Source organism: Tenrec ecaudatus, chromosome 9 (assembly GCF_050624435.1).
Source record: "Tenrec ecaudatus isolate mTenEca1 chromosome 9, mTenEca1.hap1, whole genome shotgun sequence".
Lineage (NCBI taxonomy): Eukaryota > Metazoa > Chordata > Mammalia > Afrosoricida > Tenrecidae > Tenrec > Tenrec ecaudatus.
In genome coordinates, this window is record NC_134538.1 from 121,741,294 (window position 1) to 122,029,651 (window position 288,358).

Here is a 288,358-nt window from a genome sequence, read left to right on the forward strand (position 1 = left end):
CTAAATATAAATTCATTGGCATGGTGGTGATAATAGCTTTTAGTTTGTTACCATTTCCTGGAAACTGTAATCATTTCAAAGATGGCCAAGAGTAAATAGTTTAAGTTAAATTGCTCACCTGTGCTTTGCGTGACTGCAGATAGAATCATGTCACTGGTCGAGCTGAGAGATGTGCATTCTCTTTCTGCCGCACACACGTCACCCGCTTTAGTGTGGCAGATGAGCAGACAAGCCAAACAAGCAGCTATCTGAAAGGAGAACTGTCCCATGTAGCTGGTCCAAACCACCATTATTTCTTGGTTAGGTGTTTCCGATGGCTTCCTATCTGGTTCTTTACTTTAGTCTGTTCTTAAAGCAGCAACCCGAAGGCCTCTGTTAAAAGTCAAATTGCATCATGCCGCTTGTCTCTCAACAGCATCCGGTCATTTTACTTTGTCTTCCTTTGCTGCCCACTCCGTGACTTTCGCAGCATGGCTTCCTTGAGTTAACTCGGCCCCCTTGGCGGGGAATGCTCTTCCTGCAGTTATCTGCACCGGAGCTTTCCTCATCTCCTTCAGGCCTGTTCAGACGACCATCTTCCCTGTCACCTCTTTGTAAAATCGTAATAGTTTTATTGGCATATGCGCAGCATACACTTGAATGTGAGGCATAATAATGTAACTCTTAGTCATATCAAGAACAGTCGCACCATCCTCACGACAATCAATTTCAGAACATTTTTCTTCTCATACTCATTGCTGTTAGCTCCACCATTCCCCCAACTTCCCCTGCCCAGTCCCTAGGGAATTGTTAACCCAGCTGCTGTCTCTATAGATTTACGTATCCTGGATTCAGTATGCGTAAAATCATACAAAATACCAAGAGGAAGTAAACAATAGAAGCCAAATAAAACCAAACCAAAAAACCCAACACCCACGTCAAAACAAAATAGAGAAGGAATTCAATGGAAAAGATTAAAAATGGAAATAACTTCAAAATGGGTGAAAAGGGAGATTAAGTGATAAAAAATTACATTTTAATCGAACTACATTTGCCATAACTGACTTTACAACCCTCCCTGATAGCAAGGCAACTCACACCCCTGACGATGGGCAGAGGGACTCCGAGACTTAATCCATGTGGGATCCTGCAAATGGATAGGCCTTGTGCAGCTGGGTGTTCTTAATTTACACTCTGATACCAGTCCCTCCTTCAGGTTTGGATTTTATTATTCACAATCTTGGGTCACACAAGCGAGTGTGTTTTTTTCCATACAGACTTAGTTGATGCCTCTCTTAGATGGCTGCTTGTTTCAACACAAGCCTGTAAGACTCCAGATGCTATTTAAAAAAAAATGATACATTATCTATTTATTTATTTACTTTATCATTTTATTGAGAGCTTGTATAGTTCATCACAATCTATACATACATGCATTGTGTCAAGCATATTTGTACATATGTTGCCATCATCATTTCCAAAACATTTTCTTTCTACTTGAGTCCTAGGTATCAGCTCCTCACTTTTTTCCTCTCCCTCCCTCATGAACTCTTGATCATTTATAATTTTTTTTTCATGTCTTACACTGACTGATGCCTCCCTTCACCCACTTTTCTGTTGTCCATCCCCTGGGAGGGGGTTCTATGTAGATCCTTGTGATTGGTCCCCTCATTCTCCCCACAACTTCCCTTTACACTCTTGCTATCGCCACTCTCATTGGTCATGAGAGGTTTACCTGTCCTGGGTTCCCTGTGTTTCCAGGTCTTATCTGTACCCCTGTACATGCTCTGGTTTAATCAGACTTGTAAGGTAGAATTGTGGTCACGATAGTGGGGGGAGGAAGCATTAAGGAACTAGAGGAAAGTTGTATGTTTCGTCAGTGCTATACTGCACCCTGACTGGCTTGTCTCTTCCTTGTGACCCTTTTGTAAGGGAATGTCGAATTGTCTACAGATGGGTTTTGGGTCTCTGTACCATACTCCCCCTCATTTGTATCGATATGATTTTTAGTTCTGCATCTTTGATGCCTGATGCTGGATCCCATTGACACTTCATGATCACACAGGCCAGTGTGCTTCTTCTATGCGGACTTTGTTGCTTCTCAGCTAGATGGCCACTTGTTTATCTTCAAGCCTTTAAGACCCCAGACATTATATCTTTTGATAGCTGGGCACCATCAGCTCTCTTTACCACATTTGCTTATGCACCCATTTTGTCTTCAGCAATCATGTCAGGGAAGGTGAGCATCACAGAATGCTGGGTTATTAGAAGAAAGTGTTCTTATGTTGAGAGAGTACTTAAGTGGAGGCCCAATGTCCGTCTGCTACCTTAATACTTAACATATACTTATATGTACACAGATATATTTCCTTATCATTATATATAAATATATTTACATATGTACATGCCTTTATTTAAACCTCTAAAAATGCCCTTTGCCTCCTATTTCTTTCCTCTATTTCCTTTTACTCTCATCTTGTCCCACAATCTGAAACCCGAATGAAGGCTGAACATGATAGTGGGACAAGATGCCATATTCTTTCTGATAGCAGTGCATCATCTAATTTCTTTACCATAGCCACCCATTTTTAAATTGTAATTCTCATCCCCATTAGCACTTCCTATAGCCCACTCTTTTATAACACTAATCATGACTTAACATACAATATATTTACTTATTTCCATTTTTAATTGTCAATCTCCCCTACATGAAGATAAGCTCTAGAAGGTAGTGTGTTTTGTCTGATTTGTTTTTTGTTTTCCCACCCAGTACAGTGCCTGGCTCAATAAATGTTTACAGAATGAATGAATGAATAAAATAAAAAAATGAATATTGTTTCAAATAAACAAGCTAACAAACAAACAACCAGCCATGGTTCTATTTGATTTGCAACATTGAAAAATTGTCATAAAAACTTACGGAACAGCTATAAAACCTTGGACAGTATCTGATAATGAAACTTAGTTGTGGTGGAGTGAAATTTCTTAGTGGCTCTTCTACCCAAATCTCTGTAATTCCCACCCAAATTATTGAGTGGGCCTCTCCAAATGAGGCATATGTACCATTAAGAAGGTATCTCTGAAACAGCAGCACAGAAAAACTCCCAGACCACTTGAAAGAGCTCTGTGACTAGATAGACTAGAGACTGGGGCACAACCCAGTGATCCCCCTTAATCCTGAGTATTGCCCCCCAATTCTGTGTGACCATTTCAACAAAGCTATCGAATTCACCGTAGATGGAGAGTCACGTGGGAGGAACAGCTGGTGTAGAATCGGCAAAGAAGACTGGACTGTGGCAACTTGTCTGACTCCTGCCTCTTGGCCACAGGGAAGCCAGAGATCAGGTTGTGCCAGCTCCATTGCCGTTTATTGCACGATTTTTATAACATCAAGGCGTCAGCAGCATCATGCAATATAGCCCCAATATTTTGGCCATTTTATGTCTATTGACTTTAGACCTGTATTTTTTATCCTCTCCAGTGTAAGTATAACCTTACAAATTACTCCTAGTTTGCCATAGGACACTTAGTGGTACAAGGAGATTTAGTGGTTCAGCGACTAAGCAATGGACCACTAACCAAACCCTTGGAAGTTTGCGCTCCCCAGCCGAGAAAGAGTTCAGAGAAATCTGTACCTGAAAGGTTCTCGCCTAGGAACTTCTGCCGGACAGCTCTATTCTGTCCTACAAAGTCACTATGAATTGAAATTGATTCAACAACAGACAGCAACACATATAAGTGGAGATTTTAATTTCAAGAAGAGAGAGAGGAAATGAGAATGATGTCAACACTCCATGGTACTCCATTTGCCAGGAAAAGAAGGTGAAGGAAAATGTAGCATCTGTCCTTTGTTGTCGTCTCATGGCATTAGTTTTGACCCTTATTTTCTGAGTCCCCACAGTACAGCTCTTCATTACCAAGGGATCCTGCTCGTATTCCTTCTCTCATTTTGTATGCTCTTAATTAGCAATGCGAGCCACTTTTTTGGCTTTCATGATCGCTTTGTAAATTACTCTCAATTTTGTAAGCCTATCCTTGGGTTTTCTTCTTGGCTCTGGGTGCTACATTGCCAGGGCTCGGCTGGACATATCCATCTGGCCATCTCTCAAGATCTCAGACCTCATATGTCTAAAACCAAATTTGTCTATTTCCTCTCAAACTGGCCTCTGTTCCAGTGGTCTATTTCGGTTAATGACTTCCTTCCTCCCGGTTCTGAAATATTTCCAAGTCTTCCAACCTTTTGTGATTTTCTGAACATGTAGTCAGTTGTCGAGCTGTGTTGTTTACACTCCAGAAGATCTTGATCTAGTCCCTTCTTTCACTCAGAAGGTCTAGAGAAGAGCTTGAGATGCCACACTTTCTCATGAGTTCAAGGTTCAAGGTGATGTTACCGTATTACAATGACCACCTGAGCCTTGCCTTCCACTTTCCATTTCATGACTCTGTGGCTGCCTGGAATACTTTAAAAAATAGAGACCTGATGTTGCCACTGTCTTTGAGAAAAGAAGAAAAGGGTTTTCTGTGTCAAAGAAGATTTGGAAAATTACAGACAGAATGAAAATATTCAAAGCAGTCTACAGGCTAATCAAAATCAATCATTAACACTGATGAAAGTCCTTTTAGTTCATTTCTTTGTTCATATAAAATATATATGTAGGGAATATTGTATGTTTTATCTCAGATGTATTTGTCATAAATATTTGTGTGTGTATATATATATATATTTCTTAGAGATGAAAGGATTATTTACATCTATCTCTTACTGCCCAATATATAAACCTATTCACTGAGTTCATGGGATTTCCCCACCTTAGAAAATAAGACGTCGTCTTCTCTATGTAATAAAAACACCGATGGTCCTTCCTTAAACTCCTTAACAACAGGGCATGGGGGACTCAGCACAGGCAAGCAGATGCATCCTCTCCAGACTTGGATTCAGGAGCTGGTGACTCAAGCAGCAGGGATGACGCAGAATCCATTCTGTCCAGGGCACGGACACAATGGCAGCTGCATCCGGTTTCCAGTGGCAGCAGAGGCAGCTGCTCTGTGGCAGTGCACAGTGTCCAGCAGCCGGGGACTTGGCAGGGCAAACCCTGGGATCAGCGCTTGGCCACTTCAGCGGTGACTTCATAGGACCAGCTTGGCAGAGTGTGCTGGGTGTGACTCTGGCCAGGTGGTTCTCCTTCCCACCTTTGCTGCTTAAATTTGCTTAAAAGTTGATTTAATATGTTGGCAATGGATACTAATCATGTTGTTACTTGCTGCCAAGTCAGCTCCAAATCACGGCAACCTTAGTGTCTAACAGAAGGAAACAGTGCCTAAACCCGCACCGCCGTCATGAGTTTTGGTGTGCGGGAGTTAGGGGTTGCTGTCATTGTGTATTTTGAGTGCCTTGCACCCCAAGAGGGCTCATCTTCAAGCATTACTTTGAACAACATTCCGCTGTAATTCCTAAGTTTGTTTGTTTTACACTTTTTAGTGTTAACATTAACTGTAACTGAAGCTATAAAAGTTGACACCGCAAATTATGTTCCTGCTTAATAACGTCTGTGCAAATTATTTCCATTGAACACTTTCTACCCAAATTGTTGGTTGCATTGTTGGCAACACATCCTTCTGATCCATCCCTTTCTGGCTGTACCGTGTTCAGTCCTTGAGCTCCCCTGCCCCCTTGCTTTCTCATTTTGGCTCCCTTGCCCCCTTGCTTTCTCATTTCCCCTGCCCCCTTGCTTTCTCATTTCTCATTTGCGTCCTGTAGTCTCATATAGCTGATGTGTCTCTGTCTCTCTCTTGGTGATTGTCTTAGTGTGTTTAGGTGGAAGTTTACACAGTAAATTAGGTTCTCATTGAACAATTTTTGTAAAAATTGTTCTGTGACATTGGTCACATTTTTTTCAGCCTGCCAAAATGCTCATTGTTTCCATTCTCTTTGTTCTGTGTTCGTTGGTCTAGCTCCCCTGCCCTCCTTTCCTTCTCATTTTTGCTTTTGGGTAAATGTTGACCATTGGATCCCATGTAGTTGATTGACAAAGGGAGCACATTCCCCATGGGTGCTACTGTTTGTTTTATAAGCCAGTCCATCCCATGTAGTTGATTGACAAAGGGAGCACATTCCCCATGGGTGCTACTGTTTGTTTTATAAGCCAGTCCATTATTGCTCTGAAAAACTACCTCCAGGAATGGCATCATTTCCAAGGAAACAGGGCAATAATCTTGGGATTCTATCAGTTCGGCAAGTCTGATCTTTTTTAGGAAATGGAATTGTTGTTCTATGTGATTCTTTCGTTTTACCCAGCACCTTTGATTGTGCCCCAGGTCAGAATGAATGGTAGCAGTAGCCAGACCCCCTCTTGTCCTTCTGGTTTCAGGGCCGAAGAGGCCATATAGTTGAGCTATTAATTCTATGGACTAGTTGCTCTTTGGGACTTTGGTTTCCTTCATTTTCTTCTGCTCAGTGGAAAGAGTTCAGTGGTTATTTTTTATATGTCCATTTGTCAGTTTTAAGACCTCACAGATTACTCACCATATTAGGATACAAAACCTGCTACTTGGGAACTATGTTATGCCAGGGGACCGAATGTTCCCGTAGACTGGGATCCCACGCAGTCTGATCCAGCACAGAAATTCTGTGAGGCGTCTGGAGAAAGCCAGAATATACCGCTCTGGGCTATACTCTATGCAGGCTGATATATGTAGCACACCCAAGTATGTATATGCTCGTGCCTGCAAATATAGTTACATACGCACATGTACGTACTTACGTAACTCACTGCCATCGAGTGCATTCCGACTCACAGCGACCTATAGGACAGAGTGGAATGGTCTTTGTGGCTTTCTGAGACTACAGGAATTCTTTGTAGGTATAGAAAAACTCTTCTTTCTCCCACAGAAGAGAGAGTGGTAGTTTTGAACTGCTGACTTTGAGGTTAGCAGCTCAATACATAACCACCATGCCACCAGCGCTCCCTTTTGTTTACATACACCTTCATACACACACATGCACACACACACGCACGTGCACACACCACACACACACGTACACACACCACACACACACACACACACCACACACATGCACACACGCACACACACACCACACGCACGCACACACACACGCACACACACACACACACACACACACGACGCTACCCCCCAATGGATTTTTTTCCAAAGCTTTGTAGTTAAATTTTTTTTTACAAAACAACCCCATCACTTTCAAAGTACTGTCCATTACACTTAATACATTTGTCAAATCTGAAATTTCATTCTCATTTTCAAACTCATCTGTTTCGATGGCTGACAGCACCTCCCTCATTATTTTCTTTCTACTCTTCTACGTTGTCAAATCGCTGTCCTTTGGTAGCCCTCTTCATTTGTGGAAACAAGAAGTTGCACGGAGCGAGGTCAGGTGAGTAAGGGGCCTGGGGCAAGAGAGGCATGCTGGGATTTGTTGGGGTTTTTTTTGCCAAAAACTGGTGCTCTGAGATGGCTGCGTGAACAGGTTGTGGTGACAAAACCAGTCCTCTGTCACAAGTCAGGACATGTTGTCACATAATCGTTTCAGAACCTCCGAACAGAAAGCTTGATGCACAGTCTGATTTGGTGGAACGAACTTCAAATCCACTACCAGTGGACATTTTTGTCCGTTTGGGAAGTTGACAGATGTCCAGAAAGAGGTTTTTCATCAATCAACATTTCACCCCTTTTGAAATGAAAAATCCACTTGTGCACTTGAATTTTTCCCACAGCACTGTCCGTGTAAGCTGTGCTAAACATCACAACAGTTTCTGCAGCATTTTTCCTGAGCAGGAAACAAAATTTCACAGTCACACACTGTTCTCTTAAATTGGCCATCACAAAAAAAATGAGGTTTGCGCAAAACGAGTTTTACAAAAAATACTTCTGTGACCGGAGAGAACCTTCCTAGGTTATGCAACTGGGGAGTCCTAGTGGTGTAGTAAGCTATGAACTGAGCTATGGATCACAAGGTCAGCCATTTGAACCCAATAGTCATTCCTCTGGGGAAAGAAGAGGCCGTCTATTTCTGTAGAGATTTAGTCTGGGACTCCCAAGAGGAGCAGTTCTGCTCTGTCCTAGGTCACCAGGAGTGGGAATTGAGTCTGTGGCAGTGGGTTTGCATAGATACATTGTGTCAGTCTAGGTAGACTAGGGAAACCAATCCACAGAAACTCATGTATAAGAGAGAGTTTTATATAAAGGGTAAATGCACATCAAGAAAACATCCCAACCCAGTGTTGCCCAAGCCCATAAGTCCAACATTAGCCCATATATCCGACACCAATCCACAAAGTCCTCCTCTATCACAAAACACGCACAATGACGCCGACTGAAGGAGGAAAGCCGAGTCAGTGAACATGTAAGCATCCCAGCTCTGGCAGGGGTCTCCACGTGGCTGCTCCAGCACCCAGGGCTGCATCGGCTTCTCCTCGGGGATGTCTTGCAGGAAGTCAGCCTTGCCAGCTGAAGCAGGGAACTGACTAAGGCAGCTGCACCCTGGTCCAACCATCAGAAAGCAAGAGACCTAGAACTAGAAAGGCGAGGCTCACTGAAACACGTATCTCTCCACCCCTCAATTAATCCCACATGTGTTTATAGGTCAGGTTGACACAATAAACTTTAACTATCTCATACATCTACCTGTGCACACATGTCACCACATATTCATACCCATACACCTATGTACCTATACACATATTTGTGTTATCAAAATTTGGGGGGTTGTCGTTGGAACCCCAGAAGTTTTTGCTGGCAAATTTTCAGAAATACATCACCAGGCCTTTCTCCCTATTCTGCCTTAGTCTGACTTAGTGCCCTGGAACTTGTCCACAGTGGTTGACTGTGCTGCCATTTGAAATCCTGTTGGCATACCTTCCAGCATCACAGCAACAAGTGAGCCACCACAGTCGGACAAAGTGTCAGGCAGGTGGTAGACTAATGGTATGAATAATAATTAATTCTCAGATGTTTCCTATAAGTCAAGCCAATTTCTAAGAGCTGTGTCCTCATTCATTTAACCTTTACAAAAACCTTATAAATTTTATTCCAGAACTAATACCAATTCTCTCCTTTTACCCCCATGATACAATTAAGTTATAGAGAAGATAGGTTATTTGTCCAAAGCCCATGACTGTAAATAAATAAATATGCATATATGTATGTTTAGTAATAAATATATATATATATATATATATATTTAGTGACTGTAAGACTCAAACTTAGTGGTGACCTAATTCTTAAGATTTCTGATTGATGCTCATACTATTTTATAACCAATTATTTTCATATAACAAAATTTTATGAGCATTTACATGTTATTAAATGTTCATGTAAATATAATTTAAAGCTGTTGTATAGTTATAAGGATGATTCATGATTTCTTTAAAACCAGCTCTCTATAGTTAGACACTAAGAATATCTTGGCTCAATCTTCTAGCTATTTATTTTTAACATCCATTACTATTTCCTTGAGATAAAGACATAGAAGTAGAAAATGCCTGGTCAAAGGGTATTCAAATTATTCTCCAGAAGGATTATTATAATTTACATGCTCATCGGGAGCCTCCTGTTTCCCTGACGCATTATTAATATGAAATATAATAATTTAATTTTTCTTTGTGATTTAAAAAAATGAACATTTCCTTTTGAATTTGAAATTATTTAAATATTTAAAGATACTTTTATTAGCCATTTATCAAAAGTTCTTTTGGGATTTGCTTACTTGATTACCTATTTAAAAAAATAAGTTGAATCAGGTATAAGGCATCATGCAAAAAAAAAAAGATATAAGTGTGTGTATGTATGTGTATATATGTGTATATGTATATATGTATGTATATATGTATCATATTAAATGAAGGGGGAAGTGCAGAGTGGAGACCCAAGGCCCAAGTGTCGACCAATGGAGATCCCCTCATAGAGGGGTTTAGGAGAGGAGATGGGTTAATTAGGGTGTGAGGTAGTATCGATGAAGAACACAGCTTTCCCCCGGATCCTGGATGCTTCCTCCCCCCAACTACCATGATCCGAATTCTACCTTGCAGGGCTGGATAGGACAGAGGCTGTACACTGGTGCATATGAGGGTTGGAGGTACAGGGAATCCAGGGTGGATGATACCTTCAGGACCAAGGGTGTGAGGGACGATGCTGGGAGAGTGGAGGGTGAGTGGGTTGGAAAGGGGGAACTGATTACAAGGATCCACATGTGACCTCTTCCCTGGGAGAGGGACAGCAGAGAAGGGGGGAAGGGAGACTCCGGATAGGGCAAGATATGACAAAACAACGATGTATAAATTACCAAGGGCATATGAGGGAGGGGGGAATGGGGAGGGAGGGGGAAAAAAAAAGAGGACCTGATGCAAGGGGCTTAAGTGGAGAGCAAATGCCTTGAGAATGATTGGGGCAGGGAATGTATGGATGTGCTTTATACAATTGATGTATGTATATGTATGGATTGTGGTAAGAGTTATATGAGTCCCTAATAAAATGTAAAAGAAGAAAAGAGAAAAAAATGATTAGGGCAAAGACTGTACAGATGTGCTTTATACAATTGATGTATGTATATGTATGAACTGTGAAAAGAATTGTATAAGCCCCAATAAATTTTTAAAAAAATAAATAAGTTGAAACATCTTAGAAGATAATTAAAGTCTATGCCTGTTCTGACCCCAAATACTTTCTATTTCTCTTAGAAGCGCAATGTATTTACCCTATATGGCCACGTGGACGATTTTGTACGGAATTGAACCATCCCAAACCAAACTTACTGCCATCGAGTCAATGCTGTGGATTTCTGGAGTAGGAAGCCCAGTCTTTTTCTCGCCGAGCTGCGGTGGTTTTGAACTGATCACCATGAGGATCACAGCCTCACAGCCTAATATGTAACCACTACGCCACCAGGATGGAATCATATGACGGTACCGTTTTTTGTGGATACAAATGGTTGACTATTTTTCATTTCATATGATTAAACCTCATGAATTCCCCCCAAATTTGTTCTTCAATAGAGTACTTTCACAAATGCCTTCCGCCTCTCTGCTTGGTGAGATCCTACTCACTCTTTGGGAGGTGGGGCTGGGGGGCACATCACCACTCCAGATCCCTGCTACCTCTCTTCAGTTCCCCTTCCCCCGCAGTTCAGGAAAAGGTAAAGCTCTCCTCTTTACACTCTCCCTGACTCTTCCCTCTCGTGGCGGCAGAATGGTCCCCAAGTATTGCAGCCGGTTGGCGGAAGGCTGACGACCCCTCTGCTTCTCTTTGCCAGTGCAAGCTATTTGTTTTGGCAGCCACCGAGGCTAGCCAAGTTCCTGCCCAACAAGTATCCGTTTAATTGAAAAACTAACCACCTTGGGGCCCAGCTAGTGTCTTAGTAGCCAAATAACTGCTATTTCCTTCCATGTGAAATACGAATGTGTTAACAGTCTCTAAGTGATTATTTTATTTGAAAATTTTCCTTTTTATTGTGAACCACCGATATCTGCAATATATATATATATACATATATATATTCTTCTGTATTTTGGGAGATAATAATTACCGGTATATTGAATTTGAGTCCTGATGGTATAGCAAGTTAAACATTGGGCTGCTAACTGAAAAGTCAGCAGTTTGAAACCACCAGCCTCTCTGCAGGAGAAAGATGAGGCTTTTCTATTCCCATAAAGACTTAGAGTCTGGAAAAGAAAAACCCCACAGGGACTATTCTGCTCTGTCCTATAGGTTCACTATGAACCAGAATATCCTTGGAGTTCAGAGAGACTATTTAAAGTACATGGGAGGATGTGCATAGGTTATATGCAAACACAAGACTGTCTATATAAGGGCCTTGAGTATCCATGGCTTTTGGTATCTGCAGATGTCTAAGAACAAACTTCCTATAGACACTAGGATGATTGTAGTTTCATTTATTTAACATTCATTTAAAAATAGTGCCATCAAATAGATTCTGACTCATATCCACCATACCAGAGAGTACACCTGTCCCCAAACATTTCCAAGGCTGTTCAGTGTTTCTCCAAGTGGGTGCTACCGCCCCCTGGGGACACCGAAGCGATCCTGAAGGCTGCAAAAGCAATACCTCCACTTTGTCTGTATTATGCGCTGTTGTAGGAGCCCTGGTGACATAGTGGCTAATTCACATTTATTCTTTATTCTGAGCTAATCATCTCTTCCTCAGAAAAAGTCTACTGTTGCTATTAGGAGTCTCTCGCCCTTTCCCTACATATCAATCATCACAACTTATAACTATGTATTAATTTGGTGCTTTTAATTTTGAAGGCTAAATTAGATGTTCAGCCCTATAATATCCAAGATCATATCTACTTTGATTACCTCTTTAGATCTGCACAGTAGGTATTCAATAGCTATTTCAGGAGTGGTTTACTGGGTCTCTTATACAGCAACCTGACACTGTGGTGAGAAATGTAAACGCTAAGTTATCCTGTAACTTTAGCAATGTTACAATTTATCTAACTAGACAGTTCACAGATGGGTTGAATTGCAGATTTTAAAAGCTGTTTGTTTGACACTCCCAGGACATTTCTTTACAGGACAACTGTCACTGTTGGCCCAGGCCTTCACCCGGATATCTCGCAAGCCCACCTTCGAACCTTAGGTGCCAAATCAGAGTTTTCTCAGCTCTTTGATTTGTACAAACTCAGCTCGAAATAAAGCATTAAAAAGATGTTCTATTTTAAAGATGGTTTTTCATTTTCTTCTCTTCCATTGTCTACTTTGTGATCTTCATTTTGCGGGGAGAGACAAGAGCATGGGCTGTACAGTTGTGCTCAGCAGAAGGCCTGGTCTTCAGAGGCTGGATAAAGGGACAGTTTCCACAGGAGGTTGGAAGGACACCTCCGAGCACTCAGCGAGACCTCTTAGCGCAGAGTGTGGAAGGGTGTGTAGTCGTGTAATGGGAGAGCCGGGAAAGGCTCTGCTTGGAGGAAGGGAATTGACCCTGGCTTGTTCCCTTGTACACTGGTGTGTCCTCTGCTCTTTAGTCACAGTGGCAGCTGCCTAGCCCTGGTGACCACTGGAATGCTGGCTCTCAAAGACCACACCAACGCTAGCAGTGACCACCCTCAGACGCAGATGTATTCCTTAAAGCACCCCTGTTAGTCAAGTATCATAAGAATAATTATTCTTGTAGCTCCCTCTCCCTGAGGTCATTTCAAATCAAATTCCATTTTCCTTTCAAGTTCCTCCCAGACCTATAGATGTACTTCAGGCCCGGAAAGATCTAAACATCTACCAATTTCCCAACCACACCAGGGATTTTCTCTACAAACACCCCTACGAGGTGTTCTCTCGGCCTTTGTTTGACTGCTCCCACCTTACCAGACAACCCACACGGTATTTGAACAGGTCTCATGGTTACGCATTTCACTGCCTTACATTGCAAGGAAATCTGCCTCCCTTTGCTGGACCCCATTGGTCTTGGTTCTGCCCTCTGGAAATATGTAGAACACACCCACTCTTTCTCTACTTGGCAGGCCTTCTGCACACATTTGAAGTCAGCTATCATAGCCTCTCCCCTACATCTTTTCTTTTCCAGGTAAAATAGCTTAAGGTCTCTCAATTATATATCATAAATTATTTTTAAAAGCAAAACAAATCCCACTGACATGTAGCCAATTCCGACTTGTAGTAACCTGATAGGGCTGGAGTTCCTGAGGCTGTAAATCTGAACTAGGGCACAGTGTCTCATCTCGCTCCTGCAGGGTGGCTAATTCGTCTGAACCACTGACCTGGTGGTTGGCAGCCTAACATGTAGCACACGGTGCCGTCTGAATTATAAGTCGTGTATTATATATGGAAAGTGTATGATGACCATCCCTAAGCAGACCAAAGTTCTGCTTATTATTTTTCTCATGTATTCCCATGAATAAATAGGATGCTGCCATCATGATAAATGCCACGGAGGAGCATGATTCAATAAGGTAAGAGCATAATCGGTGAAGGATTTGACCCAGGCAGGAACGTTAGTTTAACTTTCTCTTAGGAGGTCAAGGGAGTACTGAGAGCTGATGGATGCTTAGAATTGAACAAGGTGAAACAGAGAAGTGTTTTCCCAGGCCATATGTGCAAAGGTGCTGAGGCAGGAGGGGCCTGTGGTGGAGTTTTAGCTTCTTCTTTTGCAAAAAAGGTGTAGCCATGCTGCTTTCTTTTCCTTTAGGGGTAGGATTGTCCTGAGGATCTGGAAGATGGATATGAATGTGCTTCAATGTGGTCCAAGTCCTACAATGTTCATAATGCAGCAGCTCATCATTAGCTCCGTCCAGTACGCTTCCTCACGGTCCCGGCAATAGGCAATGCCAGTTCTTACTGCTTAACCTTTGCTTTGGCTCCCCACTGCCTGGAAAGGCCTCTTTGTTTCTTGCGGTTGATCCCAAACTGCCCATGTCTAGTTCTCATTCCTGGCTGGACACTCAGCCTCAGGCCCCTTTCTGTAGTGTTAGGGCTAAATGTAGTGTTTGTCATCCTGGCTGGGAATCCATTTTCTACACTAGAGTGACCTTTGGACAAAAGGCTTGGCCATCTCCTTCTGAAAGATCAGACCCAGGGAAAACCCTGGGAGACAATTCTGCTCTGGGGTCTTGTTTTGCTTACGTTTACAGTGCCCTTAGGCTCCTTAGTGGGTTTGGTTTCTTCATCTGGGCAGTAGGGGAGGAGCACAGCGCCTGCTTCCTGCCAGAGCTGAACTTATCCGAGGAGGCCCTTGCGACAGCTGTTACCTCATCCTGTAAGCGCTGCACCTCCTTTGTGGCTTTGAAGCTCCTGACTTCTTATGCACGCCCCCCCCCACCACCACCCCCCGCCACTTTGACTCAGAAATGGCCGTTCCACATGCAGCTCTCATTACAGCCATAGGTGACCCATTAAAGCCAGATCAAACCTATTGATCCAAAGAGGTTTTCATTCTGTCTAAGGAAATGCCATCCTCCCTCCTCTCGGTAGCTCAGTAGCTTCTTCTAATGTAGACTCTGAGGATAGAGGAGTAGGGAAGGAAGGCATGTGTTTGCTCTCCTGCACTTGGAGTCTCTGACACGTCTGGTTTGGGCATCCCCCCAGCACCTCGTGTAAGTACAGAACACCCCTAAAGCCCCAAACAGCAGGCTGAGTTCCCTTGAGCTCGCTAGGTAGACTCCAGCTGCGTGTCACTGTTCCTGACCTTCTGCCCAGCAAAGCTGTGGAAGGAACGTAGTAAGAGGACTCTAAAGCCCACCCACCTACTGTTCATAGAGGCCCAATATGACAGGGTAGAACGGCTCCCTGGGATTTCTGAGGCTGCAACTCTCTGGGGGAGTATACAGCCTCATTTTTCTCCAGGAGCGGCTGGTGGGCTCAAACTGCCGACCTTATGGAACAGCCCTTCATGTAACCACTGAGCCACCAAGTGTCAGGAAATCAGTGTTCAATAGGTGTCATTTCCAAGTTTTTCTGGATTAGTTGGTTTTTAAAAATAAATCATTTTACTTGGGGCTCATATAACTCTTATCACATCAATTCATCCATTGTGTCAAGCACATTTGTACATTTGTTGCCATCACCATTCTCAAAACATTTCCCTTGACTTGAGCCCTTGGTATCAGCTCCTCATATTTTCCCCTTCCTGCCCCACCCTCCCCTCCTTCATAAACCCTTGATAATTTATAAATTATTATTATTTTTTCATGTCTTACTGTGTTAGGGTTCTCTAGATAAACAAAACCAGAATGCTAATACTTTTATATATATTTAGATAGATAGATAGTAGATAACATAAGAATTAAAGTTAATTATAAATCAGTACAAATGGCTCAGTGCAACTCACTCCCGTGAGACAGTTGTTAGACACTGGTGGTCCTTCAAGTCTTGAGGGCCACCGGGTAGTCCTCTGTAGAGCCAGCACAGGCAGCAAACAGCAAGGCAGGTCACTAACAGTCAGCCAGATAACAGGGTCCAACAGTCCCCAGCTCAAGAGATGTAAATTCCAGTGGTTTGGCGAATCAGGTCTTGAAGGAACCTCAAATTACAGCAACACAGTCCATGGGTTAGGTGTCCCACAGACAGTGTAGCTTGCAAATTGAGGCACAGAGCAAGCAAGGGAGCTGCACACTGATCTGATGATCAAAGAGCTAGAGGCAAGAAAGGCGAGGGTAGCTGAGCCATTTATCTCTCCACCCTTCAATTAATCCCACATATGTTTATCAGCCAGGTTGGCACAATTAACTAACTACCTCACTGACACTGACTGATGTCTTCCTTCACCCACTTTTCTGTTGTCCACCCCCCTGGAGTTTATAGGTAGAGCATTGTGATCAGTTCCCCCTTTCTCCCCCACCTTCCCTTCCCCTCCTTGTATGGCTACTCTCAATATTGGTCCTGAGGGGTTTATCTGTCCTGGATTCCCTGTGTTTCCAGCTCTTATCTGTACCCGTGTACATGCTCTGGTCTAGCCAGGATTGTAAGGTAGAATTGGGGTTATGATAATGGTAGAGGGAGGAAACAATAAAGAACTAGAGGAAAGCTGTATGTTTTATCGGTGCTATATTTCACCCTGACTGGCTTGTCTCCTCCCTGTGACCCTTCTGTAAGGGGATGTCAAATTGCTTGCAGATTGGCTTTGGGCCTCCACTCTGCACTCCCCCACCCATTCACCATGACATGATTTTTTGCGCTGAAGACAAAATGTGTTCATAAGCAAATGTAGTGAAGAAAGCTGATGGAGCCCGGCTATCAAAAGATATGGCATCTGAGATCTTAAAGGCTTGAAGGTAAACAAGTGGCCATCTAGCTCAGAAGCAACAAAGCCCACATGGAAGAAGCACACCAGCCGGTGTGATCATGAGGTGTCGATGGGATCAGTTATCAGGCATCAAAGACCCAGAGACCCTGTTTCATAACTATATGCTGACTATTTATAATACCATGAAAATGAATTGTTTAATTCGGAAATAAAGTCATCCTTCTTTGATAGAGCCTGCATTCCAATGAAGTTAACCAGGTGAATTTCTTGCTTTCTCTTTTCAAAGATGGCAACCTGCATGTCCAGACTGCAGTGAAGGTTGTAGTGGCAGGATATTGAATTTCCATCTAAAAAGAGGAATGGAAATGTGCTGACTTGATTAAGTCCATTGATTTAAGAGTCTTTATGTTTACAGTTTACAGACTGCAGCCTATTGTGGTTCAATATTGGAAATAATTTTTTTTGTAGAATTCAAACAATCTGAAAAAAATAGATGCTGAAGCATATAAAAATAGATGCAGTTTAAAGGATAACTACTTTTAAACACAATTCTGATTTTTATTCTTCAGATACTGCTCGTGCTATGCTAGGTCAGGGGCCATGGGCATAAAAGTCATATTAAATTTATGTCTCATTCCCCCAATCAATAAAGCTAATTTAGACGATCCTCTAACAGGTGAGGTACAAGATTAGTCTGCAAGCCTGGGACTAGGTGGAAGAAATAGGCCATTCTGTGGCATCCTAAGGGACATGGCACAGTTCAGAGTAAAAGGCTCAAGAAATTCTATTTTGAGGAAGGCGTGCGACAAATTCTTCATTGGGGCAGACATGTATCCTACTCATAATGATACTTGTATACTCAGTCCCGAAGGAATTACCTCTCTATGGTGATATAGCACTGCCCCCCTCCACCAACACCAGTCTGATGAATTGATTTCCCCCTGCTTATTTCCTTTTGTTTCTGAAATGTAGCTTCATCACTTTTACCCTGATTACTGTTTTGACAGATCTTAAAACCAAGATCAATGTCCCTCTTTGTCTGTTGCACCCATTATGAGCAGTCTACTAATAGCATGTAAGATCTCATAACAGCCCTTTATTCAGATCCTGAAAGTGATTCAACATTTATTGTTTGCTTCTTTTATAAATCTGGCCATGAAAGAAAATGTGCATTTTCCCCTATTTATTCTTTTTAAAATTTCATTTCATTTTACTTCCTTTGTTCTTTTTGTAAAAATAGTCTTCTTCCCCCACCCCCACATTGATTTTCTTTCTGCAAATCCCCTAAGTCCTAGATGCCTACCATCAGTGCCCAGAGGTATAAGGCCTCTATGAAATTTAATGTCTTTCTTAAAAAAAATTTGAACACAGACATAAAAAGCTTGGCCAAGAGAGAGGTTAAATAACATGCTCAAGGTCATAGAAACAAAATAAAAATCCACTCCTACAGAGGTGATTCCTACCATGGTGAGCCCGTTTGCCTACGGGTAGAACGGCACTTCCTATGCTTCCCGTGACTAAGATCATTCAGAAGTAGTTCTCCAGGTCTTTTATTGGAGGGGTATTTGGGTGGACTTGAACTGCCAACCTTTCAGTTAGCAGCTGAGTGTTTAACCCATTTACACCAGGCAGGAACTCCTTGCCCAAGAAAACAAAACTCAAAATTCTGGGAGTTGGGATTAGACGTAGATCTGATTGAAGTTTTTTCTCTTGCTGTTGTCAAGCCTTGTGAATTCATGGTTAAGATGAGACTTATATTTACCCCTTCTTTTCTACTGAGTTGTTAATATAGTCCTTACTGGCATCAAAACTGGATTACCACACGCCTCTTACCTAGATATCCAGGTAATCTGTTCTTCCTGGGTGCATTTGATGCTCTTTTGTCTAAACGGTTTTCCTATTTTAGATAACAGACACTATCCTATTCCAGAAAATACAGTGGCTGCCATAGAATCAGATGCTAAATTCACGATGATTCCCAGATTCCAGTCCCTCCCTGCCTCTGCATCCTTACTTTCCACTCGCCACAGTGGGCACCTGCACTTCAGGAAGGGCTCACAAGGCCCTGCTGCGGCTCCCACGAGAGTTCCTCCTTCTGGTTTCCCTGGCCCCTTCCATTCGGCACCTACACCTCACAGCTCAAAATCCGGTTCAAGCGCCACCTTCTCCGTGAAACGTTTGTAATTTTTCTGAACTGCAGTGCTTTTTCACTTATGACTTTACGAGAGTAAGTAAAAAGGGATTGCTACAAAATCATAACAACCTTTATTAAACAAAAATGTCATAATGTGAAGTGGTTGTTTCTCCATGCTCCTCCATCAGGATCTTTGCACTTCTGAGGGCAGTGTGTGTGTGCGCCTCAACCTTTCCCACAGGATTTCTGTGCTTGTTCCTCCATTTACACAATCCTTGGGTTCTTTGAATCTGGGGCAAAAAGAAGCCTTGAGGAGAAAGATCGGCCTGTGGGGCAGATTGACTAAGGTTTCCCAGTGGCATTCCTGTCCAACAACGCTTGCTACGCTTGTCCTCATGGGAAAAAATGCTGGGGCCAACAGTCCTGGCCTTTCTCCTGCCCACTGCTGTTCTCAATTCTCTTCAAATATCTCCTAATAAGCCTCTGTGACAGTCCCGTGTCCTTGGAAAAACATTGATAAAGATTTTACCCCTTAGGAATTCCCCCAAGCAGTTGCCATAACCTTTTTGAGAAAATGCCATCACCTCCTGAGCTGATCCCTCTGCCTTGAATTGTGCCGCCCAGCAGATCCCCTGGGAAGCCACTGTTTTGATCGGACCTTTTGTTTTCTTTTTTAAGGCACTTTAATAAGACTGCGATAGATGTATTACTGAGTGAACGTCTCTGTAGTCATCCACCGATTGTAGGCACAGCTTAAACACATTTTGTTTGGAATTGATGGCCTGCAACCTTAATAGACACAGATTGTTTTACTTCCTCCATACACCACAATGTCCCACCTATCAACTGATGTGCATACTACTCTCTGTTAATAAATCAAAGCTAAAACCTTTGCCTTCAAATCACAAAAGCATATTTATTGTTCGTTGGTGACAAAAACCAAAAAGTCAATCCAACTCCTGGAGGGTGACCCTGCTTTGTCAGAGTGGAGCTGTACACTGACGGGTTTTCAGAAATAGATCACTAGACCTTTCTTCTGCGCTGCCTTCGGGTAGACTTGAACCGCCAACCATGCAGATTATCAGCCAAAGGGTGCTAACTGGTGGTGACATGGAGTCATTGGCAGCCACCGAGGACCTCAGACTGATAGGGTCTCTGCCGTCTTTTAACACAGAGGTTTGGGAGTTAGTCGTCTGGGCCTTGGCATTCGGAAGAAAGAAGGAGAAGTGTCTCATCGCCATCTCAACCCAGAAAGGATGCATCATCTTTGCTGGATGAGCACTAGTCACAGGGCTCCTCCTGGTGCTGGGCCATGTCTCCCCTGCTGGGCATGGGGGTCCTGGGCACAGCTCTACTCTGTGGAAGGGAGGCACGAATCTCTGGGGGCAGTGAGCAAGCTTTACTATCATATGTTGTTCTGGCCTGATTTCTAACTGTTTTGTGTATGCTGTCTTTGTCTCAACAGCTGGATTTTGGATTGTCACAAAAATTCCACAAATCTACTAAGCGAAGAGCCTGGCATGTAGTGGATGCGTCAGTGAGCAGCATGTGCAATGACAGAATCATCTACGTCATCTTTCTTTGTGTGGTTATTTCAGCTTATAGTTGTGTGTTAGTCTGGGGACATTAGAGAAACAAATCCACAGAAACTCATGTATAAGAGAGAGTTTTATGTAAAGGTTAAGTGCACATCAATAAAATATCCCAACCCAGTGCTGCCCAAGCCTACAAATTCAACATTAACCCATTAACCCATAAGCCCAACACCAATCCACAAAAGTCCTCCTCCGTCTCACAAAACAAAACAGATGCTGACTGCAGGAGGAAAGCCGAGTCAGTGAATGTGTAAGCATCTCAGCGCTGGTGGGGTCTCCACATGGCTGCTCCAGCACCCAGGCCTGCATCGGGGTAGGTCCATGTGGCTTCTCCTTGGGGATGTCTTGTAGGAAGTCAGCCTTGCAAGCTGAAGCAGGGAACTGCTAAGGCAGCTGCACCCTGGTCCGACCATCACAAAGCAAGAGACCCAAGAACTAGAAAGGTGAGGCTCACGGAGCCATTTATCCCTCTACCCTTCAATTAACCCCACATGTGTTTATCAGCCAGGTTGGCACAATAAACTAGCTACCTCAAGTTGCTACATGAAAGGAAGAGAAACAAACGAACAAAAAATGCAACCTAAATCTCTAGAGGTGGTCTTGGTCTTTCTTTTAGAGCATATTTGCAGTGCATTCTTCACTTCAAACTTAACTGGGTTATCCTCACAATCAGAATAATAGTAATATTCCCCCTAACTTCTGCAAACTACTTTTAATCAGTGTTGCTTGTCTCACTTTATATTTAAAACATTTACAAAAGCAGAGAGACTACTGTATGTATTGAAACCCCAGGTCTGTTCCACCCGGCTTCAGTAATGTTTGGTTTGTGCTCAGTCTTATTGCATTGATATGCCCTATTCACCTCCAACACTAGATTTCTTGTAACAAAATATATTATCTTCTATGTAAATATTTCAGTCTGTAACTCTGAAACCTACGGCTTACAAAGACCTAAACACAAATATCCCATAAAAAGTGACTCCTTAATATTATCAAGTGTCCAGTTAGTGTTAAAATTTTCCCTTTTAACATTTTATTTAAAATTAAGCATTCAACAATGTGCACATAATAGATTTTAGATGAACCTCTTAAATGTTTTTAAAATAATAGTTCTTATTTACCTCCCATTTTTGTACAAACATGTCATACGTGCTTTACCGATTCCTACCTTCTAGATGACTCTGTTCCTATGAAAAAGTTGAATATAGCTCTGCTTTCTGCATTTACTTTGGACTGGAGTCCTGGGCAGATCCGGGCTTGATTTTCCCATCTCAGATGGAATTGTGTGCTTCCCTCAGAAGGCACATGCTGTAAGGTGCCATCGAGTTGGATCTGACGCATAGAGACTCTAAATACAACAGAGCTAAACCCTACCTGGTCCTGCACCATCCTCAGAATCATTGCGCTTGGATTCATTGTTGCTGCCACTGTACCAATGCTTCTCTTGAAGGGTCTTTTTTTGCTGAGTGTCTAGTTAAACACGTCTAATGCCCTTCTTCAGGGACTAGTTCCTCCTGGTAAGAATCCCAGGTGCATGAGATGAAGTATCACCACTCTTGCTTCTAAGGAGCATGCTGGTTGTACTCCCTCAAGAGAGATTTGTTTATTCTGCTGCAGTCTGTGGTGTATTCAACAGTCTTCACCAACACCGTCGTTCGAAGCTACCAATTCTTCGTTGGTCTTCCTTAATTATTATCTATGTTTCAAATGCACAGGAGGTGATTGAAAATATCAGGGCTTGGGTTAGGAGCATATTAGTCTACAAAGTGACATCTTGACTTTTTAACATTATAAAGAAATCTTGTGCAGCAGATGTGCCCAATATCATACATTGAATTTTTTGATTATTGTTTCCATGAATATTGATTGTGAATTCAAGTAAAGTAATTTCCTTGACAACTTTAGTCTGCTCTTTGTTTAACATAATTTTCCTTAATGGGCCCGTTGTGAGGATGTTTGTTTGCCATATGTTGGAGGAGCCCTGGTGTCATAGTGGTTATGAGTTGGGCTGTTAACCCCGAGTCATCAGTTCGAAACCACCAGTCTCTGCACAGGAGAAAGATGAGTTTTCTACTCTTGTAAAGAGTTACAGTCTCTGAAACCCACAGGGGCATTCTACTCTGTCCTACAGGGTCACTATGAGTCGGAATCGACTCAATGGCAGTGAGTTTTTGTTTTTAATATTGAAGTGTAATTCATACTGAAGGCCATATAGTCAGGTTGACTATATTGAAAGCAGTAAGTCCAATATTAGTCCATATTCCAATACCAATCTATAAATTCCTCTTCAGACTCACACAAACACATGCAATGATGCTGGATGCAGGAAGATCACAGGCCAGTGGGTGTGGATCCGATGGCAGTGTAAGTAACTCATCTCAGCTCTCAGCGCTGGCGTGGGTCTCCACCTCTCCTCCAGCTCTAGGGCTCTGGTTCCATCAAGATAGCTTGTGTCTTGTCAACAGGAATGTCTCACAGAGAGTCTATCCTGCCTCCAGGGAGCTGTTTATCTCCTTAGCACCTCCAAATGAGGTTATCAAGCTGAGACCTGATTGACAGGCTAAAATCCACCCCTTCACTCTTAAGTCTCAAGTTGACCACAGATTATGTAACTACTACATTCCACCTCCTGAAATGGTGGAAATTCAACTAATTATTTTCGGTATAGTGACTGTGTGTATTCATTTTCCCCATCTTCTTTTGATACTTATTGTTTTGTTCAATATTTTTACTTATAGAACCTTTCAGAATTCAACTTAAGGCTTGCGCTCTTTCATCTTGAGAAATGAAGAATATTTTGCCCTGTTGGTTTTCTAACTTCTGCTCTTTGCACATTATAATACTTTACGTTGTCTTTTATAGCGGTGCTTTGAAATCTTCTGTTCAGCTCTTCTACTTTATCATTTATTCTTTTCACCTTGACTCTTCTCTGTTCAAGAACAAGTTTCAGAGTTTCTTCTGACACCATCGTGGCCTTTTCTTTTGTTTCTTTCATTGTAGTGACTTTTTGGTTTTTCCATGACTGGTGTCCTTGATGGTAACACACAGCTCATCGACTCTTTGGCCCTTAGTAGCCGGTGCGTCAGCTTTACTCTGGGAGCGATCTCTAAATTCTGTGAGATATACTTGCAGGCACATAATGACTGATTATTCCTTTTTTATGTTAAAATTTATCACAGGGTTTAAAAGTTGTCACCCTGATCTTTTATAATGCTCTCTCAGCTTTTCACCTAATGATTTTGGCAATTGATTATCATTGGTCGGTCTACTATTTCCTTGGTGCATCTGTGCCTTTTTACAACGAGGGCTACCAAACTTTTGAAATACAGTCATCTTTGGGATCCAGGGGGATTAGGTCCAGGAACCCTACAGATACCAAAATCTATTAGATAAAATTTATTTTGTATGATAAAAAAATTATATAAGTCTCAAATCTATTATATAAATGCTCAAATCTATTATATAAGATTTCTTCAAGTCTGTTATATAAAATTTGCATATAGCCTATGTACATCTTCCCTTACACTTTAATCATCTTTATTTATAAAACCTAATGTAGGGTAAATTAAGTGTAAAGAGTACTTTATGCACCCTCCTTGTCTTCGAGGGATTGCTTTGATAACTTACTTACTTAAACTTTTTTTGCGTGAAATATTTGTTTGGCTGAATCTGCAGGCTGAATCTGAACCTGTGGATACAGAGGGCAGATTGCCCTTCATTACTTCTTGTCTTATATTACTAAGCATATTGAAGACATGAAACACTCCTCAGTTACAATGATGATCTTTAAAATCTGTTTGACATGCTTCACTTCACAAAGTGTTTTACCAGACACTAATTCCCAAATATCACATGACGATGAGTAAAACAAGTATTGCTATGAAATCAGAAAAACCGTTAATAAATAGAGATATCAAAATGTGAAGCTGTGATTTCTCGACACATCTTCTATCTAGGCCCATGCACTTCTGAAGGCAGTGTTTGCATCTCATGAACCCTTCCCTCAACAAATTCTGTACTCTTCTATCACACTATGTCAAATCAGGAGTTTTTGCATTCTTGAGGGACTCAAATCATGTTTCCTTGAAATGTTCTCTGAGTTTGGGGAGCAAAAAGAAGTCTGAAAGGGAAATATCAGGGCTGTAGGGTGAGTGGGGTGAGGTTTCCAGTGAAATTCTTGCATGGTACCCTGTGCTTCTCTGGAAGAATGAGCAGGTGGGCATGGTTGTCATGGAAACAAAAGATTTCTGGCACCCTTTTCTCACTGATTCAGTTTTCAATTTTTTAAAAAAAACTTTCTACCTAAGAAGCTCTGGAATGGTTTCATGTCTTTGAGAACATTTCTCAAGATGGCCTCTTATAATTCTCCCAAACAATAGCTGTTCCCTTTGAACTGGCCTCCCTGCCCTGCGTTGAACTAGCCCAGCAAATGCACTGGGAAGCCATTGTTTTGACAAAAGATTCTCCCCCTTTATTTTATTTTTTCAGCAGTTTTATTGGCATATAATTCACATATCACACAATTCAACAGTTCAGTTACATCAAAAGGAGTTGTGTAATCATTGCCACACTGAGATGCATGTATGACTGAGTGAGAGAGCTTGTCTGTAGCCGGCGACTGATTGCAGAGAAGTGCTTAAACACACTCTCTTTGGAATAAACTTGCACGTGTATGAATTAGAGTTCTGGTAGCAATTTTTTTAACTTACCATAGTGTAATCCTCAAAAACCTCCTATAAGTAGTTGGCTGGGTGACCTTAGTCAAGTTACTTAATCTCTTTGTACCTTATCTTAGAAATAAGGCAAATTATAATCATCACCTGCAGGATAGCTGTGAAAATTAAACAAGTTAAATGCATGACAGCTGCTTGGAATAGCACATGCCAGATTGTGGTATATTTCATATGAGAGTGTGGTTATAAAAACAAACTCACTGCCCAAGAGCATCAGAGATGGTAACTGTGTACAGGAGGAGAAAGCCCAGCCTTTCTCCTGTGGATCTGCTAGTCATCTGGAACTGCTGATGGTTTGGACAGCAACCCAACACATGACCAACGGTGCTAGGAGAATGTAGTAGTTAGGGTTTATATCAACTAGACGCTCTTGGTGAGGGCTGTCAATCACATCACAGTCTGAGGACACTTTCTTGATGTCATAGACCTTTTGTATAAGAGCGACTCTGGGAACTGCTCTGTCTCGATCACTTGTCTTCAGCCTCGCTGGGACTCCACTGGGATTCTGTGTGTGCCACCGGGATTGGGCTGTTGACCCTGAGAGCTGTTGTGCCCTGCCACATTTCTAGCAACTTTGGATGCACGGGACGCTGCACCTACCACCTGTGATCTGCCTGCCTCACCATTCTGCATCACCGGCATGCAGCTACTTGAGTCTGAAGAGGGAGGCAGGGACCAGCATCGAACTTACGGACTGGAGTTGGACTGGGCCAGGATGCCTTCTTTTGATATGATTACATGTTGGTATAAGGCTCTTTCTTATACATATATAAGAGTGAGTGATGCCAGATTTTCTTCTCTAGACAAGCTGGGCTAGAGATGCTATCAGTATTATAAATATCTTTATTTTGTGATATCAAAGTTTTAATCTATGATGTTATAGTTTTGTTCTAATCGATGCACACAAATATTGGATTTTATTCTTGTTTCTGTGGCAACAAATGGGGATAATTTCATTACTTATGTTCCCTATAATTTCACAATCTCTAATGCCGACTCCTCACCCAGACTAACCCCTGTGGGCCATGAATCTAACTTTTACTGTTACTGCTACCAAACAGGCAAACTAAATTCACTACCATCGGGCCCATTCACACTCAGTGACCCCAGGGGACAGAGCAGAATTGCCTCTGTGGATCTCCAACACTGTCCATCTGTAGGGACCAGGACGCCTCACCTGGTTCCTGCACAGCTGCTGGGAGTGTCAAAATGCTGGCCTCATGGGGCTCTGACACCGGGGCTCCGTTATTGATGTACATTATTTAAATATTATTTTGTTCTTGGTAGAAGACAAATTAAGAAGCATCCTGTAACTATTATTGATATAAACCAGACTTACTCTGCTTAGGCCAGGACGATGCTGACTGCCAGGTTGGAGGTCACTGCCCATCTTCTAGTCTTTGCGGAAGCCCTGGAGGCAGAGCTGTGGCCCTTCCACTGCGACCTGGGGGCAGCAGGTGGAAAGCACTTGTAACTCTACTGGGCAAAGGTTAGGCGATCGACTCCTGTAAGGTCTCGGACACTCACTGGGGCAGAGCTACCCTGTCTTATAGGGTGGTTGTGAGCCCCCACGCTTTAGTAGCAGTAAGTTTGTTTTATAGTTTAATCAATCCTCGGTCCTTCCTTCTTTCTCTTTCCTTCTACCCTTTGGGTTCTGGCTTCTTCCCTTCCTCGTATTCCTTTTTGATGCTCTGGTCTACTTTTCTCCCATCACATTCCCATCTCTTCACACCCTTTGGGGCAGAGACCCTCCTCCCCAAGCTCAGGATGGAGAATCTCACCTGATCAGCGTCGTTCCTCTGGGGAGCTCTGAGCATGGAGCCTTTGTGTTGCTAGACAACTCCTGGCTGGGTAAGGGCCATCTGTCCAGGATAGTTCTCATTTTAGGTAAATTTATCTTAAAAATACAAAGGCACCAAAGTCTATCTAAATGCACTTTGCTATCTAATCTTTTTTTTTGCTATCTACTCTTTATAGCTATTAATTTGTATTCCACCTCAACTATCTCACAAATATTATGCAATCCTCACAACTCACCCTCTGAGAGCTTATTGTATGACTTTATGCAAGTTACTTCATCTCTTTGTACGTCTCAGAAGGAAATAATCACTACCCCCTTCCCACACTATATATTTTATAACAAAATATTATATCACCTCCTGCAAATATTTGTTGTTTTAGGGTTCAAAAGAGACCCACAAATCTCAGATATAATTTAAGGAGAACTTTAAGAAGTCTTAAAGAGAACCAAAACAAAGACACATCACCAAGACAAGAGAGACCATTAATATTAGATCACAATGGTGCCTGAGGGTTTGCTGAGAGTCTCTGGCTTGAAAAGGACATGAGACCGGCAAGGGAAACTGTCACAAAAGCAAGATTGGCAGCTCATCAGTAGATGACAGTACAGGTGGGACAGCAGCAGCAGGACAGGGGACTGTGATTGGACACCTACATCATGTTAGACCGAGCAGTTGACAAGACTGCTTCATGACCATGTGACAATGATATGGCAGCTTCTCCCCAGATAACCTGAATCAGAATACCCAAATTATCAAGATCCTCTGGGGGTTATTAGTCAGTCTATCTGGGGTGGAAAGGCAAGTTCTCAGCAGGGAGTTTAACCAGAATGAACCAGTCAGAAGCCTTGGAGAAGAATGACCTGTGCGGCTCTTCATACAGATTTCCTCCACTCATCCCTGGAGAGTCTCATTCCCTGATTGACTGAGTGCTTTTCTTTTTCACTTCAAGTGATTGCTTTCATCTGGTAAATTTAAGAATTATCAACATACCAACCAATCATTGTGAAGCTGAAGACACGAGAAGAGTAGGGATATCCATTGAGGGAGAGGCCAACCAAACTAGGTGAAGAGAACTCTGGTCCAGCATTTTCTTTTGTTTTCTTAACAGGAATATATCCAGGTGGCTGCTGATGATCCAATGTTCCAAGATTTATGGAAAATGGATAGTTCTGAAAGTAACAGAAGGTATTGAAAAACTATCAAAGTAGAGCAAAACAAAACAAAACCCTGAATATTTTGATCAGGCTGTGTACAAGAGTACACATTTTGCCATTTTAATGATCTCTTTACTCTTTTGTCTATTGTCGTGTAGTACAAACAAGTTTAGCACTGACTTGTGTCCAGTCAACTAATCTGTATATTCTCTTTGATTAGAACAGTAGCTCATTTCCTTCTAAACATACATACATATGCATAAGATAGAGTATATAAACATGACAATGAAGAGGAATTTATGCTTTTGAATTATGTGTTAGCTAAGAATAGTTTAGCAAGAATAGTACAAAAGAGGCCCCAATCTCAAATACAATTTAAGGGGAACATTTATTATGTCTTAAAAAGGCAACACAATGAGGGAAGTGAATGTACAGATGTGCTTTACACAATTGATGTATGTATGGATTGTGATAAGAGTTATGAGCCCCTAATAAAACGATAAAAAAAGAAAAAAAGGCAGCACAGAGATACAGACACATCACTGAGATGAAAGAGGCCATCAGCAGGAGATCATAGTGACATCTAGGGATTCGTACTCAGGGCACTAGTTAAATATGGCATGGAACCAAGGAAACAGTCACAGATGCACAATTGGTGGCAGATCAGTGCGGTTGGGACTACAGAAGTAGGAACAGGTCCATGATTGGAACATGTACATGATGTTAAGCGTCCAAGTTGGCCTAGGGCCTTCCCACTAAGGTAATGAGGGCATGACTGATAGGGTATGAGCATTTGATCCCCAGTACTGTTGCCAGATATCCATCAGAGACACACTCAAGCAAGCTCCCCAAAGAGGGTGCCCCTTCCTAAATGGGCTGGAGAGGGGTGAAGGTAATCCATTTTCCAATGTGCTCTGCCTGAGGACAAGATTATCTACATCCTTGGTTAAATGATCAGAAAGAATTCAGTGGAGACTTAATGTAAGAGTTAGGTTTATTGTGCCAACTAGGCCAATAGGAATATGTGGAGGGAATTTGGTCAGGTTGCAGCCTGATGGAGGATGACCAAAATAAATAAAGATATCTGGTATACCAGCTCCTTCTTGCTCCCTGGTGATTGGATCAGCGTGATGCTGCTTTAGCCAGTTCTCTGCCTCAACCTGTGTGCTACACTACCTGTTGGCCAAGCCAAGGCGTGGATCATGTAGCTAGAGCTTGAGGCTCCTTTGAGACCTGCTTCTCCATGCTGCTGGTACATACATTTCTTTAGCTTGAGGCTGGTGGATCTTGTCACTTGCTTGAGTTCTATATCCCATCAGGGCCAGCTTCGCTAAGCTCCTGAGCTACTGATTGTTGCTGACTCGCCCTGCTGTCTGCTGCCTGCAGGCAGACTCTGCCTGCTTTGCCTGAGGGAACACTCCTCTGTCTACTTCCTTGACCTTGTACCTGGCAGCTCATGTGAGTTGAAGGACTTCCAGTATATTCACTGTTCCACGAAAGTGAGTTGAACTGAGCCCTGTCTACTGCTGTGTGGATTAATTAGCTGTTATATTCTTTCTCGCCATATAAACCTATCTCTATCTATCTATCTATCTATCTATCTATCTATCTATCTATCTATCTATCTATCTATCTAATCTATATACAATCATAAATGTCCTGCTTTTGTTTCTCTAGAGAACCCTGTCTAACACACTTAATCTATGTGAGGACTCTGAAAATTGATTTGGGCTTTCACTCTTATCCATTGTTGTTGTTAGGTGCCTTTGAGTCAGTTCCAACCTATAGCAACCCTATGCACAACTGAACAACACACTTGCCTGGTCCTGTGTCATCCTCACGATTGTTCCTATTATTGAGCCAATTGTTGCAGCCACAGTGTCCATGCAACTTGTTGAGAGCCTTCTTATTTGCTGACCCTCTGCTTTACTGAGAATGATGTTCTTCTCCAGGGACTGGTCTCTCTTGACAATAGATCCAAAGTATGTAAGAGCAAGTCTTGCCACCTTGCCTCTACGGGGCACTCTTGGCCGTATGTCTTCCAAGACAGATCGGGTTGTCCTTTTAGCAGTCCATGGTACTTTCAATATTCTTCTCTTGCACTGAAATTCAAAGGCATCCATTCTTCTTTGGACTTCCTTATTCAGTGTCCAATTTGCACATGCATCTGGGACGATGGAAAGTACCATGACTTGGGTCAGACTCACCTTAGTTCTCAAAGTAACATTCTTACTTTTCGATACTCTAAAGAGGTCTTTTGAGCAGTTTCACCTAATGCTATGAGTCACTGGAGCTCTTGACTGCTGCTTCCATGAACATTGATTGTGGATCCAAGCAAGACAAAACCTTTGACAACTCAGCCTTTTCTCCATTTACCACGATGTTAACTATTGGTCCAATTGTGAGGATTTTAGACTTCTTCACATTGAGTTGTAATCCATACTGAAGGTTGTCGTCCTTAATCTTCATCAGCAAGTGCTACAAGTCCTCCTCACTTTCAGCCAGTAAGGTTGTATCAACTGCATATCGCAGTTTGTTCGTAAGCCTCCCTCCAATCCCGATGCCACAATCTTCTTCAGATAAGCCAGCTTCTCTGCTTATGTGCTCAGCATACAGAATGGATAACTGTGCTGAGAGGATGCAACCCTGACATGCACTTTTCCTGATTTGAAGCCTTCCAGTATCCCTTTGATGTAGGTACAGAGGGTTGGTACCGTATATACTCGACTATAAGCTGACCCATATATCAGCCAAGGCACCTAATTTTACCACAAAAACTACATTAAAATGTGCTGAAAAACTTGGCTTGTACACGAGTATATATGGTACATAAGTTGGAGCTGACTGGACAGCATCTAACAGCAACAAAAATTTATTTATATAATCAAGCTTCATAGGCATACAAGGAAGGTTTTAAAAATTAGTGGAAAAATGGAATGAAAAGATAATGGATTTTTTTAAAACAAACTCTGAAGCCCCTTCATATGCAGAATGCTACTTCCTTAGCTTAAAAGTATGAAAGAGCCATGAGAGAACTATTGAATTGTATGATAAGTGGATTATGTGCCAATAAAAACAATTTTACAATGAAAATAAAATAAAATGTTAAAGAAGCTTGCATAGATGTAAGTTCCTTATCTTTTATTTTCTGAAGTTTTACTTTTTAGTTAAATGTAAGGCACATATCTTTTAGAATAGCACTTTACCCCTTTTACGACCCCTCCCTCTTTGGGAGAATTTTGGGTTTTTTACAACCCCATCCTTTGGAGAGAATTCTAACTTTCAGAACTTTCTCCACTTGGTGATGAACAATACTTGTTTCATAGTCTCTGCAGAAGAGGAAAATCCCAAACTTTTGTGCTTTGAGGTCTCCACTGTGAAGAGCTTAGTCACTGATCTTTTGCTGTGGGCTCCGGGTTGGAGGCCTTTGGGAAGGAGAGCTTTCAGAGGCGTTACAGTGTGTGAAGTTGTTGTATGCGGGGCATGCATGATAAGGTCTCTAACAGCTGGGGATGGGCAGCAGCTCCAACAAACTCAGACACTGGAAATGCTGAGACACCTCCTCAAAGCCCAGACGCAAGATCCTCCAGGTCATGGGCTGATGATGCTGTCATAGTGCCCATCATGGACAAGCTATGAACGAACCCTAGAGGTGCAGGGTCTCAGGCTACAGTATTTTCTCCAGTCTCTGGCTGCCCTTTAGTGCCAGCAATTTGGCTTCTGGCCAGAGATAGGAAGGATCTTTTCAAAGCACCTTCCACTGAAAACTATTGTCATTCAGAAAAATGCCCAATTGCTTAGTATTTCCAAATGTTGAGCACTTTTGGAGATTTGCAGTTGAACAATATTATCGATCAGTTTAACATTCCCCTCTGTCCACCCATTTTTATGTAAATCAGAATATGGTGCTGGCTCATCAGATACTGATGAAAATCACCATCAGCCGTGATCATGTTATCTAAATAAATTAAATTAAGATCGATATATCTCCCTCATTTCTCACTTACATCTTCCTGCTCTTTATGTGCCCCTCCAGGAACAAAGGAGAAAACAATATGCAGGTTGTTCCCATCAGTACAGATCCTTGTGAATCAGAAGAAAATGATTTTGATAGGAGAGGAAGATTAAAGTAGGTGTCTCTGGGATTTAGCTTGATTTTCTTGTGTCTACCTATCCATCTGTAAAAAGGAGATAATTGCACCTGCTCCTTGTTTACCTCACAGGGCTATTACAATGATTCATTAAAAAAGTCTATCAAGCTTTTTGAGCACGGCAAAGAATAATTACAAGAAAACATCCCGCCACTGCAGTGCTTCCAGCTATCCATACGGGCAGTGCCTGGATTCCGAACAAATTCCAACCTGAAGTCTATCCTTAAGTCAAATCTAGATCTACATTGGAGCAGTTAAGTAGATGTGGTTTTACCTAGGGTCAGTTAGTCAAATATTTGTTGGTCAGTCAAATGGTGATACTACATGCTGGGGGAGGGGGTGGCCTAGATCATAGGTTCCCAAATGTATTTGGCCTACTGTTGCCTTTTCAGGACAAAATTACTCACAGGCAATTAAACACATTTGTGCTATATGCCACAATCCAGGATAAAGTATAAGTATCTGCCTTTGCAGCCACCCCCCCTGGATCATTCTGTGCATGCCTCCCAGTGGTGGTATCACACATTTGGGGAAACACTAGTCTAGATAGTGTACCTTTCCATACATAAAAGTAAAGAGCTATTTTTAGATATACAAAACACTTAACATAACAGTACAGCAATAATAATAATGGTGCATATTACTCTCTCTACGGATCTATCTAGATGAGATACACTGGGTGGATAGTTACTGAAACCCAAATGAAGGCAGAGCATGATAGTGATACAAGAGGAAAGTAAAAGGAAATAGAGGAAAGAACTAGGTGACAAAGGGTATTTATAGAGGTCTAAAGACTGGAATGTACATATGTAAATATATTTATATAAGAATGTGGGGAAGTAGATCTACATGCATATATTTATAGATTTAGTATTAAGGCAGCAGGTGGACATTGAGCCTCCACTTAAGAACTTATTCAATTCAAGAACACATTTTTCTATTAAATTGACATTCCAGGATACACACCTTCCTGACACAATTGCTGAAGAAAAATGTGTGCATAAGCAAATATGGTGAAGAAAGTTGATGGTGCCCGGATATCAAAAGATATACCATCTGTGGTCTTAAAGATAAACAAGCGATCATCTAGCTGAGAAGATAAACAAGCAGCCATCTAGCTGAGAAGTATCAAAGCCCACATGGAAGAAGCACACCACCCTGTCTGACCACAAGGTGTAGAAGGGACCAGTTATCAGACATCACATCAAAGAACAAAAAATCATATAAGTGGGTGCCCACCTTTCTGATACGATCACTGAAGACAAATGTGTGCATAAGCAAATATGGTGAAGAAAGCTGATGGTGCCTGGCTACCAAAAGATATAGCGTCTGGGGTCTTAAAGGCTTGAAGATAAACAAGCGGCCATCTAGCTAAGAAGCAACAAAGCCTACATGGAAGAAGCACACCACCCTGTGTGACTACAAACTGTCGAAGGGATCAGGTATCAAGCATCAAAGAACAAAAGATCATATCAATGTAAATGTTGGTGAGTGCAGAGTGGAGACTCTCAAAGTCGATTGGTAGGCAACTAGACACCCCCTTACAGAAGGATTGTGGGGAGGAGATGAGCCAGTCAGGGTGCAGGGTAGCAATGATGAAACATATAACTTTCCTCTAGTTCTTAAATGTTTCCTCCCCTCCACTATCATGATCCCAATTCTACCTTACAAATCTGACTAGATCAGAGGATGTACATTGGTACAGATAGCAACTGGAAACACAGGGAATCCAGGACTGATGACCCCTGTAGGACCAGTGGTGACAGTGGCGATGCCTGGAGGGTGGAGAGAATGTGGGGTAGAAAGGGGGAACCGATTACAAGAATCTACATATCGCCTCCTCCCTGGGGGATGGACAGCAGAGAAGAGGGTGGTGGGAGATGTCGAACAGTGTAACATATGACAAAATAATAATTTATGAATGATGAAGGGTTCATGAGGGAGGGAGGAGAGAGGAGGGAGGGGGAAAATGAGCAGCCGATAGTAAGGGCTCAAGTAGAAGGCAAATGTTTTGAGATTATGATGGCAACAAATGTACATATGTGCTTGACACCATGGATGTCTGTATGGATTGTGATAAGAATTGTATGAGCCCCCAATAAAGTGATTAAAGAAATAATAATGTTTTGATGCATGTTTCAAAGTAGCATACATCTACTTGTTATCAGGAGCCACTGTATGAAATTTGATTTTTAAAATATAACCGTCTCTACAGGGCTGGTCTGTAGCTATGCAATGTAGATAAGTCAGTGCTCATAATACTGGGGCGGCCAGTCTGTTGAAGAAGGTGTCAGTATATAAAGGCTGGCTCTTCATGATTGGTCAGTTTTTCCTGAGTGTGTGTGTCTAAGAAGAGGCAGTGTGGACAATAAATAATCAGCCACAAAGTAGATTTTAGAGAATCTACTTTCTTTTAACTCAGCCATTGTTCAGGAGCCCTGGTGGTGTAGGGGGCTACATGTTGGGCTGCTAACCACCATGGCAGCAGTTCAAAAACCCCCGTTGCTCTGTGGGAGACAGATGAAGCTTTCTACTCCGGTTTAAGTCTCAGAAACCCATCGGGACAGTTTACTCCGTCCTGTAGGATCATTGTGAGTCGGCCTTGACTGATGGCAGTGAGTTTGGTCGTTTTGAGAGTGTTCAGGTTTGAAGCTGAAGTGGATGAGCTGAAGCTGTGACAGGAAGCCAGCAACAATCATTGTACCTATTATTAAATTCCCATTGCCCGTCAGGAGGAAAGCAACAGCTGTTTCCTGAAAATTGCCAGAACTGCAGCCACAATGTAGGAAACAGTGAGGCAAAGTGCAATGAGGACCTATGAGCTCAGATGTCCAGAATGGAATGATTCCTGTCTTCTTTTGTCCCCATCCTCCTTGCCTGGCCTCCAATCATGAAAACGAACAATAAATACTTGTGAAAACGCCCACTCTCTGATGGAATTGTGGGCCTCACGTGTGGCACCCTGGGAGAGCAACATCAGCATCACCTCAGAACTCATTAAAAAGGCACATCAGAAACTCTGGGGAGGGGAGACTGGCACCTGGTGCTATCATAAGCCCTCCTTCTTTAAGCCTCTTAAAGACGCCTATACAGGTGTGGCAGTTCCACAATTTCGTGTCAACTTGAAGATATAAAGGTGAAGGGGTGGAGTCTAGCCTGTCAATCAGGTCACAGTCTGCTGGTGCTTCCTTGTGGGCGTGGCCTTCTCATAAGGAGGGTCCTGGAAACCTCTCTCCCTCTGCCTTCACCTTCCTGTGGACAAACCACACTGAGACCTTCGCAAGCCCTATGATGTAGCCACCACCATTGGATCCGCACGACTCTGCTCTCACTGCACCGGTCTGTGATCTTCCTGCATTCTGCATCATTGCATGCAGCTGCGTGAGTCTGAAGAGGGGTTTATGGACGAGCATTGGACTTATGGAGCTGGTCTAGACTGGGTTGGGATGTTTTATTGGTGCATAATAATTTCTCAATATAAAGCTTTTTCTTACACACACATGAGTGTAACTGGATTTGTTTAGCTAGTCAACCCAGCCTAATACAGCATACTAAAGGAGCCCCAGGGAACAGATTAAAGTGCTCAGCTGCTAACTGAAAGTTAGTGGTTCCAACTCGCCAGCTGATTTGAGGAAGAAAGGCGTGCCAGTCTACTTCTCTAAATATTAAAACTTGGGAACTCATGGGGCAGTTCTATTCTGTCCTGCAGGTCGGCTATGAGTTGAAATTGGCTGGACAGCAGCAGAGCTGGAATACAAGTTAAAGATGTCCTTAGAATTGGCATTTCATAGGGGACTTGACAGCAAGGTGCAGGGCTGGCCAGGGGCCCTCTGTGGGCAATATGGGCCATTATGATCACAAAGAGCATATGGGGTGACTAGGTGACAGTCCACGTTTCAGGAGGTAGCATGTGAGCAAGAACCAATGGTGCTGAAGGAAGAAGTTCAGCTACACAAAAAGTACTAGCCAAAACCAAGGCTCCAGGAATTGATGGGATACTAATAGAACCATTTCAACAAGCAGGTGAAGCACTGGAAGCACTTCCTCATGTGTTCCAGGAAATTTGGCCAACTGACAGGAAGAGCTCCATATCTGTACCCATTTCAAAGACAGGTAATATAACCGAATGCTCAACTTGTAGAACATTATCGATATCATGTGCAAGTAACATTTTGCTGAAGATTATCCAACAATGATTGCAGCCGTACATTGACAGGATGCTGCCAGAGGTTCAAGTCAGATTCAGAAGAGGTCCTGGAGCAAGGGATATCATTAGTGATGGCAGATGGATTTAGGCTGAAGGAAGAGAAGACCAGAAAGATGCTTACTTACTTATGTTTTATTGACAATGCCAAGGCATTTGACTATGTGGATCACAACAAACTATGGATAATGTTGAGAGGAATGGGAATAACAGAGCACATCTTTGGGCTGCCATGGAACTTGTATATGAACCAAGAGGGATACTGCATGATTTAAAACTAGGAAAGGTATACATCAGGTCTGTATCCTCTCACCATACTGATTCTATCTGTGGACTGAGAAAATAATCAGAGCATCTGGATTATATGAAGAATAAAACATCAGGACTGGAGGCAGGCTTACTAACAACTTACAATATGTAGATGACAAAACCTTGCTTGCTAAGACTGAGGAGGACCTGAAGAACTTGCTGAAGAAGATCAATGATTGAGATCAATGATTGCAACCATCAGCATGGATTATGATGCAATATAAAGAATTCTAAAATCCTCACAAGTGGACCAACAGTTAACAGTATGACCAGTGGGGAGAAGGTTGAAATGGTCAAGGATTTTCTCTTAACTTGGATCCACAATCAATCCTCATGGAAGCAATAGTCAAGAGACTGGACGATGCACTGCATCGGAGTAAATCTGTTGTCCAAGACCTCTTTAGAGTGTTGAAAGGAGGAAGTTACTTTGTGGATTAGGTGCACCTGACCCAAGCCATGCCATTTTCAACGGTCTCATATGCATGTACAAGTTGGACATTGACTAAGGAAGTCCAAAGAAGAATGGATGCGTTTGAATCATGGTGCTGGTGAAGAACATTGAAAGTACCATGGACTGCTATAGGAACCACCACATCTGTCTTGGAAGAAGTATAGCCAAAATGCTCCTTAGTGGCAAGGAAGGTGCGACTTTGTCTTACAGACTTTGGACATGCTGTCAGGGAAGACCAGTTCCTGGAGGAAAAAAAAATCATGCTTAGAAAAGTCGAGGGGCAGGCAAAAAAAGGAGAAGGCCCTCGACGAGATGGACGGACACAGTGGCCGCAACAATGGGCTCCAACAGAAGAACCATGCAGCGTGAGGAGGCTGCAGGACCGAGCAGCAGTTCATTCTGTTGTACATAGAGTTTCTCTGATTGGAAGCAACCCGATGGCACCTGAGAACGAGAGGGGCCATCGCAGGACTCTTTCTGGTGCAGAGCAAAGAATTATTTTCCTTTGGCGTTCCAATCTCATTTTAGATCTAATACCCAAATGGATAACCTTCCCACTGTGGCTAGAACGCTAGCTAACCATAGCTGACTAGTATCCTACTCCACTCTCTTCTTCCCCTCAGACAAAAAGTAACTCCTGGAAACAGAGCCCGTCTTTTACTTGAACAGGATATGACTATGACGCATGCCTTAATTTCAGATGTTGGTGTCCCAGCACCCACAGGAAGTTCCTTCCCCCACGAACCCTTGGTAGAACTTACCTGACAAGGGGTTCACTTCTTGAAGGCTGTACCCTGGGACCACAGAGCATTTTAGTCCTCCTTACACCCTCGTATAGCCAGGTCCGGGGGTTAATCACACTTGGAATGAATATTCTCTGCAAGAAACCTTCCTTTCAGAAGTTTTTGATCCATGCAGCATCAGAAAGCCTGGGATTTAATTTTTACCTGCGGCCAAAATTGAATATGTAAATAGATGACAGAGAGAGAGGAAATTGAGCGGGCTCAGCCGCCTTGGCCATCTGTGTCTTTATTTGTCTCAGTGTTAATTTTCCCACGAGATGATAATTCCCCTGCGTGCATGGAAAAGGATTCTAACTGAAGGACAGAAGTGGGTTTGCCTATCTGGATTCACACACTCAATCCACAGGAGTAGGGCTTTGTGACACAGAAAGAAAACTTGACGGAGTCGTTTAAGGCAAAAATTAACGAAACTGTTGGGATATTTGATTAAATAGAAGGGTGTACTTACCCCCATAGGGCTGTCATTTATGGAGCAGTTTGTGGGAAAGAAACCCGGTACAGTAGTGGTGTACAGGTAAATTTTAGTTTTCAAACTTTGCCTAATATTCCTTATTCATCAAGTCACTTTTCTAGGTTGACTATGATTTTCCTTTTATCCCGCTAGCTCAGTTTATGGCATCTTTCATTGTTACATGTTTACCATTGTGTTGGTTACTAGAATCACAATGCTCTCCTAAGGCTTGCTCTTCCCCCTTACAAATTTGATGGTTGGTATTAGTGAGTGGATGTCTTTTTTGGGATCCTCTTACTATTACTATACGTAAGAACCACACACTTGTTTATAAGCAAAACTTTGGGGAACTTTGGGGGGGTCATATTCCAATCCTTATTTTACAAACAAGGAACCAGGTCTAAAAGTTTAAATGGCTCTCCGAGGTTACAGACCCAGCTGATGTCAGAGAGGGGGCAGAATGTGGCAGATAAACTTCCCGTCAAGCACTTTTTGCAAGACCTCACCCTATTGCTAGCTTAAAAAATATATATCTATCTGAAATTCTTTACTCTCTTGAGACTCAGCTAAGCACTTGGCTAGCTTGGGTGTAGCTGTCAGGTTTTGATACTATCAGAGCGCTCTGGGACATGGGCTGCACTGTCAGCTCCCAGGGGGGGACCCAGGTTAGAGGGACATTGGCAGAGCGGTCAGCCCTTCAGAGAAAGGTGACACTTACGGGCATCAGGTTGCCATTAGTACTAAGCTTTCTGATGGTGGTCTGATTGCACACAGGAGAAAGGGATATCTCCTTCCTGTCGGCTTTAATTTGCTGGTTGACTCTTTTTCAACTGACCCAGAGGAATGCACCTTATGTTAGGCCTTTGACTGATAGGATAGAAATACAGAGTCTCCTTTAGATAAGAATTCTGACAGAGGGGGCATACTCAACATTTGGAAAGTCTGTAGACTTTTTGGAATGAATAGGTTTATATTAAACATCTTTTTAAAAAGAAAGAAACCTAAGGGCAAACTAATGGAACCTTCAATATAATAAATTGTTTTTCAATCTATACATTCTGGCAAATTATCCAAGCGGCTGGACTATATGAAGAAGAACACAGCATCAGGATTGGAGGAAGAGTGATTAACAAGCTGAGATATGCAGATGATACAACCTGGCATGCTGCAAAGGGAGAGGGCTGGAGGCATTTACTGATGCACATCAAAGACTATGGTCTTCAGGGTACACCTCAACATAAAGAAAGCAAAAATCTTCACAATTGACCAGTAAGCAACACTAATGGTCCCCCAAAAAATGTTGTCAAGGACTTCTTTTTGCTTAGATGCACATTCAGTGGAAGCAGCAATCAAGAAATCCAGTGACTCCCAGGTGGGAGGTGGTGGTGTCGGAGCAACAGCAAACTAGCTAAGAGGAGGCACCAAGAGGCAGAAATAAGGGGAAAGTGACAGTGGGGCAGGAGGAAGGTAAAAGGAAACAGAGGAAGGACCAAGGAAGCAAAGCAATGGATAGAGGTATAAACATAGTGGTGTACACATGTAAATACATTAATTCACAAAAATAGAGGTATTGACCCATGTACATATATTTATACAGGAATACACTGAGGTAGGGGATGGACTTTGGGCCTCTGCTCATACCCTCCCTCAATACAAGAACACATTGTTCTAACCAATCACCAGTCTGAGATGTTCACCCTCCCGACACAATCACTGAAGACAAAATGGGTGCATAAGCAAATATGATGAAGAAGGTGGATGGTACCTGGCTACTAAAAGATATAGCGTCTGGGGTCTTAAAGGCTTGAAGTTACACAAGTCATTCAACAGTGAAGCAACAAACCCACATGGAAGAAGCACGCCGTCGGTGTGATCATGAGGAGTCATAAGGACCAGGAAATAGACATCAGCAGACACATAACAAACAAAAAATTTTGTTGAGAACCAGGGGCGCTAGAGTGGAGATCCAACGCCCATCTGTAGACCATGGAACAATCTCCCGACAGATGGGCAACAGGGAGGGGATGAGTCACCAGGGTGCAGTAAAGCATTGGTGAAACACACTATATTCCTCTGGTTCCTTGAGGCTTCTTCACCCCCCCATACCACGACCCCAGTGCGCTTCTCAATGCAGACTAGACCGGAGCATGTACTCAGGTTAGAAAGGGATGGGAGCTCACAACACACAGAATCCAGGAACGGGAGTGGGGATAGTGATGCCAGAAGGGTAGGGGAAAGAGGGGGAGAGGAACTGATCGCAATGATCGATACATAACCATCCACCCCTCTACAGGGGTAGAACAACAGAAAACATGGGGGAAGGGAGACAGCGGCCTGTGTGAGAAATGAAAATAATTACAATGTCCAATCTATCAGGGGGTTCTGAGGGTGGGTGGGGGGAAAGGAGCTGATACCAAGGGCTGGATAGAAAGTAAATGTCTAGAAAAGAATGAAGGCAGCATATGAGCAAACATGCCTGGTTCAATTGATGTATGGTTTGTGATAAGAGTGGTACGAGCCCCCAATAAAATGACTTAAATATGAAAAAAACAATAAAGAAATTCAGTGAGGAAATCTGCTATAGAAGGTCTCTTTAAAGTGAAGACGAAGGCTGGCCTTGGATGCATGGGATGCCTGGACACTATATCTGGGAAGAGTCAAGGGAGAATGGATGCCTTTGGATTGGGGTGCTGGTGAGGAACATTGAATGCATATCATGTAGGTGCCGGAAGCACCTGCCTATCTGTTTTGAAGAAGCCCCGCCAGAATACTCCTCCGAAGTGCAGATGTCCTTTTGGACATGCTATCAGGAGGGACCAGCCCTGGAAAACGCAGCACGTCGGTAAAGCAGAATGGCAGAGGACCTCAACAAGATGGAAGTGTGGGGGGAGGTCAGATGCTCACAGGCATCTTCCCTGAAGGCAGTCCCTGCCAGACTGCTGTCTCCCCACACCACAGGGGTGAGCCGGCTCCCTGCTGCCAGAGACAATGGATTAATTAATGGTCTCTCAGTTGAGCCAGGGAACAGGCCAAACTAATCTGTGGCATCCAAGGTTAGGCTGCCATCCTGTACCTAGGATCTGCCCATCTTGTCACATGTATACCCCCAATCCCTCCTCTTCCTATTGTGTATATGTTCCTAGACCACCCCCTCTCATTACTGTATTACCTATAGCACAACCCCTTCCTGTGACGTATGCCCTCACCTTTAATGAGGGGGCTTGCATGCCCCAGAGAAGATAAAAAGTCTGGGCTAGCATTAAAGATCTCTCTCTCCCTCCACATGGACCATCAGGCGGGGCTTGGGTGAGCATGCTACCATGAATCATGTCTGACTCCATTTATTTCAATACTTCTCTTCTATCTCTCATGCTCTCTATAACTTTACTATCATCTTTACTTATTATCGCTGTACAATTGTGCCCACCGGACCCATAATGAGGGGTTAGGGGCGGGCTTCCCCTGACATATGGATACTGGCACTGTAGGGAAATAAAACTGGGACTTAGTCCCTGACTTGAACAGAGGGAATCTGGAAGACTGGAATTCCCTGGCTTGAAGACTGCTACTCTGGTAGTTGGAGACATAGTCCAGGTACATGTTCCTGCGGTTTTAAGTTTTCCACAGTTTCTCCCTTAAAGCTGTGCTGCAGAGTGAGCACATGGTTGAGTCATTCTCTCTATAGAAGCAGACATTCCTATTTGGCTCTATTTCTTCCCCGCTGCGGCATCCAGCTCCTCTCATACCTTCCTCCAATAGCAGATGGACATAGGGGGACTTTATCCTCCATGCCTGGATTCAAAATGTTTCTATTAAGCCTGAATCTTTGAGTATATTGATTGGATCATGAAGTTTTGTCTTGACAGCTTTTAATGTATAGAAAATAACCATGTCCCCCATGAGGCTTTTGAATTTTACATATAAAACAAAAGGGGGGCAGTGAAAACCGGGAGGACCTCAACAAGATGGACGGACACAGGGGCTGCCCCCACAGGCTCGCACAGAGGCCCCGCTGTCAGCAGCGCAGGACACGGCAGCACCTCCTTCTGTGTGCGGAGGGTCGGTGGAAAAGGACTCCATGGAACTTAACAAAAATGACTACGAACACATGAAAAAATCATTATGAATCGCAATACTTCTCAAATCATTTTCAGGACATATCAGGGGTTTGAGAAGTCAGGTCGATGACACATATTAGGGGTTTGAGAAGTCAGGTCGATGGTGATCGGTGCTGACTCTTCTTTTAAATGCACCAGCATTGTTTTTCTCTTGCTCCAAAGCTGTGTGATTAGCAGGTGGAGAGAAGGCTCACAGGCAGGGAGACCTAGGACACTCAGGGCAGGCGGGGACTGACTGGTGGTGGTTGCTAATCTGCCGTGCCGGGTCACATGTGATTAGTAAGAAAGTAAGGATCAGTCAGCCTGTGCTTCCCTGGCTTAGTGGGTACCCCTGTGCCCGTCGGAGACGGTCCACTGGAAAAACGGATTCTGTGGAAGGTGCTGTGGGCTTGGGAGAGAGGCAGATGCCAGCCAGACCTGGAAGCGGAATCTTTGATGTGGTGCAATATGTGAAACTGTGCACCACAGATCAGTAAATAAACACAAGTAAGCCCGTGCTTACCTTCTGATTGGGTAATCTGATCTTGCCTGAGTTCCCCACCCACCCCCCCTTTTTTTTTTACCAAGTAAAGTCTTTTTCAAAAAGATTTACGATGACACAGTTTGTTTTTTAATACCCCAGGTAAAATCGTGTTTCCTATGTGTATTGTGATTCATGGCAAGATAAAAAATAAACCCCCACTGAATTTTTTTAAAAGAAAATACCGAAGCTACTTAACTTAAGGAGAAAGCGCTTTAATGAGTCAGTGTGTGTTCATAGAACTTTGATCAATGCTGGACTGTTATGTGCTGAGAACAAAGACTCCGCCGAGATAAGAGACATGGGGAGGAAGCTGGAAGGGGGACAAGGGCCACCTTGGAGAACTGGCATCGGAGCCATGTCTGGGCCTGATCACACAGCCCAGCGGAGGGGAGAGCAGGTGAAAATATTCCGAGCCCCCGACCCCAGGTAAAAAGGGCAAACACATGGTCTCAACAAGGAGACAGGTGTTTCATTTTAGATCATTTACAAAATATTTTCATTGTCAAATCCTGCTTGCTTGTTTTTGTAAGGGGGTCTTAGGACCCAACAGCAGGGGGACAGCCTGTCATTTCCTTTCCCCTCACCACGGACACCCATCAGGGACCTTGGAACATGACCTCGGACAGCAAAACACTGCATTAACGTTCACATGGATTTTCCCAGGAGCGTCCAGAGGAGCTCAGTAGCCCACCACTTGCTAGAAGGCACTTTATTTACATAGCGCTTGTTCATTCAAGGCCCCTTGATTGGCTGGCAGGCTCCCTCCAGGAATGGCCCCACCAGAGGCGGCGACAATCGGTCTTCTGTGCTGCCAGAGCGCTGAGCTTCAGGGAAAGCAGGGGCGCGGGGCGGCTGCCAAGACCTTCATGAATTGCCTCAGATACTCTCTCTGGTGGCTTCTAGCATGTTTAGAAATCTGAAGAAATCTGTCCCCGTTGTTGGGTCCTACGACCCCTTTTTAAAAAAAGCACACAGGATTTGACAATGCAAATATGTTGTAAATGAGCTAAAAACACCCGAATCTATGATTAGAACACATGGCTGTCTGGACATTAAAAATCTGCCATGGACACAGTTACCTGTTATATGTTTCTTGTAAAAATGACTTCCGTGCTATTCATGAAAGTCTTCATGAATTTCCCCAAGCCAGTGTCTGTATTTAATGAAACTATTTCTGCAATGAGTATTATTCCTTCCTGGTCCTCAACTTTCCTATGAAATAAAGCCAAATGAACCGGACTTTACCTTACACACACCTGTTGCAGACCACGCTAACTGTAATTCTCCTTTGAAGTTAAAGCTGAAGCACTGTAGGTGATAAAAAGCAGATGACTGCTATCTCAACATTGTGGCTTTAGAAATCATTGGATTTGTTCAAATCTTCTGCTTTTCAAGGTTGTCCAATAATTGACAAGCCAAACATATACTTGCTATTTTCATATTTTCTCGGCTATTTACAACATATGAGGGGCTATCCCCCTACTCACACCCCCCCCAAAAAAAACCCGGATTTCCTCCCCAAACATATGTATTTAATTTTTTTAACAAAACAACCTTATCACCTTCAAAGTACTCTCCATGACCCTTCATACATTTGTCAAATCTGTGATTCCATTCTTAGAAACATTTTTCAAACTCATCTGTTGGGATGGTTGGCAGTACTTCCCTCGTTTTTATCTTCACCTCTTCTCTGTCTTCAAACTGCTGTCCCTTCATGTCCCTCTTCATTTGTGGAAACAAAAAGAAGTTGCATGGAGTGAGATCAGGTGCATGGAGCAAGAGGCGTGCTGCTTTCCCCCCCAAACTGGTGCACTGAGATAGCTGCATGAGCAGGTGCATTGCATGGTGGCACAACCAGTCCCCAGTCTGCAACCACGCAGGCTTTTTTGTCACACACTGTTACACAGCCTTTTCAGAACCTCTGAATAGAAAGCTTTATGAACAGTCTGATCTGGTGGAACGAACTCCAAATGCACTATCCCACTCGCATCAAAAGACCAAATGAGCATCATGTTCATCTTTGATTTCACTTGACAAACTTTTGGGGGGTGAGGTGGTGATGGTGTCTTCCACTGGTTTAAGGTTTGTTTTGGGGGTCATAAGAATAGCACCATGTCTCCTTACTAGTAATGACCTTGGGGAAAAGGCTTGGTTGCTTTGGAGCTGTTCTTTCAAAGCACAGCGTGTTTCCTGACAAGGCCATTTTTCCTGGTTAAGGCACAAATTTCACAGCAGTCCTTCTCACTGCCAAATATCCCATTACAATGTGCTGATCTAAGCTCTAAGATAGTGCGGATAATTGCCCACCGCTTCAATAGTCTGTTGTCGCTCTTCAAGTGCACGTGCACAAACTTTGCTGACATTTTTGTCCATTTGGAAAGTTGATGGATGTCCAGAATGAGGTTTGCCATCAATCAACATTTCACCTTTTTGAAATGAGAAAACCACTGTACACTTGAGGTTTTTTTTATTAAAAAACATTTTATTAGGGGCTCATACAACTCTTATCACAATCCATACATATACATACATCAAACACTTGAGTTTTTCCCATAGTGCTATCCTGGTAAAGCTGTGCTCAACATCACAACAGTTTCTGTGGCATTGTTTCCCAAGCAGGAAACGAAATTTCACAGTTGCACACTGTTCTCATAAATTGGCCATCATAAAAAATGAGGTTCCAGCAAAACTGCTTTTACAAAAAAAACTCACTGTGACCAGAGAGAACCTTCCTAGACCATGCCACTGGGTGCACTAACTCAGAGCAATTGGCTGGATACTCGCCTACTGGGGGAAAATGTGTATTAGGAAAGCTCCATCTAATGGAGCTTTTTTTTTACGGGGGGGGGGGTGTGGGGAGGGAAATACCCCCTCGTAGCTTAGTTCTACCAGCATAGTTTTGCCTTAGTGAATGAGTGTGAGACAATTTTTGTCTTATGTCTACCCCTCTTTGTTTTCTGAAGCAGTGTTCAGTCACTTAATTTTTAAATCTATAAAAGTGAATGTTCCTTGTATTTTAGTCTAATAAAGTTATGTATGTTTTCCTTTTTTTTCACAAATTTCTCAAATCTATATTATACCATTGGCTAGATTAATGAAACTATTGTTAGAAGCACTAAGTGTTCTCTGTAGGTTACCTATATTACTTCTCAAGAAGTTGATAATTTTGCCTCTGAAGTGGACCGAGGATATAAAAAAATTTTAGATATCTGAATGGATTTTGAGTTTTCATTTAATTATAAGCTACAACTTAAGAGCAATTCATTTTTATGATTTGGCTCTGATTGATATTTGCTCTCATGAAGTAATCACTGAAGATATAGATGCTATAACAAAGTGTGGTGAAGAAATCATATTGTGCCTGGCTATCAGAACCAATGGTGCCTTAAAAACTTGTTTTACAATAAGCAGCCATTTAACTGAGGTGTCAAGTAAGTCCACATGGAAGAAACACACCAGCCTATCTGATCTAAGGATCCTTAATAATAAAATATAAGACCAGAGGAGAGAAATGTATTAGAGCTTAAGTTTTGAGCACCTGATTTGCAGAAGTCTATGGATGATAATGAAAGGCCACAATCTATTTACAATCCCCATGTGGACTGTCTCCGCTGAAGTCCTTTGGACCATTGACTAAATATGTGAATAGTTTTGGCCTCAGAGTGCATTGAAAAATGAATTACTGCAGACATAGTTGGCTTAAAATTTAATATCATACCCTTTATTTTCCCTTCTGAGCCATTTGAACTTCTACTACTTACAATTTTCTGCTTTCTTTTGAAGTTTATCTGTGCTTTATTTTGTTATTGCTGATCGAATTTAATTGGTATGTTTTCTGTACATGAAATCCAGGATGTCTCTATAGAGACAATAACTAGATTAGTAGTTCCATAGGGTCATTGAAGGGGAGCTTGGGGGTCAGGTGACAATAGAGAGCTATGAAGAAAATATGATGGACCACAGAAACATGGGTTCAGGGAGACAGTGGATGGTGTAAGAGATGAAAATGATAATAATTTATAATTTATCAAGGGTTCATAAGCTTGGGTGCGGAGGGAAGAAAAAAATGAGGAGCTGATATCAAGGGCTCAAGTAGAAAGACAATGTTTTGATAAGGTTGATGGCAACATATGTACAAATGTGCTTGACACATGGATGTATGGATTGTGAGAAGAGCTGTAAGAGATGCCAATAAATGATTTTTGAAAAAAAATTAAGAAAATGATAAAAACAACAATAACAACAAATAACTTCTGTATTGTGGTGATGATTATACAATTCTTTAAAATATATTTAAGCCACTGATTTGTATTCTGCATGAAGTATGTGTCAATACAAAACCACCCAGCCATGAAAAACCCTGTGGGGCATAGTCTACTCTGACACACACGGGCTGCCAGGCATTGCAGTTCACTAGATGGTAAGTGCCCTTTGCTACTAACCGTAGGATTTTGTGGGTGGATACTGAAGACCACATAGATAACTTGTTCCTCATCAAGCTTTCAATGTGCCTATATAACTGTCTACATGAAGCTATGTCCATCTAGGTCTACACAGAGAAACTAGAGAAAAGGTTGCTTGGATCCACCATCAATGCTCATGGAAGCAACAATCAAAAGATCAAATAATGGATTGCATTGGGTAGATCTGCTGCACAAGACCTCTTTACAGTCTTGAAAAGCAAAGATATTACTCTGAGGGGCAAGATACTCCTGACTCAGTGTGTGGTATTTTTAATTGCTTCATATGCAAATGAAAGTTGGGCATTGAATAAGGAAGATAAAAGAAAAATCACTGCCTTTGAGCTATGGTGTTGGCAAAGAATATTGAAAGTACCACGCACTTCTAAAAGAACCAACAAATGTGTCTTGAAGAAGAATCGTCAGAATGTTCCTTAGAAGCAAGGATGGCAAGACTCTGTCTTACATACTCTGGACATATAGTCCGGAGAGAGCAGTCCTGGTCGGTAAAATAGAAGGGCAATGAAAACGGGGAAGGCCGTCGATGGCATGGATTGACACAGCGGGTGCAACAATGGGCTCACAACAACCGGCGCAGGACCAGGTGGTGCTCCGTTCTATTGTACACAGGGTCCCTAGGAGCTGGTCCCAACTTGATGGCACCTAACAATGACAACATACTCATATGAGCTTATGGATTCCTATTTCATTCACTAGAAACAAGCAAAACCCCCCCACCACTGAGTGGATTCTGACTCAGAGTCACCCTGTGGTAGAGAGCTGACCTGCTCCATAGGGTTTCCCAACACTGTACATCTGTATGGAAATCTGCACGGAAGCAGATGGCTTCACCTCCTTTCACAGAGCTTGCAGCAGCAAGCCTTTAGGGATCAGGGCAACCCGCAATCCCCTGCACCACCCAAACACAGTCTACACCCGTTGCAACTGAGGTGGTTCTGACTCGTTGTTCAGTTCTATTGAGTTGATTCCAATGCATAGACACACTGTAAAACCGAACGAAACACTGCCCGTTCCTGCGCCACCTCCAGGCCTACACAGGGTTTCTGAGCCTGTGAATTTTCATGAGAGCGGATAGCTTCACCTGTCTTCCATGGTGAGGCTGGTGGGCTTGAACCACCAACTCTGCAGTTAGCAGTCCAACTCTTATCTGACAGCACCACCGGTGTACCACCAGAATGCTGTCAATCTAACACGACAGGATTTATTTTACTTCTTGTCTCCTTTTTAGCATCTCTCTTGTCGACTCGTGGAAAACCTAGCTCCCATTATTCTGAATATATTTGCTTAATTCACTAATCCTGTGTAAGTTACCTTACCCGTGTAAGTCCCGCCCCTGCTTGGCCTTAGATAGCCCAATTTTGGCCCGCATCCCCCTGCCCCCAACTCCCCTCTCCCCACTGCACCCCCCACCTCCACATAATGGCTTTAGGGTACAAAAGTTCTGGAAAATTGGAATAGCAACAAGAAAGAGAACATTCTGCAACTGATTGTGGTAGCAATTGTACAATACTGCTTGATGTGCTTGAATGATGGAACTATGGAATGATATGATGTCTGTATTAGCTCCCAATAAAATGGTTTTTTTTTTTGGGGGGGGGAATAGAGTGACACAGTTTAAATGCAAAAAGATTAAGAAACCACGCAGAAATAGCCTGTTTTCTGACTGATACAGAATGTACTCTTCCTCCTTGTCATTATAAGCAGCATTTATTCATTTATCCGTGGAAGGGATGATCACAGATAAACCCGAATTTCTCATGCTTTTATCTATCTGATGGGCTATCAAGTGCTCTGATGATCTCTTCAGATTTTGGACACTTTATTGTTCCACACACTGAATAATATTTACTTATCAACTAAACTTGATAGGAAACGTGGTCAGACATTCTTTTTTACAAAAATAATTTTATTGGGGATTCATACAACTCTATCGCAATCCGTACATACATCCATTGTGTCAAGCACATTTATACATTTGTCGCCCTCATCATTTTCAAAACATTTGCTTTCTACTTGAGCCCTTGGTATCACCTCCTCATTTTCCCCTTCCCTCCCACTTTCCCCTCCCTCATGAACCTTTGATAATTTATGTTATTATTATTTTGTCATGTCTTACAGTGTCCAACGTCTCCCTTCACCCACTTTTTGTTGTCCCCCGGGGAGGATGTTATATGTAGATCCTTGTAATCGGTTCCCCCTTTCCACTCCACCCTTCCAGTATCGCCACTCTCACCACTGGTCCTGAAGGGATCATCTGCCCAGGATTCCCTGTGTTTCCAGTTCCTATCTGTACCAGTGTACATCCTCTGGTCTAGCCAGCTTTGTAAGGTAGAACTGGGATCACGATAGTGGAGGGGAGGAAGCATTTAAGAATTAAAGGTAAGTCGTATGTTTCATCGTTGCTCCACTGCACACTGACTGGCTCATCTCCTCCCCGTGATCCTTCTGTAAAGGGGGGTGTCCTACCTACACTCTGCACTCCCCCTCATTTACAATTGCAGCCAGAAATGTTCAACATGCTTTCTGACTGCTGCACCCAATTCTTTCCCTGTTTCGCTGATGAAGTTGATATCATTCCTTTACACCGGGGGTGAGGAACTCTTTCCTACCCAGGGTTATTTTGACATTTTAACTTTCGTTAGCCATACAAAATTATCAACCTAAAACTGCTTCTCTTTGCTGAGGCTTGTGATGTTAGCTGGTATTGACTTTGTGGGCCTTACACAGCCCAATGCTCCCCACCTCAGCTGTAGACCTTCTAGATTCAAATTGTTGTCTAGCCCATTTTGCAATATGAGAATTCTTTATCTCCCTCCAAATGGATCTATTATTCTTAAGAATTTACGCCAACCTTCTTTTCAATAAAACACAAGGGAGAATGCTTTCACACTAAGATTTGAATGAGGGGCAAGCAGATTTTACAAGTGACTGTGTTACCTATCAGTCAGTTTTTTGTCTGTTTGTTTTTTAGTATATGTGTTGCCGAAGCGAGCACCAGTCAGCTATTGTTATTGATCACCGATATACTCAGTTTTAGCTCTTAGAGCAACATCTAAGAACAATATAGATTATCTCTTAGCAACCAGTCATCTCTGTTTTGAGCTGGGCTGCTAACAGCGAGGTTGGCAGTTCAAAACCTTACTTACTGTGGCTGTATAGGTCTGAATCAACTTGATGGCAGTGGGCTTGGCTCCAGTTTTTTGATAAGGTTTTAAAAAAAACAAACAACAACAAAAAGCAAAAGAAGTAAAGAGCAAAACAAACAGTCCTTCAATAGTTATATATGCCAAAATAGTTATTATTAACAGTTACGATGGTCTTTGGATTTCCATTTGTAGCTAGTAGGAGTATGACTATGTCTTGTATTTTTTTTTTTGACTATGTCTTGTATTTTAACCATTCCTAAATAAAATTTCTTTCTTAGATTAAGATAATTCATAGGATATCAATGTGCTTTATTTCCATTTTTTAGGATAGACTTTTAAAATACTATGAAATTACAAAAAGTCAATATGAAGTAAACCCCTAACCCAACCATCTTATCATAACATAACTTGGAACTGGTTCTTTGAGGATATATGAATTATCCATCTAGAAGGTCTTGCATATTTCATATAGTGCCTAGAACGGTGGCATCTTTTCCTATCTCCTGTGGTGTATATTCAAGAATTCCTGATGGCACAGTGGGTTAAGCAAGGGCTGCTAACCTCAAGGTGGATGAAATGGTGGTAAATCCTTGGATGGAAGATGAGACTGCCTGCTCCTATAAAGACTTGTGATCTTAGGACCCCTATGGAGCTCCTGTCTGTCCTACTGGGCCAGTGGGAGGGGGAAGTGATTCAGTGGCAATGGGCCTTAAACCTTTTTGCTTGTCTATATCTTTAATATCTTTAATATTATTACTAGAGCTGTATTGAGTAAGAAGACAGTAAAGTTTAGGGGTTGATAAAGAATATTGGCTTCATTCGGGATGCCCGTTTACTGTAGTAGAACAACTAACTATGTTGTGGTGTGTGTGTACTTGGGAGACCCTTGGACTTCTCTACTGGCATCCTTGTCTCCTGCATCTGGGAGTGAAGAAAGAAAACTTTAAAAAGCAAAATGAAGCAAAACAAAAAAAAAAAACCCAGAAAACCAACCAACTCACTGCCATGCAGTTGATTCGAACTCCTGGGGACACAATAGGCAGGGTAGCACTGTCTCTGTGGGTTATGGGGACGGGGCTCTTTATAGGAGCGGAAAGCCTCACCTTTCTCCCTTGGAGGTGGCTTCAAACGGCCAAGCTTGCAGCTAGCAGCAAGAAACAGCGTTCATTTTAAAGCAGATGTAGCTCGGCCAGGGCTTCTCAAGCTTTAATGTGCACAGGAATCACCTGGGGCCCTAGTTAAACTGCAGCTTCACATCCACTGGGGGGTGGGGGTGGGGTGAGGCTTCAGATGTTCCTTCCAAATAACTTCCCACGTGCTGCCTGGGAAGACGTGAAGGGGGTGAAAAGAACCATCTCAAGAAATGGATGACAAATTTTCAAACGGTTTCTAATGCTAGTTCTTAAAATGTTCTCTATTCCTGACTGATGGGCATTCACCCTTCATACTATCTTTAAAAAATCATTTTATTGGGGGCTCATACAACTCATCACACTCCATCCATCCATCCATCCATCCATCCATCCATCCATCCATCCATCCATCCATCCATGTCAAGCACATTTGTGCATTTGGTAGTCTAGTGTATGATCGTTCCCCAGGCTCTGGCCCACGTTTAGGAGCCCTGGTGGCAGAGTGGGTTATGTGTTGGACTGCTGTCTGCAAGATCAGCAGTTCTAACCTATGGACTGTTCTGTGGGAGGAAGGGGAGGCGATCTGCTCTCATAAAGATGTATAACCTCACAAACCCACCAGGGCGGTTCTACCCTGGCCATAGGGCCACCAGGAGCCCGGATTGAGTTGATAGCAGAACATTAGTTGAACAAGTTTCCATAACTCTGGTCCCGATTTAATCAACTATATACATGGATATGTTTACAGCATGTACAAATATATGTGTATAAATACCTTTTGCCAATCCTTTCTGTAGTTGTGACTATAGCCCCAGGAGGCTCTCTAAGGGAGACAGATGAGGCTTTCTGCTTCTGTAAGATTTTCACTCTTGGAAACTCAAAAAGGCAGTTCTACCCCGTCGGATAGGGTCACTTTGAGTTTGAAGGCAATGGTTTGAGTTGGCGTCTTTGTTCACGTCATGCTTCTCTATTTATTTCCAAATTATTTCTCTTCTCTTTCCAACAACACAGTCCCGTTGGACCCATGCAGAGGTACTTCTCCCACCTGGAGTTGGCCAGCAGGCCTAATGCTGAGTGTGACAATCACGTGGTCTTTTCAAGGTACTTTCCTAAGGAAAAACATTTTCTTCCCTAAGAGGAATTCTGTTGACAGTCACTAGAGTGTAAATAAAATCTTTCAACCTGTTACATAGACCTGAAGAACAGTCATTTTAGATAGGCATGCCTTTCCTTTTCTCCCAGGACCTTGCTTGGCTCCCTTCCTGATGTCAGAACTCTGTTTGAATGAATGTCCAGGAGTCTTGGTGGCCTGGTGGGTAACATGGTAGGCTGCTGACCACAGGTCAGATGCTGGAAACTGCCAAGTGCTCAGAGGCAGAGAGACGGTTTCTTCCCCACTAAAGATTCACAGCCTTAGAAACCAACAGGCACTGTCCTTCAGGGTCACTGTGAGTCCGAATTTACTTGATGGCAGTGAGTTTGATGTTTGGCTTGGTTTGAATGTTCGTTATTTTGAGGACCTCCTTGAATATATGATTCATCCCTGTCGCTCTGCTCTCTTTCCAATTCCAGTTGCCAGGGAGTGGATGCTGACTCAAGGCCACTTCATGCGAGTGCCCGTAATCCCGCTTTAATTTTCTTCATTGAATTCACCGCTACGTGAAATAGCTTCCTATGTATTTGATTACTTGTTCATGCTTAGCACAGTTGTAAATGACAAGGGAGCAGCGATGGGGCAGAAGCCCCTATGTCTTGTTGATTTTTGAGATCATTTAAGATGTCGCAGGTAGGACACGTGCCCTGGGCGTCCCTTGAAAGGGACCCCACTGAGCAGTTTCTACTAACCATTGTCATCTCCATGGCGAGGACCCTGTTAAACTTTATTAGTCATTCTGCCTTTGCCCCTCCAGATGCAATCCATCTTGAACTTCAACACCCAGTCATTATTTTCCCTAAAAGTGAGCTGCCAGGCCCCAGGTCATCAGACTTGAGATGCCACCAGCCCCAGTGGGGGGGGGGGGGAGGTGGTGGTGGGGGGGTGGTGTGTGTGTGTAACCTCTCTTCAGCCAAGAGGCTCCCAAGCTTTGCTGTTCATTGGAATCCCTTGGAGATTAAAGAAAGAAAGACAAAGATGCCCACACCACTCATTTGATTTACTGGACACGAAAAGAAAAGAAGACGACCTTATTGTAATTTAATTTCTAATGGAATTAGTATGGACAGTTGGATGTTCAGACCCTCTCAGGTCCTTCTTCATGTGCAGCAGAGTTTGAAAAGCCATGGTCCAAGCCATATCCCCTGCCTGGAAAGTTCACTCACCTCGTCGGGGCTCCTGGGGCTCCGCGTGATGTCAGAGACCCGAGGGACGTGGTCACGCGGAAATCCCCTTTTAAATATCTCACAGTTCCACCCCCCATGCCGCAGCCCCGCCCGCGTCCTGTAGCACCGACAGCTGGGGGGCCCAGGGATCTCCGCCGGTCCCACGGGGCCCCGCCGGGCTGGGGCGGCTGCGGAGGAGGGGCGCGCGCCGGAGGAGGCGGGGCCCCGGACTGGCCCTCGGGGCGCAGCAGAACCGAAAGCGGCGGCGGCCGGCGGGCGGGGGCGAAGGAAGGGGCGGGCGCGCGCGGGGCTGGGGGTGCCCGCGCGCCGGGCGCCACACCGCCACCGGCCCGCGTCTGGGGGATGCCGCTGCGCCTGGTCGCCCGCTTCGATCTCCGGAGGGACGTGCTCCCCGCGCTGCTGGCGGCCGCCGGGGCCCGGGGCGGCGGCGCAGGTGCGGGAGGCGCGCGTCGGTCGGGGGTGGCTGGCGTGGCGCGGGGGCCGCGAGTGCGGAGCCGTGCCTACCTAGGGGCGGCCAGCCCGCGCGTGGCCCTTGTCCACCTGTGAAGGTGGGCGCCCCTGGAGCGGAGTTTCCTCCTTTGCGGGCCGACAAGGCTGCGTTGGCGTGGCCACCCTCACCTTGGCCGCGGGGTGAGATTCGGAGGTGCGGAGCCAGCGCAAGGTCACGGCTGGCTTGTCCTGCTTCCTCCAGCTAGTCCATCTGCTCCTGACCTGCTTGGTTCGCAGAGCGATTCACGGGGGCATCCCCTCATCTAGGGCAGGGTATGGAGGAGCAGCTGCCCGACTCCCTCCCCGGGCTAAGGCTTACTGCGGGGTGGGGTGGGGGTGGGGTGGGGGGCGTTCTCTGAGCTTCGGTCGCATCTCCCCAGCCTGGGAAGGTAGGCTCATCCGCCTAGCAGGGGCTCTTGGAAGTTTGCGTCGTGACAAATAACAGGGATGTGACTCCTGTGGAAACCACCGTGTAAAACTGCGACGGTTGCACGATTCGTGCCCACCCCTGAGGGGTGATTCTGTGAGAACCCTAACTCACACTCACCGCATCAAGTTCGTGCCGGCTCGTAGCGCCCGCGTAGGACAGAGTAGAACTGCCCCTGTTGGTTTCCGAGACTAACTCTCGATGGGCATAGGAAGCCTCACCTTTAAGCGACTGGTGGTTTTGAACTGCTGACGTTAGGAGCCCAACAAGTAAGGAATTTAAGGCACCTCGTCCTACCTAGGGGAAGTGCACGAGGGCAGGGGCTGGCTTTAGAGGAGTGCCTGCCCCGCCCCGCCCCCTCCCCTCGCAGCACCACGCCATCTCCCTCACCACCTAGAGCACCACCTGTGCTGGCCAGCTAGGAGGGGTGGTGGGGCAAAGTGATGCCCAGGAGAGCTGGGGTGCATGTCCAGGAGTGAAGGCCTTGTTTTTGCACCTGTCTGAAAAAAGATTCTTGTTTAGATTTTGTTGAGAGTGGAAAGTTACTGTTGGAGCCTTCCCAGTCTTTGTCAACTTCTAAGAAGGGGAACTTGGTGATTTCCTAGCTTGTTTGTTTTTTCCATTTCAGAAGTTTACTGTAAATGACGGTGCATCTTCAAGGCTTAAATTCAGCTGTAGGGCACTGAGGCATCATGCATTCAGACGCTTCAGTGTTAGCCCTTCGTCCTTCACCACCGTCAGCTGTGTGAAGGCATTTTTAAAAGCTGCAACTTCCCTATTGAACTCCGGTGAAGACTGCCAGCCTTTGCTCCATCCCTGGCTCCTACAGGGTTCTTTGTGGGTTTCATTGTCTTGGCATATTGTTGCTAGTTTTAAATGAAGAGTCATGTATGCTCACATGCTCTGGATAGCATGTGTGGTCAAGGAGAGGGGCAGAGAAGAAGAGGAAAACCCTGGACAAGGTGGATTGACACAGTGGTTGCAGCAGTGGGCTTGAACTCAACTATAAATGTGGGGACGGCCCAGGACCGGCCAGTGTTTCCTTCTGTTGTGCATAAGGTTGCTGTGAGTCGGAACGGCCTGGAAGGCACCAGGCAACAACAAAAGCAACAATTTGTGTAGACCCAGGGAATGGAGGAGAGGAATTTTTTAAATCTCTCAAATGTCTAAGGAGTTTGTGAAAGTTTAATATTTTTTGGAAACACATTAGACATTCCTAAGTCTGTTTTCTACCTCAAAATCAAGTAATCCTTTCTATGAAGTCCCACCTCGCGGAGCTAAGTGGCAGGTAACTGTAAATGAGCCACTAGCTCATTTGTGTGAAATGCCACAGTCATCTGCTTCCATAATGTGAACTGGGAGAGAAAGTGGTCCCAGATCCAGTGAGGTTCTTGTAGCTGTCATTCATCAGTGATGGAATTTAACTGTTCCGTGTGGAACTTTCACCAAACAACAGAACTCGCATCCTCAGAAGGCAAACTTACTAGAAACACCGTCTTTTCTGATATTGGGAGTATTTCGTTCTTGCAGTGTATCTTGGTGTGGCCGTTACATAATCCCCTGTCAACTTGAGTGATGGGACGGAGTCATACTTGGCTAATGGTTAGTTCGTCCTGTTACATAGAAGAGAAATTGCTACCTCTTATCATCTTTAGTGGTGGTGGGGGCTCAGATGATCCCAAGCTAAATGTCTCAATTCCTCGACTGCTGTAATTGGTAGCACAGGCCAGAGAACTGGGGTTCTGTTTTATTTCTAAATAAAGGCCCAGCCTTTACTCCACACTGTTGTGCAAATTGTTTTCCTTTCTAAATCACAGCTTTTCAAATGTAAATTATGAATAATTTACACCATTGCAGTATCTCTGTAAAACTTTTGAAATTTGAAGCCTTAGTGTTTTTACATCAACAAATACAATCAAAGCTTTCTTAGTGGTGGCTAGCCTCAAAAAATATGACATTCTGGAGCAAATAACCAGCTATAGAAATCTGATGCCAGTGTAATATAGCATTTTTATCAATAAGGGGTTGAGTATGGAGACCATATTTGGTAACTGGACTGAGCTTTGGGAAAATGATCTGACAAATAGGGAAAAATATATATGTTCTTTCAAAAATGAAAACAATTACGCAAAAGGATATTTTAACACAAATTAAGCCCAACATTGCTCTAGGCTCAATTCTGACTCAGTGATCCTATTTATGGTTTCTGAGACCATCTATCTTTATGGAAGCAGATTGCCTCATCTTTCTCCATCTTCCTGGTGGATTTGAACTGCCAATCTGGTGATTAGCAGCCAGATACTTAATCCACTGCACCAGTACTGCTTCTTCTATCAGCTATAAAGACTAATAATGAAAATAGAGCCATGTGCCTATTGCCCGGCTTACAATTAGGACAGTATTAAGATTGTGAAGGCTCTTCCATGTCTGGCCTTAACTCATCTTATCCCTCAACCTTCAGGGTAACAACTAAAACTTTTTATCATTTCCACCCATATGTATATTACTCTAAGGATTATAATGCCATTTTGCTTACTTTTGAATACTAAGTAAATGAAAGGGTTTGTATCTTTTCTTCTTTATCACGGTCAATACTGTGAGACAGCCATGCTGATTGCGGTAGCTGTAGTCCTTCATTCCACTGCCGTCCATTCTGTTGGGTGTGGATACAGCCATGAGGTAGACATGGCAGTGGACTGCCTGGATCCCCTTTCATGGAAGGACTTGCCCCACTCACCCAATGGGATATTATACAGTAGTTACAATTATTAAAAAGCATTGATGTCACTTTGGAGGTAAAGGTGCCCTTGATCCAAGCCATGCTAGATTTCCACCAGCATGTGAAGTGTGAGTGAGTAAGGACGGTCAAGAAGCACCGATGTGTTTGCATTCGGGTGTTGTTGAAGAAAGTGACGTTTTCTGTGGCTTCCTGGGAGAAGGAACAAACCTGCTCTGGAGGAAGCTACTTGGATTGCTTCTGGAAAGTGAGGAGAGTAAAACTTGACCTCTTGTGTTTTGGATGTTCCTGGAGAAGACATCCTGCTTGGTAAAGTAAAGGGTAAGAGAAAAGGAAGACCTTCAGGGCATGGGTGGGCACAGTGGGCTCCAAGAGAACAACAGTTGGGAGGATGGCGCTGGCTTGGGTGGTGTTTCATTCTTTGTACACTGAGGCGGGACAATCGTCAGTATCCTGAGGAGCTGTGTCAGTGCAGTAGTTTAGCACTGAGTTGATAGCTGAAAAGTCAGTGGTTTGAGCCCCTAAGCTGCGCCAAAGGGGGTGGTGGAATGTGGCAGTATGCTTCCATACAGAGCTACAGCTTTGGAAACCCAATTTGGCAGTTCTATTCTGCCATATAGGGTGGCTGTGGTAGTTCCATAATCTGGTGTCAACTCGAGACTATTAAGAGTGAAGGAATGGAGGTTAGCCTGTCAATGAGGTTGCAACTTGACATCATTTGGAGGCTCTATGAAGAGAAATAGCTCACAGCACCAGACCCACACGCACTCTCTCCTTAGTCTTCCTGATGACCAGACACTTGGAGCTACGCTGATGGAGCTAGAGCCCTGGAGCTGGAAGAGACACATGGAGACCCCTGCCAAGCTGAGATGCTTACAACAGCACTGGATCCACAAGGCTGTCTACCCACTGGCATGTGATCTTCCTGCATTTTTAGTCATTGCATGTGTTGCCTGAGTCTGAAGAAGAATTTACAGACTGGTATCAGACACATGGGCTCATATAGAATTTTTGGACTTAATCTGGACGGGGCTGGGATGGTTTTTTAATATAAATTACTCTTTACATAAGCTCTTTCTTATACATACATGAGTGTCTATTGATTTGTTTCTCTAGTCAACACGGACTAACACAGTGGCTATGAGTCAGAATCCATTCTATCACAATGTGTTTACCATCCATCCTGTACACTAATATCTGACACGTTGCTTCCTGCGAAATCAGGCTTCACTTATCCTTTTTCTGGAGGATGACTTTTGAATGTTACAGGGGTTGCTGTTACATTCAATGTTTCTACTCACCTTGTGCTTGTCCCCAGATGCCCAGGGGCACACGTTTCTAAGAATTATGTTTAAGAATGGGGTTGCATAGTCATCCGGTTTTTACAGTTTTGCCTTTCCTGATAGTGCGAGATTGGTTTTTAAAATGGCTGTACTAATTCACACCCCTAACCTGTGGTTTATAAGTATACTTATAAACTTCTGGTTTATAAAATTTTCTCACACACTCTTGATAGATTCAGATTTTAATCATTTATGAAGCTAAAGTCGAACATCTCTATGTATTTATTGGCCATTTGAGTTTCCCTTTTTTTTAGCATCACAATAAGATCTTTTATTTGTTAACATTCAGTCTGAATTTTAAACAGATTCTTGAACTGGTGGCTCATAGCCATCAGCTCGCTCCACTTTTGCACCTGTCTCATCGCTAGTAGTTTTTCCAGAACTGCCACCTTCACCATGAAGCTCCATGAGTTTTCCCAATTCAAACTTGGGCTTTTTCAGCATCTTTACTTTTCTGACAAACACATCATGGAGAGGATAAAGAGACTGGCAAGCCTTTTCTATGTCTTCCCCAGTGCTGTCTGGAATCAATTTATTGACCACTTCTTTCAAGTCATTCGTCTGCACCTCTTGGGTCATGATTTCCATCATTTTCTTTCAGATTTGGCAGACCTGCTGGTGCTGAGCATAAGAGGTCTTCCGAATCTGATTATTGCGTTTTTTAGTAAAACCAACACAGAACAGATGAAGTAGATACCCATCGGTAGTCTTGACATCAACATGAGCTTCAGTCATGGTCTGCCACTTCTTAACCATGGAGCACATCTTGTCCCGTGTCAGGTCCATGCCGTGGAAGTTGGTCAGGCAGTTTTTGCCCTGAACATCCTCGGTCATTAACTTAAATTTCCTAAAGGCAACCGCGTCGTTCTGTGGATCAGCAGGCTCACTTCAAAAACTCGACCCTTGAGGCCATCAGATGCAATTGTGGTTCCTTGAGTCCTGGTGACTAGTGTTTTCCCAGTATTTCTTATATTGAGCATAGCGGGTGCTTTCACATCACACCAATCTTTCTTAGAAAACGGATCAACCACTTTCTTCTTAGCTCCTTTTTTGCCTCCTTTGGTAAGGCGCTTGTTCTTGCCAACCGCCATGGTGTCGTGCAGAGAGCCAAAAGGTGAGTTTCCCTTTTTATGAGAGGTCTTCATCCATTTACCATTTTGTGGTATTTTAATCTTTGTGTTTTTAAGGGGTTTTCTAGATGTCCTGGATTCACTGTCATTGAGTCAACTGTGACTCAGTATGACCGGATGTAAAATCTTAGCAGGAACTGACAACCCCGTGTTTCTCCCGTGGAGGGCTGATGGGTGTGAGCCCTACACGGTGGTTAGCAGCATTGCACCTAGCCCACAATGCCACAAGAGCGCCTTTTGCGAATAGTTTCCCCTCGTCTGGTACTTACTTGTCTTTTTGATTTCCAAAAATGAAAACGTTGCAGTTTGTGACTTTAACACTGTTCAGTGTATGGACTTTGATGACTAGGAGTTTCTTGCTTTTCAACACAATCGTTTGTTGTTTGTGCTTTTTAGGATCTTTTAAGGAACACCATATTCAAAAGTCATGGCAGCATTTTCATATTAGCTCCTAAGAGCTTTATGATTTTGATTTTTCACATTTTGTTTTTTTTAGCACGCCCAGAATTTCTTGACATGAGTCATGATGTATTAATGTGATTTTCTGGATGTTCCATGTGGACAGTGATCGCTACCCACCTCGCTCTTCTGTTCCCTGAGAGCGAGGTCACCTCCGTCACACATCGAGTTGCTGTGTCAGCCTTCTTTTCTGGGTTCTTCCTTGCGTTTCATTGGCCAATTTGAGATGACCACCTTGTAATAGTTTTGCTTTCTCTTAAGTCTTGACCATTTCTAGGCTAAGTCCCCACACGTTAGTGGTCTTCTGACTCTTCTATACCCTTTGCTGTATAGTTTGAAATCTGCTGGTTATTTTTTACCAAATTCTCCATTGCAATTTTAAGTCGAGTTTCAGTCTATCTACAAATCAGCTTGTGGAGACTTGGTTTCTGTGCAATATTGATTTCACAACTGCGAACAAAGTGTAGCTTGGTATTTGTTAGCCCCTCTTTAATGTCTTTTAATACATTTTAGAATTTTCTTCATGAAGGCTCTACACACCTTTTGCTAGATTTAGTCCTAGGTTTTTGTTGTTAATGTTGCTCTTATGAATGGCACGGTTCAGAATGTAACATGTTTTAACTGTTGCTGGTGTATAGCAATGCCACTGATTCCATATATTGATTTTTGTATCCAACATTTAACCCTTTATTGGACTGGATCATACCTTCAAGAAACAAAGAAAAGGTTTCTGGGATATATACGTTCTAAGGTTTAAATGCCATATATGTGGAGTACAGAAATGAATGTAAGTCCCCCTCTCCCCCTGTGCCAGGCCAGGTTGACTAGAGAAACAAATTCAGAGGCAGGCATGTGTGCAAGAGAGAACTTTATATCAAGAAGTAATTACGCATCAATAAAACATCCCAGTCCAGATCAAATCCATAAGTTCAATATTTGTCCATATGTTTGATATTAACCCACAAATTCCTTCAGACTCACGAAGCACATGCAATGTTACCGATTGCAGGAAGATCACAGGCCAGCAGGTGAAAGTCTTGTGGCTCCAGTATCTCAGTGCTGGCTCATGGCTCCTCCTGCTGAGTGTGGCTCCTAATAGCTTGTGCACAGGAAGGTGAAGCCCAGGAGAGAGGAGAGAGATAGAGTTCCCAGAGTCCTCATGAGAAGGCCACGCCCACAAGGAAGGATCATCAGGCTGAGAGCTGATTGACAGGCTAGACTGCACCCCTTCATTCTTTTATCAAGTTGACATGAAATTGTATAACTACCCCCCACCCCACGAGCATCTTTTGGCCTACTTTAATTTGTTTGATTCCGTATCCACCAGATGGATCCACCTGTCTTTCACAAAGCTTGTAATCACTAATTGTTGCCAGGGAAGTGATACATTTCCCCAGGTGTCTGTGTCTTGGTGGCCAGGGACTTTCTTTAGTCTTGCTGTTCCGTTTTTTTTAATGTTTCACTATTCTTTGCCAATGACCTTCCTTCTTGCTTTTTCTTCTCCTACTTCCTGAGTCCATTTCAATTCTCATTTCCTTTTTAATGTTTTTCTTGTTGTTGTAAAAATACCCATTATACTACATTTGTCTGGTCAACATCTTCCCAGTGTTGAGATTAGTGGTATCAATGAGATTAATTGCATTGTGCAGCCGATGCCAAATTTCCCATCAACATAAACAGGAACTCCCTGCTTCTCAACAGTGTTCCTTGCCTCCCCGCATTCTGCTTACTTCTAATACACTTTGGTCTCCATACCTCTGCCTCTTTCAATGCATCTTAACATCATCCCATCTGTACTTTGTTTTCTCATTTTGTTCAGAACATGAAATGTAAATTACCATATGTACTCGAGTATAAGCCGACCCGAAAATCAGCCGAGGCACCTAATTTTACCACAACAACTGCATTTTAAAATGTGCTGAAAAACTCAGCTTATACACGAGTATATACGGTACATATCAGTTTATCAGTTCAGGTATTGTGTCAGCTCATGTGGTACCTGAGGATTTCTGTGTGAAATACTTACAGGAATGCCATAACACTAAACAGAACAACTCACTGCCCATCGGGTTGATGCGGGCACATAGAGACCCTATAGGACAGGGTAGAACTGCCCCTGTGGGATTCGGAGACTGTAACTGTTTGTGGGAAGAGCAAGCCCCATCTTTCACCTTTGGAGCTGCTGGTGGTTTTGAAGTGCGGACCTTTTTTGGATTGCAGCCCAACAACAACTACACCACCAGTGCTCCTTGGAATGTCACACATATAGTCATATTTTATTACTTCTTCCACTTTTTAAAAAGGGGAACTAGTTCATGGGTGTGTGACACCCCCCTCTTCCACCATAGTCATTGTAAAGACAAAGAATACTTTGATTTGATTTTTGTCTCATAGGCATTAGGAACAAAATCCACACATTGTGCAAGCAGCGTTCTGTGAAGTGGACTCACTTGTGGTTGGCAAAGACTAGAGGGGAATGGACAAGACTGTCCGGTAAACCAGTTTCTGTTTTACATGAGCTAGGGCTCGTAACACCCTTAGTACCAAGACACTGTCCTTTCGTTGGTAGATTGACTTATGCAATTAGCTTATTTATACTATATTTTTTCTCAGGAACCCCTGAATACCCTGAATATAAATTAAACCTCTGAAATGTAAACTGCCTCTTACCTAACTCACAATACCAAAATGGAAAAAAAAACCCAAAAGTAACCCTATTTCCTCATTTGAAATTGCTAAACTTCCTCTTCTGGACTTTCCAGTGATGATCTGCTGGGAGAAGAGTCAGAATGAGTAAGCAAAGAGGCTCTGGGCTGCCCAAGAGCACGTCCAAAGCAGGCACAGCTTATCTGGTGGGGAAGGGCAGTTAGGCTAATGGTGTGTGGTGAGCCAGTGTCCTCTGGTTTTCCAACATTACCAAATTTGTGTAACATCAATGTCGTTGACATGACAACCATGCACTGAACTACAAAGTTAATTAAAATCTGCAGTTATTTTTCCCAGTGTATCCACAAGGTATTTAAAAAAATTTCTTTTAACTTGATCTACCACAGTTATACTATGAGCTGATCCTAATTTTGCTGCCTAATGATATTGCATAATCTGGAATATAAATATATAATTTTGTGGTTCTCAATTCTTGCTGCACATTAGAATACCCTGGGGAATTGGAACACACACACACACACACACACACACACACACACGAGGTTGAGTTTCAGACCAGCCCCAGTAAAAGTAGACTATGTTGGATAGACCTTTCACAACAGTTTTCTGTTATAAGCATCTCTGTGATTTGAACCCACAGCCAGATAGAAAACCCCTGGCTTAATGGAAAAAGTATCCATCATTTGTTGTAATCCCTACATTTTTAAAAGAATTTTATTTTTATGAATCTTTTAGTGATTTGAAAAGAGATGTAATGTTGCAAAGAAGTGGTTTTCTTAGTAAGATTTCATATAAAGGAATTTCTTATCGAAGCTGAAGCATTTAAAGTGTACTTTTAAGGCCCATCCCAGCATCCTTATATCTTGAGAGAAAAGAACTACTTTTTAAATTGCCACATTGCATTCCAGAACTTGTCAGATCTACGTACACGTGAAAAAGAACTCATTGAAATGCTTTTTGAATGTCTTTAAAATCCACTGTAAGTGCATTTGGAGTAATTATTTACTTTCACCTTTGAGCTTGATGGGGGAAGCTTAGCTCTTTGTTAAGTTTACCTTTTTCTATGTTTGCTATCCGCCTGTGTCACTTTTTCACTGTATAATGCCAGCCAAGGAGCTTAAGAAACGTCATTGAAACTCGATTGTTCTACACCAGGTGCTCCGCAGGAGAAAAGGAGGCTTTCTACTCCCGCACAGAGTTACAATCTCAGAAACTCACAGCGGGCAGTTCTACCAGGCTCTGTAGTGTCTTAATGAGTCAGAATCAATGGCAGTGAGTGAGGTGACCATGGGCTGCCACCCCAAGGTCAGCTGTTTGTGACCACCAGCTGCTCCAACAAGAAAGATGACACTTTCTTACCAAGATTTTCCCATAAAGATTGATAGCTCAGGGCCCACACAGTGGCTATGAGTCAGAATAGACTGGATGACAGGGACCTTTTTTAAGTGGCCCAGGATCCTCCACAGAGAGGTCTGGTGACCTGCTTCTGAGAGGTCACAGCCTTGACCTCTGTGGGCTGTTCGCCTCGGCACTCAGGAGGCCACTGGGAGTTGAAGTGGACGAGGCAACAGTCACAGAAACATGTAGCCCTGCGCTTATTCTTTTATGTTCTTGAGAGGCCACGTTATGACCCTTGTTCTTTCCTAGATCTAATTAGTAGGAGGTGTATCTAAGAGTCCAGAACGTGGAACAAAATGTATGTACCCATGGAAACCTCACTTTCCTCTCCCCCTCCGCCCCCTAAGGAAGTTCACGCGGCTTCTTCCTGTGATGGCGGAGTGATCCCGGGACAGCTCCTAAGCGCTCCCTGAGACTTGTGCCTCTCTAAATGTCCCCAGCCTCAGTTCAATGCAGGAATCTAGGCTACCAATTATTATTATAACCTTTTAAGTTAAGGAGCTGAGCTGTGTTTGCCTTAGCACAGAGGAGGGGCAGCCTAAGAAGAGGTCATCCACATACTGCAAAAGGGTAGAGGCGACAAATCACACGTCTGCACATCAGCAGCAAGGGCTTCTCTGAATAAAGGAGTGGAGTCTCGGAACCTCTGGGGCAAGAAGGCCCAGGAGTATTGGGAGGCCATGTGGGTGTCCGGGTCCTCCCACATAAAGGCAAACAAATGCTGACAAGCCGGGTCAAGAGGGGTGGTGAAAAATGCATCTTTTAAATCGAGGACAGAGAAATGGGTAGTGGAGGGGGGAATGTGGGACAAAAGAGGATAGGGGTTGGGCACTACCAGGTGGATGGGGATAACAACGTTAATGAGGTGCAGGTGCAGGTCCTGGACCAAGCGATAAGTACCGTTTGGTTTCCTTACTGGTAAAATGGGAGTGTGGCCGGGAGAGTAGACCAGAGTAGTGAGGTTGTTAGGAGGTGCTCGTGTTACTGAAATGGGGAACTGAGACTGAGATGGGAAGACTGTGAGGTCCTTGAGTCATGTCCGAACTGGGCGATGGTGAGCAGCAATAACTGGTGGTGGTGGCCCATACTATTGGGTTAACATCGGGGAGCAATGAGGCCTTGAGGGCCGGTTCCTGCAGGTCGGGTGAAAGAAGGGGAAGGAGAAGGAGTAAGTTGTAAGGAAGCTCCTGGCTTATTTAAAATGTCCCTTCCCAACAGAGGGACCAGGCCCAAAGGGATTATAAGGAAGAGGTTGCATCCAGGGAGCAACACAAAAGGCCAGGACACTGGGGGCTGGCAGGCTTGCCATCAATACCCATGACCCAGATGGAGGAAGGACTGCCTATCCCTGAAAATGAGGGCGGGGCCGAATAGGTAGCCCCGTCCAGCGATGTGGGCACATCAGGAGAAGGGGACGCGAAGCTCCGGGTGGCTGAAATAGGGAGGAGGGCGAGTAGGGAGTGAGGAGAGATGCTCAGGTGGGTCAGAAATGGTAGACATGGGGGTGGGGGGTAGAAGCAGGAGGAAAGGAGGGATTTTCTCTAGCAAGAAGACTTGGGAAGGGGAACAGGAAATACATTGAGAGGGATGGAAAAGCAGAAAAGAAAAAGCTGAATGTATGGGACCTCAGGCTACTTCTCCGTCCTTCAGCAGAACTTCACTTAGATTGGTTAAAATATTGAAATCAAAAGTCCCTTGTTTGAACCACATAGACCTGCCACTTGACCATGGAAAAAAGATGAGGTGCTTTGGACAAATGTTGGCGTCAGCCCAGGTTAGCTAGGTTGCCCAGGAGGCACTCTAGCGGTGTCCGGGAGTCAATTTTAGAATTTTGATTACCCATGGATAATCTCCGGAGACCAGCAGTCAAGGCTAAAGGATCAGTGTCCCAGTTGTTTACTCTTGGTTACTCTTGAGGACTGGATGGTTGACAGGGACATCTCCACTGCCACCCTGGGTCAGACAGGAAGATGGAGGGCTATCTCTGACATGGCCATGCGTTTATGGACAGAGAGACTGACAGTGGGGTGGGGTGGGGGTGGGGGGTGTGGGGGGTTCACCAGAAATAGACACAGGTTGGGACTTACTGTCTGTGCTGCGGGACCGGAGTGCACCCAAGGATCTCTTGGGTGAGTTGGAAAGGAGGGCTCCCCGAAACTGCACTGGGCAGTTAAGAAGGAGAAGAAGTTTATTCTGTGCTCTAGGGCAAGATTCACAGGCCTGAGAGTGGGGCCAGTGAAGTCGCACCTCTCTGTGGTGAAGAGCAAGTTTTTAAGCTGGTCAGGAGGGCAGTCAAGAGGGAAGGGGCAGGAGCGGCCGCTGCAGGGGTTTAAGCTGTTGCCATTTAGGACATTCCGAGGTGGGGGGGTGTCTGGATTGTTCTGCCTGATACGGAGGAGATGGCTCACTGTCCTGGAGCCTTTTGAAGCTAGCTGTCTTGGTCCAATAAGAGCAGGTCAAGTGGTTCCTAATGTCCCTGACCTGCGCCAAAAAAAAAACCCCCACCAGCTGATCTACAGGAGAAAGGCAGATGGTTTTATTTATTATTATTATTATTTCCATAAAGAGTTACATTCTCAGAAACCCACTGGTGCAGTTTACACTGTCCTATAGGGCCACTTTGAGTTGGCATCGACTCAATGACATTGAGTTTGTTTTTTTATTCCCCCCCCAAATAATGTTGATAATAGGTATACCATATATATCAATGTTTAGATCTTTTAAAATGTAGAATTGGTGAAATATCCTAAATCATAGCAGAAAGATGATTATCAGGTAATTTGTAAATTAAATGTTCCATGTAATGGATTTTTATTTTCTTCATTAAATGATGGCCTGCATTCAGAAATGTGCAAAAAACATGTGTCCAGCTCAGTTCATTAAAAAAAAAATGAACAAAACTATGTGACTAGTTCTCAGAGGAAGAAACAATAGTAACAGAGCCCCAGCATTCCCTTCAACTTCCCTTCTGATAGCCACTCACTTAGCACAGTAGATTCATCTTGCCTATTTTCAAACTTTGTGTAGATCTTGAACCATAGAGTTTGTATCTTTGGGGGACTGGAGGATCTGCGTTCCTTTTGCTCGGTCACTTAGGTCTTATTGTTACAGCATGCACCCTTTCTTATTGCTATATAGTACCCCCTTGTTCCAACACAGCACCGCTTATCCATTTTCCCTGGAGCACATTCTGCTTTTCCAGTTAGGCTGTTATGGACTAGTGCGGTAGACAGTGTTGTATATTGCCTTTGCTTTGATCTATATGAGAGTAATTTTAAAAAGTGTTTTTCCTAGGGTTCCAGCTTGTACAGGCAGGAGTTTGTTCTAAATAAGACATGTTTAAACATGCCTCTGTGATTCATGGATGCCTGCAAACAGGTTTTCTCAGAAATTTCCTTAACTTAATCGTGGGAGGGTACTTCAAAATAGGTGCTGTCAAGGGAAAAAGCCATTCTGAGGCTAGTACTAAGTTTTTCACAAACTCACGTCAATAGCTTTTCAAATCATTGAAGCTTTGCAATGAGTTTACATTTTTTTTAAAAAAAGCAGTTTTTAGATGGATCAAGCACTTTAAGGAAGGCGTAGTGATTGTTTTACCTTGGATGCTAAAGGGGTAATTTTGATAGATTTTCTTGAAGGACACAGGATGGTCATGGAGGTTTATTATGAAAAATTTTAAGAAAATTGAAAATTGCATTGATGATAAAAAGGTCAGGAAAATTATACAGTGGAATTGCCCTCCTCTCTCAACTCAACAACACCTGCATCTCCCTGCTCATTTTTCAAGGGCAGCAAGGATTATCATATGAGAATTTTGATGGAAATTTTGACCTCTAGTACTCTATAGCCCTGATCTTGCCACTTCAGACTTCTTTTTATTCTCTAAGCTCAAAGAACAGTAAAAAGCGACACGATTCATATCCCCCGAGGCTGCCGAAACTGCCATTTGGGTGTGGTAGAAATTAGTGTCGAATTCTATGAGGAACAGTTAGAGAGATGGAAACATAACCTTCAGAAGTGTACAGACCTAGATGGAAGATACCTTGAGAAGTAATCGCTTCCTATTTTGAAATTTTTGTTTAGTTAAAGGTTCTGTAGACTTATGGCAATCCTTGTTGTATTTGTGCAGATGGATGTCCAGTTGCCACTGACTCCTCACAGCCCTGTGTCGCACAGGCGGTCCTGCAGCATCCACAGAGGTGTTGCTGCAACCACTGTGCCATTCCTTTCTGTTGAAGGTCTTCCTTGGTTTTGCTTGCCTTCTCCCCAGCGCCATGTCTTCCCCAGGAACCGTTCCCTCCTGATAACATGTCCAAATCATGTGAGGCAGAGATCCCCTTCTAATGAGTAATCTGGCTGCACTTCTTCCTTATCCGTCCAGCAGTCCACGGTATATTTGATATTCTTATTTTTTCAAAGGAATCCATTCGTCTTTGATCTTCCTCAAGGATTCTTTGCAATCCTGTGCTGCTCATCATCATCCAATTTTGCGGAGGTGATTGAAAATACCATATTTGGGTCAGGCACACTTTAATCTTCACGGTGGCTTTTCTTCTTCTTTTAACACTTTAAAAAGCATTTTGCAGCTGATTTGCTCAATGCAAGACATTTGTTGACTGCTGCTTCCATGGATTTCTGTTTTCTTTTCTCGTTTTATTGGGAGCTCTTATTATCGCTTCTCGGCCTTTTGACGAAGATCAAAGGTAGTATCTGTTCTTATCAGTTTATTGAGAGTTCTTATAGATATCATTCCACAGTTCAATCATTTCAAGTGGTATTATATAATTGCTACTACAGTTTCCAAATATTTTCTTTCTTCTTGAACTCCTTGATAATGGCTCCTTTTTGTCTCCTCCTTCCCCCACCATACCCTCCAGGAACCTTTATTTATTTAATTTCTATAAAAGATCTCCCCCCAACCAGATCTTATACAATCCAGTATATCCATTCACATGCAATTCTGTTGTTCCATTCCATCAAGTGGGGTTAAACAGTCATCACTACTATCAGCTCTCCATCCCCCCCCTTCCACTTCCCCATCTCTTCCCATGCCCTCAGGGAACCATTACTCCTGTTACTATTTCTGAAGGGTTATCTATCTTGACTTTCATGTACCAATCTTAAATATACAAAGGAACACGTGCAAATCTAACATTATTAATGAAGTAAAACAAATAAAAACCATAATAGTAAGGGGATGAAATATTAAAGAACTAGGGGGTAGTTATGGGGTTCATCAGTGCCATACTGCACCCTAGGGTATGAGGGAAAAAAAGAGAAGAGGAAAGAAGAAAAAGATATGTGTATGTATTCATTTATATATAAGCAAATGCAACAAAGAAGCAGATGGACTTTGGGGCTCTACTTATATCTTACCTCAGTTCAAGAATGGTTTGTTCTAATAATACGGCATTGTATGATACCTTCCTGACACAATCACTGAAGACAAATGGGTGCATAAGCAAATGTGAAGAAAGCTGATGGTGCCCAGCTATTAAACAAGTGGCCTGTATTAGTCTGGGTACTTTAGAGAAACAAATCCACAGAAACTCATGTATAAGAGAGAGTTTTATGTAAAGATTAAGTGTGCATCAAGAAAACGTCCCAACCCAGTGCTGCCCAAACCTACAAGTCCAACATTAACCCATATGTCCAACACCAGTCCACAAAGTCCTCCTCCATCTCACAAAGCAGACAACGATGCCGACTGCAGGAGGAAAGCCGAGTCAGTGAACATGTAAGCATCTCAGCGCTGGCAGAGGTCTCCACACGGCTGCTCCAGCACCCAGGGCTGCATTGGGGTAGGTCCATGTGGCTTCTCTTTGGGGATGTCTTGTAGGAAGTCAGTCTTGCAAGCTGGAGCAGGAAACTGCTAAGGCACCTGCACCCTGATACGACTATCACAAATCAAGAGACCTGAGAACTCGAAAGGCAGGGCTAACCGAGTCATTTATCCTTCCGCCCTTTAATTAATCCCACATGTGTTTATCGGCCAGGTTGGCACAATAAACTAACTCACGGCCATGTAGCAGGGAAGCAACAAAGCCCACATGGGAGAAGCACACCGACCTGTGTGATCATGAGTTGTTGGTGGGAAGAGCTATCAGAAGTTCAAAAACAAGTAGCCAAATTAATGTAAAGGAGCGTGTATGTAGTGGAGACCCCAAACCCACCTGTAAGATAATTGGACATTCCCTCATTGAAGAGCTTCCATGGATTTTGATTGTGGATCCAAGGAAAAGGAAATTTAAAAATAGCAATCTTTTCTCCAGTTTTCATAATGTTGCTTCTAGGTCCAGCTGTGAGGGGTGTTGCCTTCTTTATGTTGCAGGGTAATCTGTTCTGATGAACTTGATCTTTGTCACTAAGGACTTCAGGTTTTCTTCTCTGTCAGTAAGCAAGGTGACGGCATTTGCACACTGGAGGTTGTTGACAAGTCTGCCTTCCATCCCGAAGCTGCGTTTTTCTTCACATAGTACAGTTTCTCAGATTATTTTCTCAGCGTGTCGATTGAATAAGTGAGGTGAAAGGATACAGTCATGACTGACACACACCTTTCTTGATTTGCAACCACACAGTACCTTTGATCTTCTAAAATGACTGTTTCTTAGTCTATGTACAGGTTCTGCACGAGCACAACGAGGCTTTTTGGAATTCCCATTCATTGCAAAGTTTTTAATGGCTTGTTATGAGCAATACAGTCAGTTCCACACCATTTGCAAAGTCAATAAACCACAAACAAACATCTTTCTAGTTGCTTTTAGCCAAGCTCCATCTAAAATCAGCAGTGATATCCCTTGTTCTATGTCCTCTTCTGAATCCTGCACAGATGCCTGGCAGTTTCCTGTATATATGCTTCTACCACTGTTTTCGAGTTATCTTTAGCAAAATTTTATGTGTGTGTAACATTAATGATATCATTTGATAGCTTCCATATCCTGCTGGGTCACCTTTCTTTGGAATGGGCACAAATGTAGATCTCTTCTTGTTGGTTGGTCAGGTAAATATTTTCTAACTTGCTTGGCATCCAGCCATGTATCTGTTTGTTGAAATATCTCAATTACTATTGCATCAGTTTCTGGAACTAGTTTTTTGCCAATACCTTTAGTGCCACTTATACTTCTGTTTTTAGTACTATCATTTCTTGATAATATACTCCCTCCTGAAATAGTTGAATGTTGAGCAATTATTATTTTTGTACATGTGTGAAATGTTTTAGCAGAAGTTTACTATTTTAAACCATTTTTACATATAATTCATGTACAATACAATTCAGTGGTTTAAATGTATTAAAAAGAATTGCGTAATCATCACTACAATCAATTTTAGAACATTTTCTAAATGTTCTTAATAGGTACATTCCTGTACCTTTTATTACACCACCCCCACCTTCTTCTGTCCATTACCCTCCACAGCCCTAAGGAACTATCAATCTAGTTACTGTCTCTTTGGATTTACTTATCCTGGATTTCTTATAGAGAAAATCATACAAAAATCCCAACAACAACCCACAATAAAAAACAGGAAAAAACCCAATCCAAGAGAAAGCACAAGATAATAGAAACTAGACCAGATTAAAAATAGGTTGAAAGGGAAAACAAAAGCAATATATTAAATTTACCCTAATTATATCACAACAATCCATTTTCCAATGCACTGTGTCGGAGGGCAAGGCCGTTCATATCCCTGTTAGTGGTTGAAGGGATTCAGTGGAGGCGTATTTGCATGGGGACTCTGCACATGGGTTTGGGACTTTCATCATCCTTCTGCAAACTTGGGTGTGAGCAATTATTTTTGGTTCTGTTACTCGATATATTTCTTCTGTGTATTCATTGATCCTTTCTACTTTGTTCAGTATTTTTCTCCTAGAATGGTTCAGTTGTGCAATTTGAGGCATGAAATGGTTTTCTTTGAGCTTCAGAAACGCCGAACATGCTTTTCTCCCTCCTGATGTCCTAACGCAAGGCATTGCCATGTCATTGAAACCTGCTCTCTGCACAAAATCTTTTGTTTAGCAATTTTATACCATTGATCCTTCCATTTGCTTTAGTTTCCCTATCTTTAAAATAAAAAAAAATCATTTTATTGGGGCTCTTATAGCTCTTATAACCATCCATACATCAACTGTATCAAGCATATTTGTACATATATTGCCATCATCATTTTCAAAGTATTTTCTTTCTGTTTGCTCCCTTGGTATCAGCTCCTCTTTTCCCCACCTCACTGCCCCACCCTCCCACTCTCGTGGACCCCTGATAAATGATAAATTCTTCTTATTTTCATATTTTACACCAGGCTTTATCTTCCTTCACCCACATTACTATTGTTTGTCCCCCTGGGGAGTGGGGAGGGATGGTTTATCTATCTTAGGGAGCACTTTTCAGAGTCTTCTAACATTAGCTTTCATCTTTTCTTCCCTTTTAATCTTTTTAATGGTGTTTTGCTTTCTTCATGGATGACATGCTTGATGTCTCCCCATAGCCCATCTTGGTTATTTGTTTTCAATGCAGTGAATTTATTCTTGACATTATCTCTAAATTCAGATGGACTATATTCAAAATCATACCTTGGCTCTCCTGAACTTCTTTTAGTTTTCTTTATTTTCAACTTGAACTTTCATGTGAACAATTGATGGTGTTTTCTACAGTTGGCCTTGGCCTTGTTCTGATTGATGATATTGACTTTTTCCATCATCTTTTCAACAGATGTAGTGAGTTTGATTCCTGAATATTCCATCCAGTGAGATCCACGTGGATAGTCACTGTTGATGTTGAAAAATTGTATTTTTAATGAATAAGTTTCAGTCTTGCAAAATTGTATCATGCTAACTCCGGTCATTTGTATCCCCAAGGCCATCTTTTCCAAGGGCATAGGATGATTAATAACAAAAGAGCGATAAAGTGGTACCATGTAACACTAACCAAAGAAGCTGATGGAGTTCTAGTAAAAGCAGAGTAGATTTTAAACCACAAAGTATTATAAGGGGTAATGGAGGACATTTTATAATGAATAAGTGTCAAGCCATCGGGAAATCTTATTATCTTTCCATTTCACTTTTCCTGGAACTAGTTAAAGCCATTTCTCTTAACCATTCTAAAAACATATTTCATATATAAAGCAAAAATTATCATTATATAAAATGCATCGATGCACTATGCATATACAGAAAAGTATGCCTATGAAGAGTACATGCAGCTTGGTGAGTTATTGCCAAATGAGCTTACCTGTTTACTTAAGACGTACAACATTATCATCTCCTCAGAAGACCCTCCCGTGACCTCTCTCAATTACTCTTCCTGGCCTCTTCACCAGAGGTCAACTATTTTGACTCCTCATACCAGATAACTTAGCCTGATTTTCAACTACATAATAAAATAGAATCATCACGGGTCCCTGATGGTGCTGAGGGACTGCTAACCTCTAGGTTGGCAGTTCAAACCCTCTAGACGTTCTGAGGGAGGAAGATGAGGCTATTTGCTCCCGTAAAGATGTACAGTCGGGTTGCTTTGAGCCAGATTGCCTTGATGACAGTGGGTTTGGTTTTGTTAATATGGGATTATCTGTATTTTTTTGTTGTTGTTCTTTGGCTAATATTACATTTGTGCTATTTGTTTTAAAATATATTCTGCGAATAACTTACTATTATTATCTTGTCTTTTCAGATAATTTAGAGAACAATTATGACAGCTTACGTGTGCTAAATGTTGAAAGAAATGAAAATGTTATTTATACTTATAAGGTATGCTTATATTCTTTTTAACATAATTCTATGCAATATATTATGTAGGTATAATGCATAAGGCTTGTCCTTTGACTTTTAGTGAGTGATTTTGTTGTTTTTGGGGTGAGATTTAATATGGCGATTGGAAATTTGTGTTTACAAATAGTCCTATTTCTGTTCAATAAAAGAATATTGAATGTGCATAATATCTCACACAATGTCCACATTTTTTTAATGTGCAAGTAAAAAAATTCCATTTCCTAGAAGAAAATGCTAAGTAAAATATTTTAAACCTAAATTGTTACGTTAAATTATTAGCTTTGAAAAACTTAAATATGATTATTTTTTAAACTTAAATATGATTATTCATTCACAAAATCAGACTGACTAAAGTTATGTTGGCATTTCTGTGGCACTGTTACTTAACAAGGTGCCTTTAAAAAGTTAAATGTTCTCAGGAAAAACTTTAACCTTACTGGATTTGGGAAACATGAAAGAATGATTTCAGTGTTCAGTTGCCGTGCTAAATTGTATCACTCTACTTTCTTGATTAAAAAAAAACAAACTACTGTTTTCAATCATTTATCTAAGGGCATTTAAGGAATTGTATAACATAGAAGTTCTACTTCTAAGAATAACCTGGCCGTGTTCTAACCACTCCCAATGCCTATACTATATCTTTTCTTAAGGTATAAATGGAAGTACAAAAAGACTAGCCTTTGGAAACATGGGGAATCCAGGAAGATAAAACCTTTAGGACCAATAATGGGAGTAGTGATTCCAGGAGGGCAAGGAAAGGTGGGGGGAGAAAGGAAGAACCAATCACAGTGATCTACCTATAACCCCCTCCCTGGGGGATGGACAACAGAGAAGTGGATGAAGGGAGACATTGTTCAGTGTAAGACATGAAAAATAATAATACGGTAATTTATAAATTATCAAGGGTTTGTGAGGGAGGAGGGGCTGGGAGGGAGGGGAAAATGAGGAGCTGATACCAACAGCTCAAGTAGAAAGAAAATGTTTGGAAAATGATGATGGCAACAGATGTACAAATGTACTTGATACAATGGATGGATGCGTGGATTGTGACAAGAGTTGTAGAGGCCCTAATAAAGTGATTTTTTTTTTAAAAAAGGTTAGTTTTTTCCCAATGCTATGTTTGGAGCTGAGAGTCCATAATAGGTTCTGTTCCTTTCTGATATGCAGAGCAGGCCACCTCTAGAGTGCTGTTGTTAACATGGGTTGTATTATTGATTGCAATAATAAAATAATAATAACAGTATAATAGTAACATTCTAACTTTCTAAGTAATGACATTTAATGAGTGTTTGGTTAAATTTTTTCTTTCAGGATAAGGGAAATACCTTCTTTGGAGTCTATGATTGCCAAACCAGACAAAATGAGGTAAAGATGCAATAAAACCCCATAGATTACTCATTAGTTACTTCCATAGATTACTCATTAGTTACTTCCATAGATTACTCATTAGTTACTTCCATAGATTACTCATTAGTTACTTCCATAGATTACTCATTAGTTACTTCCATAGATTACTCATTAGTTACTTCCATAGATTACTCATTAGTTACTTCCATAGATTACTCATTAGTTACTTCCATAGATTACTCATTAGTTACTTCCATAGATTACTCATCAGTTACTTCCATAGATTACTCATCAGTTACTTCCATAGATTACTCATCAGTTACTTCCATAGATTACTCATTAGTTACTTCCATAGATTACTCATTAGTTACTCCCATAGATTACTCATCAGTTACTTCCATAGATTACTCATCAGTTACTTCCATAGATTACTCATCAGTTACTTCCATAGATTACTCATCAGTTACTTCCATAGATTACTCATCAGTTACTTCCATAGATTACTCATCAGTTACTTCCATAGATTACTCATCAGTTACTTCCATAGATTACTCATCAGTTACTTCCATAGATTACTCATTAGTTACTTCCATAGATTACTCATTAGTTACTTCCATAGATTACTCATCAGTTACTTCCATAGATTACTCATTAGTTACTTCCATAGATTACTCATCAGTTACTTCCATAGATTACTCATCAGTTACTTCCATAGATTACTCATCAGTTACTTCCATAGATTACTCATCAGTTACTTCCATAGATTACTCATCAGTTACTCCCATAGATTACTCATCAGTTACTCCCATAGATTACTCATCAGTTACTCCCATAGATTACTCATCAGTTACTTCCATAGATTACTCATCAGTTACTTCCATAGATTACTCATCAGTTACTTCCATAGATTACTCATCAGTTACTTCCATAGATTACTCATCAGTTACTTCCATAGATTACTCATCAGTTACTTCCATAGATTACTCATCAGTTACTTCCATAGATTACTCATTAGTTACTTCCATAGATTACTCATTAGTTACTTCCATAGATTACTCATCAGTTACTTCCATAGATTACTCATCAGTTACTTCCATAGATTACTCATTAGTTACTTCCATAGATTACTCATTAGTTACTCCCATAGATTACTCATTAGTTACTCCCATAGATTACTCATTAGTTACTCCCATAGATTACTCATTAGTTACTCCCATAGATTACTCATTAGTTACTTCCATAGATTACTCATTAGTTACTCCCATAGATTACTCATTAGTTACTTGGTTGCTTTTAGATCATTCTTCCTTTTTAAAAACAATTTAATAAATCATTTTATTGAGAGCTCTTACAGCTCTTATAACAATCATACATCACTTGTATCAAGCACATTTGTACATTTGTTACCATCAACGTTTCTAAAACATTTTCTTTCTACTTGAGCCCTTGATATCAGCTCCTCTTTCTTTCCCTCCTTCTCCTACCCTCTCACCCTCGTGAACCCGTGATAATTTATAAATTATTTTAATTTTCATATTTCACATCGCCCACTTTCTCCCTTCACCCTCGTTTTTGTTTTTATTCTCCTAGTGTGTGGGTGGGGTGGGGTGGGGTGGTGTGTGTGTGTGTGTGTGTGTGTTGAACATTGATCATTGTGATCTCCCCTTTTCTCCCCCTTCTCCCCTGACCTTCCCCCTACCTTCATGGTATCCCTACTCTCATTACTGGTCTTGAGGGGTTTATCTATCCTGAATTCTGTGTGTCAAGAGCTCTTATCTGGACCAGTCTAGTCAGATTTGTAAGGTAGCACTGAGGTCATGTTAGGTGTGGGGGGTGGGGGGGGTGGAAGCACTAAAGAATTAAAGGACTATTGTGTGTTTTGTCAGTGCTATGCTGTCCCCTGGCTGGCTCGTCCCTTCCTTGTGACCCTTCTGTGAGGGGATGTCCAATGCTCTACAGATGCTCTTTGGATCGCCATTCCTACCCCCTTGTTCACATCAGAATGGTTGTTTGTTTTGGGTTTCTGGTGCTTAATATCTGATCCCTTTGACACCTCACGATCACACAGGCTGGTGTGCTTCTTCCATGTGGGCTTTGTTGCTTCCCTGCTAGATTGCTGCTTGTTTATCTTAAAGCAGTGTACACCCTCTGGTCTAGCCAGATTTGTAAGGAAGAATTGCGGTTATGATAGTGGGGGAGAGGAAGCATTAAAGAACTAGAAGAAAGTTGAATGGTTCATCAGTGCTATACTGCACCCTGTCTTGCCACCTTCCTGCGAGCCTTCCATAAGGGGATGTCCAGTTGCCTACAGATGGGCTTTGGGTCCCCAGTCCTCACTCCCCCTCATTCACAATGATAAGATTTGTTGTTCTTTGATGCCTGATACCTGAACCTATCAACACCTCACACAGGCTGGTGTGCTTCTTCCATGTGTGCTTTGTTGTTTCTGAGCTAGATGGTCGCTTGTTTACCTTCAAGCCTTTAAGAACCCAGATGCCATATCTTGTAATAGCCGGGCACCATCAGCTTTCTTCACCACATTTGCATATGCACCCATTTTGTCTTCTGCGATCGTGTTGGAAAGATGAGCATCACAGAATGCCCGGTTATTAGAACAAAGTGCTCTTGCATTGAGGGAGGACTTGAGTAGAGGCCCAAAGTCTGTCTTACGCAGACCGTTGTCATTGTACAGAACAGTAGGTATGCACTAAGCTGGTTGAATACTAATAATGAGTGGACTTTGCTGGGAAGTGGAGACAAACTCTATTTCCCACTGGGGTTGGTGATATGTGAAGTAAGGTCTGGAATGACTTGGCTTGGAGCATAGAACCTGTTTGGCTTCTGTAGGGAGACAGAAAGTGGATTTGACCTAGAAAGCTGAGTAATAGGGAATTCTGTGAATCAAGCAAAATTTGAAGCCATACACTCATATCATATACTAAGAGACACCAATAGTCTTTGAACATAAGCTAGTTTGGGGCAGAATTTTTATTGCTTAAAAACCAAAAAATTCTGACACTTGAATACCTTTTGTTTTGGAAATTTCACTTTGAAGCTTTGAGACTACAAAATACCTGTAGAAGTTCACAAAGATGAATATAAAGGAAGGTTCATTGAATTATTGCAGTATCCCAAATAAGAAGCTGTCCAAATGCTTATCAGTGAATGTTTTTTGAAATTCATATATTCATTAAGAAGCAAAGCTATAAATAGAGGTATAAGCATAGGTGTGCACTTATGTGAATACATTAATTCATAAAAATTGGGGTATTGGCCTATGTACTTATATCTATATGGCAATACACTGAGGTAGTGGATGGTCTTAGGGCCTCTGCTCAAGCCCTCCCTCAACACAAGAACATTTTATTCTAACAACCTGACATTCTGTGATGCTCACACTCCCAGCACGATCACTGAAGACAAAATGGGTGCATAAGCAAATATGGTGAAGAAAGAGGATGGTGCCCTACTATTACAAAATATAGCATCTGGGGTCTTAAAGGCTTGTAATTAAACAAGTGGCCATCTAGCAGGGAAGCAACAAAGCCCAGATGGAAGAACCACACCACCCTGTGTGGTCATGAGGTGTTGACAGGATTGGGTAACCGGCATCAGAAGACCCCAAACAAAAAACAAATTGTTGAGGATGAGTGGGTACAGTCAGAGCAGGACCCCAAGCCCATGTGTAGACAATAGGACATCCCCTCACAGAAGGGTCACAAGAAAGGGATGAGTCAACCAGGGCGCAGTATAGCACTGATGAAACGTACAATATTTCTGTTTCCACTATCATGACCCCAATCCTGCCTTTCACTTCAGGCTAAACTAGAGCATGTACACAGGTACAGATAAGATATAAGAGCTTAGTGTTCATGAGGGAGGGGGTAGTGGGGAGGGAGGGGGAAAATGAGGAGCCAATATTAAGGGCTCAAGTCAAAGGCAAATGTTTTGAGAATGATGATGGCAATAGATGTACATATGTGCTTGATACAATGGATGTATGTATGGATTGTGATGACAAGTGTACGAGCTCCCAATAAAATGATTTTTAAAAAGGGGAGATGTCGGACAGTGCAAGACCTGGAAAAATAATAATAATTTATAAATTATCAAGGGTTCATGAGGGAGGGAAGGAGGGGAAAGAATGAAGAGCTGATACCAAGGGCTCAAGTAGTGAGAAAATGTTTTAAAAATAATGATGGCAACAGATGTACAAATGTGCTTGACACAATGGATGTATGTATGGATTGTGATAAGAGTTGTATGAGCTGCCAATAAAATGATATTTAAAAAAGAGAGATAAGAGCTCACAACACACTGAATCCAGGAACAGGAATGGGAGTGGCAATACCAGGAGGGTAGGGGGAAGGTGGGGAGAGGAGGGGAGGAAGGAAGAACTGATCCCAATAATCGACACAAAACCCTAACTTCCCCCTCCCCCAGGGGGACAAACAATAGAAACCGTGGGGGAAGGGAGACCACGGTCAGTGTAAGATATGAAAATAATAATTTATAATTTATCAAGGGGTTACGAGTGGGGGAAGGGAAAATGAGGAACTGATATCAAGGGCTCAATAGAAAATAAATATTTAGAAATTAATGATGTGAACATATGTACACATGTACTTGATACAATTGATGTAAGAATTGTTACAAGAGCTGTAAAAGCCCCTAATAAAATGATCTTTTAATAACAGAAATAATTTTCTTTGAAAAATTTTTATTATCTTTCCATTCCATTTTTTTCATGAACTTTTTGCAGCTCCCTTACATTACTGTTATAGGAGGTGCATTGTTATAATGCAAAAGGCAAGTTGCTAGAAAAATACCCTCCATATATGTTGAAAGCATTTGCAAAAAACCCTATGCTCTGTATGTGAATATACATACATGAGGGAGTACACTCAATAAACACCAGAATTTTTTTCAAAGCTAAGTATTTACATTATTTTTACAAAACTATCTGTGATTCCATTCTTGGAAACATGTTTCAAATTCATCTGTTTGGATGACTGACAGCACCTCCCTCGTTTTTATCTTCACCTCTTCTATGTCATCAAATCTCTGTCCTTTCATGTGCCTCTGCATCTGTGGAAACAAAAACAAGTCGCGCTGAGGGAGGTCAGGTGAGTCAGGTGTGTGGAGCAAGAGAGGCATGCTGGTTTTTGTCAGAAACTGGGCGCACTGAGATGGCTGCGTGAACAGGCACATTGTCCTGGTGGCAGAACCAGTCCCCCATTTGCCACAAATCAGGCCTCTTTCGTCTCACACTGTTATACAATCTTTTCAGAACCTCTAGATCAGTGGTTCTCAACCTTCCTAATGCTGAGACCTTTTAATACAGTTCCTCATGTTATGGTGACTCCCCCATCCATAAAATTATTTTCATTACTACTTCATAACTAATTTTGCTACTGTTATGAATCAGGTGACCCCTGTGAAAGGATCATTTGACCCCCAAAGGGGTCGAGAGCCACAGGTTGAGAACTACTGCTCTAGATAGAAAGCTTGATGAACAGTCTGACCTGGTGGAACATATTCCAAATGCACTCTCGCCCTCACTTCAAGAACAACATATGAGCATCAGGTTTTTTTTTCGGGGCCCCCTTGAATATCAAAATCAGAAAACTTCAGAGGGCTTCAGAACACATTAGAAAGCACACTATAGGACACATCTATAATTATATTTCCTTTGCGAAGGGGCTTGGGATTGGGTGCGCATATTGGACGAGTTGATATTTTTATTTGGTAATGTTTGCATCTTTTAAACAGTGAGACTGTTTATTTAACAATTAAAAGGACAAAGCATTTAAAATTCTGATTATATCTCTGTGATTCTTCTTGCCTATAAATTGGAATCCCTCAGAGCAAAGGAAACCAAAACCTCTCTGCCTTCACATTTACTCCAAGGCCACTCTCTTGGCTGTCTCAACCCCGTTCACCTGCTCTGACCACAAGATTTTAGTGTGCCTTCAGCGTTTGCCCAGTCTACAGGCGCTAACTACTTTCTTAATACACCTACTCTTCGATGTTTCCCTAGCTTCTCTCCTGTGCCCTCGCATGCGTCAGCGTTTCTTTTTCATCCTCTACGAGTTTGCCTAACGCAACTGTGCTTGTCTCCAGTTCCGCAGTCTGTACATCGCATCCTCCTTCTGAATGACCCCGCGCATGCTCTCTGCTACTCAGTGAAGGGGCGTCTTGCGACAGTTAGGGATTGTCAAAATAGCAACTAGAAAATTAAAAAATAGAAAAGGAAAGATTAAATGAAGGTAAAGAACTACTTTTACCAGTCTTCTGAATCAGAATCCTGCAGCAGATGTACTGTGACAGTCTCTAAGACATCACAAATATGTTATAGACAGCAGTGTGATTTACTGAGCACTTTTACTGCCTCACTAATTATAGGAACTAATGTTTGAGTGGGTTTTATGTGTGACAGATAATGTACTAAATGCTCCAGATGGGTCATCTCACGTGATCTGCTGTGAGACAGGCATTGCTCTTCCTATTTTACTGAAGGGAAGGTAGAGGGGTTGAATAATTTGTCCAAGGTCAACACAGCTGTGAGTGGCAGAGTCAGGATTTGAATGTGGGTCTAGTTTGGCTCCAAGATCCGTGCTGTCATCCTCTAGGATCTGTTCCTTCCTGGCTAAATTTCAATGCCAAACACAACCGATCTAAACAGACTTTATTCTTCATACCAAATCAAACAAGCCAACAAACAAAAAACACTAGAAATTCTCAATGTGGATAAACTAATTTTTGGTGACTTTTAAATAAAATGTTTAGCCACAATAATCTTTGGTAGAGAACTAAATGAGTATTTATACTCATATAATTGTTATCTGATGTGAAACGCTGTATTTTTTTTTAATCTCTTTTCTTCCCTTTTAAACAGCTTCTGTATTCCTTTGAGACCAACTTACAAGTTGTCAGCTGCTCTGTCAACAGAGAGAGAACTTTGCTTGGTAAGCTAAACACTTCCATTGCTTCATGTCGAGAACTCAACTTTACATTTGAAAGTTTTAAATTTTAAAGTTAAGAACTAAATTTTAAAGCGTCTCAAAATATAAGGGGGTTTCAAAAAGTTTGGAATTTTCCTATCATCTTTTAATTACATTTATTATTATTATTATCATTTTTAAGCAGGCATTTAAATTCCATAACAGCCAACTTCTACTCTTGCATCCACAAGTACTTCCTGGCTGACTGGGCACCCAACTTAGGGCATGCCCGTACCTCCTGCCTGGCACCCCCCCCTTGCCCCATCTATCCCAAGCTTCCCCATCCTCCAAGCCCACCTGAGTTATCTCTTTTTCATAAAGTCTCACTGACTGCTCCTGCCCACATCCATAGCCCCTCTTCCCAAACAAATGAACATGAGCCGGCTGTACTATCTGTTTCTTTAATGTCCCCCGGTTGGAAGGGACATAATTATATTTCTCCATGAGCATCTGGAAGCACCCTCATATTGAATTCTTGCAATTGTAGATTATTCTGTAATGATATTTTGGGGGATGACGATGTTCTTGGGGAATTAGGTTTGAAATAAAGGATCCATAGGGTACAGCTGCTAAGATGGGTGCTTGATGTTTTGCCTTAATCATTCGCTGACAATTTCTTTTGAACCTTTATTTATTTCAGGTCTAAAATGGTGAACTATAATGAGTCACCCAATAGATCAGTTGCTAATGGATGTTTTCTTTGTTTTCCACTAGCTGTAAGTTTAGTTCAGTCTACTGAAGAAGGACGAAGGAATGAGCTTCAACCAGGTAACGACGTGGCACTTTCTAGTGCCTCTTGGCAGATAGAGATTCATTGGACTATTCAGCCAAATTTGATGCCTCGTTAGAAATGGCCTTATCTGGCAATGAGAAGGCAATGAGGTTATGGCAAGTGTGAACAAGCCTTCTTTTTTTAAAAAGTAAACAGGAAATTGCAGAGAATAATATACCATGGATTTTTTCTTTACTTTTTTTTCATTCCCGGATTTTAAAAAAAGTTTTATTGGTACTTCCTATCATACAATCCATTAGTTCAATCATACCAATATTTTTCTTCTGTATGCTTAACTACCTCCTGCATTGTGAATAGTCCTCTAATCCCTCACTTTCAAGTCAGTCCCTCCTCCTAGTGGCCCTAGGGGACAGAGTAGAACTGCTCCGGAGGGTTTCCAGGGCTGTGGTCTCTGATGGAGCAGACTCCCTCATCGTTCTCCCAGGGAGTGGCTGGTGGGTTCGAACCTCTGACCTTTCTGTTTGCAGTCAAGTACGTTAACCAGTGAGCGATCAGAGGTCCTTTTCCAGCTAAGATTAAATAAAAATGAATTTAATATTATCAAGGACCACTGCATATTTTATTACCTATGTGATGCCTTTTTCAGGGGCAGGAGGTGCTAATCTGGCTGTAATTTTGTTGAGTTATCCATTCATAATTTGACAAATATTGAGTGTTTATTGTACTGGGGACACATGGTATGCAAGACAAGCATGATGACTGTTCTCATGGAATTCATAGCCTAGATAAGAAGTGTGCAATTCCAAATACATACAAGGGCTGGAAAGATTAAGTCAAGTAAACTGAATGTAAGTAAAATCATAGAAATTAAGACATACCATAATTTTTCTCTTTGATAGAAACAAAGCTATCAGGAACTATTGGTGGGGTGGGTATATACATTTTCCATGTAGAATCATTATTTAGCTCTAGCTTGTTTATATCTAAGCTCAGCAGGGACAGCTATTTTATTTTATTAGAGAAATTTATGAATTTATCCTGACTTCTTAAGTTTTAAGCCTGTATTTTAAAATCTAATTTAATGCTAGAGAAAATATTTGGTTAAAAAAAGAGTCATTTTCAGGCAACAGTAACCATCTATGGACAGGAACTAGCCAATGGACGACCATTTTTCAACTTCTCTTCCAATCTTAATGGTAGATCACACATCAATCTCTTCCTACTCTGGTTCTGCAGCATCTTACATCTTTTCTTTTTCTTGTTGGCACTTAAATTCCCTCTTTTGGTAGCATAGTGTAGTTCCCCCTTCGATGTACTCTCCAGGTGGTGGCATGTGATGGGAAAACCTTTCTACATACTTTCCACACGAGGCTTATGAGGCAGGCTTGGGCCTCAGACACACACTTTCTGGAGAGACAGCTTAGCATGGCAAGGGAAACCAGAGCAGAGGCTGCCTGGGACCTTTTCTGAACCTTCATTGCGGAGGTTATGGGAAATGTTGGGTCTCCTTGAAATCTCATCTTTTGTATTACCATCTGGTGTTACCTTCCTACCATGTTACCTTGAGAACCACAACTGTTTCCTTCCCTCTGCTGGGCCATGTTCCTGGGCCCCTTGTCACACTCTGCTCATCATCAGAGATGCTGGGATGTGCCTGCCTTAAGCGAAATATGACCTAGCACATTGGTGTGCTGACCCCTAACTAAAGATGTGGGCAAACTAGAGGATGGTCAACTAGAGGGCTACCTCCTGGCATAGTAAATCCGTTTTCCAAGAAGGGCGAAGTCTACTTGCTTGTACTTTCTTTTGATTGTGAGGCTGGGCATCTATACATGGTTTGGGTCAGCTCTCTGTGCCTCCCGGTGCTTCCGAGGCTTTAGACATTCCATTGAACTAGACATTCTTTATTATGCTGATGAACAAAATCAACCCAGTTCTGTTTGACAGCAACTACAAATGTGGCATTTCTCTCTCTGACCCCCTGAGTGGCAGGACATAGTCCCACAGGCTGCCAAGATTTCAGATGCCAGCCCTGACTTTTGACCTGCTTGCTACAAAATGTCAGCCATAAGCTCAGGACCTCCTGCCTGGTCCGCCTCACTTATGCTCCATTGGATCCCATTACTTCTTTGTTCACAAACATGACTAACACAACTCAAGGAAGGCTTGTGCTGATGATTGCAATTTTAGTTTAGTGGAAAGGATACAAAGGAACACACAGAGGGTGAGGTCTGGGATCATTTCCAGTGGAGCTTCTGTAACTAAAAACCCAAGAGCTGCTCTCCTTATGGATCAATGTCCTTCATCAATCAGGAAACTCATAGAGATTCAGTACTCAAAAATTTTATATTAGAGTCTCATTGCATAGGCATGATTGATTTTCTCATTGCCTATGCGGTTGGATTTCCCCCTAGCCTCCTCTGATATCACATGGTATGGTCTTCTTGCCTGGCCAGTGTTTCCCTGTCAGCCACATACTTAGCATTACATATTAGGCAGATGGTGGCCTAGTGGATTATGTGTCGGACTGCTAACCACAAGGCTGACATTTCTAAACCACTAGGGGCTCCTTGGGAGAAAGGTGAGGCTTTCCACTCCAGTAAACAGTTACACTATAGGAATCCCACCAGGGTAGTTCTACCCTGTCCGACTGCGCGTCTGTGAGTCATAATGGACTCAGTGGCAGTGAGTTAGGCTTTTTGGTATTAGGTAGGTGTAATCTGGAATTCTTCTGTGAATTCCGAACATCACCGTCTCTGGAGAGGGCCATCAGGCTTGGTCATGCAGAAGATCTCAGAAAAAGAAGACCCTCAATGAGAGGGATGGACACAGTGGCTGCCACAAGGGCTTTGATCTGCACATCAATTGTGAGGAAGCCGCAGGAACAGGCAGTTTCTTTCTGTTGTAGGTGAAGTCCCTTTGAGTCAGAACTCACCCCCCACCCCCCACCCCCCGCTGGGGCTCCTAATGCACACAGCAGTGTATTGAAGACACTCCAAGTTCTCAGGAACCAAAGACAAAGATGAAAATTCTTTGGATAAATGATTGTTGTGTGCTCTTCAGTCAATTCTGAGTGATAGGGCAGGACAGAGAACACCCACCCTCTCTCGGGTTCCTAGGCTGAAATCTTTAGGGGAGCAGAGAGCCAGTTTTTTCCCTCTCTTTTAGCTGCTGGGTTGGAACTGTTGGCATTTTGGTCAGCAGTTGGACCTTAACCAGTAGCCCACTCAACTACCTGAAAACCAAACTCCCTGCTGTCCAGTCAGTCTGATGCATAGTGGCCCATAGGACAGGGCAGAATGGCCCCAATCAGTTTCCAAGACTGTAACTCTTTGCAGGAGTAGGAAGCCCCAACTTTGGTTCGAGGAATAGTTGGTGTCTTTGAACTGCTGACCTTGTGGTTAGCAGCAAATTGCAAAACCACTACCAGGGCTCTCAATACACCCCTAGAGTTCCTATTATGTATGATGCATCATACATAATAAAATTATGTTCTCACTTCTCAAAAAATATTAAAAGGGCCATTCTTAGTTATTTTGATGGATGTACCATAAAGCAAACCAAAACTTACTGCTATTGAGTTAATTTAAACTGATAATGACCATACAGGAGAGAGTAGAATTACCCCATAGGGTTTACAAGGCTATAAATCTACTGTTTATTGTATTATGGTCATTTGAGTGAAAGCTTGCAAGAGCAAAATGATTTTCCACTCAACAATTCATACACAGTGTGTCTCATGGCATCGATTGCAGTCCCTACAGTGTACCAGCCCTCGTCCCACCTCCTCTCTATGCTTCCTGTTTCCATCTGTCCTTTTTCCTCAACTCTCCCTGATTTCTGAGCTTCGTTTCTGGGCAAACGCTGCCTTTTGGAACTCGTATGGTTGTGTTCTCGTTCATTTTATTTGGTTGAAAGTTGGGCAGGGCGAAGGAGGGCCATCTTCTTGGGAGTTCACCAGCCTCCAGCAGACCAATAAGCCTGATCCTTTTTATGCATTTTGGTTTTGTTCTGCATTTTCCTCCCGCCCTACTCAGAGGCCTTCCAGGGTGAGCCTTTTCAGAGCACTTTGTGGTGGGAGGCAGGCACCATCCAGCTTTCTGGTCTCAGAGTTGTGGAAACTGAGAGCCTCATGGTCCATTGGCTGATTGGACTAGTTGTTCCCATTCATCTTGACTCGTCTTTACTCTTATTTGTACCATCTTAGAGAGTTTCTCACTAGCTTTTAAGACCCAGTTACTCACTAGAGTAGATTGTAAATCATTATCTCTGTGAACTTAGCTGTGCCAGTGGACCTAACTGATCCTCAAGGCCAGTGACGCGTTACTCCAGGTATTCACTCATGGCTTGGTTAGATAGGAGGGCAGTGAAAAAGAGGAACACCCTTGCCCAGGTGGATTGACATGGCGCCCACGACAGTGGGATCAAGCCCACAAAAGGGAGGCTGGCCCGGGAGCAGGCAGTGATTTGCTCTGTGCTACAGAGGGTCGCTAGGAGTCAGAACTGACTCAATGGCTCTTAACAGCAACTAACCAGGAGTTTTCAGGAGCCCTGGTGGTGTAGTGGGTGACTGGCTCACTGAAACGACAGTGATCCAACCCACCAGCCACTCTGTGGGAGAAAGCTGGGGCTTTCGGCTCCCGTAAAGATTTACAGTTTAGAAACCCACAGGGGCAGTTCTACTCCATTCACAGGGTTTCTACTTAGAATTGATATAATGACCATGAGTTTGTTGAAGATATTTTCATATCTCTGGCCCCTGTTTGTTCTATTACAGCGGTTCTCAACCTGTGGGTGGCGACCCTTTTGAGGGCTGAACAACCCTTTCACAGGGGTCGCCTGATTCATAATAGTAGCAAAATTACAGTTATGAAGTAGCAACGAAAATAATGTTATGGTTGGGGGTCACCACAACATGAGGAACTGTATGAAAGGGTTGCGGCGTTAGGAAGGTTGAGAACCGCTGCTCTATTACACCCATGTTTGCAGCACATGCAAATACATATGCATAAATATCCTTTGACAATCCTCTGTGCAGTTGTAGGGGTGTTCCCATTTGTGAGGCTGCGTGTCTTCACAGAATTAGCTTGCCGCATCCGCCCCAGAGAGTGTCTGCTGAGTTGTAACCAATTACCTTTAGTTGCCAGCCAAGTGCTTAACCATTATAAACACCATCAAGCTCAAAATCCACTGCCATCAAATCGATTCTGACCCATACCAGCCCGATAGGGCTAGAGTAGAACTGCCCCGTGGGTTGCCAAGACTTCGAGTCTTCACATCTTCCTTCCCTGGAGCGGCTGGTGGTTTGAAACTGCTGACCTGTGATTAGCCCCCCGATGCAGGACCCCGAGACTGCGGGCCTCGTGTGAACATCAGAGCTTTGTGTATGCGTCCCCTGTGAGCCAGCCAGGGCTGTGAGCACCTACTCTGCCCGGAATGAGTGTCCGATGACTCCTGTTAGCAGTTACTCCCAGGGGAATCCGATCAGGGTCTTCCCCACCTTTCAAAGCAGACCCGTGCAGGAAAAGGTGTTCTGGTGGGAGTTACAGAGACTTTGGCCAGAAGACTCACATCAATAATTCGCTGGCTTTGCAGTCATCAGTCGATGGGAGGTGTTGCCCTTCATGGGAGGATTTTATTTTGTTTCCATTTCAGAATGGGTGTATGATTTCAGATCTTTCCTCTAGGATTTGATCATAATAGTCTGTTTTGAACAAACATTTAGGAAAAGTTTATTTTGTCTGTCTGTGGTTGACCTTATAAACCATTTATGAAGAAATGTGCTTTGCCTGAAGGTACGGTTTTCAACATTGTGTTGCATGTTGCATAAGATGAGATTTTCCCATGGCAAATGGGACAGATGGAAACATCTCTCATATGACCAAGGTAGGGTTCTTCAGCAAACATACTTGAAACGAGTTTTACTCACAGTGTTTCTCTTCTTGGCCGTGGCCATGGCAGAATTAGCTTAGGAAATGTCCCTCCGGAGAAGTCAGGTCCCAGCTGGCCCCTGGTGGCCACTTGACACAAGGCATCTAAGTCCCTACTGGGCAGTAATTGGGGTGGTCACATGTGCTGGACTGCACGTTGCTATTGGGACTTTCTGTAGCTCCCAGGCAGTGCCATGAACAGGTGTTACATATAGTCCATGGAAAGGTGCGTTTCATAAGCTCCAATTATCAGAGCTCCTTCAGTACCAGGCCCTTCTGTATTCTTCCAAAATGATCACCATTTCACCATGTGCACATTCACCTCCATCCGATCAGGTCCTCACCCAGGTCTTGTCTATTCCTGTATTTTGATCCTGTGATCTCTACTCCCTGTGAGATCCATATCCCGCCTACTCTTCCCGTCTACACTGATAGCGCTCTGTGCTCAAATCTTAATACAGGTTTAGCACTCTATACAGTCTAGAAGTATGATTATTGAAATAGTCACCCTTAAGTTTCAATTTTATTTTTTGGACAACAAAGCATGGAGGCCTAGAAAATTGGCGATTTGTTGGGAAATTATGTGTTAGGCTAAACTAGAGCTATCTCTACTGCCCCTATCCAGAGTGTTTCCCACCACGCTGTGAATTTGGAGTATGGTCTTGTGAGCCTTTACTTAAATCATCATGCTAGTTATGAGTCAGTGTCTCCTCCTGAACACAGTGTCGCCCTGAGTCAGAACCCACTTGACGGCATCTGAAAACATTCCGTCTCTGTGCCGTATGAGGGGAGGGACACTTCATGTGGGAAAATGGTTTCTGCCTTTGAAGACCTACCCTTTTTTTTCTGGGAAGAAGTACAGCTTCTTTCTTTTTATTATTTTTAAAATCATTTTTTGGGGCTCATACAACTCTTATCACAATCCATACGTACATCAATTGTGTAAAGCACACTTATACATTTGTTGCCCTCATCATTCTCAAAATTTACCTTCCGCTTGGGTTCCTGGAATCAGCTACTCATTTTCCTTTTTTCTCTCCCCCTCCCTCCCCACTTCCCCTCCCTCATGAACCCTTAATAATTTATAAATTAATGTTTTATCTTATGTTACACTGCCCGGCGTCTCCCTTCACCCACTTTTCTGTTTCCCATCCCCCAGAGAGGAGGTTATATGTAGATCCCTGTGATCGGTTCCCCCTTTCTAGTCCCCCTTCCCTCCCAGTATCGCCACTCTCACCATTGGTCCTGAGGGGTTCATCTGTCCTGGATTCCCCGTGTTTCCAGATCCCATCTGTACTGCTGTGCATCTTCTGGTTTAACCAGGTTTTCAAGGTAGAATTGGGATCATGATAGTTGGGGGGAGGAAGCGTTTAAGAACTAGAGGGGGGTTGTGAGTTTCATTATTGCTACAATGAACCCTGAGTGACTCATCTCCTCCCCACTACCCCTCTGTAAGGGATGTCCAGTTGTCAACAGATGGTCAATGGGTCCCCATCACATGCTTACCCATTTTAAAGAAAGGCAAATTTAATCTATAGCTGATTATTTCATTTGGGTACAAATTCAGCTATGACGGCCTACGTAGCAGGCAAATTTGAACTTTCCCAATGAAACTTTTTCCTCCTGTCACATCTCCAAATTAGTTTTTCCTTCATGCTTTTCTTGGACCTACGTTTCTTATTCCTAGGGCCGTTTTTTAAGTCATCAGGTCAATTCTGAAAGCACCTCACCTTTGCCTCTTTCCCGTGATTCACAGCCCTTTAGAGTTGGTGCCTGGTCCTATCCACGAGATTTTGATCCTAAGCTGCCAAGAATTCAGTTACCAAACAACAGTGGCCTCTCCACCGAGCTCTGAAGCACAGGAGTGGCACGGCCAGAGAAGGTGGCATGCAAACGGCCATTTGTTAAATGTTTATGCAGTGTCTCTACAGAAACGTAGAGACATATCCCTGCCTGGAGTTATCCAGGAGCTCTGGGGCTTGCAGTGAGTTGCTTGTTTGGGGGGTAACCAAATGATTGGGGCTTTGAACCCAGCAGAGGGAAAAGGATGGGACAGCCTCCTTCCGTAAAGATCCGCCTGCTCTGCCCCGTGGAGTCCCCGTGAGCCACCGCGGGCTTGACAGCAGCGAGTAAGGAGAATTAGTGCTAACCAAGAGATTTCGTAAGCCTAGCTGACGTGTATCCTAGACCTACAAAGTTACAGCTCTTTGCGCCTTTACTTTTCTCTCTTTTTTAAAAAAGACTAAATGCCTTTAGACCATGTGCCAGGATGGGAGGCTCTGCCTGCCTTTTCAAGCCTGGATTTTCCCCGCTAGAACTCCAGCTCTTTGCCTTCTGCTCGGCCACTCTGCCCTCTGGCCTGCCCTCGAAGCCGCACACGCCAGGAAGCTTGGCCTGCTGGCACTGCGCCTCCGGAAGACAGCTGAGTTTGCACCCTTTTTCCTTTCATCACATTTCTTCTGAATTTTCTCTGGCCGCTTTGTATTTCATATCTTTCCCTTCAGGAGTCAGTTGAGCCCCTTCCTGTGGCCCAGGGGCAGGGCCCTGCGGGACCGGAGCCCTTGGCTGTGCGGTGCGCAATGCTGTTCTTCGCCAGGGTCTTGGCGGGCAGCTCATTGCTGGATACACTGCAGACAAGGTCCAACACGGATGAGATGTGCTTTTCGAGTCCGACGCCGGGAGCCCCCGTGGGAGTTCCCCCCATGCAGCCGTGGAGCCTCCTCTCACGGGAACTCTGCGCATGAGACGGGCCAGTCTCACCGTTGGTAGCCGGGAGTCTCAGCTCAGACTCCTGCTGCTTCTGGGAGGCCTTTCTCTTGCCCCCCTGCCCCCGCCTCTTGCAGCACTTGTGCCAGTTCTCCTGGGAGATGCCATGGCTTGGCATTGGTTGGAAAGAGCACTCATTCACTTCCTGAATCTTCTACTGTCTTCTGGCCCGAGGAGGCCCGGGCGCAGTGGTTACACACTGATGTTGCTAACCGCGAGAAGCCAGCATCCACTGCCTCGGGAAAGGCGAGGTAGACTGTGCCTGTAAAGATTTAAGTTTTAGAAACCACCCCCGTTAACAAACAAAAACCATAAAGCAGTATCGTCTGGTTACTTCCTTGAATATTGGCCACTTGGCATTGATTGAATTCCAGGTAGCTGTGTCTTTCTCAAATTATACACTATTATTCAAACTACAAAGTCATTGCGAGAATGCTTGATTGTGTGAGGGCCTTCACAGGAATTCAAATAGCAGGCGGCTCCTTTTGTGGAGAGGGAAACCCTGGACCTAAGTTTGGATATCTGCGGAAACCTCCTAGTCAGGCCCGGGGTTTCCTCTGCGTTGCTATCTTGTGTACCCTTGGCTCCGATGTGACTCTAGGACAGATGCGGTCTTCTATCAGGGAAACTCCAGTTCCCTTCCCAAGCAGGAAACCAAGTGCATGTTCTGCTGATAGGTGCTGTCCACCATGACATGGTCAGGCACCCGAAATGCCTTTGCATTCCACTATCCAGACGATATTTGTCGTTGTGCTGGGTGAAGGATACCCAGGTGAATGGTGCTTGTTTGGACAAGGGGATCTTTAAAGCCTCGGCTCAGTGTGATGGAGGATCAAGGACACTCCGCCACGTACAGTGACTTCTCCCTGGCATCACATTGTGTACCCATTCTGGGCTCAGAAAGTACTGACACAAATAGTACAGGACAGGACTTTTCTCTGTGGAATACGGAATACAATAAGTACTACATTTACACTTCAAAGGTCAAACCTATGTAGGAAGCAAACATTTCTCCCCACACTTTTATGTTCTCAACTAAATTCTCCGACTTTGTAGGGATCGATGCCAAAGAGCTCATAAAGTCTTCATCTGCACTGCTTGTAAATCGTAGGCTCCTAAGACCATAGGGGAGTGAAACGCGTCAAAGTCGGTGTGTCGGGCACTCAGGCTTCGCTGGTGAGACTGACAAGTGGCGTAATGTCTTCCTGAAGTCGCTTCTGTTTTCAACGTGATGCTTTTCCATACGTGACAGACTCTTTTTGGGCCTAAAATGCGCCTCCCGTGATGTCTGCTCAAAGACTTCCCAAGTTTACACTTGGATTTCTTGAGAATCTCGTTACATGATAGGTGCACCTTCTGCAGGACTGTGAAAAGCCGGCTCTTCGGGAGGTTGTTAGCTCTCTGAGGGTCCTGGAACCGCATCCATCCCTGATAGAACTAACTACTGTTTGCATGAAGGGAGGGTTGATGTATTGGTCTGTAGTCAGTAGAATGGGATTGGCTAGAAAGTCCTTCTCCTGCGTATTTTGTAACCTTTATTATGTAATAAGTTAGTCTTCCTCACTGAAACCTCTTTTTCTTTTGTAGGATCAAAATGCCTAACTCTGTTAGTGGAAATCCATCCCATCAATAATGTGAAGGTTCTCAAAGCGGTGGATAGCTATATTTGGGTACAGGTAAGCGAGCACTTCATGTATCACCTGTCTCATTCATCGGAAGGCACGAAACCTCGAGGTACAGGCGTCATCTGCAGAGTGCCATCACACGCATTGTCCTACTTAGCTCTCAGCACACACGGGTAGCACGGGAAGCCGTGGATCTTGCTCTGCACACACGGAAGACAGGAATTCAAACCCACCTCCGCTGCCTCTGAGCAGCCATGGCCTCTGACAGTAATGTTAACGATTTTACTTGGTAAATGTCCAATATTAAAGGACATTTAAGATGACTCTCGAAATTGTCTATCAGTGTACATCAGTCTTGGCCCATGTTAAGCCCACGCGCTGATTGATGCCGACGCGCTGTCGCACGATGCAGGTGCACCAGGTACACCTGCGTGCGGCTCCTCAGCATAATCTTCATGAACCCAAACCTCAATTTTTGCTATGGGGCCCGGACATCCTTTCTTTTGGTCTCCATGGAGTCCCCTTGTGTAGACTGGAGGATTTGCTTCTTCCTCCCTCTCCACAGACCCCCACCCCCAGACTCATTGCCATCCCGGCTCCTGCAGTGCATACGAGGAGAAGGCGTGGCCACTCCTTTGCCAGGAATCTTCTACCATCCACCGTCTTTCACCCCCCTGCTCTGCCCACCACTCGTGGCTTCACTGTGGCCCCGACTTACTCCCTCCCCCTGGGAGCCGCTCTGTGGCTGTGGGATGGCGCCTGTGCCACTTTTCTGACCCGCTCTTTTGGCTCTGGTAGCATCTGGTATGGCAGGATACAAAATAGTCAAATGTTGGCATGTTTGACTTCTTGTATTCCTTTAATTGCACCTATTTAAAATAACAATAAATAAAACAAAGTAGTGAATCGAGAATGGATCCACCCCACCCCCACACACTTCCCCACTCCCCACTATAGCTTTTCAAGACCTTACTGAAAGGTTGGGGCAACTAAAAAAAAAAATACATATATATATATATATATATATATACATGCTGCAGCCACCCATCTCAAAGCTGGTTCTGCTGCTTGCTCCTTGAATAGACCTCCGGAGAGAGACACTGCTTCTGGAAACCTGCGTCTGTGACCTGTGCCCACCTTCTTCTCCCCCTGCCACCCCCGATCGAGATGTCACTCTTCGCTGAGTGACATCCTGGGATCAGTCACACGCCTGTGTGCAGGGTGGGTTGGGATCCAATTCTGCAGCCTTTGAGAGGCCCTCCCCAGCAGTTCTTTCCTGTCACACGAGGAGGCTGTGACTCAAAATAGAGTCACCAGCCCTCCACAACCACAGCATTCCCAGCATGAGGCGGATCTTCCAGACGACGACGGGTCCAGCAGGTTCCAACACGTTCATTCCCACACCTCCCTGTAAACCTCAAAACGTTTGTGAGAAAATTCTGTTATTTTTGATTCCATTTTTCCTACAAAGTTTTTGAAGTCTTCTCTTCTACCTTCCCTGGGCAAATATTAATATGCAGCGTCCCATTCCATCTTTACAAAGAAAACCTCTTCCTAAATGCAGTGTAGTCTGTATAGGTTCGTAGGCACATCACAGAAGACACCAGATGCTTTTGTAGAGCTGGTTGCAAACCTGTCTGTTTTCTCGCTCCCGGAGTTGCCCCTGGGCCGCCCCATCATTCCAAGAAAGACAGCCACCTCCATGCAACTAGGAGAGAGCCGTGTCCTGGGGATTTCCACATACGGAGGGATGAAAGTTTGAAGGTCACAGCTCGCTGGCCCCGAGTGCAGCTCCCCAGCAGGCACCCCCTGACTGACCGGAGATCTGAGGGGAGGCCAGAGGGTCTTCAGAAGGGGGGTCGCTTCATGTTGAGGCGCCGGCGGTTTTCTTTTACACTGCGCGTGTGGCGGCTTCTCGTCCACTTCAGCAGCCTCGTTTCACATGCGCCTAATCACAAAACCAGCCCTGCATTATTTTGGTTGCTCTTTCCTACCTTGCTGTCTATACAGACTGTTGCTTTTCAGGGCGCTAGATAGACAGTGCAGTGTGTGGGTTTTCACTTCTAAAAGGAGGATTTTCTACAGAGAAACAATGTATCCATTCTAGAGTCAGTGGGTGAAAAAGGTAGGTAATACAGTGAGTCAAACATTTTTTTCCTGGTATCTGGCGTCTGCTGACTGTAACATGGCGTAACCCTATCAGTGACGAAAGAATTACGTCACTGGGGCTTTTGTCCTGATTCACTTAACACCTGTTTTCCTTTATTGCCACACCCAACAACGTCAGGTCTGGTTTTAAAATTCTGGAATCACTTTGGGTTTCCGCCCAATATGTCCTGGTGGCTGGTGGCTGTAGGACTGGCCGACCAGGGGGGAACCACAGAAGGCCCAGTGGGGTGGAGAGAGCCTCCGCCCCACCCCCAGCAGCTGCCATTCTGTGCTCTGGGGCTTGTGAACCCTCCACCCCATGCTGCCCCGTGACTCACGGTCCTTTCCTGGAAAGTCCCTGCTTATGTCTCTTCATGTACTTTGTTTGCTGAATGTGGGACCTTGGAAGTTTAGGCAAGAGAATGTTGACTTTCAAATTCAGTGCTACACATACTTGCACAACAAATATATTGATCTACTTTGCAAAATAGCCCATTTTATATACACGTTGTTTACGTTGTTTCTTATCGGTGTTCTTATCACATATTCCAAGCAGGAAGTAACAGCCCAAATTTAAATTCTAGCCTTTCTCTCTGGTAGTGTGGTGGTAATGCATTGGTTTAACTGTGAAGTCAACAGTTCAACACCACCAGCAACTCTTCAGGAGAAAGACGAGGCTTTCTGCTCAGTAAAGAATTACAGTCTCAGAAACTCGCAGGGACAGTTCTGTCTTGTCTTAGAGAGCCACGAAGAATCGGCATCGACTGATGGCGGGGGAGTTTTTGTTTGTTTTTAATGCACTATGTTAGTGTCTCCTATGGAAAACCAAGTCCCTGGAAGTGCTCCTGCTTGCTTTGACTTGTCATGTGTGATTGCATGTGATGTCCCTGAATGATCCTGTGCTTCCTAGTCTTAGATCAAATGTCAGTAGGATAGTGGTGAATATTTATGCAAGCAAGATAGTTACTTATGATTTTGCTAATATTTGTTTTTACAGTTCCTTTACCCATGCATTGACAGTCACACTCTTTCAGAACACCGTTTGCTGCTGATTTCAGAAGAAAAATGTAAGTCTACCTGGAGGACATTTTAGGGACTAATGAAGGGAGCGTGGTCTCCTAGCAGAGTGGGGAACAGTGTCGAATCTTCTAGATGTCCACTTGCCAGAGCTGGGGGTGCACTGACCTATCTTACCCATTTCAGGTCCAGGCCTCCTAGGCAAGACCCTTTCTTTCTTCCCTCATCCTGTGCTCCATTTCCTCTTGGCGGGCACAATGGGTCTGTACACGTGCAGATTTTCAGTGTGTCCCATGGTGGGATATTTATAGAGAGGCATGCAGGTCATTCCATCCTTGTCAGAACATCTGTCTTTAGGATCTCTGTCACCGTAGACAAGGGTAGCTAGAAAGAGGCTCCAGCAGAGAGAGGAAACGTCTTTAGTAGTTTGAAGAATTCGATGACAGTATCTGAACAGATAGACTAACTTGGTCAAATTCAGGGAGAGGTGATTAAAACCAGGACATAGAAAGTAATGCCCTTACAAAATGTTGTATAAGTGCGGGTGGGGAAGAACAAAATTCACTGCTGGATCGCTAACAGGCAATCTTTCATATTTGAAGATGAAATGGCTGATTTATACTATTACCCGGAAGGATTTGTGTTATTTATACTATTACCTAGGATTTGGGGTAATTTCCCCACAGTCTTGCCCAACTGTCTGTCTCATATTTTGCGAGGAGAAATAGTAGCAGGTCCCTGTGGCTTCATTTACACTGCTTACTGGTAGAATGGAGCCACCTGCAAGTTGACTTAAAATGTTCAAGGTTTTGTTAGCCTGACCGTGTCGTCCATGAAAATACATTCCCAAATTATCTTGTGTAATAACTTTTCTGATTTGTTTATACTGTTTCCTAAAGTATATGATCCTGCTGAAGCCAATCAAGTGGGGGGGGGGGCGAGCTACAAAAGCAGATTTGACTTGGATTATGGACAGTAGTACAAAAGTTTTTCATTGCCAGGAGGCACTGAATAATTTTTTTTTTCTGCAAAGGGAGTGGTAGTCCAAATAAGTGTGGGAATCTGTGGTCTATACAAACAGGTGTTCAGTTGCAATGGATAGCATTGGGGTGGACATATCCGACCTCCTCTGGTTTCCCTATTGCCCTGAGGCAGGGGTCAGACGTGCCTCCTCGGTCCATCTTTCTTTCCCTAGCCCGTCACCAACTCTTCCCCTCGTGACACTCTAGCCTATGTCTACACTGGGGTTGAGAGTCGTGCAATGGTCACACAGAACTCACAGACAATGGCAGCATTAAAGGGGTTTATTAGAGAAGTTCATCGGTCACCATGAGTCAGGATCAGTCAACAGGAGGGACACGGTCACTGGTCCACAGGAACAGATCTCCTCGACCAGCAGCCACATTTCTTTCTGGTTCTCAGCCAGTCAGCCACGTGGTCCCATGGCTTCTGCCTTGGTTGGGCCAGGAAGCCAGCTGACCTGTTGCTCTGCCACCCAGTCCCATGTCTCCAGCCAGATGAGAAGGCCAGTCTTGGCACCGCTCCTCTGAACCTCTGTGCCATACTTTCTGATGCATCTGGTCCTTAGTGGCCTCTGTCTCTTGGACCTTCTGGGAGTTCTCTGTGTGTGAGACGGATCTTGTATTCTGAGGAATGGCTTTGATGGAGGTGTGGCCTTTGTCTTAGCTGCCCACATCCTCAAACAACGGGTGGTGTCTTAAGTCTCACTCTCTAATAAATTCGTCTCTGAGATGAGCCCAAGTAAACAAAGGGTGTGGCTTGGTTCCCAGCCTCTCTCCTAAGATTGCTTGATAGCAGCATATTTGGTGTGGGAAACTTGTAACAGAACTCCCTCCATAATGGAATTATAGCTACAGGCATAGAGCCCAGAATTATAATCCACCACGGAAGGGATTGTAGCTAAAAGGAGCATATTAATTGACTGTATCTCATCGATATTTGGAAATCGAGGGTTCTCTTTCAAAACACATTAAACAAACTCATTGCTCTCAAATTGATGTCAACTCACAACGACCCTATAGGATAGGGCAGAACTGCCCCAGTGAGTTTCTGAGACTGACTGTTTACAAGAATAGGATACTGGTGGTTTTGAACTGCTTACCTTGGGGATTGAAGTCCAATGCATAATCCCCTATGTCAAACCCTGCCAAACGGGCCCTTCTTTGTAAGATTGATGGGGTAGGGAAGGCAAACCTGGAGTTACACAGAGTAAAACACTTCATTGTTATTAGTGTTGGGGTTTGCACAAATCTATTTTTAAACTTCATCTGTTGTTGATATTGAAGAATGAAGTGACTGTTAGACTTCATTTGACTTTAATGGGTGGGAGGGTAGCAAGGGGGTCATTCTGAAAAGTCAAATTACTGTCTGATTATACTGTTGTAAAGCAGTTGTTTATCCTGAATTGCTTTTATAAAAAAAAATGCTTACAACTGGTGAAAAAAAAAAGTCATCGTTTTCCTGAAGATTAACTGAATTTTCTATTGTTTTTATTTTTAAGATATTGAACAATTTCATATCCAAGTCATCCAAGAAGATGGCAATAAAGTGGTAAGGCCTTTTGCTTGCCTTTCTATAAAGAGCTGTATGTCTAGACGATGGGAGTTAGATGAATGCTATTGATACATAACATTTTCTTTATTTGACATCTTTCAAATTGTAGACATGCTTATTTGAACAAGAAATACAACACAGGTACATGAAAGATTTGATTCACCCCTTCATCTTTATCTCATAGTTGGACTTCATGCTCCTGAAGTAGCTGATAATAAGCCCTCTGTGAACCGTTCTCCACGTTCCACCTTACTAAAGCAAGCATAGACAGCGAGGTGCACATGTGTCAGTGTTAGGTGCCATCAAGCTGATGGGGGACTCACTGTGATTCATGTGACAGAACAGAAATGCCTTCTAGAACGTTCTAGGCTGTGCTCTTTCCAGGAGAGATTGTCAAGCTTTTCTCCTGTGGAACTTCTGTGTAAATTCAGATCACCTCCTTCTTGGTTAGCACCCGAGAACTTAACTGCGGGCACCCAGGGATCCTTAGGGGCACATATACAGAGGAGCAGCTGTTTTTAACCAACATACAATCATATATTCATTAATCTGTTGTTTTTGTGTTTGATTTTTTTCTTCATAGATCAAATGTATCCCTACAAGGCTACTAAATCAACCTAGAACTATTGTTTTCTAGTTGTTTATGCATGTACCACAATAAATGCAATCATATGTATTGGGCTTATATAGTACCCTTTTCTTTTTCCTTTTTTACTTGTTTTTCACTTCTACCTCTCTCTTACACTATTGAGGTTTTTTCTGTAATCTGATACCTATTTTTTCATATCTTATTCCTTATTTATATAATCTCCTACCTCTACCCATGACACACACACACAGGAGTTAATTATTAACTGGTTCTTTGCTGATTCCACTTGGGACAGTTACCTATAAGTCAACTCTGATACTTCAGTTCTCTGTCTTTAGAGGGACATAGTCTTCCCTCGTGTGGGGGACACAAGCTCCAACCATTGTCTCAGATTTGAACCTTAGACTGTTAGTTTTGTATGCACGTTACAAATCATGTCAATAAATGATTTTGTAAATAAAGCCATACATATTGGTATGTGTGTTAGTCTGAGTGGACTAGAGAAACAAATGCAGAGGCACTCAAATATGTGTGTGAGAAAGAGCTTCATAAACGAGAGCAACTGAATATTGAGAAAACATCCCAGCCCAGTCCATAAGTCCAATATTAGCCCGTATGTCTGATACCAATCTATAAAGTCTCGCAAAACACATGCAATGACACCAAATGCAGGACGATCACAGGCCAGTGAGTAGAAAGTCTTTGGATCCAGTGGCGTTGTGATCATCTCAGCACTGGCAGGGGTCTCTACGTGGCTTCTCCGGCTCCAGAGGTCTGGTTGCATCAGGGCAGGTCCGTGTGGCTTCTCCAGCTCAGGGCACTAGTGTAGGTCCATGTGCCTTCTCAGCTGCGATGTCTCCCAAGCTATGTATCTCCTTAGCGCCTCCACTCTCAAGTCCCAAATTGACACAAGATTGTGTAGCTACCACAGTATGTATATTTCTTAGGACTAAATCCTTAGGGATAGATTGTTGGGGTGATAGGTACTTTTTACATGTCAACAAATTTTTCCAGGTGGCTGGCCAAATATTTAAAAATAATCCACAGTTTTACAATCAATGTATGAGTACCTCTTCCCTTTACAATAATGAATGTACTGTATATACACGGGCAAAAGCCAAGTTGTTCAGCACATTTTAAATTAGGTGCCTTGGCTGATATTCGGGTTGGCTTATACTCGAGTATATACAGTAAGTGCTCTTTTTAAAAACCTGTTTCATGTGTTTGTCACAATGGATATATGTATGAATTGTTATAAGAGCTGTAAGAGCCCCCAATAAAATATCTGTAAAAATAAAGACAGAAACAAAAAACCTATTTCTGATATTGATAGATGTAAGTTGGTACTTATTACTATTTTAGTGAGCTTGAACATCTGTTCCTATGTGTATTGGCTATTTCAATTTGCTTTTCTGAAAACTGCTTACATATATTTCTGTTTTTTCCTTTTGGCTTATTTGTGTTGATATTTTGGTGGTATTAAAATAATTTATGTCACTTTGTAAATAGTAACCTTTATTGAGCAAAACAATTTGTCTTTGAAGATTTTAATATTGAAGACTTGTGCAGAAAAATTAAAATGGAAAGTAGCATTTATTAATTATGTGTCTACTTTTGAAGGCCTCAAATCAATAGACCCAGCTGGTAAAGGGCCAGAAGAAAGTGTGAAGCCAGGGCTCCAGCCCACCAGTAGTTGGCCTGAGAGCAAAGGGAGAAACAGAACGCCAGTGGTGAGAAGTTAGAGGGCAGTTGTAGTGAAAAGGCCCTTTACATGTATCTGAAGCTGCTCTGTTTCTCACTTTGCTTCCTCGGCCGCTCTTCATTTGTCACTCAGCTACCCTAACACAGACCACTTCTGTTTCACAAGCACTTTAAGGAAAGCCTATTCTTTTTCTTTTTATATATAAATAAATCATTTTATTGGAGACTCATAGTTCGTATAATAATTCATACATCAGTTATGTCAAGCACATTTGTACATATGTTGCCTTCATCATTTTCAAAATGTTTTCTTTCTGTTTGAGCCCTTGGTATCAGCTGCTCTTTCCCCCCTCTCTCCCCCACCTTCCCACACTCATGGACCCCTGATAATTTATAATTTATTATTATGTTCATATCTTACACTGACTACTGCCTCCCTTTGTCCATGTTATTCGTCCCCCTGGAATGGGTGGGGGGTGGGCCATTGTAGTCGGGTCCTCACTTCTCCCCCTTCTCCCACCACGTTCCCCCTACCCTCATGGCATCACTACTCCCATTGCTGTCCCTGAGGGGTTTATCTGGCCTGGATTCCATGTGTCGAGAGTTCTTCTCTGTACATGCTCCAGTCCAGCAGGATTTGTGAGCTAGAACTAGAGTCATGATGGTGAGGAGGAGGAAGCATTAAAGAACTAGAGCAGCGGTTCTCAACCTGTGAGTCACGACCCTTTTGGGGGTCGAACGACCCTTTCACAGGGGTGGCCCAATTCATAACAGTAGCAGAATTACAGTTATGAATTAGCAATGAAAATAATTTTATGTTGCATTCATTCCTCAACCCTTGGTGGCCATGCTCCAAAGGCTACCGAGCTCCTGGGGAATGCCACAGAGATGGCGGGCAATCCAAAAGGCTGTGCAATCCCGTGGCCTAGCCTTATTTCACACCTGCAACATCTTAAAAAAAAAGAAAGAATTTTATGGTTGGGGGGTGGTCACCACAACATGAGGAACTCTATTAAGGGTTGCGGCATTAGGAAGGTTGAGAACCACTGAACTAGAGGAATGCTGTGCGTTATGTGGGTGCTGTGCTGCCCCCTGGCTGCCTCATTCTTTCCTGTGACCCTTCTGTGAGGGAATGTTCAGTTATCTTCAAATGAGCTTTGATTCTCCAATCTGACCCCATCATTTGCATTAATAAATTTGTTTGTTTTGGGTCTTCTGATGCCTAACACCTTATCCTGTCAACACCTTGTGATCACACAGGCTAGTGTGCTTCTTTCATGTGGGCTTTGTTGCTTCCCTGTTAGATGGCCTCTTATTTAGATTCAAGCCTTTAAGAACCCAGATGCTATATCTTTTAATAGCCAGGCACCATCAGCTTTCTTCACCACATTTGCTGATGCACCCATTTGACTTCAGCAATCCTGTTGGGAAGGTGAGCATCACAGAATGCCAGGTTATTAGAACAAAGTGTTCTTTTCATTGAGGGAGGACTTGAGTAGAGACCCAATGTCTGTCTGCTACCTTAATGCTTAACATATAAATATATGTACACAGACCTATTTCCCTATCATTTTTTATATTAATGTATTTACATATGTGCATGCCTAAATTCATGCCTTTGTAATTGTCTTTTGACTTTCAATTATTTCCCCTATTTCCTTTTACTTTCCTCCTGTCCCACTGTCATGTTCAACCTTCATTTGACTCTCAGTACTTTCTCTAGGCTACATTGCACTTGATCAAACCCCATCGCCATCAATTTTAGATCTCTTCTTGTTCCCTTGACCCTGGGTTTGTTGGCTTCCCCCTCCCCTTCTCCCATGTCCCCCCAGAGCAGTCGGCCCTGTTGTTTTCTCCTTGGGATCGGTTATCCTACTTATCCTACATGAAAAAAAGAGGAAAAACAAATAAACCCAACAACACCCCACATCCCCAGCCCTACAGATAGTTCCAGGTCTGTCAGCTGGCCATTTGGAATGTTTTCCAGTTCTGGTCTGGTGAAGTGCCACGCCCTGCCCGCCGGCTCTGAGGTCTATTTCCGGGATTCCTCAAGTCCTTCATTGCTTTGCTCCCTTGCTGTTCTGCTGCGCTCCCTTCCTGTTTCATTCCAGTGTTGGGGTCAGACCCGACACAATTCCTGCTCTGTGTCCCCAGGGGTGTCCTCTGTACCCCTGTGGTCAGTGAGCGGGCGTCGTGTCTCATGGTAGAGTTGGCTTCACGGTCCTCTGTGCATTGGCTGCTCTCAGCAGGAATGTCGTCTGCGAGGTGTGGTGGGCCAGGTGGTGGTGTTTTCTCTCTCTCTCTCTCTCTCTCTCTCTCTCTCTCTCTCTCTCTCTCTATCTCTATCTCTATCTCTATCTCTCTTTATCTCCCTCTGCTTCCCCCTTGTGGTCTGGGCAGACCCGCCACTCTCCCTGGGCTGTATCTTCAGTGCCGGCCTGTGTAATGCATTCTTCTGGGGAGAGGGTCAAGGTAGCTGGGACTGGGGTCACCGCTTCCTGTCCTTGAGGCTTGGTGTCCCAGGTGGAGGTCTGGTCCCGTTCTCCCTTTCCCTTGGAGACCTTAAAAATACCCTCCCCTGTCAATACCCTCCCCCTGTGTGGGTTAGTGCCCTTTGTCCCATGATCCATGTCCTTTTTTTTTTTTTTTTTTTTTTTTGAGGAAAGCCAATGCTTGACTCCTGTCAAATTATTTTGTCTGCTAACATACTGAAAGGGCCCGGACTGGGTACAAGAGGACCACCAGTCTTGGTCTTGCTGAACAAGTTATAGCTAACAAATCACCCTGGGCCTTAGTTTTCTCATCTATAAAGTAAAGGGCTTGAGATAGATGGCTTCTGCCATCTATTTGGATTCTAAAATCCTCTGTTTTTCATTTATAATGTCTTTGGCAATTTACTCTTACATCTTTTATTTCATATTTCTTCTTTTGAACAAGTCTTTCTGGAATAGCATTATATGGTAGAAAGAATGCAAATCCTCAGGAATACAAAGGCACGATAGGAGGGTGCATACTCACTAGGGGAGACTTAGTGTGTGCACCAAGTGTAACTGTAGAGGAGGCCCCCCCAAAGAGCCGCGGAACCTTTCTGTCTAAGTGGTGAGGTGAGAGAAGGCTTTGAAAGGAAGGAATGCTCCAGTCTGGTCTTGCCGAAGGAGTACTTAGGTAATGCTGAGAGATTGGCAACGTCATCACATCCATTGGGGAAGCCATACAGCTAAGGAAACCTTGTGTGCAGCTTCGAAGCCCTGTCGAAGCTGGGGAACATGCCCCAAAGCACAGTGCTTGGGGGGCCATCCAACACTCCCCTTCCAGGCTTGAAGCTTCTCCCCGCACAAGAGCCTCTGTCTGTGGTCCTGAGGGCCTCTGGCCTGCAGGAACCCGATTGAGTGGGTCATGTCAAGAACAGGAAGCACAGCATCTCCTGTTAACCAGGCTGTTGATTTGTGGTAGATGTGGCTGTGCCTGTCTGTTAAATTAAGTACAAGAATAAAATGGTACATTAGAGAGTGTTTGGGAAGAACAAATCATGAAATGTTGCCATTAGCTTTTCTGGCAAGGTGTGTGTGTGTGTGTGTGTGTGTGTGTGTGTGTGTGTGTGTTGGGTGTGTGTTGGGTGTGTGTGAGGGACTGTTATCAACACGGAGTTATTTCTACAAACCATAAAGATGTAAAATGAAACATAATAATGATTCAAACTTGTCCTATATTTAAAAATATTTATGTTGCACAAACATTTTGTCTCTTTAGGTAATTAGAAACCCTGGCCATCTCCCAAGAGACAGAGTCGCTGAGGATTTTGTCTGGGCTCAGTGGGATATGTTAGGACAGAGACTGTACTACATTGACCTAAAGGTAACAACTACTTCTCCGGCCTTCTTTTTTAGGGCAAAAAATTGATTATTATTATTTTTGGGCATTTCAATTACCGTGCCCTAAAAAAACACAGTGTGTTTTTATTGGGGAAGGGTAGTCAATAAAGTGTTGTGAAAAATAATGAAAATTTTTTAGTACAGTTTGGTATTTTCTATCTTTTTTTAAACTATAATTGTCATTGTTTTGGTAGCGTATCATTCATTCTAATTAGGTTCTCTTTTAGAAATCAAGGAGTATCTTAAAATGCATCCAGTTCAGTGTGCCCGAGAACTTCACGCTGATGGTAAGTCCAGGAATAATTAGCCTAAAGGAAAGCCTCTAACAAACTGTCCCCCTTTAAAAGAGAGCAGCCGTCAAAAGAGAATTTTCGCATTCTTGATGTTGAGTTAGTCGTGTGTGCGGGAGCAAGTGACATGACGCTGGCCATCTCCTGGGTACCACTCAAAAGCAAGTGGAGTGAATGCTGGTGATGAGAAGAGCACACATGGGAACACTCTTGAGTAGCTGAGTGCCTGACCTCAGAGATGAGTGTAAGAGTGGGATTACTATCAGGCCATAGATGTGATCGGCAGTAGGTAGCTTTATAAACCTGCAAGTCCTTTGAGCCTTTTAGGTGGATTTGAGACTAAGGGAAGAAGTCAGTGAGAGAGTGTAGTTTACATAATGAGAGTCTAGCCTCCCTCCTGGGACAGTTTGTAATGCAGAATGGTATCCTTGTAATGTGTCATCCCTGATACCTGTATCTATGATGAATCGTAGCTTGTTCCTGGACTTGACAAGGGCTAGTATTGAACTAATGTTCAGATGGATGCCATGTAGTCACCTGGGGATTTTACATTCACCTGCCCCTTTCTTATGCATTCACAAAGGAGGTTGTCCCCCCTCCCTCCACCACTGTGTGGGTTCTGTGTTGGGCTGCTAACTAGTCAGCAGTTCAAAACCACCAACTGGTATTTGGGAAAAAGATGAGGCTTTTTATGCCCATAAATCGTTACAGCCTCAGAAACCCGCAGGGGCAGTTTGATCTTGTTCTATAATTGATGTCAACGAGTCAAAATCGATGTCAACGAGTTTTGTTGGGTGTCTTATAAAAGGCTACCACTGTCAATTGATGTGTTACATGATGTGTTTATGATAGTCAAATCCAAGATAAAGTTTGCCAAGTGTATGGAAAAACTCCATTATTTTAAAATTTAATTTTCCATAAAGTTTTTGAAGCTTCTTCATCTACAGCAGCTTGTGATGGTATATAAACTCCAGAGACTTTCGGTGCTGAGGTTAATGGTGGTCCAACACAGCACATGCAATGATGCAAAATGCAGGACGACCACAGGCCAGTGGGTACAAAGTCTTGTGGATCCAGTGGCAGTAGAAACATCTCCAGGGCAGGTCTCCCGATCTCTGAGTGTCTCAACAGTAGGAAGTAGTGAAGTAGAGAATCTGTGGCCTGCCTCCAGGAGAACAGAGAGGAAGTTCCCAAGATCCTCATGAGGAGTCCACACCCACAAGGAGGCATCATCAGGCTGTGACCTGATTGACAGACTAGTCCATCCTAGACCTCTTTATCAAGTTGACATGAACTTACATAACTACCACCATTAACACCCACTTTTTGGTTTGTTTCCTCTGGATTTTTGACAGTTTGAAGCACCCTTGGACATATCATTAAATGACTCAGGACTGAAGTAAGTGACTCATAGAGTGGGATTAATTGTGATAGACACTTGGGAAACATAATTGGGTCTAAACATGGTGTGTTAATAAGGATGGGTTGGAATGCTCTTTGCATGTCCCTTCTTTTACATCCCCAGTCTCAAGAGGGAATGTCAGCACTGTTATCAAGTATGAGCACAGGCTGTTTTTACTCATAAAGTCAATTGTATTGATTATTTTTAGCCATTTATTTCTGTGCAGCATCTCCACTTTGGCCCATGAAACTGCTTTTCTCCCTATAATTAAGTGAAAGGACTTGATTGGGCTGCATTTAAACCCCCAAACCCTTTTCTCATTGCTATCAAAGAGGATGTCACTGCTCAACCCACCTGTGGCCCAGCTAGGTCTATTGTCTACTTTTTCCTGATTACCATTTTATGCCCAAAAGGGAGGTTTTTCTACCTCCGCCCTCTTGCCCTTTACGTCCAGGAAAAACATAGGCACTTTTGAAGAAATACCCACAAGGTCGTCAGAGCCCCAAGAAATGAAAGCAATGATAATCCTAAGTGGTTACGTAGTTTATTAGCTTTAGTCTGTCTTTTATGGAAATCCAGTTGTGATTTTTGAAACACAGCATATGCGTTACTCTAAATCAGCGAAAGTTGTACATGTGTAATGTGAAAGCAGCACCGTTTTGTTCTGTCGTTAGAGCCACACTATTTATATACAGATTTAAAAAAATAAAATAACTGTTCTGGAGCATTTTACAGGATTTCTCAACAGAAATGGGAGCATCTTCTTAAAATTCTCAGCAGTATGTCTCTATTTTTGTGTCTCTATTCTAGTGGGTTCTCATCTCCTTTATTAGATGATAGTTTTGAATGCACTCAAAGTTTCTATTTTACTTTTTGTGTTCCTAGGCTTGTCAACTTTGGATATGATTACCTTCAGGACCAAGAGAAACTATCCACACACGCGACTCTGTGTGTCTTTACCAGCAAGACAGGTAGAACAGTCATCATCAGTGTACCCAACATGAGCACTGTGCACATTTTAGTCGTCACTTAACTATTGGGGCCTGGAAATGAAATATAGCAGAGCCACCTTCTTACTTAAGTGACCATATGGACTTTCATATACCAAAGTGTCTTCACAATAAGTTTATTTTATTATTGTTTTTATTTATTTTTTAAATTCCAATAAATAAATTTGTGGGGGGCTCTTACCGCTCCTATAACAATCTGTACATCAATTGTGTATCAAGTACATCTGTATTACAATAATTTTGTGTATCTGACATCTTAGTGACACCGTCAGCAGGTTGCTGTGTGGTAGATATTATTTGTGTTATGGTTTCAGTATTGGAGATGGATTTATATTTAGTCAATGTACATTTTGTCACCGGCTCCATCTTTTAATAAATGTCACCTGGTGAAGGTGGTGCATTCGGAGTCAGGCTTACTGACATTTGCTTGCCTTCAAGATGCATGCTTTAATCCACCTACTGAACAGTCGAAACGACGTCAAGTTAGTAGCAGACACTGTCTCTTAGTTGTTTAGTGTGAGTAAGGAAAATGGAGAGGAAAAATGAATATTGAAAACAAAAGAGGTATTTGATTATATTTAATGAATGGTGAAAAAAATTATCAATAAGCTGAGTAATCATCTATGACAGGCCAGTCTAATAACTATCTCAGAATCATCTTTAACATTCAAGTTGAGCAGGCATTTACTACATGAATTGAGTAGCCCCTGTGCTTAAACTGCATTCATTTGAAACCAAATTATGTGGTATTTACTGAGCCATAAACATTTATTGAGCATCTGCTGTATGCTAAGTGTTAGGGGTACAATGATGAGCAAAAAATGCCCTAATTTGTATTCATGTTGAAGATACATAATGTGGACATTTGACAATAAGTGAACATATGAATATATTTCAATAGAATCAGGATAATATGAGGAGAAGTACAAAGTGTAGGAAGCTGCGATATGATATAATGGAGGTTTAACAGGAGGCACTTGTACCTTCAGCCAGTCCATTCTCTTTTTAATTTCCCTCAAAGACATTCCATCTTGTACTGCCCTGAGAATTTCCCCATCCATATTCTCACTTGTTCATAGTTCACCTCTATTTTCCTGTTAATTCTAGCTCAGCCTGAATTATCTGTGCCCCTGCATGATCCCACTTTGGGGGTTTCAGGGAAAGAAGTAATATTTCAGCTGAGATATGAAGTATATGCATGTACCAGTATGGCCAACGGCGAGCAGGGGAGGGCAATGTTGTGAGGAGTAGCTGTGTTGATGCGCAGCAGCCAGATTGGGTAGGGCTCTGCGGACCGTGGAGCGATGTCAGACTTAAGTGATGCTTTGTTGTGTTTTGTTTTTGTTTTGGGGGGGGGGGGTTTGGTGCAAGTGTGCATAGCAGTTTAGTTCAATTGCACTGGTTAACATTCTTCACAGTGTGTGAACCTTCTTCTCATTCGTTTTAATTCTGGTTCCATTTCTATTGATCTCTGTTCCCTTACACTCCCATCTTTGTTTTCAGCTATTTATTTTTGTAATTTCTCCTTATACTGGGAGCTCTTTCAGAGGTCACAACATGCCACAATTGCAACAGTTCAAGCACAACTGTACAATTGCTCCTACAATTAGTTTCAAAACATTTTCTTTCTTCGTGAACTTTGATATCAGTTCTTCTGTATACCCTCCCCCCTCCCCCCAGGAACCCTTATTGTTATTGTTATATATTATTATTAATATGCTATTGTAATTTGTGATAGGTTTATTGTGCCAACCTGGCTAATAGGAACATGTGAAATTAATCAGGTTGAAATTTGATTGGAGGGCAAAGAGATAAATGGCCCTGCAAGGCCCGCCCCCTTCTCTCTTGCCCTCTGGTGATCAGAGCGTGCTATAGCTAGTTCTCTGCCTCTACCTGTGAGTTTCACTGTCTGTGGACCAGGGCAATCCATGAGTCGTGTGGCTAGAGCTTGAGGCTCCTTCAAGATCTGCTTTACCACGCTGCTGGTGCGTGCATCGCTTGAGCTTGAGGCTGGGGGATTCCATCGCCTTGCATTGCTTGTGTGCGATATCCCATCTGGGCCTGCTTCGTTAAGTTCCCAAGATACTGACTGTTGGTGACCCACCCTGCTCTCTGCTGCCTGTGGGCAGACTCTGCTTGCCTTGCCCCAGGGAGGACTCTGCTGTCTGCTTCCTTGACCTTGGACTTGGCAGCCCATGTGAGTTGAAGGGCTTCTAGTATATGAACTGTTCCACAGAAGTGAGTTGAGCTGAGCCCTCTGTACTGCTGTGTGACTATTAGCTGGTATATTCCTTCTTGCTGTAGAAACCTATCTGTATATCTAGATCTAGATATATATAAAATCTTAAGTGTCCTGGTTTTGTTTCTCTAGAGAAGCCTAACACATTATATATATATTTTCCCCACCCACTTACAATTCTGTTATTTGCTCCCCATGAGTGGAGTTATACAGTCATAATTGCTCTTAGTTCCCCTTCCCCACCTTCCTCACCCTGTCTTCCCGTATCCTCAGTCATTGCTCCTGTTGCTATTTCTGTAGGGTCATCTACCCAGGAATTCCTGAATCGAACGATCTTACTCATATGCCTGAACATACATAGGTCTAACGATTCTAAGGAGGTGAAACCTAAGCCTTATTAGTAAGGGGAGGAAATATTCAAGAACCAGCGGTTAGTTATGATTTTTATTAGTGTTATACTGTGGCCTGATTTCCTCATCCCCCACTATGTGGCCCCTCTATGAGGGCCTGTCCAGTTGTCTTGCAGGTGGGCTTTGGTTTTCCATTTTGTCCACGCTCCTTCACATCCATTTGATTGCTTGTTTTTGAACTTCTGATACCGATTCCTGTCGACACCTCATGATCACACATGGTGGTATGCTTCTTCCATGTGTGTGTGTTTTTTGTTTTTGCTTCTCTGCTTAATGGTTACTTTTTTTACTGCAAGCCTTTAAGACCCCATACACTATATTTTTAATAGCCAGGCACCATCAGCTTTCTTCACATTTGCTAGTGCACCCATTTTGTCTTCAGTGATCATGTCAGGAAGGTATCATACAGTGCCACTTTATTAGAACTACCAGTTCTTACACTTAGGTGAGATTTTAGTAGAGGCCCCAAATCCCTCTGCTTCCTTAGTGTATTTACGTATATATTCATGTATATGCAAATAGACCTTTATTTATATAATTCTGTATCTATATTTATATATTTTTTGCTTTCCTCTTTTTCTTTCCTCCTGCCCTACTAGTATGCTTACCTGTCATTCACCTCTCAGAAATTTCTCTCAGCCATAACCATTGACTGTTGGTCTCATATAGATGGTTTTTAAAAGGAGCAGAGTACTCATGAGTGGTACTCCTTATGTTGTGAACCAATCTGTTATTTAGCTAAAAGACGACCATAATAATTGGTTTTGTTCAGAATCTCTGGACAATAGTCTTGGGGAGTCCTCCAGTCTCAACTGGTCCAATAAGTCTGGGTTTCTTTTCAAAGAATTTGAGGTCCCCATTTTTTTCATGATAGGTTGTTTGTAGCCCTGATGAGAATTGTCAGTAGCTGTAGCTGTTGTTGTCAGGTGTCAGTTCCGTTCTGACAGAGGAAATACTGCCCCCTCCTCATCCCTGTTCTTTTTGAGCCCATTATTGAAGCCACTGTGTCGTCCCATCTGGTTGAAGGTCTTCTTCATTGACCCCACTTTTATCAAGCATGGCATCCTTTGCCCAGAACCGGCTCTCCTGACACCAGGTCCAAAGTATGTCAGAGGAAATCTCCCCTCCTCACTTGCAAGAAGCGTTCTGGCTGTACTCCTAAGATGGTTATCTTTGTGGCAGACCCTGGCACTTTCAGTATCTTTGCCAACATGATTCAAATGCATCAGTTCTTCAGACTTTTTTATTCACATGCGTAGGAGGTGGTTGGAAACACCACAGCTTTGGTCAGGAGGGCCTTAGTCCTCCAAGCGACATCTTTGATCTCTAACCCGAAAGAGGTCTTGTGCAGCAGACTTGCCCCATGCAGGTTGTCATTTGATCTCCTGACTGCTTCTTCCATGAGCTTTGATTGCGGATCCAAGTAAAATGAAATCCTTGACAACTTCAGTCTTGTCTCTGTTTGTCATGAGTCTTTGCCGATTCATAGCGACCCCCTCTGGGTTTCCGAGACTGTAATTGGTGAGGCGGGAGTAGAAAGCCCAGTCGTTCTCCTGCGGAGTTGCTGGTGGTTTCAAACTGCCGACAAGGAAGAGTGAAGCCCAACTTATAACCACGACACCACCAGGGCTCCTATTGCTCCATTGTGAGGATGTTTGTTTTCTTCACATTGAATGGAAACTCATACAGAAAGCGGCAGTCTTTTCATCAGTAAGGGCTTCAAATGACTGCACTGTCCACACGCAAGGCTAAGCCACCTGCACATGAAAGGCTGTTACTGTGCCTGTGCCAGTGTGATGTCGGCCCTTCTCCACCCAGTCTCGCAGCTCTGATGGTTTATCTGCATACTCAGTACGGCGCAAGGATGAGCCCTGATGCACGCCGTTCCTGATTCTACACCCGGCCGTATGCCCTTGCTCTGTTTGAATGACTGACTCGTGGTCTATGGACAGGTGCAACATGAGCACACTTGTGTTCTGGAATTAACGTTCTTCTCAAGGCCCTCTATAGTTTGTTGTGATCCACGTAGTCCAATGCCTTTGCATAGTCAATAAAACGCAAGGAAGCATTGTTCTGGTTTAGGTCCAGATCCACCTGACATCAGCAATAAACCTCCTCTTCTGAATATGGCTTGATTTTCCAGTAACTCTCTTTTCATGTGTGATTGCAACTGTTTTTAAATGATCTTCAGCTACATTTTACTTGCATGTTATTGTTAGATAGTTGCTGTTTGGTCACCTTTCTTTGGAATGGGTAAATTATGGCTCTCTCCCAAGTGTTTAGCCAGGTAAGCTGCCTGTCCGATTTCTTGGCGTAGTTGAGTGAGGGCAGCCAGTGCTTCGTGTTGAAACATTTCTATTGGTCTTCCGTCCATCGCTAGAGGTCTGGCTTTTGGCTAAAGCCTTAGTGCAGTTTAGACCGCTTTCTCTAGTACCTTCAGTTCTTGGGCATATGCTCCCTCCTGAAGTGGCGGAACAGTAACCAATGCAGCGACTCCGTTTCTTCCTTTCCTTTCATAGTATTTAGATACTTCTTGCATTGTTCTCTCTATATATACATACATACATATATATATGTATATATATACATTTGCCTGTAGAATGTTCCAATAGCTCACCGTAAGCCTTGGTCTTTCCTCTTCATTTCTTTCAGCTCGAGCTACGTTGAGCGTGGTTCCCGTTGGCTGTCTAGCTTTAGGGTTTGCACATTTCCTTATGCTACTTCAGTCTGTCTTCTTGAGCTCCCTTCTGCTCAGCTCTTTCACTTCATTATGTTTTCCATTTTCTTTAGCTCCTCACCACTTAAGAGGGAGTTTTGGAATCCGTTCTGACATCCACTGCAATAAGCAGTGATGAAGGTGAACACATTGGCTTCCTGTTGCCACATGGCAGGGGTTTCCCGGTCCATCCTTTAGCTAGGCTGTGACCAACCTTTCCTCCCATGCCTCTCTACATGGATGCGCGGCTTGGTCACTCATTGCCATGGCCACACAGGACTCTCAGACAGTGCTCGGGATGAAGGGAGTTCATTGGGGAGTTCACAGGGGCAGCCAAGTTTCTCCTGGGTTCTCTGCTCTGAGCCACATGTTCCTTGACCTTTGCCTCCATGGGTCAGAAAGCCAGTGCCTCTGTCGCTGTGTCCCACTGTCTCCTACTCTTGGGTCAGCTAAGGAGAAGGTATGCCAGCATCTTGCCTCTTGTCCTCTGAGTCTCCGTGTCATACTTGCTGAGCCACCTGGTCTCCTCAGCCTCCCCACTGCAAGCACAGATCTTGAACATGCTCTTCCAAACACTATGGGGGTCTCTCCCGCCTCTGCTGCTTCAAAGACGGCCCACCCCTTTAGCCAGGATTCTCCACAGTAGGACTGGTGGCAAAAATGGACCAATCCCTTCTAGTGTTATACATACTCTGTTTGCATCGTCCTACTCAAACATTTGGTGGGAGTTAGAGACTCGGATAGAAGAACCACATTAAGAAATTTCACTCCATTATATCCACTTTTGTCTTTTTCCATCTTTTTGTTGTTGTTCTTTTGTTATCTTTTAAATGACATTTTGTTTTCTCCATGTATGATGCTCTTCATACCATTCTGCAACTTGCCAAGTCTTTGATCACTAGTGTTCACTGTGTCAAACCTGTTCTCTGCTTTACCAAGAATGATGTCCTTCGCTAGGGTCTGTGTGGTTGCTGGGTGCCATCGAGGCCATTCAGACCCATAGCGACCGTATGCACAGCAGAACGAAAAACACTGCACGGTCCTGTGCCATCCTCACAGTTGTTCCTATGCCGAAGTCCCTGATAAAACTTGTGCAAAGTGTAAGTGTCGCCAACCTGGTTTCTAAGGAACATTCTGGCTGCAGCTTATTCCAAGAGGGATTTGTTTTTCTGGCAGACCATGGTATTTTCAGTATTTTAAACCAGCACTCTAAATCAAGTGCACCAATTCTTCTCTGGTCTTGCTGATTATTACCCAGCTTTGTCATGCATATGGAGACAGGCACCACTGAGTCCTTAAAGTGACATCTTTGCTTTTTTAAAAATTTAATAAATGTTTTTATTGGGGCTCATACAACTCTCATCACAATCCATATATACATCAATTGAGTAAAGCACCCTTATACATTCATTGCCCTCGCCATTCTCAAAATTCGCCTTCCACTTGGGTTCCTGGAATCAGCTCGTTTTCTTTTTTTTCTCTCCCCCTCCCTCCCCGTTTCCCCCTTCCCCCTTAATAGTTTATAAGTAATTATTTTATCTTATCTTACACTGCCCGGCATCTCCCCTCACCCAACTTCCCATTACCCAGAGAGTAGGTTACACATAGATCCCCAAGATCGGTTCTCCCTTTCTACACCCCCTTCCCTCCCGGTGTCGCCACTTCCACCTCTGATCCTGAGGGGTTCGTCCATCCTAGATTCCCTGTGTCACCAGATCCCTACTGCACCGCTGTACATCCTCTGGTATAACCAGGTCCGCAAGGTAGAATTGGGGTCATGATAATTGGGAGGGGAGGAAGCGTTCAGGAACTAGAGGAAGGTTTTGAGTTTCATTGTTGCTACACTGAACCCTTGCTTTTTAACACATTAATTAATGACATCTTTGCCTCACATTTGCCCAGTGTGATACCTTGTTTGATTTCTTGACTGCTACTTCTACGGGCTTTGATTATGGATGCAGGTAAATGAAATCTTTGACAAGTTTCATCTTTTCCCCACTTATCACAATGTTGTCTAGTCTAGTTCTGAGGATCTTTGTTTTCTTTATGTTAAGGCTGGACTGAAGGTTTAAGTTTTTTATCTTCATCAATAAGTGCTTTAAATCTCTTCATTTCAGGAAGCAAGGTAATGTTGTCTGCTTAGCTCAGATTGTTAAGGAGTCGCCCTCCGATCCTGGTGTTGCCCTTAGATAGTCCAGCTGCTCAGATTACCTGATCGGCATGCAAATGGAAGAAGCACAGCGAAAGGCGACAGCCCACCTGATGCACACCATCCTGTTTGTAAACCACACTTCTTGTCTATGTACAATTTCTGTACGAGCATTTAAACTATCTGGAATCCCCCTGCTTCACACTGGAATTCTCATTCTTTGTAATATTACCCATAATTTGTTATGATCCACACAGTCAAATACTCTTTTTAAAAAAATGAATAAATAATCTTAGTGGGGGCTCTTAAAGCTCTTATAATAATCCCTACATCAATTGTATCAAGCATATTTGTATGTTGCCATCATCATTTCCAAAGTATTTTCTTTCTACATGAGTCCTTGGTATCAGCTCCTCTTTTTTCCCTCCCTCCCCCATCCTTCCACCCTCATAGACCCCTGATAAATTATAAATTACTATTATTTTCATATATAGTCAAATTCCTTTAAACAGTTATGCAAACACAATTAACCATCTTTCTGGTACACATATATTTTGATACTGCATACATACATAGATTCCCCCACAGATGTGTTTTGGTTATATTTGCTGTTGTTTTAAAATTATGTATGTCATAGACATTTCCAACAAGCTCTTTTTTCTTGTGTACTTTTTAGTGATATTGTTTACCCTTGCTAAGCTGTGTACATGTAAACAAAATATTCTCATTCCCCCTTCAGTTTCACAGCCAAATCTGAGGGTGCATTTGGAGCACCCCCGATGTTCTCAGTAACTGTCATTCTTTCATGGGTACTCTGTACTGGGTGGGTGAGTGGTGAAAAGTCTAAATTCTCCTTTCTGTTTTTGCAATTACAAGGATTGTTCTTCACCAGTTCCCAGAATTAGGCCTGTGTTTTAGTGTTTCACAGGGCCTTTCAAGAATTACTCCAATGAGATAATTTCCCTTGGAAAACTTTGTCCATAATAGTCTTCATTGTCTAAATGGCTTCCTGAAACCCAGCCAAGTTTGAGATGTTATCTTCATCATTGATGAATATTTATTAAACATCTCTGGATACCCCATTAAGAGAATGTTTGCACTCTCAAACTGTGACTGCTCCCTCCTTGTAACAAAATTACCCTGGGAATGAGCACAGCACCAGCGAGCATTATAGCCACGTGTCATTTCCTTGCCAGAGTGATACATACATGAACTACTTCATTGAATTTTCACCCAGGACTTTATGGGGAGCCCTCGTGGTACAGTGATTATTCGTTGAGCTGCTTACCACAAGATCAGTTCAAAACCACCCATTGCTCTGTGGGAGAAAGACAAGGTTTCTATTCCCACAGAGCAGCGGTTCTAAACCTGTGGATGTGACCCCTTTGGGGGTCGAACAACCCTTTCACAGGGGTCACCTGATTCATAACAATAGCAAAATGACAGTGATGAAGCATCAACAAAATGATGTTCTGGTTGGGGGTCACCATCACATGAGGAACTGTATGAAAGGGTGACGGCATGAGGAAGGTTGAGAACCCCTGCCATCAAGAGTGACACCCTCAGAAATTCATAGGGGCTTTCTTCCCTGGGGTCACGATGAGTTGGAATTGACTTGATAGTCGTGTGTGTAAAGGACCTTATGAGTCAGGTTCTATTATTTCTCACAAATATATATGAGGGAAAAGAATATATACACACACACACACACCTAAGCGGTATCTTGTTGGTGGTGGTGGCTGGGCAGTCAGCTGTGACTCATGCCAGCTCCAGGTGTAACATAAGCAAACATTTCCAGGTCCTGTGCCATGTTCAGGTATGTGTGAGTCTGTTGCGGTGGCTCCTGTATCAGTGCATCTCAACAAGTTCCCCTGGCCCTCGGCTTTGCTTTGACTAGTGATTGGGCTTTCCTGGTGATGCAACTGAAGGGAGGGAGCCCAGTGCTCATTACCACCAACACAATTTGAATGTAACTATACTTAGTAATCAAAAAAAACCCACAATAAACCCCAAACCCCAAACAAACCCAAGATTCAAATCTAGATCTGATTTTAGAAAGTGGTTCTTAACCTGGGCTGCACTTTAGCATCACTTTTGTGGTATATGTGAAAATATGCTTGATACCATTGATTGTTGTAAGAGTTGTAAGAGACCCCAATAAAATAATTTTTTAATGAAAAAAAATTGTGGTGCCCGCTTCTCACCTTCAAAGAGTCTTATGCAATGGCTCTGGGGTTGAGCCTGGGTTTTTGTAATTCCAGTGGAGTCTAAGCTACTGCCAGGATCCAGTGATCAGAGCCTTGATGTTCAGTCCAGTAGGCACCACCACAAATAACTAAGTTTGAATTTAAAGTAAGTGAAATAAAGAAAAGCTGCTCTTCAGTCATCATAGCTGCGTGTCAAGTGCTCAGGAGCTGCCTGTGGCTGGTGGAGGCCTCAGGGACAGTGGGGGCCGCTCTTTTGCTGTTTACCTAGCTTTTCCAAGTGTGCGTGGGCTGGTTTACCTCTGATTTGTTTGAGACAGGAATTGCCTTTTTTATTTTGCATTATTATTTGTATTAGTTTAAAATTTAAACCCAGTGACTCATCCAGTTGCTGAGTCAGCCCCAAACCCTCTGTTCCCCACTCAGCACCCCATCAGCCCAATCGAATGCACATCCCCATGGCAGTTCTGTTGTTTCAGTGATGGCTTGCTCTCTGGTACTGTGGGGTGCTCGAGGCTTGTTTCAGGCATTTCCTCAGCCCTTTCTCCAAGGGACCCTGGAAAATGGGATTAGAAACCAAGATGTGGGTGACAGGTGTGCTCCCTGTGATTAGAGTGTCATTAGTTTTATACCTGAAAGAAATATATGTATTTATGTTAACCTCTGCAATATGAGGGGACTTCATAAAATTCATGGAAAACTGGAATCAAAAGATACTGGAATTTTTCATGAACTTTTAGAAGCCCCCTTGTCTTCACATATCTTTCAATATTTCTATATGTTACCAATACAACTAGATAAGACTAAACCTGGATACTTACTGAGGTCTCTAGCTCATTTATTGTCAGATGAATCATTGTAGTAATCTCCTCTGGCTATCTACTTAAACATTTTTATTATTAGAATTAATTGATTTGTATATTTTATGAGTTCATTTGCTGAGGCTGAATTACTCATACAGTTTGGGGAAATCTTACAAAGATGTAGGAATCAGATAAACCAATAGGTTTTAGCTGATAATATGTTCATTGAAAAGCAGTCCAAGCCGGGAGGGTGGAAGGAGAGTGGGGTCAAGAGGGAGAACCGATTACAAGGATCTACATATAACCTCCTCCCTGGGGGGATGGACAACAGAAAAGTGGATGAAGGGAGATGTCGGACAGTGTAAGATATGACAAAATAATAATTTATAAATTATCAAGGGTTCATGAAGGAGGGGGGAGTTGGGGCGGAATGAGGAGCTGATGCCAGCGGCTTAGGTAGAGAGTAAATATTTTGAGAATGATGAGGTCAATGAATGTATCGATGTGCTTCACACAATAGATGTATGCATGGATTGGGATAAGAGTTGTATGTGCCCCTAATAAAGTGACTTAAAAAGAAGAAAAGCAGTCCAAGTGATATGCAGGGGTTTTTGTAACACTTATAAGGACTATTTTTATTATGATCCAGTAATGGCATTACTTTTATTTTCAGTGTCTTTCCTGTAAACTTTAAAAAGGTATTAGGAGGAATTTGATAAGCTGTGTAAATTGATGACCCCCCCCACTTATTTAATAATAAAAATTATTTTAAAAAGTAAATAACAAAAAGTTATTACTCGGTAACCATAACAGTAACTGTACACCTATTAGGATGTTTAAAATTTCACCTGGTGAGATAATTCTTTTTTAAAAAATAATTCTTTTTTGTTGTGTTATATTTTTAAGATGTTTTAAGAGAAAGTATGTTTAGCAGCAGTTAAAGTTTTAAATGTCATTACAATGATCACAAATGATAAATATGGTAGCATGCTTATAAACTCCTATAGACTTTGTAATAAAGGCTCTTAGATAGACTCCTTAGGGAAGATGGTTTTTGTTGGACCCTCGCTTCTCTGATACAGTAACTAGTGGAGTTAAGGAGGAGAACCCTGAGGGCACTGAAGCACAGTCATTGGGTTCGTACAGCTCCAAACCAAACCACACTCATTGCCATCGAGCCACTTCACACCGCTCGGCACTCATTCTGGCATTAGACACCTGTTTCCAGACATGGACACCTTGTCTGGGGTCTTTCTCCCTTGGACTCGTCCGTGTCAGTTCATCACAAGGTTCCTGCTAGATGGAAAGCACGGGATCAAACACCGTGTTCTCATCCGTGGCACCGTTTCCTAGAAATCATGTGCAGGGTTACACTCTGCAGGAGGTCGGAAGGCTGGTGTGGTGGCGGCGTAATTGAGATGGCCAAGGCTCCTTTGGAAAGGCCACCCGATGCAGGGAGCTGTCCTTTGTCCTTTGACCAAAGTTCTCAGTGACCTAAACGTAGACTGAGGGTGGAGATCGGCTCTCATTGTCACTCAAGACAGATCACAGTTAATCTTTAAATACAGATCAGCAACAAGACTGGAAACGTCCTGTGGAAACCAAGAACACATTTGGATCATGCAGGGCGCATAACCATTGGTAAAGGCCAGGTGACTAGACAAGAGGGCGCGGAGGTGCTTCTACGTCCAGAGAATCTCCAGAAACTTGAGAGGCTTCTCTGGACTTCATTTCCTCCCCATCGGTCAACAGTCGCCCATTAGTCCCTTACATAGAGTGTGTGATGAGTAATTGTTGAATTGGAATTTTTTAACACCTTGTGAATATACCAAGTCTAAATTTGAGGAATAACGTATGAGGTAAGATCAGGGAGGACTTGTCAAGAAACCGAAGTAAGGTTCAGTGCCTTAGGAAATTATGCTGCTGTTTGTGGGTTCATTTAACCTGTGCTACATTACGGTCTTACTTCTAGGGGTCTTGTGTGCATGCTACAGCCCGAAGTTTGAGCCTCGGAAGCAAATCACATACTCAGTGTTTTATTTCCATAAAGGTACTTGCATTTATTTTTACTTCTTGCTTACTTTGACATAATCACTTTTCCAAATCGGTAGCAAGGTAAACAGATAGACTTTAAATACTTAGGACGTTGCCATCAATTTCATCAGCCCATTCCACTATGTCCGTTGAAACAGGTAAGAACAGATGTTTTGACAGCACAAGTTTGCTAAAGAAATTCAGTAATGGTGAGCATTCAATGATACAGTATTTTAGGTACTTAAAAAATTCTGGTCTGTTTTTACTAGGCCTGTGAATGTATTTGCACAATGTATTTGCTTTTTTATTGTTGCTAATTGATACATCTCTATAGGTTTTATTCACAAAGTTACAATAGTCTCCATGAGCTCAGAATAGGTTTACTTCATTTCACACATCGGAGGCCCAGGACGTTGCTATATTTACAGCCTTGCTGGGGAACAGGAGTAAAACACTCATTTCTTTCCTGTTCTTTCCTTGGCCACAGCCTGGCCTTTTGTCATTTCAGTCCAAATCAGTGCAAAATACTGTTTTGTTTATTTAGTTCCTTAAAACTAGTGTATGTGTGATAATGTATTACAGATGGAGCTAAAAAGCCTAAAAGATATATTTTGGTTACTACACTTACTCCTCACTTATCAACGATCTCATTTTATCTGACATTTTGCATTTACAACATTAGTAAAAAAATCTACTCAAGTAGTTTGCATATTAATGAAGTATGTCTGGAAGGAGTGAACACTGGGGTGGGACATCAGAGAAACAATGGCTGTGATGGCCGAGCTGGCAAGGCCATGATTTTTAGTAGGCTGACATGTATGTAATGATGAAATTCATGATGGATCTGGGCTTCAGATCAATTAATTCTGATTAGACCGCCTGATGAGAACTCGCTTTTCCAGCCCAGATATATTGAATCAAAATCTACTTTTGAATACAAATCTTTGAGAGTCACCCGCGGATCTTGTTAAATGTAGCTCCAGATGCAGAAAATTCTCAGTAAAAGATTGAACTGGAGTGAACTGGTTGGGAGCTCTGGATGTCATCTGCCAGTTACATATGATGTAGTCATCTTCTGTTTCGTGCCCATCCTCCACTTCCATATCATGACATTTTTTGTATAATGACCTGGTCTCTGGAACCTAACCATATCAATAGTGAGGAGTGGGGGTAGTTAAAAAACAATGTGCCGGCTGACACCGGAGTTTATTGTTCTACAAAGTGCCTAATATTATCTTCAGAGGTTAGAGGCCTAGATGAAAAAGTTCAAGGGCTTTCTCAATAATAGAGAAACCAAAAGTGGCTTCAATGCTACATACACACAGATAGTATATATCTATGGTATATGTAGGGTATCCACACACACCCTTCAATAATTTGAGGTTTTATGGAAAGTTTTCACAAATTTTTCTAATGATAAATCTAATGATTGAAACCAAGACATACACATTTTCTAATAACTGAAAAGTGGAATGTAGAGCAATACTGAATTTATTTTTTTAACTAGAAGGGGGCTTGGTGAATGACCGGGAGAAGTGTCCGAGGGTCTTAATGACAAGTGTGTGACAGCCCCGAGACCTGAGGGCTGACGAGCCAGCCGGCCCCCATCTCTTGGGTCCCTTGACATTTCTTTGGATCCAGCCTTCCCTGTACAACCCAATCTTAAGATGATAAATTTGCTCAGAGCTACGACCGCCTTGTGACCACACCGTGTTTTGGAGAGAGGTGGGGAATCTGGAAGTTCGAGGTCACTGGTACTATCAGTGTCCGCTGGGAAGTAGCAGGAATGTTATGGAGCTTTGCCTGTGGTCGAGCTGTGACACCGTTTGTTTCTTCACGTCCTTTCCCTGGCATCCTGTGCCCTTTCCCGCAGGCTACCGCAAAACCTACACCCCTGCTCTCGGGAGCGTCGGCTCACACGTGACGGAGGGCGTGACTTTTCTCAACCTCGGTAGGTGACCCAGAGCCCCTCCTCGGACTGTGAGGCCTTGATGCTAATCGGGACCCTTTCTGAGGCTCCGTGGGAGGTGGGCCCTCACCTTTTCTTGAGGGGTCCAGTGGCGAACCCAAGGAGCTTAGAGACACCAAAGGATGTCATGGCGTATGACACTTCCGGTGGCCCGCTTTCTCGTGTTGTGGCTTGACTCGCTCCTCTCGCCCCCATCGAGCCAGTGCTGCCTCAGAGCCCCCCCCCCCACCAGTCCCCCCATCCCCCGTAGGTTTCCGAAAGGTAACTGTTTACCGGAGTAGACAGCCAGTTTTTCTCCTGCGGATCTGCTGGTGGTTTTGAACTGCCAACAGTGAGGCTCCCAGTCCAACGTGTAACCAGCTACACCGCCAGGCTCCTGTATGTTTTGGGTTGGTTTGTTGTTTTTGTAGTCCTAAAAAGCTATGTGAGTGTAAAAATGAGGACAATGATAAGATGTTCGGTAACAGTGTGTGAGAAGTACTAACACCATGTCCCTTGATTCTAGAGAAGACAGGGGCCTTAGGGAAATTATCTATTCCTTCTTAATTGTTAACTGCTTCCAAATCTCACAAACGATAAATGGATCGAGTTGAGGGAGAGGCTTTTTGTGGAATAATTATAGGAACGGGAACCTGAGAATACCAAGGGAGTCTGCAGAGAAGAAAACAGAGCTGAGATAGGTTCTACCTTCCAACTGGAAGTCTCTTTTCCACGTTGATTGTGTATGGGAGACAGGAGCAATTTGTACTAAATCAGCGAGAGGCTGAGGAGAAGCAACTGGGCCAGAAAGGATTTGGCGTGTGACTAAGTCACCCAACGAGTCCTTGGTCCATGTGCAATGGGACACCATCGCTCAAGAAGGGAAGCTTCAGTTTGAGAGCACAGGGTTCTTGGACAGCTTCCTCCATCCTGGTTCTTAGCCCGGATAACACGCACGACAAAGGTTTCAGAAGGAACAATAGCCTCGATTTGCACCGGGCAACATGAGAACCAAATGATAGGAAAGTCTATAGAAAGATTTTTATTTTCAATGATATTGTTGATCAGGGTGCAGTGGCTGAAAGCTAAGCTGCTCACGGAAAGGCCCGTGCTTTGAAGCTGCCAGGGGCTCTGCCACAGCACTGGATGGCCGTCTACTTCCGTCAAGACAAGAGCCTAGGAACCCCATGGGGCGGTTCAGTCCTCGGGGGCTGCTGTGAGCTGGAAGTAACTCCACGGTGATGAATAGGTGGATGGATGGGGTTAGATATTTTATATTAAGTGGGCCAGTCTGTGGCAAAATTTAACCTGATCTCTGAACCTGTGGGGATTTGCCGTAGAGAGGCCTGGTTCCATGGCTTCCTGAGATGAGAGAGAGAGAGAGAAATTTAAGGCTTCTTGACTCTTATCAGCAATGCTATGTTAGCTTTCCATCACAAAGCTGATATGGGAAGATTTCCATTAAAAAAAACCCAGCATTTTATGAGGGCAAAGTTATCCTTCCTTTTTTAATTAACATTTTATTAGGGACTCATACAACTCTTATCACAATCCATACATGTACATATATCAATTGTATAAAGCACATCTGTACCTTCTTTGCCTTAATCATTTTCAAAGCATTTGCTCTCCGCTTAAGCCCTTTGCATCAAGTACTCTTTTTTCCCCTCCCTCCCCGCTCCCCCTCCCTCATGAGCCCTTGATAATTTATAAGTTATTATTTTGTCACTATCTTGCCCTATCTGGCGTCTCCCTTCACCCCCTTTTCTGTTGTCCATCCCCCAGGGAGGAGGTCACATGTAGATCCTTGTAATCGGTTTCCCCTTTCCAACCCATTCACCCTCTACCTTCCCAGTATTGCCCCTCACACCCCTGGTCCTGAAGGTATCATCTACCCTGGATTCCCAAAACACACACACGTTTTTTGTGTGTGTGTGTGTGAATCAGGTGATGGTGCACAGAGCAATTCAGTTTTCCATTTAACAATTCATACACATTTGGTTGTATGCAACCGATTGGTATGTACACTTCTTGTAAAGGAGCAACATGATTTAACATGTGGAGAATTTATACAAATAGGCCAGCCTATATGAGTGGCCTCTCCATCTTAAACACATTATATTTTATAGGAAAAAAATTGTGCCCAAGATTAAACGGTTGTAGAGGTAATTTTAATGATGACAGTATGACTTTGGGGAATGATGTGTTTCTTACTATGAACTATGTGCAGTTTTTTCTCTAAACTGTCACCTGGTAAAGGGAGATTGCTTATATTGAAAATATGAAAGAAGAGAGGTTTTGGAATTTTCCACGATCCCAGAACAAACACCCTGAAAGATATGTTTACAAATAATAGGATACTACCTTTCTAACGAATGCTAAATAGCATATAGGAGCCCTGGTGGTCTAATGGGCCACAAATATAGCTGATAAGTACAAGGGTCTGTGGTTCGAACCCACCAGTTACATCTTGGGAGAAAGATGAGGCTGGCTGCTCATGGAAAGTTTGAAAGTCTCAAACCCAAAGGGGTAGTTCTATCCTGACCCTCAGAATGAGTCAGAATTGACTTGATAGCAGTGACTTTTTTTTAATGTCATATATATAATGAAGCTGAGGCTTAAACATCAGGATTGAACCATTGCAGAAAACAGTGTGGGGGCCATGTTGGACCTCCAGTAACTTCACAAGGGGGAAACCATCAAACCAAATTCACTGCCATCAAGACCCTGTTGGACAGAGTCGTACTGCCCCTGTGGGTTTCCAAGACTGTAAATCTTTACAGGAAACGAAAGCCTCTTCTTTCTCCTGCAAAGTGGTTGGTGGTCTCAAACTGCTGATCTTGTGGCTAGCAGCCTGACTTTAACCCACGATGCCACCAGGAGAATCAAACCCTACATCAGCACCACCCAAGGCCAGACCTGTAAGGCTGAGGGCCAGACATGCATCTACCCTCCAGCAGCCCTTCCCAAGGCACTGTGTAGCTGTGTACTGGGTTTGATGATTTTTGCAATGACCATACAGAACTCAGACAATACAATTATGGGGCTATTAGGGAAGTTAACAAGATACAAATGCTCGGGGTGCAATTAATTGGACAGGACAGCCTTTTCGCACCCTTGCCCGCAGGCAGGCTCTTGTCACAGGCAGACTCTCAGCCACACGGAGTCCTTGGTTTCTGCGCTCGCTCGGCTTCACTGGCCCTGTGGGCTGGGAAGTGCATCGTCTGTCTCCAGCGCTGGCTCGTGGCTCTCCTCTGCCACTCCTGTCGCTCCTCTGCTGTCACAGCTGTCTCCTGGGTCAGTTCGCTGCACTGCAGCTTCTTTCAATGTCTCTTCAGCGGGACACTATGTGTTGCCCATTACTGCTGTAAGATGTTGCTACATCTTTAGACGTCAAACTGCACAAGCGTATCCTCTTATAGTTCTGCGGGTAAGAAGTCTGCAATGAGTCTGACGGGGCTAAAACCAAGATGTGGGCAAGACGGATTCCTTCCAGAGACTCCAGGGGAGAGTTCTTCCCTTGCCTCCTCCAGAAACCAGGGGCTGGCATCCTTTCGCTTGTGGCCATATTGCTAATCTCGGCCGTCAGCACAGGACCTTCTCCTTTTCTGCCATCAAGCCTCTGACTCATCCTTATGAAAACATCTGTGGTTACATTGGGCCTACCAGGATAATTGGGGACCATCTCCCCATTTGAAGCTCCTTCATTCTGTCACTTCCATAATGGCTCTTTTTACCATGTAAATGAACATATTTTCAGGTTTCGGGTATTGAGATGTAGACATTTGGGGGGCTCTGGCAGCATGGTGGTTAAAGCCCTTCTCTGTTAACTGAAAGGATGGTGGAGCCCCCCTCACAGAATGCCACTAGCGCCTCCTGTCCCTCCCTCCACCCCAAATGACAATGATAGTCCCAAACACCCTCAAATATGGCCAAATGGCCCCTCTCCAGGGACACAGCATTACCATAGTTAACTGTTCAGTGGTAGGACTAAGTATTAACCTAAGTCTTTTGATTCTGAAACCCTTTCTACTGTGCTATAATCTATCACTTTGCTTTTGTCTTTTCACTTAAGTGTTGACATACTAAGAAGATTGCTGCTAAGCACTTTGATATCACTTGGTCCCCAGTGACTGGCACGGTGATTCATGGGGTGGGTAGTTTGGCACCCGCTTTGTTTCCTCGCCACAGAATGCCTTCTCTGCAAATATTGTTTGGGTTTCTTTGCATTTAAAAAAGCTGGGGCTCCCTTATTATAATCTGACTGTTTCTTTCTATAAATCCATTACTGTGGTGTGAATTTGTGAGTTCTTCTAAGGTCCTAGAAGAACTATTGGCAAGGGCTGTTGCTACGCTCCCATTCTCCAGGGACTTATTTTTCACATCTTGTCCCAATCTGGACACGAATCCACTGTGGGTACAAAAATATCTAATGCAGGGACGTGAAGGTGTGAATTGCAGGCAGCAAGCTAGGCAAGCAAATAAATTAGCACTTCACAGAGTGTCAGAATGCCTGCTGAGAATTGTTTTGATGAATTTCAATTTAAAGGTTGTCTAAACAAAATGATGAGGACGATGATTGAACTAACAGGGAGAACTAATTCTCAAACCTTTCTCAGACAGGCCAAAGCTATGGAGAAAATTACCAATGTAAGCTATCTCAGCCTATCAAACGAAGGAGTGATTCATATTGGATGATTTTTAAATTCTAGTTTGCGCTCAGAGATGCTTTTGATTCGAACAGACCCACTGTTCCCTTAGTGACAAAATTACAGGTGTAAATTCAGAAAACCAGTTAAGTAAATGTCTGGGGGTGGGGGGATTAGCAACAGATAGAAAGATAAAAGATCAGGATAGGAAGAAGGTAAACAAAATCAGAAGGATTCGTTGGTTTAGGAAGTGGAGGATGGAAGACATCAGGCAGCTCATGATTCCATTAGTAAATGGTTTGTTTGAAGGAGTTCAGAGAAAGCCCAGATCATGTGGAAGTCCTGGTCTTTTACCTGGGCTTGCGGGCCCTTCCCACGTAGAGACTGACATCTTTCTCTTCTACAGACTACTATGTGGCTGTTTGCTTACCTGGTCATTTCTTTCACCTACTTAACATCCAACATCCAGACTTGATCTGCCACAGTCTGTTTTTGACAGGTATGGCTGCTGTGCTGCCCTGCCCCCCCCCCCCGGATGTATACATATTTGGGCTTGTTTTGACTGTAGTATTTATATTTGGGTTGGATGGATTCCTCTACCCCCACCCCCCGCCCTTTCATTTGATGATCTCTTTCTTTCTGGCCAGGAAAAAATGCATTGATTGATCTGCTACCTCCTAGTCCTCTGCAGTCCCTGCCAGGGTCCCTGGTCCTGGATGGGAGTTCAGGGATGCTCTCGAGAGCACTGCTGGACCAGCCACACCTGCTGCAGCTGCTGTGGGAGAGCCCCCTGGACTGTGATAAGATGGCCCTGCTCCACTGCGCCCTCGCCTGGGGCCGGCACTCTCCACTCCTGGAAACCCAGGTGGGAACACCAGGGGGACTTTTTGGGAAATGGAACGAAAAGATAATGGAATTTTATCTTGATCTTTATTTTGAATGCTTTCAAGCCCCACCCCACCCCCACCGCCCCTTGTATCACTTCAGTTTAAGAATTGGCAAATAGACCACCTCAAGTGTGTTCATACAGTGCTTGCTAAAGAACAAGAACCCCCAGCCCATGGCTGTCAAGTCAATTCTAACTCATAGTGACCCTGTAGGACAGAGGAGAGCGGTTCCAAGGTTTGTGGCCTAATGGATTTTGCACTGGATTGCCAATCACAAGGTGAACAGTTTGAAGCCCTCAGAAAGAAGAAACTTCCCATAAGCAATTGCAGTCTTGGAAACCACAGAGACTATTCTACCTGTCCTTTAGCATCCCTGTGAACTAGGACTGACTCGGTGGCAGTGTATGTGTGTGTGTGTGTGTGTGTGTGTGTGTGTGTGTGTGTGTAATCTTTATGGAAGCAGCCTGCCACCTTTTTCCTGCGGAAGTGTGGCCAGTGGCTTGAACTGCTGAACCTTTGGTTACTAAGCCTGTGCTTAACGGCTGGGCCACCAGCGCTCCTTGAAGAAGAACAGAAGTTATTTTTATTTGGCAACAGATGAGGCTTACAGTCTTTGCCCTGGTCCAGACTTGCCCTTTTCCTGGGTTGTGAATCCCTATTAGACATGGCACTGGGTCTGGTGTCAAACTGCTAAGCAGGGGTTGGCAGTTCGGACTCACCAACTGCTCCTCGGGCGAAGCACGGCCAGCTGCTCTGGCAAAGGAGATGCAGTCTTAGAGTTCCGAAGACGCAGCTCTGCTCCGTCCCAGGGGGTTACTATGAGTCGTAATGGACTCGATGGCAGTGTGTGCTTCTACTGCTGTTGTTTTACTTATTGGACATCAAGCTGTGGGGCAGGTCTGTCCGTTTGAGCACTCTTTTCTGTCTGGTGAATAAATAGCCGTGTTGTTAATATTCTAAAGAAGTGCTCACTCCGTGAATCATGAGGCTCTCCAATATTCCACATTTCCCCCAGCCTCCATCCAGTATGTTCCATCAACAGGCCTCAAATATAATGGCAGACATGTATTACCTATATTAATAAAATAGCTTATATCCGTATTACACATAATAGTTTACTAAGTAGTTCTGATTATTCTGTCATTTACGTTTTACATTAAGAAACCCTCTTTACTGATCTGTCTGGGAGCAAGTGGTGGTTAATGATTTGTTAATGGCACCTTAGACATCTTATTGCGATCTGAACCACCCAAGTGCACATTTATTCATACGACATCTGGATGGTGATCAAATGCCCTTGAGTGTGTGCATCAGCTCAGCTCAGAAGTGTTTTCTTGCACAAAACCACTAGCAATATGCTATCTTGGACCCTCTGTTACTTTCGTTGCTAATTCCTTTAGGGAGAACCATCATAGAAAGATCCCAAGTATATAGGATCGTTCTAGACTCAGACATCCCCCCCCCATTCTTTTTTAGTTATCTCAACTAGACCTTAGTTTTATTTTACTTTATTTTTAGACATACCTCCATTGAGCCTTATCCAAAGCATTCAGTGTAGCTTATATTGACCTCAAACGTCTTTTTGTATCATAGTAACATTTTACTCAACTGTGTAATTGTGGAAATAAATACAGCTAGCATAAGTGCGGACATAACATAAGAAAGGGGTTATAACATAGAAAGGGCTTCTATGTTGGAATGGAAGTGTGAGGGTCAGGGTCGGGGCACCCAAGAAGGTGCTTCCCCCACTGCCCAGCAGGACCGATATAGAGAGTTGCTGATGTAGAAAGGATCACTCCCCTGCAGCGAGTTCTGGCGCCACAATGGTGAGGTGCTCAACTGCTAACCTCAAGGTTCGAAGTGTGAACCCACTCGCTGACTTGCAGAAGAAGGGACCTCGTGACGGGTTCCTAGCAAAGCCTCTGGCAGTTCTGCTGTGTCTTCCAGGGTGGGCAAACGAGGACCACAAAGCCAACAATCCCTCCCCGGGAGGGTGGTACAGTGATGCTCCCTTGGAGGGTTAGTGACATGCCGGTGTTCACACTAGTGACTGAGCTGCAGTGCAGACCCTGGCCAGCCCTGTCCCCGTGCAGTGCTGTGGGGTTGGTGTTTCCTCTCACTGGTACATTGTCTAGCAAACAGATGTTGGCTAATGAAGAGCTGGGTCCAAGCCAACGGCATTTATTTGTAGAAAGGTGTGAAAAAGACATCATTGTCATACTGTTTTGCCAGCATCTTCCTGCAGTCGATCCCTTGAAAATAAAGTGACTATTTGCATAGGTTCCAAAGCAGTTACAGAATTGGAGAGTCACGTATCTGCCCTTCCTTGAAGGTGGTGTGGAAGTCCAAATACCAACAGAGTTCTGTCTTCTTATTTTTTAAAGGTTATTCAGTGGATTTCTGAGAACATCTCTGCCTGCCGTTCCTTTGACCTCATTCAGGAAATTCTAATTGGTAGGTGTTGCTGACAGTGCGGGTTAAGCCACAGACGTGGCTCTGTTGCTTCAGGGAAAGTCCTCCGTTGACAATCCCTCAATCTGTCAAAATGCTCACAAGGATCATCTTTAAAACAACAACAACAACAAACTTCAGTGGTGAGCAGCTAATTAAATTCTGTTCTCTCGTGGATTTGTGAGAGGCTCTGGGTGCTCAGAGACTGATGAGATGCAAGACAGAATTCAGGTTTTATAAACTTATTAGCTTTTTTTCCCTAGTGAGCTGTAACTTAGCCTAGTTTTCGACTGGGTAGTTCTACTCATGTATGAGGTCATGTACAGGTATTCTCTGCTTTTCAAAAAACTGCTTCCTTTTAACAAAACGCCTACATTAGTGATTTTTTTTTGCTAAACTATAGGAAATCTAAAGAGGATGTTTCCTTTAAAAAAAAAAGGTGAAATGCAAAACTAGCATTTTGCTGCAAGCCATTCAAGAGACAGCGGGCCCCCTGAGCACCAAGCCCCTAAACTGTACCTACCTCATAGAGGCTGTATGTTTACCCATCATTCCTCTTTTACTGAGTTAATCTATTTACAAGGGTTTCAGTGTGATTTGGTAGTTTGGTTTTTGGGGGGTGGGTGGTGGTGTGTGGGAATACTCATTTCTTTTCCCATACACATCAAGGGTGGTTGCTTCTGCACGTTATGCCATCTCAGCTTTGCGAGGGACCAGGGGAACGCTCGAGTCTCTAGAAGCAGGGGAAGCCTGCAGTGTCATCGGGCAGCCGAAAGTGCCAAGTCATCCATTTGGGAATTCTTCTCCGTGTAGACATGGCACAATGGAAGGCAGAACCCGAGCAGCTTAGTCCGTAGACAAGATCATCACCGTCATCTTTTGAGGCCGAAGCAGAAGGCGATCTTTTTCAGTTTGTTAGTTCGCTTGTTCAGTGACTTACAATGCTGACCAGCCCCCCGCCCCCACCCAATTTTCTTTAACTCTCTTTATTTTTCAGAACTGAACATAAATGATCCTTTGTTCAACATTTTTGTAATTGGAGTATTTTTAGCATTTATGGAGTCTTTTAAACTTACCCTTTTTATTAAACCATGTCTCTCTACCCCTCGCCCCCTTCTTTCAAAAACATACTCAGCTTCTTCGTATTGGAGTGTGCAGCCAGAGAGAAGTAATGCAGATGAGCTTTTGCCACACTCCTCGGTGCTCTCTTGGAATACAGTAAGTCAACACTCCTACTACTCATGCACCTGGTAGTTGAGCTGTGGGCCGTTCGGAGCGCATCCCTGTCTTAGGCCACACTTCCATTCCTATGTTGACTCTATAAGGAGGTGAGTTGGAATTTTCTGGCGAACCCCCTACCTCTGGCTGTAGTACATATACATGTACAGAAGTTTCCTTTTGCCATTGTTGTGTGCTGCTGCGACACATAGCGGTCCTGTAGGACAGAGGAGACTTGCACTCTAGTCTTTACCGGAGCAGATTGCCAAGTCTCTTCTCCCTGGAGTTGGTTCCAGCTGCCAGCCTGGTGAGCAGGCAAGCGCTTAGTCATGGCATCCTTGCTGCTTGTCTATAAAGGCGTTTATTGTTGCTGTTGTGTGCTCTGACCCATCAGAGCTGTTGGCTCTGACCCATCAGAACTCTGTGTATCACAGAACAAACCACTGCCCGGTCCTGCACCATCCTCAGTCATTGCTGGGGTTGAGCCCATTGTTTGACCTCTGTGTCCATCCATCTCCTTGAGGGTCTTTCCTTTATTGACCCACCAGCTTACCAAGCAGCTAAGAAGTCGTTCCTCCCGATAGCATGGCCCAGAGGAGGGGAGATACTAGCTTGCCATCCCTGCTCCTGAGTCCCATTCTGGCTGTACTTCTTCCAAGACAGATTTGTTTGTTGTTCTCTCAGTCTGTGGTACATCTACTATTCATTGCTAACACTTCTTCTCTGGTCTGACTTACTCATTTTCCAGCTTTTATATCCATCTGAGGTGACTGAAAATATCATTGCTTGGGTTAGGCACAACTTAGTGACATCATTGCTTTAAAAAAAACACTTTAAAGAGATATTTTATATCAGATTTGCCCATTTCAATGTATGGTTTGATTTCTTGCCTCCTGTTTCCAAGGGCATTAATTATTGATTATTGGTCCAGCTGCAAGTATTTGTATTTTCTTTGCATTAAGGGGGAATCTGCATGGAAGGGTGTCATCTTTGATCAACAGTAAGTGCTTTGGAGGCTTTCTTTGCAGCAAGTCATGTTATGCCACCTGCAGATTGCAGGTTGCTAATTCTGATGCTGCATTCTTCTTCATTTAGACCAGCTTCTTGAAATTAAATGCTTTTGCATCATCAGTACAACCCAAGTAAATATCTTTCTGGTATTTTCTACTTTAGGTAACATCAACAATGATCTATCTAACATCAGCAATGATATCCCTTTGCTTCGTTGTCTTCAATACCGCACTGTCTTCTGAATCTGGCTTGAATTTCTGGAAGTTGCCTGTTGATATACCTTTGTAACCGTTTAAAAATTATATTCCACCAAGTTTTACTTGCATGGGATATTAATAATTGTCTGATAACTTTGGCATTCTGTTGGATCACCTTTCTTTGAAATGGGCACAAGTATAGAGCTCTTCTAGTTGGTTGGCTGGCTAGGTCTTCCAAATTTCTCGGAGAGATGAATGAGTGTTTCCAGTGTTTTCCTGGAGTCTTTTTTTTTTTTTTGCCATTGCCTTCAGTGCAGCTTGGACTTCTTCCTTCAATATCATTGTTTCTTGATCATATGTTACCTGCTGGAATGGTTGACTATGGACCACCTCTTTTTGATATCATGACTATATGTATTTCTTCCATCTTCTTCTGATGCTACTATCATTGTTCAGTGTTTTTCCCATAGCTCAAAGCTTGGATTTTTTTCTTCAGTGCTCTCAGCTTGAGAAGTGTAAAGTATATTGAAAAAGTATCTAGAAATATGAAACAATAGACTCGAAGAAAAAGATACAGGACATTTATTGCTCTTATTTCTATTAGGCATCTAAATTTATATCACCTTTAAATTAGAGATATATATGCTCATATTTATATTTACATATATATGTATATATGGTTCAAGAATAGATTAAAATGGCAGGGTTTTTTTTCTTCAGGTTTTCCTAAATGATGAGAAACTGGACCACTGATATTTCCCTGGGCTGTTCTACTTACTTACTGCTTACTTATTTTTGTTAGCCCAAGCCCATAGAGAAAATGTGTAATGTTCTAGGATTTCAAGATTAGTGAAGTTGACAATTTAGGCAAACTCACTCTCCACTTTTATTTCCTGTCAGCGTAGACGCCCTTCTTGATAATTAGAACGTGCTGAGCACAAACATCATGCATCTTCTCTTGAACACGGTGAAGCCAGTCCGATTTTGTTGGACCCGACAGTGAAAGCCATGTGCGAGGCTGCCTCCTCTCCCGTCCCGGGGGTGTTGGAAGCACAAACTTAGTGTGAGGCCGAGGTTGGCAGTATCCACAGTTTGGCAACGGTTAAAAAAATAAAATAATGACAATAATATTAACCAATCAAGTGATATGACTAAAAACACACAATAAAAAACCCCTGACCTAGAACCAACAACTCAAGTAATCTACACATATAAACAGATACACTCACAGGGGCCCGCATGCAACCGAAGGCCACCCTACCCAGTCCTGGGCCATCTTCCATTGGAGGTCACCCATCCCCTGGAGAGTCTTCCTCTTGGTCACCGACCCTCTATTTTACCAAGCACGATGTCCTTCTCTAGGAACTGGTTCCTCTTGGTCACATGCCCCAAATATGTGAGACGCACAATCTGCCCATCCTCGTTTTTAAGGAGCGTCCTCACTGTACTGCTTCCAAGACAAACTTGCCCATTCTTCCAGGAGCCCCGGTGGTGTAGGGGGTTCTGCCATTGGGCTGCTAACCAGAGGCCAGCAGCTTGGACTCACCCGCCACTCGGACAGAGAGTGACGAGGCTTTCTGCTCACGTGAAGACTGACAGTTTGGAAACCCACAGTGGCAGTTCTGCCCTGCCCTAGGTTCACTCTGCGTCAGATTTGACTTGATGGCAGTGAGTTTGGTCCTCGCAGTCCATGGTATATTTAAAATTATTTGCCAACACTGTAATTCAAAGGTACCCATTCTTCAGTTTTTCTTATGGTCCAGCTTTCACAGGCATCTGGGGCGATTGAAAATACTCTGGCTTGGATCAGGCATGCCTTAGACTTCAAAGTGACACCTTTACTTTTTAACACTTCAAAGAGATTTCGAGAGACAGTCCTTAAAAAACAATAATCAATTGTGTTTAAGGTATGATGAAGGTTAACTTCTAAATTTTCAGTATATATAATAACAGTGTTTTCTAAAATGTTTTTGTTGTTGTCTTTTACTTTGATCACGACTGAACTTCCATGAATTAGAAGACTTAAACTCATTCTTCTTCAGGCCCGTGCATTTATCTTTTAAGAACAACTGTGACTGTACAGACAGACGCTGTGGTACTGTGGCAGGAAGTGTGCAGGTTAAACCACCTGGAGTCCGGAAACGTATCTCTCATCTGGCTTCCTCTCCCCCCACCCAGGGCTGCTGTGCTGTGTGCTAAGTTTAGGAGGCAGGTCTGTGCCACCAGCTCAGGGCTGTGTCTGAAGAGGGAGGCACAGTGGCTTTCTGTCCAGTGAGAGGATCATCCTGACAGGCCACGCTTCACTTTTGTGTTTCTCATGACTTTCAGGTGGCAGGGGGCGGTGTGGGTCTGGAGCGACGTCGGAAGTCCTCTGAGGAGCACAATGTCACCCCCCCCACACACACACACATACACACACAGCTGTCACCACGGGGACTGTGCTTATTTTGGAGTTTACCACATCACTTTAAACTTCTTGCGGTTAGAGCAGGGCACTTGAAAGGCTCCTTCTGATTCTGAAATTCTGATTCTGTACTTATCTTTAGTAATAATGCAAACCATGTGCTTTTTCATTCTCTAATCCGGAGATGCTTTTAATGAAATCCCAACCACAATAGAAACATCAATCTCACACCTCTTCTATATGGAGATGGGTTATTTCTCTAACTCACTGAATTGGATTCTTTTAAGATGCCAGAAAGCACTGTGCTTAAAAGATAACCCTGAATTATGTTTGGTAAACAGCCCGCCTGGTTAGACTGACTCTAGTACGCTTCACTCAAAGCTCCAGGGGTGATTCCGTGCTGTTTTGAAGACCCCTCCTTGCTAAGGCGGGACAAGTGAGGCACACTCCAGATCAGTACTAGTTTGAAATTAAGGAAGCTATTCCCCATTCCACAACATCCACCCATTTTGTTCACGACATTAGTTGCAACCCCCTCTTCCCACCCCCTCCTGGGGTTTCCCGTTCCTACAGGCACATCTCTGCTGCCTCTTCTGCCTTGAGAACTTTGGTTTGGGGCAAATGCTGCCCGTCTGGTCCCTGGCTGTGGCTGAGTCATTCCTCACGGGAGTGCCTGCTCTCTTCGTAGGCCTGTTTGGCTGAGAAGTGGTCTCTGGGAGGGGACTTAGTTCCAGGTTTGAAGCGTGTCTAAAGACCATAGTGTCAGGGGTTCTACCAGGTTCGGTCAGACTAAAAAGGTCTAGCTTTCTTTGTGACCTTGCATTCTGTTCTACATGTTCTCCCCCCTCCTGCCCAGCACTTCTATTGTAACCCTGCTTAGCCTCACAGGTGCTGGGCACCCCCGAGTCTCAGCTAGTGGAGCCTATGGATCAAAAGGTCCATGATCATTTTTGGACTAATGCTTCCAAGATTCCTTGACTGTTCTTTGCTGTGGATGGGAAGAGAACAGTAGGTATATCTTGGATGGCTGCTTCCAGCCTTTTAAGAGCCTGGCTGTTACTCACCAAAAAGGGATTTAGGGCACTGCTTTTCTGGACTGGATGGTGCCAGTGGGTCCGGTACACTCCTGAGACTATGGTCCTCGCCCAATAGGGAATTAGCATAGATGCTCTACGGTCACCTTAGTTTGTTCACGCTGTCACATTAATGTTCACGCCGATCATTTGGATGCTCTAAAAATGTATTTCTCTCTCACACCACTGCTCTTTGCTCAAGAATATTGCATACTAGTAAAATCTGGTTGATGCCACTCTAAACGATTCATAGTGCTTTAGAAACATGGAGTAGGTTCCAACTCATTGCAGCCCTGTGAACAACAGGGTGAAACCCTGCGGCGTCCTCACAATCGTTATGTTCTAGTCCGTTCTTGTCTGGAGCCCTGGTGGTAGAGTGAGTAAACATTAGGCTGCGATCCCCATGGTTGACAGCTCTACACCACCAACAGCTCCCTAGGAGAAAGACTGGGCTTTCTACTCCCATAAACACTTCCAGTCTCGAAACCCACAGAGGGTCACAATGAGTCAGCATTGACTCGATGGCAGTGGGGGCGTCCACTGTGGCAGCTGCTGTGACTATCCATCTCCCTGACAGTCTCCTTCTTTTTCGCTGACCTTCTGCTTTGTCAAGAATGATGCCCTTTAGCAGGGGCTGCTTTATCCGGGTAACGTGTCCAAAGTACATGAGACAGAGTCTCACTTACCCTCCCTTGTGAGGAGCCTTCTGGCTGTACTTATTCCAAGACAGATTTGTGTATTCTTCTGCCAGTCTATGGTACTCTCAGCATTCTTCGTCAGTCTCATAATTCAAAAGCATCAGCTCTTCTTCGGTTTTCCTTAGTCATTGTCCAACTACTACAAGCATATGAGGTGATTGACAATACGATGGCTGGGGTCAGGCTCACCTTAATCTTCCAAGTGCCATCTTTGCTCTTGAGCACTTTAAAGAAGACCCTGGGCAGCCTTGCCCAGTGCAGTAAGCTGGGTGATTTCTTGACTTCTGTTTCATGACCATTGACTGTGGATCCAAGCAAAACGGAACCCTTGCCAACTTTGATCTTTTCTCCGTTTATCGTGATGTTGTCTGTTGGTCCTGTTGTCAGGATTTTCATTTTCTTTACATTGAGTTACAATCCACAGTGAAGACTGTATTCCTCGATCTTCATGAACAAGTGCATTAAAGATACGTAGTAACTTCTAAATTATTTTCTCATATATCATCTACTTTTTAGGAAATGAAACCTGAATAGCTTAGATGAGTGTTTAATATACATCATTAACATCAAGGCACTGCCTCCCCAATAGCAGTGAATGAAGGACGGTTTTAGATGTCTGCTTTCCTTTGTTTGAGGGGCCCTGGTGGTGTAGTAGTTACACCGTGGGTTGCTAATCACAAGGTCTGCAGTTCAAAACTACCTGCTGCTCTGGGGGAGATAAGTGAAACTGCTCCTGTAAAGGGCTACAGTCTCAGAAACCCGCCAGGGCAGTTCCTGGGGTCTCTGTGAACCGGAATCAGCTTGACGGCAGTGAGTTTGATGAGCCCTGGTAATACAATGATTAAGCACTCAGCCACTAAGCAAACTCTGGGAGAGAGATGGGGCAGTCTGCTTCCCTGAAGATTTTCAGCTCTGGAAACCCATAGGAGAGTTACTCTGTCTTGCAGGGTGTATAGAATCACTCTGCGTTGGAGTCAACTTGATGGCAATGGGTTTGGTTTGTTCAAGTTGGTGGCAGAAATCAGGCCCTGTTAACTCGGAGGTCAGCAGTGCGGCCAGAAAAAGACCTGGTTTTCTGCATCCACACAGATTACCGCCAAGAAAACCCACAGGGCGGTCCTACGCTGTCATGCGAGCTCTTTATGGATGGAAATGGTCTTGATCAGAGATAGCAGCAGCAACATTCACCATCTGAATTTCTGTTTATGGCCGACTAGCGAGCAGAACGTCGCTGCTCAGACTCCTTGATGGGAGCAGCTCCCCTCTCCTGTGAGAGTGCTGCTCAGTTCTCTGGGGAGCTCTCCGCTCTGAGCTTCCAGAGGAGGGAAAAGTGCAGAAAAACATCCCATGACAGTCAAGCAAGAATCCCATTAGCTTTGCTTTCTCTCTAGTGAGGCAGAGAGCAAGGACAGTGCCTTTGAAGGACCAGAGATGCAGAGGGAGGAGGGCACGCAAATAATGGGCCGTTTCCCCCGTATTATCACGTTTGATGGCACGAATATAAGTTGCCTCTTTTGTCCTTACGCAGAAATGTGAAAATTCTGCTGTTGGTTCCGTATCCTCATGACAGAGTCCTTTTTGTCATTCCTTCCGATCCTGTGAACGACTTTAACCATGGGCTGGTCCTTTCCTGCATGTCTTCAGTGTTAGTTCTGTACCCGGACGTGTTCTTAAAGAAAACAGAGGTCAGCAAACTGCAAATTGCAAGCCGCCCGCAGTGAGCGAGCCTGGGACAGGCAGCAGCTTCTGTCTACGGGGAAATGTCTCCTCACGGCCTGCATCTGTGATCACGGATACATTTAACAGGTTGAGTGTGTTTGTTTTTCTCCACCACAGGACATTCCTGGATTAACCTTTGTGACAGAAGAGATTGCCTTGCCTCTTATGAAGGTAAGCCCTGAGCAAACAAACCAACTCACTGCCACTTAGTCGGCCCTGTAGGACACGGGAGAACTGCCCCTGTGGGTTGCTGAGACGATAGATAGCCCCTTATGCAAGTAGAAAGCCTCCTCTTTCTCCCAAGGAGCGGCGGGGGGATTTGAACTGCTGATTTTGCAGTTGACAGCCCCCAAACCCAGACACGCAGTCTTCTTTGTTTGCCTCCACACTCCACCTGAAGTTAAACTGTGGCTCTGAATTTTGACATTTATAAAAGGGAATTCAGAGTGGGAGGTGGGAGTGGGTGGGGCGGGAGAGTAAAGGGTAAGGTTGATTCTCCAGAGAATCCTTCCTAAGTGGGTGAGCAGTCACTGGGCGAGGCCTTGGATGATGAAAGCAGTGAGAGTGCTTGCCTGCTCACTGAAAGGCTGGTTTGAGTCTTATCCAGAGGTGCCTCAGAAGAAAGGCCTGGTGATCCACTATGAAAAATGACCTATTGGAAGCCCTGTGACGCACGGTTCTGTTCGGCCACGCATGATTCAGTTTGGTTTTTGGCACCGAGTATGGCATTACGGCCATTCTTAGGAACCTGCTTTGAAAGGGACGTTGTCTGGACATGGTAGAAAATGGCAGGGCTCAATTGAAATCACATAGACTTGAACTTCCCACGGCACCTCCAGCCCATTTCTATGGGAATTCCAGATGAGCTTGAAAGAGCCTGGTCATTGTTTTTACTTCATTACTTCACTTATGCTGCCACTCCTTGAAGCCCGCCTACCCCCCCCCCACACACACACACCCCACACCCCCCCCCCTCCAATCTTAAAACCACAGAGTATCCCGAGTCAGGATTATCTAATTTCCTTCTGGTTCTACCAGCAGCCTTTCCCCCAGTGTGACCTGGACTGGCTCTCACCGTGGCCGTAGTCCAGCTTCTTTGCCCCCCCCTTTCTGCCCAGCGAGCGAGCGAGGGAGGGAGCGACCGCGGTCTCCGACAGTCTGGTTTCAGATGTGTCTGTGAGCATAATAGGGAGGGTGGGGCCGGGTGGGGTGAGCAGAGAAGAATGTGTCTGCAGTTAAAAAGTGGGGAGCAATGTCGCAGAGCTTCCGTGAAGCCACTTTGTGGTTTGGGCCCTGCCTCCGGTTAATTATAGCTTGTTGTGTGCTGGGAAATCTCCCTGTGCGCTGCTTTCTATTCACATTGAAGTCTGGAGGGGGGTAGGGGGGGCGGGGAGGGCGGGCAAGGCTGGGGCTGGACCCTGGGGAAAGCCCTGGCCATTTGAGGTCACAGCATGCGCTGGGGGCGAGGGAGGGCAGGCAGGAGGCGGGCAGGCCCTGGTCTGGGTTTGGGTTTGAGAGAGTCCCTTTAGATGGACTGAGAAGCCATGCGTCCTGATGACAAGGTGGGGCCCGGCCGAGCCCTGCAGAAACAGTAAGAAGAAGGGAGGAGAGGCTTTCTGAATCATTGAGAAGGTTCTTCTTCACAGTTGATCTTTGCATTTTATTGTTTCTATCTCTGCCACTTACCCTCGCCACACCCATCATGTATTTCATGAAACCAAACTAATCAGCGAAGAAAGTTTTAGACCATGTCCCCCACACTCAATTCGGCAGTTTATATAGCACAGTCTCCCCTTCCTATTGGTCTGTCTCAGAGGTGTGCGTAGCGTTCTAGAGATGGTTTCTATTAATTATAAATTATGATATCATTTCAAGTTTTGTGATATCAGTCGTGTTGCTACATGGGCTTTTTTGTTGCAATTTCCAATCACTGGGCAGTATTCACTGGGTATATTGCTAGTGCTGGCCTTGGCCTTAGGAGAGACTAGTCCTGGGTTTGTTTTGAATAGAATCAACCCTCCACCCTCATCCCCTATCACTCAGCACAGAACCCAACCTTCTAGCACCCAGGACAGCTGGTCTTGATAGCTCTTCTGTCACCCATCTCTGCTTATAATACATGATTCACTTTAAGCTTCTGACTCTGCCTTTGACCTACTTCTTCTCCCAAGTCCCAGCTTGGTTACTTTGAGATGGACCTGCTCCTTCTCCCTGCTCCCTCCTCCCCAGCCCCAGGCTGTGGCTGGTCTCGCTGTGTGCCCCCGCTGCTGGAGCTGGCTCCAAACACCCACGATCTGAACCACGAGTGGACTTTCGAACATGCGGTTCCGGCCAGACTTGGAGGGACCCCGTCTTAGCCCTGCTGACCACGGTGGCCTCCTTTCTGCTCCAGTAGCGAGTTCAGTAACCAAAACAGCCCAAACGCATGGTCATCTCATTACTGCCGACTCATCGCAACCGGACAGGACAGGGTGGGACTGGCCCTGTGGGTTTCTGAGCCTGTAACTGTTTACAGGAGTAGAAAGCCCGGTCTCTCTTCTGAGGAGTGACTAGTGGTTTCACACTGTTAGCAGCCCAGAGTTCCATAGGTGAGGGCACCGTGGAAGCAAAATTGCCTTGTCTCCTGGCTCACTCTGCACATCCTTGCAGTGTGGAGAGGAGCACTTTCCCAGGTTTCATATGTGACTGTGTTAGAGTGAATGGGCCACTTCAGTTAGAAGAGTATCACTTGAGAAACAAAAATCTCCACTTAACAGATGGATTCCCCATGTTAAAAAAAAAAAAGGGAAACAGTAATAGGAAGTAGATTGAAGCAGGCACTTGAGTTAAAAAGGAACGTCATACAAAGTGACCCTTTGAAGCGACTTGTATCCCTTTGTGAAGATGCGGCTTGCCCTGGGGAAGTGGCAGATTTTTATAAAAGGTAAGGAAAGTTGCCCTTGATTTTATAGTCTGAAGCAAACCCATCCAACCCCAGAAGGCTGCAAGGAGGAAAGGAAGACAATTCCTTACTTCAGTCCAATGGGAAGCACTGGATGAACATGCTGGGAGTAGTGAAAGGCTTATTTAAGTATTTAATTCAGATATCTTTAATGTATTGGAGCACTTGTTTCCCCAAACCCCCAGCCCACCAACATCAAGTCAATCAGGCTATAAATCTTTACAGGAGGCAGTTTGCCTCACCTTTCTCTGGTGGAGCGGCTGGTGGGGTTGAACCACCGACCTTGTGATAAGGAAACCAGCATTTACCAGAGAGCACTGCCAGGGATCTTTAATCCCTTGTTTAGAGATAATTAACTACCCCACCAAGAACTTGGGAAGACCAGAGACTTACACCTCTTCCCACCAGTAGCCATCAGAAGCACAAGCATCCCTACAAATAGGAGATTCCTGCCTGGAGCACTTAGGAAAAGCAAGCCTAGGTGAGACCCGAGTGCTTCCACTCAGACACTTGTTTACTTAGCGATGTTTCTGGTGTCACAGTGGGCCGATGAGCGTGGGATTGCGAACAAAAAGAAATGGGTTCAAGGCCACCAAACCCTCTGAGAAACAAAGCTGAGGCTGTCTGCGCATCTAAAGACATAAAACAGCAGTTTTGGGGCTCGAATGACCCTTTCACAAGGGTTGCCTAAGATAAGACCATCGGAAAACATGTATTTCCGATGGTCTTAGGAACTGAGACAGCTCCTCTATCCATCGTCAGGTGGGTCTGACCACATAGAGTACCCAGCGTGAAGATTTACCCATGCTACACCATGCTTCAAGACAAAACTTCATTTATTTGTAATTAGAAATAAATATTTCTACAAGTATATACTGTTTTTGTGATTAATCACTATGCTTTATGTTCAATTTGTAACATTGAAACTACATCCTGCATATCAGATATTTACATGATGATTCATAACAGTAGTGAAACTACAGTTATGAAATAGCAACGAAAATAATTTTATGGTTGAGGGTCACCACCACATGAGGAGCTGTATTAAAGGGTTGCAGCATGAGGAAGGTTGAGAACCACTGATGTATAACCTCAGACACCTTAACAAACAGTTCTACCTTGCCCTGCTGGGTGGCTGTGAGTCAGAATCCACTTTGTGGCAGTGGGGTTGGTTTGGGCTGGTTCATTTAAAAAATGTCTAGAAACCGTTAACTGGGCAGGGATGAATATAATTAATCGCTTCTCAACAGAAATTGCCCCCAAACTTCTCTGCCATCAAACTACTTGTGTCTCACAGGGACCCTATAGGACAGGGTAGATCTGCCCCTTTGTGTTCCCGAGAAGAAATCTTTATGGGAGTGACAGCCTCATCTTTGTCCTGTGGAGAGGCTGGTGGATTTAAATGGCCAACCTTGCTCAGTGTGGGACCCACGGCATCACCAGGGCTCCTGCATTAATTACGGAACTTAATGAAGCACAAAGATGCTTCTTTCTCGTTCTCTGGAAGACAGTTGTCATTTTCATTTACTGAAAAGGCTTGTTAGAGCTCAGAAGTATCCACAAAAACAAAGGAGAAGAGCCACCAGTTAAAAAATTAAAATTGTTGTGGGAAAGATGGATGGATTTCCTAAAATTCTGTTCCTGTAGATATTTTTTGGGACGGTGAGGTCAGTGAATTATTCACACGCATACTTTGTTCAGAAGCATCCCTGCACAGAAGTGCCCACCCAGTGGGTGACTCCTTTCTAAAGGAAATGCAGCCCCTCCCTCTCAGTGGGTGAAACTGAGGAACAGCCAGAGGATTGGGAAAGTTTCTTTTTGTTCTTTTCCTACCAACCACTTGCTGGGGCCGAGGAAACAGTATTTAACTCCTAGGACTGAGAGGATAGAGTTATCTTAGTGTGGGCTTTTTCCGGGGGTATTACAGTTGTGAGATAGAATTGTATGTCTATTTAGTGATTCCATTTAAAAAGACTAACACAACTACCCTGCTGTGGCAAAGCAGAGGGTCTTTTGCTAAGCATTGGGGAACCAACCAACCCAAAAAAACCCAAACTGCCTTCGAGTTGATGTTGACTCATAGGACAGGGTAGAACTGCCCCTGTGCGTTTCTGAGACTACAACTCTTTATAGCAGTAGGACACCCCGTCTTCCTCCTGAGGAGGGACTGGTGGGTTTGAACTGCTGACCTTTTGGATCACAGCTCAACTTGTAACCACTATACCACCATGGCCCGCTAAGCACAGGAGGGAAAGGAGGGAATTCATCTGGGAACAGGAACGTTGCATTGGCAGCCCGCAGTCCCCTTAGCAGGCAGGGCGAGGCTCCTGAGCACATCAGCTATTTATGTTCAGATCATCTGGGCTCAGGATGGGCCGTCACTAGCTCTAGGACAACAGTTAACATGGGCACTGTTCACTAAAGATGGGCGGTCCCAGAGGCACCTCAGAAGAAAAATCAGGTATAGCCGAGCACTCTACTTTGACCCAGGCAGGTGGAATTGCGAGGTTGCATGTGTGTGTTGCACACCTGTTTGAGCTGGAGATAGTGGATTGCACTCGAACTGGGCGGGGCACATGCAAGGGCTCTGTGGAAGAGCCAGATTGCATGATACTGTAGCTCCACCAGGTCAGCGCTGGCCCTGGGTGAAGGCACTCTTCGCGTTGGCTTTCCCCCTCTGCGAGAAGATGCTGGTTAATCAGCAGAACCAGGACCAGCGCCAGCAGGCCTTTGGAAATGAAAGGCAGATGTTTTTCCTTGGCAGGAATGTGCAGATGAGTGAGGGCCACAAAGCCCTTTTATTTTCCTCCGTGTAAGAGATCCTCTGCCAGTCTAAGTCAGGAATTGGTTCCTTAATGAGGAGGAGCCCTTTGATCTTTTCGTTAATTGATACTTACAATATTTAAACGGCATTGGTAATTGCTGTCTGTCATCCCAAGAGATCAACTGGTGATCTCTGAAGAAGAAACTGGAAATCATTTTTCTTTAAAATTCAAAGGTTAAAACTCCCCCTTGCGCAGAAAAAAAAAAAAGTTCCTGGGTTATTCCCTATGCATCTGATCACACTAGAAAGCCCGCAGCTGTCAAGTCAATTTTGATTCCAGTTAATTTGAGACTCAGTCGGACTGTTCTACACGGTGTCCAACAGGACTTCAAACCAGTCCTTCCCCCGTGACTCCCTACTGAGATGGCCCCGCCTGCCCCAGCCCGACCCATCCAGCCCAGTCTCACCCAGTCCGTCCTGCCCCGTTGCCACCTCACAGCGCTCTTAGCTGGGGTTTCTGAGGAGCCCCATCTTTTGAATAGTAGATAGCTTCAACTGCGCAAGGAGCAGCTGGGAGTTTGAACCTTCAACCTGGTGTCTGCAGTCACTGCTTACTTAGTTACACCAGACACAATGAATCAGATTCCACAGCTTAACAAGATCCCAGGTGATTCTTATGTACATGCAAGAATCGCCTGGTGATCCATTTAAGAAAATTATGGATCTCCCAGTGCTGTAGCCACTCGTTGTTGTTCTCTGTATTCTCTTCATGTCTGTATCACATCCAGACGACTGAGTTCGCGTGAAAACATTTCTGGGACGTTTGGCTAACAGGCTTTTATTTTTTGTATACATAATTGTAAGGAGCTGTTTTATTTTAAAACTCAAATGGTTTCCCTTCTAATTCGGTGGTTTTGAACTTTTCTGGATCACGGATTCTTTTAAAAATCTGGTGCAAGCTGTAAAGCTTCCCAGGATAATGCGGTTTAAACGCACACACAATTTTACTTACAGTAAGTGGGTTCTCGACAGCCGCCCATGGACTTAGCAAGAGCTGTACTTTGCCTGTCGGATTTCAGCAGAAAAAAGGTTCTGAGGAAGGGATTCTTCAGTGGAGGAATGAGGGGAGGAAAAGCAGTTTGGGAGCGATCTTTTCCGAGGATTCCCCCCTGTGAGTGAGTCAGTAGGTCTGACATCGGAGTGACCTTTGGCTTGAGAGGGGAGCAGAGGATGGGCACCTGCTTCAGGCCTGGAGAACACGTGTCCTGAGACTGCCGTGAAAAGCAAAGCCACAGAAGCAGGCAAACAAACAGAACTTAACAAGCTTGACCCTTGGCTGTCAGGTGGCCCCACTCAAGATGACCTCATGTGTCTGGCCAAGGGCGTTCACAGCTGAGCTGGCCGCTAGATGTCAGCACAACACCATTCGTCATTTGTGCACGCCTTGCAGCCTGCCGGCTAGCCAGAAAGCTGCAGTGCAGACTGTCAGTAACCTATTCCTGCCACGACCGGTTTCATTATTTTTCTCCAGTGTAAGCAAAGCCAAAGGGTAGACCAAAGAACAGTTCTTATAAATCGATGGTCAGGAAAAGCCAAGGCGAGTTAGGGTAGGTTGAGTGGGGACTGAGAGGTGGCTGCAGTCCCCAATTTCCTCCGAAGACGATGCTTTCTTGGAAAATGCATGTCCTGACTCAGCAGGAAGGGATATTGGCTGAGCGGACTTGCCCAGTTTTCAAAGCAGCAAGTTGTAAGTTCATGATAGAACTCATTTCACGGCTAATCCAAGATTCACTTGAACTTGATAGCACTGCCCTACAAGAATTTTGATAATGTGACAGTAAATGATCATAATGTGTCCAACCAAAGAGAAGCAGGGCTTTTATTGAGCACTTAGGCTAAACAAGTACAGAGAGCGGTCTCTCTGAAGTACCATTACCCAAGGGTCTTTTTCTGAACTGAGGGACACTCTAGGTAGGAAGGAGCTCTTCAGTCGTGCAGTACAGCCCGGTCAGCTACCACAGGAGGCATTCCGCCACCTGGAACTGTATGATCACGCATTGGATCCGAGCCCCAGTCTGACCGCTCATAAATGCACACATTTTGGCGAGAAAGTATGAGTCATAGCCCTGGCTTCGTTGATAACGACTTGTATCGGTTGTATTTCGACATTAAACATGTATGAACATGGTTCTTGATTGTCTTTAAATGATGTAACAGCTTGTCCCCTCTGAGCAGTATAAATAGAGCCCTCACTAGACCTGCAACTCGTTTCCCCTTGTGGAGCACTGGGCACCTAGGACCCAGGTGGAACTAGTGGATGTCGCCTTTTAAACTAAGTTTTAAACAACAGCCTTGGGAGAGAATAACTTGGTGAGAAAGCAAGCCTACCACAATGGGTCCGCCAAGTTAAGGCACAACCGACATCTGGGCGGGAGAAGTGTGGTGACATGCTGGGTCCGTCCGGGGCTGGTTCTGGTCCTGGAAAGTGCACAGCAAGCAGCTCCCTCTGTTGAAAAGGAGGCTAGAAAGTGGAGTGGAGGCGGCAAGGCGCCTTACATCTTCTCTCTCATAGAATCTCTAAACGAGCAGGAAAGTGCAGTGTCATGAAGTAGACCTGGTTTCTAGCCCTGCTGGAGTGACCCAGCTGGGTAGTTGGAGCCACCAGGCTAGTTTCTGAAGTTCGCTTGTTTGTTTTGTCTCTAACAGGTGCGCAGCCTTACGGATGACTGGGAAAAACTGAACTACAAGCTAGACTGTGTCAAGTACGCCAAACGACCCCTGTACTATAACAACAGCGTCATCAAGAGAGAGTGGAGCAACCTGCTCCGGGAGGAGGTATGTGTGGGGTTGAGAACAAAGTGAGCAGTAGGAACGGAGTGCACGACTGGACGCAGGGATGCCCTTCGACCAGCAACACTGTCCTCCACGGCCAGGCCTGGTGACAGTCTTGCTGCTGAGAAACTGAGGCAGAAGGGACACCGCATGTTCACAGTCATCAAGTGTGTCCTTTCATTACTTGGATCATTAAAACTTGATTTTAATAACCTCTAAGTTCTCGCCAATTGGGGATTTCAGGGGTCAGGGACGGCCCAGAGGTGATGGGGGTGGTGTGCCTCTACAGGAGTAGCAGAGGGAGGTCTTTTTAAAATATATATCATTTTATTGGGAGCTCATACAACTTATCACAATCCATACATACATCAATTGTGTAAAGCACATTTGTGCATTCATTGCCCTCATCATTCTCGAAATATTTGCTCTCCACCCAAGCCTCTGCATCAGGTCCTCATTTTTCCGCTCCCTCCCCAATACTGCTTCCCTCATGAACCCTTGATAATTTATAAATTATTATTTTGTCATATCTTACACTGTCCGACGTCTCCCTTCACCCACTTTTCTGTTGTCTGTCCCCCAGGGAGGAAGTTATATGTAGATCCCTGTAATTGGTTCACTCTTTCCACCCCACTCTCCCTCCACCCTCTGGTCCTCCACCACTGTTCCTGAAAGGATCATCTGTCCTGGATTCCCTATGTTTCCAGTCCCTATCTGTACCAGTGTCCATCCTCTGGTTTAGCCAGATTTGTAAGGTAGAATTAGGATCATGATAGTGGGGGGGCGGGGGGAGGAAGGATTTAGGAACTAGAGGAAAGTTGTATGGCTCATCTCCTTCCTGTGAACCTTCAGTCAGGGGGTGTCCAGTTGCCTACAGATGGGCTTTGGGTCCCCACTCCGCACTCCCCTCATTCACAGAAGGGAGGTCTTGTGGTGATGGGTAGTTCTTTGTCTCCGTGTGGTGGTAGTTACTGAAACTGTATGTGTCTACCAGCATATGATACCGAGCCAGTCATGTGCACTGTACTGGTGCTGATTTCTTGAGTCTGGCAGCATTTTAGAGTCACATAAAATGTAGCTATCGAGGGGTATGGGTCAGAAGGGGCATGGACTTTCTTTGAACTATTTTTGATGCTTCCTATGAATGGTTGTTTCAGAATTTAGAAAGCCATCTTAATTCTAGGTGCGCTGTTATTCTGAGACGTACCTTTCTTCCCTCAGAAGCTCTTAACTATGTTGCGTTGCATCCTTGTGAAAAGTGCCACCATGAATCTTTCCGCTGTCTTACGCCTTGCTTGCTCTCTCCCCAGAACACGGGGAAACGAAGGTCTACTGCCTATGTGAGGAATATTCTCGACAGTGCCACCAAGTAAGTACAGGAGGGGCTCTGTCTCTCTTTCAGGTCACTGCCGGGGCGACTCTCCCTCTCCCTTTCTTGGGAGTAGCTCACTCTGGCTATGTGTCCTCCACAACATGAGGCTGGCCAGCTGAAAGCGGGCAGCCACTGTGCCTTCAAAGATGGGAATGAGGGGGGACGCTGTTGGTCTGGAAGGTTCCAATGCTAACCTTACAGACTCCACGCTGCACAAGGAAGACTCCGGGCTAAGGATAACTTAGGAACTGAGCACGGTGTGGAGGGCAGGCAGGCGGCAGGAGAGGCGGGTTTTGAACAGTGGGCTTTGTTCGTGGCGGGTGAGCAGGCTCTTATTTTGAAAGCCCGGTGCTTGGGGAGATGAGTCATCTCTCAGTGCTGCAAGCTAGGCCCTGGTCCAACAGGCTCTATTTTCTGTTCCCATTCTTTCCTGTCACTGAGGGCTGGGAATGATTGCCTCGTTAGCGTTAGCACTCGGAGTTGGAAGCTTGTGTAATTGCCTACAGCTCTAGCCAAGATGATTACAGTTTTTGAGGTTTTAAGGCACAGCCCCCCCCCCAGGTGTTTCGAAGAGGGTATTTTCGTAAGGTGTTATGAACCTAGTTTGTTGGGTTTTTTTTTTTAAGAGAACATAATACTTCCTTTGTGAATAACATGGGCTAATTTCTTTGTAGGGTGATTTCTAACCTCGAAGCAAGGAATTCTGGTAAGCAAAGAACTGCCGTCCGCCTCCAGATCTCAGCCGTGTTTTGCTTTGACGGCTGCTCATCCTCCGGCCACTTGGGGTTGGGGAGGAGACGCCCTTGCTGCCGCAGGTGGAGTGGCCGCACCTGTCTGTCCAGGGGCCCACACTCTCTCTCCAGGGCCCCCTCAGCACCGGGCCCTGCAGGGAGAGCACTCCCCACGTGGGCTGGAGGCATCGCTGGGTCGGTGTCTGGTTTTCCTTAGTTCTCTTGTGGCGCTGATCTAATTCGCGCGCGCCCTCTGGCTGTACCCTCTGAGCCTGCCGGGCGCCCCCTTGGCTGGGCCACGTTGGCTCCAGCTGTGGGAGCACACCACAGCTGTTTGTCTTCATTTTGCATCTTTCATGTTGAAGAGAGCTTGGGCGGGCTTCAGGCTAGAGTCTTAAGTACAAAGGTGGGGAATCCCCTGGTAGGGGGGATACGGGGAAATACCCGGTGTGGGAGTCAGAACAGGGTGAAAGTGCACGCGCCAGTGCGGGCCCTCCTGACCACCGCGGGGCGCTCGCGGACAGGCCATGGTCCATTTTGCAGAGCGTCCCTCTTGCTCAGGAGAGTCAAGAGGGACATGGGTTCGCAGCCAAGAGCAACCCTGCGCTTGGGTATGTGAGGCAGCCTGTGTGTGAGCAAGGTGCCACGCCTAACATCCTCCAGGATGCAGGAGGTGGGCATGCTTGGGGGGGTGGGGGTGGCGGGGCGGTGGGCTGGGACCTTGGAAGAAAACCTTCCAGGTGGGTCACATCTGAGGTCGGTCTTGGGACACGTCAGGTGAGACTGGGGAGCGGAATGCAGCAGTAGCCTGTCTTTGGAATCTGGTGTCTTGCACACCTCAGAAAGCTCAGCTTTTACTTCAAGGAAAATTAAAAAGCTATTTTTTTTTTCTTTTCCCCTTCTGTTTTGTATGGGGCCCTGCTGGCATAAGGGTTCTGCGTTGGGCCACTAGCTGCAAGGTCAGTAGTTTGAACCCACCCCCATCTCACCCCTTACCGGAGAAAAAGATGGCTTTCTGCTCCCTGAAAGAGCACACATGGTCTTGGAGACCCAAAGGGGAGCCTGCCTGGTCCTGTAGGGATGCCATGCATCAGAATTGACTTGATGACAGAGGACAGAGTATTAGGGTGTTTTTTCCCTGTCTTTTGTGGGCCCAATGCTTTAGAAGCATGAGAATCCCCTCATCTAGTGCATTGCTGCACATTCCCCCAGCCGAGCCCCGAACCACGGGGCTCAGCTTTCTACATGTCCGCCATGGACAGCTCTGGGGAATGAGCCCTGAGCACCTGTCACCAGGCCGTCCCTGGAGCTGGGGCTCTGCCTTCCAGATAGGCGTGTGAATGTGTGACTCGGGGACACCCTGCGTGAGTCAGTGGGGGTTGCCATGTGGAAGTGTTGCTGGCTTGGTTGAGTTTTCATTGTCGACACCTCCTGCTCTCACTCACAGAGCTACTTCTGCAGTCCCCCCTCCCCCAGGCCTGTCGGTACCCCAGCACAGGCCAGGCTCTCCTAATGCACATGCGGAAGCTTTCTCCCTTCCTCTCACGTGCCTGTTTTCTACAGAGAGAGCTGCCTGAGATGGAATATTCTGGCTGAAATATTGAGAGCTGTGGAGCTCAAGTTTTGCATAGTTTCATCTTAAGCTTAAGAGATGGGCAGGCTCCAGATAGGATCTATCCCAAGGGGTCCAAAGGCATCCACGGCTGCACAGAAGGAGTCATCAGAACAGAGACCAAGGTGGTCCTGCCTTCTTGACCAGCACTGTGCCCTGGGCATCTGGGAGAGGAAGAAGAGGAATAAGTGTGAGAGCAGACCTAGAGAGATGTGGGTTTACCTGCCCCGTTATCCTTGCTGAACAAAGGGGGAAAGGCAAGAAAAAGCCCCAGACTGGTTGTCAGCAAGTTGGTTTTGCTACAGGTCACGCTGTTTCTAGGTGCTGTGGAGTCAAGTTTCAGTCCATAAGTGCCTCTGTGCTCCAAGCAGAAAGACCCGAGGAAGGGGCCCGAGCGGTAAATTCAGCTTCTAGGATGGGTGACAGTTAAACCCCAAATACACTGCCATGGAGTCGCCACCAACTCCTGGTGATCCCCCAGGACAGAGTAGAACTGCCCTTGTGAGTTGACTCCAAGACTGGAACGCTTGACGGGAGTGGAAAGCCCCTTCTTTGCCCCACAGAACGGCTGGTGGTTTTGAACTGCTGGCCTGGTGGACTGCAGCCCAACTTGTAACCACTGCGCCACCAGGGTGACAGTTATCTAAAGGAAATGTTTATCTTATCAAGGATGTTTTGACACGTTCTCCGTGTTTAAGAGACGGGAAGCCCGCACGAATCCCTTTTCCTTCCTGCCCATTTCCCTGCTAGCCGGCTGCTCTGTTTTATTTCAGAGCGGAGATTAGCACCCCTCTTCCAGGAGGAAGACCGCCAGCAGAGGCTGCTGATGGGGCTGGTAAGTGGGTGCCGCCCAACTCTGCTTCTTACCCTTTTTTTTTCTCATTCTTTCAAAAACTGGTATATTTTCTACCAGCCATTAACTCTTATGTGGTCAAAGAACACTAATGACACAAGAAAATGATTACATTGAAAAAGCAGAATGCAAAACATTAAAATAGGATGTACACCAAAAAAGAAAATAACCTCTCAAATATTAATATAGGTTGATAGACTTCTGGGTGAGTTTTCATTTTCATTTTGATGGTTATTGCAGAATACCTGGAGCACAAAAAAGTGTGCTCCTCTTAATTAAAGGGGAAAGCAAATCTTTCCAAAGCCGTCTCACTTAGCAGAAGCTCGAGGCCAAACTCCACGCTGGTCCTGAAGGTCGTGATGTATGTAGGCTTTACACAATGCATACCCTATTTGTGAACATGCTAACATGGAAGATACACGCATGTGTGATGTTAGTGGTCCAGTTCTCATAGGCTGTTTATTGGGGTGAAGATCTCTCAGCCAAGAGGGCCTCTGGATGACGAGGGAATCGAGGCCAAAGGGAGGCAGAGAAGGGGGAAGGAAGAAGAAAGAGCCACTCGGTGTGGGGAGGGACAAGGGCGTCAGCCACCGAGGAGGAGACCCTGGGATTATCCCGAGAGGAAGGGGAGAGGAAGAGCAAGCCTCTTGGAGATACCCGAATGCATGATTCGTCCTTTTGCCTGCCGGGGGGCTGCTTTTACTGTCTAAACCCAGGTCTGCAGGGTGGAGAGAGAAACTCTAGACATTTCTTTTCCCTCCTACCTCTCTTCCCTGAGAGGCACTCTGTGCTGAGAGTTGGTCCTCTCTGGGCCTCAGGGCGAGAGTTCACCTGGAGCGGATTGCAGTTTTGGGTAGCTCTCCACTCTGAGCTGCTCCCTCCGGGCTTGTGCAACTTATAAGTGGTTCTTTCTTGGGAAAAAAAATAATTGGGACCCTTTGATTCATTCCAATCAGAGGAGTCTGGAGGACTATACATGGAGGGCAGTGGGGTTTTCCTACCAATATTGTTATGCTGATGGAGACTTATCCACATAACTAGCTCTAATTCAAGTCCCTTGGTGATTTTGACTTCTCTAATCCACATCCTGTTTTCAGATGGTGTCTGAGCTAAGAGACCACCTTTTAAGTCACCTACAGGGTGTGGAAAAGAAGGAAATTGAGCAGATGGTCCTGGACTACATTTCCAAACTGGTTGGTGTTGCCTTTTGTTTTCCCCTCCCCCTCCCCTCCCCCCCCCCCCCCCGCTCCCCCCCAGCCCACTTTGCGGCTCCAGAGCCTTCCCAGGAGGTAGTGCACTGACGCCACCCACGTTTTTCAATTCGGGTTTGAAGGCCTCTCGTTCTCAGACCCACGTGTGAGGGTGCGTCAAAACATGAAGGGCATATCCTGTGAACCTGGTTCCATTTCTCCGCAATTCCAAGCCCTCGCATATGTGGGGCTTTACATTGAGGAAAGGGAAGTAAACCAATGGACAAAGGGGATTGGGGTGTGGAAGGCATTTTTCAGTCCTCGCTTCAAACTCACGGAAGCTCTGGCTGTGGCGAATCCAGCATGGCAGCCAAACGCTCACATGTCGTCCTGGCATCTTCGCGCTCGTTATTAAACACAGGCAGGGTTAGCTGTGCATTGAGGCTGCTGCAGGCATGTGCTAACTGGAACGTCAAGTTTTAATTAGCTCCAACAGACCCAAAAGGCCAGATTCCAAGTCGATTATATAAACATTGCCATCTGAAAGCCTGTTGGTGTGATTGGTAGCTCATTTACTTTGTCGCTACTTATTGAAATGGTGCGATCCAAATGGGTGACATCAGCCCCGATGTCATAGAAGCAATGTGATGACATTGAGTTTGTTTGTTTTAAATCATTTTATTAGAGGCTCATACAACTCTTATCACAATCCATACATACATCAATTGTGTAAAGCACATTTGTACATTCATTGCCCTCATCATTCTCAAAACATTTGCTCTCCACCTAAGCCCCTGGCATCAGCTCCTCATTTTCCTCTTCCTCCCTTTTACCCCCTCCCTCATGAACCCTTTATAATTTATAAAGTATTATTTTGTCATATCTTGCACTGTCAGACAGACATCTCCCTTTGCCCACTTTTCTGTTGTCCATCCCCCAGGGAGGAGGTTATATGTAGACCCTGTAATTGGTTCCTTCTTTCCAACCCGCCCTCCCTCCACCCTCCCAGTATCGCCACTCACACCACTGGTCCTGAAGGGATCATCCGACCTGCATTCCCTGTGTTTCCAGTTCCTATGTGTACCAGTGTACATCCTCTGGTCTAGCCAGATTTATAAGGGAGAATTGGGATCATGATAGTGGGGACGGGGTGGGTGGAAAGCATTAAGGAACTAGAGGAAAGTTGTATGTTTCATCATTGCTACATCACAACCTGATTGGCTCCTCTCCTCCCCAAGACCCTTCGATAGGGGATGCCCAGTGGTCTACAAATGGGCTTTGGGTCTCTACTCCTCACTCCCCCACTCATTTACAATGATAAGATTTTTTGTTCCGATGATGCCTGGTACCTGATCCCTTTGACACCTTGTGATCACACAGGCTGGTGTGCTTCTTCCATGTGGGCTTTGTTGCTTCTGAGCTTGTTTATTTTCAAGTCTTTAAGACCCCAGACACCATATCTTTTGATAGCCAGGCACCATCAGCTTTCTTCACCACATTTGCTTATGCACCCATTTGTCTTCAGTGATTGTGTCGGGAAGGTGAGCATCATAGAATGCCAAGTTAATAGAATAAATTATTCTTGCATTGAGGGAGTACTTGAGTGGAGGTCCAATGTCCATCTGCTACCTTAATACTAACCTATAAGTATATGCACATAGATCTATTTCCCCATCCTCATATAAATATATTTACATATGTACATGTCTTTATCTAGACCTCTATAAATGCCCTTTGCCTCCTAGCTCTTTCCTCAATTTCCTTTTACTTTCCTCTTGTCCCACTATCATGCTCAGTCTTCATTTGGGCTTCAGCAATTCCTCTTGGTTACATTACCCTCGATCACACCCTACCAGGCCTCCTACACCCTCATCATCATTGATTTGGATCACTTCTTGTTCCCTTATCCCTGGGTTTGTTAATACCACTACCTTTCCCTCCACCTCCCCCTCTCCCATGTCCCCCCAAAACGGTCATTCCCATTGTTTTCTCCTCCAAATTGTTCATCTAGTCTATCTTATTTAGACAGACTTGTGGAGATAATAACATGCATAAAAACAAGACAGAGCAAAACCAAGCAACAATATAAAACAAAACAACAAACCAATGACAAAATAAAAAACAACACAACAAGAAAGAAAAGCTTGTAATTAGTTCAAGGACTCTGTTTTGGCCTTCAGGAGGGTTTTCCAGTCCAGTCTGTTGGGACACCAAGCCCTGGCCCCAAAGTCCACCTTCAACATTCCCTGGGGACCTCACTGCTCCGTTCCCTTGCTGTTCTGTTGTACCCCTTAATGTTTTGCCTCAGGGTGGTGGGATCAGACCGGGCACAATTCCCACACTGTGTCTCCGGTGTTGTCCCCTGTAGGGCTATGGGTCAGTGAGGGGCGTCATGTCTCATAGTGGGGCCAGCCATGTCGTCCTCTCTGTGGACTGGCTGTTCTGAGCAGGAACATCATCCTCACGGCCTGGTGGGCCAGGCTGTGCTCAACTCTCTCCTCCTCCCCCTTCATCTGCTCCCGTGAGTTTTGAGGCCATCCTGACTCTTTCCAGAAAATACATGGCATTGAGGCCTAGCCCTGTTACAGATGATGAACTGAAAATAAAATATTCAAACACACCAAAAGAGAAGCAACACTAGTATTTCCTTAAGTATGCAGAAAGGCCAGTATTTAATATTTTTTTGTACTGAATCCTGGAAGATTTGTTAAATGTTAGAAGTCGTCCAGACTTAATCTTCCAGTGTTGAATATGAATGTTTCCTGCCCTTACTGCAATTATCGGTGCCCATTAGTGAATGACTGTATCTCTGGGTCTCTGTAGGGTGCTTTGCTTATGAAAAGCCTTCACTATTGAGGAGAGGTTGCTGTTCTCTTATATTGATAGTTGTAATGAGGACACTAAGGGTTCTTCCCAGTAGCATTGTGCGCTCACTGCCATCGTAGGGCAGCTAGACCTGCCCCTGTGGGTTTCTGAGACGTGAAGTCTCTCGGGAATAAAACCTTATCATTCTCCCCCTGAGCGGTTTGTGGTTTCGAACTGCCGACCTTGCTATTAGCAACCCTGTACATAACCCCTGTGCTACTGGAGCTCGTAGGGCCGTGGGGGAGCCCATTTTAGGAATGCAGTATGGATCCTCTCTAATCTTGATATGAACTTGCTTTCTTAATCTTTTAACTAATAGCACACAGCTGTTTAGCAGCACTGTTGATTTTAGATCTCACTCTCCTGACTGTTCAGGGACTTCCATTCAAGCACCATTCTTCCTCACCATCACATTACCAGCACCTAAACCCACAGGCATGCTAATTGACAAGCACCACACCGTTAAGGATTCCCCTCATGTTACAGAGGAGGACACCAAGGGGGAAGAGGCTAGGTGCCCTGTCTCGGTTCATGTATCCAGTCAAATGTAGAACCTGACTCTGAAGCGAGTCTTACCCCCACAGCCCCTGATCCTGACCTCCATGCTCCTCTTCCTCTCCATTCTGCTAACTGGCAGCCGGTGGCCTTTGTGGGTTTTCCTAGAAAAAACCAGGACTTCAAACTAGTTAATTCCTGTTTGACCCCCTGTTGAGAATTTGTATTGCCATTCAAGATAATATTGAATCAAAATCTACATTTTAACAATATCCCCAGGTGACTCTGAAATACACTGCAGCTCCCATTAAGAAGTAGATTCTGGGGTGGAAATGCAATTCTCAGTAGGGAAGTCAAACCAGAATGAACCAGTTGGAAGCCCTGGAGAAAACCCCGCAGCACTTGACCTTCACTGATAGTTGGAGGACCTGCAGCGCCAGTTGGCCAGCTGGAGCACTCAGCCGAGGCACTCACTGCCCACACAGAGTGTGCTCTGTTAGACACGGGCACACAGTCAGTTTTTCCATCTTGGACTGCAACCCCAGGAAGGCTGGGGTGGGTCCTGGCTGCAGCCTCACTGCCCTCTGCCCTGAACGTGCCTGTCAGAGCCACGGAGGGATCGCTGCAGGGCACAAGGGACCAGCGCCAGCAGAAGCTAACAACTGTCCTTGTCTTGTAGCTGGACCTCATTTGCCGCATCCTGGAAGCCAGCTGGAGGAACCATGAACTTCATTCCTGGGCTCTACACTTGTACGCGAGTTTTCCTCACGCTGCCCTCTCACGGGTTCAGAGGGCCAGCACAGCCCCATTCTTACCTGTTAGCAAAACCTGTATCCATCTTACATCCAAAGCTGTTCTTACCCGCCCAAACTCTTGTATCCCAGTCATGCACGTAGCCTGGAATGCGATGCCCAAGACATCCCTGGCTCCCTTCCCTGGCATCTAGTTGATGGTGTGTGTGTCAGTGGGGAGGGGGGGCAACCCGAGTTCAGTACTGCTAAGAAGAGGGAGATGAGTTGGCATCAACTGAACTCAATGGAAGTGAATTTGGCTTCCTTTTTTTTTTTTCCTTCCTTTTGGTTTAATTTACGATCTATGTGCCTACTTTCTGGGTAGACTGGAGGCACTGGAATGATGGTTATTGTCATCTTTATGGAGCTTTCTGCAGGGCACAGCATCTCACCATCTGCCTGAAGGCCCCACATGCAGTACAGAACTACTGCTTAGGGCAGGTGGGCGTTCAGCCATGAGCTCCTGGCCTGATCGGCTTCTTTGTGCCTTTCCCAGTGATAGGCGTGGCAGTGCTGCGGAGTTCGCCGTCTTTCACCTCATGACCAGGATTTTGGAAGCTACAAACAGTTTATTTTTACCTCTGCCACCCGGTAAGCCTGATTTCTTTTATTTTTTGGAGTAATCTGTTTGCTTGTTTTGTCCGCTTCGTTCACATGTGATCCCTAAATGCGGCACATCCCGAATGATGAGAGAGGCCAGGGGCTGGTCCCTGCTGACTGCACCTCCCCTTGCTAGTCACCTCTACTGCTACTTGGGGCTAACTTTAGGAGCTCATTACGGGGTGTGCGGGCTGGTCCTGGGCAACTTTCCAGGTCACTTCGACCCAGTGGAGCTGATTTAGGGCAAGGCTAGAGCTCTCTCTCTGAGGCAGCGGTTCTCAACCTGTGGGTCATAACCCCTTTGGGGGTTGAATGTTCCTTTCACAGGGGTCACCCGATTCATAACAGTAGCAAAATGACAGTTATGAGGTTGTGATGAGAATAATGTTATGGTTGGGGGATCACCACCACATGAGGAACTGCATGAAAGGGTCACGGCATCAGGAAGGTTGAGAACAGCTGTTCTGTGGTCTCCACATCTTGCTCCTCCGATGGAGCGCTCTGGAGATTAACATTGGCTGGGTACCAAGAATTGAGCTGATTCTTGTGCGTTTGGAAGCTCAAAGATTTCCCTTAGGATTCTGAAAAGGATCAAGGCAGGCCTCACAACAGCCACTGGGCGTATGTGCCTGCAGGTAAATCCGTCTAACTGATCATTTGTTCACTCAATCAAAAAATACCTGTTGAGCAACTTTTCAGTTGTCTGTCCCCCAGAGAGGAGGATATATGTGGATCATTGTGATCAGTTCCCCCTTTCTACCCCACCTTCTCTCCACCCTTTGGGTATCGCCGCTCTCACCACTGGTTCTGAGAGGTTCATCTGTCCTGGATTTCCTGTGTTTCCAGTTCCTATCTGTACCAGTGTACATCCTCTGGTCTAGCCAGGGTGTAAGGTAGAATTGGGATAATGGGAGGTAGGGAGGAAGCTTAAAGAAATAGAGGAAAGTTGTGTGTTTCATCATTGTTACACTGCACCCTGACTGTGACCCTTCTGTAAGGGGATGTCCAGTTGCCTACAGATGGACTTTGGGTTCCCACTCTGCTGTCCCTCTCATTCACAATTATATGATTTTTTTGTCCTTTGATCCCTGATCCCATCGACACCTCATAATCACACAGGCTGGTGTGCTTCTTCCATGGGAACTTTGTTGCTTCTCACCTAGATGGCCCTTTGCTTATCTTCAAGCCTGTCACATTCCAGATGCTATATCTTTTGATAACCAGGCACCATCAGCTTCCTTCACCACATTTGCTTATGCACTCGCTTGTCTTTTCTGTGATCCTGTCTGGAAGGTGAGCATCATGGAATGCCAGTTTAATAGAACAAAGTGTTCTTGCATTGAGGGAGTACTTGAGTGGAGGTCCAATGTCCATCTGCTACCTTAATACTAAATCTGTAAATATGTACACATAGATCTATTTCTCCATCCTCATATATAAACATATTTACATATGTACATGCCTGTATTTAGACCTCTATAAATACCCTTTGCCTCCTAGCTCTTTCCTCTATTTCCTTTGACTTTCCTCTTGTCCCACCATCATTGTTGAGCAGCTATTATGTACCACGTACTACAGTAGAAATTAGAGCAGCTACAAAGATATAACAGGGAAGAGGTGCATAAAAATTTTTTAAATCTAAGAGGGGATAGGTGCGTGAAACTCAGTATTAGAAGATGTAGGTAAGTTTGTACTTGCTGTAATTGTGTTAATATATATAAATTCTGGTGTGTTCAGCTTTATGATATCTATCGCTACATAATATATGTAAGCTGGTTTTATGTAATTCACATGCTCATATATATTTTAACATTCTTATGGTAATCATGTTGTACCAGATACTATTCTATGGTTTTCACATAAATTAAGACATTTAATTTTTATAATTATCCAGTTATAGACTCATATTAAGCCACACTAAATGATCAATACTCAACCTTTTTTGATGAACAAAGTTAACATTTTCATATGGTTCCACCTAATGATTTTTCCCATTTTATAGACTTTTCTGAGGCCAGGAAAGATCAAGTAACTTGTCTAAAGTCACATAGCTATCAAGGGACAAAAGCAGTATTTAAATTTAGGCAGTCTGACTCCAAAATATATTCTTTTAACTCTTTTTTTTTCAGTATGGCTTTTGAATTTTATATTCTAGTTCACTTAGTTGATGTGGAAATATAGAAACATTTATTATTTATGGGCCCAGAGAATTTTCACAGTCCATCTGAACTTCTTTATATTTCTTATGTGTTTATACAGGTTAGAATTCTTATGAATTTTCCCATCTGTACACCTTATTTTATAAGGTCTGTTGGTAAACTGGTGGTGAAGTGGGTTACCACAGGGTCAGAGGTTCAAATCCACTAGTCACTCTGAGGGAGAAAGATGAGACTTTCTGCTTCCGTCATGATTCACAGCCTTGGAAATCCGAAGGGTCAGTTCTGCCTGCCCCCATCGGGTCGATGGCCTTCTTGTCCCCTTTTCCCTTAAAAAGGATTTGGGGTCCACTCTATATTCAGGGGGTTTTATCCTGAGATTCTTCATTAATTAGATTTGCAACAACCTTAATTCCCACATTCTGAGGTTTCTGGCAGATAAGAATTTGGGGGTACATTATTACATTGCCAAATCTGCTACAAGAGATTTCTTAAAACACAAGGATGTCGCTTTGATGCCTAAGGTGTGCTTGACCCAAGCCAGGGGGATTTTCTATCCCTGAATATGTTGGACAATGAATAGGGCAGACTGAGGAATTGATGCCTTTGAATTTTGGTGTTGGCAAATAATACTGAATATTCCATGAGCTTTGAGAAGAATAAACAAACCTGGTTCGGAACAAGTACAGCCAGAAAGCTCCTTAGAATCGAGGATGCTAAGACTTTATCTTCTGTACTTGGGACGTGATTGGGAATGACCAGGCCCTGGAGAAGGACAGCATGCTTGCTAAAGTGGTGGCTGGGGGAAAAGAGGAAGGCTCTCCATGAGATGGATTGACACAGTAATGCCCTTGATAGGCATAAACCTGACAAAGGTGGTGCAGATGGCAGCCGACCAGACGGTGCTTTGGTTCTGCCATGCATCGGGCTGCTCTGTCGCTGGATGGGACTCCATGACACCTGCCTACAACAATAACCATTTCACCCTCTGCACCTCATGGGACGTGGAAATCGCAGTGCTGTGGTGAGCGGCACTGGATGGTTTGTGTGGGTGTATGTGTGCTGACGTACAAGGTACTCGTACAAGGGGTGGATGTGCAAGGATCCTTGTTTTCTACTTGTGACTACTCAAACTATTTGTCTGTTTGGGTTCCAAGTGTCAAAATTTGTAACCGGAATTGGTTACAGATCAAAATGGATTGATGACCAGAACAGGGAGTCTCGGCATTAATCTGGAACTTGTGTTGTTTACAAGGAGACCAGGCATGCTGGAAGAGGAGAACTTTTCCCACAGTTGTGTGGGAAAGCATTCTCATTCAGCACCAGACAGTTAGCGTTGGTGCTTAAAGTTGACATGCAGAAAGAAGCCAAGAAGGGGCTGCTGAATTTTGAACTGTGTCTTAATGACTAGAGGACAGAGGTTCCCCTAGGACACAGATACAGGGCTAGAGAATGAATTTTGAATCCAGAAACTCTCTAAAACCTATTGTGGAGTCGATTATGACTCATAGTGAACATAAAAAAACAGAGTGGAGCTGCCCTGTGGTAAGTACATAATCTGTTGTCAATTTGAGACTTATGAGTGAAGGGGTGGAGTTTAGCCTGTCAATCAGGTCAGAGCTTGATGACCTCATTTGGAGGCGCTAAGGAGATAAATAGCTCATTGGAGGCGGGGCACACGCTTACTCCCTGGGAAACATTGCAGCTGACAAGACACATGGAGCTACGCTAGTGTCCTGAGCTGGAGGAGCCACGTGGAGACCTTTGCCAGTGCTAAGATGCTTACAACACCCTTGGGTCCACAAGATTTCCTACCCACTGGCCTGTGATCTTCCTGCATTCGGCATCATTGCATGTGTTTTGTGAGTCTGAAGAGGACTTTATAGACTGGTATCGGCCATATGGCTAATATTGGACTTAGGGACTTGATCTGGACTGGACTGGGATGTTTTCTTAACGTACAATTACCCTTTATATAAAGCTCTTTCTTCTGCACACGTGTGAGTCTCCCTGGATTTGTTTCTCTAGTCTGCCCAGACTGACACATGCCCCATACGATTCCCAGACTGACCTTTCGGAAAGCAGACTGCCACATCTTTCTCTGGTGGAGCGGCTGGTAGGCTTGAACTTCTGACCTCTTTGTTAGCAGATAGGCACTTAAGCACTGTGCCACCAGGGCTCCTTAGAAAGTCTATATGATCAATAATAGAAACTTCAGAAACAATTTTATAACTTTTCTTAATCCTTTCTCTTTTTTGGGTGTCAATCTGTTTCTGGAATGGCCTATGCTCTGGCATGGGAGTTGGCATAGAAGAGGGCATGGCCATGTCCCCAGTCAATGAAACCTCCCCTCCTGACCCGCACAGTGACAAGAGAAGGCACGGTACACACACACCTGACCCCAAGCTGGCCTGATGGGTGAGGGCTGGTAGGCAGGCCCATAAATTGCAATGAGAGTAGGGAGGGGCCGTAAACCTCCGGGACAATGCTGCCTCACTGGGGTCCTTCTGACCCTACCCATCCCCTGTCCCTCAGCATCTTATGTGGGTGAACAGCCCAGAGAGAGGGTAGGCTGCCTCAGACTCCCATCATGCCTGCCGGTCCCCAGGAGGAACATTCCTGGGGAGGGCCTTGAGTTGGGGAATCCAGAAAAGTGTGTGGCTTTTCCTCCTCCTTGGAACCCCCCATCACAGCCTGGGACCCATGCTTAGCACCCACCATGTGTAACCCCTTGTCCACCCCAGAAAGGGGGGCTGGCAGTCTCTTGGAGGGCCTTGGGGCCAGTCCCTGCCACCTAGCTTGTTTGCAGACAAGAACTGGGGCTAAAAATAGACGTGAGAGGTAGAAGTTGGCTGGTGTGGGGAAGGAGGGAGCAGAGAACCCACCCGGGAGCTCCCAGGGAGAGATTCCTTAAGGAAGTCTTACACTGCTAGTTAGCTACTAAAATCCCTGGGCTTCGGACTGGGACTCGGGGAAACTAGTAGACTCCTCTCGTTGTCAGTCCCTTAACAAGTGCTTGCAGGCAGAGCTTGAACTTCATTTGACCCTTGGTGTTGCCAGAGTTGAGGACTGTCCCACTGCTGATGATTCATCTGCTCAGAGAGAAAACTTCCCTAATTTCGCTGAATCCTTGGGCATCGTTCCTCTGTCATGTAAACTCCTCGCCTGGTGCTGATGCCTCTTCACTGTCACGCTCCATCCACAGTCAACAGCTGCCAAGGTGCCTGACTGGCTTCCTCGATCCTTCTTCCTTCCCCTTCTCTTCCCCTGCAATCCTTTCTTGGTCTGTTGCCATACGATATTTCAAAAACAAGACTCATATTATTTCTCTGTGTTCTGCCCCAAACCCTTTAGTGCCTCCCCAAAGTCGTCTACATTAGCTGATACATTCTTTGCTGTCACTCTATAGTCTCTTAAACAAGATGATGACCTCAACCCATCACATGTTCCAATACCCCACACTTTCTTCCTGGAATTGGCAACATGTTAGGAGTAAATATTTAGCCCCGTCATTGTTGGATGGTCTGTCTCTCCCCGCAGGCTGTAAGGGGCACGGCAGCAGGGGCTGCCTGTTTTGCTCAGTGGGCGCACACCTGGCTGGTGCCCAAGGAGTCTGGTAGCCTAGTGGGTCACACATTGGGCTGCTAACCACGAGGTCAACAGTTAGAACCCACCAGCAGCTCCTTGGGAGAAAGAGAGACTTTCTGCTCCCGTAAAAACTGACAGCCTCAGAAATGCACAGGGGACGCAGAGTGCCTGACAGCGTTGCTGTAAGTTGGAAAAGGCTCAAAGGCAATGACGGTGGAGCGGCCTCCGAGTAGACTTCTTCCAACAATACATCTTATTGTTCCTTCACCCTCATAGAAGATTCCAGTGGAACTGGATCTCTTTCATGTTTAACGGGCATCTTTCTTTCTCGCTATTGTGGACTCCACGACCGGTTGAGGCAGGATTGTGTTATGGTGAAAAAGCCCAGGCAAACGTCTGAGATCTTGAGTTCAAATGACAACTCAGCTACAACTACTACTGCTGCTTACCGCTACACGATGGGAATCTATTCGTTCCTGCTTCATAATGTAGGTGGAAGATGGACTTTCGACTCTCATAAAGAGCCATGATTGCAATGAGCAACGTAGAACACCCCCACCCCCACCCCAAGGGGGGACGAACAACAGAAACATAGGTGAAGGGAGACAGGGGCTCGTGTCAGATATGAAAATAACAATTATTTATAATTTATCAAGGGTGCATGAGGGTGGGAGGACGGGGGAGGGAGGGGGAAAGAGGAGCTGAGAGCAAGGGCTCAAGTAGAAAGAAAATGCTTTGCAAATGATGATGGCAACATATGCACAAATGTGCTTGATTCACTTGATGTATGGATTGTTGTAAGAGCTTTTAGAGACAGTTCTACCCTGTCCTGTAGGGTTGCTATGAGGTGGCATCAACTCGATGGCGGTGAGTGTTAGTGAGTGACGCTCAATGAGCCAGGAAAAAGATCGATGCCCTCCGTGTATGCTCACTATTAGTTGATGTTGGGCCACCTTGTGCTAGGCTCTTGATAGACCTGCCTCTACTGTTTGAACAGCCCTACGTGAAAGTGCTGGTGACTCCATTCTGGTCTCAAGAAGGCTCAGGTACCTACAGTTCGTAAGCAGTGCAGTGGGAGCCTAGTCCGGATTCTGTGCATTCAGAGTCTGGTTTTTCTCACCATCTCTACACCATAAGCTCTCGCGTTATTTTTACCCCTAGGAGTTTTCTCTGTGCTTCAAAAGTATATTTTCCGAGACAGCTATTCTGATGTTCTCCTGGTCTGATATCTTCTCCATTATATGTTAGTTTTATTTTTTGTGTACTTTGAGCTTTAGGTTTGTGAGTATTTGATATGAAATGCTTGATACAATACCTTCCTCCCTGTTGAATTCCTGTAGATTTGCTGTTTGGCCAAATAATGTTCACGATTTTGTTTCTAGAAGTTAGTTCAAGTGGATTCCAAAAGCTAGGGTACATGCCAGGTCAGGCACACCACATGAGTTTGCATCCGTTGAGATGGTACAGAAGTCGCAAACATTTCTTAGTTGTTTGATAAACTAACCTTTGTGCTCCAATTTGTTTCCTCCTTCAGCAAAATGGTCCTTATCCATCAGCTGTTAGCCTTCGTGAAGTTTGAAGCTCTTCGGCTCCACGTTCTCTTGTCCATCTTGCTGTAGTATTGCAAACTAAGTGTTGACATTGACCTGTCACTTGAAATTACCTCCAACTGTGGTGAAAGCTGAGAAAACAATGAACGAGACTGGCAGTGCAGTCCCTGAGAGATGCAGGGAGTCTTGTTAGGGAACTGACATACAAGGCTGGTCCTGCGTGTCTGCAGGACTGATGCATTTCTCCACCACCTCAGCGGGAGGCAGCGATCAATTGTTATGGTTGGCTGAGCAAAAAATACTGCATGCCAGGACTCGGAGTGCCAGGGCCGGCTCATGCACAAGTCCATCAGAGTGACTTAGCAGGTCAAAGCGGTCTTCCCCAAGTGAGGAGGACGGTGTCCCTTCAACAGGGGTCGCGACCACTTTGGGGGCTGAACGACCCTTTCACAGGGGTCACCTGACTCATAGCAGTAGCAAAATGACAATGATGAAGTAGCAATGAAAATAAATTTATGGTTGGGGGGGCACCACCACATGAGGAACTCTCTTAAAGAGTCACGGCCTGAGGAAGGTGGAGAACCACTGCCTTCAAGATCCTACATTGTAAAACACATTTTCGTTAAGCGGGCCTCGTGCTCTTTCTGCCTAGGTGGGGCACAGGTGAAGGGACTAACACATTATGTACTTATCATATATTAACTATACTATACTTGTATTGGTCGTACAAAGAGGGAAACCCGGCCCTCATCCTCAAGGAACAGCAGGTTGGCCCTCGGTGCCACGCATTGAGCGCAGTGATTAACTTCATCCGACCCTCCCTCTTGGAGACTGCAGGTGGCTGACTGCCCCGCTCCTCCTCTGGGCCCTCTCACCCTAGGCTTTCACACTCTGCACATGGCGCTTGGTGTCCAGTGCCTGCCTTTGCATAACCTGCTGCATTACATTGATGATGGGGTGCTGCTCCTTACAGAGACAGCGGTCACAAGGCTCATGAAAGGTAAGAGGCTTGAAGTGTCCAGAGTACCAGTTCCGATCTGAGCATTGCCAGGGCTGGGGTCACGGATCTACAACCTGTGCAGTGCGTGGGGCCTGGCTCCTCTCAGAAGGGCCCAGAACGTGGTTCAATGTACTCTGCTGCTATCACCTTGAAAGTCTTAATTATTTCTGGCAAAGGGGCCCTCGACCCTCCCCTTGCACAGGGCCCGGCAACTTGCAGAGGCAATGTTGCCAAGTGCAGATAGTTTCCTGTAAACATGCTCTGTCCTAAGGAGACCAATCTCACATGCCAGAGTCCTTCAGGAGGCCTCCTGGAGGCACTTGATCTCTGTCACGCGATTGGAGTGCTTTTGTTCAGGAGGGCCTCTGAGACTCAGACTCTGCACTCATTTCTCAGCACAGTATTATCAAAGAAGGAAATGGCTAGTTTCAAGTGATTCGTTCTATTTGAAACGTGAATTTCAAATGCCAGAAGAATGAATGAGAGATGCAGGGCGTACTTGCCTTTGCACTTCAAGTTCAGGTCTGTGGTGGAAGTAGTCTCACCGTGACTGTGGTGGTATTTTACAGATGAGTTTTACTACTGCAGAGTAGAGCATTTACCCGTCCTCAGCCTGCCTTTTGACTGATGTCAGTCAACGCAATTGCTTTGGACTGGCAGCATGTTACAAAAGATGCTCACTTAACAACTCCTGTTTACTCAGAGGGACAAAGACGCAAAGGTTTTCAATGTGCTGCTCCATTTTATCTTGAGAATGCAAGGTCGCTCTGTGTAGTATGAGCGTGGACCACTGAGGTGCCACTAACTGAAGGTATTTAAATGGAGATTTGCTTCTTTTGACAATCTCTCTCTCTCTCTCTCTCTCTCTCTCTCTCTCTCTCTCTCTCTCTCTCTAAACGGGCAGATCTGGACAACACAGAGAGAAATGAAAGGCTAAAATTTAGCATCGTTGCACGGCTCCCTCCGGTAATCCTGCATTTTATCTTATTTTCTCCCTAAATTGTAGGGTGGGTCTCCTTTAATTTTTTTATTGGAAGAAGAGTGTGTACTTCCTTAGGAGCTCAAGTGAACTGAATTGTTTCAGTTTTCCGTCCTTTCCAAAAACTCTCATCCATCCCACCTCTGTCTGCTGTGCCCTGCTGGGCTTGCAGCAGGCTTGGCTCCTCTGGCTTTGTCCCGCCTCGGCTCAGCCACCTGGGCCATGTGGATGTTTTCTCCTCTTAGGAAACCACACCAATATTTACAGCTGTGGGCCTGAGGGGAAACATGTGCTTTTGGCACGTGAACTGATAAGGAATTTAAATACAGGTAAGGTCAGAGGTTCTGGGGCTGTATTTCCTGCTGCTGTGGTTTCCACCAGAGTAGGAAAACCTCCCCAGATTAAAGGAAGAAAGAGAGACATGAAAGAAAGAGTTACAAGGCACTCCTTGTTTTCACCGGGATCTTCGCTCTTAGTCAGAAACACTATGAAAATATGAAATTCCTGGGCAAAGGTCTTCAAAGCCTCTAACTCTCTGACCTTCCTGCCTTGAAGAGCTTCAGCTAGCCCTGTCGCTGTTGACATGCCTCCAGCATTTGTCTCTCTCTCTCGGGATCCTTCCCATCCTCCCACGAAGGGATGTCTGCTGCCTTTCTGAACCTAATGGGCTTGCTTTGTCCCGGCCCCTAGTCCACTGGCTTATGAAGCAAAGGCAAGAAGAGACAACAAAGCATATTTTCATGGCTCGATCTCTCTAGGGAGTCTCTCTGAACATTTCATTTGGTTTCCAAATTTGATTATTATTATTTTATTTGCCTCACAGTCTAAAGGAATTAAAGTTTTTTGGGTAAGGTCCTGGCAGAGAAGTTGATAAAAAAATGCCTACTATCTTTATTTCCCTGTCAAAACATCACTGAGGGCTGGCAAGCAGAACCCACTTTTGAAGAGAAGCAGATGCATTCCATTTCAGGGAAGAATTTGTCATGATCAATGTATAAACTACCTTCCTCTGGGTAGTGCTTGATGGATCATTCAGAATCCAGAAACATTTCATAGAAACATGGCCTTTCTCCAAGGACACATTAACCCTAGAATACCTGTCTTATACGAAGTAGATACTTTGGACATAAGGTTTAAAAAATTATGAATCGACGTAAGCTTAATGTGTGTATCATCAGGTGGGACATATTCTCCTTTGTGTATTTCTCAACCAATAATAGCTTCTTGGTCAGAAGATGAGTCGGCTTTGGGACCACCCTGTGAGTTCCAGCATTATTTCCCGGAACCACGTGAAGCGCTTGCTGCAGGACCATAAGAAACAGGTGAGTGTGGAGAACACCGCCACAGGAGGAGAGTTCTGCGTTTTGGATCCTGTTTACAAAACGCAACACATGCCACAATTGCCTACCCTCCTTCTGTAACTGTGCTTGCTCCAGACCAACTCATCCCAGAGTGGTTTCCCTTTCAGCCCCGGGAGTCTGTGATCGACAAGACATCCTTCCGTGTGGAATTTCTGCCTCTGAACTACTTCATTGACATACTGACAGATATCGAGTCCTCCAATCCAGGTAACTGGGGCCTCAGCGTTTTCCTGCCTTTCCCTTGGCACACCGGTCACCCCTCATTCCACTCTGCTACCTTTGCCCTTCCAAAGTCCCGTGCTCTATACTTTTAAGCTGTCCTGACTGATGTTGGCTTTAACTAGTCGTACACAATTTACTAACCCAGAGTAAATCACCCGACTGAAGCTTCCAAAGGCTTTAAAGCAGGGGTCCTCACACTTTTTAAACAGGGGGCCAGTTTAAACTGTCACTCAGACCATTGGAGGTCCGGACTATAGTTTAAAAAAAACTATGAACAAATTCCTATGCACACTGGACAAGTCAGCTGCTAAGCAGGACGGGCAGTGGCGGCAAAAACACCCTGCGGGCCATATAAATGTCCTAAGTGGGCCACAGTTTGAGGACCCCTGCTTTAAAGCCTGTTTGGTTAAGGTGAATGCCCTTTCTTGGTGCTGAGGTGTAGTATTTATTACGCAACAGCATTGCTGCCGTATGATAGAGATCACAATGTACAGTTTTAAGGACATATGTTCAGAATTGTGTTTTGTTAGAATATGAAGTAATCACGATGACTGTGTGCCATGGCTTCGTAGTAACTCTTCTCCTCCCCACCCCACCCCGCCCCCAGCTCTGTATGCCTGTGAAGGACACGACAACGTGGATGCAAAATTTGTAGAGGAAGCAGCTCTGAAACACACCACGATGCTTTTAGGCTTATAGAAGAGTGGATGCCGCAAAATCAGCCTCCAGTATTTTCATCTCAATTCCGCCATATTTAAGATTGTTCACAATACATTCTCGAGCCATCTGCACTGCAGTTGGGTGGTAGTAAACAGAAGTCAAGTGCTGTGCCTCACCCCAGTTTTAAACATCAGGTGAGCAGTCGAAGGGAGAGGAAGGAGGAACCAGTCCAAAGAGGCATATAGTGGGATAAAGGATGCTCTTCAGAGAAAGATTTTCCCAGCAGCCTCCCCCGGGTCAACTGTGCTCAGAAATACGCTATGCTTTAAAAATGCATGGGAGGATGCTGGGGGGAAAAAAACCAAAAAGCTTGGTGTGCCTCTATCAATAATGCATAATAAGCAGAAAATGTAAGTGTTACATAAACACTTTCTTTGGATAAAGGAGACTTTTAAAAAATGGGACGTGGAGTGAATGAAACCCTCTCTGCAGGCAGAATCATTTGTCCCACACAGAGTGCACATACAGTGTTGGGAAGACCATTTGTCATGGTGATGATTCCAATGGAAATGTATTTAAAAGTTTAAAGTTTTTCTTATATTTATAAAAGGTTGGTTTAGTAATATTTTGTCATTAAAACAACAACAACAAGAAGAAAACAAAATAAACCACTGAAAGTTTTGGCCTGACTCTTCCTGTTCTTTGAACATCATGCTTTCATTCCAGCCTGAAATCAAGAGATTCCTGGAATCATGAACAGATTTCCTGCTATGGCCCCAGGGCAGTGCATTTCCTGCTTGTTCTCGCTCTTCTTCGGTGACTTCATTCTGACCCATAGATGCAGTCAGCAGCCTGCGGGCAGCCCACAGTCCCTCGCTTTTTTCTTGCCACACCATTTTTCTCAGTGAGCTGTAAAATTTTAATGCTTATAAATAGTAGCTGGTATAATAATTCAACTTTTCTAAAAACTACCCTGCTTTATGACTTATCCTTTGCTATCGAATTGTCCTTTTTAGTCAACTGCTTTATAGTCATGGAGGCTCAAAATCTTGGTGCCAAATCAGCAAGGCAATGTTGATTCTTTCCAACAGTACTTTCCAAAATGCTGCTGGCTTATAAGTAAATCCTTGTGGTCATCCAAAGAACCCTCTGCCACCCGGTCAATGAGAACTCATGGGGACCCTATCAGACAGAGGAGAGTGGCCACTTTGGGTCTCCAAGGTTGTCCATCTTGACAGGAGCAGAAGGCCCCCCCTTTCTCCTTGCCGTTAGCAGCCTAACACATTGCCCCCTGCACCACGGGGTGTGTGTGTGTGTGTGTGTGTGTGTGCTCTTTTTCCTTATTGTAATTGACTTTAATGAGTCATACACACTTGACTCACACTCTTTGTCGGGAGGAACAGGTCCCTGAAGGAAGGACACCCTGCTTGGTAAAGCAGAGGGCCCGGGGTTCAGGAGGAAGACCCTCAAGGAGAGGACTGGCAGTGGTTAGAGCAGGGGTCCTCAAACTTTTGAAACGGGGCCAGTTCACTGTCCCTCAGACTCGTTGGAGGGCTGGACTATAGTTGGGTTTTTTTTAAACGATGAACAAATTCCTATGCATACTGCACATATCTTATTTTGAAGTAAAAAACAAAATGGAATAAAAACCCCCGGTGGGCCGGGTAAATGTCCTCGGCAGGCCGCATGTGGCCCACGGGCTGTAGTTTGAGGCTGTAGTTTGAGGACGCTTGGGTCAGAGCCTTGTGAAGGTTTTGCTTGGCCAGGCCTTGCTTTGCTTTCTTGTCCATGGAGTTACTACGAGGTGGGGTGGACTCGAGTGGCCCTGCCACCAGCCATCAGCAGAACAAGTTGATTCCAAATGAGCAGACACTCATCAGCTGATTGCAGACCACGATCAGGGTAGAGCTGCGGTGCAGTTTTCAGCGACTGGGATTTTGCAAGTCTGTCTCTAGGCCTTTCTTTCCGTGCAGCTGAAATGGCCTCGAACCGCCAACAGCTGAGTGGGTTAGCCGCATGCAAAGAGAACTGCTTTACAAGGAAGCCGCAAAGCAATCAGGGTAGATGCAGGACTCTCAGACGAAGAGTGAGATCCAGTCTCCCTCCAGTCTGGCAGGATGAGGCTTAGGATAGATCTTGATTGAGCAAAACAAAGGAATGTGATATATTTGACTCCCAGAGTTGTAGGACAAAATTCACTACTGCTGCCTGTATGACATAAAGACATCTCGAGAATGGTCCTATGTGGTCAGCTGCAATGCCCGTGGACAACTGGAAGAATTACCGCTCGGTCCTGCCCCACCTCACAACTGGTAACTTTGAGCCCATGCTTGCAGCAGCCACTGTGTGTTTCGGAGCGTTCGTGAATGTCATCTCACCGGCTTCCAACCCACTGTGTGTTCCCGCCCACGAGAGGATGGGAAACAGCATTAGGAAAACATACTCGATGTGAGATTCAACACGAATAGCAAGGCGATACGGGGAGCCGCCTCATTTCCAACTCTTGCACAGGCTAAGTTATAACACTTCCACTGAGGTTCTTGGAAATCTGTTATAAGAATTTTCGTGAGTTCATTTGCAAAGTATGGGTTTTTAAGGGGAGACAAATGAAGGTATTGTTAGAACAGAGTAAGAGGAAAGCAGCCCAGGGGGTTTTAATTAACAGGCTTTATTAGAGTTCAGGACCTGCTCAGGTGGCTAGAGTGGACTGAGGAAAGGGGGCAGGGAGAGGGGAGACTGGGAGACAGGAAAGAGAGAGCAGCTGAGAGTAAGACAGCGGGAGCTAGAGAGAGGAGCCGGGGACAGGCGTGCGTGCGGCACATGAGAAGGTGAAGAAAGTCAGGAAGGAGACAATCAACAGATAGGGACATGAAACACGGGAATCCAGGACCGATGAACCCCTCAGGACCAGTGGTGAGAGTGGCGATATCAGGAGGGTAGAGGCAAGGTGAGGGAGAAAGGGGGAACCGATTACAAAGATCTACATATGACCTCCTACCTGGGGGATGGACAGTGGAGAAATGGGTGAGGGGAGATGTTGGATGGTATAAGATATGGAAAAATAATAATTTATAAATTATGGGTTCAGGAGGGAGGGGGAAGTGGGGAGGAAGGGGGAAATGAGCTGATACCAAGGGCTCAAGTAGAAAGCAGGTGTTTTGAGAATGATGATGGCAACAAGTGCAAATATGCTTGACACAATTGATGTAGGTATGATTGTGATGAGTTGTATGAGCCCCTAATAAAATGATATACATAAATAAATAATAAAAAGAAAGCCAGAAAGGAATCCTATGTTAATAAACTTTTGGGACAGAAATATTATGCCTAAAAGGAGCATGTGCTCCCCCACCGCCACCCCAGCAGCAGGGTGCCCTTCAGCTCGGTGGGTGGAGGAGGTTAGAGGTGCTGGCCATGGCTGAGAACCGCAGCATTACTGCTGGACCCGTTAGGCATAATCATTTTAATGTAAAAGAATTTCTTTTTAAAAAGAATATATTACTTAGAAATGCCAAGCTTGACTACTGCTTTTTACATTATTTAGATTGACCAACATTAACTCCCAAGTTTTACTTCTTATCCGGGGAACTCAGTGAAATGACTTTGCACTATTTTTCTTTAAAGTGACTATGCTAACCAGTTGCTTGTTTGCTTGAATAAATAAAGACCATTCTGCCAATTTCTGGATCTCACTGAAAATTTATTTTCCTTGGATTCTTACAGAGTTAAAAAAAAATGTATTTTCATTGGATTTTCACAGCCTCTTGCCTATGAAAGGTAATCAATGTAGAGAGTAAAAAAGAGGTGAGCCATTCAGTGATCTGCTGAGGCGTAGGACGTTTGTAGGCCCTCTCCAGAATGAATATGCTCATGTTTTCCCGCTGCGGGTGTGAGGGAAGCCAGGTGGAAGAGCTGGACTGGCGCCTTCAGATTTCAATTGGCTGTATCACAGGCTTCCTGATGTGCCTCATGTTAGCGCCAGGCTCACTGGGTTTAAAAGGAGCCAGGGCACCATATGGCTTTGGCAATGGCAGAGTGGCATCGGCTTCTGGGATGTAGGCATTGGGTCGTTGCTCCGCGGTCGTGTAAACACCACTGGGCAGCTGCCGAGTATCTGTTTCCATGAGCTCCTGCAAAGAAGATTTTTCCTTCTCAGCATTTGGAAAATACTGACGAAGTCACTTCATCCTCAGGGTGTACACACACACACACACACACACACACACACGCACAAACACACATGGCATCTCAATGGTATGGCTTGAGTTCCCTCCAGGCAGACCTCCCTTTCCCGAGCTTGCTGAATACTGCACGGTTTACACAATAGGTTTGTCACAACCCTGCATTGAGGCCATTTTCCCAATGATGACATACTCACTGTGTGTCTCACCTTTTGGTACATCTCCCAGTCTCTGAACCTTTTATAATGCTATTGCACACTTAACAAACGATAGTGTGACCATGATTGTGATGTGCACTGGGAAATCACAGAAGTCGTGTGACTCACTGGTTCAGAACCACACCCAAGGTATCTCCAAGGTGTACCTGTCTCGACTGCATTCTCAGGAACTTTCATCAAACACTAATAATTCTGTTTTGGAAAAGGGAGCGTGATGTCTTACCCTTGGGCAGTCAGTTGTGAGCAAATGTTCTAATGGAAGAAGCAAGTTGCAGAATGAAACCAGAGGAGAAAGTGGTCGGCCACTTGCCTTGAGCCTCCAGGACCTTAACGTTCTGACTGTGTCTCCCAGAAAACAATGCCTAAGACACTAACAAGAATTCTAGAGAATGGAGCCAGGTGAATAAAAGCCAGAACACTAGGTAAAATCTAAATGTCTTAAAAAGTGTTGTCCCTCATCCCTTCATGGAAGGGTCACAAGGAAGGGACGAGTCAGCCAGGGTGCAGTATAGCACTGACCAAACATACATTCCTCTAGTTCTTCAATGCTTCCTCCTCCCTACCTCCCACCCCCTGCCCGCCCCCCACACACTATCACGACCCCAGTTTTACCTTCAAATTCGGCTAGACCAGAAGATGTGCACTGGTACAGATAAGGACTGGAAACACAGGGAATCCAGGATAGATAACCCCCTCAGAACCAATAATGAGAGTAGCGATACCAGGAGTGGAAGGGGAAGGTGGGATGAGAATGGGGGAACCGATCACAATGATCTACATATAATGCCCTCCCAGAGGAATGGACAACAAAAGTGGGTGAAGGGAGACATCAGTCAGTGTAAGACATGAAAAAAAAATATCAAGAGTTCGTGAGGGAGTGACGGGGGGGAAAATGAGCTGATACCAAGGGCTCAAGTAGAAAGAAAATGTTTTGAGAATGAGGATGGCAACATATGTACAAATATGCTTGACACAAAGAATGTGTGTATGGATTGTGATAAGAGCTGTAAGAGCCCCCAAGCTGTCAGGTGTTCCTAGTATGTGTTTGGAAAGCACTGAGTTTCCTTAGGGGACATCTACTGGACAGTGTAAGGGGTGAGTTCTATCAGCCTCAGAAAGTAGTCTCCCTAATGTCTTTCCAGGAATATTGACAGGTCATGGGCAAGACAGTAGAGCTGGGGACCTAACTTGGGAATGGAGTTAGTGGCTAGACCTAAGCGTAGGCCAACCAGCGAAGAAAGGCCGGGCATGGAGGCCTCTGGTACACCCAGGTGCAGCGTCTGCAGGAGGTAGTAATCATAGTGCCTGCAGGGCTTGCATTACGCTCTGCAGGCCAGGGTGGATGGTCATGGGAGGGTCAGGAACAGTCTAAGAAGTGGCGGAAGGACAGACTGGAAACTCTTCAGCACTGCCATGCCAGTGTGGGCCACAGCTATGCCATAGGCACGGTGGGGCAGTGGGATCGGGCTTGGTGCGTGACAAGCATCCTCCAGGCAATCCCGCATCACTTTGACTGATGTACTTCACTATGTCTACACACCGTCTTAAAAGAAACCCCAACACATGTTCATCTCGTGACTATGGGGACTCTGTATGTGATGGCATGGAATATTTCTATCCTTGGATGACTGACAGCCTGGCAACTGCTCTTCCTGACACAGCTGACAAATACAGCACGGGAGCTAAAACTTACATGAGACTTCTCAGCGATGGCCAAGGCACGCATTTCTTCGTCTCGAAGTACCTTCAGCCACTCTCTCTCAATCTCTTTGTTGAGTGGGAGACCCATTTCTATCCTGGAACTGCAAGAGTAGAGGAAGTCTTCTTTTTCCCTCAGTTCCTTTTGGAGTTCGATGGCCAGCGCTTGTTTCATGGATAACTCGGCAACAAGAGCCATGAGTTTTTCAGTAGCATCTTTGATCTTCCTCTGGTAGCCATTCATCTAAAAATAAAGAGCCCAAGGCTTACTCTATAAAACCATTCTTTGAAGACTTGCAGAAGATGGCAGGCTGCTGGCTGGGATGGGAGTAGGTATTCTTGCCTGAAGGGAGGAGGGGCGAAGTAGGAATTCACCAAAAAGAAGGACTGAGGAAACCTTGGAGATTAAGCCCAAGACCCTGGCTTTGTTAATAAGGGCAAGGAGAAAAAGGAGCGGGGCCCATTTATCAAGTTTACTGGATTTTAAGGTGGATAGCACTGAGGGAAGCAATAGTGTAGAGTCTCCAAGAGGAAAGTGAAGAGGGGTGTTCTTAATGTTTAGGTTTTGGTCTAATTTTGTCACAGGATTATTCATCACATATCCAGGCATAATGCAGGGAATGACTTCATATGGCTTGTTTAGCCAGAGCCATTGGTATGTTACTCCCACGGGGTTAGAAGGTGGGGGAAGAGACTGAATGGGTTACGATGCAGCTGTCAGTGATTGTTATAACAGTGTTCACTGTGGGCACCATCTGCTGGGTATAAAAATGAGCCATTTCAGAAGCAGAGAGGGGATCTCACTACCTGTGTATTTGGACCCCGAGATCCCTGAGGATTGAACTTCCCTGATCCAGAAAAGAGCTTTGACACTGGAAAAGCGATAGAGGAGCAACACGAGCAGAACCAGAAGCCAGAACACGAGGTTGAGCAGTGGACTTCCCAGTCCACAGAGCAAGTCAAGCGAGTACTTTTGGACAGGCGACTGGCTTGCAGCATCGGGTGCCTCTGGGCCCTTAACTGTGGGAGGTAGGTGTACTGATTGATGAGCTGGAGTTGAGAGCTTTCAGGATGAGGCCTACAGCAAGTGACATGACCAATGAACATTTCTAAGCAGCCTGGAAAAAAACGTGGGACAAAGGCCAGAGACAAGGAAGTGTCCGGGAGACTGAACAACGGCCTCTTGAGAAGGTCTCACCTAACGGTAACCTGTGCACTTCCCTATGACGCCCCACAATTGGGAGCATCTTCTGTGAGTTGTGGGTGGCTATTGCCGTGAAGTATTGAACCCAGCGGAGAAGAGTAAAGCATGTTGTGGGAGGCAGAGCACAGGGAAATAATTGGCTAGAAAAAACTGTTCAAACTTTACTTTTTGCTTATGTAAGAAAATCAGAGGGGTTCTGCATCTGAAATTATTTTTTACATGGAAACTATGACTTTAAGTGTGTTAAGAATCTTAATTCCTGGGATGCTTCATTCTTAGGTCACCAGCAAGCATTAGCTGAGCTAGGAAAAACATGGCCAAACATTTGGAATGGGCTGCTCCTGGTGTTACTTGGTCTTGTTCCAGTGATTCATTTTGACTGGGCAGGAAGGCGGAAATGAAGAGAAAGAGGCTTCTATGAACCTATGAAATGAAGATGAAGAGGCCCTTATGAACCTGTGCTGTATGCACCTCACAGGCTGGAGGAGGGAACTGATCAAAAAGCACACTAATGTCCCCACACCCCAGGCTGTCCATTTCCTCCGTGTCTAGCACGTACTGGACCCTAGAAAATGGTTTGCTGGGGGAGGAAGGAGGAAGCAGCAAGTCCCACTCCAGAAACAACGTTGGCGCACTAACTAAATGAGGAGTGGTAGACTGTAGGCGTTTCTCGCCATTTTGTTTTGTTTCTGCTTTTACATGTCCTTCTAATTACTTCCACTAATAGACACTGACCAGTCACGTGGCAGTTGAGCAAGTGATGGAGTCGATCTTTTACCCCATAAAGCAAAGGCTAAGACGTAGTGAGACTCATAGACGATGCCAGCATCCAGTGTTTCGCTGAGGACTCCTCAGGTGCTTGGCTATTGAGGATAAGGTTTGGGAAGAGACCCGGCAATCTACTTCCAAAACCACAGCCACTAAAAACCCTATGGCGGCCAGTTCTCTTCTGATAAACGTGGGATTGCCAAGCATTGGCTGTCTGGGCAGCTGCTGGTTTGTCTCATATCAAGAGAGTTCAGAAATAGGACACACGGGGGTAAAAAGGTTTTAGAAAGCAGAAAAGAAGCAGAGTTGGAATTGATGATTCCTCTCAGCTTGCGAGGGGCCTCGATGGCGCAGTGGTTAAAGCACTCAATGGACAGACAGGATCAGGACTTCAAACCCCCAGCTGTTCTAGGACAGAACGCTGTGGCCTTGCTTCTGCTGCATCTACAGCCTTGGGTGCCCGTTGGTGCAGTTCTACTGGCCTAACAGGATTGCTCCGAGTCAGAATAGACTCCAGGGCAGTGGGATTTGAAGGTGTAAGCTTCCTGGACCACAGCACAGCCTTGTAGTGTGGCTGAAGGCCACTCACCAACATACCCTTGTCCCTTCCCTTCTCTTCACATTTCACTACTGACTTAGGAGTTGGGCCGTTTGGTTATAGTCTGTCATCTGTCAGCCTTACTCTCCATGTGGTCAAGGACAGTTGCTCTATCATCGTCCCCATGGGCTGGAGGGCATTTGGAACATAAAAACCAAGCCAGCTGTTCTGGGGTCCGCTGTGACTAAAGGCAGCCCCATGGCATCAGAGTGGGACTGTGCCCACAGGGCTTTCGGGGCTGACATTTCTGGAAGCAGCTCTTTCTTTCAAGGCATTTCTGTGTGGACTTGAACCTCTAACCTTTCCAATACTAGCCAAGCAGGTTGACTATACCATCCAGGGGATCTACTAGGAACACAGGTGGCACCAAACAATTTAAATGAACCATCTTTTGAATGAAAGAATTAAGAGATTCTTAAGTTTATTTTACTCACCAATCTTTAGAGCCAGGGTAAACTGGGAGATGAAAATGAGCTACTAAAAAATTATACCTGAATTCCAGGCACTTTTCTAATGTAGCGCCCACTGGTCATATGTGTACAAATGACTTTATAACTCCCCTCTCACTCAAGACACATTGCCATCGTATCCATCGTGACTCATAATGAACCGCCCTGTGAGTTTCTGAGATGGGAAGTCTTTACAGGAGTAGAAAGCTTCATCTGTTGGTGGTTCTGAACTTTGAAGTTAGCAGCTGAACTCATCACCCGCCATATTACTGAGGCTACGCTGAGTTAATTTTTATGAAGCATGCTTGAATATTGAGGGAAATGACTACCATTTTCAGCTTCAGCGATCAGTCACGATGGTAAGTTTTGCCAACCAGTCCAGTCACTGCACAGAACTGATTTTTCCTCCCCGGCGTAAGAAAAAGCTGCTATTACTGTGGGAGGTTCTAAGTCTTTCTGGACATGGCCTCTTTTCTGTCCACATGGGGTACCTGCTGCCAGAGTCCTAAGCTAGCTAGGAAGAGATGAGAGGCTTGTGGAAACGTGCTCCCGAGCTGGGCACCCTCCGGAGATGAGCCCACTTAGGTGCTGGGCGATAACACTTGGGACAACTGTAGCTAAACCCACCCATTTCACAGATGAGGACAAGAAACTTGAGGGTTGCTTCTGTGTCTTTCCCAACGTGATCTGCTCTGCTAGTATTGGTGAAGCACACATCTGAGATCTGAATGTCTTCCTCCTAGCTCTGCCCACCATGAGGAGGTTGCCATTTTAAGTGTTTGAAAACAAAACAGAAATGCGCAGTAAGGAGCACTGAAGGCAGGCAAAGGGAGGGCGAGCTCACGAGGCTAACACGCAGCCAGCCATGCGGGCCTTCCTGCCACACAGCCGGTCCTAGCACTGGCAGCGCTCCAGCACTGCGGCTGCCTGCTGAAGCAGACTGCCATCCACTCTGACTGCCATCTCTGTCATCCACTTTGACTGCCATCCACTCTGACTGCCATCTCTGTCATCCACTCTGACTGCCATCCACTCTGACTGCCATCCACTCTGACAGCCATCCACTCTGACTGCCATCCACTCTGACTGCCATCCACTCAGACTGCCATCCACTCTGACTGCCATCCACTCTGACTGCCATCCACTCTGACTGCCATCCACTCTGACTACCATCCACTCTGACTACCATCCACTCTGACTGTCATCCACTCTGACTGCCATCCACTCTGACAGCCATCCACTCTGACTACCATCCACTCTGACTGCCATCCACTCTAACTGTCATCCACTCAGGCTGTCATCCACTCAGACTGCCATCCACTCTGACTGTCATCCACTCAGACTGCCATCTACTCTGACTGCCATCCACTCTGACTGCCATCCACTCTGACTGCCATCCACTCAGACTGCCATCCACTCAGACTGCCATCCACTCTGACTGCCATCCACTCTGACTGCCATCCACTCTGACTGCCATCCACTCTGACTGCCATCCACTCTGACTGCCATCCACTCTGACTGCCATCCACTCTGACTGCCATCCACCCAGACTGCCATCCACTCTGACTGCCATCCACTCAGGCTGCCATCCACTCTGACTGCCATCCACTCTGACTGCCATCCACCCAGACTGCCATCCACTCTGACTGTCATCCACTCAGACTGCCATCCACTCTGACTGCCATCCACTCTGACTGCCATCCACTCAGACTGCCACCCACTCTGACTGCCATCCACTCAGACTGCCACCCACTCTGACTGCCATCCATTCTAACTGCCATCCACTCAGACTGCCATCCACTCAGACAAGCAAACCCGCAACGAAAAATGGCTCCTCCCTCAAAGAAACCCACACCAACCAAACTCACGGCCCTCGAGCCTGTGCCCACTCGGAGCGTCCCTCCAGGGGACAGGGTGGAATAACTGCCTGAGAGTTTCCACGACTGGAACTCTTCATGGGAGTCGAGAGCCCTGTCTTTCTCCTCTGGAGTGGTTCGTGGTTTTGAACAACTACCTTGTGGTTAGCAGCCCAACTGGTAGGTACACCACTATGCCACCAGGGCTCTGCCCCCCAAGGAGAGGGGGAATTCATTCTGGGAAAGGAAGACAGCATTTAAAGAAACACTGGACGTGCTAATTCAGGCAAAGTTCCCGAGCGTCCACGTGCCGCAGACCTTAATTCTGAGGTAAAGCTGTGGATGGCTGGGCCGGCCAGCGTCTAACAGTGGAAGCAGGCCAAGGGGACGCGGAAAAGCCATGCAAAAACGGCGAGGAAGGTCTACAATTTACAATTCCTCATTCATTTAGTGTGCCAGCGCTGTTTCTGGAACCGAATGGATTGCTTCCTCATTTCTTCCACGTTTTTCTAAAGTAGTGGACCCGTCAGACCGGGTGGCCGGCGAAGGCGACAGAAACAGTAGCTGCCCTGAGGAGCTCCCATGGGGAGTTGGGGGGAGTTGGGCGTGTGCCCCGTGTGAGTTTCACAGGGCAGTACAATGGGCCTCTCCCTCCTCCATGCCGGCCCTCGTGCCCACCAGGTGTGCAGTGACGACTGATGGGGACACCTGTGCCATGCAGCACGCTGCTTCACGGAGGGCTCCTAACCGCCACCTGATAGGTGTCCCCTCCCGGGGGCCGCCCCTTCAGTGCAGCTTCTGGGAGCCCTGCCACCCACACCTCCGGGCCTTTGAATCTGGCATCTCAGCATCTGAAAGGCAACACCTGGGGACAGCTCCAGCCCAGGGGCCGGAGGACTGGTCTTTCTGGAGGGCTCCCCTTCCTTCCACTCCTGGCTCAGGCCGAGTTCTGGAGCGGGTCATTCCCGTGCAGACCCCTGTGTTAAGGGAGGTGGTATCACGTGTCCCGCCGCCGGGATTAGAGAGGACTTACTTTGTGTGTGCGAAATACTCAGGCAACAAACACGTGCAAATGTTCGGTTAAGTGAAACCTGTAGATCATGGAAACACTTGGATTTTTGCCCTGCCTGCGTGAATCCGTTTAGGAAACAAGATGGAAAGTTATTTCGGACAGATCGCTGAGACTCATCTTTGTATTGCTGTCTGTTTCCTTAGTCTTAGGCCTCGTTTTTCCGGAGCTGCTGCCTACGTAATTGAGCGGGAAGGGTCGCAGAGGGGGCAGCAGCGAGAGGGCGGGTCTGGGCTGACCTTCTTGGCCAAGAGCAGCGTGTCCTGCTTGCAGGCATGAGTTTTGCTGCAGAGCCTGTCCGTGAGCCGGGAGACCTGCTCGTAGATGAAGTCCTTCTCCAGTAACTTCTCCTCCTTCTGGGCCAGCTGCAGCTCCAGCTACGGGCGAGAAGACAATAAAGCCGTGCCTAACAAAGGCCCCTTTCCTCATGAAGACATGAGCCCCTCTGCCCCTTGCTTAATGGAAGCACATTCAATTTTTAGTTCCCAAATACATTTGGAAGGCTCCGTCGAGATGTCCCCCAGCCCGAGCCCCTCTCCAGCTCCTCTGGGAGTTCATCCTGTGGCAAAATGTGAGCCTCTTGTCTGTCAAGGTCACCTGTCTCCATCATCTGACACCGTGCTGCCAAGAAGACACATGTACCCTCGCACCATGCTAACGTGCTCCCCGCAGCCACCGGTGTCTCTGGCTCTTTGGAACAATCAGAGGTTCTCTGGGCAAGAGTCTGCGTGTGTTAGGAAATCAAGGAAAGGGATCTATCGATCGGTGGCTGGGGTAGTGAAGGACAGGACAGGCTGTACAGCATGAGGCAGTGCGGCAGGTCTTGGGAAGCTATGTGGAGAAGGCGCAGGCAGGGACTATCTGATAGGTAAGAAGGAACATTTACCTCATCCAATTTGGTGATCATTTGGTCTTCGGTTAGATCTTTCCCTGGAAGGAAGCGGGTTCTGTTCTCACCTTCAGGATTTATAAACTGTTTTTCCAACTCTCTTATTTTGTCTGTACACTGTGAAAACTATTAAGCAAGAAAAGAAACATTAAGACCAACAGCTAGCTTAGTAAGCCTTAAGATCACACACAGTCCAGTCAGGGTGCAGGGTAGCAATGATGAAACATATAACTTTCCTCTAGTTCCTAAATGCTTCCTCACCTCCACTATCATGAGCCCAATTCTACCTGACAAATCTGGCTAGACCAGAGGATGTACACTGGTACAGATAGGAACTGGAAACACAAGAAATCCAGGATGGATAATCCCTTCAGGACCAGTGGTGAGAGTGACGATACCGGGAGGGTGGAGAGAAGGTGGGGTAGAAAGGGGGAAATGATTACAAGGATCTACATATAACCTCCCTGGGGGACGGACAACAGAAAAGTGAGTGAAGGGAGACGTTGGACAGTGTAAGATAGGACAAAATCATAATAATATATAAATTATCAAGGGTTCATGAGGGAGGGAGGAGTGGGGAGGGAGGGGAAAAAAGAGGAGCTGATACCAAGGGCTCAAGCAGAAAGCAAATGTTTTGAGAATGATGATGGAAAAACTGTACAAATGTGCTTGACACAATAGATGGATGTATGGATTGTGAGAAGAGTTGTATGAGCCCCAATAAAATTATTTTAAAAAGAAAAGGAAAACAAAACCCAGGTATAATTTTTTAAAAAAGATCACACACAGCTTAAGGTCTTTAGAGTCTCTCGGTAAGATCAGTGCATGGGGTGGAGTGGGGAAGGGGCGGGGGAGAACTGTTACTACCCAGCAGCTGGAACTAGTGGTTAAGTAGCATGTCTGCACATTTATAGAGCATGGGGGATGATGCCCAGAGCTGTCTCTGAAGGTAGGGGAGTGTCTCTGAGTTATCAAAGCAAACACTTCTTTCACAGCCAGGCCTTTGATTACTCCCATATGATATTATGTGATGTTGTCTGATTGTGAACTCAAAGGGGCCCGGCCTTGATCTCTGTAAAAACCTGCAAAGAAGAGAGGAGCATCATGCTCGGCAGTTAGTTGTCTCTCTCTCTTTTTTTTCCCTTTCAGAATACTTTTACTTTTGAGACATATTGGAAAAAATAATAGATACACATGGAAAATTAAGACATGACCAGAGATGATAGTGAAGGCAATCTGGCCAGAAAGCTTTGTCTGTCAGTTAACAGAAGCTGGAGTATTGACATACTGCAGGTTCAAAAGGAATCAGTACTCCTCTCCTTCCTCCTCACCCTCTCCTTCAACAGAATCCACCCCAACCTCCTCATAGTCCTTCTCCAGGGCAGCCATGTCCTCCTGGGCCTCCGAGAACTCTCCTTCCTCCATCCCTTCACCCACGTACCAGTGGACAAAGGCACGCTTGGCGTACATCAGGTCAAACTTGTGGTCCAGGCGAGCCCAGGTCTCAGCAATGGCTGTGGTGTTGCTCAGCATGCACACAGCTCGCTGCACCTTGGCCAGGTCTCCACCAGGGACCACAGTGGGTGGCTGGTAATTAATGCCAACCTTGAAGCCAGTGGGACACCAATCCACAAACTGGATGCTGCGCTTGGTCTTGATGGTGGCAATGGCAGCATTGATATCTTTGGGAACCACGTCACCACGGTACAACAGGCAGCAGGCCATGTATTTCCCATGGCGGGGGTCACATTTCACCATCTGGTTAGCTGGCTCAAAGCAAGCATTGGTGATCTCTGCTACAGAAAGCTGTTCATGGTAAGCTTTCTCAGCGGAGATGACTGGGGCGTATGTGGCCAGAGGGAAGTGGATGCGGGGGTAGGGCACCAGGTTGGTCTGGAATTCTGTCAGATCTACATTCAGGGCACCATCAAATCTGCGGGAAGCAGTGATGGAGGACACTATCTGGCTAATCAGGCGGTTACGGTTGGTGTAAGTTGGACGCTTGATATCGAGGTTCCTGTGACAGGTGTCGTAGATGGCCTCATTGTCTACCATGAAGGCACAATCTGAGTGCTCCAGGGTGGGGTGGGTGGTGAGGATGGAGTTGTAGGGCTCAACTACAGCTGTGGACACCTGGGGGGCAGGGTAGATGGAGAACTCCAGCTTGGATTTCTTGCCATAATCAACTGAGAGGCGTTCTATCAGCAGGGATGTGAACCCGGAACCGGTGCCCCCACCGAAGCTGTGGAAAACCAGGAAGCCCTGGAGACCTGTGCACTGGTCAGCCAGCTTGCGGATTCTGTCCAGGACCAGGTCGATGGTCTCCTTGCCGATGGTGCAGTGCCCACGGGCATCGTTGTTGGCAGCATCCTCCTTGCCCGTGGTGAGCTGCTCAGGGTGGAAGAGCTGGCGGTGGTGCCAGTGCGAACTTCCTCAATGACTGTGGGTTCCGGGTCTACAAACACTGCCCTGGGCACACGCTTGCCAGTGCCGTCTCACTGAAGAAGGTGCTGAAGGAGTCGTCCCCTCCCCCAGTGGTCTTGTCACTGGGCATCTGCCCATTGGGTTGGATGCCGGGTTCCAGACAGTAGAGCTCCCAGCAGGCATTGCTGATCTGGACACCGGCCTGGCCGACGTGGATGGAGATGCACTCACGCATGCTGGCGACGCGTCAGGAGGCGAAGGGGAACGCGGTGGGAGCGGGCTGCGGGCTCCGGTTACTGTCCCTGACAAGCTAAGAGTCGAGGTAAGTAACGCACTCAGTTAGTTGTCTCTTGGGAAAGACTGTTCAAAGCTCCATTTAAAAGAGTTCTTTGTTTGCAATAAGCTTAATAGCATCCCAAAGAGGAAGAATGGTATTCTTCATCACCAGCTCAGCACAATGTTGTCAAGGTTGTAAGCAATAACCAGAGTTATTGGCATATGTATACATGTTTTGCTACAGTATCTTACGTTGCAACTGTATTTGTTGAGTTAATGAGGCTTGGAAGTGGAAGAGATAGGACCACTCCCAACAGGAATGGCAGCCAATGTCGTGCTTGTTTACAGAGAGAGATGTGGGACATTATGCAGACAAGAGTAATTGTTTTCAGCTTTTCTAATGAGGACTTGTGTCATATCAGGCCAGTCACTTGCTTTCTCTAAACCTTGGTGTCTTCAACTGTCAATTAGGAAGCAAAGGTCCAGCCTCCTGGGGGTTAGGCCACTGATGTCCAAGAGTGACACACACCGAGGTGTTCAGCTTCCTGCTCAGGTCGAGTTTAAGAGTTTTAATTTATGGTCACCCTTTCTATGAAACAGTGTTTTGAAGTGTTGACACACTAATGAGAATTTAATATTTTTCTGTTCTCTCCTTTCTATACTCATAGTAAATATGGAACTGAAGTATATATGGATGCACCTGTGTGTATGAAAATATTTGTTCTATTAACATGTATTTTTTCTTAATTAGGAAATGAAATGAGTAAAAATACGATGTTTATTTATCAAAGTGGTATCTTGATTGATTTCATTTTTCCATGGACTGGTGAGGAAAACAAAATTTTCTACACAAAATAATGCTCTATATCCTAAAATTGGCCACGTGACTTCCAAAATCTCTAAAGTGGAGCTGCTATTACAGACACCAGAAGAATATGACTCACAATAGTCCTTGGATTAGACTCTTGGAAGATGAAAAACATTCCAAATAACCCTTGGGGAAAAAAATCTTAAGAAATTTCAGAAAATGATGCAAAAAAGGGGAAGATGTTGGGGGAAGAAAACAACAACCCAACAATCCTGCCTCTATGACCAACACCAGGATGTGACAGGGACCCGGAGCGACAGGGCAGCGCACAAAATGCCCCTAGCTCCACATTGCACATCCTGTCCTTTTACAGCAACGTAGTTAGTGCCAAGCAGACAAAGAAGTAAGATGCCCGAAGTCTGATGGGAAACAGTTTTTCTCGGGCTTAGGCTTCCCTGTGGCAGTTCAGAGATTGCATCACTTACAGACTAAGAAAGAACAAAAGAAACCCACCCCAGGGAGTGTCTGTCAAACACTGCTCCCACCTGAATCTGGAGCACAGCGAGCTCTGCGTCCAGGGACCGCTTGGCCGGCAGTAACTTCTCGGTCACGCGGATCTGTCTTTGCTTCTCTGCGATCTTCAGTTTCAGGAATCGAATCTTTTCTTCCAGCACGTGTATTTCAATTTCGCCATTGAGTTTCATCTTCTCTTGGATATTTATCTTTTCATAGAAAATGCACACTTCTTCTTCCCGCTCTATCAGCTGAACACCGCTGCGGGAAAAGTGACAGGGAGAGGCTAGGTGAGCGCTGAGGTCACTGACTGTCAAGTCCCTGGGCTGTGGGACCCCAGCTAGTCACTGGGGGTGTCAAGCGAAGCCACGGAACTTGGGCTTTTTCTGGGGATGGGCAAGGAGAGTTGTTTGGGCTCTCGGCTCTGTAGGGAGCTGGTGACCAGGTCTCTTAAGTCTCAAAAGGTTTTCCTGGCTCGGGGAAGAACGCCACTCCCCAAGCATGAACACAGGGTGCCCGTGTCTGGGTTTCTACAGACCCTTTTCCTGGGCCAGACTTGCCAAGCGAGGCAGTAAGTAACCAAGCCAGAGCCCCCAGGCAGTGGGCCGGGGAATGTGGGGCTGCAGCCTGTTGCCCTAGAGTACTGGCTGGCCCCGTGGGTTTTGTAAAAGTCGCATGTTGCTGGTGCAAATTCCCCCAGAAACATGCGATCCTGTCCTTTGAAACCATGCCAGGGGGAGGCCTCTGGGAGGAGAGGGCCCGAGGTGAAAACCAAATCAGACTTCAATTCGAAGTCCAGCAGCGCTGGCTGCCACCATGGCTCGTGTCCACACCTCCGACCAGGGCCTGTTTGCACCCTGCCAGCTGTCAAGGCTGCTGGGGCCCCGAGAAACTACCCCCTGGCCTGCTGGCAGGGCGCCGCTCTACAGACGACCCGGGCCTCCCCTACTGGGCATCTACTCTCCTAGCATCGCCACCGCCCGCATCTGTTTCTCGCCGCCCTCGGTTTGTGCGCGTTGGCACCTTCGCTCTTTTCCTGATCAATCCGTCATGACAGCAGACACCAGGGCAACAGTGTATCTTCCGGTACTGGCAGCATCTAGCACGCCCGTGCCCTGACACACCCGCGCACAGGCTGCTGGGAAATCTGACAGCAGACACCATTATAACCAGGGCCTCCTTACAACCAATCTTCCCAAAACACAAGCAACCAGAGGAAGCGGCTACAAGTCGTGGATTAATTGCAGTTGGGAAGCATGGCTGCTGCTTACCAGGTTTAGCTACTGGGGAGAAAATGAACTAGGTGAATGCCTTAATCCCCTGAGCCCAAATCTACCACAGCGATGGGCAGAAGATGTGGCAGTTACATCATCTGTCTACTTGTGAAGAGGTGGAGTCTAGCCTGTCAACCAGGTTGCAGCCTAATGACCTCATTTGGAGGCGCAAAGAACATCAACGACTCCCTGGAGGGCAGACCCAGACCCTCTGCTTCCTCTTCTTGCTCACAAGCCACCTGGAGCTGTGCTGATGCAGCCAAAGCCCTGGGGCTGGAGGAGTCATGTGGAGACCCATGCCAGCGCTGAGATGCTTCCTCCACCACTGGATCCACAAGACTTTCCACCCACTGGCCTGTGATCTTCCTGCAGTCTGCATCATTGCATGGCTGCGTGAATCTAAAGAGGGATTTATGGACTAGTATCAGCATATGGGCTAATATTGGACTTATGGCTTGATCTGGACTGGGCTGGGATGTTTCCTTAATGTACAGTTACTTTTTGATATAAAGCTCTTTCTTAAATACATATGAGTGTCTATGAATTTGTTTCTCTAGCCCACCTGGACTAACACATAAGATCCAGATAATTACTTATAGATACGGAGCCATGGTGGTGTGATGGTTGTGCATTGGGATGCGATCCCCATGGTTGGCAGTTCCAAATCACCAGCAGCTCCAAAGGAGAATGACTGGGTTTTCTGCCCCTGCAAACAATCTTGGAAACCCACAGGGGATCATCACTATGAATCGGCCTGGAGGTGATGACACTGAGTTGTAATGAAGGAACTAGAAGGTGCCAGAAACATCCTGAAAATGCCTTTGTTTTTCACACGAGTGACTTCTGTCACCATTCTCTTGCCTGGCCCTCTTAGACAACAGCAACGCACTGCCATCGAGTCAGTGTGGTGCCCAGTGAGCTGCTGTGGGTGTCTGAGACTGTAACTGTTTATAGTAGAAAGCCCAGTCTCTCTCCCAGGGTGCTGCTAGTGGTCGCAAACTGCCTACCTTGCTGATCGCAGCCCAACGTGAAACCTCCATGCCCCCACCCTCTTAAACCAAACACCAAGCTAGCTGCCCTTAAGTGGATCCCAGCTTGCAGAGAACCTAGAGCAGTGGTTCTCAACCTATGGGTCACGACCCCTTTGGGGGGGGTTTCAAACGACCCTTTCACAGGGGTCACCTGATTCATAACTGTAGCAAAATGACAGCTATGAAGTAGCAACGAAAATAATTTTATGGTTGGGGGTCACCACCACATGAGGAACTGTATGAAAGTCCGAGAGCCGCTGATGGAGAGTCCGGGGCAGAGTAGAACTGCCCCAGAGGGCTTCCACGCTGTCATTTCACAGCAGCAGACTGCCACATCGTCCCCCATTGAGCCGCCGCCGCCGCCGGCTGTTGGCTTTCAAATAGTTCACTCCCTAGACCCCTGGTCGTTACCATTCATTTCGACGCTGGACGGCCTTTTCGTATTTTTTGCGAAGCTGCACCATCTCCTCTTCGATCACCGTGATCATATTGGAAAGCCTATCAATGTTGTTTAACTGGACATCCTTCTTCTCTTTCATTTCCTGGAGTTTTGCAACAAGTTTGCACACGTCGTTCTGCATGCTCTCCCGGATGGTGACATTGTTGGCATGCTTCAACATGCTATTTTGTAGCTTCCTTTAAAAAAGGGTGTGTGGGGGGGGGGTATGACAAGAGGTGAGGTGCTGCTTTTCCCATCTTTAAAAAGCAGTGAAGAATCTCAAACGCAAACCATCAAAGCACTTGTTGTTTTGCTGTGTCCTTGAAGTGCCTTGTCAGGCATTTCTGCAATCTTTCCAAGTCTCGGACCCTCCATCCATCTGGGGTAGGACAACTCTCCTTTGTGGGACAGCCTCAGCCGCCTCCCTTTGTCAAAGTGAGAACCTGGGGTCATTGATAGACTCCATTTATAGGCACTCTGAGGGGGTGAGGGTTGCAGGACTGTGCTCTTGAGAGCTGAGAGAGGGGGCCTAAGGGGGTGCCTGGTCCAGGCCTGTGCCTAGTCTCCCAATCAATGCCGACTGCCCAGTGAATGCATGGACTCTGTAAGTGATCATTCACTCTTGTGCAGGGTGTAGGCTGAGGAATTCCCTGAAGAGGGAATTCCCTTCTTTTCAGACCCAGCTCCTCCCTGCCTACCCAAGACTCGCCGTCTTATTGTATTGTGAAAAGCAGCCGGACACTAGTGACCACACCAGAAGTGTCCGGGTCTAAAGGTGAGAGAGCTCAGCAGACCTCGGCACACAATTTCAAAGCCACCATTTGCCAGAGGCTCTTTTAAGTGTTTTTACGTGGATTATCTCATTTAGTCCACCAAATCCCGTGAAGGCCTGTTTCACAGACAGAAATTGAGTCCAAGAGATATAAAGATGTCTGTCCGCGGCCAGACAGCTAGGAGGTAGCAGAGCTAAGATTCTTGGCTACTCTTTTATAGCGCCTCCCGCAAACACATTAATTTGTTTGAATACCGTGGATGCTGGTCAATAAAAAAGTCAATTGTCTTTGAATTTCAGATGCAAAGGATCAAGCTGGTGTGTTCTCGTGGGACCAATGAAAATAGGCCCCGCGGGCCTAGCTAGCATGCTGCATAGTCACTTAAAAAACACAGCTCCCAGATACTTAGATTACCACGTGTCAGGCAAGGTAATTGAATGATGTCTCCAGATTTCTAAGAGGCAACTACGCAAAAGCACACCCAAACCAAACTCTAGGCGATGTAGTGCAGCGACGCTGAAGACAAAGGCGGCTACGCTCACCGTTCTTGAGTAACTGCGCTGTTCCTTAAAATTTCCAGTTCATTTAACGACATTTTATGCCTCTCTTTGATTTCATTTACTTTCTGGTGAGCTTTGTGAAGCAAGTTAACAAATTTGTTTCTTTCATTTCGAATACTGTCATAGAGTTTAGCAAACTCTCTGAGTCTGTGAAAATACAAAATGTTTTTGGAAAACTTGTGAAATAGAAATCCCAAGGCTCCCTCTCCCCCCCCCCCTCGCCCCCCGCCCGGGCTTTCTTTCCTTCCACCTGCACATGTGAATCATTAAGTGATTCTTTTACCTTCGATGAATTTCACGTTTTTTCTTCCTGTGTATCCTGATTTCAAGATCCTTTGCTTTGATTTCTTTAATAATGCTGCTATATTTTTGCTGAAATAGAAAAATTATGTGTGAAAAGCAAAAAACAAAGCCTAAGAGTACCCCCAGCCTCCGTATCGGCTCATTAAGAACATTCTGTCTCAGACTATTGGACAGGCAAAGGGGTCAGGGAGAGAACGGAAAACTGCTTGGCCAGCTGAATTGAATCACAGTGACTAAGTCAAAGATGCTCTTTAAGAGGAGAAAAAGAAGAGCCTGCCCAGGTTGGATCTGAGGGAAAGTTTGGGAGACTTGTGGGAGAGAGGATCCAGGACAACTACGGCAGCTCGGCTGTTCTGGGTGAGTATGGAGTTTGAGTTTGTGTAAAATCGATGTGGGACGAGGATGTGTAACAAGTTTTGATAAATCCTATGAGTGGAAACCTCTGAGGTATCTGTTGAGAGTCCTGAGTGATGAGTTTAAAGTGCTCTCCCATTGTTTCGTGTAGTGTATTTCCCCGCCATGCCAGAAAGAGGTGTCATGCGGTTATTTTAGATGCCAGTAGTTATACTGCTGAAGTTCTAGAAATATACCCAGTGCTAGATACAATAAGGAGCCCTTGTGGCATGGTAGGTTACGAAGTGGGCTGGCACAGCTTCAGCCGTTGGAAACCACCAGCCGCTCCGCAGGAGAAAGATGAGGCTTTCTACTTCCATAAAGAGTTGCAGCCTCAGAAACCCACAGGGGCAATTCTACTCTGTCCTACAGGGTTGCTGAAGCTCAGCCAGAATGCCACTTAGAGGCAAGGAGGGTGGAATTTTGTCTCCCGCACTTGGGACTTGTCCTCAGGAGGGCCAGTCCCTGGAGCAGGGCATCGTGCTTGTTAAAGGGCAGCTCAGAGGAGGAAGGCCCTCAGGAGATGGATGAAGGGAGTGGCTGCAACAAGAGGCTCAAAGATAAGCAGGACTGAGTGGTGTTTTGTTTGGTCAATGTGATTTGGAAGCAACTCAACAGCCTCTTAACAACATACAACACAGCATGCTAATGAGTCTTGATGGTGGGGAGTTGTTGTTCTTTTGTTTTTTTTTAAATGGTAGACTCCCAAGGTTAAAGACCCTGGACAAGAAACACTGGAAGATGCAGTATCTGTTGATAGAAACCAGAGGAAATAGTTGCTGCCGGCTTTTCCTCCAAGAGTCTGAGGGCAAAGCTCTTTGCCCCGAGTGATTCCAAGGAAACTAGACCCCAAAGCAGTTTTACTTCATGCTGTTTTCAATGACAACAGGAATCGGGGAAGAAACCAATGCTAACCTAACTGAATGCATTTCAGTAAACGGAATGTGTGACGTATAAAAATGTAGTGTCATCTACCCATCTTGGGGGGTGCTAGAAACATTGGTTTTCCTTCCACTACTTGTCTTCCATGGGGCCCTGGTGGTTTAGTGGGTTACACATTTTTTTGCAATCCACAAGATCGGCAGTTCAAACCCACCAGCTACTTCACAGGAGAAAAATGAGGCTTTCTACACCAAGAAAGATTCATAGCCTTGGAAAGTCAATGTCCTTATAAGGTCCCTATGAGTCATAATGGATCCGGGGCAATGAGATTGGTTTAATGGAGTGTATTTATTTGCCGTAAGGGTTGTTGATGAGTTGCAAAAATAGAAGATTGGGTGTCATCTTCTGGAAATTTACAAGTAACCATAGTTAAGATTTAGCTGCCTAATTCTCAACATGATGTAGACTTCATTTAAGGAATAAACAGAAGTTTTTCTTTATTGACCTTTCTAGAGTAAGAATTATCTTGTACTTTTGCAGGAATTGACTAATAATGAGGTTTAGTATATGTACATTAATCACACATAGACAACAAAGGTTAATTTTTGAAATTGATGAAAAATTTTCTAATCAGACAGATCAGTGTGCCTTGTAACAAATAAGTACCGTATATACTAGTATATAAGTCGAGCTTTTCAGCACATTAAACAATTTTTATTTTATTTTTTTCAGCACATTTCCCCCCATTTTATTGGGGTCTTTTACAACTCTTGTTACAAACTATATATCAATTATATCCGATATTTTCATACATGTATTCTATCATTCTTTTCTTGACATTTGCTTTTATTGAGCCCTTGGGATCAGCTCCTCCTTTTTTCCCTCCCTTCTCCCTACCACCCCAACCCTTGTGGCCCCCTGATAGATTGTAGATTGTTAATTATTTTCAAATCTCACTCCAACCACCGTCTCCCTTCCCCTCTGATTTCTGTTGTCCTTCCCCCTGACTGGGGGTGTGTGGTTATGTTTTAATGCAATTTTTGTGGTAAAATTAAGTGCCTTGGCTGATATTTGGGGTGGCTCATACTCAAGTATATATGGTATATCTCTAGTGCTTCTCAAAGTTCTTTAGAACCTTTCTAATGGAGAAAGACTTGGGTGAGTGAACTCCTAGTCAGCACCAGGTTCTAAAGACAATATGGTACAGGACCAGACCACTCCGAGACCCGGAATGACCTTGACCCGGAATGACCTTGAATGACCTTGACGATGAGGGGCTTCACTTAAGGCCCTCTCATCTTCTGCTTCTACTCTTCCCCTCAGCTGTTCTTACTCTAGTCAGGAATTGTCTCGTTTTCATCAATTCCTTCCCGAGCTTTTCCCTTCCTGACTTTTCCCCAGGAACTCTTCTTGGCCCGCCATCGCCATCCGTGACAGAGTTCACATGCTGGGTCATGGATGTTGTGGCTCTCCTCCCGCCGGCCTCGCCTGCTTTCGGGTCTCACGATTTAACACCTGTTCTCCTTAGGCTCCCATGCACCAACCATGCTGAAGTTCTTTCAGCTTCTCAAATGTTTTAGGGCAGTAAAAACAAAACAGTTACACAGGACTTTGAAGAGTTTGCTATGTAAATTTTCTCCTCAGTCTTTTCTATGGAATCTTTTATCTCATGGACTCACAATTGCTTTAGTGGGAGTTCTTTTTGGATAACGAAAAGCAATGCTGCCTCTGTCTGTATAAATCATTGTTCAGATGAAGGACAAAGAGTGCACTTAGAAACTGCCAAGCTCTGATTTACATGATAAATTCTGATAGTCTATTTTAGTCATATGTGATATCCCCAAAGTAGGAAGTATTCCTTTTTAATGAGGAATTATTTGAATGTTAGAAGTTTAGCCAGCAGGATAAGTGGTCCCCGCCCCACCTCACATGCTGTAATTTGAATTTACTGGAGAGGCTATGTTGGGTCACCATGTTTGTCAGAAGCCCAGCAAAGTCATGAGATGAAGCAGCATTGATTTAAAACATACCAGCTTGACGACCTTGGGAAGAAGAGTTGTCAGATGCTCTCACTTGTGAGTGGTTCCCAGACAAGTCAGCATGGCATCTGAGATGGTGGTGAAATAGGGATGATTTCTGTGGCCTATGTAACTGCCAGCCCCGTTCACGGAAATGCCCTCTCTATTCTTGCTGAGATTCCCCTCAGTTCAAACCCTCTGCTCCTTCTCGCTGAGCTAGCTCCGTTTCTCCTTTCCCTCTGGATTCTTGGCTATTCCTGTATGAATCCTCAGCCTATGCTTTCAGTGCGCGACTGAGCGCTATTTAGGGTTCTCGTTACTGAAATGGAAGGAGGCTTCCAGGGGTAACTTTGAAGTGGATGGTGCATGATACACGAGGCTGCTCTGTATCCCGGCAGTGGCGATGAATGGTTCCGAACCGCTGTTACCTACCTGAGCCTTCAGGAAATCCTTGGACTTCTGGTCTCTTTCGTCAGCTTTCACTTGAGTCATCCGGAGAAGCGTGAACACCAGATCCCGCATGTTTCCTTGCTCCTTTACAAGCTTGTTTTCATCTGCAATTTGTTGTTCGACTAACTTAGACTCTGTATCGGATAAGACTTTCTTTTGAAAAACACAGGATAACAATTACTAGTTGTTTGAACGAGTATCTCGGATCATCGTTTTGTTTTCTGTGTAGGATATATTTGATTAAGACATAAAACAAAGAAACTACACTTAGTCCCCGTGTTCTGATGGAAGCACAAACAGTGGGTTAACATGACAAACGATTAAAAGAAATAAATAAAAATGATTTAAATAAATAAATTTTAAAAACATGACAGAAACTTTTGTTATGATTTGAACTGTATTTTCAAGGAACTTCAAGGAAATGATGAGACATAGCGTTAAAATATTTTGACAATGGCTTGAGTAAGCAACAATTTCAAAAACTCAAAAAATAGATACTGGTGGAATAAAGCATTTGTTGTTGACTTTAATGTTTTTGATAGTTCTCTTATTTTAAACACTTGTTCATTTTTTTGTTACTGTGTTTCAATATGGAATGTGGAATTGGGGTGGGCTTTTATATGAAAAAGCCTCACATTAAGTAGGATTATACTCTTTCTGAAGAGTCTTCTGTTGATGAAGTTTCGTGGCGCACAGTGGAAAACAAATCCCTCCCTAACCCCCACAAGCCAACAACTCTGTATTAACCAGTTTGAGATAGAAGTTGACATTACCTGTTGGACCAAATTCCTCCTAGCTATTTCCACTTCCTTGTGGAGCTCTCTCCTTCTGTCAGACCATGTGGTATCATCTTTAGGGAACGCATCTATCTGGAAACCACAACATACAGCAGGCATTTACCCAAAAAGGAAACTCAACACCATGAAGTCAGCTCAGTGAAACACCTTTTGAAAATAGTGGAAACCATGATTTTTCTGTCTTCTGGAAACCTGTTTTGGTGAATATATATATATGTGTGTGTGTGTGTGTGTGTGTGTGTGTTAATAAAGTCTTGGAAAGCTAAAATATAGAGAACTACCCCCAAAATATCTATAAATATTCTATTTTTTCACTCATTTAAAACAAATCTTACAAATAATAGCTAACATTTATTGACCACCAACTATGTCCTAATGCTTATGTGTATGATCTTTAATCCTCACCGTAATCCCACTAATATCTCCAATTATACAGACAAGGAAAATGAAGCACACAGAAATTTAAGCAACTTGCCTCAAAGATGCAGGTGCAAACCCAGGCAGTTAGATGCAGAGCCTATGATCTTAACACTGCTTTACATGGCCGCGGACTCATGATTAAGCACTTTGGAAACATGTAACGATTATGCCTTTTCAAATGGTAGTTAATGTGAAATGTGAGTCCACTCACGAAATCCGATAGTGACGAAGCAGCAGCAGCCACGAACAGCCATGGAACAGCTGAGTACTTGGAGTGGTTTTGTGAGTGGCTGGAAAGTTCTTCATGCAACAAACAAACAAATAATCTCATCTGCTTTTTGTTAACTTTCCAATTGTATCTCTGTTGCATTGGCTTAAGGCTTTGTCTCCTGTTTGGGTACTTGAGGGAGGCTGCAGTATTTCATCCTGCTAGTGTGCTTGCTTTGTTGGCATGAGCTTGTCATATCAGTATGGTGACTGACACAGCAGAGAGGAAGAGGGCACATCCCTACAGATAGTCCATCTAGACGGAGTATAATCTATGACTACAGTCGGGACCGCTGCGGGGTGCTTATAGGATACTTTGACCATGTTTAGAATTGGCCTTTAGACCAAAAGTATGTGACGCCAATCAATGTAGTTCCTTTCCCACTGTTGACAGCACACTTCTAGGCACCAAGGTTGTCTGGTCAGATAGTTAAAGGTCGCTGAATAGCATCTTCCTATGAGTCATGCTGCTGTTTTCAAGCAGTCTCTTCTATTCTGGAGAACTGGTAGTTAAGAAGGAGTCTTGGTGGGGTAGGGGGCTTCATCTTGTTTGGAGCCACTGCTAGAAGTAGCAGACGAGACAGACAATGCATTGCGTTGGGTAAATTTGTTCCACAAGACCTCTTTAAAGGGGTTGAAGAGCAGAGATGGCACTCTGAGGACTAAGGCACACCTGACTTCAGTCATTTTCAACAGCCTCATAGGCACGTGAAAGTCGGACCCTGACCAAGGAAGACTGGAGAAGCATCCTCGCCTTTGCAGTGTGAGTGCTGGTGAAGAACACTGAAAGCACGGTGGACTGCCAGAAGGACAAAGAGACATCTCTTCAAAGAACTACAGCCAGGAGACTCCTTAGAAGTGAGGATGGTGAGGCTGTCTCACATACTTCAAACATGTGGTCAGAAGAGACCAGTCCGTGGAAAAGGACTTCATGCTCGTTAAATCGGAAGGGCGTCAAAAAAGAGGAAGATGTGACCAGATGAACTGATACAGTGGGTGCAAAAATGGGCTCAAGCATGAGAACAATTGTGCAGGGTGTCACAGGGCCAGGGGGTGTTTGGCTCTGTCATTCATAGGTTGCTATGAGGCGGAACCTACTCAAGGGCCCTGACTTAAGATGAGGCACACTCTTCTGAAAGCCAAATAAAGATACAAAGGGCTTGTGTTTTTTTTAAATGAACTGATAATTGCTAGCTCTCAAACTCACTGTCACTGAGTTGATTCTGACTCGGTGTCCCTAGTAAAGAGAGCAGACCTATTGCTTTGGGTTTCTGAGGCTCTAAGTCTTTCTAGGAGCAGAAAGCCTCACCTTTCTCTGTGGAGTGATTGGTGTGTTTGAAGTCCTAACCTGAACAGTCTAATGTGTCACCCGCTCCACCACCCAGGGCTCTTTGATCGCTGTGATAACAAGTTAGAAAAGGGAGAGGTGAGTGTAGACTTGAATAATTGGGTTCTTGTTCTCACTTGATGGAAAAGGGTGAGAAGTTAGTATGAAGAAATATTTGACTTTGCCTTCTGTAAAGTGGAAGGAAGCCCTCCCGAACAAGGAAGAACAGGAACTATCCTAAGTACCCAGGGGCACACTGCTCCTCTTGGTTTGCTCTCAAGCGTCAGCAAATCTGCACATGAACACGAACTGGGATCAGCAAAGCTTAGAAAGCTTTTACAGAAAGATGATGAGATCACATTGAACAACTGTGTTGCAAATTAAAGGCTTTTGATTTTCTTGGTTTGAGGTCTCAGGTGGTTTCCAGTGTTTTGATGTTATAAACAATACTGTAGTGAACATCCTTTGTGATTGTTTTTTTCAGTTCTGGCTAGCTCCTAAATCTAGCATCTTTCTCGATTTCCCTTTAAAATCTGGCCTTCTACTTCCAGGCTGGACTTAGGTATGCTCGATGGGTCAAAAGGTAAGAAAGTGAGCAATTGGAGCCTACTTATTGCCTCATCAATACCCACCCTGAACTTTGACCTCAGCCACAGAACCCTGGTTTTGTTCAGAGTTGCAATGTGCCCAGGCATTCCCAGGTTCCTTTGCAGCTGAGCCAGTGCAGGTCAAGGAGAAATGTAAGTAGCAATCTGCTGTGAAGGGCTCCAAGGAAAGTAAATAATTTCCTATTTTGATCTCCTTTTAATAAAACAACAACAACAAAAAAAAACCCAAACCCAAAATGGGTCTGTCAGAGTTCAAACTCCTTTATTTATTTTCTTACTTAAAGGATCATTGGACTGGGGGTTCTTACAGCTCTCATAACAATCCGTCCATCCCCTGTATCAAGCATATTTGTACATATGTTACCGTCATCATTTTCTAAACATTTACTTCCTATTTGAGCCCTTGATATCCATTCCTCTTTTTTCCCTCCCTCCCCCTTGATCTCCTTTCTTGACTCACTTTCAATTGGCTTCAGTTTTTAATATTTTCTACTTTCTTTTCTATTGAGGGTTTTCAGTTTTACTTTGTCGTCGTTGGGGTTGGGTTCTGATTTTTGTTTTGGATGACTCTCTGTATTTGAAGTCCAGGAAGGGTTCAAGCTATAGAGACACCAACTGGATTGCTAATTAGGGGCATGACAGGGGTGGAGGCGCTAACAACAATGACCACGAGAGAGAAGAGAATGTTCTATAATTGACTGTGGTGAAGACTGCACAACTCTTTGTGATATGACTGAACGATTGAGTTGTATTATATGTGAATTATCTGCCACTATACCTATTTTAAAAAGATGAAACTAGCCAAGCCATCTGCCATATACCTTTTGCCCTCTGCCCTTCTCCACTTCTTGTGTGGGTGCAATGCTTAATGGTTGACTGGCCACCTTGTGCCAGTGGAGAAGATCGGTGTACACTAAGGGTGACAGATATGGGAGCCAGAAGGAACCTGGGCTTTTTATGGCGTGGAGGCAGTTATCTGGTGTGCCTACCTCTGTACTTTTTATTGTGTGAATCAAACCCCTCCTATTTCATTAAGCAACTATAGTTGGGTTTCTGTTACTTGGAGTCAAATGGCAGACCTAATTCATATATATTCTGAAAGGAAACTTTCATAAGGCACTCTAGAAAACAGGCTGAAATGAGGCTCAGTTTTCCACTGATGAGGGAGAAAAACAATGTATCAAAGAGCCAAGTTCTAATTATGTGGTCTTAGGTGATTTGAGATATTTACTATTACTTTTGAGAATATTACTATTTTAGCAGCATTTCAGACTTTAGGAAAAGTATTATGTGTTTATTATAACCAATAATATAATTATTTTGTGTCAAGCAAAAAATTAAATACTGCCCCCCAACCCCCACTTCGACTCCGACTCTGTAGTTGCTGCTAATAGTGTGGTGTCTTCTTTCAGATAAATTTCTTACAAAAGTTAAGAAATTGGCCATTTTTCTGTTGCTTTAAGCATCGCAGTTATTTGATATCAGTGAACTTCAGTTTCCTTAGGCTTTGATATTTTTCTAAAATAAAAATATTTCAAACTTTCATGAGGTTTGGTAACATTAAAGGCCACTGGGGAATTAAACAATCGTGGGGAGGAATGAATTCTGAAGAAGAGACCTTCACGTTTACCTCTTGCCTCTTTCCTTTGGGGATGGCATCCAAGTCGAAATGTTCACCCAGGCTGGGAGTGTCTGGCCTGACCCACTCCTATTTTCAAGTACTGCCAACAGCACAGAACAGTGGCTGAGCTAATTATAAGTCACAAGGTCAAGGAGTAAGTTAGTCTCTCACTGAACATGTATTAGGACTAAAAGAAAAAAGGTTTTCTTAATCAATGAAAAATGAGGATTTTCACTTCTGTTAGTTTCATATTAGGTGAATAACATTTTTTTCAGCCTAGTCTTAAAAAGCATTTATAGCTAACTGATGTCAAAAGTAGCCCAAACAGATCACATGTTTGTTAGTTTGTCTGACTGTGCTGGCTTGTGTGTTGCTGAGATGCTGAAGGTTATGTCACTGGTATTTCAAATACCAGCAGGTCATCCAAAGTGAACAGGTTTCAGTGGAGCTTCTAGACTAAGAACACACTATGAAGAAGGAATCAGCTGTCCACTTTGGAGGAATTAGCCACTGAAACATTGTCAGATATGGATGAATAGAAGTAAAATATTGTCAGAGATAGTGCCAGAAGATGAGCCCTTCGGGTCAGAGGAAATAAAAATACGACTGAGGAAGAACCGCCCTCTCAACGTAGAGTTGACAGTAAGGACGTGAATGGAGTAAAGCCTTCTTCGCCTTCATTTGCTGGTGGGGCACGACTCAAAATGGGAAGAGTCAGAATCAAAATCTACCAATAGCCGGAACTTGTAATGTTCAAAGTATGAATCTAGGAGAATTAGAAGTAATTAAAAAGAAATGAATAAAAATCAATATCCTGGGTATAGCAAAAATGTACTAGTATTGGTTATTTTCCATCAGAAAGTCGTATGATTTACTATGCTGGGAATAACACAATCAAAAGCAATGGCGTGGCATTCATTGTCAGAAAGGACCTTGCTAAATCCATCATGAAGTACATTGCTATCTGTGATTAGATTATAACATCGGTTTTCAGGAAAATCCAATCAGTACAACTATTATCAAATTTGTACACCAACCACTAAAGCTAGTGATGAAGGAATTGAAGAATTCTATCCACTTCTTCCGTCAGAAATTGATCAAGTGTGCAACTCAGATGCATTGATTATTGGTGACTGGAAAGCAAAAGTTGGAAACAAACAAGAAGGAAGGGTAGTTGGAAAATATGGTCTTGGTGATAGAAACAAAGCTGGAAATCACATGATAGAATTTTGCAAGACCAATGACTTATTCATGGCAAATACTTTTTCTCAACAATACAAACTGTGACTATACACATGAACTTCTCTAGATAGGATACAGAAAAATCGAATTGACTACATTTATGGAAAGTGACAGTGGAGAAACTCAATATCAGCAGCTAAAACAAGGCCAGGAGCTGACTGTAGAACAGACCACCAGTAGCTCCTTTGTAAATTCTTAAGATTGAACCTGAGGAAAATTAAAACTAGTCCACGAGAGTCAAAATACAACCTTGAGTCTATCCCACCTCAATTGTGAGAACATCTCCAGAACTGATTTGCTACACTGAACACCATGACAAAAAACCTGATGAGCTGTGGAAGAACATCAAGAACATCACTCATGACGAACGTAAAAGGTCGTTTAAAAACAGGAAAGAAATATCAAAGTGAATGTCACAAGGGACTGAAACTTGTTCTTAAGCATAGAGTATCTATGGCAAATGATGAAGTCAAAAAGCTGAACCGAAATTTTCAAAGGGCAGCTCAACTTCTTGAAAGTAAATTAGTATAAGATGGGCAAAGACCTAGAGTTAGAAAACCAAAAAGGAAGACCATTGGTAGCCTATCTTAAACGACAAGAACTAAAGAAATATTCAAGCCTCAGGTTGAAATGCTGAAAGATTTTATGGGAAAAATATTGAACGATGCAGGAAAAATCAAAACAAGGTAGAAAGAACACAGTCACTGTACCAGGAAGACCTCGTCGACTCTCCATTTGAGGAGGTAGCATATGGGCAAGAACCAATGGTGCTTGCTTGGAACAAGGCAGATTCAAGATATAGTGAAAACATTAGCCACAAACAAGGCTCCAGAAGTTGATGGGATAACAAAAGAAATGTTTCAACAAGGTGATGGAGCACTGGAAGGGTCTATGCCAAGAAAATTGGAAGAGCGCTACTTGCCCACAAGACTGGAAGATACATATATTTGTATACATTCCAAAGAAAGGTGACTCAACAGTGTTCTAATTATAGAATGATATCATTAATGTCACATGGAAGTAAACTTTTGCTGAAGATCGTCCAAGAAAAGCTGTACATTGATAGGGAGCTGCCATAGGTTCAGGCAGGCTGCAGAAGAGGACGTGGAGAAAGGGATATCTTGCTGTTGATGTTAGGTGGATCTTGGCTGAAAGTAGAGAACACCAGAAAGTGTTAACCTGTGTTTCACTGACTATGCAAAGGTATTTGTGTAGCTTGTGGCAAACTAAAGATAGCCTTGAGAAGAATGGGAATTCTAGAACACCTAACTCTGCTCATGTGGAACAGATTCATGGATCAAGAGGCAGCTGTGTGAAGGGAACAAGGGAATATGGCAGGGTTTCAGATCAAGAGAGGTGTGAGTCAGGCTTGTGCCCTCTCACCATTGCTATTCAATCTGTATGCTGGCCAAATAATCAAGAGAAGCTGAATTCTGTCAAGAAGAATATGACATCAGGATTGGAGGAAGACATTAATAACTTAAGATGTGCAGATGACATAACCTTACTTGGTGAAATTGAGGATGACTTGAAGCACTTGCTAATGAATCAAGGATTGCTGCCACCAATATGGATTACATTTCAATGTAAGAAAGATCAAAATCCTCACAACTGGACCAATGAGTAACAACATGATAGATGGAGAAAAGGTTGAAGCTGTCAAGGATTACATCATGCTTGGACCCATAATAAACACTCATGAAAGCAGCAGTCGGGACCAAACGACACACTGCAGTGGGTAAATCTGCTACCCAAGACTGCTTTAAAGTGTGGAACAGCAAGGATGTTTCTTTGAGGACTAAGGTGCGTCTGACCCAGACACGGTATGTTCAATGGACGTGTATGCACTGAATAAGGAAAACCACAGAAACAAAGCATTTGAATCCGAGTGCTGGAGAAGAGTATTGAAAATACCACGGCTCGCTACTAGAACTAACAAAGTTCTCTTGTAAGAAGTACATCCAGAATGCTCCTTAGAGGCAAGGATGGCGAGACTTCATCTCACGTACTTTGGCCATGTTGCCAGGAGAAGCCAGTCTCTGCAGGACATCCTGCTTGGTCAAGCAGAGGGGCACCAAACAAAGGAATTGGCACCGTGGCTGCAGCCATGGGTCCCGTCTGAAGCACAACCGTGAGGACCATGAGGATGGTGTGGCCTGTGAAGGGTTTCATTCTGTTGCACACAGGCTGCTGGGAGTCAGCACGGACGGACAGAACCCAAGGGTAACAACATCCACATCTGAGGAGTCCGATGGGTGCTATGGTTACACACTTGGCTGCAACGGAAAGGTTGAATCCACCCAGTAGTTGTGTGGAGGAGAGACCTGGTGACCTGCTTCCATAAAACTTAAATCCCAGAAATGCCTGTAGCAGTTTTCCTCTAGCACTTGGGGGCTCCAAGTCATAATCACCTCAGTGACACCCACCAGCACTAACATTTTAAGGTAACTGTTAGCCTTCTTAACGCTACGCTCCAACTGAGAGCCTGTGGCTCTGTTACCTTGGACGTCTTCCTGTCTCAGCTAGACTCCCCGTGCTAAATGACCAAACACTTCCGAAATGACCCAAGAGCCCGGAGAGGTTGTACTCTTGGTGAGGCCAGTGGCCAGCGATTCCTCCGGGGAGAAAGGAGAAGTTGCTGGGATGCAGCAGTCTGGATGTACAGACATTTGACTTACTCTCTCCAGACTTGCCAGGGCCATTCTCTTGGGAAGTTTTGTGATCTCAGAAATGGAAACAGGACTTTCCAGATGTGGTACAAACTTCCCATCACATAGCCTCACCTGTACTTGTTTATCTGGGCACTTGGAAGGATGATACACTTCCCGGTCCCCTTACAATAGCAGGGAGCTTTGTTTTTCTTGTTGAACAGGGTCCTATGACAGTTATGGGCAATGGACGGTGGTACACATGCCACTCGTGGCCTGGAGCATCTAACTGACATGCTGCCTCTGACTTGAGTGGATAAAGGGAGGTTTACTTGGTCTTGTAGTGAAGTGCTAGCGCTTCACACTAAATGGCCCTGCTCATTCCCCTGGTTAGGCTAGTGCCCCATCCAAACAGCAGTCAAGGGCTAGCAAAAACAATTGCAAATACACTACAGGATTGTAGCTCCCAGAGTTGATTGGATTCATTTCCAACCCCACTCCCCACCAATTTCCATTCTTTACTGCTTTTTGCATCAATAACAAGCACCACTTTCTAGAAGACTTTTACTTTGAAAGACAGCACTGAGCTTCACAATCAGACGGAGGGTTACAACCATCACCTCTAAGAGAAGCCTTTGATGTAGGGCTTGCGTTTGAGCCAGTGCGTCCAAAGACACTTTCAAGAGCAACTCCATCTTCTTTAAATTCCGAAAATCTCGCTCTTTCTCTCTCTGCTTACGAGAAAGTTCGTCGTGGCAGTTCTGCTTGTCGATGAGGCGGTTTTGTAAACTGAGATCCAAAATCCCTCTGTTTCAGGTAAAGGGAGAAAATGGAAGTTTACCGGCATCCGCTGTCTTTCATGGTCCCCCAACCCCGCTTCTCTTGCGCCTTCTTTATTTTTATTTTACTTATTTAAAGATCATTTTATTGGGGGCTCTGATAGCTCCATATTTGTACATGTGTTGCCATCATTCTTTTCTAGACTTTTACTTTCTATTGAGCCCTGGGTATCAGCTCCTCCTTTTTTCCCTCCCTCCCCACCACATCCTCATGACCTCTTAATGAATTATAAATTATTATTTTCATATCTTCCACCAAGGCTGTCTCCCTTCACATGGGTTTTCATACATACACACACAAGTATGCTCATGTCAGAATTCTAAATCATTAACAATGCCCAAAGCAACTGATTTGGTATCATTGATAAGCCACGGTCTTATAAAGACCCTATGTTTAAGAGCATATTGGCAGAGAAAGAAGTCAGAGTTTTCCTGACATCTTACTTAAGAAAAGGGTGTAAAGTGTTCCCAGGGGAAAACACTCCTCAGAGTACTCTCAGTAAGGAAAAATGATAGCTCTCTGAAAAATTCATTTCTGAAAAATCTCTGCTTTCTGGGTCTTTACGTTTCTAAGGGCATATTTTAGACTCGTCCAACATAAAATAGATGGCATCCTTAAGATTTAGGCGCAAGGTGGTTGGTTGGCTCACAAACATGGTGCTACATTCACGCCCTGTACACCATGCTGAGACGCAGACTACTCCGGCTATCCTGCGGCAGCCATTGGGCTGTATTTTGCTTATGCTTGTTTGTGTAGGGGGGTGTCTCGGAGGTGCGCCACCATTGGGGCAGGGGCACCTCCTTGAAGCTGTTGCTTCTCTGTGTTTTGGTAAATGAAACCCAGGGGCGTGGAGCCTGTAGGGAAAGAAAACATAAGGAGTGAGAGGAGAGGCAATGTGGAGCGGTGAGGGAGCTATGTAAAGAACGTCAAGAAACTCGGGCAGGGAAACCATGTCTGGAGACTGATTATGGAGCTGATGGTACAATTATGTTTGATATGATGGAACTATGGAATGATATGACATCTGTAGTAAGGCCAAAGCTACAGCAAATTACTATAATTTAAAAAACACCCCAAAACCATAGATCCAGTATGGAGTTCTGGGTTCCCACTAAATCCTAGCTCCAACTTAAGAACAACTAGTTCTTACAATGTGGCTCTGCTCAACACTCACCTACATGAAACTGTCACTGAAGATACGAGTGCTGCAGCAAAGTGTGGTGAAGAAAGTAGATGGTGCCCCAGCTATCCATCGAAACAGTTACTAAGGTCTTACAGGTTCGTATTCAAACAAGCAGTCATCTATGCAAGGAATCAACTAAGTCCACACAGAGGCACACCAGCTTGTTTGATCCAAAGATGACGATTACAAAATTCAAATATGGTGAAGAGAAAAGTGTCAGAGCTAAAATTATGCACACCCAATTTGTAAAGGGCTATGGAGGACAGCGGGTGCCCAAAACCCATCTGCAAAGTATTTGGTCAGATTTAGCCACTGGCAGGTCCACTCTAGCCAAAGGCAAGAGTCCTGAACAGCCAGACAGAGACCACTGGAACTTTTAGTATGCTGGAAACTCAATACTTGGCCAGTTGTCACCCCACCCCACCCCACCCCCACCCCCAGACACATCCTGATTTGACAAGAACTTCTCTGGCTTTTTGAATGTTGATGGAGGTCTTCTCCCTCTCACAATACTATTTGTATTTTGGCCTTGACACTATGGCGATCTTATCCCTACCACCTTAGGGTGCTTGTTTTTCATTGTTTTCCGTGGGATTTCCTACGAAGCACAGGAGGAGTGGATGTACAATGATAATATCGGATGCAAGGTGTTACAGGGAACGTAAGTGGGAGGAGAGGGAGGGGAAGGGAAGTTTGGGAATAAACAATGAAGGAGGGAAGGGAAAGGGAGCACTGGAGCTCATCAGCTCACTTTGGGGGTTAATCAACCATGGGGGCAGGGAATGCTCCAGGATGGATTCCCCCTTTGTGGCAGTTACATAATCTGTCAACTTGAGCGGAGGGGTGGAGTTTAGCCTGTCAATCAGGTTGCAGCTTGATGGCCTCATATGGAGGCTCGATGCTGATAAACAGCTCACTGGAAGCCAGACCCAGTCCCCTCTCTGCCTTTCCTTTCCTGCTGTTGAGACACTCAGAGAGCTGGAGACCTGTTCCAGTGTTGAGATGCTTCCACTACCACTGGAGCCACAAGACCTTCTACCCACTGGCCTGTGATCTTCTTGCATTCAGCATCGTTGCCTGTGCTGTGTGATTCTAAAGAGGAATATATGGGCTAATATTGGACTTATGGACTTGATCTGAATTGGGCTTGGATGTGTTCTCAATATACAATTGCTCTTCCTTATAAACATATGAGTGTCTATGAATTTGTTTTCTACTCAACCTAGATAACACACCCTTCATATGTTTGAATGATCGAACTATTCAATTCTATCACATGTAAATTATGTGCCAATAAAAGTGCTGGGGGAAAAAAGATTTAGGCACAAGGAATTAAGTGAAAAGATAAATAATTTTTAAAAGGAAGGAGGGAAAAACAAACATTTCTTCAAATGTTTAGTAACATTTGAATAGAAATTCATTTAAATTTTATATAAAAGTATAAGGAATTAACAAAATTGTTTGAAATTCTGTTCTGAGCGCTCAAATAGAAGTCCAAGAAAGATGTAGATGATGGAACACGAGCATAACCAACCTCTCAGTTAGCAGCGTGGCTTCGTTCTCTCTGGTTAGTTCCAGTAGTTTGAGCACCTGCCCGTGTTCTCTTTCCTTAACTTCAAGCAGGGCTCGCTTTCCCTCAACTTCTTTTATTACATCCTCTTTCTCCTCCATTATTGTATTAATTTTAGTTTCAATTTTCTTTAGGAAGTCATTTAATTCCTTGGCTTCACATTCTAAGGCAAGTTTTTTCCTTTCCATTTCTCTGTAGGGGAAACAATATACATAACCATATGCAAAGCAATTTCCAAAAATTCATGTAAAAAATCCATTTTTTAAGTTCCATTTTTACATGAACTTTTTGATGCCCCTCCCTATACATCTAATGTATGTTTGTGCGTTTTCAGTGTGACTGTGTGTGCCACTTGTTTACTACAAATCAAGTAGTTGCCTCACGCCAGGCCCGTCCTGTCTTCACCATTTCCTTGTTCCCGATCACACAACAAGAGGGCTAGGCATACTTCAGGGACTTCAGAAGTGAGGTAAAGCCCAGAAATAAATAGGAGTTAGGAGGTTTCTCTACTGAGTACCACTGAGGGCAAGACTTTGCCCAGCCTCCCCTCTCCTCTCTTTCCCGCTCCCCACCCAATTGCTTCTACCTTGAATGGTCTCCCCAAAGGACCAGACCATCTCAACTTCGATTCAGGTGGGCTTCACTTTGGGAACCATAGTTGTGTCTGCTCCTCTTTCCTCCTCCTTTTAGATCAATCACCAGAGAAATTATATTCTTTCTCGACTTTTTGTATCTCCACTTAGGTTTAGATTTTGTTGTTGTTCTTCTAACACTCAAGAATTTTCTTAGGGACCTCGGCATCCAAATCTACTTACGCTATTGAGAGTGTGTTGCATTTGAATAGGTGGCAAAGTGAGGAGTTACTATCATTTGGGCTCTAGGTTGCTGACTGGTTGATATACTTCCAGACCCTAATCTTCTACATAATTAAATTAATTTATCCCTTGCACAGCTCCATAGAATTCAATACGAATTCTCCATAGATATGATTTATAAATTGCAAAAGGAATTGTGCCCTATACTTCAACATAAACAAGTGTTGTGAATGGTAATCAGTTGCTGTGCTACTTTCTTTTCACACACAATTCAGACAAAGCAAAAAGCAGCTATGTATAAAATCATACAAGTAATTTCATTGGTTTTGAATAGAATATGTTGTGTCAAGCGATTAATGTTCATGTATGAATTATGAACTTGGGGAAGGTAGGTTGGGAAGTCTTTAAAATAAAAATGTTAAAGCATACACTTTTCTGCGAGTAATTTTTTCTATCTCTTTTCCAATTTGCACAGGAAGAGCTTGATGGTGGACCACATCATCCTGGTAAAAAAAAAATTAAATCATGTTAAATGCTGTCGTCTGGATCTAAGGCAATGAAGACCAATTAAACAGGAGGGAGACTAGAATGACACTAGGCTTGCACTCTGCCTCTATGCTCTGTGTGATCGTCTTCTTAATACTCACGACGCTCTTCTCAGATAGCTGAGTATTTTACCATTTTTCAGAGGAGGTGAGTGCGTGTCCATGCGGAACCCCTAGCCAAGGCACATGCAGTACAAAGAGCACACCTTCAGGCTGGTCTGGTACTCCAGCTGGTCTTCCAGCTCTTTCTGCTCTTTGAGCAACTGTTTTTGCTTAGATGCCAAATCTTCCCTTAAGGTTTTAATTTCTAATTTCTTCTGCATTATTTCTTTACGCAATTCTTCAGTGCTTTCTCTCAATATTCTCATCTTCTTTTCCATCTCCTTCAAAAGTCATGAAAATGATCAGGTTAGGTGGAATCACAGCAAACAGTGACCTATTTAAAAACGGAATCTTATTGTCACTATTTTGATTAGATCTTTGATGTTTATCAATGGTTTCTCAAGAAGTAGGTGCAACTTATAATTTCTGCTATCTTCAGTAAAGGTTTAACCATGACAAGGTATGATTTGAACTCATATTTTCTACCATATACATTTTAATCCTCCCATTATTTTAACTGATTGATTTTTCTGTTAATTTCATTTCATCTCCCAAATCACCAAAGTCAGTTGCTAGCCTCTTTTATAGTAGCTTTGTGGTCTGACAAAATCAGGCACAAATGACCTTTGAAGAGCTGGCTTATAGTTGAGTTAAGCCACACCTGGAAATTGGTGATTAGGGAAATCACGTTTGGGACACCCAACCCTTCTCCTTAAACACCCCTTTCTTATTCACTTTACTTTCCTAGAGCGTGCATGCTTCCCCCACATGCACTTACCCCAAACTCAAAAAGAGGTCATTGTTTCCTAGATCTGATTATCTGCAAAGTCTGAATTATGAGAGAGATGCCGTCTTAGATTCAGGAAGTCTACATATTATTAATTATTAGGCGGATGGATCCATTTAGTCTGCTCTGGGATTTTTGCAGGTCTCCTTTCTCCACTGTTTGTGGAAAGGGACGACATTAGTGCTTAGGTTGTGGAGTTAAAATTCAAGATGGTTTCTCCTATAAAATCTCTGTTGAAACTGGAGTCTGTACTCTCTTGCTGCTGGGGACCCTCCTGTCATCATGTGAGCAAATCCTGCTAGAGAGACAAATGGCTTTCATCCTAGTTGACATCTGGTCACTCCAGTTAACATCTCCAGTTGTTAGGGAACCCACAACGACACCCCCTTAGAGCAGCTACCCTGCCAAGAGGATGACCTATGAATGACGTTCTCCTAGACCACCCAGATCCAACTGAACCAGCTCAGACCAGAATTCAGGAGCATAAAGAGTAACAGTGGTTGTCATGTTAAGCCTCTTAGTTCTAGGGTGGTTTGTTATGCAGCAAAAGGTAATTTTTCTGAATACATTTTTTGGGTAATTTTAAGATGCTCAAGAAGTTCTGAAGGCAACACGGGTGTAAGTCAAAAACCACTGCTGCTGGTGCTCCGGTTTATAGAAACATTCCATTTGCACCCCGTTGGATGGCTACAGCGAGCTCTCTCAGCACTCTGCCGACCGCAGTCTCATAGGGGTGCCTTAAGAAAGCGTCCAATCCAAGAGTCACCTCTCAAAGAAGAGAGGTCAGCTCAGAGGGTTACAACGACTGCTTCCCGTGATGCCAAAGGTTTGATCTTGGTGGGTTTTCTTTTCGGATACAGGACAATCACAGGGGTTCCTTATGAAGATGTTTTGAGAAAACGGAAAGCTGCATTGGTGAGAGGTGAGAAAAAGGTCAAGAAATCTGTGTGGAGAAAATTTTTTCCAGGTCTGTTTAACCAGAATTCCTTTGGGAAGCCTTACACTCTTTCCACCCTTTAGCCTTGATCCTGCCCCTTCAGACTTTTTGTTCCCCAGACTCAAAGACCATTTACACAGCATACGGATTGAGTCGCTCCAGGACTATATCAATCCTGCTGCGTTGATAGAGGGCATCGCTCCCCAGGGAAGGGTGAGAGAACTGCAAACACTGACTTCAGTGTGTCGACTTACATGGAGGCTAAGTTGTATATTGAAAAATAGCAGATTCATATTTTGATATTTGGGGTACACAACATGTCTATGATTTTGTATGGCATCCTTGTATGTACTGCAACAGTCGTGTACTGTGTCCACCAGAGAATCTTTTTCTTTTTTGGAAGCAAAGCAGATCTTGTCCAACTAACCAGCCTGAGCTACGTGCCAAATAGCTGAAACGTAACAGGCTTGACGCTTCCTCAAGGTGTACCTGTGTGACATGAATGGCTAAACCTTGACTACTAGCCATAGGTGGTCTGAGACTATGTAAACAGAGGAACCTTGGAAGACCCGGCTATCGGCATCTTAACGGTCGAGCCCAGCGAAGCCCAGTTTTCCTGTGCACACATGAGTCACCAAGAACTGGAATCTCCACACCAGCTGGCACTCACCCCGCTTGCAGACATTCCTTTCAGTGTTGCCCACAGTTAAGACCTTTGGATCTGTCTAATGGAGGACAGTGTGGGTTGTATGGGGGTGGTAGCTGTGAAGGAAAAAACCCCAACACAGCAATATTTCGGATAATGGGTATTTCAATCTACGAGTACTTCGTACGCGTTAGATCATCAGAGACTTACTCCTGGCTTAGGTATCTTCTCAAATTCCTTTAGTACGAGGCCTCTTTCTTCCTTTAAGCTTAAAAAGAGAGAAGGAGAGTCAAGCTTAACAGAGTACACAGGAGCAGGCTGTGCAGTGATAACCTTCCATTCCCTTCCTCCCAGCGCCTGGCCTCTGGGTTACGGCGTCTCCCCCCGCCCCACAGGGCTTTCTCTCCGCAGCGCTCCCACGGCACTGGGCTCCCACAGCACTGGACACCCACAGCACTGGGCACCCACAGCACTGGGCTCCCACAGCACTGGGCTCCCACAGCACTGGGCTCCCACAGCACTGGGCACCCACAGCACTGGGCACCCACAGCACTGGACACCCACAGCACTGGGCACCCACACTAGGCTGAGCAAGTGTCTCATGACTTCCCAGCTCTTTGGGAACACGAGCTTCGCAGATTCATATTGCTAGGAAGGTTTCTAACCACAAGCCAACTTGTCATTTGCTGAAAAATCCTAAGATTGTATACTAGGCATTTAAAATATTATGAAAATAGGTGGTTAATAGACAGCAAGATGGTAAATACATTGGAATTATCTGACAAAGACTTAAATCAGTAATTATGCAAATGCTCTAATAAGAAGCAGTATATATATATAAAAATAGATCATATATAATAGAAGATCATATATATGTATATATATCCCAAATGTAATTTTAAAAACTGATATTAAATATAGCTAATGAATGAGAGTGGACCATATTTTTGGCTTGTTGATAAGAAAAATACAAAGAATAGTCTATATTATATTTTTATTTTAACTATCAGGATGAGATGAGATGATGCTAACTGAGATTTTGGTAATTGTTTGAAACAGAGTTAGCCTGGATGTTCTAGAAAAAACAAATAAACAATTGCTTGCGTGACTCTCTCTTCTAATAACTTTATTTTGAGCTATATTTTGTCTATCAGACTTCTGAAGTAATTTTTTCTTTCTTAATGGCTAATTAAGTGCAAAGAGGTCTTAAGATTTTCCAACTGTGATGAACACAAACTTGTAAAATGCAGGATTGATTTCTAAAATAAAAATTGGGAATGTGTAAAGTATTATGTTCACTAACCCCCCCCCCCCCCCCCCAATCAAACCTACTGCTGTCAAGTCAGTTCTGAGTCCTGGTGACCTTATGCATGGAAGGCGTGAGGCTGTAAATCTTTGTGGGAACAGACTGCCTCAACTTTCTTTTGAGGAGCAGCTGGTGGGTTTGAACTACTGGCCCTGTGGTTAGTAGCCCAACGTTTACCTGGCAGTGTCACCAGGTTTCTTACACCCTCTCCCTGTCATCAAGTCGATGGTGACTCTCAGTGACCCTGCGAGACAGAGTAGAGCTTCCCCTTGAGCTCCCGAGACTGGTAACTGTGGGGTGGGAAAGTCCCATCATGCTCGTTCACGGTGCCTCGTGCTCTCACACCGCCAATTCCGTGGGTTGTAGCCCAGCAAGTAAGCAGTGTGTTATTAGCCTACTCATTCTATCAAATACGCAGATCCCACTAACCAGTGACTGTTGAACATGGACGTAAAAGCACACATACACTTGATTTTTCTGTTGTGAAAATTTATTTGCAGTCATTTAGAATAGCGTTTGATGGTGCATTTGATACTAGCTATGGTATTTTCAGTTGTAAAAGCTGGAAAACAAAGATGACCAGTGAAAAAGTGCTGCATTTGAAAGAAGTGGGTGAAGAATATTAAACACATCTGTTTGGGAAGGTTCGCCAGAATGCTCCTTATGAATCGGGATAAGCAAGACTTTGTCTCATGTCATGTGGGCATGTTCCCAGGTAGGCTCAGTCCCTGGACGGGGACACCATTCTTCGTAGAGTGAAGGTCAGCAGAAAAGACCGTCAAGAAGATGGACGGACACCGGGAACAGCACGGGCGCAAACAGGAAAAGCTGTCAGGAGGGCGCAGGACCGGGCAGTCTTTTGTCCTGTTGTACATAGGACCGCTCCACTGGGCCCAACTTGATGGACCTAACAGCAATGTGTGCGTTACGTCAACTGCGGTATCCGGTATCAGAATCTTCTGTGGAAGCTCAATTCTTTTTAGGGCCTCAGCCATTTCTTCACGTTGACAGCTGCAGCGCATGGATTGGTGATATTTTAATTCCAGATTATTGATCCTACAGCTTGGGCAGATTGCCACCAGGGGGCAATGGTGTGCTGTCATTTGTGGGCTGAAAGGTAACCCTGGGTTTCAACATGGTGACAGGACTGAGGGTCTTTGAATAGAAAGTGATCTTGTCTCTACACAAACAGAAATAGCCAATTCGTTGGGACATTTAAAATTATATCATATAGACTTCTCTTTAATATTACAAGCACTAACTAACTTTTTTCCCTTAAAAGACGTACATTTTTCTATTTAGAGAAAAATGTCACTCATAGTCCCATCCCTACCATGATATGGCTAATCATTTTTAACTTTCCTTGTATCTTTTAATAGTTATATGAGATGTGTACATATGATTGGATCCAACTTAATAACATATTTTTCCTAGTTGCTAAATTTCATATTAATAGTTTCTAAGTTCGCTACTTGATCATAATAAAATAATCCTAAATACCATCTATCTTAGATTAAACTTATTACATGGTAGGCATAACCATGAATCAGTTCTAACCTTCACAGCCTTGCTAAGGATGTGTTTTATCTTCCTGACAAATGACAACCCAGAAGAGTCCAGTAACTTGTCTAAAGTCAGCGAGTCAAGGGTGACCTTTTGCTCGGGCTCGTGTTTGCCAGTATCGGTGTGTCGCTGGAATACATTATTACGTGAGGTCCCGCTCTTCAGATGGCGCACACATTTTCACTTGGTAAGTAATTATGTAATGAACACATCACGCACTATGAGGCGTGGTGTTTCATTTTGTGTGTGTGTGCTTCTGGATGCATATTAACTCCTCATCTGTAACATCTCGACCTGCAGGACATGTTCTCACTTCCTGCATGAGGGGTGCTCCAGCACCAAGTGCCTCTCCAGTCTCTCCTTTCCTGCACTCAGAGCTGGTTTCCAACGGAAACCATAGCATGCTGCTGTGGACAAGCGTATCAGTCACTGTAAGGGCATCTAGCACAAACTGGTGGAAGGTAGGTTTCTGATCCAGTAAAAGTAATCTAGGAGAGCTTTACAGCATTGGCATGGACTTCTCTGGGAGACCTTGAGCTTCCTGCTACTGAAGGACCATGAAATGTGACCGAGTGGTTCCTAGGAAAGGACCCAGGGGACTTGGGGGTGAGGTTCCCAAGTGCTGGTCTGAGGACCTAGCATGGGCCTTTCATCCACGATCATATGCAACAGCGACAATGTAGAGCAGCGGTGCTCCACCTTCCTCATGTCGTGGTGACCCCAACCACAATATCATTTTCATTGCTACTTCATAACTGTCATTTTGCTACTGTTATGAATCGGGTGACTCCTGTGAAAGGGTTGGTCGACCCCCCAAAGGGGTCATGACCCACAGGTTGAGAAGCACTGATGTAGTGAGGTTTTATGAAGCCATATGATTCTGTGTTATGGATGATTTTCTAATCTGAGGTTTTTCATTAAAACGTGCCATCTAAATTTTAGGCATTATTAACAAGGAGAGAAATTCCAAACAGGGTGTGTAAAAATAACAGTCAAGGCAAGGAAAAGATTGAATATTGGAAAATCTTCCAGAGAACAGCTTTAGAGAGATAAGTCTCCTCTTGTTTCAAAATTCAGCCCCTCAACCACCTTTAGTCACTTACAATGTCCTTTGAATAGACTAGATATTTCCGGAGCTATGTACCTACCTAGAGGTCATCAATGATGATCAATCTCAACATGGAAACTACAGAACGATAGATTTCATTCTTAAGCACCTATACTTCTCTTTTGCAAGCAAGAGTTTATATTATGTGAACACAGGAGGAAAATCATCTAAAGCAACGTCCAATTCTTTCCCTAGAGCACATGAGCAAGATGCTGGACTGCAAAGCGCCCGTGATTCAGATGTTCCTGAAGATGGGGGCTTGGGAAGGGCTGCTGGGTCTTGGGGCTCCCATTATTTAGGCTCTGAATAAAATGAGAGCCTCTTGTGCTGGCTGGACAAATACCATCTGTATATCCAGATGAATAGTTCCCTCTCTGTCCCTGTGGGGATGGAAATATCCGTGGTGTTCCCCCCACCCACCCAAGGGCTGAATGTGTTTCTGCATTGTGCCGGTTAGACTTTCCTTCGCTTAATAGAAATACGCTTGTTGATCCTTACGTTCTTAACCCTTGAGAATGCACAGGATTCTGCTCAAAGCAAAGTAGCACACATTAAACATGAACAAAAATACACGCAGACTAATTCCCTAAGTGTGCATTTTGAATGTCCTTTTAGACCGCAGGCCACTGCATCGCTCAATCCTTCCCCCGAGAAACTCAATGGACAATTTGCCCGCTTCTACCTAACAGGCAATAGTTTTGTTTTTGTTTTTTGTTTTCTCCTTGGCAGGACTACTTGGAAATTTTAAACACTTTTAAATATCAGCAGACTTATGTTCCTCTTACCCTTTCAGGGAAATGTCAAGCATTCATGTTTTACTAATGAACAATCACTGATTGTTTTAATTTCATTATTTCCTCAACTGAAAGGGTGCTTACAGAGCCCAGAAATAGCAAGGCTTTCTTTTTGTAGGACCACACTGGCGAGTCTGAAACAAGATTAGATCGAAAGACAAATGAGAGCCCAGCTTTTTACTCCTTGCATTTAACTTTCTCGGACCAAGAATAGGCCCCACGAGAGGATTCCAAACACCAGGCTGTGTGAGGTGGGTGGGGTCACACAGCGGCCGGCTTGCTTCTGGGCAGGGCCATGCTACATTTGCACGGTCCAAAAGCTCCCTTCTCTTAAAATTGCCAGAGAACACTCTTCCTTCTGCCACCTTAGATGGCAACCGATTTCAACAAGAGAGCCGCTTTGGCTCGCTCTCCGCAGCCGGGCACAGCACGTAGCGTGCCGCTGCACAAGACCCGAACGGGCATCATTTTCCCATTCAGTCTAAAGACTGTGACCTGCTGGGCAAACACTTCCACTGGATTGCTAATGTAGGGAGATGATAGAAATGACATTTGCCCCCGTGAGCAATGCCTTCCTGCTTAAGTTGAGCAGACGATCAGCACAGTATGTCCCAAAGGCTGGTGCTTTCTCTCGCAAGCCTAAGGACTTATTTCCTCAGGGCGAGTAAGGTTCCTATGTGGTCCCTGTCCCTAGAGTAAAGGGTTGCCCTCGGCTCAAGCATTTGGAAAGTGTGAATTCATGCCTGTGAGGAAAACAGTCCCCGCAGGGACAGGGGAGTTGGCTCGCAGAGGAGGACTCGCGGCCACCGTTGGGGCAGAGATGGGCCAGCGTGTGGGCCAAGTCCTTGTTTTCAGTGTATTCGTTGGCACCAACTCCCAGTGCGCCTGGCTTTCCAGGCTCTCAGAAAACACAGCAGGGAGCTCTGTTTCCTGACAGCAGCAGCCCTGGTCACCCAAGCTTGTTTCCCTTGACGGAGTGTGACCTTCCTTTTTGGGGACCGCTCGTTCTAGGCTGCCAAGGAAGGGACGAGATATGTTGTTCATAGCCACTGTCCCCAATATAACCTCCTAACGCACTGCGATTCTCCTCGTGGGGTTCGTGTGGAGAGAAGCGCACTCCTCCTCGGTCTGCGGCCCCCACGGAGGGCGGGTGCTCACCTGTTCAGTCGGTACTGATTATGATACTCCCGCTCCATCACTGCGGTGTACTCATTTTGGTACTTGAGCAGCTGTTCGCGCATTTTGGAGACCTCGGTGTTGAAGGCCTCTGGGAAGGCCTCTGCTTGCTGCAGTTTTAACTGCTGCTGCTTGATCTGCTCCGTGAAGCGTTTGGCATCCTGGAGCAGCTGGACCTCTGACTCCTGCGTGCTGGGTTAACAAACACAGAGACGGGGTGGAGGGTGGGGGAGACATGTATGTCCCGACCTGAGAGGAGGGCAGGAAGCAGGTCCACAGCCTCTCTGTGTTCCTTCAATTCAGTGAACGCTCTGGTGTCCCGCCCTGTGCTTGGTGTCCCAAGCAAATGAAGCTCAGTCTCTGGCACCCCAAGTAGTTCACAATCTAGCAGAGGAGGAGGGGGACTTAGCTGGAATCCCAGGTGATGAGTGCTACACTTGTGTCTCCCTCGGGTGGGGAACATCTGGCCCGCAGACCACACGAAGCCTGGAAAATCAACAACAGCTAACATCTCATGCCTCACCAGAGAGGTGTGGTTCCAGCGTGAGTGCAGTCAATGTTGGACCAGAAAGGCCTGCGAATGGTGGGGTGAAAATCCAAATGGCCTTTGGCAGAAAAAAGGTTCCCCACTCCCCCGGTCTAGCTTCAGGAAGCGGGAGAATATGGAGGAGGGATAAATCTTGAGGATGGATGATCTGGCATTCTGGGGTGGGGTGAGGTGGGGGTAGGCAATGAGGAGAGCGGGTCCCTCCGTGATCTGTCCCCAGCAACCTTGGCTCGCCGTCATTTGTGAATTCTCCTGGCCTGAGTGTACAGACATCCTTTTGCGATTGGTCAAGAAAAGGAAGGCTCTTAAAGCCATGCCACTGAACTCCAGGAGGGAAACAAATCGACAAAGATCTGGGCCCGCAGGAATTCACAGATGGCTGACCCTGCCTCCAGGGCATGGTGACAGCTGGCCTTGAATGGCACAGTAGCAAACCTCCCAGGCTCCCAGGTGGAGAGGATGACGTGGGCACAATCTGGAGCAAGAGGTGAAGCATCAGGCTAGAGGCCGATTCAAGGGAACATGACCATTTGAGGGAATGCTGACTAGTTTCTAAAACCACCTCACCAATTCTACAAGCTGGCTGCAAACTTACAGTGGTTATGACTCATTTTCTTCAAAAACCCAACTTCCCCCGCTCAGCTGCTGTTCCTGTTCAGAAGCAAAATGCTGGCCGTTTCCTGTTTTGACCGCCATTTTCTCTTGGTGTCCCCCCCAGATGGGCCCAGCACTCCCCTGCGGAGTGTCTTCAGCAGAAAAGATCCGTGGGTTTCAGCTCATTTGCCAAGATGCCTGATGACCTGGTCAAGCCTGTCTCCATCTAGTTTCTCAGGCTTAGTGAACTGTCATTAGCTCAATAACAGCCAACAAAACATTTCCTGGGGCATCTTGTGTTCCAGAAACCAGGTTAGGTAACCAAACACCACCCCTACCCCTATCCCACCCCCCTACCCACCACCACCCTCCCCCACTCCCATCACCAGGATAATGATGGCAATGCATGCAATTTCTACGAATGAGAGCAAGAGTTCTCCCACAGTTCCGTTTCCTTCCGTGTTGGTATCGTTATATGCCCAGGGTATCCAGTCTCCTTACTACGCAGGCTTCACTTTACAGGACCCTTGGCATGCGGCACAGTGCCTATTTTCTCACCGCAAGGAGGTGGCTAGGTGGCAGGGTGCCTGCCGGAGCACAAACACCATTGCGCCCACACGTTCTGGAAACAATGTCAGCAGAAGAGGGTCTAACAACTCACAGTGAGGTTTCCATGGAAAATTCGTTCAGTTTCAGTTCAATTTCCCCAGCCTATAGCCGCCCAGCTCTCAAGAATGGGGCTCCCTTGCTTCGTGGCTTCCCCATCCACTAGGAAGTGGGTGTGGGAGAGATGAGTGGCTATTGGCAATGGCACAAAAGGGAAGGAAGGGTGAGAGGAGGTAAAATGCGGGTGACGGGGATTTCTTGATTTTGCAAAGCAACCTGGGAACAGGACAGCGCCGTGGCCTTGCTCACTCTGCTGTTCTCTGCCCCGTAGGGTCATGAGAGCTGAACTGGGGGAAGGGACAGAGAAAGGAGCCCAAGTCAGAGCACCCTGCCAGGCTCTGCTGGGTCTAGTTTAACGCGATGCAGGGATACGAAACTCGGCATTATTCTCTGCATCGGCCATACGGTTTGGACAGCTTCCCTGAGCTATGCATGGTGTGTTCTCCCAGTTAAGAGAGCAAGGTAAGGTGACAGAGATTGCCCTAGACTTTGAATGAAATCTCATTTAGGGGGGTGAGGAGCTGGCTTGGGGTAAGAAGGCAGGGCAGCCAAGACTGGGGCCTCTGGAGGGCTGCTAGGCACCCGGATGGATCGGAGTGAGCATGGGTGAAGTCGACCTAGGACAGTACCTCTACTCTTCATGTCCTCATCCACTCTTCCTTCCTAGTTCTACATTGAGAACAGTTTGTTGACTCTGAGCAAGATACCAAGTCGAGGCAATGGTGGTGGTGGGGGGGCGTGGCAAAGAAGGTGGCGCAGAAGCAGCAACGGAGTTTTGTCTGTTGCTCTCTCTTCCTAGCTTTTGGCAGAGACCCCATGAAAGAAGTGCTAAGAACTGGTTGCCCCTCCTTTCTTCCACCCCTCTCCCACTGTCAATTCCTCCTCTTTCAGGAAACCCTGCTGACTTTTTCAGTGCCAGCTAGTCTTCAGATTGTGCTTCTGCCTGCAGCTTGGCTTCAGGGGAGGAAGCTGGAGTAGCGGAACCAGAGCAGACGTAAGCTGCAATGGGGAAAGTCTTGGCAGAAGCTGGCTGGGTTATCATGGAATCTACACCTCTGTGTGACGGAGAGGCCGGGAGAAAATCATTCTACAGGAATGTCTTCTAGCAGTTACTGTGGGTCCACTTAAACCCCTATGGCCCATTCTGGACGTCACCTGACAGGTCAGAGGCCAGATATCAGAGACCCACAGCACTGCGTCTCTGCCTGCACACCTTCTTTGGCCATGGAAGTTTTCTCGGTCTGCTCAAAGGGCAATCGAAGTGGCAAGAGCTAATGACTCTGAGATCAATTCTTAATAAATGAAGGAAGAATTGGTAGATCAATATCCCAGTTTGGATATTGGTGGGGAAAATTCTGAAGTGTGTTCTACTCTGAGACCTGAGAGACCTCCATGAAAATGAGCCCCAAGTGCCCACAGGGTTAACTCACAGAATGTTAATCCTCAAATGGATTTCTGTCTTCCCTGTCTACTGTCCACACTGCAGTTTCTAGTATTGTGTCTTCAAAAAAACCATTTTATTAGGGGCTTGTAAAACTCTTATCACAATTCATACAAGCACATTTGTACATTTGCTGCCATCATCATTCTCAAAATATTTTCTGTCTGCTTGAGCCCCTGGTATCAGCTCACTTTTTCCCTCTCCCTCTCCTACCCTCCCTCCCTCCCGAACCCTTGATAATTTATAAATTATTTTTCATGTCTTATACTATCTAATGTCTCCCTTCACATACATTTCTGTTGTCTGTCCCCCAGGGAGGGGGCTATATGTAGATCATTGTGATTGGTTCCCCCATTCTCCCCTTCCCTTCCCCTTCCCTTGCTGGTATCACTACTCTCATTAGTAGTCCTGAGGGGCTTATCTGTCCTGGATTCCTTGTGTTTCCAGTTCTTAAATGTACCAGTGTACATCCTCTGGTTTAGCCAGATTTGTAAGGTAGAATTGGAATCATGATAGTTGGGGGGGGGGCATTAAAGAACTAGAGGAAAGTTGTAGGTTTCATCAGTGCTGTGGTGTACCCTAACTGGCTCGTCTCATCCCCGTGACCCTTCTGTAAGGGGATGTCCAGTTGTCTACAGATGGGCTTTGGGTCTCTACTCTGAACTCTCCCTTATTCACAACGATGTGATTTTTTTTGTTCTTTGATCCCTGATCCCTGATCCTATGGACACCTTGTGATCACACAGGCTGGTGTGCTTGTTCCATGTGGGCTTTGTTGCTTCTCAGCTAGATGGCTGCTTGTTTATCTTCACGCTTTTAAGACCCCAGACACTAGATCTTTTAATAGCCAGGCACCATCAGTTTTCTTCATCACATTTGCTTATGCAACTGTTTTGTCTTCAGCGATTGGGTCAGGAAGGTGAGCATCATAGAATGCCAGTTTAATAGAACAAAGTGTTCTTGCATTGAGGGAGTACTTGAGTAGAGTACTCCCTTAATACTAAACCTGTAAATATATGCACATAGATCTATTTCCCCATCATCATAAATATATTTTCATACGGACATGCCTGTATTTCGACCTCTATAAATGCCCTTTGCCTCCTAGCTCTTTCCTCTATTTCCTTTTACTTTCCTCTTGTCCCACTATCATGTTGAGCCTTCATTTGGATTTCAGTAATTCCTCTTGGTTATATTGCCCATGATCCAGCCTCACCAGGCCTCCTACATCCTCCTCGCCATCGATTTTGGATCACTTGTTGTTCCCTTGTGAGGTAGGTAGTTTATTGTGCCAACCTGGCCGATAAACACATATGGGGTTAATTGAAGGGTAGAGGGATAAATGGCTCGGTGAGCCTCACCTTTCTAGTTCTCGGGTCTCTTGCTTTGTGATGGTTGGACCAGGATGCAGCTGCCTTAGCCAGTTCCCTGCTTCAGCTAGCAAGGCTCACTTCCTGCAAGACATTCCTGAGGAGAAGCCACAGGGACCTACCCCAATACAGCCCTGTGTGGAGACTCCTGCCAGCACTGAGATGCTTACATGTTCACTGATTCAGCTTTCCTCCTACAGTCAGCATCATAGTGTGTTTTGTGAGATGGAGGAGGACTTTGTGGATTGGTGTTGAACCTGTGAGTTAATGTTGAACTTGTGGGCTTGGGCAGCACTGGGTTGGGGTATTTTCTTGATGTGCACTTAACCTTTATATAAAACTCTCTTTTATACATGAGTTTCTGTGGATTTGTTTCTCTAATGTACCCAAACTAACACACTTTATCCCTGGGTTTCTTAACACCCACTTCCTTTCCCCTGCTTCCCCCTCTCCCATGCCCCCCTAAAACTGTCAGTCCTGTTGTTTTCTCCTCCAGACTCTTTATCCCGCCTATCTTATCTAGATAGACCTATAGAAATAATTAAAAAAAATAAGACAGCAAAACAAAAGAAAACAAACAACAACAAAAGCCCATAAATAGTTCAAGGTCTGTTTGTTCACCTTTAGGAGTGTTTTCAGGTTGAGTCTAAAGGGGTGTCATGCCCTGGCCCCAAAGTCTATTTTTGGTATTCTCTGGAATAACAAGAGGAACAGAGCAAAGAAGTCCCCAGGGAATACTAGTATTGTATCTTAAGCTACTTGACCCCAATCCTTGGTGCAGGGTATGTTTGGGGAGTGAACACAAGCCAATACTGCCCCATCCCAAGTAAGAAATGTCAGTAGCATGCAAGCTGTCCCCATTTCAATAAGGAGCATACCTGATCACAGTATCATGCAGCAAGGTATACTTGGCCTTTAACTCTGCCATTCTGGTTGCAGGGAGTTTTCCCATAACATGTAACTGGCAGAGAGAACACAAAATCACTATTGGCCAGCACATTTTATACAATAAGCAGGAGACAAAATGGTTAAATGGCTTCTTGTACAACCTTTACCCTAACTACTGAGAGGAAATATAGGAAGCAGTGTGGTGCATTAAGATGTTGGCTGTGTAGAGGACACTGGCTTAGTTCCACCCTGCCTCCAGGAAGCCTTGTGTTCTTGGGCAAGACTTTTCACCGCCTTGTGTTGGGCTTCTGTATCTACAGATTGACAGAATTGGGTTGCATGACATTTAAGTTTTCCTCCCATGTGAAGAACCTTATTTTAGCAGCTAATCTGAATTGTGTTGGTAACTAAGACAACTGTTCAGTAGCAGTGAGAACGACGAATGACCAAACATCTGTTATGAACAAGTGTTGCCCATCAAGCTACTTCATTCTCAAAAACATGTGATGACGTGGGGATTATTATCTCCATGTAAAACTAACTTTTAAGAAGTGTAAATAATTGGTTTGAGATTGCAGCGCTGTGAAAGGCAGAGTCAGGGGTTAATCGCAGGTCTGCATTAAACCCATGAGCACTGCCTGGTGCCACCGCGCCCTGCCCGTCATTGCTAAGAAGCTTGAGAAGTCGCCCTGACACTAACAAGTGTTATTCCTTTCTTCTCATTACCGGGAAGCTTCTGACTTACTCTCTGAATTAGGTGATAAACATTTAATGGGCAACAATAAGATATTAAATACTAACGTTTTGCTTTATGAAAACCATCATTCAATGAACATCTGAATGGATTTGATTTTAACTGAATTGCTAGAGTCAAAATACCAAAAGGTTTAACTAAAGAAATAAAAATTTACCTTTTGATGCGAACGTCCCTCTAGCATATTTCTTTATTCCATCTATTTTCCTCTCCCAGCCATGATTCTGGAGGCCTGGTGGTGTAGTGGTTACATGTGGGAGGTTAGCTGCGAGGTCAGCAGTTTGAAACCACCAGCCAGCTCCAAGGCAGAAAGATGAAACTTTCTACTCCCGTAAAGAGTGACAGTCTCTGACACGCACAAGGATAGTGCTACCCTGTCAGAAATGACTCGAGAGCAGTGAGTTTGGTTCTTTGGTTTGTCCATGATTCTACTAGTCCAAATCACAACATGTCTTGCCTGACTTATAATAACAACCTTCTAATTAGCCCCCAAATCCACTCAAGCCATTCCCTATCTACTCTCTACAGAGGTTTTTAAAATTCAGTCTGGTCAGAACCAAGTTAAAACCAGAGTGAGATACCATTCCACACCCACCAGAATGGCTACAATCAAAAAGGCATGGCATTTCACTCTTTTTAAAAATTTATCATTTTATTGGGGGCTCATACAGCTCTTATCACAATCCATACATCCATCCATTGGATCAAGCACATTCATACATATATTGCTATTATCATTCTTTTTAAAATGATATTTTTAACATTTTATTAGAGACTCATACAACTCTTATCACAATCCATACATATACATACATCAATTATATAAAGCACATTTGTACATTCTTTGCCCTAATCATTTTCAAAGCATTGCTCTCCACTTAAGCCCTTTGCATCAGGTCCTCTTTTTTCCCCTCCCTCCCTGCTCCCCCCTCCCTCATGAGCCCTTGATCATTTATAAATTATTATTTTGTCATATCTTGCCCTGTCCAGTGTCTCCCTTCACCCCCTTTTCTGTTGTCCGTCTCCCAGGGAAGAGGTCACATGTAGATCCTTGTAATCGGTTCCCCCTTTCCAACCCACTCACCATCATCATTCTCAAAACATTTTCTTTCTACTTGAGCCCTTGGTATCAGCTCCTCTTTTTTTCCCTACTTCCCCCACCCACCCTACCTCTCCTATCCTCCCTCCCTCATGAACCCTTGATAATTTATAAATTGTTATTTTTTCAGGGACGTGAGATTTCTTTTGGGGGGTGATGGAAATGTTTAAAAATTATGTATGGCAATAGTTGCAAAACTCTGTGTACTGAAAATCCTTGAATTGTACATTTAAAATTGGTAGATTTTTTTTCAAGGTGAAGCAATAATTTATTGAGGCTCGCCCTCCCAGGCTCAAGGTCACTTTTGCTGCTCGTAGATCCTGTATGCTAGGCCCAGGAAGATGGAGGGCGGTGCACTGCTCGACGAGGCTAGTGAGGCTGGAGAATCTGGCTTCCTCGTACTGCCAGAACGTGGCCTGCAGCTCCATCTCTTCGTCCATGGCCTTCACCCATGCCCCCTTCTCTGCCTCCTTCTGCCCGTCATTCTCCTACAGGACCTGGCGCTGCTCAGGAGAGGCCCGCTACAGACACTGAATCACCAGCCAGCTGCATTTGTTGTCCTGGATGTCAGTGACAACCTTGCCCATCACATTGGGGTCACCAAAGAGGTCCAAGTAATCATCCTGGATCTGAAAGTACTCGCCCACCTCCAGCAGGATCCACGTGGCATCAGCATGCTCCTTCTCCCCGTCAATGCCCGCCATGTACATGGCTGCAGTGACGGGGTGGTAAAAGGAGTAGTCCTGTACTTGACAATGGATTTGGACCTCTTTGGGGTAAACCTGCTGAGATCCACGTTGCCCTGGGGGCAGTGATGAGGTCCAGGGTCTGTCCTATCTCATTCTGATAGGAACCCTCCAGGAAGAGCTCGAACAGGTGCAGGTAGTGGGGCTGCCCCCGGCAGTAGAACTTCAACAGGCGGCAGATAGAGGATTCCAGCAGCCTGGCATCATTGATGGCACCCAGACCTATGCCTGGCTTCTGGTACCAGCAGGGCTGCCCCTGGCAGGTAAGGGATGAGTCCATTATGTCATCCAGTATCAGGAGGAAAGCGTGGAGCAACTTGACACACCAGCCCATGGTCAGGGTCCGCTGCAGACTGTCAGTATCCTGCTTCCTGGGCTCCACCAGCGCCTGGAACACAGCCACCACCGTCACACGTCGGTTTTACTTGTCTCCGAGGACATTGTACTCCAGGACCTTCCTAAGCCCGGCAACAGTGTCTCCAGGGTGTGGGGCCCCAGCGCATCCTCGGTCAGCACTGAGCACATGGGAGAAGTGCTGGATGAAATGCTGCTTTTCTTGGGCAGGAGCGTCCGCTTTCTGGTCTCCGTTCACTCTGAGCGAGGAGCAGCACATTCTGTTCCAAGATGCGAGTTCTTGCTTGGTCCTAAAACTGGTAGATTTTATGGCATGAAAATTACCTCAATAAAACTGTTATAATTAAACATGTAGACTATATTAGGAAGGAAGATTTTTAGTGTAAGCAAGGATATGTTCAATTAGAGAATCAAGAAAAATGAAAAAACTAACATTAAAATAAATACCAATATGCACTTATGACTTAAAAAATATATCTCCTAACTTTGCCCACTCATGTGCTCTAGGGACATTGTCATGCCAGAAACCAGGAGCATGCCTCATGCACAGTTTGTGATCTCTTACACCGTTTTCCAATTCAGAAGCACACAGCAAGTCTCCAAGAAAGGACAGGTTCACAGTCTGGTGCAGGGAAGATAACAGGTGAAGTGGCTCACCTTGCTCTGCCAGAGGGATAACTGTCTGCAGAATATGATCCTAGATTACATATGAGCATGTGATTATAGAGCGGCATAGGAGAATACATCCTAAGACGTTAAAATGGTTATCTCAGGTGGTAAGCATGCAGCGCTTTTATCTGTGATCATCTGATTTTTCCAATGACCTAATGCAGATGTGCTGCTCTTTAATAAGAACAGGTTATTCATATTGCTGTAAAAATAAGGACTCGGAGCACAGTTTTGAGGTGGGGAATGCTTTGGTTAGATGATAGTGGCAGATACAACCAGCCATTTTTCCCTGAATTGGCCCCATGTTAAACTCTAATGGCTTGAAGTAGCATGGTGGGTGGGCCCAGGATCCCACATGGCAGGGTTTTTGGAGAGATGGCAAAAGCACTCAGGTCGGAGTGGTTTTCTTCCCTAAGTGCAGTGTCTACCACTCCACTACCCATGCTCTCTGCCATGCTTAGAAACCTGCAGGAAGTTCATAGAGTGAAACATTAGCTATGCACTTGCAGTCTACAGAAGAGTCCTGGCACTGTTCTGATTACCAGGTGTACTGCCAGCCGCAGGTCAGCAGTTTGAAACCATCAGCTGCTCTGTAGGAGAAAGACCAAGCTTTCTACTCCATAAAGAAGTAGTCTCAAAAACCCACAGGGGCAGCTCTACCCCATCCTGTGGGGTGGCTGCATCAGAATTGACTCCCTGACTGTGAGTCTGGTTTTGCAGTCTACGGTACCAAAAAGCAAGCTCAAAGTCCCCTGCTCCTGTCTCCATTCTGACTCACTAGTTAAGAAACGTTAAACCAAGGGTGTTCCGAAAAGGTCCGTTGATAAACTTTCAGCTATTTTGGCCGACTTGAAAAGACAGACTCCTCTATTAAAAATAGCTTTCTCTTTAAAAAATAAACAAATAAATAAATAGATAAATAAATAAAATAAAAATAGCTTTCTCTTAAAAGACCAAAGTGAAGGACAGATTTTATCCTCTTTAAAAATAAAAGTTCAAAATATAAAAATTGATATTCATAAAAATTTACCTGTCAAATAATAGGTTGTTTCTTTGAAATAGGGTTATCTCTGTTTAGAACCTTCAGATTTTGTTCCAGGAGGTGAAAATGCTCCATTCATTAACAGTATCAAGTATAAAAATAGTTGTACTTTATACTAAATGACACAAATGAGTACAGAACCAGAAGTGTCAGGCATTTGAAATGCACTCAGAAATATAACATAAAGCCCATTCTCAAATTGTCAAAGAGTATACACAGCTAAAGGTTAGCTATAATGTCACAAGTTCCCAAGTATGATTTCATAATCGACACTTGTGTTGCTGATCATTGCAACTGGAAGGAAACATTTACTCAACGGATTAGGTTTATTAAGAGTTCATGATTCATGGGTCCATTTAATAATATGGAAAAAATGTCAAACATTGAAATTCTAGGACATTCCAGGGCAAGTAACAGCCCAGTAAGTGCTTTCTCCGGAAGGGGTCAGCACGCGCAAACAATGAGGTGTTTGTGCTGGGGTCCGTGGAGCAGTCAGCATCTGCTCAAGGAGCAGTGGTCTGGGCGCTGTGCCTTCAGGGTTGGGCCACTAACAGAAAGCCAGAGGCTTGGACCCCCAGTGGTTCTGTGGAGAAAAATAGGGCCGTCTGCTCCTGTAAAGATGTCAGCCTCAGCATCCCTGGGGAACACTTCTGCTTTGCCCTATAGGATCTCAATGGGTCCGAACCAACTTGAGGGCAGTGGCTCTTTTCTCTGTTCCTTTGCTCTTCTTGTTGCTTCTTTGATCGTACCTACTGGTGCCACCTCATCCTCGGAAATGGCTGGCATGCTTTGAGAGACACTCGACACTTGTCAGCATACTCATCTGCCCTTGCCCTCACCCCTTTCTGCTGGAAGTGACACCGCCATTTGAAGGTTCTTATTGAGACTGTCGCAATACCGACTAAGCAACTTCAGGCCCTGCCTCCCTGCGGTCAGTTCTGTTGCTAACAGAGCACTCGGTCCTGAACAGAAGCCCACCGAGCTCTCCACCTCTCACAGCACCACTCCTCCGGGTCGAGTCTAGTTCACCTGGTGCACAAGGGTCTCATTATCGAGAAGCCCTCCCTCCCTTTCCAAAACTCTTTCCTCTCCTGGAATCATTTATGTTCTGGGATACTAAGGAAATTCCCTGGAGCAGGGAGAATAAGGACCCCTTCCTTCCCTAAGATCTCCACGGGCGAATCCCTGGGTCCAGTGAATAGGATACGTTACGTGGCAAAAGGTACTTTACAGAAATGATGATGCTTTTGACCCTTGAGGTGGAATTTGAGATTAGCCTGGGTTTTCCATGTGCCCTGATCCTATGAGTCCTTAAAAGTCCTTAAAAACAGAACATCTTTCCAAACTGGGTTAGAAAGAGGTGAAGGAAGAAGAAGAGAGATGTGAAGGGTCAAAAAGTCTCAGCCCATTGACCCACCATGGATAACCTGGGATATGCAGAGGGCCACGTGCCAAGGAATATGAGAAGCTCTGGAAAAAATAACTAGATTCTTCCTTAAAACCGCCATAAAAGAATGCAGCCTCCCGACACCCTTAGTCCAGTAAGACTCGTGTTGGATGATGACCTACAGAACAGTAAGATAATACACTTGTGTTGCTTATGCTGCAACATTTTTTATAATTTTTAATGTCGTAGAACCTGACTACTGTACCGTATAATGAATGAAAGGCTCCCCAACTCCGCCCTGTCTTTGCAGGCTCTAGTCCACCAGCTGCAATGTCTTTGCTCCCTTGCCCACTTGGAGGACTCAGTTTTCCTTTGAAATATCTCAGGGATCACCCCACCAGTGATCCCTATCTTCCAGTGACACACCCAGGCCGGATTGGTCACGTTTTTCTCTCGATGGCTTCTGTACTTTCAGATGTATCTACTCTTATACACGTCACCTATTGGTATCACAAGTATACGTAAACAATCTTCTCCATTAGGCTGTGTGCCCTCGATGATGAGAATGCTGCTCTATTCTTCTTTGCACAGCATGTAGCTTGGTATCTTATAAGTTCTTAATAATGTTCACTAACTTGTTGATGCAAGCTTATACCTGGTTATGGATGGAAGCCTATCTTAAGCCCAGGGATTGTCCTGGGAAGAACTCTTTTGGCTCTCTCAGCTCCACTCCAGCATATTTTTCAGAGAAGCCAGACGTACAAGGAGGAATGGAGCAAGGCAAGTTGGCCTGAACCTTGACCGGGACGAGCACAGACTGTCTCACAGAGCGGGCTATCTCTCCCTTCTGTGAGGTTGGCAGCAGACTGTTCTCCCACAGCCGTCTGGTTCCTCCTTTGGTGGCCAGCCACAGGAATACAAGGAAGAAGTCACGCATGCATGCACGTATGCACGCGCGCCCGCCACACAGGGCCTCCCAAGATTTTGAGGTCACATTGTGAATGAGTAATGCAGGTGCTTAGCTACATGTAAGACTACAAAGTTAAGTTAGACTAATTTAAATGACATAGAAAGCCCCATGAATAAAAAAGCATGCCTGAGCACATACTTGTACATTGCCAATGAATGTCATTCCTTTCAAAGGACTCATATTTGTTACAATGAAACTGCCATCGCTTGGAATTTAAAGAAACACTTCTAGTTTAAAATGATTTCTACCAAACCTCCAAAGATCCTGGGAAGAAATGGTACAAGATTAAGAGAAGCTGTGAGCCTTGGTGGCAGGCAATGAGCCACGCTGATATCCAGATGCCTCATCAAAGAGTAAAACAAAATTAAGAGCAATGGTCCAAATCGGGTCCAAGCCATAAAGCCATGAAGGGCATGCACATAGGGACAGATCCGAACCAGAGCCAGGCATAAGAGCTGGGGTGCAACCAGTGGGATGAAGAGCGCCCCCAAATCGGAGCACTCAGAGGAGTCAGGGCCCCTGGAGTAGCATGGCCCTAGGCAGTATCCTGCTGTGGGCTATGTCTCTGCCCCCTCCCTCTTTAGTCCTTTAGATACAAAGGCCCCCACTCTAGCGCACCTCAGCAGGGCACAACCACTAGCCACTCCTTGCGCGAAAGACGGGGCTTTCTACTCCCATAAGGTTACACTCGCTGAAACTCATAGGGGCATTACGACCCTGTCCTGTAGGGTGACTATGAGGCTGCATCAACTTGATGACAATGAGTTTTTGAGCAGCAATCTACACAGGAGCAGATGATCAGATCTTTCTTCCTGCAGAGCAGCTGTGGGTTCTCATTGAGAACCTTTTGCTTAGCATCCAAGTACCTACCACCTAGCCTCTGAGAGGTGGTGGACAGCAATGTAGTAAGAAACCTGAAATGGAGCCAGGGTCCAGAGAGACCAGGGTCTCTCTCGTGCACAGTTACACATGTATAAAGATGTCCATAGCTGGTCAACGCTTCATCCCACTTTGTTGATTAGAGACCCAAACCACTGATGTTGTCCTGAAGGGCTGGCATGGAAAATGTGGGTCTGTGCCCAAAGGTGTGCAGCCCCTCCCTGCTCAGCTGTGTTACCCGATGTCTAGTCCCTATCTCCAGGTGTCCGATAGAGACTCAGCAGCTCCCTACACAAAGAAGGCTTGGGACCTCTGGTGCCCACCTTCCTGTTTCCAAGATGTGTTTGCCCTTTCTAGCATTCATGTCAGGTGTCCCAAGGAGTCCCTCTGAACCCACGGCTACCACATGAATAGAGGGGCAATATACGATCCAGTCCCCATGATCATATCAGACCACTGTGAGTCACAAGAGTTCCATGGAGTAATATTTGGAACTGGGTGACTGGCCCCTCTTCCTAGACCATCTTAGTCTGGAGGCTCTGGTGAAGCTGTTCCAATCACAGCAACACACAAGCTGACTTGAACTCAGGGCTCCTAACTGGAAGGTGAGAATTCTTCCACTGACCCTCAAGGTATTTCTTCACAGGTAACTGTTTAGTTTGCAGGCATCCTGGGGGGGGGGGCACTAGTGCCACCAGGCCCTCACTGCCCCTCCCAGAGGCAGCGATGATGGACCCCAAGTCTTTCACTGCATATCACGGAAATGTCTTTAGGAAAGAGAGCAAAAAAAAAAAAAATCCCAAACCAAACCCAAGGTTGCAATGTTAACTTCCTTGTTGATGGTACAGAACAGAAGCTTCCGAGCCAAAATGAGGATCTCCGAGTTCCACTCTTACTAGCTAACTGGCGAGGGGCTCCACATCCTGGCAGTCTCCTTAGGCAAGCTGTTTAATTGTTGTTAAACTGTTTCGGGAAGTACTTCATGTTTTTTTTTACTCAATTTACTCAAGAATTTTCTTTTTTTCCAATTTGGTGTTTGAATTGTTGGTTGATCCTATACAAAAGCCATTGAATCTTGTCCACCAAAATTATTATTAACCATGAACATTGAAGCCCAGACTCATTCATCTGAGGTCAGTCATGAACCTTCCCCTCTCTGTATTCAACAGAATGTTGCACTTCCGAGCAGACTGCCATTGACTCCTTCATTCACTTGTTACACCCTGGCCACCCTGGCACTATCTGACAGTTAAGTCTTGGATGATATGCAAGGGACGAGTAAATGAATGAGGCTACTATATCTCATACATTCCTCACTTAGAATACCAATGCTCAGTGTCTGTACTCTCCCAGATGGGGAGCTCTCTAAGGACCTAGCACCACATGACACGCAGCAACTGCGCAATACTAGTCTGAACAATCTGTCAGCATGCGGCAGAGGGTGGGCAGGGCGCGCAGCACCGAGCATATCACAGAAGGAAATTGTGATGGGTCGTTTTCCTTCTTCACACAGATATATGAATTAGGAAAAGATGATCAAGGACATGGCTGAAAGACTATAAAGAAGGCATGCGTAGAAAGAACATCAGCTTGCAGGGTGGTGTGGGGTGTGTGTGTGGGGGGGTGTGTGTGTGTCAAGAAGAACAGAGGTCTTAAACCATACTGATTGTGGAAGACTGGAGACTGCACACCCCCCATTCCCTATACAGCTTGGGATAGAACATTATGAACCTTTGCATAGAAAACGTATCAAACATTTCCTCTTGACAGCTTGCCACCCGGAAAAGCCCTCAAATAGCATGACAAGGGTCAGTGAATTATTTAATGTAGTTCTTCTAGGCAAAGATTCTCTGACTCACTAAATCAGTGGTTCTTGAGCTTCCTAATGCCGAGACCCTTTCACATAGTTCATGTTGCTGTGACCCCCCCCCAACCATAAAATGATTTTCGTTGCTACTTCATCACTGTCATTTTGCTACTGTTATGAATCAGGCAACCCCTGTGAAAGGGTCGTTTGACCCCCAAAAGGGTCGCGACCCACAGGTTGAGAACCACTGCACTAAATGATCTTTTCCTGCATAGGTCTGAGTAAGAATGTGGGGCAGGACACTGATAGGATTCACCAGTGAGTAAATGTTAACAGGATTCATTGTGAGTGCCAGCCTACAGGGTATAAACAAAGTCCTTGGAGAAGTAGGAGGGAGGCTTCTTACTACAGCAAATCCTCTGGACCCTAAAATTCCTTTGCAGGGAACTTCTTTGGTCCAGAAGACAGCTGGGACATCAGAGGAACAGCAGCAGAACTGGGAGTCAGCGCATGGGCCAGAGAGGTGGACTTCCAGTCCACGGAGCAAGTACAGCTGAATGCTTTAGGGTGGGAGGTTGGTTTGTGGACTGGGGTGCCAATGGACACTTGACCTGGGGAGCTGGGCTTTCTGACCCATGGAGGTGGGGCTGAGTGCCTTCAGGTTGAGGCTTTAACGAAGTGGCATCCCCTTTCCGTGTTTGTTTGTTTTTTAGCAGCCCTGAAAGAGCTTTGCAACATGTCCCGATTGATCAAATGTATTCTGGGCATTTCTTACATACATTGTAACCTGTCAGCTTCCATAATAAACCTTTTTAAAAAATTAAATCATTTTATCGGGGGCTTGTACAACTCTTATCAAATCCACACATACATCCATTGTGTCAAGCACTTTTTTTCTTTTTAAATTTTTAACTGTTTTATTAGAAGCTCATACAACTCTTATCACAATCCATACATACATCAATTGTGTAAAGCACATTTGTCCATTCATTGTCCTCATCATTCTCAAAACATTTACTTTCCACTTAAGCCCCTGGCATCAGCTCCTCATTTTTCCCCCTCCGTCTCCACTTTCCCCTCCCTCATGAGCCCTTGATAATTTATAAATTATTATTTTGTCATATCTTGCCCTGTCTGACGTCTCTCTTCACCCACTTCTCTACTGTCTGTCCCCAGGGAAGAGGTCATATATAGATCCTTGTCGTCTATTCCCCCTCACCTTCCCTCCACCCTCCGGTCCATAATAAAGCTTTTAATCTGTGCGTCGGTGCGGCCTTTGCAAGGAATCAGAGGATTGAGTAGCTGAACAGAAGAGTGCTGTGGGAGGTGGAGAAATAAAAACAGGGAATGATTTGTGACAAGGGACATCTACCTACAAAGACGTATAACTCAACCCACAGCTGCTCAATATGAATAACTCTCGTAGGTTAATGAGACCAATTTAAGTACCAAAAGGAGTAAAACTACCAGATCAGAACGCCCTGGTGCTGTAGTGCTCATGTACTGGGCGGCTAGTCACAAGATCAACAGTTCAAAACCACTAGCTCCTTCCTCTAAGGGAGAAAATCTCAGACTGCCCTGCCCCCCGCCCCCATGTCAATATGAGTTGGAATTGACTCAATGGCAGTGAGTTTTGTTTTGGAATCGAAGTTTCTTAGAGGGAAACATCATAGAAATTTAAAAATAAATAAATCGATAGTATAAAGTGTTACATATAAGTACAAAATGTTATCCTCTGAAGACTGTAGTCTATGTCCTAAAATGAACCAGTTGGCCACCTTAAAACTATCTTGAAATATTGTAATTGAATCATTACACAGATGGATAATGATTACACATGGAAATGACATAACAAATTATCCAAGTATTTCCTAAGAAAAGAGAGGACTATTCAGAAATGAACAATTTTCCCAGAAATTGGATATTTAGAGACACAGTTTATTGGTTTGTCCTAGTTTTGGGAAAAGCAGGAAAGAGAACTACATAATCTCACAAATTGTAATTTTAACTTTTTTGTTTCAAGGGATACCAACAGTGATACCTAAGCAAAGAAAATTAAGGAGTGAAAAAATCATTTAAAAATTAGATTATAACAAGCATTTCACCAAACCCAGCTGTTTCTACTTCACTAAGCTATTACAAAATATTTTAAAGTTCTTCTGGCAAACTAATAGCCTTATTTCATGAAAATACAACATTTCCAGTTATTTATAGGTTATAACCATTTAGGGCTATGTAACCTTTTGCATAGAATATCTACAAAAGCAAGACAGAAGGTAAATGAAAGCAGGATAGAAGGTAAGATCGCCTTTAAAATCTGAAAACGCATACAGCTGGCCTTCCCCCATCACCACCACAGCCAGAGACGCACACAGCAGCAGCAGGAAGCAGAAGCACACTCCACAGGTGTTTTATTTGTAATCATAATTTTTCAAAAATAGCTTTCAATATTGATAAATTGGTAAATTTTCCTATAAAAATGGAACTTCCAGGTTCTCTTGAAAATGTATTAGATCTGATGACAAAACAGATAACAGGCCACCTGGAACTGTTAGCATGGAATCAATTTTGACCTGTGGTGACCCCTTAGGTTGAAAGTAGAATGGCTTCCCATTAAGAGTTTGTTGCTTGTTTGTTGCTTATAGTCCTTCTGAAGGCAGATATTCAGGCCTTTCTTCTGTGAAGTTGCTGGATGAGTCTGAAGTGCCAGCCTTTGGGCCCGTAGGAAAGCTCAAACTGTTTGTGCCGTCATTGATGGAGATAGGATGAAACTGGGTTCCTATGCCAACCCTGAAGCATTCGTTTTCAACAGAGGGTGAATTTCAGAGGTATGAAAAGAGGCTCCCCCCCCCTTTAAAAGGGGCACTCTGTCCCATTGATTCAACGTATGCACAGGTACAAACACCTAGGTGGTTTCACCCATTTATGGACCTCATAGGCATTTGAGACATATATTTCCTGTAAGGTTTTTTTGTACACACACACACACAAAGGTAGATTTCTGCAACAGAATTGGAAGAAGGCTTATTAACAACCTACAATACGCAGATAATACAACCTTGCTTGCTGAAACTGAGGACTTGAAGTACTTGCTGATGAAGATCAAGGATTGCCACTTTCAATATGGATTACAACTTGATGTAAAGAAAACAAGCATCCTCACAACTGAACCAGCAGGTAACATTGTGATAAATGGAGAAAAGACTGAAATTGTGAAGGATTTTATCTTGTTTGGATCTACAATCAATGCTCATGGAAGCAAAAGTCAAGAGCTCAAACAAGGCATTGCATTGGATAAATCTAATGCACAAGACCTCTTTCAAGTGTTGAAAAGCAAGGATGTTACTTTGAAAGCTAAGGTGCAGGGAATCCAGGACAGATGACCCCTTCAGGACCAGTGGTGAGAGTGGCAATGCCTAGAGGGTGGAAGGAATGTGGGGTAGAAAAGGGAACCAATTACAGGAATCTACATGTAACCTCCTCCTCGGGGGATGGACAATAGAGAAGTGGGTGAGGGGAGATGTCAGACAGTGTAAGATATAACAAAATAATAATAATTTATGAATTATGAAGGGTTCATTAGGGAGGGGGCAGTGGGGAGGGAAGGGGAAATATGACGAGCTGATATTAAGGGCTCAAGTAGAAAGGAAATGTTTTGAGAATGATTATGGCAACAATGGACAAATGCGCTTGACACAATGGATGGATGTGTGGATTGTGATAAGAATTGTATGAGAACCCATAAAATGATTTTTAAAAAAGAAAGGAAACGAAGATGCGTCTGACCCATGCTATGAGGTTTTCAGTGACCTCATATACATGTGAAAGTTGGACACTGAAAAAGAAACACTGAAGAAAAATCGATGCAATTGAACTATGGTGTTGGCAAAGAATATTATGGTCTAGCAAAACAACAAACACATCTGGCTTGGAAGAAGTACAGCCAACATGCTCCAGAGATGCAAGGGTGGGAGACTGCCTCATGCACTTTGGAGACATGATCAGGAGAGACCGGCTCCTGGAAAAGGATGCCGTGCTTGGTATTGTGCTTGGTCAAGTAGCGGGGCAGAGGAAGGCCTTGGATGCAGTAGGCTGGCGTGGCCTTAGACCTAGGCTAGCTAGCACAGGAGTAGATGGTCTTCCGTTGTACACAGGGTAGCTATGAATCAGAACTGACCTGCTGGCATTTGACAACAACAAAGGTAGAAAATGCTAGTCAACTGACGGAGAGAATATCTCCATTTGTAAAACTCTTGCATCCATTTAAAAAAATGTCTTATGCCTTAGGGTTGAGTCCTTCTGCAGTGCCTGTCCCTGTACATGCCTGAGCTTAAGACTCTAAATGCATCACCTGAAGTTTAAAACTCAATGCTTTTAAGATTTCTGAGATTTCTAACTTTCATTACATTTTAGCTTCTGATAACTATGAAAACCCATAAAACATGGGTTTGATATTATATTGACCAATAAACAGCTGAAAACCAAACTCACTGCCAGGAGGCTGGTTCAGACTCATGATGGGTCCATGACGGTCACTCTTTAAGGGAGTTGATCGTTTCGTCTTTCTCCCATGTTGACCAATGAAAACATTTTCTGTTTTGGGTAAGATACGCATTTTCAATTCAATAAAATATACCCCATGGAGCTAAAATCATTATGAAAACACTGTAAGAAAATGTGTCAGTTAAATTTTGTTAGGGCTGAATAAAAACAGGAAATGTACAGTTAATATAAAGAACCTTTCCTTATCTACAAACACTAATGGCTCTAAGCTGTGAATTTTGACAGAGAGGCAAATTGTAATGTGTAAAGGAAGTACAGATTAATACTGAGAAATATATCCTAGTAGTTAATATTTCAACAGAGGTTCAAGCAAAATAGGAAGTGAACATCTAGTAACGTAGCCAAATGAGAAAAATTATTCCCAGAAGGCCGAACCTCCAAAAAAACAAGCCCACAGCAGTGACTCAGAGAGACCCAGCAAACTAAACACCAGCAAGCTAATGATTCTAAAAGTGGAGTTATTAGAACAAATATAACTCACTCAGAAATTACATGCTTTGACTTCTGATAAGACAAAGGACTGAAAGTTCCATTAAAAAGGGCACCATGGCAGATAGGAGCTGGAGGCACAGGGAATCCAGGGTGGATGATACCTTCAGGACCAGGGGTGTGAGGGGCGATACTGGGAGGGTAGAGGGTGAGTGGGTTGGAAAGGGGGAACCAATTATAAGGATCTACATGTGACCTCCTCCCTGGGGGACGGACAACAGAAAAGGGGGTGAAGGGAGATGTGGGACAGGGCAAGATATGACAAAATAATAATTTATAAATTATCAAGGGCTCATGAGGGAGGGGGCAGAGGGGAGGGAGGGGAAAAAAAGAGGACCTGAAGCAAAGGGCTTAAGTGGAGAGCAAATGCTTTGAAAATGATGAAGGCAAAGAATGTACAGATGTGCTTTATACAATTGATGCATATATGGATTGTAATAAGAGTTGTGTGAGTCCCTAATAAAATGTTTAAAAAAAAAAAAGAAAGAGGACCATGCTCATCTTTTTCTCCACTCTATATTCCCAAGGCCTGCCCAGGTGGAAGTAAAAGATGCTCATGTACGTGAATCAAGAACACACACCTGACTGTCTGGCAAACAGACATGATTCTTTAATAAAGATTTTTTAAAGTAATAATTCATTAAATGAATGTATTAAATATTTATAAAATATGCTTCTCATATCTTATTGAAGTTAATGCTTAATATTTATTTGTTTCCTCATTGAGAGCTTTCTGTGAGCCACCTTAGGGTTCATTTAATTCTCCCCACAACTCTATGAGATCGGTAGTATAATTCAGACCTATAAAAAATAATAGGAAATAATACTCAAGATGGTTGAGAAATTTGAGCAAGTTCACAAAGCTGGTGGTAATATTAGATACCCAAGAATTTGATACTATGTTGCCTAACGGAACCATTCAGAAGCACATATTTCTATTTTGGATATTTATTGTTGTTGTTAGGTTCCATTGAGTCCTTACTGACCCGTTGCAATCTATGTACAATGGCATAAAATGCTGCTCAGTCCTGCACCATCCTCACGATTGATGTTCTGTTCGGGCTCCTCGTCAGAGCTAGAGTGTCAGCCCGTCTGTGACGAACCCCCTTTGTTCCTGAGTCTTCATAAGGCTTGAGGTCCTTTCACAGGGCCTGGGCTCTCCTCCATCACCTGCCCCAAGTACCTGGCAAAGCCTTGCCAACCGTGCTTCTAAGGACAGCATTCTCAGGATATTTGTATGTACTTTTAGGTCAATAAAACATATCTCAAGAAATACTCTAGGGCTTTGTAGATTCTCAATCACAATCCTATTCTGTTACTCATTTTGTGTTTGTGTATGTGTGTGTATATGTGTGTGTTGTTCATTTTGAAGTGACTTCGAAAACTCAGAAATCAGTAGCATAATCTTTCTGATGATATGGAGACAGGATGAAGCACATTTAGAAATCTGTAAGTAGTTTAGCTGTCAGGCATAAAAGGCCATGAGACCCTGCTTGATACTTGCCCTACAGAAGGGGACACAGAAGGTATGGGTGCTATAGCAAAATGTGTCGAGGAATTTAGGTGGTGCCCGGCTATTACATAAAATAGCATAAGGGGTCTTAAAGACTTGCCTCCAAACAAGTAGCCATATATAAGAGATGTCAGTTAAGTTCACAGAGACGAAGCACGCCACCATCAGTCACTGAAGGATTGGAATCATATAATCTGAAGTCAAAGGAGGGATCAGTCTCAGAGCTTAAATTGTGAGAGTCCAGTGTGCAAAGGCGATGGATGACGATGGGAGCCTATGTAGAAAATTAGTCTCTGGGGAACTCTCCCTACCGAAAACTGAGGGGTTGGAGGAAAGTTTTCACTAAGCAGAGTGCTTGGGAAGGAGGCTTAGAGAGGATCAAAGGCACACCTCTGACCTGAGCAGTTATACCTTTGTCAGTAGATCCCCACTATGATGCAGGCTGATCTGGTTTCTAAAATTTTCTCTTTTGGGTTTGTATTCTTTTGTTTGGTTTTTGTTTATTCATATCAAGGTGTATCTCAGAGGTGTTTTGTCAATGGAGGTCACACTCTTGAAGTTTTGTTATATGCTTTTCCATTTTTCAGTATATGAAACCCAGGACTGATGAACCTAGAGAGACAGCCAGTAGAATCAGGCTTGTAGGGGGAAGGGTTACAGTGGGGGAAGTGGGCTCAGAGAGAGATGATGTCAAGGTGTCTGTGTAGAAAAAGATTATTTGGAAACTGATTGAGGTAGCAACTATCCAATTCTACTTGACGTGATTGAAATATGGAGTGATATATGTATTAAATCTCCACTAAACAACAACAAAGGCCATGAGAGAGGCTCTTAATAGCTATAGAAAGCTAGCATGTAAAAAACAAACAAACAAACAAACAAACAGACAGACAGACAGAAAACCTGAGAGGAAAAGAAGGAAGAAGGGATACTGTCTATTTCTAGTCACTTAACAATATGGGAACAAAAGAAAATAGTTGATTAAAAAAAAGTCACAGGGATACTGTATAGTGGTACAAATATAGGTTGCTATTAAAACAAAAAGATAAACCTTTATGAATTACAAAAGATAAACAATGAATGAAAAAAAATGACATTTAGAGTAAAACTTTGTAAGGTGAAACCTACCAGAGAGGGAAAACTTAAATGTTTTCCACTAAAACAAGCAACGTAACAGTGCTAAGCTTGAACTCGGTCAAAGGTGGACAACATGAGGGATTCTGAAAAACAAGGCACACCTGTCCAGATGTGGCTATAAAGTAAGGATAACTTTAGAGTTAGGGTAGGGAGAGGAAGAGGACATGGCGGAGGGTATTGGCATATCCACTGCTTTGAGGCAACTCAGACTCAATGAACTTATTTAGGCTTTTTGAGACTGGAACTTGATCTTGGAACTTTCTGAGACTGGAAATCTGAACAGAAGCAGACAACTTCATTTTTCTCACACAGAATGGCTGGTAGATTTGAACCACCAACCATGGGGTTAGCAGTCAAATGACCAAGTTACAGTGACAGCAAGGCTCCTAGAATTCTTGTAACACATTTTGTTTTGTAGATTTGTCTAGAGTCATGCAAACACTAATTATAAAATAGAATTAATTTAAAAGCCCATGGTATAATTAGAAGTCCATACAACATTGAACATTCTTCTCCCAAACCATAATTCAAATGCATCAATTATTCAGTCTTCGTGATCCATTGTTTTTCGCATTCATATGAGGCAACTGAAATACAATGACTGGGGTCAGGAGCTCTTTAGTCTCCAAAGTGACATCTTTGCTTTTTAAAACACTTTAAAGAGAGCTTTTGCAGCACATATGCCCAGTTCCATAAATACATAGTTGGATTTCCTGACTACTGCTTAACCTTTTTGCTACCATAGCTCATGTTAATATTCAATTATGTGTACACACACAGACACACATACACATACCACATACAAGGGGGTATCCCCCAAAACTGAAATTTTTTTCTCAAAGTTTTGTATTTACATTTATTTTTACAAAACAATCTTATCACCTTCAAAGTACTCTCCATTACAGGTAATACATTTGTCAATTTTGCTATTCCATTCTTGGAAACATTTTTCAAACTCATCTGTTTGGATGGCTCACAGCACCTCCCTCATTTTTTCCTTCACTTCTTCTACTTCATTAAATCAACATGTCCTTTCATGTCCCTCTTCATTCATCCCACGGAATGAGGTCAGGTGAGGAAGGTGCGTGGGGCAAGAGAGGCATGCTGTTTTTTGCCAAAAACGGGTGCCCTGAGATGGCTTCCATGAGCAGGTACACTGTCGTGGTGGCAAAACCAGTCCCCGTCTGCCACAAATCAGGCCTTTTTGTCACACACTGTTACACAGTCTTTTCAGAACCTCTAAATAGAAAGCTTGAATAACAGTCTGGTGGAACAAACTCCAAATGCACTGCAAGTTGACATTTTCATCCACTTGGGAAGTTTCAGGAAGTTGTCGGACATCCAGAACAAGATTTGTCATCAATCGACATTTCACCTTTTTTGAATTGAGAAAACCACTTGTACGCTTGAATTTTCCCCATAGAGTCTGTCCTTGTAAGCTGTGTTCAACATCACAACAGTTTCTGTGGCATTTTTCCTGAGCAGGAAACAAACTTTCACAGCTGCACAAAGTTCTCTTAAATTGACCATCACAAAAACGAGGTTCAAGCAAAACTGCTTTTATGAACAAATTCACTGTGACCAGCGAGAACCTGTCTCAGGTGACAACACTGGGCGCACTAACTCAGAGCGAGTTGCTTGAGGCTCGCCTAGCGGGAAAATTGTGTACTCTGAAAGCTCCATTTGGCCCAGTGTAATTCCGTTTTAGTTTGGGTTTTTTTTGGTTACCCCCTCATATATAAGTAATATACATATTTGTTGTGAAAATACTCGGTCTCCTTAACCAAAACCAGGGTCACTGCTATTGGGTGGATGATGTCGACTCAGTGACCCCACAGAACAGGGTAGAACTGCCACTGTGAATCCTGAGACTGTAACTCTTTGTGGGAGAAGGAAACCTTGTCTTTCTACTGCAGGCGGCTGCTGGTTTAGAACTGCTGACCTTGCAGATCACCGATCCCTGAAAACCCAAGACACTGTCAGATACAGTGCTAGATGATGATCCCTCAGATTGGAAGGCCCTCAGAATTTGACTGGGAAAGAGCTGCCTTCTCAAACAAAAGAGAGTGAGCCATAATGGTGGGACTTCATTTGTGACGGGCACGATCCCCAAATGAGACGAAACAGCTGTAAGCATCTATTAATAATTAAATATGAGTCTAAGAAAACGGAAAATGTTTACAAGGAAATGGAATGCATAAAGAGATAGCTGGGCATCGGTGAGCTGAAATGGATTGGTTCTGGCCATTTAGAATCAGACAATCATATGCCTCAATGTGCAGAAATGATGGCTGTGATAGGATTATATCTAGACACCTAGAAGGAAGTGCTATTAAAACAACTATCATTCAAGTTTTGCACAATGAACAAACAGAAGAATTTTACCACTTTCTTCAGTCTGAAATAGATCAAACATAAATCAGAGCATTGATACTTACTGGCGATTGGAATGTGAAAGCTGGACAAAGAGGAAGGAACCGTCATTGGAAAAAAACTAGCCTTGGTGACAGATATGAAGCTGGAGTGCTCATGACAGAATTTTGCAATTATAACATATTCTTCATAGCAAATACATTTTTCTCAACAGCATAAGTGGTGATGGTACACATGGACTTTGCTAGATGGAAAATACACAAGAATCAAACTGACTACATCCACGGAAAGAGATGATGGAGAAGTTCATTATCAGCAGCTACAACGAGACCTGGAAATTACTGGGGACAGACCATCAATTGCTCTTATGTTAGTTCAGGTTGCAGTTGAAGAAAACGAAAGTAAGTCCATGAGAGGGGAAATACGACACTGGATATACGCCACCTGCATCTGGAGAACATCTCAAGAATACATCTGGGTATTGAACATCAATGACAAAAGACCAGAGGAGTTGTGGGAGGGCGTGAAGAGCGTCATACATAAAGACAGCAAAAGGTCATTAAAAGGACAAGAAAGAAAGAGCCAAAGTGGATGTCAGATGAGACTCGGAAACTTGCTCTTGAACACAGCATAGCTCAAGCAAAAGGAAGACGTAATGTCAGAACATTCCAGAGGGAAGCTTGAGAAGGCAACGTTGAGTAGCATAATGCAACGTGCAAAGACGTGGAGCCGAACAACTAGAAAAGAAGGACACAGTCAGCACATTTCAAGCTCAAAGAATTGAAAACATCAAACCTTGAGTTGCAATATTGGAAGATTTACAGGCAAGATGCTGAATGATGCAGAAAGCCCCCAAAGATGATGAAAATAATAGAGTCATAGTACCAAAAAGAACCGGTGGACACTCACTCAACCATTTCTAGTGGTAGCTTATGCTCAAGAACCACTGGTCATGGAAGAAGCAGCCCAACTGCACTAAAGGGATTAGCCAGGAACTGACAGAATACCAACGGAAATTCTTTAACAAGCGGATGAAACGCTAGACACACTCAGTTGTCTGTGCCAAGAAATTTAAAAGACAGCTATCTGATCAACCAGCTGGAAGAGAGACATATTTGTAGTCATTCCAAAGAAATGCAACCCAATAGAATGGAGAAATTATCAAACAATATCACTATTATCACATGCAGGTGAATTTTGGGGGCAAAAACTCAACAACAATTATAGCAGAACAGTGACGGGGAGTTGGTAGACATTCAGGCTGGATTCAGAAGAGGACACAGTGTTAAGGGATATCATACTGGTGTTAGATGGATCTTGGTTCAGAGCAGAGAATCCCAGAAAGATGTTAATGAATAAAAAAGATATGTATAACTGTGTTATAAACTATTCAAATTCATTTGACCCTATGGGTCATAACAAACTGTAGATGAACTTGAGAAGAGTGGGAATTCCAGAACACTTAATTGTGTTCATGCAGAAGCTGTACATGGGTCAAGAAGCAGTGAGTTGTAAGAACAGAAGCAAGGGAGTGTATGGCTTAAAATGAAGAAAGGTATGCGTGTTGTATTTTCTCACCATACTTGTTCAATCTGTATACTGAGTAACTAATCAAAGGAGGATTGGAGGAAGGCTTACTAAAAACGTTTGCTAAGAAGATGATACAATTGTACTAGATGAAAATGAAGTGGACTTGAAGCACTTGCTGGTGAAGACCAAGGGTTACAGCCTTCAATGTGGATGTAACCAAGGTAAAGAAAACCAAAATCCTTACAACGGGACTTCTAGTAGGTAACATCTTGATAAATGGAGAAAATATTGCAGTTGTCAAGGATTTTGTTGGTCTTGCTTGGATCCACAATCAATGCTCACGGAAGCAGCAGCAGGGAAGAGATCAAATGACGCACTGCATTGTGTTAGGTCTGCACAAGACCCCTTTAAATTGTTGAAGAGCAAGGATGCCACTTTGAGGACTAAGTTTTTCCTGCAATTTCCTCATCTGCATGTGAACGTTGAACACTGAATAAGGAAGACCGAAGACGAGTGGATGCATTTGAATTGTGGTGCCGGTGAGACTACCCAAAAGTAACACGAACTTCTAGAAGAAAAGCAAACCTGTCTCGGAAGAAGTACAACCAGAATGCTTCGTAGAAGAATGGATGGCAAGACGTTATCTCCTACTTTGGAGATGTTATCAGGAAAGAGCAGGCTCTGGAAAAGGACATCATGGTTGATAAAGCAGGGCAGCAAATAAGAGGGGCACTGTCTAAATGAATCAACATAGGGGGTGAAGCAATGGGCTCACACATAGCAACCATCATGGGAAGGATACAGGACACGGCCATGTTTGATTCTGGTGAACACAGGGTCAGTATGAGTCTGAAGTAACTTGATGGCACTTACAACAACAGTAAGAAGCCTCTCCCCAAGAGATTCTGAGCTCTTCAGTTCAAAGTAGCCGCTTCAGCATCCTTAAGACACCTTTGTTTCTTTTACATGTTCTTTTCGTTTAGGGAACAAAAAAAGTCAAGATCAGGGCTGTAAGGGTGCATGAAATAAGGTTGCCCAATGGCACGCTCATAGGAGAGCCCTTGCTACCTTCCAGCAATGAGCAAGTGCACTGTTGTAATTGGGGGGTGGAGGGAGAGGGGGGCTGCTGGGTGCAACTTCCCTGACCTTTTCTTATCAATGCAGTTTTCAGTGTTCTTATAAAACTTCCTAATAAACACACCCTGTGATCGCCCGGTGTCCTTCGAGAAAATCTAACAAGACCATCCCTTTGGAATCTTAGCTGATCTCAGTCTTGAATTGAACTTTCCCAGCAGACCCCTTTAGAAGCCATCGTTGTTTTGATTGGACTTTTCTATGAAGGAAATCCAAGGACTAAGACAAATGTACCACTGAGAAAACTTGTCTGCAACCATTTACTATTTGGAATAAAGCCATGCACATACATACACACTGGAACTGTGATAGCAATGCTTTTTTGTTTTCAAAACCATTTATTGGGAGTTAATACAGATACCACATCATTCCATAGTTTAATCACACCAAGCAGTATTGTATAATTGCTACCACAATCACTTTCAAAACATTCGTTTCCTTCCTGAACTCCTTCACATCAGCTCCCTTTTTCTCCCCTTTCTACCACTGTACCCCGCCCCCTCAAAACCCTTATTCTATTTGCTGTCCCGATAGGTTCATCATTACTGGGTTTCATATACTGAAGCACAGAAAACCATATAACACAAATTCAAGAGGGTGACCCCTAAAGACATAACCCATCTGAGATCAACCTCAATATGGACAACAACAAAAACAGCAACAAATACAGAAAATGTTGAAAACCAGATTAGGCCTCATGTACATCAGATCGGGGGGGGGGGCATCAACTGATAAGGTTTTAACTGCCCAAATCAGGTTGATCATTTTTGATCTTCTAAGTCATCTCTCCAATGTACTCTATTTGGTAACCACTCTCCTTCCATCCGTCTAATGTGATAGAAGGGAATCACTGGAGGCTTATTTCCCGTGTTGTTCCCACAAATGTATCTTGGGCTCCCACTGTCTTCCACGGCCTTCTGTAAAGCAGATTCTCACAATTTAGGTTCTAATACTAATCTCTCCCTCAATTTCAGATTATATGATTTAAAGTGCTTCAGTGACTGATGTTGGCATGCTTCTTCTCTGTGTATTTAGTTGACATTTCACCCACATAGCTGCTTGTTTGGAAACAAGCCTTTAAGACCCCAGACACTATCTTACCTGGTAGCTGGGCACCATCTAATTTCTTCACCACACTTAGCAGCAATATTTTTTGACTTACCCTAGTTTGTGTGTGTGTGTGTGTGTGTATATATATATAAGAAGGGGATTCAAAATGTTTGTGGAAAAACTGTAAAAGATAATGTAACTTTTCCACAAACATTCTGAAGCCATATATATATGAATGTATGTACATATATCTGAAAAATGAATGAAAATTCCTAAAGTGGCAAAAATAATAAGATTACGGTTGGTATATGCATGGTTATATTTTTAAAATGTAACTGTAAGTAAGAATTTAATTTATAATTATGAAAAATAATTATTTTAAAAATTTGTCCCATGTCCTCCAGAATGCAGCTTTGGGTGGGGTGAGATACAAGATGTTTTACAAAACAAAATTATTCTAAGAATTTAGGCTTTAAGCCAGACAACACATACAAATATAAATATAGAGAAACAAATGGGAAAAATATCTAAAAAGAAACAGATCAGCAATTGTCTGAATCCTATTCATGTACTCCCATAACAAGCCAGGTGGACAGCACATTTCCAAACCCCCAATTCTTTAAAGATCTGAGGAAACTGCATTGCTTTCTGAAATTCTAGAAGCATCCTCCCAGGAACATTTCAATGTGGATAAACTGTGCATTTTTGTAGCAGTTGTTCTACAGCTTAGCCTCAAATTAAGAACACTGCAGAGAGTAGTGGGTCTGGAAATTGGAGACGTATGTAGCCAGGGGCAGGCAATTAATCTTCCTTGATGTATTTCTTTATCTGGAAAACAAGGTGGCTGGTCGTGATAAAGTACGTGTATGGTCACACTTCTTACGGCACCGTGAAAACTGACAGGCTTGGAACTTGCTGCACAAATATGGAAGTTGCTTTAATAAACTCCAAATACTCTTTGTTCTAAATAGTTTCCACTAATTACTTTAACTTTTGCTTAGTATATTTGGCTTTCACCTGACATTGTTATTTTACTATTTTTTATACTGAGATTGCTTTAAAACAGGAAAAATTCAAGAAATTTCAATGAGTTAACTTGTTATGGAAGCAAACAGTGTGACAGCAACATAAATAACCTTTAAACACTTGGATTCTGGCTAAATATTTTGTTTGCAAAGTTAACATATTTGAATGTAGGATGTGCTAAATGTTTATTTAACTTTAATGATGAATATTAGAATAATAGAATCTGAGGGTGCTTTTAACAAGACTCACCAAAAACTGTCCCTGCCTTCAGGTCAATTCTAACTCATTCCAACCCTCTAGGGCAGGTCAGACTGTCCTTGTGACGTTAGGAGATTGTTAACTCTTGATGGGAGGAGAGAGTCTGATCATTTTGCAGCAAAGTTACTGGTGCTTTTGAACTACTGACTTTGGAATTACCAGCCCAACACCCAACCACTCCTACCTAGTGCTCCCCCCTAGGGCTCCTCGTTAATAAGACCAGTCTCAACCAGGATGGTGAGGGGACGCTCCATGTTCTGATGGTCTGATTCCACTTATGTCTGCTAGCTTTGTTCTCTCCATGTCCATCCTGATCAAGAGTCCTATAGACGCTTTAGCTACTTGAATGGACTTACAAACTTCATTAAACAAAAGATGATGGTTGTAGCATGCTTCAATTTATCTCCCTCTTTCCCCCTTTCTCTGCCTCATCTTTACCCTCCTACCTTTGTCTCTCTGAGCTCAACTTTGTTCCTTCTACTACATGCTGTTTCTGTTGCCTAAGATTGGGTGGAATCAAAGCAGATGGGCCCCATAATAAGCCTCAGCTGTTAGCTATTTGCAAATCAGTGAGGAGGAGCCATTGAAATTGCCTGGATTTTTTAAGTCAGATCAGACACTTCCCTCTTCTGTGTTTGCCTTAGGAAAACAGAAAAGCAAACTCAACTTCATGTACTTTGGGTTGCTAAAAAGCAACTTTTTCCTCTCCTTGCTAAAAATCTAACAAGAGGGGAAAATTAGGGGAAACAGCAAAAGGTTTTAATACAATTGCTTTCTGTGTTGTGGATTTTCAATGCTGTATTTTATATGGCCAAATATATATGTGTGTGTACATTCTCCTGATTTATAATGTATTGACTTAACAAACCATATCCTCATTCAATGCAAGGTCAGCGGTTCCAACTTGCCAGCCACAGTGTGGGAGAAGAGAGGAGGCTGTCTGCTCCTGTTAAGAGTTACAGTCTTGGAGGCCCTGAAGAGTTCTACTTGGTCCTACAGTGTGGTTTTGAATTAGAGTGGACTGAATGGTGATGGGTTGCTTTTTCGTTTTTTTGTTTTATACTCACTAAAAAAAATTCTTCAAGTCTAAGGCAGCTTAACACCCCATTTATATGGGGTAAGGTCTTTTGTTTTAAATTCCTTTTGTTCTAAACCCCCTTTTCTGGTTCAAAAATGGGAGATTTCAGAGTGGTGGCAGTGAGGTAAGTAGATTAAGAGGCAAAGAAAAGCAGGTAAAGGTGAGACTCAAGGGCTTCTCCCTGCAGCATAGATTATTTACAGCCATGCTTGTGTTATAACTTGGGGGTGGGGGTAACTGACTCTTACGTGGAAATTTCAGGGTTAGCAAAAGGAGAAACCATTGCCGGATCACACTGGGAGTGGAAAGACGTGGTCTGCTGACTAGGCCAAACCTGTGGTTCTTCTCAAGGCTGCCTCTGTCTTGAAACATGTTCCTTTGAAACTTATAGTCCCACTTAGTCATGGACATGTTTGCTCCCCCCGCTGATCCCCACCTTTGTTATTCCCAGTGTTAGTACGAGCCTAGTTCAATAGATGCTCAGTAAGTATGAGTTCATTGGCAGTGTAACTAAGAATAAGATCATCTTTATACTCCTCTATTGAGTTAAATCATGGGGTAAAATTTTGCTGAAGATCATCTAACAACAGTTGCAGCGGTATGTTAACAGGGAGCTGCCAGAGGTCCAGGCCATTTTCAGGAGAAGATGTTGAATAAGGGATATACCGTAATTGCTAGTGTCAGATGGGTCTTGTCTGAAAGTAGAGAATACCTCATGGCAGAAAAAGATGCTTGTGTTTAATTTAGTGTACAAAGGCATTTGGCTGCGGGGACCATAACAGACTACGGATAGCCTGGAGAAGAAGGGGAGCTCCAGAACCCTTCATTGTGCTCATCAAGAGATGGTTGTGTGAACAGAACAGAACAGAACACGGGAAAACTGCATGGTTTAAAATCAGGAAAGGTGAGAGTTGTAGCCTCTCACCATACTTATTCAATCAATATGCTGAGCAAATCATCAGAGAAACTGGAATATATGAAGACGATTGTGTCATCAGGACCGGAGTCAGGCTTATTAACTGTCTGTGATATGCAGATGACACAGCCTTGCTTGCTGAAAGTGAGGAGGACTCGAAGCACTTGCTGATGAAGATCAAGGATTGCATCCTCCAGTGTGAATTACATTTCAATGTAAGGAAGCTCAAAATCCTCACAACCGAACCAAGAGGTAACATGATAAATAGAGGAAAGACTGACGTTGCCAAGGATTTTGTCTTACTCGGATCCACAATCAATGCCCATGGAAGCAGCAGTCAAGAGATCATAAGATCACTGTATTGGGCAAATCAATTGCATACGACCTTTTAAGAATATTGAAAAACAAGGATGTTACCTTGAGGGCTAAAGTATGCCTGACCCACACCTGTTTTCAAGTGCTTCATATGTATGTGAAAATTGGACATCAAATAAGAAAATCAAAGAAGAATTGATACGTTTGAATCGTGGTGCTGGAGAATCCTGAAAGTTAAAAGACAAACAAACCTGTCTTGGAAGAAATATGGCCAGAGTGCTCCTTAGAGGCAAGGATGGCGAGCCTTCAGTTTGCATACTTTGGACATGCTAGAAGGAGAAGCTAATACTTGGAGAAGGACATCATGCTTGGTTAAGTGGAGGGGCAGAGAAAAAGGGGGAGGCCCTCCACACGATGGGCTGACACAGTGGCTGCAACATCGGGTGCAAGCCCAGGCACAACTGGAAGAATGGCACAGGGCCCGGCAGTGTTTCTTCCTGTTGTTTGTGGGGTTGCTATGGGTCAGAACCAAGTTGATGGCACCTACCAACACCATGGAGTGAAATGATTTGATCAGTCATTAAATGTCGTTAGTTGATGATTTAGCCAAAGGTGTCTGTAGTGGAGTTCATGGTGGTGTTTATGTTATTATGTGATGATTTGCTTTAAGTTCCTTAGTAATAGCTGTAAGACTCATAAAATGTTATACCTGAAGAGGACCTTGTTGGTATTAGCTGTCATACAGCTGACTCTGGCTCATGGTGGCTTCACATGTAAGAGAAGAAAGTTCTGCCCAGTCCTGGGACTTCTCCATGATTTTGAAATCTTAGATCTTAGTGTGGTCGCTATTCAGTTAACCGATTGTGCTGAAGGTTTCTTTCATTTTTGCTGACCCGCTGCTTTCCCAAGCACAGTCACCTTTTCTGTGATGTTTTTTCATGATTAAGCATCCAAAGTAAGCAAGAGAGAGCACTGCTATCCTTGCTTCTAAGGAGCACTGTGGTTTCATTTCTTCTGAAACTGATGTTTATTCTTCTGGTGATCCATGTTATGTGCAAAAACACCTTACTGATGTCTAATTCAACCTTCTCATTTTACACATGACAAAAGAAAAATCCTAGCTTCCCAAGGTTGTATTAAGTGGGAGGAGAATTAGTGGACGGTTCTTCACTGAGAAAGCAAGTCCAAAGATGACCATCTCAGAGTTCTTCCCACGTTCTCATGGCACATTATTTTTGAGATGATCACAGTACTGAGTGGAGATAGTAATTTAACTTGATATGCCATCGTGATTGGTGCTGTGTCTGTTTTTCCCCTTTTTGTGTAACAACAATGGTTGCACCTGAACTTTTGCATCAATTGCCAGTACACCCACCATTTTGTTCATACATATCAACATGAACAAAACAGTTTTGTGTTAAATACAGAAGCAGAGGAAGTAGTGACAAATAGTGGTAGATGGTTTAAAATAAACAAAAGAAGAGCCAACCATATTTAATCTGTTGATAAAGATAGTGAAGTGGTTTCTTTTACACTGAAAAGTTTTCACTGCAAATAGCAGGAAGTGGGTCAAATAATAGATAACATCAAACTAAAAGAACAAGAGATAAAAGCACCAATGGTAGTGAAGGAAGACTTCTAAGCTGCTCTGAAAACATTCACCAAAAACAAGGCTCGAGGAATTGTCAGAGTACCCATTGACATGTCTCAGTAAGCCCATGAAGCACTGGAAGCACTTCTCTCTGTGCCAGGTGGTGACCACAACAAGCATACCAAACGATCTGCTCATGGGCGCCCTTAAACATGGAGCCCTCGAAAGGGGCTTTCTCTAATGGGCACAGATTCCTCCTGCTTCAGTGCATCCAAAGTCAAATAGCTGGCTATATCTTTAAAAACCTGCACAGTGTTTTGTTTTCTTGCAGATTTTCCTTCAAATGGAAATCTCCTGTTCTCTTAACACTTCTGAGTGGGGCTCAGGTTTCCACCTAAGCCCCCAACTCTATATAAGTTTCAAACAGAAAGCCTGTTCCTTCTTGGCAAATAATTAACTCCCCTTTCAGTTTATCCAATCAAGTATAAACTGAAGTCAAGCTTACAATCTCTCTGTGACACTAATGATTGGTTTTCATCAAACACATAGGCCTATTTTACAATACAGGTAGGGGAAATGTCCATAGTGTAGTCAGATAAATACATTAAACCTTAACCCTTTAAAAAAGACCCAAGGTTAATCTTCTTTTCTCTATCCTGGACTGAATCTCAATTTATGTGCATATAGCCTCTGGCATGATTGTGAGGCCCTGACCCCCTATCAATTGTGTATCCCTGAACCAGCCTGGCTTTTACCCCAGGCCACTCCAGAAGCAACTTTTCTCCTCTCAGCTACAGCATCTTTTTTACATTCCCATCAGCCATTACGTGTAACGATAACCAGAGGAACCACCTAAGAATCAAGAGTTTTATGTCCCAAGCCCCTCTCATTCTTTCTCTTACAAAATGTATGAGACTGGAGGAATTACAAAGAATACTTCTGTCGCCAACTGTAACAAAGGACAATGTATGAAGTAGGAAGGAGTGTCATCTGGCCTCCTCCAGTTATAAGGTGGGGAAGGAAAATCAAATTCCACACCAGCCGCTCCCAGCATTGATTTCCAGGAGGCTGAGGTCTGACATACCACATCCTTCAACTTTCCTCCCAGTTCTGACACCAACTGTCCATTCCACAACACTCTACTTTTCAGCTGGGTTAGATAATCCATCCAATGACCACAAATTACTCTCAGGCTATACTGGTGGTATAGTACGTAGATTATTTGGTGTATAGCCCCCTTTTCAGAAGCAACAGCAACAATTTCTCAGTGCACACTGACCCCTGGCAAGTAAACACTTTGGTGCCAAAGCCCCAAATCCAGGATGAATTAATTGTAGGTATTCTTGGAACTCACAAGGGGAGTTCTACTCTGTCCTAGAGGATATTGAATTTAAAAGTCAGAATGGATTTGATGTCAGTAAGAGAGATGGAGTTTATTAAGGAAGTTAACAGGTTACAAAAGCTCAGAATCCAAGGTCTTATTCCACTTTCTTGACTTAGAGCCATCACCCACAGGTCATTTGATGGGAGTAGCAAAGACTATTGCTAGAAGAGACATATAAAGTCATCCATTTCCTATGTATGGTTTTAAATTGACTTTGTGGTTCTCATATGTTGATGGTGTCCAAATGTTTGCTAAATAGTTCTATTTGGTGACTTATATTCAAAATAGAAATAAACCCCCACACTTCCCCAACCTATTGCTCCCTCTTTTGCTGTCATTGTGAGGACTTTATTTAATTTCACGGAGTTGTATTTAAGAGTTCTCCATTGAGGTAGTTAGTTTATTGTGCCAGCCTGACTGATAAACACATGTGGGATTAATTGAAGGGCACAGAGATAAATGACTTGGCGAGCCTCGCCTTTCTTGTCTCTCGCTCTTTGATCATCAGTGTGCAGCTGCCTTGCTTGTTCTGTGCCTCAGTTTGAAAGCTACACTACCTGTGAACTGTGTCGCTGTAATTGGAGGTCCCTTTAACACCTCCTTCGCCATGCAATTGTAATTTACATCTCTTGAGCTGGGGACTGACTGTTAGTTGGTGACCTGTCTTGCTGTTTGCTGCCTGTGCTGGGATAGCCTGATCTCTCTACAGAGGACTATCTGGTGGCCCTGAAGACTTTAAGGACTGCCAGTGTCTCACAACTCTCATGGGAGTGAGTCACACTGAGCCATTTGTACTGCTTTATAATTTAACTGTTCATTTCTTGTATTATATATTTCTCTATCTGTATATAATTTAATAGTTCATTTCTTGTGTTATCTATCTACCTATCTATATAATTATTAGCAATCTGGTTTTGTCTCTCTAGAGAACCCTGTCTAACACATTTTGGTACCAGGAGTGCTTCTAGAGAAATAGAATCATAAATACGGGCTTCTTAAATTGGCTCTCCAGCCTGATTAGTCTTAACACTAATGATGCTACTTCAACACTGCAAAGCATGGAGACGTCTGCTACTCTTCCTAATCCATGGTGTGAAATAGCAAAGCTAATACCTACAGTGGCACCACCGACAGATGAGGTGCTGGTTAAAGGAGAGGCTCTGAGTGATCGTATGTTTGATATTTTCCAGGAGTTTTGTAAGGATGACAAGTATAGAGAAGCTGGTTAGCTGGTCCTTCTTACAATGGAAAGTGTGATTAAGGAGAGGGATGGTCTCAGAGCCTCAGAAGCACGCCTCAGGTGCAGATTAACGGATTTGAAAACTTCCATCGGTGCTACAAAGGAGTGCCTTCTCTCTTCTAATAAAAGAGTTGACATTGCTGAGAACCAGGCCCAGAGTCTCATTATGTGAGTGGCCGAATTACAATGGCAGCTGAATTGCAGATCTAGAGTAGTGTCTGATACCAAAGTAAGGGCATTGATTGGGAAAACTTGCGACATCGGATGAAACATGGGATGGGAACATATGGGCGGATGATCCAGAAGAGGAGGATATTGAGCCCTTAGGAACAATTGACCCACCCCAGTCAATAGATCCACCCCATCTTTTGCTGTCATTGTGAGGACTTTATTTAACTTCAGGAGTTGTATTTAAGAGTTCTCCATCTTCTTGCATTTTTGGTCATCATCAGATTCTATGGCTCCTATCACGCCATGGTGATAATGTCTGCATTTCCATTGTCACCCCAACCCCTCCCCCACTAGTCACCTCCTCCCTCTTCTAATGCCCACCACCACCTGAGCACTTCTCACCTAGAACACCACTTCCTGCTGCTGCTAACAGAAGACTCCTTCTTCTAAATAGGGACCTGGGAAAGGTTCTTGTTGTCAACTAATGCAGCATGATTGGGGGCTCACACAACTCTGATCACAATCCATCCATCCATTGTGTCAAGCACATTTGTATGCTTGTTGCCCTCATTTGATTTCTACTTGAGCCCTTGATATCAGCTCCTCATTTCCCCCTCCCTCCCCGCTCCCCTCTCCCTCACGAACCCTTGATAATTTATAAATTATCATTATTTTGTCATATCTTACACTGTCCCTTGCCATAAAACTTTATTTTCATGTAACACTTATCAAGATCTAGTCACTCACACTCCAGAAAACACATTTTGGGAGATAATAGCCTACATATTAAAATAACCTCCAGAAAGAAGAGTGATGTAAATAAAATATACATAAAAACAATGAATTCACAAACTGCTGAGCAATGTGAACATGAACATCAGTCTCAACCTGAGACCAGAAGACCTGGATGGAATCCGGCCACCACTACCAACTGCTCTAAAAAGGATCACAGAGAGGGAGAGAAAAACTATCAATCATAAAGAAAGCCAGTCTGACGGGTGGATAGACTACGGCCCCTAATCTCACCCTTCAGGTCTGGAAATGAACTCACCCATGGCTCCATGTTCAACCAAACAGCAGGCATGTCTTTAAGGGGAACATGAACACTAGTGTTGTGGTTAAGAATGCACACTTTTGAATAATCAACTATTCAAGAGAAAAGGGCCAGCATTTACCCAAGGGCAAAGTTGGGAAAGGTTAGAAAGGGCGCCCAATTAAGGTATGATTAATGAATGAGATTCTTCATAAATACATCACTGGCTAAATATTCAGATGTATACTCTTGACTGTCAAAGGTATTAATAATGCATCAGCAACTAAACATCTTTCCTATAAATTTTTAGTTATGAAACAGCTCTTCATCTGTATTATAATCCTCTCTTTTTCACATTATGCAGTTATTATTTCTTTCCTTATAAAAAGATGGTCACATCTTGAAAGTGGATGTGGGGAGCAGAATGCAATGAAGAGAATATTAAATAAATATTTTTAGGCAGAAAGCAAACTTTTTTGGTCTAAAATTAATCTGAATCTACTCAATGGAATGAAGAGATAAACTTAATTTTTTTAAACCGTTGGAAGAAGATGGAGGAAAATGAGGCTGAAGGTGTGTAGAACATGTTTGACAATTTTGCTTGGAAAGAATGTTACATGTATACACTGCACTGCTTTCAGAAGCACCCAAAGATTTTATAACAATCACTTCTGTAATGATGGAGGAATAATGAAACTTCTTCTTAGAGTTACAAAACCCACAGCTCGGTGAAGTTTATGACCCATATATCCGATAAGGGGTGAATCAAGGTCTCCTAAAAACTCTGTCTACATACCTACCTATCTCTTGCTCTTGACGGTTGAACAAATTGGAGCTTGATGCTTTCTTCTCTCTCCTTTCCTCCTCCTCTCCTCTCGTGTTACAGGCATTCAGTGTTCTGCTTAAGACCATCCCTCAGACTTACAACTTCTACTTACCATTGAATGTTACTTAAATTTGTCCCCACTTGGAAACCAACCCCATTCTAGGAACAAATTCTTCATCCCCATCAGTCACTGGAGGCATGAGCAGCTTTTAAGTCTTAGCAAGACATGGGGCCTTTCCTGGTACTAACCCCACTGCCCCTGCCCTCGAGTGGGTTCTGGCTCGCAGTCATTGCGGAGGACAGGGTAGAACTACCCCATCTGAGTTTCCAGACTGTGAACCTCTACGGAAGCAGCTTCCGCTTTCTCCTGTGGAGAGGCTGGTGGGTTCGTGGTGAGCAGTCCAAAGCGTTGCTGACAGCACTCCCGCACTCCTTGCGTGCTTTAAACCGAGGCTAAAGAGTTTGGATTTTTAGGAACCCAAGCGGAAGGCGAATTTTGAGAATGACGAGGGGAACGAATGTATAAGGGTGCTTTGCTCAATTGATGTATGTATGGATTGTGATAAGAGTTGTATGAGCCCCAATAAAAAGATTTATTAATTTAAAAAAGTTTGGATTTTTATACCCATCAGTCATTTTGATTTTTTTTTCTTTTAAGCAATCCTACCCTGTTAAAAACGATCTCATCTGAAACACTGGCATGCATAACAAATAAGGGGGGGGCAGTTTCCCCCTTGTTGTACTGGGCCTCTGTGGAGAAGAGTTTCAGACACACTGTCCTGAGTGTGGGCACGTTTGGGGCAGCAGCAGTGGGCAGATTCCGGAGCTGAGGAGCCCTCTCTGGAGAGAGAAAGCACAGAGGCCCCGGCTGCCGGGCACAGGAAGACTCCCTACAGGTGCAGTTTGGATGGTGGTGGAAGAGGATGGAGTTAGACTGGTTTGGGTGAAAGACTGCGAGATCCTTTTAAAGGTGTTTTCATCGATTAGGAACTTCCACTACCCGATGCGATGGTCAAAAGAGTAAATAAGGAGAACTTTTTCTTTCTTCTTCCCCCTCTAAAAAGATTTCTTTGTAATGTGGGGAAACCCACAGCACAGCAGGCGCCTGGAAACTGCCTATTGTTATACTGAGAAACTTTGAAACGTGCTTCCAGAAGAAAATACATGTCCCTCAAGGCCACCTTCTAGGGGGACGGTTTCCATTTCGCTAACAGTTCTGTGCTGTGAACCGCTTCGATACCTAGCCCACGAACTTGTGTCTTTGGTCCCTGGTTTGAAGTATGACTCCATGATTTCTTTCCGGCACACTAATTACTTTGCAAACTTAAGACGTCCCCCGTGCGTTGCCAAACGAAGGCCCAGAAGTGAAGCCTTGCCCCATAGGCACCCTACCCACCCAACAGCCCTTCGGGTACATTTTTCTGCGGCCGAGAAGACGGAGCAGTCTCTGGCCTGGGGGGCGCTGATGGGCTCCTCTTCCTCTGTTTCTGACAGTGATGCAAGCATCCCGCCCTTTTCGGGGAACCCAGAGCGCCTGACTCAGGCCGCGGCCGCTATTAAAGCAGTGCCCCGGCGGCATACGTCCCTGCTGGGTGCGCGCCACCGCCCAGATGCAGCTCGCTACCTGGTGCTGGCTGAGCGCCGCCGTCCTGGCGGCGCCAGGCCTCGTGGTCGTGGCCAGCAATGGCACGGGGGAGGTGGGCGATGAACCCCCGAAGGCCGCCTGCCCGCTGCGGCTGGAGAGCAGCGGGAAATGCGAGGCGGGGGGAGATTGCGCCTTCCAGGTGCGCCTGCCGCCGCTGACGCTCCAGCTCCCCAAGCCCTTCAGCCCCATCGAGCTGGAGGAGGTGTTGAAAGAAGTGCAGAGCCTCAAGGAGATGGTGAGCCACCTGAAGAAATCCTGCCAGGACTGCAGGCTGCAGGCAGACGACAACGGTGAGCCCGGCCGGAGCGGGCTGCTGGTCCCCAGCCCCGGAGCGCCCCCGGGGGAGGCTGCGGACGGCCGAGTCCGGGAACTGGAGAGCGAGGTGAACAAGCTGTCCGCGGACCTGAAGACGGCCAGAGAGGAGATTGACAACCTTCAGGGTCGCCTGGAGACGCTGAACCGCCTCAACATGAACAACATCGAAAGCTATGTCGACAGAAAAGTGGCCAATCTCACCGTTGTGGTCAACAGTCTGGGCAGCAAATGTTCATCGTGTCCTAGCCAGGAAGAAGCGCAAGCGCAGCCAGGTAATGTGCAATCCTGTCCCCTGACTGCCCGCTCGATCGCTTGCTCCCTCCCGCACTCAGGGGAGTTAGGTAGCCGGGCAGGACCTGAGAACGCTCCCTCAAACCAAATAAATGGTGGGTGGACTAAGTAAACCTTTCACACATCAAGGTCGTCTGCCTTTTGACTAGCAGATACCTTTGCAAAGGTGACTGCCGAAATGAGACATGGCCTAACTGCCAAAGTCGTAACCCACAGTTTCGAGAGATTAGAAGGCACTTTCAGTTTCAGGAGCTGATTTACTGCTGTTAGACCTGGACACAGGCAGAAGCAGACAGAATGGGCGCACGCTTTGGTGCATTTAACTCATCCATCTCTTGGCTGAAGGGTTTGAAAACAATAGAGATTGGGCAATATTTACAATGATGTGAAATCAGTTTCCGGAGGATTACCTTTTAGTTGGGCCCAGTGCCACGGCTCATGCAGCAACAGGAGATCTTCAAAATGCTTTATAGCAAGTAATCTACAGCCTGAAAGCCCAAACAGAAGCAGCTCCGAGGCTTCGTGTGTGTACAACCTGTTTGTGCCTTGGGACCTTGTGCTCCAAAAGCGTGGCCAGGGGAGAGTTTGGGCATGCCTCTAAGACAGTGGTTCTCAACCCTCCTAAGCCACGACCCTTTCATACGTTCCTGATGTGGTGGTGACCCCCCAATGATAACATTATTTTCATTGCTACTTTATCACTGTCATTTTGCTACAGTTATGAATCAGGCGACTCCTGTGAAAGGATCATTCAAGCCCCAAAAGGGTCGCAACCCACAGGTTGAGAACCACTGCTCTAAGAGAAGGAATATGTTTTTCTTTACCTCTTTTGCCTTTATCCAAGCATTTAAAAATGGAACCCAGACGTATCATTCAACTTACTTGGATTAACTTCCATAAATAGGTGTTAAAGACCAAACAGCTAACCCCCTGCTCTGCCCAGGGACTTCAACAGAGTTACCAGCCCCCGAAATGGGTTTTTTTTTTTTACTGAGTTCCTGGATTATGTTGCAGCTGGGTTTTTGGTTTTGTTTTAATACCATGTAAACCATCTTTGCACAAATACCTCCGCTTGCCATGCATGTGAGGCCGAGGGATCCTTGTGCTTGGAGGAGGGCACTCTAGTGCAGCACAGGTACTGCAGGCATGTTCTAGTCCCGGAAATCCACCAACGGAGGTAGACCGGGGTTCCGAGGGCCACAGCTAGTATGCTGGGCAGCACCTTTCTGAGTGAACCCCGCACACTGCTAGGACAGAGGTGCACATCTGAGGTGACATCCCTAGGTGCACATTAGATCTGGCATTGCATTGCAACATGTAATGATATGAACAAGATTCCACCACCTATTTTTCTACTGAAAGATCTGGGTGGGCAAGGGGCGGGGGACAAGGGAACAACAAGATTTGGGAAGTATCTGAACATTATGAGTTCTAAATACACATGAATAGACTTTGTGCTGGAGAGAGGCTTATATTAATATTTATATTAAACATCCCTGCCACGGTTTTGATAAAAACGATCTGGGAGTAAATAGCTATCTCTGCTGCCAGTTAACTGACTACTGTCTCCATCTGGAGCACAATGACCAATGAATGTTTTTTTTCTCTAGAAACCAAACATCTAATCACTGCTAAAGACTTTTCTGGAGAATAAATTCGGTGTCTTGTTGAAAAATGTTATTTTTTTTACTTGTGCTTCCTTATTTAGTTCTCATTAAAGTAAAATCAATTTGAATCTGTCATCGATGATGACATTGGGAACACTGTCTCTAAGACTTTGCCCCTCACACACATACACACATTCGCATTTAGGTCACACGCTCACGTAAAACCCATCATCAACAATCATGACGCCCCATAGACCGGAGTAGCACTGCCCCGCATGCTTACCACAGCTGTAATTCTAAGGGAAGGGACTGTTGGCCTTCTCTTCCTCCCTTGGAAAGGCTGGTGGGTGCTCGCCGTGGCTTTCCAGTGGCGCACTTCACCACTGGGCCACTGCAGCGCCTGCCTCATCAGCCCCTTTAGGTGAAGGGAAATAGGAGCCGATGCTTCCTGTGTGCCTGTGGAATGTAGTTGTAGGCATCATCTTGACTTTCAGGACTGAGGAATGGAGTGCTTAAGAGAACTTGACCTGGCACTGCCATTTACTGCTTGTGTGAACTTGGGGGAGGCACTGATTCTCCTTGAGCCAGGTCTCCTCACCTAATTGGAAGCCCAGGGGGTGGAGAGTGTTAGCTCATTAGCTGTACTGGCTGCTCCCTGGGAGAAAGTTAACGGATTCTACTCCTGTAAAACCCATAGGAGGCAGTTCTACTTTCTTATAAGGTCTACTCTGTCCTATGGAATCTCTTTGATAATGGTGAGTTTGGTATGGCTCTTTTAAAAGGCTACTTGTAGGTCTCCTGGTGGAGCTGTCAGATAAGCTTTGGACTAGTAAGTGCAAGATTAGTAGTTCAAGCCCACCAACCACTCTGCTCAGGAAATGACATGAAGCAGTGTGCTCCTATAAAGACTCAGTCCTGAAGACCCTATATAGTTGCTATGATTCAGAACTGACGTGACGGCAGTAGAATTTTTTTTTTAATCCTCACCTGGAAACTGGTAATAATACCTACATCACACGGTTGGCATGTAGTTAAGTAAAGGCGCCCTGGTGGTGTAGGGGTTATACTTTGGGCTGCTAACTACAAGGTCAGCAGATTGACACCACCAGCCACCCTATAGGAGAAAGATAAGGCTTTCTACTGCTGTAAAATGTTACAGTCTCAGGGACTCACAGGTGCAGTTGTGCCTTGTCCTATAGGGTCACTATGAGTTGGCACCAACTCAACGGCAGAGAGTTAGTTTGTTTGGGGTTTTTTTTTTGGTCTTTAGGTATGAAATGTTATCAAATCTTTGGCACAGTACCGAGAACATATAAGGTAGAACTCACTAAATTATTTTTCTTTATTATTCTTATTACAGTTTGTTTGTTGCTAATGTAGTCATTATTACCAACCAAGAATATATTTGAGAATCTAGTTCCACTTTAATATCATATAAGGTCACAAAATACAGTTTTTAGGTCTCTCTGACAACTATTTCTTGGTCCTAAACATTTGCTAAACAGATTCAAGGAAGTTTAAGAGGACAAAGTTTTGTCATCGCCACTGACTGACTGAATTACTACCAAGCTGTCTTTGTACATATAAAGAAGTACTCAGCTGCATCGTTTGACTAACCAATGCTTTCTTTTTCTCCATTGTTCAGTGCAACATCTAATATACAAAGATTGCTCTGACTACCATGCAATAGGCAAAAGAAGCAGCGAGACCTACAGGGTTACACCTGATAGCAAATACAGCAGCTTCGAAGTTTACTGTGACATGCAGACCATGGGAGGAGGCTGGACAGTGCTGCAGGCACGGCTCGATGGAAGCACCAACTTCAACAGAACCTGGCGAGACTACAAAGTAGGCTTTGGAAATATCCGAAGAGAATTTTGGCTGGGGAATGATAAAATCCATCTTCTGACCAAGAGCAAGGATATGATTCTGAGAATAGAACTTGAAGACTTTAATGGTGTCAAACTATATGCCCTGTATGATCATTTTTATGTGGCTAACGAGTTTCTCAAATACCGTGTGCACATTGGTAACTACAACGGCACAGCAGGAGACGCCTTACATTTCAGTAAGCAATATAACCATGATATGAAGTTTTTTACTACCCCCGATAGAGACAACGATCGCTATCCTTCTGGGAACTGTGGGCTATTCTACAGTTCGGGCTGGTGGTTTGATGCATGTATTTCCGCAAACTTAAATGGCAAATATTATCACCAAAAATACAGAGGGGTCCGGAATGGGATTTTCTGGGGCACATGGCCTGGGATTACTGAGGCCCAGCCTGGTGGCTACAAGTTCTCCTTCAAAGAAGCCAGGATGATGATTAGACCCAAACACTTTAAGCCATGAATCACGAGTGCTCATGATACAGGTTTTAGTATGTAAGAGGCTTCAGCACATGGGGAAATGCCTAGCTTCACACTCCTCTTCCATGGCTCAAAAACATATCTCTGGGTTCCTAGGCTACACATTTTAAATAAAGCTGAAAATTAATATATTTTGCTATTATAATGCTGTTACCCAAATGAACATTTGCAAGTAATCAGAAATTATATTGATTATACATTAAATGTATCATTTTCAACTTATAGCGATTTAAATAAATGTTTGTATTACTTGCTACAATAATTGTTTACTCAGCAGGCTAGATTTTCCACAACTATATTTTGGCTATACTTTAAGTAAATCTGAAGGTTATATTACTCCTCTCAGGCTATAAATGGTGATTTAGATAATTATTTGCCTCTAAATATTCTAATTCTCATTCTGAGATGAACATAGTCAACTCCTGGCACTTACTCTAAGTCAAGAAGATTATATAAATTATAGTTTCTAACCAATGGGAACTAATACATACAATTAAACATACGCATATTATAGTCATGAACTATAAAGTATTTTTCCTTTCAAGACTTTAAAATGTGATAGCTTAATATCACAACTAAAAACATTCACTAAAGAATGTATTCTTAAAAGCCATGGTTTCACTCTTTTTATGTCTGATGGTGAAAATGGATTTCATTTCCTTGGCTCTGTGTGCCCCATAGCTTTTAATTTAAGATTTCTCATTACTGTGCTAGACTACTGGTAGGATTTTTTTTTTTAAGGAGTGGGTCTAGAGGAGGGAGGGTAAGGGGGTGGTGAAGGTGCATGCAGCATTTGTACATAGGCTATAACAGTCTGAAGGTCAATTTTATCACCTAAGAAATAATATCATTAAGTGATTCACTTCATCGATAGGAAGCTGTGATCAGATACTCTCCCTATGAGATCAGATACTTTCTGAGTATCAATAGTCTTGACTTTTTAAAAACTAACAATACTATTATATGAATAAGATAGAGGAATATTGTTTTACTATATTATAATTTTCTTAAAATTATCTGTACATATAGAGAGTATCTACTTATAGAAAATAATTAGGTATAATTTCAGGATACTGGCAAATGCATTAATCCATGTAAGCTTGCCTTTCTTTCTCCCTTATTTCAAATGATCAAAATTTAATTTTCCAATTAACTTTTATAAGAGTTCTCAACAAGATATTCTGTAACAATTTCTCTTTAGAGTTTCCTGCCATTCAATATAAAGTAAACTCTAGACTCTGGTGATCTTTAACATGTTAATGAAAATAGATTATATCTGATAAAGGTTATTTTTTGGGGCCTTACTTAGCCACCCACTAAGGTATACTACTGTTCATAAATGTGGATTGACTATTAATAAAAACACCATTTAGGGTCATAGGTCTCTTTTGGCAGCTAATATTTATCTTAAGACTCTGCGTTTCTAAATTTTAGCATTCTTTCAAAGTATTAACCAAAATTGGTTTTTAGAAATTTCATCTATCACTTGGGGGCAGGGAGTGGCAATAAGAATCTTCCTAACTGACATTCAGTAATGCACCAAATGAATTGTTAATAAATTGGTCATATAGAAACCATTCTAGCAACTAAATTTGCTTGTCCTTATTTTTGGATAGCTATCCAAGGCCCATAGGCTCGCTATTAGTCATGAATTACCTGATGGCAGTGGGAGTTTTATAACCTTTTTTTCTCCTAGATTAAGTTTTAAAGGTAAAGCAATGGTAATGTCATAAAGATAAGTTCTTGTTTGTAATCTGGTTTTCCTTTATGTATAAAACGGTCTGTGTTTTATGTCTTTTTAAAATCGTGTAAAATAAATAATGTTCACATATATTTTATCAACATGGAAATATTAAATGTTGTTATTTACAAAAGAATATATCTATTTACTCATGTGAAAATTTGCATGCTGTTTTCATAGCCTAGATAATGCTCTTGAATTTGACCATTTTAATCAGTACTATTATATGAATAAGACAGAGGTAACTAGAGGAACACGATTATTTTATTTCCCTCTCTAGTACTAATTATTGATATATTTGAAATTCAAAAGCCTCAATTTCTTTATGGCACTCAAGTCCATCTCCTTTCCATCATTAATATTGCTGCTCTGATCCAGAGCATCAAGCGTCATCTTTTCCTTAAGATAATTTACATGCCTCTCACTGAAGCTCATGTCTCTAGTTTCAATACATCCCAGTGTGATCACCAGTAGTTAAGATTCTGGGAACTCAGAAGCCAGTTCACTCAGTTTGAATTCCAGCTCCATTTGCAAGCTGTGTGATCCTGGGCAAGTTACTTAAAGTTGCTGAGCTTTGGCTCCATCAATTATGAAATACAGATAAGAACAGGGTTTGGTTTATAGGGTTATTAAAAGATTAAATGAAATAATATGCAGAGCACTTTTTAACATACTTAATATGATTACTAGCATCCTATAATCTCTTCTGGGCAGTCTTCCCTGATGACACTAGGAGAGGTTCAGCACCTCTCCTTTCTGATCTTATGTCATCCTATGTCTTCCTGAATATCCCTACTGTCTTCACTAGTTGTCTAGCTTGAAGCCAATCTCTGTCTAGTTAAGACATAGAGGAAATTGGAGAGAGTAGGGATTAAGTCCAAGTGGTTCCTACATATGTTGCTGTAGAGGAAGGACTATAGTCTGCAGAAACCGAAACTATCATTGTGAAAGGAAAGGATACTGTTAAATATGTGAATTTGGGAGCTGAAAGCCCAGGGGGAACATGGCAAAAGAGATCAAACCCACCGTGGAATTGGGTATCTGCCTTGAGTACAGCCACACAGAGGGTATGCCTGCACCAGGCTGCTACTACGTGATTGTTCCACTTAACTGAGATGCGTAAGTGAATTAACTTTCCATACTTCATATGATTTTGAAATTGATTTTAATCTCCTCCTTCTTTCCAGAGGTAAACGGGTTGGGCAAAGCCAAACTCTAATGTCAATCTGTGCATTGCCAAATTGAGTCTACTGAATTGCAGCCCGTCTTGGGCTCTTATGCTTCTCGATTGGAACGAGTCGGATACGTGCATACAAGTGATGAAACAAGGCAGACTTGGAAAACTCAGGGTACCTTGATGTCCTAAACAAGGTTGAGTCTCCCTTGCTCCTTGATGAAGGCCCTTCTCACATGTTTAACGATGCTGTTCTTCTCTTATATGACTGCAAGGTATACTACTGTTCATAAATGTGGAGTGACTATGAACATCCTTTAGGGTCTTAGGTCCCTTTTGGCAGCTAATATTTATCTTAATTAAGACGCCGTGTTTCTGAATTTTATCGTTCGTTGACAATATTGACTAACGTTGGTTTTTAGCAATGCCAGATGGGACACTATCTCTTTCCTGAGAGTATGACCTTAATTCTCTTGCAGGCTCATTCACCCCACTATCTCTAGCCCTCTGTCTCTAGATCTGTGACTAGGGTGTCTAAGTTCCTAGTGCTACTGCACTAGTAATAGCGCGAGCACTTGGCTTTGAGGATGTGAGGTCTCACAGTGCACAATCCAAACCCAGGACAAGGCTGGCGCTCTCTCTCTCTCTCTCTGGCGCTCTCTCTCTCTCTCTCTGGCGCTCGCGCTCTCTCTCTCTCTCTCTCTCTCTCTCTCTCTCTCTCTCTCTCTCTCTCTCTCTCTCTCTCTCTCTCAGCTATTGGAAAAGATCTTGCCTCCTTCAGCCTCTGTAACCCCAGTGTCCTAGGTTCTACAGAGCTCTTCACTAGGTTTCCGACACATCCTAATATCTTATGACTCTATTAACATAACAAAGAAAATCCTATTTCAAAATGGGATGGCATCCACAGGTATTGGGGTTAGAATTCAAACACATTTAAACCGTAACACAGGGCATGCCCTGATGTCAATTACAGTGTCTGAAGGAAAAAGGAGCCTTGCAAGATTTTGCTCATTTATTTCAGCAGAAATCTGGGGAATACCTGTGGGTAAAGATATTAAGGTTGCTTGACTTAAGGAGGAACAGAATTTTAGATGTAACTGAATTCAGTGATAGAGTCACATTTACTAGAAGTTTTGGATTCAATGAATGGGGTTGAGCTGATGTGTTTGTATCCAACAACTAACTCAAAAAATTTATACAAACCTAGACTCAACATCAGCTTAGATAACTAAAGTTCAAAAGTTAGAGCTCAGAATTCAAAAGCTTATGTAGTTCAGAATGCTGGAATGGAGTCATTTTTAATTTATTCAACAAATATTGAATGTATTTAATGTGCCAGGCCATCTTTTAGGAGACTGGAAATATATCAGTTAATAAACAAAAATCCTTTACTCCAGTTTACATTTTATTAGGGGAGATATAAACAATGTCTTTGTGAACACAAACAATGGATTGCTACATAAACAATGTGATACATCCCATATGAAGTTAAGCAACTTCAGGAGTATCTGAAGAGAGATGTGGAGTTTTACATGGATAGGCCCAGGGAGACCTCACTGAGGAGGTGCGATTTGAACAGAGACTTGCAATAACAGAGCCAGCCATGCAGTTGTCTTTAAGTATAGTTGAGTTGATTCCGACTCATAGGGCCCCTGTGTACAACATTAGGAAACACTGCCAAGTCCTGGGCCCTCCTCACAATCATCAGACTTGAACTCATTGTTTCAGGCACAGTGTCAATCCATTCACCAAAGGTCTCCCTCTTTTTTGCCATGACTGATGTCTGTGCTATCTTAATGAAGGTCCACTATTTTACCTTTCTAGTTTTTAATAGCCATTACAATGGCTATACAAAACTCACAGAAAAAAAATCATGATCAAAAGGTTTGTTAAGAAGTTCCCTAGTTGAAAGGCCAGTGAGAAGTATCAGGGTTGAGTTATCAGGACACATTACAAAATTCTCCCAAGTCTGCTTATAAAGGCTCAAAGGGCATACTACTCTGCTGTAAGTCTCAACCCGAAGGCATTCACCTCAGCTCTGTGAGTCAGCAAGTCCAGCTTCCCCAGGTAAGTGTTCACAAGCACCCCACTCTGCAAGGCATCCTCCTGCACAAAAGCACTGAGTTTCATTTCTCCGTGGGTTGGGAGGCCCATCACTCTGGTCCATGCTATGGTCCATCACTCTGCTCCTGTTCTGCTGCTGCTCCTCGGGTATTATGGCTGTCTTCTGCATCCAGGAAGTTCACTGCATAGGAATCTTGAGTCCAGAGGATGTACTTCACTCCTGACCCTTTCTGGTAATTAGGCCCTGCTTCTTAGGGGGGTAGCTTTTACATGCAGTAGAATGGCACTCCTGGGAATCTGATTCACAATTACTGACAGGTGAATCCTATCAGTATCATCTTAACAGACCCATGCAGAGGAAAGTTCTTTGGTGGGAGTTAGAGAATTTGGATGTAAGAGCCGCCCTTTGCCAGGGCCTGGTCCTTCCTAGTAACATGTCCAAAGCACATGAGATGAAGTGTCGCAATCCTCCGTTCTACGGAGAGTTCTGGCTGTGCCCTTCGAAGCCAGGTGCATTCATTCTCCGAGCGGCCTGTGGCATGGGCAGTATTTTATGCTAAAGCCGTCACTCAAACGCACTCATTCTTACTCTGCCATGTTTATTGCCCGGCTCTGAGCGCATATGAAGAGGTTCAAAGCACCAGGGCTTGAGTTCCCAAAGTGACACCTTTACTTCACATTTTAGAGAGATCTTTTACAACAGATTTGCTCCGTGCTACACACTTGTTGATTTCCGGATTACTCCTTCCACGGGTATTGATTGCACATGCAAGTCAAATGAAACCTTGACAACGTCAATATTTTCTCCATGTATCACGATGTTGCTTATTGGTCTACATATCTAGGGGATGAGTATTCTAAGCAATGGGAGCTGGAGGTACAAAGGTTCAAAATCTGGAAAGTGCCGGGTGTATTTCGAGGGAAGCCAAGAGGCTGGTACGGAAAAAATCAGTTTGCAGTGAGGGTGAAGAGGTTGGGTGTGGGATGGAGTCAGAGATGATTTAAGGACTGGAGATGGAGAAAAAGTGGGACAAGGGGTGCCAGATCACCAAGGCCTTGTAAACCACAGTAAGTGTTTTGTCTTTTGAGTCAAACAAGAGCTATGAGGGAGTTGAATAGAAGAGTGATGTGATCTGATTCTGTTTTAGAAAGGATCACTCAACACTGAGAAGAAAATAGACTGCAGGAAGATAAGGATGGAAGCAAGGGCCTGGTTTGAGGTTCAGATTAATCTAGATGAGAAATGCTGAACACCTGAACTACAGTTCTGGCAGAGACCTGGATCAATTTTAAAGGTAAAGCTGACACAACTGGCTGATTGGAAGCCATGAGGAAGGAGCCCTGGTGCTGTAGTGGGTCTGCAATTTGAAAGGGCCAAGTTCTCTACTGCCGGTACTTTCAGGTACTTCAGGTATGTTCTACTGCTGCTGGAAGAGAATGCTTTGAAACTGAGTGTGGTAGCAACTGTAAAATATTGCTTGATGTGATTGAACTATGGAATGATATGATGTCTGGATTAGCTCCCAATACAATGGTTTTGGAAGAAATAAAGAGAGTAATAGTCTTGGACATTCACAGGGGTAGTCCTACGTGACCTATGGGATTGCTACGAGTCACTGTCAATCGTATGGCAGTGAGTTTGGCTTTTTTTTTTTTTTTGCGGGTAGGGGGGGTGAGGTCAGGAGTGAAAAACTGGAGGTGCCACCAGAAATGACAGCACTATAGCTGGGTAAGGAGCTCTGTTGGTATAGTGGACTATGAGGTGGGCTGTAAGTGCAGTTCAAAACCACCAGCTGCTCCATGGGAGAAAGAGGAGGCTTTCCCCTCCCCAAGCATTAACAGCCTCAGAAACCCATGGGCAGTTCTATTCTGTCGTATAGAGTTGCTGTCAGGTGGAAAAGACCCGGTGGCAGTGAGTTGTTGAGATTGCAGGAGGTGCTCATCTACCTTATGAGTGGGGGAAGTGAGCTGGCTGATATTCTATATTCTATATTCTATATTCTATATTCAAATATCTTAAAGACACCTTGGCAACACTACTATAGGTATTTGGCTATTCTTCTGAAATTCATGGAAGACATCTATGGTTCAGAAATACTATTGAGAGGTGCCGGGATATAGATGGTAATTATGAGCCCAGGACACAAGGCAAGGCAACCTTTGAGACTGTAGAGAGCTTGCACCCCTGCCCCTCATGCTGCAGTTATGTTAGTTGAGAAACCGAAGATCATTTCTTTATGCGGAGGTCAGCTATTGCATCCTAGTGGAACAAACACCAGATTAGGATTTGCTTTTCTTCTCTGTCCTGCTTCACCAGCAGCATTAGTTTGCTGCATTAGTGAGGGTGTTGAATGCCATCATGGTATTCCACAATGGTGTTCTATATCGCCGTTCACTTGCAAAATCCGTGCACACTTAAAGGAGCAGGCAATGAGCCTCAGCTAGTGCATCCTCTAGGCCCCAATACAGGACACGGTGTCTGTGTGTCTGTACATATCAACAAAACTCAATGAAGTGCCAGTAACTCAATTCCAATTCATAGTGAGCCTATAGGACAGGGCAGAACTGCCCTCATGGGTTTCTGAGCCTGTTAAGTCTTTACGCTCCATATCTTTTATATCAGTCCCTGGAGAAGGACATCATGTTTGGTGAAGTACAGGGGCAAGAAAAAAGAGGCAGAGTCTTGCGTCGATGGACTGATCTAGTGGCTGTGATGTGGGTCCAAACACAAGGACAATGGCAAGGGTGGCACAGGACGGGGCAGTGTTTCATTCTATTGTACAGAGGGTTGCAATGAGTTAGCCCTGACTCAAAGGCACCAAACAACAACAACAATAACCTACATCAAATCCTTTGCAATTAGAGCTTTCCCTTTTTGTAAAAAACATTTTATTAGGGACTCACACAACTCTTATTATAATCCACACATACATCAATTGTGTAAAGCACATCTGTACATTCTTTAACCTCATCATTTTAAAAGCATTTGCTTACCACTTAAGCCCTTTGCATCAGGTCCTCTTTTTTTCCCCTCCCTCCCCGCTCCCCCTCCCTCATGTGCCCTTGATAATTTATAAATTATTATTTTGTCATACCTTTCCCTGTCCAACATCTCCCTTCACCCCCTTTTCTGTTTTCCATCCTTCAGGGAGTAGGTCACATGTAGATCCTTGTAATCAGTTCCCTCTTTCCAACCCACTCACCGTCTACCCTCCTAGTATCGCCACTCACACCCCTGGTCCTGAAGGTATCATCTGCCATGGATTCCCTGTGCCTCCAGCTCATATCTGCACCAGTGTACATCTTCTGCTCTATCCAGACTTGCAAGGTAGAATTCGGATCATGATAGTTGGTGGGGGGGGGGGGGGGAGGAAACATTTAGGAACTAGAGGAAAGCTGTATTCGTTTTAAAGGCTTGAAGGTAAACAAGCAGCCATCTAGCTCAGAAGCAACAAAGCCCACATGGAAGAAGCACACCAGCCTATGTGATCACGAGGTGTCGAAGGGATCAGGTATAAGGCATCATCAGAACAAAAAAAAATCTTACCATAGTGAATGAAGGGGGAAGTGCAGAGTGGAGACCCAAGGCCCATTTGTCGGCCACTGGAAATCCCCTTGCAGAGGGGTCTAGGGGAGGAGATAAGTCAGTCAGGGTGCAATGTAGCTTTCCCTTTTCTTGGAACGGTTCCTCAAGATCATCCAGACTTTGTTTATGCTATTCCTGGACAACTTCCTGTCTGGTCAATAGCCTACCTACTGTCCCCACACCCACATTCAATTCTGCCTCTGTTTCTTTGCTCATTGAAATTCATAGTGTAAACCATTATTAAGGTTTCAATCTAGCTAACTTATGGTCAGCAGGTTCCTGGACACAGCACAGTTCATCAAAAAGAACTGTTTTACTTAATTAGTCATTTCAGAAGGAAATCTACAGTATTTCTCTGATAATAAAAATATATACTCTATTTCTGAGCCAAAAAAAATTAAAGGAACATATTCGCCTTTTTTGGTGTTAGCTTTCAAAGATAACTTGCCTTTATCTTCATTATCAGAATCTAATAAATGTTTCTTATTCACATACCACGAGCAGGGCATGGCATTAGATGTCTTTCAATGTATTTTGAATAGGTGCTGGCATAGAATATTGAAAGTACCATGGGCTGCTAAAAGAACAATCAAATCTGTCTTGGAAGAAGTACAACCAGAATGATCCTTAGAAGCAAGTATGCTGAGACTTCATCTCATGTACTTTGGACATGTTGCCAGGAGAAACCAGTCCCCGGAGAATGACGTCATGCTTGGTACAGTACAGGGGCAGCAGGAGAGGAAGGCCCTCGACAAGATGGATTGATGCAGCGGCTACAACAACGGGCTCGTGCGTAGGAACAATTGTGTGGATGGCAGCATTCCATTCTCTCATACACAGGGTCACTATGAGTCTGAACTAACTCGATGGCCCCTAACGGCAACAACAAACTCAAAACTCTGAGTTTGAGCTGTTATTTGCGAGTAAGCCCATTGCCATCAAGTCCAGTGTGATGTACCTCCTGAGTTACCGATGAGACTGCAGTGGATTTCAAGGGAATTGCTACTCTCGGTCCTGCTGAAGGCCTTGCAGCAATGCTCAGCTAATTTTTTGGATCCCACAGGAGTTGAAAACAGGTTGAGTTTCTGTCCCCGGAAATGAACCTTCTCATCTTCTACAAGAGGCAAGCAAATTGTGCTTATGCTGGGAAAGTTTATCAAAGAAGGGTCCACAAAATACCACTGAAACAGCCAGTGAACTGGCATCCAGTGAAGAGAACATCCTAATTTTTGTCCATTCATTCTCTGGGCGCTGCTGGCTTAGAAAGCACTGCATGTGGGGGCATTTTGCTTTGCACACTAATCATGGTAAGCAGCTGATATTTGCAGAGTGACAACCATGTGCTGGCCATGTCTCTGGAAACCATTTCCTCATTCTCTCTGCTCGCTATGATGAAGGCAGAAATAAGCTTTACACCCACTGAATGTATTCTCTAAAACAAACAAATTTACAGATCATTTACCCTTTATCGGCCCAGAGAATTTCCAGGTTTGCTGGCTTTCTCAAAGTGGGCTAATTGTCCAAGGGGTAAAATACACGTTCACTAAAGCTCAGCGTCATTTGACGTTGACGTTCCGCATGAATCAATCAACTGCAATTCCAAGGCACTTTCAGTCCAAGGCGAAACATTTTGCTTTGTGTCTTATCAAAACAATTGCATCATGCTTTGCTGATAAGAAACATTTCAAAGGGTGAGAATGCTTTAGGTTTGTTAATGTACCTACTTAGACTAGTGCTTAAAATGGTTTATTTTTTTCCTGTACATCAGTCAGAATTTATAAGAGTTCTGACAAAAAAGGCCACCAAGTCTCCGTGCTCTCCAAACACCACTTTACTCCCATGGCTACCACCAGGGTAGAATTCCCGATGAACAGATTCAGCTGATGTACAGCGCACTCGGAACATTACTTGGAAGCCAAAATCTTTCTTTTGTAAATAGCAAAGTTAAAAAAAATCATTTGTTAACTATAATTATTGTTTTAAAATGTGAATCTCATTTGTCAGTTGGTGGTGTTGATACTGGGATACTTTATTTTTTTTAATCTCTAATCTATAATTTGTAAGGTCTCCTTGGGTGTTAAAAATACTTGACTCTTAACCAAACAGCTGGTGGTTCAAAGCCACCCAGAGGTCCTTCCAAACAAAGCCCTGCCAGGAAACGACCTGGGAAAGAGTTCTACTCCACCTGCCTGCACCCACAGGGAACTGGTGGCAATGGACAACAACATCTTTAGTCAACATTTTGTTTTACTGGAGCATGTCAACTATTAGCAATGTAGACAGCTCCAGCTGTCTGCGGTAATTGTGGACGGTGGAATGATACTCTCTCAATGAACTCAGGGTTAGTCTTTAACACACTGATCTATTAGTGTAGAGGTGCTTCAGACTGTATCCTGAGAAGCCCTAAGGGTCTGTAGAATATCAGTGGTTCTCAATCTTTTCCCCTCTGGGGGTCAACTGACCCTTTCACAGGGGTCACCCGATTCATGACAGTAACAAAATGACAGTGATGAAGTAGCAATGAAAATAAAGTTATGGTTGACTTACTGTGGCTCTGTAAGTCAGGGCAGAACTGCCCCTATGCATCTAAAATGGTATGAATCTTTATCGGAACAGAAAGTTTCATCTTCCCTCCATCGTGCATCTGATAGGCTTGAACCAGCAAACTTGTGGTCAGCAACCTAATGCATAACCAACTATGCTACTAAAGCTCCTCAAAAGGCAGATAGAATTCTGGAGCACAAAAATGCTACAGGGCCAATTAGAACAAGCAGAGTCATCCAGTCTGAAAAATCAAGAGCTGGTGATGAAGCTGGAACACGGAATATGCAGGAGAGAAAAGGAGAGGAAAGAATGAAGGATGGATTGTGAGGTCACAGAGGAAGTTCATAATCCTCATGATAGGCAAAGAAAAATTCAAATCTAAGTCCCTAGGGTCTCCTTGTCACCTCTGGATTTTGGCCCCCGAGGTGATGATGTGGTACTGGGTGGGAAGAACAACTGGGAGGAACGCTGGAGAATGCGCTGCAAAATAGTGAAGTAGCCAAAGAGATCCAGCAGAAGCTGGGCGGAGGTACCGAGTGGGGGAAATGAAAAGGCGTTGGGAAGGGTTTTAAAAGCTGGAATGCGAGAGAGCCGGGATAGGCATCTGCAAGGATGAGACTTTTCTCTTGCTTTGCTTTTCTGCTGAGGTGCTGTGGAACGCCCTCCTCTGATTCCTAAAGGTCCTGTTAGTTGGCCAGGCCGTTGATAGGGGTTTCTGAAGGCAGATTTGGGTTTCCCTTCGCTGTGCTATGAAGAGTCTTAAGGTAGGAGCCAGAAAGCTCAGTTTTATTGAGTGAACAAGTTGTCTGTAGAGAAAAAGCTATCCGTTTCCTCACTGCTGCCTTAGGGGGTCAGGGGGGATAGAGCACTGCATAGAGGTTCAGAGAACTTAAGTGTCTTGCTAAGTGTATGCAGCTACTCTGTGTAAAACTAGAACTATTTGTTTTTTAAGCAAAATGGAAGAAATTTATTGGAGCCCATACGGGAAACCCTAGTGGGGCCTATAACTATTTTTTTATGAGCCACCGTGCCTATCAAGGGACTCCACCACCCCCCACCACCACCACCAACAAAACAAACGTCTCAAGATGTAAGTGAAATAGACCTTTGGTTGAAGGTGCCCTCATGGTACAGTGGCTAAAGACCTGGGTTACTAAACAAAAGGTTGGCAGTTCAAAACGTGGCGATCTGCTTCCAGAAAGGATTTGGAAATCCTATAGCGGAGTTGGCTTGCCCACTGCAGGGTTTTGATGATTAGTTCCAGCCTTTAGAGGAGGCAGCATTCCTATCTTCTTAATCTGGGGTTTGATGTCAGGTAATTCCTGCACTCTCTTTTTTCATGTTTCAGATACTACCCAAGTACACATGTTTGCCTCCTCCACCAGGGTAGGTATGGTCTAGAATATGTGAAGAACTTTTGCCTCCGATGAGAATGGGCTTGGCATCGGGAGAGTGGCAGCAGAAGGGAGCTATCCGCTTGCTGCTGGTAACCCCCTTCTGTTGCTATGGCACCAGCATAGCTGAGCAGACCCCCTGGAGCAAAAAGCTGCTGAGGGCAGCTACATTTCCCTTGTTTCTACTCTGCTGCCATATAGCAGATGCTCAGTAAAGATTTACAGAAGAAATAAAGAAAGCGATAGAGCAATTCTTCTCCACCCCCAATTTTCAACACTCGTCTGACTTTCATTTGCCACCATTGCCTATTCAGACAGCAAAACTTTTTTCTGACACCACCTTAGGCCCTCGTTAGAACTAATCTTCATTTTTATTATTCTGAAGGTGCAGTGAGTAAGGGCACCCTAACATGGTACCTGTCTTTTCTCTGACCTGCATTCTTCTGCAGTCTAATTTGCCAACTGGAATATTTCCTATTGGCAAATACACACACACACACACACACACACTGAGGTTGCATACATGCTGTCTCTGTCTCTCTTTCTGTATTTAATTTCATCCCAAAAATATACTTATAGGGGGAAATGCAGATTATATTGCTTTAACAAACTCTGTTTAAAGTCCCTTGACAACATCTTGAAAAATACTGGTCAGGCGTATCTCAAGGTAAAGGGAAGAATTCACCTTATTTGCAGATATTCCTCACCCTTAGGAAAATATTTCTAGAAATAATAATAGAATCCATCTCTGTCACTTAATAAACTCTCAGGCTGTTTAAAGTCTTTTTGACAGTCAAATAAAATCTTGAAACATTACTCTTGCAAGACTCCCTTGCTTGTCTTAAGGCATGACTTGTTGAGAGATTTAGAACAGACATGCACATTGTAAAAATGCATAATTGCTAAGCAGAGCAACAAGCGAGGTGTGATAGCTAGCAAAGTCAGGGAACATTTACAGAGCAGCATTAAAGGTTTACCTGTACTTTTGGTTTAACTATACATTTTGTCTAGAAAGGCAATTTATCAAATCCTAAAATAGTAGTGTTTAAATGTGGACTTGAAGAATATGAACCAAACTGTCAGCTAAAGTTGGAACAAGAGCCTAAGTCTCATTCCTGCCCCTGCGTCTGGCTGGTCCTGTCCTACACCTCATGGTGTCGGTATGGACTCAATCGGACCCACGGGACTCCTTTGGACGCTCTTTCAGGGGACAGGAAGCTCATCTTTTCATTTTTGTAACATGTGAAAGACACCCCAAAATATTTTAATCTTTGGAAAATGATTGGAAACTTCTTTAGGGATCATCAGAAGAAATTTACCCATAACACTGTAGGAGGTCCAAACATGACAAAGAACGAATTTTTCATTGCATCAGAAAAGTACCACTATTTTGAGTAAAGTTTTTTATTTAAAAATTTCAGGATTAACTTATTATCTTGTATCAGCCTTAAGAGAAACCAAACTATAAGAAGTAAGTATCTACTTTTTGTGTGAATAACCTAGCCAAAGTGAGAATTTTAAAGGTGCAAAATTAGGTAAAACGAAGGCAACATATTTTAATAAATATACAGCAGTGGCCTGTGCTGATAAGTAATCTAAGTAACAAGTAGCAATCTTTTCAGAAAGAAATCTGAGGATTATCAAGAACTTCCTCTCTCTCTGGCCCAGGGACTTCTCTGGTAAGCTTGAGATACACTTTCTGGACATTCTCCATGACCCGTTGCTTCTTCTATAGTCTCTGTACTTACGGTACCAACATCTGCACATTTTCCTAAGTCAGAAACCTAACACCATCTCACTACAGCCATTCCCACACCCCTTTCATGCAGACACCACATCTCACGTTTCATACACCTCCAGTCTCCTTATGCACATTCGTTCCCTTTTCCTCTTGCTTCCATCTTGGTTCAGTTTCTCTTCACCTCGTACCTTGGTTACTGAAACGGAATTCTAATTGGAGGCTTAGGGGCAGAGATATTTCAGGACATCTATTTAAGAGCGAGAACCAAGTGCAAGTGTTCAGGAGGACAATTAGGTGTGAGAGAAAGAATAATGAACTGGAGTTGTCATGACATTTTTAATGCATTTTTTGGGTAAAATTAGGTCCCTCGGCTGATAGTTAGGTCAGCTTATAACTCGAGTATATATGATAGTTCAGAGCGTGGTTAGTTTAAGGTACATTGGGGTTATCCAAGTGAAGCTACTGTAGGTACATGCATGGATATTATATGTACATGCATGTATGGGTGTGGGAAAGGTTTAAGGATAGGAAGGCAGGTTCAAAATAGATGGCATGGAACTAGATGAAACATCCTCTCCCCTGTGCTGTCCTACTCCACCACCCATGTGCGCTGTGCTTTGGTGGCGCACATCACAGTTGTTTTCCTGTGGGAAGCTATACACCAGCATGCCCAACACCAGCAAACTCACCCAGAGCGGACAGGTTTTAGTAGAGTTCTCAGACTAAAAATGGCTAGGCAATTTACATTTGAAAATTAGTCCCTGAAAGCCTGGTAACCTAATATTGTATGCTATGTTGCTGGCAGCCCCTTAGGTTGAAATATATGTAAAGTACGCAATGAACACAACAATGGACTTGAGCATGCCAATGATGGGGTAGGCAGCACAGGACAGGGCAAGATTTTGTTCTGTTGTGCATGAGGTTGTTACATACCAGTGCCAAGGTGACGGAACTTAACATGTTCTCTCAAAATACTCACTGCTGTTGAGTCCAATTCATAAAACTTTATGGGACAGAGAGGAACTGTCTGCACTGGTGCAATGCTGAGACTAACTTTCTATAGGAATAGAAAGCCTCCTCTTTGTCCTGTGGAGCAGTTGATGAAGAACATCCTCTGACATGCTCTACTGCTTTCCCCTCAGTCCTCAGTGATTGGTCCTCACTTTCAATTCGAGTAACATTGTATTTACTATTGAGCTTCTTTTCTCCCCCAAATTAAGCTTCTAATGGAAGCTTATCTAAGGCACAGGCATTGTTTGTGTGTTTCATATCTATGAACCTGCAAGATGTCTAGAACAATGCAATACACACACGCACACACCCCAGAGGAAGAGTCCAAGGGTTAAATTTCGTTTCAGATCTTTAATAATAAAGATATTTAGCCTTGCTCAGAACAGTGTTGGGTCCACAGTAAGTGCTGCAGAATTGTCTGTGAACTGAACGAACACTCAGCGTCCCCCATTACCCTTCAAAGCTGTCAGGAGAGCTCCATTTTACAAATTTTGACACGAACTAAAACTTGTTCTGTATTACACATGTAAGAAGTCCAACAATTCAGTTTCAAGTGTACATTGTTTCAGTGAAAAGGCCACAAGTCCATAAACCTATCTGTATTTATTCACTCAAATTACTCATTTACAGCCACACCCCACTTTTACAGAATTGTTTGTTCAATTCCAACTCACATTTTACTTTCTTAGTGTTCCCTCCAGTGTGTGCCTTCCAAAGATTCCTGTGCTTCCTTTGCTTCAGGCCTCGGCTAACTGAGGTCAGCAGCAATTGGCACCAGTTTCCGTGAAAGGAAGAGAAGGGAGGAGCTGACTGGCTTTTGGTGAGGAAAAAAGAGCCAAAACACTTTGGCCAGATAACTTCATGTTTTGATTTTGGCACTTAACAATAAGACAAGAATGGTTTTACAGCTTCTAAGCCTTGGGAAAATTAATTATCTGACACTTTTTCAGATCAATGTTGCTCTCCATAGCCAGAAAGAGAGAAGTAGGAATCCTAGCTTGGGGCATACTGTGGAAGGTGTAAGAGGGAAACTTGTGATGTTGCACGCCTCGTAGTTTGGCAGCAATGAATGGGGAACTGGGAGCAGGGTCCAGCACTAACACGGAGTCCTTCGATGGGAGGCCCGAGACTTAGTCCAAGGACCACTCTGAACACTTATCCCAAAGTGTGAACTAATGCCACATAGTTCCTGCTTTGCTAGGTCTTATTGCTTACTATGGCCAGAGCACCAGTGGAGACACATCAACATTCTATGCAAGAAATATTGTGAAGAGAGATATTCAAAATACATCAGCCAGTGACTAAGGATCCCTGATGTTGTAGTAGGTTAGGGGTTGGGGTGCTACGTACAAAGTCAGCAGTTCAAAACCACCAGGTGCTCTGAAAGCAGAAAGTTGAGGTTTCCTGCTCCCTTAAGATCTACAGTCTCAGAAATCTACAGGGCCGGTTCTACTGTATCTTGTGGAGTCACTATGAGTAGGAGGCTTTGATTTTGGTTTTGAGTGACTGACTGCTCAGTGACCTGTAGAGTCTACAAGCGCTGGAAGATTGACATGTGTGAGAAAATGACTGGGTTGGCTGTTGGACAGTTAGGAACAGAAGTAGCAGCTTCAAAAAGTGTCCCACGCGAGTACACACCTTGCAGCATTCTCTTTGAAGCAACAGTACGATTGGGCAGGTTTGCACGGCCCTGGCCTTACATGTAGGACAGTGCCGGTTTCCTCACACATTTGAGCTTATCACCAGCGAATAAGGAAGCATTTGCCGAGGGGACCATCTCTCATGCTGTCAAATGGATTCCAACTCAGAGCAACCCTACCAGCCAGGGCAAAGTAGGGTAGACCCCATGAGTTTCCAAGACCGTGACTCTCTGGGAGTAGAAAGCTCCATCTTTCTCCCAAAGAGTAGCTGTTGGTTTCAAATAGCTGACCTTAAGGTTAGCAGCCCAATGCACAACTACTAGAAAAACCAAACCAATACCAAACTCGCTGCCGTCAAGTAAGTGCTGACTCATAGTGACTCCCTGTGGGTTTCTGAGACTGTAAACATAAATGGGAGTAGAAAGCCCAGTCTTTCTCCCTTGTAGCTGCTGGTGCTTTCGAAATGCCAGCCATGCATATGACAGCCCAACATGTAACAACTATATCACCTAGGCTCCACTAGAAAAACAGGAGGGTATAACTCAGTGTTTCCCTAAATGGGCCATATTACCTCCTGGGGGATATTGGAATGATGGGGTGGGGGTGGGCTGCAAAAACAGATACCTATCCTGGATTATGGGATAGCATACAAAAGTTTTTAATTGCCAGGGGGTGCTGAGTCAGTTGTTGTTTTCTTTTCTGAAAAAGAGGCACTAGGGCCAAAGAAGTTTGAGAACCTATGGTCTAAGTAACTGATGAGACGGCAAAACATAGTTGGAGCCCAGTTTGCGGAGGCCTGTGAACAGCAGGCTGAACATGGCCTACAGGCCACACCAGATGACAGCACAGCATCCATCTTGTCAGATCAGTTGTGCCGAACACTAATAACATCGATGCTGCGAGCAGTTTCTGTTTTCTCAGTATGACATAAGGCATCTGGACCACTGCAAGCCCATTGCTGGCTGCTTTCTTTCAGTTTCCATAGTAACTCCTGTTGTTCAGTGGTGACAGCTTGTGTTTAGTCCACTGACAGGGCAACCTTATGTAACTAACCCCACCAGTCATTTCTGACTCATAGTGACCCTACATAGGGTTTCTGAGACTGTAAATTTTATGCAACACACAGCCTCACCTTTCTGCTGTGGAGCAGCTGCTTGATTTTGAACTACCAACCTTACAGTTAATGGCCTAACCAATGCCTAATCCACAACATCACCAGGGATCCTTCTCTATATACCTCCCACTACTATAGTTGATTCTAATGCATAGCAACCTACAGAACAAAGCAGAATTGCCCCTTTGGGTCTCCAAGCCTTTAAATTTTCCTGGGAACAGACCGGGTCATCTTTCTCCCTTGAGTGGTTGCTGGGTTTGAATCACTAACCTTTCAGTTAGCAGCTCAACGCATAAGCCACTGCACTACGAAGGCTCCTTTTAAAATATAAAGTAGGGCTAAAACACTTACATTTCTCCCCTCTTCCTCTGGTCCTGCTCCCCTTCTAGCTTCTTCATTCCTTCTCTCTTTTCTTTCTCTTTCTGCTTCAATTCTACTACATCTTCTAGATAGGTGCGTGCATATGTATATAAAAATAGATATGCATATAGACCTATAAGAGTCATAAAGCTTAAAGGAATATTTAAAGTATTAAAAATAAAATGCAGATGCCAATTAAAAATGTCTCAGTGGAGCTTCTTATAAAGATGAAAAAGGAACACTCAAGTTGTCTACATCGATGCTGCCTTCGGCCACATACAATCGCATTATTAATGCTGACAAGCATGTCGATCCTGCTAACAACGTCATCAACGTTGAAAGAGTAAGTAGGCCAGTTATTTGAAGCATAATTGAAGGCTTTTTGCTATCCACTTAATCAGGGGCTGGCCATGCCCACTGATTAATAACTCTAATTTTTACGTTCATGTGTTTTGAGAGATCATGAAGTATTTAATAAATGATTGGATTGAAAATCAATCCACACAAGGATTTTATAAAACACACCTTTATCTTCAAAAAACCAAACTCTTTGCCATCGAGTCCACGCTAACTCATAGTGACCCTATAGGGCAGGGTAGAACTGCCCTGTGAGTTGACAAGACTGTAACTCTTTATGAGAGGAGATAGCCTCATCTTTGACCAATTTTAGATGGAAGAAGTTGGTAGAATTTTTCCATTTTTTCATCACTAGCTTTAGTGATTGGTATATACATATGAATAATAATTGTATTAACTAGATTTCCCTGTATGCATATAGATATTATCATATCACACATAGTATTGTACTTAAAGAAAGCTTTTGAAATGTCATTTTTGACAATGAATATGATGTCATTCCTCTTGAATTTGTCATTTATGACATAGTAAATAATATGATTTTTGGATTCAAAATGGTTAATACCAGCCCATCTCAGCTCATTAATGCCTGGAATACCTTTATGTGTTTCATTTAATTTTTTACTACTTCCAATTTTCCTAGTTTTTTACTTTTCACATTCTGTATTCATTAGAGATATGCTAAAGTACAGATCTCAAGCATGACAAAGAAACATATGCATATGAGTTTAGTTCTCATTTAAAAAATAATACACATACATATCCTAAATGTTCATCTTGCTTTTAAAAATATCGGATAAGTAATGCATTATATCCCTCTCTTTTGCTTCTCTAATGATGGGAAGTAGAAAATGTCTATGCTCTTTCCATTGTAGCTGTCCTTATTGGTAAATGTATATTCTTTCTACCATGACCTGACAAAATCTTGGCTTTATTTTATCGAAGTAGATATAGTGTATGATGAGAAAAATGTGCTCTGTTACTTCATTTATCAGCCCATGGCATAGCCTCACTTGGATGTACATATCAAGATTTTATTAAATAGTAAGAGTATCAGGACTACTCTACTACATGGACCCAATTATAGCCCAAGCCCTTGGAAGAGAGGGTATGGGTAAGTTTGTTTTAAAGTATCTTAAATGCCTACAAAATATTTGTAATAAATTGTTCTCATTTGACATTAACTTCCTCTGAATTTTAAAGTAGATGGTGCTTCAGGTATTATTGTAGTAGTTTGTAAAAAGAAATTACCTCTTGTAGAAAAAGGAAAGCTGGAGTTGTTGATAAATCTACAAACCGTTCATCTTGAAAATTAGTTGTAGGTGCTATGGCATAAATAGGGTCTCCTTGAACCGCTTCTTCCTCTTCCTCCTCAGTGTCTGTATTCTCTGTACTACTGTCCTCCATTTTTCACTGTTCTAAAAGAAAAATCATTTCACATTCAGCTGTTTCGGAGTGTCTCCACATAGGAAGTATAAATAAGTAAAAATGAAAATAAAACTCACTTGGAAGAATTATGTTCCAGTGAAACCAGGAGTAAGAAAAGTTAGTTATAATCACATTATTAGAAAAGGTTGTTTTGGTGTGCATGGGCAAATGTGATGAAGAAAGCTGATGGTGCCCAGCTATCAAAAGATAAAAAGAGCATCTGGGGTCTTAAAGGCTCCAAGATAAACAAGTGGCCATCTAGCTCAGAAGCAACAAAGCCCATATGGAAGAAACACACCAGCCTGTGTGGCCATGAGCTGTCAAAGGGATCAGGTATCAAGCATCAAAGAACAAAACATCATATCATTGAAAATGTGGGTGAATGCAGAGTGGAGACTCAAAACCCAATGGTAGCCAACCGAACACCCCTTACTGAAGGGTTGTGGGGAGGAGATGAACCAGGCAGGGTACAGAGTAGCAACAATGAAACATATAACTTTCCTCTAGTTCTTAAATACTTCCTCTTCCCCCCCACCCCCACTATCATGATCCCAATTCTACCTTACAAATCTCGCTAGACCAGAGGATGTACATAGGCACAGATATCAACTGGAAACACAGGAAATCCAGGACAGATGACTCCTCCAGGACCACGGGTGAGAGTGGCAATGCCTGGAGGGTGGAGAGAATGTGGGGTAGAAAGGGGGAACTGATTACAAGAATCTACATATAGCCTCCTACCTGGAGGAGGGACAGCAGAGAAGGCGGGGGGAGACGTCGAACAGTGTAATATATGACAAAATAATAATAATATATGAATGATGAAGGGTTCATGAGGTAGGGGGAGTGGGGAGGGAGGGGAAAATGAGCAGCAGATATTAAGGGTTCAAGCAGAAAGCAAATGTTTTGAGAACGATGAAGGCAACCAATGTACATATGCTCTTGACACGATGTACGTATGGACTGTGGTAAGATGCATTAGCCCCAATAAAATGATTTTTTTCAAAAGGTGGTTTTGCTATAAAAATGTTTTCCATTGATACACTCAAAGCCATAGTTACAGTCTTTTTAAAAAGGGATTATTTGGGATACTGATTAAAAAGTAATTCATATATAGAGGATGTAATTTCCATGAGGACAGATTTCTAGTTTTGTTCACTAAACACTGTAGAAGACTTATTGAGTGAATAAATGGATTATTAAAATAGACCATAAAATAAAATGTAAGATAAGTGCATGTAAGCTTGGGAAAATGAAATGAACAGCCGGGCTGTGACATGGGCCTCTACAGGATGAGGTAGGGAGAAGTAGGCCCTTGAGAAGCCAAATCTAGGGATACAATGAAGACAAAAGTTCCACTCAGTAACAGCTGTCCTCCTGGCAGGATTGGTGTGATTCTCTCTGATACCAAGCTAGAGATTCTCTACTCTCCATCTCAGAGCAAGGAACAAAAGGATTGTGCAGAGGATGAAAGTCAACATCAGCCTAGTCATTCATGAAACAAGCAGGCAGGAGCCTCTCCAGCTATTTTTTTAGGCTAATTGTACGCTCCTTTCTGAAACTTCTCACATCTACAAAAGGGCTTCAAAAGTTCACAGGAAACTAGAATTAAGAGATAATGGTATTTTACCACAAGTTCTTTGAAGCCTCACATATCTTTGCATACTTTTCTTGTTGCCCTTAATATTTGTATAGTATAATGTAATGTCTTTTTATATTGCTTCCCCTATTATGCTCAATAATATAGAGAACAATACTAGTATCTTGCTTACCTCTATAACCTAGCAAATAGTTCACAGGATAGACTCATAAATGAACTTGCCAAAATTCTGTTCATCTTCTGGTGTGTATGCATACACAATTGCAAATAATCTGCTTGATTTTTCAGAATCAAAATGTTTTTAAATCATTATGATAATTATAATCAATTCTGTGCTCATTGGAAGGCTACCTTACCCCAAAACCAAAGTCCCCTGGGGGAAAAAACAAAACTCTTTTAGGATTCCTATGGGAAACAGCAGCTTTGAAGATGTTTCTTCCACCAATTATATTGACAGGACCAGCTACAAAATTTTCAGGGCCCAATGTAAAATGAAAATGGGGCACTCTGGTTAAAGAGCTAGGAAAAGGTGTCATTTAAGTAATTTAATCTATTTTTCCCCAAATACACATTTTTTGCATCTATAATTTTCTTTTTTTAAATCATTTTATTGGGGGCTCATCCAACTCTTATCACAATCCATACATACATCAATTGTGTAAAGCACATGTGTACCTTTGTTATTCTCATCATTCTCAAAATATTTGCTCTCCACATTAAGCTCCTGGCATCAGCTCCTCATTTTTCTCCCTCCCTCCCCACTCCCCCTCCTTCATGAACCCTTGATAATTTATAAATTATAATTTTTGTCATATCTTACACTGTCTGACGTCTTTCTGTTGTCCATCTCCCAGGGAGGAGATTATATGTAGATCCCTGTAATCGGTACCCCCTATCCACCCCACCCTCCCTAAATACATTTCATTACACATATAATAGAGGTAATAATGATCTATAGCTAAAAAAATAATTTAAAGTTGCAAGAAAATAAACATTTTGGTCTCATAAGTTTATATAATACAATAAATAACAATACATTATTAATGTGAGGAGCTGTGGCGGTAGAGTGGTTACTTGTTGGGCTGTGATCCACAAGGTCAGCAGTTTGAAACCAGCAGCTGGTCCTCAGGAAAAAGATGGGGCTTTCTATGCCCATAAGGAGTTACAGTCTCGGAAGCTCACAGAGGCAGTTCTATCCTGACCTATAGGGTTGCTATGTGCTGGTCCTGACATGCTGGCAGTGAGTTTGATTTGGTTTTTGGTTTGTATTGATGTGCTTCTTGATTGATTACAAGACTTTTTGGTTCTTTAACCCCCTGGTGCCACATACTTCCCGTAGGCCTGTTTTCAACCAGACGAAGGGCTGGACACCTGCTCAGCCTGCCTTGGCCACAGGATCAGGCCTGTGTATGTGCACATTGCCACTTGTCCTATCTCTGCTACTCATTCACATGCTCAATTGCCCATTAGATTTCACTTATAAAACACAAGTTCAAAGATAAACTAAGAATTTTAAGATGGTGTTTGCAGAGCATTAAGCCAAGTGTAGGAATTATGAGTTGGGCTGCTAATTGCAAAGTCAGCAGTTCCAAAACACCAGCAACTCTGTGGGATAAAGATGGGGCTTTCGATTCCAATAAAGAATGTGATAGGTAGGTTTATTGTGCCAACTTGGCCAATAGGAATATGTGGGACTCATCAGGTTGCAGTTTGATTGGAGGGCAAAGAGATAAATGGCTCGGCAAGGTTCACCCCTCTCTCTCTTGCTCTCTGGTGATTGGTCCAGCATGCAGCTGCTTAAGCTATTTCTCTGCCTCAATTTGTGAGCTACACTACGTGTGGGACAGCCAACCTGTGGATCATGCTGTTAGAGCTTTAGGTTCCTTCGAGACCAGCTTCACAATGCTGCTGGTGTGTACATCGTTTGAACGTGAAGCTGGTGGATTCTGTCCTCTTGCATTGCTTCAGTTCGATATCCCATCTGGGCCTGCTTCTCCAAGCTCCTGAGCTGCTGACTGTTGGTGACCTGCCCTGTTGTTTGCTGCCTGTGGGTAGACTCTGCCTGTATTGCCCAAGGGAAGACTCAGCTGTCTGCTTTCTTGACCTTGGACCTGGGGCCCTGGTGAGTTGAAGGACTTCCAGTATATTAACTGTTCCATGGAAGTAAGTTGAACTGAGCCCTCTGTATTGCTGTGTGGACTAATTAGCTGTTATTTTCCTATAAACCTATACACACACACACACACACACATATATGATATGTGTCCTGGTTTTGTTTCTCTAGAGAACCCTGCCTCACACAAAAGAGTGATAGTCTCAGAAACCCACAGGAGCAGTTCTACCCTGTTCACTGTGAGTCAGCACCGAGTTTGGTTTTGGAAGGCCCCTCTGAGAGCAGGGCCCCATGTGACTGTACAGGTCACATAGCTATAAAACTAGCCTGCCTATTGGTCATTGATTTACTAATATATTTAAATGCCAGCATTTCTAAAAGGATTTCTATATTGGTTCTTAAGGTTTCCATTGACCTCTTTTGACAGCATTGGGATGGTTGTCCTCTGGGAGAGAGAGAAAGCTGGTAGGATAGTTAAGATTTAGTGTCAATCAAAACACTAATTGCAACTTTTTATTCTGGCTGGGTCAGGATTCTCAGTGATTTGGCAGTTAAGACTACTGATCTACCTTGCTGTGCTCTAACTTACTGTGCTCACCTCCATAATGGGATCTGTTATAAGCAGTGGATCAATTGTAAAGAGGTTAAGGAAGGACACAACAACCTCTCTTAGTTAACAGCCAATTGAAAGGGTGTTTTCTCAGGGGTGTAAGCTGTTTATAATATCAGTGGGTGCTGTGAAAAGCTTGATTGCCCTGTGCTGCATCTGCATCTTGTTCATCCATGTCCACTTCTTTGGACTTGAGTGATCAGCCTGACATATTGCCTGTCCATCCTGAGAGTTATATGCTGCCATCTGACTAGCTGATCTTGGATTCGTTTACCTCTGCAGCCACCAGCTGTGGCAATTAAATAATCTCTTGTCAACTTGTGAAGGGATGGAGTCTATCCTGTCAATCAGGCCATAGCCAATGAGGCCTTTGGGTAGTAATGGCCTTCTCCTGAGGATTCTGGGAACTCCTTTCTTCCTCCCTGGAGGTGGGACACACACTCTCTGTGCTTCGTCTCCCTGCGAGATATTCCTGTTAACAAGCCACATGGAGTTATGCTGATGCAGCCAGAGCCCTGGTGCTGGAGGAGCCACATGGAAACCCACACCAGTACTGAGATGCTGCCACTGGATCCACAAGACTTTCTACACACAGGCCTGTGATCTTCTTGCATTTGGCATCATTGTATGTGTTGTGTGAGTCTAAAGAGGATTTTACAGACTTGGTATCAGACATACGGGCTAATATCAGACTTAAGGACTTGATCTATACTGGGCTCTTTTGATCTCTGAAATATATGAATCTGAACCTAATCAACAGAACAGTATACCAGTACTCTTCTCTTTCCAAAGAAACACTCCACTTGCAATAATTTTAAGGGCTGGATTTTCTGTTAAAAATTTATCTTCTCGTATTTATTTTATGAGATTAGCCACTCCTCAGTGTTTTCCTTAATATGAAAAGCATGCTTGAAAATATGAAGTAAGGAAGCCTAGAAGGTTCTGGGACTTGCATCTGTTAGTCAAGTGGCCACAGGCATATCATTTATATATTGAGTCTGTTTCCTCCACTTTAAAATGGGAACAAGAACTAATTTTTCTGTTTCCTAAGTAAGATGTGAAGGAAAATTGCAAAAAGACATCTGGGCTCCTGGCTTATACTCTGGTGCCTCCAAATTTCATCCATAGCCACCCATTTTCCACACATTTGTTTTCCTCCTACTATTGAAAGAATACTTCATAGATGGTAGCCTAGGCCCAGAGGGCTTCAAAATATTTGAGGAAAAATTCCATGATCCTTTGGTTCCATTTCCCATGAACTCTAAACCTATTATTTATACCTTTGTTTTTTAATGTTTTGAATAATATGAAATCTTGAAAAACAACATACTAACATACTGAGGTAGTTAGTTTATTGTGCCAACATGGCCAATAAACACATGTGGGGTTAATTGAAG

The 288,358-nt window shown here is 44.0% G+C and overlaps 3 protein-coding genes, 1 non-coding gene and 4 pseudogenes across 5 annotated transcripts; 4 read left to right on the top strand and 4 right to left on the bottom strand.

Annotated features, from left to right (window-relative positions):
* Positions 1–54,499: 54,499 nt before the first annotated feature.
* GSAP (gamma-secretase activating protein) lies at positions 54,500–170,687 on the top strand. 2 transcript variants are annotated; one of them, XM_075558500.1, is made up of 31 exons: positions 54,500–54,684; positions 74,564–74,640; positions 75,973–76,026; positions 82,907–82,976; positions 83,727–83,780; positions 94,029–94,117; positions 97,212–97,281; positions 99,753–99,802; positions 105,846–105,950; positions 106,195–106,254; positions 107,613–107,656; positions 108,545–108,630; positions 121,163–121,240; positions 123,098–123,175; positions 128,228–128,320; positions 128,469–128,686; positions 131,093–131,162; positions 132,295–132,377; positions 139,597–139,650; positions 147,891–148,019; positions 149,327–149,385; positions 150,063–150,094; positions 152,505–152,566; positions 153,682–153,777; positions 157,814–157,884; positions 158,422–158,516; positions 166,700–166,819; positions 167,724–167,785; positions 169,019–169,120; positions 169,267–169,366; positions 169,989–170,687. In XM_075558500.1, exons 1-31 carry the CDS (start codon positions 54,594–54,596, stop codon positions 170,078–170,080), a joined length of 2,544 nt encoding a protein of 847 aa, XP_075414615.1. In that variant the 5' UTR covers positions 54,500–54,593; the 3' UTR covers positions 170,081–170,687. The 2 variants fall into 2 exon arrangements, with proteins under 2 accessions (XP_075414615.1, XP_075414616.1); XM_075558501.1 differs by lacking the exon at positions 166,700–166,819.
* On the bottom strand, positions 59,498–60,338 carry LOC142457148 (small ribosomal subunit protein eS1 pseudogene; annotated as a pseudogene).
* LOC142457450 (U2 spliceosomal RNA) lies at positions 69,573–69,684 on the top strand (annotated as a pseudogene).
* Positions 102,918–103,048, top strand: LOC142457582 (small nucleolar RNA SNORA14). Its single transcript, XR_012786289.1, has one exon. It is a non-coding gene; the product is annotated as a small nucleolar RNA SNORA14 (small nucleolar RNA).
* A 3,280-nt stretch (positions 170,688–173,967) lies between the features above and the next one.
* CCDC146 (coiled-coil domain containing 146) lies at positions 173,968–282,617 on the bottom strand. Its single transcript, XM_075557656.1, has 18 exons — positions 282,462–282,617; positions 222,914–222,996; positions 217,400–217,609; positions 211,681–211,738; positions 209,205–209,381; positions 208,883–208,956; positions 207,603–207,830; positions 204,666–204,852; positions 195,889–195,984; positions 195,098–195,268; positions 191,353–191,441; positions 191,052–191,216; positions 189,709–189,933; positions 187,025–187,253; positions 182,969–183,097; positions 182,322–182,459; positions 176,134–176,382; positions 173,968–174,171 (listed from the first exon to the last, which is right to left on the bottom strand). Exons 1-18 carry the CDS (start codon positions 282,615–282,617, stop codon positions 173,968–173,970), a joined length of 2,868 nt encoding a protein of 955 aa, XP_075413771.1.
* Positions 184,252–185,630, bottom strand: LOC142456508 (tubulin alpha-1B chain-like; annotated as a pseudogene).
* On the bottom strand, positions 225,075–226,135 carry LOC142456510 (farnesyl pyrophosphate synthase pseudogene; annotated as a pseudogene).
* On the top strand, positions 257,868–262,537 carry FGL2 (fibrinogen like 2). The gene is made up of 2 exons (XM_075557655.1): positions 257,868–258,489; positions 261,761–262,537. The coding sequence occupies exons 1-2, from the start codon at positions 257,868–257,870 to the stop codon at positions 262,465–262,467; spliced, it is 1,329 nt and encodes a 442-aa protein (XP_075413770.1). The 3' UTR covers positions 262,468–262,537.
* Positions 282,618–288,358: the final 5,741 nt, after the last annotated feature.

Excerpts from the sequence above, each read along its gene's own strand:
- FGL2 (XM_075557655.1), top strand. The coding sequence starts at position 257,868 with ATGCAGCTCGCTACCTGGTGCTGGCTGAGCGCCGCCGTCCTGGCGGCG. Across the intron at positions 258,490-261,760 it reads AGAAGCGCAAGCGCAGCCAG|TGCAACATCTAATATACAAA; the intron begins GTAATGTGCAAT and ends TCCATTGTTCAG.
- GSAP (XM_075558500.1), top strand. The coding sequence starts at position 54,594 with ATGCCGCTGCGCCTGGTCGCCCGCTTCGATCTCCGGAGGGACGTGCTC. Across the intron at positions 83,781-94,028 it reads AAGGAATGAGCTTCAACCAG|GATCAAAATGCCTAACTCTG; the intron begins GTAACGACGTGG and ends TTTCTTTTGTAG. Across the intron at positions 149,386-150,062 it reads ATTCTCGACAGTGCCACCAA|GGTGATTTCTAACCTCGAAG; the intron begins GTAAGTACAGGA and ends ATTTCTTTGTAG.
- CCDC146 (XM_075557656.1), bottom strand. The coding sequence starts at position 282,617 with ATGGAGGACAGTAGTACAGAGAATACAGACACTGAGGAGGAAGAGGAA. Across the intron at positions 183,098-187,024 it reads TCGCTGTGCTCCAGATTCAG|TTTTCACAGTGTACAGACAA; the intron begins GTGGGAGCAGTG and ends CTTGCTTAATAG. Across the intron at positions 176,383-182,321 it reads CGCTGCTCTTGGCCAAGAAG|ATGAATGGCTACCAGAGGAA; the intron begins GTCAGCCCAGAC and ends CTTTATTTTTAG.